Source organism: Globicephala melas, chromosome 12 (assembly GCF_963455315.2).
Source record: "Globicephala melas chromosome 12, mGloMel1.2, whole genome shotgun sequence".
Classification (NCBI taxonomy): Eukaryota; Metazoa; Chordata; class Mammalia; order Artiodactyla; family Delphinidae; genus Globicephala; species Globicephala melas.
In genome coordinates, this window is record NC_083325.1 from 15,078,947 (window position 1) to 15,303,685 (window position 224,739).

The 224,739-nt window shown below is 46.6% G+C and overlaps 1 protein-coding gene across 1 annotated transcript; it reads right to left on the reverse strand.

Moving 5' to 3' along the window:
• Positions 1-7,470: 7,470 nt before the first annotated feature.
• TCF7L1 (transcription factor 7 like 1) lies at positions 7,471-166,973 on the reverse strand. The gene is made up of 12 exons (XM_060309576.2): positions 166,722-166,973; positions 166,576-166,639; positions 166,204-166,331; positions 32,300-32,383; positions 14,495-14,627; positions 13,455-13,557; positions 13,066-13,149; positions 12,183-12,326; positions 11,285-11,444; positions 11,091-11,198; positions 10,139-10,214; positions 7,471-8,863 (listed from the first exon to the last, which is right to left on the reverse strand). Exons 1-12 carry the CDS (start codon positions 166,971-166,973, stop codon positions 8,430-8,432), a joined length of 1,770 nt encoding a protein of 589 aa, XP_060165559.1. The 3' UTR covers positions 7,471-8,429.
• Between the last annotated feature and the right edge of the window lie 57,766 nt (positions 166,974-224,739).

A 224,739-nucleotide genomic window follows, 5' to 3' on the forward strand; every position in this document is an offset into this window, starting at 1 on the left:
CCCCATCACCTTTGTAGCGGGAGCCTTTGCAACCCTGCTCCCCTCTGTCCTGACCCCACGGAAACTGCCCTCCGAGGTAGACAAAGATCTTTTCTAAAAAGTCCATTCTTTATACGTATTTGTATGGCAGATTCACTTTGCTGTACACCTGAAACTGGCACAATATTGTAAATCAATTTCAATTACACCCAATAAAAATTTAAAGAAATGAATCTTCCTTGGTGGTACAGTGGTTAAGAATCCACCTGCCAATGCAGGGGACGCGGGTTCGGGCCCTGGGCAAGGATGATCTCACATGCCGCGGAGCAACTAAGCCCGTGCGCCACAACTACTGAGTCTGCGCTCTAGAGCCCGTGAGCCACAACTACTGAGCCCACGTTCCGCAACTACTAAAGCCTGCTCACCTAGAGGCCATGCTCCACAATAAGAGAAGCCACCGCAGTGAGAAGCCAGTGCCCCGCAACGAAGAGTAGCCCCCACCCGCCGCAACTCGAGAAAGACCGTGCGCAGCAACGAAGACCCAACACAGCCAAAAATAAATAAATAGTAAATTAATTTATAAAAAGTAAAAAGAAAATGGTGGGGGATGAGACTGGAGCAGAGCCTCCAGCCAGATTAAGTATTAAATGATCTAGGTTGCCATTAACACAGGTTGAAATGTAATCCTGCCAAAAAGGATTACAGCTGCCAGGAGATATAACACTCTTCTGCAGTCTGAGTACAATATTTGGGTTATGTGGCATGCAGTTCTAGTCAGGTGAATTTCTGAAGAATTTTAAGGACTAGTATATGATGTAAATATAGTTTTCAGGAAAAAGTACTTTGTTTTGCTATTTTAAAACCTTTTAGTCCAGTGGTTAGGACTCTGTGCTTTCACTACCGTGGCTGGGGTTCGATCCCTGGTTGGGGAACTAAGATTCCACAAGCCAAGGGGCGCGGCCAAAACTAAAACTAATAAAATTAAAATAAATAAAAATAATCTTTAAAAAACCCTTTAATATGCTTCTCAATGTTTCTCTGTTGTAAGAAAATCTCTCACACACACCCTCATTACTAAGGAGAGAATAAGAATCAGAGAGAAGTGAGAAATCTTTTACAAATTAGTTCAGAACTGTGACTCTGGCTTAAGGAAGTGAACTGGTAAATGAATGTTTCTAAAATTCTCTCCACCTCCCCTAAATAAATACTTGACTAGCATTAAAGGATTTGGCTTAGGACAAATGGTTACTAGACTTATTGTGATGTATTTTGTAATGTATGCAAATGTCAAATCACTATGTAGTATACCTGAAACTAACAATATTGTCCATGAACCATATTTCAATTTTAAAAAAAGGATATTGGCTTGGTGCACTCGTGTGCGTGTTTGTGTGCGCTTGTGTCTGTGCATGTAGGTAGGGGAATGGCAAATTATTAAGCCTGATCTTGTGTCCATATTATTAGCCAGGAGAGAAAATAAGGGTCCAAATCATGCAGAGTTTGTGGGCTATGTCCAGGGTTTTATATTTTATCTTAACATGAACGAGAATCCATTACAGCTGTTTAAGTAGGGAAAAGATAGAGTAGGGAATTATTTATTTATTTATTTTGGCTGCGTTGGGTCTTTGTTGCTGTGGGCTTTCTCTAGTTGTAGCGAGCAGGGGCTACTCTTCGTCGCGGTGTGCGGGCTTCTCATTGCAGTGGCTTCTCTTGTTGTGGAGCATGGGCTCTTGGCGCGCGGGCTTCAGTAGCTGTGGCATGCGGGCTCAGTAGTTGTGGCAGGTGGGCCCTAGAGCACGTGGGTTTCAGTAGCTGTGGCTCGTGGGCTCTAGAGCACAGGCTCAGTAGTTGTGGCGCAGGGGCTTAGTTGCTTTGCGGCATGTGGGATACTCCCAGACCAGGGCTCAAACCCATGTCCCCTGCATTGGCAGGCGGATTCTTAACCACTGTGCCACCAGGGAAGTCCCCAGAGTTGGGAATTTTTGAAGATTAGTCTGGTCTTAGGGTGAAGAATCTACTCTTGGGGTGGTGGGGAGAGAAGAGTGGATTTAGAAGTTAATCAGGTAGGAGGCTGTTGCAATAGTCCTAGTAGGACTAGCATAGGGACAGTGAGAATGGAGGGAAGTGGTTGGACTCAAGATAAATTTGGGAGGTAATACCAACAGACTGGATATAGGCTATAGGCCTGGCTTATGTGAGGCACAAATCTACTGTGGCACCTATTTCAGGTGTGTGGTTTTTCTCCAGGAAGTGCTTCTACCTAGAATAGGAGTAGAGAAGGCAGATTTTAGCGCTAACTCCTAACTCACACCAATTTTGGTTTAAGGGAATGGTAGGGTGCAACTTGAATAAATCTTAAATTTCCTTGTACTTCTTCGTGATAAAAATACTCAACAAATTTGGAAAAGAAGGGAACTTCCTCAACCTGAAGGGGGCATGTACAGAAACCTCACAACTAACATTATAGTTAATGGTAAAAGACTAGATGCTTTCCTCCTGAGATAAGGAACTATGTCTGCTCCCACCACTTCTACTCAACTTCTTACTGTAAGTAGCCAAGACAATTCAGCAAGAAAACAAAATAAGAAGCATCCAGATTGAAAAGGAAGAAGTAAAACTATCTCTGTTTTCAGATAACATGATCTTGTATAAAGATAATCCTGAGGATTTTCTAAAAATTTATTAGGACGAGTTCAGCAAGGATGTAAGATGTGAGATCAATATATAAAAATCAATTATATTTCTATACACTTGCAACAGACAATCTAAAAATGAAATTAAGAAAAATTCCGTTTACAGTAGTATCAAAAATAATAAAATAAAATTTAAGAATAAATTTAACAAAAGAAATGCAAAACGTACACTCTGAAACAATAAAGTATTATTTAAAAAAAACTAAAGAAGCCCTAAATAAATGGAAATACATCCCATATTCATGGATTGGAAGACATAATTGTTAGAATGTCTATGCTCCTCAAATTGATCTACCAACACAATCCCTATAAAAATCCCAGGTGGTATCTTTGCAGAAATTGACAAGCTGATACTAAAATTTATACGAAAATGAAAGAGACCCAGAATAGCCAATACAGGTTTGAAAAAGTCGAACAAAATCAGACGACTCTCATTTCCCAATTTTAAAACTTATTACAAAATTACAGTAATTAGGACAGTGTGGTACAGGCATAAAGATATATGGATGAATGGAATAGAATTGAGGGTCAGGAAATAAACCTATATATTTATGGTCAGTTGATTTTTGACAAGGGTGCTGACTGTTCAACGGGGGAAAGATTAGTCTTTTCAACAAATGGTGCTGGGATAACTGGCTAATAAACATATGAATGGTTGTTCAACATCATTAGTATTAGTTGGGTAAATGCAAATCAAAATCACAGTGAGACACACTCCACACCTACTAGGATGGCTATGATAAAAAAACAGAAAATAGGAAAATGCATCAGGGAAGTGCAAATCAAAACCACAATGAGATATGACCTCACACCTGCCATAATGGCTATCATCAAAAAACACACGAATAACAAATGTTGGTGAGGCTGTGGAGGAAAGGGAACCCTTGTACACTGTTGGTAGGAACGTAAATCTGTGCAGCCACTGTGGAAAACAGTATGGAGGCTTCTCAAAAAACTAAAAATAGGGCTTCCCTGGTGGCGCAGTGGTTGAGAGTCCGCCTGCCGATGCAAGGGACACAGGTTCGTGCCCCGGTCCGGGAAGATCCCACATGCTGCAGAGCGGCTGGGCCCGTGAGCCATGGCCGTTGAGCCTGCACGTCCGGAGCCTGTGCTCCGCAACGGGAGAGGCCACAACAGTGAGAGGCCCACATACCGCAAAAAAAAACCCAAAAAACTAAAAATAGAACTACCATATTGACCCAGCAATTCCATTCCCGGCTATATATCTGAAAAAAACCATAAATGCTAATTCAAAAAGACACATGCACCCCAATGTTCATAGCAGCATTATTTACAATCGCCAAGATATGAAAGCAACCTGAATGCCCATCAACAGATGAGTGGGTAAAGAAGATGTGGTGTATATATACGGTGGGAAACTACTCAGACATAAAAAAACCCACAAAATTTTGTCTTTTGCAGCAACGTGGATGGACTTGGAGGGCATTATGCTAAGTGAAATAAGTCAGACAGATAAAGACAAATACTGAATGACATCACTTATATGTGGAATCTAAAAAATACAACAAACTAGTGAATATAACAAAAAAAGCAGACTCACAGATATAGAGAACAAACTAGTGGTTACCAGTGGGAGAGTGGGTGGTACAAACTACTGGGTGTAAGATAGGCTAAAAGATATAATGTACAACATGGGGAATATAGCCAGTATTTTGTAATAACTGTAAATAGAGTGTAACCTTTAAAAACTGTATTAAAAAAAAGAAAATAATATGTTGGTGAGGATGTGGAGAAATTGGAGCCCTCAAACATTGCTGATTGGAATGTAAAATGTTGCAGCTGCTATGAAAAAGAGTTTGGCAAATTCCTCAAAATGTTAAACATAGAATTACCAATATGACTCAGCAATCCCACTTCTACATATAAATCCCGAAGAATTGAAAACAGGGACTCAAACGTTTTATATATATATATATATATATATATATTTTTTTTTTTTTTCTGTACGCGGGCCTCTCACTGTTGTGGCCTCTCCCGTTGCAGAGCACAGGCTCCGGACGCGCAGGCTCAGCGGCCATGGCTCACAGGCCCAGCCGCTCCGCGGCATGTGGGATCTTCCCGGACCGGGACACGAACCCGCGTCCCCTGCATCGGCAGGCGGACTCTCAACCACTGCGCCACCAGGGAAGCCCCAAACGTTATATTTGTATGTGAAAGTTCACAGCAACATTATTCACAATAGCCAAAGTGTGGAAACAACCCATGTGTTCATCAATAGATGAATAAACAAAATGTAGTTTATACATACAATGGACTATTATTGAGCCATAAAAAGGAATGAAGTTCTGATATCAACACAAGCTACAATATGGATGAACCTTGAAAACATTATGCTAAGTGAAATAAGCCAGACATGAAGGGACAAGTACTGTATTCTACTTATATGAGGTACCTAAAATAGGCACACTTATAAAGCTATAAAGTAGATTGCAGGTTCTTAAAGTCTGGGGGGAGGGAGGAATGGGGAGTTAATATTTAATAGGTTTGGAGTTTCTGTTTGGGATGATGAAATGGTTCTGGAAGTTGTTAGTGGTTACGGTTGCACAACATTGTGAATGTACTTAATGCCACTAGATTGTCCACTTATATATATATTATATTATATATATAATATATATATTTTATATTTTTTATATTTACCACAATTTAAAAAGCTGTATGTCTGAGTAGGGTAAAAAAATCTGGCAAGTACTCAAAAAAAGGTAAAGGAAGACAAGGCTTAAAGAAAATGAAATCCTAGGGACTTCCCTGGTGGCGCAGTGGTTGAGAGTCCGCCTGCCGATGCATGGGACACGGGTTCGTGCCCCGGTCCGGGAAGATACCACATGCCGCGGAGCGGCTGGGCCCGTGAGCCATGGCCGCTGAACCTGCGCGTCCGGGGCAAAAAATGAAATTCTGATACAACATGAATGCACCTTGAAAACATGCTAAGTTAAATAAGCCAGGCACAAAAGGACAAATGTCTTATGATTCCATTTATATGGAATATTTAGAATAGGCAAATTCATTGAAAGAGAAAGTAGATTAGAGGTTACTAGGAGCTGAAGGGAGGGGAATGAGGGAGTTATTGCTTAATGGTTATAGAGACTCTGGGGTGATGAAACGTTTTGGAAACAGTGGTGATGGTTGCACAACACTGTGAAGGTAATTAAAGCCACTGAATTGTACACCTAAAAATGGTTAAAGTGGTGAATTTTGTTATTTATCTATTTTACCATCATAAAAAATTAAAAAAAGGGAATGATGTGTCGATACAGGTTACAACATGGATGAATCTTGAGAATACTCTGTTGAAAGAAGTCAGTGAGAAAGGACCACATAGTGTATGATTCCATTTAAACGAAATGTCCAGAACAGACAAAGCCAGAGATAAAAAGTAGATTCATGGACGTAGAAAATGGACTTGAGGACACGGGGAGGGGGAAGGGTAAGCTGGGACGAAGTGAGAGAGTAGCACTGACATATATACACTACCAAAATAGATAGCTAGTGGGAAGCAGCTGCATAGCACAGGGAGATCAGCTGGGTGCTTTGTGACCACCTAGAGGGGTGGGATAGGGAGGGTGGGAGGGTGGAGACGCCAGAGGGAAGAGATATGGGGATATATGTATATGTATAGCTGATTCACTTTGTTTTACAGCAGAAACTAACACAACATTGTAAAGCAATTACACTCCAATAAAGATGTTTAAAAAAAAAAGCTTCATGGTTGTTTAGCGCTGGAGGTGGGGATGGGGGTGTGAGAAGGAGGAAGTGGAGGGTAAGTTCTAAAGGGTACGGGGATTCTTTTTTTTTTTTTTGCGGTACGCGGGCCTCTCACTGCAGTGGCTCTCCCGCCGCAGAGCATAGGCTTCGGACGCGCAGGCTCAGCGGGCCATGGGCCACGGGCGCAGCCGCTCCGCGGCATGTGGGATCTTCCTGGACCGGGGCACAAACCCGCGTCCCCTGCATCGGCAGGCGGACTCTCAACCACTGCGCCACCAGGGAAGCCCCGGGATTCTTTTTGAAGTAATGAAAATGTTCTGAAGTCCAGTGTGATGATGGGTACACAACTTTGAACACAGTCAAAACCATTGTACACTTCATGTGTTGTGCTTTTTTTTTTTTGTCTGCACTGGGTCTTCGTTGCTGCACGCAGGCTTTCTCTAGCTGCGGTGAGCCGGGGGCTGCTCTTTGTTGTGGTGCGCACGCTTCTCACTGCAGTGGCTTCTCTTGTTGTGGAGCACGGTCTCTAGCAGCGCGGGCTTCAGTAGTTGTGGCACGCGCGCTCAGTAGTTGTGGCGCATGGGCTTAGTTGCTCCGCAACATATGGGATCTTCCTGGACCAGGGACTGAACCCGCGTCCCCTGCCTTAGCAGGCGGATTCTTAACCACTGCACCACCAGGGGAGTCCCAAATTGTACACTTTAAATGGGTGAATTGTATGTTATGTGAATTATACCTCAATAACACCATAACAACAAAAAAAATTTATTGCAGTGCTAGATACATGCAAAGCAATCCAAGGATACCTCTCCTATCTTGGCAATTACAAGAAGACAAACGAAAATAAAAAGATTCATCCCTTTGTATCTCAGTTATCTATACTGAGCGGTCTGTGTACATTCGAGGCTGGAAACTGGGTTGAATTTTTCTAGTCGTGTCAGGCATGATTTATATCCTCTTCCAATAAGCAGCATTCCTCCTTTGCATGTCTGCAAAAATCTCACACAGGGCTTGGTGTGAAGAAGGGGGCTTGATTCAAGAAAAGGACTAAAATACTCAGAAAAGGTCTTGCAACTGCAATTTTATTTTCTTTTGTGAAAATAAACAACTGGGAGTTTAAATTGCTCCAAAAAACCCCATAAAAATGAAAAGAAATACACACAGAAGAAGCATGTGAGGTGATGGGGGAGGGAGGAGGGTCTTCAGAGCTTTGGCAGATTGCGCTAGCACGGACCTGGGTGACGGGAGCCAGACCTCGGAGCCAGGTCCTGTCTGCCACTCTGGGGCTGTGAGGGGACATCTCGACTGGTAAGGGGGTGGTACACAGGCTTCTTCACTGAGGAAGTGGCAGGCACCTTGAATCCCTTTAAATGCGGGGAAGAACCACTGCAGAAGACCTCTTCCCCCACCAAAAGCTGGAGACTGGGGCATTAGGGCCACTGAGGGAAAAGGGATGCTGGTGGAGACAAACGAGGCCGAGGTGTCTTCTCACATGGTGACAGCCTTACACTGGGCAGAGGACGAAGGTGAAGGCAAGAACCCACGGAGCTGAGCAAAGGAGAAAAATGTGGGCCAGGTAAAAGGGAATGTCCAGGAATGGGATGTAGATGAAGAGGCTGCGGGCTAGAAATGGCAGCAATGGCCAACATGCAGGCTGGGTGGGGGAAGCTGGGATGCTGGGGGGTGATGGGAAGAGGCAGGAGGGCAGAGAGTCCAGGAGGTAGAGACAGAGGTGCCTTCTGCCCAGGTCCATCCACCGCTGCACATACAGGAAGAATAACACACTACTTTTCAGTTCTTGTTTTTTTAAAGATTTTTGTTTTGTTTTGTTTTGTTTTTTAAAAAAGCCTTAAGATCAGCTACTGGTTACATCTACAAAATGTAAAGTGCTGCTGTTACCAGTCACTTTACAGAACAGTCCAGAGTGGTCAAATATTGACCAATAAAGTTTCCTTTTTTTTTTCTTCTTCTTCTTCTGCATCATTACTACTCGATGAGTCACGTGACAGCCTGCATAGGTCAGTGGGCAGCTTAGTGGGCAGACTTGGTGACCAAGGAAAGAGGCTGGGCCTGGAGCACGGGGAGGGCCTGGTGGGCATGGAGAGTGGCTGGGAAGGAAGGGGGGGACGTCAGCAGAGCTGTGGGCACGGACCCCAGGGGGAGGGGCCGGGACAGGACGGGGGGCTGGCTGCCCATCTGGCCAGAGGAGGTGGCGGCAGCCTTCGCTGACAGGAAGGTAGCCGAGTGGAGAGCCAGCTGGGCCCGGGTCTCTGGCTTGGTGGTGAGGGAGAGGGGCTGGGCTTGCTCTGAGTGGGTGGCGGCCGGGGCAGCTGGGGAGGCCAAGGCCGTGGAGGGTGTGGCCGGCGAGTCCAGCATGCTGCCGTGGGAGGAGGCAGGACTGTCACAGGGCTTCTCAGGGGGCAGGTACTGGACACATGGCTTCTTGCTTTTGGAGGCCAGAGCACCTAGGGGAAATAAAAAAACCACACGGAAGAGTTAGCAGCTAGGAGCGCGGTGGGAGGCGGAGGTTGCCGAGGAAGCCCAGCTGCACACATCAACTCCGGAAACAAGAATGCGTACAGGGAGGGAAGTGAGAACCTGAAGTGATGGCTGTGGCTTTCAAGACACCTAGAGCACAGACAAGGGGCAATGCCCAAACGCCAATGACTCATTCAGAACCTGCCTGGAAGGAAAGTAGCTCAGCCTATCACATCTTCATCTTCCTGCTGAAATCTCATCATTCTGGGGATGGATCTCCACTCAATTTGCTTTAAGATCTTTGGTTTATGGTGCTGTCAGAGATAGTACAGCACCTGCTAAGCAACGTGGTATACAGTGGATTTTGCATCATATACATAGTTAACTTACATGGACTCCTATGGAGATGAATATGCAAATTATACAGATATTAGAAAGGTAGGAAAGGAGATGAAAAGAAAAGCAAGGTGATAAAGAGCACTTTAGGGGACTTCCCTGGCAGTCCAGGGGTCAGGACTTGGCGCTTTCACTGCTGTGGCCCTGGGTTTGATCCCTGGTCAGGGAACTAAGATCCCACAAGCTGGGTGGTGCAGCTCCCCCCCCCCCCCCCGCCTAAAAAAAGCACTACAGATGGAACTAAACAAGTTCTGCACTTGTCCTGGAGTGAGCATGAGATGGGAGGCTTGACTGAAATACTGGTCACCGTGTGAGCATCTCTCTGCTGGGTGTGATTCTGCTGTAAAAAGATACAGTACATATTTGTGGCACAAAGGGGGCACCCCCAATCCAAGTGAACAATTATTTCTGTTATTCGACCAAACAAACATTGGAAGAAAACCTGATTCTATTGGATTCACGGATAGGTGATATGTCCATCCCTAATGGGCTGCCTTCCTAAGGGAATTTCAAGGATCATTTCAGGGACATTCAGTTTTTACCTTATGCATTGATTTTAGAACCTAACCCTCAAATAAGACACAACTCAACTGAATTGGAAAGAGCCTTCCAAGTGACAAAGTGCCGGACCATTTAACAAGCAGAGTGACTGGAAAAATCCCTTCACTTCTTCGAGCCTCTTAACAGATCATCTCCAAAAAGGGGATAATAATAACAGCCCCCTGAGTGTACATAAGGCCTTGAACATAGCAGCTATCATACGGCATTGTCACCGTGTCCGTCAGAGTCCCGGGTACAAAGTACCGGCGGGTGTAGCTGGGACAGGGAAAAGGAAGTAAAGATGCAGGGCCCTCCTGTCCACTCACCGTCTGCCTCCTGGACTTGCTGCTGGGACTGGGTCTGGGACAGCTGCTTTTCTCGCTTCCTCTTCTTTTTCTTACCCTGAAAGATACAGTCAAAGGAAGAGGTAACCAGGCACAGAATAACCGGCTTTTCTGGGGGACTCCCAGCTATGAAGCGGGGAGACAGGATACTTCCTGCACTGGGCACCCAGATCACACTCCCCGCAGCAGCCTCACCAGGTGGCACAGTGAGCCTTCCTGGAACACTGCTTCCCTCCCCCACTGGATCCCTTCCCTCCAGCTCCGGTGGCCTGGCTTTCTCGGAAGGCCTCATTCTTTTCCTGCCCTTCAGGCTGATTTTTCCATTTCTCTTCCTAGAACCGTGTAAGGTTCCTGATCTTTTCTGAGGGGTCCCAGGTCTCACTGAAAATCTAATGCAGCTGGGAATTCCCCAGCTGTCCAGTGGTTAGGACTCTGTGCTTTCACTGCCGAGGGCGTGGGTTCAATTGGGGAAAAAAACCCAAATAAACCCCAAAAAACTTTTTTTGTGCCTTTTGGCACCAAAAAAGCAAGCAACAACATACATACAAAAACCTTCCCAGTTTCAGGGAGTCATCAGAAACGCAGGCAGCGGCTTACGCATTGGTCTCTGAGCCCCAGGCTGGCGACCCTTGGCTAGAGACACTGACCACAGAGCTAGCACACAGCTCACACTGCACCCTGAATTCTGGAATTAAAGGCTGAGTCCATTTCCAATGGACAGGCACAAATTTGATTCTGTCTCCAGGATACCAAACCATGGCCTTGTTGCCCTCCTGAGAACTAAAACGTCTTCCTTATTTCTAGAGAAATACAGACTTCTCCCTGGCCTCCCTGGAAGCTGACTCCGTTGACAGGGTCCTCTATCAATGGAGTCAGCTTCCTTTGCCCCTCTTCCTCTCGCAGAGGCTGCTCCTGGTGTCTGATGGGCACGTACGTAGTTGTCTCGGGCTGACCAGGTTGGGTAGAGCTGAGAGTGAAGCTGCCGCTCCTTCCGGGCCAGTTCATAGTACTTGGCCTGTTCTTCTCGGGACAGGTTGTGCCACTGCGGGAGAGAGGACCAGCGACGACAGAGCGGTGAGCGCGGGGGACGCTGAGCCGCACAGCCTAGAGCCCAAGGGCAGGCCTTACCTTTCTCCCCAGGATCTGGTTAATGGCTGCACTTTCCTTCAGGGTGCACTCGGCCACCACCTTGGCCCTCATCTCCTTCATATATAACATGAAGGCATTAAGAGGCTTCTTCACGTGGGGTTTCTTTTCTTCCTCTTTTTTCACTGTGACGGGTGATTTCCTGGGAAGTCATAAGGCTGTAGGTTAGCTGGTATCAGCTGTCATCTCTCTAGGAGGCTAAGGGCTGTCTGCCTCTGGGGAGGGGAGATGCTGTTGCTTGGACGATAATGTAAGTTGCCCGGGGTTGCTTTCAGAGCCTGAGCACCTAGCTCCTAGCCTCTGACAGACCTCCGGCCATATTCCAGGAAAGGACAACTTCCTGACAATGGAACAGAGGGTGGTGGTGAGAGCTGGGACGCACTGGCCGCAGGTGAGAAAGAGGAGGGGGCAGGGCACTTTAGGCAGAAACGGAGAGAGGAGGTCTCCTCGGCTATGAGGCACCGACCGACTTTGGCTTTCCTGCTGTCTTTATGGCACAGTGGACAAAGCACAGGCCTTGGTGCTGGGTGCAGCTCTGCCACCGGTCAGCCATGTGACCTTGAGAATATTCTCCTTTCTGGGGCCTTACAATTTTCGAGTGTATGGGGGGCGGGGTGGAAGGGGGAGAAGGAAGCTAAAAGCTCTCTCAGGTTCTCTTTCAGCCTCAAAGTCCTGGTTGTAAAACCTTCCTTAATGGGAGAAGAGATGCACGGTGTCTCTGAGAGGATGGGAACTCCAGGGGTCAAAGGGAACAGTTCCCAAGGGAGAGGGTGTAGTTGAGGAAGCTGCCGGGCTGCCAGCTGTATGTCCCCAAGAAAGCAACCAATGGTACTCGCTGCTCAGAGACTGGCCACCCCCCCTCAGGCTGCCTGTTACTCACGCGATCACGGCCGGGCTCAGGCTGGGGGGCGTTGGTTCCTGCTTGACGATGGGGGAGACGATAGCGGGGTGGGGGATCCCTGAGGTGGGCAGACCAGGATGGGCCGGAGCCACCATGTGAGGGGAGAACCGACTGGAAACCAGGCTATGTACCAGATGGAAACAAAGACAACAGAGGGATTCAGGCAGAACGCTTGTCACCCACAGAGGATGTGGCGGGCCCCCAGTCTTGATGGCGGAGGTGTGTAAACACCTCTGCTGGGGCAGTGTTGGAGCAACGGAAGGCCATGAACTGACCTCGACAGAACCGGTTTGGGAAACACCCAACAAACCTCCCTTCCCCCACAATCATGCAGGTTTCCTATATCTGGTGCTGAAAGCAGGTAGGATGAAAAACACAAAAGAAGATGCAGCGGGTCTGAGGCCAGAGTACACAGGGGGGAAAGAAGGGCTCAGGCTGTGGGTTGCACTTCTTTTGTCATTGGCGGTACCACTGTCAGGTAGATCGGCTACTGAGACAGAAATCCCCTTTCGCTGTTCCCCTCTCCTGACATCATTGCAGGAACAATTAATCTCCCAGCTTCAGAGTGATGTACTCAAAATGCTTCAGTGCCACAAAGCCCAGCCCAGCCCGTGAGGGGACATGCAGGAGGGTTGAGTGTGAGGGCTTTGAAATGCTTCTCTTAGAGAGATGGGGCAAGAGTGGGCTGAGCCTATGGTCTCCATCCCCACCTTATCAGAGAGGCGGGAGGAAAGGTGAGCACCTGCCTCCTCGCTTACTGCCAAGAGAAAGCTGTGTAACGGTCAGAAATGGCAGGGATGCTGGTAGACAACCATTCCCTGCACTGCCACTTCCTGCTCACAGCTCCAGTCCCAGGACTCACCTGGACATTGAGGCATTCATGGCGAGCGCAGGGTAGGGGTGCCGGAAGCCGCCGGGAGGAAGGGAGTACATGGGCTGTCCTTGCCTATAAGGGCCAGGAGCAAGGAAATCTGGTTAGCAATTTGGCTAAAATGGGAATGTTCGGGACAGGGAAGGAGAGGTGGTTGGGAAGAAAGGATGACAAGTAAAGGCAGGAAGTAGGAAGGAAGAGTTGGGGGGACACTGCGCGGGGGAGAGCAGGGAGGTCTGAGTCCTGGGCTTTGGTGAGAGGGCTCTACGTGGGGGAAGGGGGGCGTCTGTATACAGACCACCAGGACCGGCTGGAGGTACAGAAGTTAGAACTCAGCAGAAGGAAGGAGGGAGGGTAAGAAAGGCTGTAAGTTTCCTTACTGTGGGACGAGCCAGCCGAGGGGATGGGGGATTTGCCCCACAGCTCCGGGAGACAGTGGGTAATACGGAGACAGCTCAGATGGGTGAGGGGGCCGGGGGATTCCTGCTTCCAAAGAGAGATGTGTCAGACAATTCCTTGGCCCTACATTAACACCTTAAAATAATATCAAACAGGAGGTTCCTTGCCCTATATTCCCAGGTGCCCTGGAGCTTGGAAGGCCCTTTCTTTTATTATCTCTGCCCTCTGTCACCAGTAACTTCCAGCTGCTCATACAGGAGTCGTCCAAGACACAGGCAGGAAATTTTGGACTGAGAGACCCAAGATATCGCCAGAGTCATCAGCTAGAAAAGCTGCCTCATTCATGGAAAGATAAGCTTTGGATCTCTGTTCCACATTTGTCCTCCTTATTATCTGTAACTCGTAGTAGCTGTGATGTCTCAAGAGAAGCTCCAAAAATGCTCTGACCCATGGAAACGCTATGGGAATTCTATGAAGACTCTGGCTCCCTCTGGGATGGCGTTTGGTGAGCAAGTTAAAAACAAGAAGCCAACTCAGTCTACTGCTTTATAGCTATACTTATGTCTGGCTAGACTGTTTACTTCCATATGTTCAGTCTGGGGCCTAGGTTTTGGTTTAAGGAGGCGCAGCCTGCAGCCGGCTAGACTTCAAAGTCAATGAGAAAGGAGATTTTTTTTTCCCCCTTCCAGGTCACTCCAATCTTAAAGTTTTAAGACATTCTAACGTAGAAGCAGCAGTGGCAGAGCAACGCCAAATGCCGTGGAGCCAGGCCCTGTGCATCATCTCATTTAATCTCCTTTCATCCTCACAATGACCCAGCGATGCAGAAGGGACACGTAAGGCACTGATGAGCGAACTGAAAAGGCTAAACTTAGTGGGCAGGGTTAGAGACAACTGAGAGCTGGAGACATGGTTTGAACCCAGGTCTGTCCGACTCCAGGGCTGAAATACTCCCCGAGAAGAAAAGCCCACCCCCACTGGAGCTGTGGAGCTGGGCCAGCCTGAGCAGGCCCCGACTCACCTGTCTTTGGATCGATCTCTGGGGAGAGGTGTGTGGGAGGGGAGCCAGGGGAGAAGTGGTCGTTGCTGTAGGTGATGAGGGGCGTCAACGGATGCATGTGGTGCGGGTGCTGAACAACAGGAACTTTATTAGACTGAAAGACAGAGAGAAAAAGACTAGGGACAGTTGCCAAGGAGGTGGAGAGTACGGGCAGACCTCAGCGCTACTGCAGGTTCCGTTTACTGCTTTATTTGCAGTAAAGCAAATCACACACACTTTTTTGGTTTCCCGGTGCATACATCTGTTTTTTTTTTTTAAAAGAAATTTTTTCTTTTTTTGGCTGTGCTGCACGGCATGTGGGATCTTAGTTCCCTGACCAGGGATGGAATCTGCACCCCCTACAGTGGAAGAGCAGAGTCTTAACCACTGGACCGGCAGGGAAGTCCCTCCCAGTGCGTATAAAAGTTATGTTTACACTGTACTGTAGTCTGTTAAGTGTGCAATGGCATTATGTCCAAAAAAATATGCACATACCCTAATTAAAAATACTCTGTCAAAAGGTGCTATCATCTGAGCCTTCAGTGAGTTGTAATCTTTTTGCAATAGTGACATCAAAGATCAGTGATCACAGGTCAGCGTAACAATTACAATAATAATGAATAAATTTGAAATATTGCGAGAATTACTGAAATGTGACCCAGAGACACAAAGTGAGTAAAGGCTGTTGGAAAAATGATGCCGACAGACTTGCTGGATGCAAGATTGCTATAAACCTTCAATTCATAAAAAATGTAATATCTGCGAAGCACGGTAAAGTACAATACAACAAGATATTCCTGTAAAACCTATTGTTATGTACTTGGTTGAATAGATACCAGGTATTTTCCATGCAACAACCCATTCAGCCCTCGAAGAGTACTCCTAGAAAGGGTAGCTCATAGGTTCACATCTGAGACTGGTAACAGAGCAGTGAGGGAGCTGTCACCATCAGACCTCATATAACCAGTTGTCATGTTCAGGGTTTACAGATACCACCAAGAGCACTTAAAACAGTTCTCCCTGGAGAGTCTCAAACACTCTGCTGACTTAATTATCACATTTCATTTACAATACCAGAGAGTGTAAGGAGTACATTTTACATAACTGTTAAGAAAGCAAAAACACTGGCATGTCACCAACACATCCTGCTTCAGAAACGTTAAAAAACGGAAAAACCTGTGTGTCCTGGAATTACTAAACGGAATTAATTTTTAATTGCCTTGACATAACCTGACTTAGCAATAAAGATTTTTATTATAAAAATGGCTATCGTCCTTATTATAACCTAGCAAAAAAGCTATGATTATCTTCATTTGAGGAATGAGGAAACTGAGTGGGGAAAGATTAAGTGACTTAGCCTGAGCCACGGGGCCAGTAAGTGGTAGAACTGGATTCCTATCAGCCCTTTACGGCTCTAACAAACCAGGGTGTCTTCTCTTGCACTTCCTGGCACCTCAACAGCCTAATCAAAACATCTGTCAGAGAAAGGACTGACACACATTTTTTTGGATAATAAGGTAAATGAGTTACAAGTGGAGAAGAGAGTTATTAAAAAAGAGATTCGTAAACAGGATGATGATTTGGTGGCATCTCACGGGCCAGATTTCCAAACTTCTGTCTTCCCAGTTGAATGTTTCGTTTCATAGATTCCTGAGCCCTTCAGCCTTTTACTCAGTGCCCCTTGGGTACTCATCATGCAAGCAACTATATGTACATCTCCTAGGCGCTCGTGTGCTGACAGTAATCTTGCTCCACTTTCAGCAGGCTAAGCAGAGATGAGAGGCAGAGTCCTGGAGCAAGGCCTAGAACCCAGGGGCCCAGCTCTCAACCTCACAGAAGTGAGACCAAGAATGCAGATGGTTCATAACCAAAACCACTAGGTGGCGCTGGCACACGGCTGGACCTTGCTGGTACCTCACCTTGAACAACTTCCTATCACCACCCTTAGTGGGCTCATTTGACGTTGCACAATAAATTCTAAAATTCTTTTCTTCTTACTGTTTTCACCTGTTCCCTCACTGGCTTTTGAAGAGGTCTCCACGTACATGAACATATCACACAAATAAGAGTACAAAAAAATTATTTTAAGGTCAGATTTCTAGGATCCTGATGCAACTCAATGATGCACTGAGGTTTCCCGGAAACAGCTTTGTCTAAAGGGTGATTTTTAGTATCATAAAAGGAATAGAATTATTACTAAAGTGACAGTAAATGATAAAAAGAATTACACAAAATGATCACAATTTTAAAAAAACACATAAATTCTATGATTTAAAAAAAAGACTAGAGGCAGTTCCCTGGTGGTCCAGTGGTTAGGACTCAGTGCTTCACTACCATGGGCTGGGGTTCAACCCCTGGTTGGGGAACTAAGATCTCATCCCACCAGCAGTGCAGCGCAGTGGAGGAAAAAACAAACAAACAAACAAAAAGACTAGAAGCACACCAAGTAAACAGTAAGTATATTTGAGTGGTGGGACTACAGGTGGTTTTGTTCTTCTTATTTCCCTTTCTGTATTTCCCAATTTAATTATTACCTACTTAAAACTATACTTACGAAGAACACAAATTTCCTAAGAAAGAAATACACACTATATTATAAAACATTTAGAAAACACAATCACACACACACACACAAAAGCCAAAAAAACTCCAGAATCACACTAGCCTAACCCAGTCACTATTATCATTTTGGCATATCTCCATTTATTTAGACTTCTTGTACATCTGTTTTTCATTTATATCATTTATAGCTATCTTTTTTTTAATTTAAAATTTCAGCTTTATTGAGGTATAACTGACAAATAAGATTGTTATATATTTAATGTGTACTATGTGATGATTGGATATATGTACACAGAGCCATCTTAAAATATTTAATAGTATTATGAATCCTGACTGGCCATGTGCTCTTGAGTTTGGCTTCATCAGAAACTGACAAACAGGACTAAAGGTCTGGAAGGCTCGGGTTCAGGATGGTGGAGTAGAAGGACATGTGCTCACTCCCTCTTGCGAGAGCACAGGAATCACAACTAACTGATGAACAATCATCGACAGGAAGACACTAGAACTCACCAAAAAAGATACCCCACATCCAAAGACAAAGTAGAAGCCACAATGAGACGGTAGGAGGGGCGCAATCACAGTAAAATCAAATCCCATAAGTGCTGGGTGGGTGACTCACAAACTAGAGAACATTTATACCACAGAAGTCCACCCACTGGAGTGAAGGTTCTGAGCCCCACGTCAGGCTTCCCAACCTGGGGGTCCGGCAACGGGAGGAGGAATTCCTAGAGAATCAGACTTTGAAGGCTATCGGGATTTGATTGCAGGACTTGGACAGGACTGGGGGAAACAGAGACTCCACTCTTGGAGGGGACACACAAAGTAGTGTGTGCATCGGGACCCGGGGAAGGAGCAGTGACCCCACAGGAGACTGAACCAGACCTACCTGCTAGTGTAGGAGGGTCTCCTGCAGAGGCGGGGGGTGGCTGTGGCTCACCGTGGGAACAAGGACACTGGCAGCAGAAGTTCTGGGAAGTACTCCTTCACATAAGCCCTCCTGGAGGCTGCCATTAGCCTCACCAAAGAGCCTGTAGGCTCCAGTGCTGGGTCGCCTCCGGTCAAACAACCAACAGGGAGGAAACTCAGCTCCACCCATCAGCAGACAAGCAGATTAAAGTTTCACTGAGCTCTGCCCACCAGAGCAACACCCAGTTCTACCCACCACCAGTCCCTCCCATCAGGAAACATGTACAGCCCTCTTCGATAGCCTCATCCACCAGAGGGCAGACAGCAGAAGCAAGAAGAACTACAATCCTGCAGCCTGTGGAAGAAAAACCACATTCACACAAAGATAGACAAGATGAAAAGGCAGAGAGAGGGCTATGTACCAGATGAAGGAACAAGATAAAACCCCAGAAAAACAACTAAATGAAGTGGAGATAGGCAACCTTCCAGAAAAAGAATTCAGAATAATGATAGTGAAGATGATCCAGGACCTTGGAAAAAGAATGGAGGCAAAGATAGAGAAGATGCAAGAAATGCTTAACAAAGACCTAGAAGAATTAAAGAACAAAGAAACAGAGATGAACAATATAATAAATGAAGTGAAAAATACACTAGAAGGAATCAATAGCAGAAAACCGAGGCTGAAGGACGGATAAGTGACCCGGAAGACAGAATGGTGGAATTCACTGCTGTGGAACAGAATAAAGGAAAAAGAATGAAAAGAAATGAAGACAGCCTAAGAGACCTCTGGGACAACATTAAACGCAACAACATTTGCATTATAGGGGTCCCAGAAGGAGAAGAGAGAAAGGACCTGAGAAAATATTTGAAGAGATTATAGTTGAAAACTTCCCTAACGTGGGAAAGGAAACAGCCACCCAAGTCCAGGAAGTGCAGAGAATCTCATACAGGATAAACCCAAGGAGAAACACGCTGAGACACATAGTAATCAAATTGGCAAAAATTAAGGACAAAGAAAAATTATTGAAAGCAGCAAGGGAAAAATGACAAATAACATACAAGGGAACTCCCATACGGTTAACAGCTGATTTCTCAGCAGAAACTCTACAAGCCAGAAGGGAGTGGCATGATATACTTAAAGTGATGAAAGGGAAGAATCTACAACCAACATTACTCTACCCGGCAAGGATCTCATTCAGATTTGATGGAGAAATCAAAAGCTTTACAGACAAGCAAAAGCTAAGAGAATTCAGCACCACCAAACTAGCTCTACAACAAATGCTAAAGGAACTTCTCTAAGTGGGAAACACAAGAGAAGAAAAGGACCTACGAAAACAAACCCCAAACAATTAAGAAAATGGTAACAGGAACATACATATGGATAATTACCTTAAACGTGAATGGATTAAATGCTCCAACCAAAAGACACAGACTGGCTGAATGGATACTAAAACAAGACCCATATATAAGCTGTCTACAAGAAACCCACTTCAGACCTAGGGACACATACAGACTGAAAGTGAGGGGATGGAAAAAGATATCCCAAGCTAATGGAAATCAAAAGAAAGCTGGAGTAGCAATACTCATAGCAGATAAAATAGACTTTAAAATAATGTTACAAGAGACAAGGAAGGACACTACATAATGATCAAGGGATCAATCCAAGAAGAAGATATAACAATTATAAATATATATGCACCCAACATAGGAGCACCTCAATACATAAGGCAACAGCTAACAGCTCTAAAAGAGGAAATCGACAGAAACACAGTAACAGTGGGGCACTTTAATACCTCACTTACACCAATGGACAGATCATCCAAAATGAAAATTAATAAGGAAACAGAAGCTTTAAATGACACAATAGACCAGACAGATTTAATTGATATTTATAGGACATTCCATCCCCAAACAGCAGATTACACTTTCTTCTCAAGTGCGCACAGAACATTCTCCAGGATAGATCACATCTTGGGTCACAAAACAAGCCTCAGTAAATTTAAGAAAACTGAAATCATATCAAGCATCTTTTATGACCACAATGCTATGAGATCAGAAATCAATTATAGGGAAAAAAATGTAAAAAACACCAACACATGGAGGCTAAACATATGTTACTAAATAACCAAGAGATCACTGAAGAAATCAAAGAGGAACTCAAAAAATACCTAGAGACAAATGACAATGAAAACACAATGATCCAAAACCTATGGGATGCAGCAAAAGCAGGTCTAAGAGGGAAGTTTATAGCAATACAAGCCTACCTCAAGAAACAAGAAAAAAAAAAAAAAAAAAAAAGAAACAAGAAAAACCTCAAATAAACAATCTAACCTTACACCTAAAGGAACTAGAGAAAGAAGAACAGACAAAACCCAAAGTTAGCAGAAGGAAAGAAATCATAAAGATCAGAGGAGAAATAAATGAAATAGAAACAAAGAAAACAACAGCAAAGATCAATAAAACTAAAAGCTGGTTCTTCAGGAAGATAAACAAGACTGATAAACCATTAGCCAGACTCATCAAGAAAAAGAGGGAGAGGACTCAAATCAATAAAATTAGAAACGAAAAAAGAGAAGTTACAGACACCACAGAAATACAAAGCATCATAAGACACTATTACAAGCAACTCTATGCCAATAAAATGGATAACCTGGAAGAAATGGACCAATTCTTAGAAAGGTATAACCTTCCAAGACTGAACCAGGAAGAAATAGAAAATATGAACAGACCAATCACAAGTAATGAAATTGAAACTGTGATTAAAAATCTTCCAACAAACAAAAGTCCAGGACCAGATGGCTTCACAGGTGAATTCTATCAAACATTTAGAGAAGAGCTAATACCCCTCTTTCTCAAACTCTTCTAAAAAATGCAGAGGAAGGAACACTCCCAAACTCACTCTATGAGGCCACCATCACCCTGATACCAAAACCAGACAAAGATACCATAAAAAAAGAAAATTACAGACCAATATCACTGTTGAATATAGATGCAAAAATCCTCAACAAAATACTAGCAAACAGAATCCAACAACACATTAAAAGGTTTCATACACCATGATCAAGTGGGATTTATCCCAGGGATGCAAGGATTCTTCAATATACGCAAATCAATCATGTGATACACCATATTAACAAATTGAAGAAAAACCATATGATCATCTCAATAGACGCAGAAAAAGCTTTGGACAAAATTCAACACCCATTTATGATAAAAAAAACTCTCCAGAAAGTGGGCACAGAGGGAACCTACCTCACCATAATAAAGGCCATATATGACAAACCTACAGCAAACATCATTCTTACTGGTGAAAAACTGAAAGCATTTCCTCTAAGATCACGAACAAGAAAAGGATGTCCAGTCTCACCACTATTATTCAACATAGTTTTGGAAGTCCTAGCCATGGCAATCAGAGAAGAAAAAGAAAGGAAAGGAATACAAATTGGAAAAGAAGGAGTAAAACTGTCACTGTTTGCAGATGACATGATACTACACGTACAGAATCCTGAAGATACCACCACAAAACTACTAGAGCTAATCAATGACTTTGGTAAAGTTGCAGGATACAAAATGAATGCACAGAAATCTCTTGCATTCCTGTACACTAATGATGAAAAATCTGAAAGAGAAATTAAAGAAACACTCCCATTCACAACTGCAACAAAAAGAATAAAATACCTAGGAATAAACCTACCTAGGGAGACAAAAGACCTGTATGCAGAAAACCATGAGACACTGATGAAAAAAATTAAAGATGCTACAAACAGATGGAGAGATGTACCATGTTCTTGGATTGGAAGAATCAATATTGTGAAAATGACTATACTACCCAAAGCGATCTACAGATTCAATGCAATCCCTATGAGATTACCAATGGCATTTTTTACAGAACTAGAACCAAAAAATCTTAAAATTTGTATGGTGGCACAAAAGACCCTGAATAGCCAAAGCAGTCTTGAGGGAAAAAAATGGAGCTGGAGGAATCGGACTCCCTGACTTCAGACTACACTACAAAGCTATAGTAATCAAGACAATATGGTACTGGCACAAGAACAGAAATATAGATCAATGGAACAGGATAGAAAGCCCAGAGGTAAACCCACGCACCTATGGTCAACCAATGTATGACAAAGGAGGCAAGGATACACAATGGAGAAAAGACAGTCTCTTCAATAAGTGGTGCTGGGAAAACTGGACAGCTACATGTAAAAGAATGAAATTAGAACACTCTCTAACACCATACACAAAAAGAAACTCAAAATGGATTAGAGACCTAAATGTAAGACCTGACACTATAAAACTCTTAGAGGAAAACATAGGAAGAACACTCTATGACATATATCACAGCAAGATCTTTTTTGATCCACCTCCTAGAGTAATGGAAATAAAAACAAAGACAAACAAATGGGACCTAATGAAACTTAAAAGCTTTTGCAAAGCAAACTACAAACAAGACGAAAAGACAACCTTCAGAATGGGAGAAAATATTTGCAAACGCATCAATGGACAAAGGATTAATCTCCAAAATATATAAACAGCTCACACAGCTCGATATTAAAAAAACAAACAACCCAATCCAAAAATGGGCAAAAGACCCCAATAGATATTTCTGCAAAGAAGACATACAGATGGCTAAGAAGCACATGAAAAGCTGCTCAAGATCACTAATTATTAGAGAAATGCAAATCAAAACTACAGTGAGGTATCACCTCACACCAGTTAGAATGGGCATCATCAGAAAATCTACACACAACAAATGCTGGACAGGGTGTGGAGAAAAGGGAACCCTCTTTCACTGTTGGTGGGAATGTAAATTGATACAGCCAGTATGGAGAACAGTATGGAGGTTCCTTAAAAAACTAAAAATAGAATTACCATATGACCCAGCAATCCCACTACTGGGCATATACCCAGAGAAAACCATAATTCAAAAAGACACATGCACCCCAATGTTCATTACAGCACTATTTACAAGAGCCAGGTCATGGAAGCAAGCTCTATGCCCATTGACAGACGAATGGATAAAGAAGATGTGGTACATATATAAAATGGAATATTATTCAGCCATAAAAAGAAATGAAATTGGGTCATTTGTAGAGACGTGGATGGACCTAGTGACTGTCATACAGAGTGATGTAAGTCAGAAATAGAAAAACAAATATCGTATATTAATGCATATATGTGGAACCTAGACATATGGTACAGATGAACTGGTTTGCGGGGCAGAAATTGAGACACAGATGTAGAGAACAAATGTATGGACACCAACGGGGGAAAGTGGCAGGGGGTGGGGTGGTGGTGTGATGAATTGGGAGATTGGGATTGACATGTATACACTGATGTGTATAAAATGGATAACTAATAAGAACCTGCTGTATATAAAAATAAAATTCAAAAATTCAAAAAAAATAAAAAAAAACAAGGGAAGGGGTGTTGGGAAGATAGAGGAAATAAACACAGCAAAATACTGACGGTTGTTAAGGCTAGGAGATGGGTACATGGGATTTCTTTGTACTGTCTGGTTTTGTATATGGTCGGAGAATTTTGCAATAAAATTTTTAAAAAGAAAAAAACAAAGAAACTGGCAAACAGCACCGAATGGGTGGACAGTCAAGTACAAAGCAGAAATGTGTGAGTTATATTTAAAATGCAGGTCTCCTCACTTTAACACTCCATGAGTTATTAGTATTGGTTCCCATTAGGTGGCGTCATTTTCCAGAAAATGGACTGGAAGGTGGTGGGTTCTCAGAAAGAAAAAGGAAGGTAGACTTTTCCTTGGTCAGCCTGGGAAGATGAGGCCTCTGGGACTGATTAGCAAAAATCACTCCCTTTAGGGCTGACTCAGGCAAAGCTCTCCTAGGAGGCTACCCTCCCAAGAAAAGTTCGCGCTCTTTTTGCTCCTTCGCTGTCCCCAGGGGCAGGATGTCCACAGCATAAACCCAGGCCAAGGGCAGGAATGTTGAGAACCAACACACACCTCTCAGTGGACAGCTTGCTCTGCAGTGCAAAGAGCACGCCCAACCCAGAGTACAGGTGTTCCCTGGGCAAGGTAGCCGAGTCCAGTTTTATCCAAAGAAGAGCATCTCAGAGCCACCTTGGACCTGAATCCTTCCAGCCCATCAGGCAGACCCACCCCTTTCCCAGCTCAAGTGTTTCTTGTCTGTTTTGGTCTGTTTCTAGGGTTGGTCCAAGCCAAAGTTCTCCCTGAAACTCCTGGTCCTGAGGAAGCAATTCATCCTCTCTTCTACTGTTCATGACTTTCTTCCAAGTTCTAAGTAAAGCCCACGCACCACCACAGATGGACCAGCCACCTTTCCACAAACCGTCCTTCCATGAGGCCCTGCCACTCTCCACCACCTGCTTCTCTCAGTAACTGGCTTGAGGTCTTCACAAAGCCTCTTGCCCCAAGTGTTAATTCACTACCTCCTTTTCTTCCTGATCTGAATTTCAGCGATAAGAAGGATAACGTTTTTTAGATCAGGCAAAGAGGAGCCTTAATTCTGTGGGATCACCTACAAAGCAGACACAGACCACCCAACAGGCTGCCCAGAAAAGATCCTCAGAGGTGCACCGGGTTGCTAACTGTACCTGACTTTATATGTTTAAGAAATATGCTCGGGGCTTCCCTGGTGGCACAGTGGTTGAGAATCCGCCTGCCAATGCAAGGGACACGGGTTCGAGCCCTGGTCTAGGAAGATCCCACATGCCGCGAAGCAACTGGGCCCGTGAGCCACAACTACTGAGCCTGCGCATCTGGAGCCTGTGCTCCGCAGCAAGAGAGGCCGCGATGGTGAGAGGCCCCGACGGTGAGAGGCCCGCGCACCGCGATGAAGAGTGGCCCCCGCTTGCCACAACTAGAGAAAGCCCTCGCACAGAAACGAAGACCCAACACAGCCAAAAATAAAAAATAAATTAATTTAAAAAAATGCTCTATCCACAATCAATCGTTTGTTTAGTGATTGAGAAAACCTTCTCTTTTAGTGGGCCAGAACTGTTTTTTCAAGAGATTAGGTGCTCAAATGCAGGACTTGGGGGAAAAAGGAAACTGGTTTGTTCCTAAAATACCAGTCCAATCATAGCGGTGGATTTATAATATAAGCAGGGGCAAACAGGAACTTAATTAAAGTTGAGGGAAAAAACTCCCAATTCTCTCTGTGTGCACACACACACCACTCTCTAACAAATACTACTTTAAAGGCGAAATGTAAGCTCTTTGCCAATTCTGTCATCGTATCCTATTAAAGAAAGGAAATTTGAACATACGTCTCCTACACAGAATTTTCGAGAGAAATGGAAATTCACATTTTTATTTATTGGGCAGATGTTTGTGGAGACTGTCTACACAGCAGGGACCGAGTTGGGCAGTCAAAGGGCTGGAGGCCAACAAGCAGAGGTGGAAAGAACCTGGGTCTCTGACGACATGGCTGATTGCTGATCTAATTGGCCCTGCAGAAAATACGGATCACAGGTATTTATGCTGCATCAACTATGTGCCAGGCACAGTCTCGTGAACGCACTAGAGAATCTTGTCTTTTCAGACAAAAATACCTATCCTTGCGTTAGGTACATTCTAATTGGACAGACAGACAGACAATAAGCCAAATAAATAAATAAATAACATATTAGATAGTGATAAATGTTAAGGAGAAAAATCAAGTCAGGGACAGCAGATAAGAAGCGAGGCAGGCGTGGCTTGTAAGTTACACACGCTGACCAGGGAAGGCCTCAATGAGAAAATGACTTTTGAATGAATACACGAAGGCAGTGGAGTGAGATGTGTGGGCATGAGAGGGAAGGGTGTTTTGGCAGAAGGCACCCAGCGCACTGGCTCCGAGGTGGGCAGGATGCTCCGCGTGTTTGAGGAACCCCCAGGAAGCCAGTGGACTGGAGCGCAGAGAAGAAAATGACAGGATGAGAGTCTATATTAACGTACTAACAAATATTCTCTGAGCTCCTCACAGGCAGCAAGCAGTAAGCTGAAGGCTCTGAAAGATGTGAAGATAAACCAGGGTCTCTGTAGGGCAGCAGCAGAGAGAAAACGCTGCAAGGAATTAGAAGGTGCTTTAGGTCCTTCTTGGAAGCAGTGGGACATTTCTGAGGTCTTTGCAAATTGGACTGGGCACAAAATTCTTGGTATAAATCTTTCCTTATCAAGACTCTCCCTTTTCTACTGTTTGCTGGCATTAAAGGCAGCCAAAGAGAATCCTGAGTTTACCTTTATTTTTGTTCCTTTGACACTGGCCTTTTCCTTCCTGCATAGATGCTTGTAGGAAAAAAAAAAAAATTAAACCCTTACAGTTCAGACTGTCGCAAGGACGTGTCTAGGTAAATGTCAACTTTCATTTACTTTGTAGAATTCAGGTGAGTGCTTTCAAGCTATACGCTTGAGGGTTTTTATTTATTTACTTGTTTTTTATTTTTTGGACATGCCGTGCAGCATGTGGGACCTTAGTTCCCCGACCAGGGATGGAACCCATGCCCCCTGAAGTGGAAGTGTGGAGTCTTAACCACTGGACTGCCAGGGAAGTCCCTAGTTGTTTTTTTTTTTTTTTTTATGGTACGCGGGCCTCTCACTGCTGTGGCCTCTCCCGTTGCGGAGCACAGGCTCGGGACGCGCAGGCTCAGCGGCCATGGCTCACGGGCCCAGCCGCTCTGCGGCATGTGGGATCTTCCCGGACCGGGGCAGGAACCCGTGTCCCCTGCATCGGCAGGCGGACTCTCGACCACTGTGCCACCAGGGAAGCCCCCTAGTTTTTGTTTTTAAAGTCCAGTTTCACTTTCTTATTGCCCATTGCCGTTTTTATTGGTTGTGTGGTCTCTTCTTCAGGAACACTATTTGTAGACTGGTTTTTAGCTTCTGTTCTCTATCATCATCTTTTTCATCTGTGTCATCAGTGCACAGACTTGACTTGCCACGATGTCCATTCTGCTCTTCACTAAGAGTAATGAGCTGGGAGACACAAGTAAGGTTTCCCAAAAGCTAAATCTCAGTAGCAGAAACTAATAAAGGAATGATGGAGGTCGATAATCTTCAATGCCTGCCATGAATCATGGGTGCAAGTTTGATGAGAAACAGGGCATTTATGTAACTTCAAAGCCTCTCCCTACAGAGCACTTATTAATTACAAAGGAAAAGAATAACCTCACAGAGGAAACACATGTCAGACACCACCTTAATCAAACGATCAAAGCCAGCATCACCAACTTTGGGACAAATGGACAATAAATAAATAAGAACAAATGCACATCGGACTCCCGACGTGATGCACGGAGAGGCGCACATCAGTGCGGTGGTGTTCTTGCCAAAAAAGCACAACCTGAATCTAACCGTGAGGAAATCTCAAAGAAACCCAAATGGAGGGACATTCTACAAAATAGCTGGTCTGTACTTCTCCAAAGATGTCAAGGTCAGGAGAGAGAAAGGCTAAGGAACTCTGCGAGATTAAGGGAGACTAGAGGACTGGCAACGAAATGTATCCTGTGATCCTGGGTTGAACTGTGGACCAAGAAACACATACAGCTTAACAGACACTACTGGGACATTTACTGAAATTTGAATATATGTTGTGGGTTAGGTAATATGAAATGTTAATTTCTTGATTTTGATAACTGTGCTGTGGTCATTGTAAGATACTCTCTTTCTTCTTAAGAAATACATCTGAAGTATTTAGGGGTAAAGGGACACAATGTTTCCAACTTACTGGCAAATTGTTAAGAAAAACTCATATATACTGCATGTGTCTGTGTGTGAGAGAGAGAGAGAGAGAGAGAGGGAGAGGGAGGAAGTGGAGGGTGGGCAAGGGATGGGACAAAATCTCTGGATCTAGATAAAAAGTATATGGGAGTTCCTTGTATTATTCTTGCAATTTTTCTGAAAGTTTAAACTTATATCCAAATAAAAAGTGAATACTGTGTAGTAGGAATCGAAATCAGCACTGGAGGCAGAGTGGAGCAGCAACGGGCTATGTGATGAGTTTTGGGGTCTTCACAGGTATATTTATAAGATGGAGAAACTATACAATTTAAAAAGGGAAACTTCGATGAATGTTTTTAATTGAGAACTGGCATGCGGAGCAAAGTCAGGCTTCTCAGCTCTCAGCTCAGCTACTTCTTCGGAGCAGTGAGACAGTCACCCTTTAGGAGGGCTTCCAGGCCCTGCCTTCCATTAGCCATTGGATGCAAAGCTCTGCGCCTTGCTTCTGAGTGTGGCCCAAAGCTTAGTGCTAAAACAGGGTGTTCACTATGGTTAAAAGAAGTATTCAGTCATCATCTAGAAAGCAAGTTACAGGTGTGCACACACACAGACAAGAGACTGAAATAAAATGCTTGTGGGTTGTGGGATTACAGGTCTTTTTCTGCGTACTTTTGCATTTTCCCAAGTGTTCTACACACACATGCATTACTTTTCTGGTTTCAAAAACGATTTAATTAGGGACTTCCCTGATGGTTCAGTAGTTAAGACTCCATGCTTCCAACACAGGGGGTGCAGGTTCGATCCTTGATCGGGGAACTAAGATCCCACATGCCATACGGTGTGGTCAAAAAATTAAAAAAAAAAAAAGATTTTATTAAAAATCCTGAACGAGAAGAGGAATTGGACTCAGAGGCAGAGAGGGGTTCAAAAGTGGGCATCTACCTTTCCCCAGATCACTGATTTTCCATCCATTCACAAATGCTTCCTGAGTACCTATGCTGTGCCAGGCATGACAGGTGCTAGGTAAACAAACGTGAACACGAGTTGAGAGTCCTATCTTTGGGTTCGTTATACGCTGGAAGCGCGTGTATTTGTTTTGTGTGGTTGGGCACAGCGTTCCGGGGAGAGGGTGGAGGGAATGACACGGAGCAGGCACGTGGGCCACGGTGAGGGATCAGGGTAACAGTCTACACTCAGGGATACTTAGTTTTTAGAGCTTGTTTCAAAGGCATAAAAATCCAAGTGGTAATAACACGCAATTCCATCCCCACCCTGGCCCAGTTACGGCTTATTTATACACACATCCCTGACAGGCAGCTTCGACATGACTCACTGCATCTCTCACGTATGCAGGCTGTTTCCTCCATTTGCCCTTCTCCCAGGGCCAAACTCATCTCAAAATATTTTGCTCATGATTCCAAAAGGAATTCCATAATCCAGTGTTTTCATTTTTCTAATAAAAAAAGCCAGCTGGGCTTCCCTGGTGGTGCAGTGGTTGAGTCCGCCTGCCGATGCAGAGGACACGGGTTCGTGCCCCGGTCCGGGAAGATCCCACATGCCGCGGAGAGGCTGGGCCCGTGAGCCATGGCCGCTGAGCCTGCACGTTCGGAGCCTGTGCTCCGCAACGGGAGAGGCCACAACAGCGAGAGGCCCGCGTACCGCCAAAAAAAAAAAAAAAAAAAAAAAAAAGCCAGCATCCAAACCTCCGACTACTTCCGGTAACCTGCTTCTCTGCTTACGCCTGCAGCCTACAGAACCCAGCATCTAATAAACAGGGATGGTCTCTGGCCCCTCCTTCCCTTTTGCCTCTGATATGCGCTGAGGGCATATCAGATTCTCAATTCTGGCTGCCCCTTAGAATCTTCCAGGGAGCTTAGAAAACTAAGATACCAGCCCCACCCCAGAACAGTTAAAATCATATCCTTGAGAGAGCAGATGCTAAATTCTCCAGGCTTATTACCTCCGTTACCTTTGCAATGTGTCTGTTTGATCTGGCACCTAATAATTCGAGCCTTCATCACCTCTTAGTCTGCTAAATGAACAGTATTTTAATTGTTCTTTTCCTCTCTTCATCAAAGCAGTGCTAGTGGTGGTGGTGGTGATAGTAGCAAGCTAGCCACCACTGAGTCTTATTCTGTGCTAGTTACAATTCTAAACTCATTACAATGTGCGGCCTCATTTTCACACAACTCTGAGGTCAAGTCCTCTTCTAATTCCTGTTTTATAGATGAGGAAACCAAGGCAAAGAGAAATGAGGTAATTTCCTGCAGCTGCACAAGTAGGAAGAGGTGGAGGTGGGATTCAAGCCCACTTTATTAAACAACCTCCAACACACAGGCATCTCAGGTCTGGCTCCTACATACACTTACACACGTGTCTCTCAGAAGTTAGAATGAGAAGCCCTGACTTGAAAATGGAGAACGGCGGTCTTCTCCCAGTCTACAGAATTTCAAGTTAATGTTAAGGTTTTCTCCCATGAATGTTCTTTAAGTTTTTGAGGTCTGTTTATCTATATTAGAGTGCAGAGTGTAATAATATACAACTTACTAGAAAAGTATCCATTTTGCTGTCTACCATGTAATGTATCCACTGTTCCCGGTTTTCCACTCTCAGACAAAACATGAGCCCCTGCTCCACCGCAGTCCTGAGATCATATCCGTATAACACACATCTGCAGTGGCTGTAGGTTTGCCTGGCAGTGGGAACTATGGGTAGAGAACCTTGTTAAGAGCTTAGGGATTTCATATATTTTCATGCCACTTACAATGAGACAATAAGTGAGGATGAGTAGCTGATTTATTTAAGAAAAAGAATCCAGAAAGAAAATGGAAGCTTAGAGAGGGCAAAAAAACCCTTGATAATGTCTATTAATACAGTCTCCCGGAGCCAATGAAAGAATTACAGGAAGCAGAGGGTTGAGAAAAAGTTGGGCAAATGACTAGACTAGGTATCAGATGGCAAATGGATCGGGGATGGAGGTGGAAGGTCTAGCTCTTGCGTGAAGTTGGGCGGTGAACATTAGAAGGGAAATAAGATGATGCATCACAGGAGGTGGAGGGCCATACACAGGCTTTTTATTTCATTTTTCAGAGCTGGATTGCTCTGCAACAGGGAGGATGGGAAACTCAAAGAGTCCGTGTGTTAATTTTAAAGAGAATTCCCTTCCTCTAAATGTAAATGAAGATTTTAGAAGATACGAAGACAGTATGTGAAGGATACTGGCTGGGGGATGCCACAGGATGGGTGGGGTGCAAGCAAAGATTTGAAACAGAGACAGCTGTGCTGGGAGGGGACAAGCCAACTTTGTTGGGAGGTGGGGGTGGGGGTTGGGATGCCATGTCCTCCACAATGACTGACCACTAGAGGGCGCCTGTACCTCGCGCTCGGCCATCCCAAGCTGTCCTGGAATCTGGAGGGCCACAGGCCCTACAGGCTACTCAGGACTTGCTGACTGGCCACAGACCTCTCAGGGGAGCCTGCACAGGACGGCTGGCCCTGTTGCTCGCTGGTTTCTCCTAGAGATTGTGAAACAGCAATCCCCACGTGTCTCCCCAGTGGGTGGCTGTGACGGTCACCTCAGAACTACACATGACATTGCTTTGTGAACTACCAAGGGCTCTGCCACTGTAAGCTGGTCTCACGATTCCTGGAAATCATACGGGCTCACTGTGCCATTATGTATCTCTCTATGTATACCTTCCTTCTCCTCAACTAGGCTCTAAGCTTTTAACGAAAAAGGGCTATGAGGATATCTTAAAACGTCCTGAAGGAGATGAAATACTATGTCTGGATTTGCTTGAAAACAACCCAGTGTGGCTGAAGGGAACCACTGAAATTTGCCCTAATAAAGTTTTAGAAGCATCATGTATTCCCAGGTCTCCCTGTCTGTAAAATGGATGAGTCACACCAGCTGGGGTTCCTTCTAACTGGACCCTCTGTGTTTCTGAGATCCACTGCACAGGGGACAACATCAGTTAGCTTATGGGGCACGTGGGTTGCCCCAAGCTCTTAAGAAAGTCCAGGAAAAGGGGGTGCAGGGTCCCGGCTGGGAACATCTCCTGTCCTAACGATTTCAGTCTGTTGCAAGCCCAGGTGACGAGACCTGTCAGATCCCATTTCTCTTCCTCCCGGGACACTCCAGACCTTCCTTTGTGGCTGTGTTGCCTCGGACCTTGGCAGGAAGGCCTCAGTTGCCCCTCGGGATTTTTGTTTGCCTATGTTTTAATTTAATTCTTTTCTCTAACATCCTTTATAGAAGAGCCTCTTCAAGTGTCGCCATGCAGCTCTGCAGGAGAATCGGGGGCTGCTGACCGAGCTCCAGCGGGAGAGAAAGGAGAGAATAGAGAACGCCGCTGCTCAGGTGGAGGGGCGGCAGGGGAGCACGGGGGTCACCAGCCAGGGGCAGCGCTGGCGTTTCCGATCGCACAACATCCCGGGTGGTATGAGCGCGTGCCGAGGTGGCAGTGATGGGGGCGTGCACGGGCAACACCCTAACTGCTGTGCCCCTGACTCGTTCGGCTCACACACTTGGGGCAATACTTGCTAGAACTGCGGGAAGGTGGAGGCAGGGACATGGGACAAGACAGCGAGTGTCCCTTCCATGCTTTAAGGAGAAACGGACTTACCAAGTGTGCTGGGGACGGTGACCTGGTATCCTTGACCGTGGCGCTGGCGGGGACATCGAGGAGGGGCCATTTCATCTGCAGGTACTGCACAGGGGACAGAAAAGAATGCAGCTGGTGAGCGGGGGCCTCTCATGCACCCCAAGTGAGCAGGGAGGCGCTCTGTGGTGTGGGGGTACGACCGTGGCTTATTTTACCTGCACGCTCCTTACTGTGTCAATGGCCAGAGATCAGAAGAGTGTAGAGCATACATTTGACAACCACTACTGCCACCAGCCCCTCCGTCATTCTGGGGTAAAAACATGACAGCACAACTGACCGAAGTATTCAAAGACCCTATTGGTGAGGGTCTTTAGCGGTGGGACAAGCAAGGCGCATCGAGGGACCCAGGGCTCCCAGACGGTGATCCTGCCTGTTCATTTCCATCTCTTACAGCAGCACACACAACACTGCCCAGGAAATAAACAGCCTCTCCAGAACTATCTGGTGAATGAATGAATGAAAACCATCTGCCTGACACTTCCAGGGTCACGACTAATATCTGTGCATATTCAAGATGTGGACCTTTACTTCGTTGTAGTGTTTCTCGATCTTGAAAAGATTTTCCAGTACCCTACCCTCTCCCATGTATTACTGCAAAAAACCCAAACCAAACAATAAATCCCCGACACACACACACACTGTCTTTAAACGAAAAGCCTCTCCTCAACCCCAGCACGGCAGAGTGTTGGGCAAGAGTCTGGGAGAGAATGGGTGGAGAGGCAGTGACGGGCTCTGGAGTTGAGAGTTCACAGGTTCAGGTTCTCACTCTGCCGATTATGCTGCGTGACCCTGGATAAGTGTCTTAACAACTCTGAGCCTCAGTTACTTCATCCATAAAGCAAGGCGATTATCACTAACTTTACACGTTGTTAGAAGGATTAGGGACAATGTCTAGTATTGAACACAGTGCTGTGCACGTGGAAGACATTTGATAAATGGAAGCTATTATTTTCATAAGCAAACCATTAGTCTTTGCCAGGAGCAAAATACACATGTTGTCCGAGTGTCAACACTGATATGGTGCTTCTGGGCAGCAGACCAGCCATGCAGCCTCTTTGCAGAATTCTTGAGGCCACTTTGAAAATTCGAGCTCTAATAGAACGTGGTGACTCCAGGAAGAGTTTCCCAAGGAGACAGAAAGAAGCCTTTGAATCATTCCTTGCTCTGGTCATTCAATTTCAGGGGAGGGGGAGAAAATCATGATTTGGCCTTGAGCTCTGAGCACAGGTCAGGAAAGGAGGATGGGCAGTGCCCCTTTACTCTCCATCAACCACAAAAATTGACTGAGAGGGCAGGGGCTGGGCTTTCCAAAAGGTATCCACAGGCAGGAATAATAACCCAAGGACACGTCTGCCAAGGGCCAGCGAGTGGCAGAAACAGCAGCTGGGATGGGCCAGGGACGCCTGGCCATGGGAGGTGGGAATGAATAAGGACTGCTCCACTCGGGACCCTCTGGTGCCCTGCCCCTCCCCCCAACTGAATGTCATCTCTATCCCTGTGCTTTGCTGATCCTATCTGCTTCCTTCCTTCACACCCTCACTCACCTATTTCCCTTCCCAGGAGCCTACACTTCCTAGATGAACTAACCGTGATTTAAAAGCCTTTGGCAAGTTAATAGCACTGGACAAACATCGGTCTAGTGAGTTAAACTCATTTCCTCAGTGAACAACAACACTTGTGCTACGGTGGCAGTTTTCAAAGCAAACTTACACACGTAAACCAGTTTAACCTCCACAGCATCCCTGCTACGACAAGTCACGGTGACTGTCCTATTTTCCGACGAGCTAATGGAGTTTGTAAATTCAGGGTGAATGACTTGCCCACGTTATGAGGAGTTGGAGCTGAGGTCTCTTGACTTCCAATCCCACACTCTTCACCACAACACGAGTCATAAGGCTTTTCATAACACTGTCCTCTTGAACATTCCACTGCCCCCCACAGCCTTTGCTCTGATGGCCTTTTCTCTCTCCTTTTCTGCCTCGCACAGGGTTGGCCACCCAGAAGCTGGATGTTCTCCTGCAGGGACACTTGAGGTGGCTGGAGCTTACTCACCCTCGAGTGCTAACCATCACACTCATTTCTCTACAAGCAATATCAGGTGCTAAAGAGAAGCGTTCCAAATTTACCCCTCGCCACGTGAAACACAAAAGAAGTGTTCCTAAAATCCATCAACTCTACCAGCATCTGATTCCCTATTTAGAGTCACAAAGGTCCACACTGAACACTTCTTCACTCTTGGTGCTTACCGGGAAGGTTTCTTCGACCACGTCAGGGTGGCCCAGAGAAATCGATCTGAATCCTGGTTTGGGCCAGTGCTGCAGTTTTGGGTCTTTAAGAATACTACCCGCTGACCTTATGGGCTGTTAGACATAGCAGGCTTGTAGGGTGCCTGCACAGAGTTTCTCAACCGTGGCGCTATTGACATTTTGGGCTAGAGAATTCTTTGTCGTGGGGCTGTCCTGTGCATCTTAGGATGTTTGCCAGCATCCCTGGCTTTACCTCCTAGAATCCCTGCCAGTAGCTCCCACTCTCCGGCCCAGTTGTGATTAGCAAAGATGTCTCCAGACTTTGCTAAATATCTCCTGGAGGGGCAAAACTGCCCCCCTAGTGAGAACCACTGCTCTAGTGGTTGAGGAGCTGGTACCCACTATACTCTAAGATGCATGAGGGTCCACATGCCTTGGTACTGGGGCGATCAATGTACAAACATACATATAAACACATACACACACGCATAATAAGGGGTTTTAGTAGTAGCTACTATTTATGATTGTCTATCATGTGCTTGGTGGTTATGTACCCCCCCCCAAGACGTCTGGGCTTCTGATGGGAGGAAACCACAGTAGCCTCTTCTCCCCTTGAGGTCCACTCTTTTTTTAAAAATTGAAGTATAGTTGACTTACAATGTCAGTTTCTGGTGCACAGCAAAGTGATTTAGTTATACATGTATATGTATATTCTTTTTCTTTATAGGTTATTACAAGATATTGAATATAGTTCCCTGTGCTATACAGTAAGACCTTGTTTATCTATTTTATATACAGTAGTTTGTATCTGCTAATCCCAAACTCTTAAGTTAGCCCTCTCCCTCTCCCACCCCATTTCCCCTTTGGTAACCATAAATTTGTTTCCTATGTCTGTGAGTCTGTTTCTGTTTTGTAAATAAGTTCATTTGTATCATATTTTAGATTCCACATGTAAGTGATGTCATATATTTGTCTTTCTCTGTCTGACTCACTTCACTTAGTATGATAATCTCCAGGTCCATCCATGTTGCTGCAAATGGCATTACTTCATTCTTTTCTTTTTATGGCTGAGTAATATTCCATTGTATATATGTACCACATCCTCTTTATCCATTCATCTGTCAATGTACCTTTAGGTTGCTTCCATGTCTTGGCTATTGTAAATAGTACTGCTAGGAACATAGGGGTGCATGTATCTTTTCAAATTACAGTTTTCTCCAGATACATGCCCAGGACTGGGATTGCTAGATCATATGGTACCTCTAATTTTAGTTTTTTTTTTTTTTTTAAGGAACCTCCATACTGTTTCCCATAGTGGCTGTACCAATTTATATTTCTACCAACAGCCTAGGAGGGTTCCCTTTTCTCTACATAGGGGCCACTCTCACTCATTAATTTTAATGAAACCTGGAGGCTTGGAGGGTGGGTGAAAATTTTTAGCCCCGTCCACTGCTGCAGTCTGGCTCCTTACAGACAAGACAGGCGTGGAGAGGTGGTCCTGGGAATAGTGTGCGTCTTCCCAGGATCCTTCCTGCTCCGGTCGATGACGGGGGCTGGGGGTGTGTGTCTGTGTGCAGACAGGGCTTCATTCCGAGTCGTAGGGAAGTGGAGGGCTGTCCCTTCCCCCTTTCCACTTTTCTGCTTTTTTTAAGATTTTGAAACCAGTGTTGGGAGTAGGGGATGGGAGAAGATCTGTAAGACTTGGAGTCCCTGCAGCTTAGTCATGGAAGGCCTCTGGATTGTAATTCTGAGGAAAGGAACATTCTAAAGGGGCAGCTGAGCTTCTCAGAACCATGAGTTGGGGCAGAAAGAGGTAGCAACACCGCTTATAACCCTTCCCAACCTCCTTCCCAGAAATCTGGAGGTGGCTGTGCAGTTCTGAATTCCTAGGTCAGGCTCAGCCCAACAATCAGCTGAAATAAATCTCTCTTGGCTGTAATGCTCATGTGCGGCCAGCCCCACAGGGCTAATCACTCATTGGTGGGGAGCATGTTCCTGTGGATTAAGAGATGTGTGGCTAAGCCTAGATTCCCTGCACAGTAATGGCATGTGGGCAAATTAAAACTGCTGGCTTCTCCAAGCCCAGGCTAGGCTCCATCCAACTGGCCACAACTGGCTCCTGACCAGTCTATCATGGCCAGACTTCAGCGCCTCCCTCCTGGGGGATGCGCACCATGATGGAACGCATGGGACCCGTGTGGCATCAATGCACTGACGGCCAAGCAACAGCAGGAGCCACCACTTATGGGATAAGCGCTCTCTTCTGATTCTCAAAAAACAGAAAGAAAAAACCAAACCCAAATGGTGAGGACTGTTAACCCTCAATTTACAAATGCTACTGAACATGCTGTTGTGTGCGGTGACTCTCTGAGACAGGCCAGACAGGCAGTTTACCAATCTTACTGAATCTGGGAAACTCTTTTTGTGGGACCGGAGTTCCGTGGAATGCACTTGGGGAAGTGCTTTTTTTTGGCGACGCCGCGTGGCACGTGGGATCTTATTTCCCCAACCAGGGATCAAACCCATGTCCCCTGCAATGGAAGCTCGGAGTCTTAACCACTGGACCACTGGGGAAGTCCCTTCCACTTTTTTTTATAGATCATTTACAATGTCATGTTAGTTTCAAGTGTAGAGCACAGTGATTCAGTCATACATATATATGGGAAGTTCTGCTATTGTGGTTCACAGTTAAGTATAGTGAGGCTGTGGTTTAGAACCTGTGTTTACCTTGTTAAGGAAGGATGATTCTGTTCCTTATTTTTTTTTTATTTTTATTTTTTTTTGCGGTACGCGGGCCTCTCACTGTTGTGGCCTATCCCGTTGCAGAGCACAGGCTCCGCACGCGCAGGCTCAGCGGCCATGGCTTACGGGCCCAGCCGCTCCGTGGCACGCGGGATCCTCCCGGACCGGGGCACAAACCCACGCCCCCTGCATCGGCAGGCGGACTCTCAACCACTGCACCACCAGGGAAGCCCCTGTTCCTATTTTTAAATCGCTTTCCCTGGGACAGTTGCTGAATTCTCTCAGAATCCACCAAAATGGTGGTTTCTCTAATTTGCCTCAGACATGGGATGGATACATAAGTAATAGATTTTCTTACACTGAAGCACCCTTGTATTCCCCAGGTAAACCCTATTCAGTCACGATGGCTTGTTCGTTCTTGTATATACTGTGGAATGCTAAACATGAGTGTCTTAAGATTCATACTTCTACATTCCGAAGAGTGAACAAGTTTTCTTTTTTTGGTGCTGTCTGTATCAAGTGTTGCTATCAGTGTTATTTGGGCTTTATCATGTATACGGGTGCCACTTGCTCTCTCTCTCTCTCTTTTTTTTTTTTTTTTTTTTGCGGTACGCGGGCCTCTCACTGCCGTGGCCCCTCCCGCTGCAGAGCACAGGCTCCGGACGCGCAGGCTCAGCCGCTCCGCGGCATGTGGGATCCTCCCGGACCGGGGCACGAACCTGCGCCCCCTGCATCGGCAGGCGGACTCCCAACCACTGCGCCACCAGGGAAGCCCGCTGCTCTTTCTCTTAATGTTCTGGGTCCCTTTTGGCCTCTTGGGCTCCTCTCCAGTACCCTCCTTGGGGATATCCCTTGGTCAGGTGGGCTGTTGCCGCTCAACTTGGGCCTAGGGAAGGGTCCCTCTGCAGCGTCTCTCACTGGAGAGCCAGAGCCCTCTTCTTGCAGGGAGGTGGGGCACTGGGCCCACAGAATCCCGCTTAGCTTGGAGACTGTGTAGCAGATTAATTGCAGCTGTGCCCTGGAATTTCCCCAACATACAAATCTTCATGATGTAAAACAGCTGGGAGGAAATCCCAGCATGCCCTGTCCAGAGGCAGAACTGCCAATGAGCTCTGGAGATTAACCCTCCGCCTCCCAGAAGGTAGGAACGGCCCCTCCCCCAGCCAGGCCCCCCAGTTCCAAGCTTGCTTTGGTGGAGACGGGAGTCTCCAGGACCCTTGGGAACGCCCACGTTCTCACAGAAAACCCTTTAAGCAGGGCCCGGGCAAGAGAGGAAGCAAAGCCTCATGTCACAGACTCAATCGCAGTGTTCCCGGGGGGGGGGGGGGTGCCCTGCAGCCAGAAGTCAGGAAGCAAGTCAGCTCCAAAAGATGCCCAGGTGAGAAGACCCCACTCCACAGAATCCCTTCTGCTTCTCCTTGGCGGGAGGGACAGGCCTGGTGCACACAGAAAGGGCCCCTTTCTCTACCTTTCCCGTCTTGTGGTTTTTGTGCTTCAGAGCAGAAGCTTACCCACTTTAGGTGACCAGCCTTTCCTGCCTCTCTGGCCCCCAGTGGTGAATGGAGATTTCTGGGACCCCATGAATAGAGAAAAGGCCTTCCCAGGATTCCCTCCCAGGAGATGATATGGTGCGGCAGCCACCCAGGAGCACAGGCTAGAAACCCAACCCCACAGGCAGATGGCCGTCCACCCCACAGTGACGAGGACGTCGTGCAAAATGCTCTCGCTTCCTTTTAAAGATGATCTTTAACATCAAGAACCGTATTATAAATGAAAAATGTGAACAGTCTACCAGTTTTTCCTTACTTTCCATTCTGCCACAATCGGGGATGAAATTGTTCTTTGGGACAATTGCAGTGGTTTCCCAGACCCTACAAGAGTTCAGACTTCTAAAAACCAACCTACCAGATCTCTTCCCTACTGAAAATCCTTTCCTGGTTGGTTGCTGGGTCAGGGGATACTCACCAGCAGTCTAGGGCCAACTTATCCTTCTGGCTCCAACCCTCACCATCCCCACACCCCCTCACACCAGCTGCACTAAAGTTCTTTTCTTTTTTTTTAAATTAATTAATTTTTGGCTGCGTTGGGTCTTCGTCGCGGTGCACGGGCTTCTCATTGCGGTGGCTTCTCTCGTTGCAGAGCACAGGCTCTAGGCGCACGGGCTCCAGCAGTTGTGGCTCGTGGGCTCTAGAGCGCAGGCTCAGTAGTTGTGGCGCACGGGCTTTAGTTGCTCCGTGGCATGTGGGTTCTTCCCGACCAGGGCTCGAACCCGTGTCCCCTGCACTGGCAGGCGGACTCTTAACCACTGTGCCACCAGGGAGGTCCCTGCACTAAAGTTCTTAATGCACTCTGTGCCATATTGCTCGACTGGTTCTTGGCCTGGTGTATCCTCTACTCGTGGGAAACTCTATCCCCTCCTTGCACCAAGGTCACCTTCCCTGACAAGGCTTCTCCAGCTGCACACAACGGCCAGCCACACTCACCTCTGGGCCCCAGCTGCGCTTGGTGTTCCCATGGCACTCACTATGCTGCTGTTGTTATCCGTTTGCAAATTCTGCCTGTCTTTTGAACCGTCAGTTCCTCAATGGTCACGTCCGCATCCTCAATTCCTTGCCCAGAAGCCAACATTCATGATGCCTCCAGACCCTGTCCCACCTTGAGCTTAAGCATGTTATCAGTCTCATAAGCCCCAGCTTCCACATCTGTAACATGGGTCATCCAGCCTCTTCCTGAATCCTTTAGAGACAATGAGACACACATAATGGAGCCCCTTTCACTCTTAAGCGATTGGTTCTCACTTCGGTTGGCTTAGTATTGCCGAGAATTTGTAAATGCAGCCTGGAGCCTATGATACCCAACCCTGCCTGTTCCTGGAGGCTTCTTAAAGTCCTCTATCTTCTATCAAAATGGACAATAAGTTGATCTAACTTTGAAAACGTACCAACATTGAGTAATGAACTCATCAGTGAGGAGACAGAACAGCTTTCCCAAGTGGGAACAACGTTTAGTTTTCAGAAGTCACTGAGGAAGATAAAATGAAAGTATTAGAAGAAATGGTTCCTGAACGATGAATTAGACACAATTCCAGGAGCAAAAGCATAAAAAATAAGGTTTACACCCTTATCCCTTATTTCCTTTTTCTAAAGATGAGTAGTTTCTGCCTTTGCTTAGTTTTATGAATGGCACTAACCCCCAAGTATAATCACCTTCTTTGTTTTGCTCAAGTGTAGAAGGCCGGGTCCCTTTTTCTTTTTCTTTTTAAGAATATTTTTTTATTTATTTATTGGCTGTGCTGGGTCTTAGTTGCGGCATGTGGAATCTAGTTCCCTGACCAGGGATTGAAGCCGGGCCCCCTGCATTGGGAGCACGGAGTCTTAACCACTGGACCATCACGGAAGTTGCCTGGGTTCCTTCTTGAGGCTTTGTTGATAGGTGAGTTGTTGCAAATAAATCCAATTAATAAATCCACAAAGCACTATAATAAGTGACTATGCAATTTAATACAACAGACACAATTTTCCTTGGAAAAGTTATTTAGAACCACAGTTCGGTAGTGTTTTAAACCAATGAAGTGACTTTTGTTTGTCTAGCACCTGTCGCAGCAACTTAGTCAACAAATATTTTTGGAGCCCCTCTGTGCACTGGCAGCAGAGGGGCTCCAAGATTATTCCATGACTGAAGAGTAAACTCAAAAATAAGACTGGGCTGGGGACTTCCCTGGTGGTCCAGTGGTTAAGACTCCGTGCTTCCACTGCTGGGGGCGCGGGTTCCATCCCTGGTCCGGGAACCAAGATCCCACATGCTGCATGATACAGCCCAAAAAACAAAAAAGAAAGAAAGAAAAAGAAAGAAGAAAACAAGAGTGGGATGGCTGGGTTTCAGTTTCTCCATAAACACCCATCTCCTCCACTTCCTCCCCAATAATTCCCCTTCTTTCCTGGATGGCCTCAAACTACTCTCTTCCCCTCCCAATTCAGAGAATCTTGCCATTTTGCCTACCAGATTTGATGAAAGGGTTGTTTTTAAAATTGGCTCCCCCGCAGAGGCCAATTTCTAAGTAGTGGAAGACACAGCACAGAGGTGACACAGCAGGGTTCCAGGCTCTTCCGAACTTCTCTGGACTAGATCATCTCACCTTTAAAATGGGGCTATTTTACTTAATCAGCCTGAAGGCCAGGACCTGGACCAGCCAGCCTCCTATGGAAGAAAAATCAAATGCAGCTGTTTGTCTAAAGCACAGTGGACGCCTGGGAGTGGCACCTGGGTTGAGGTGCTCAACGGATACAGAACCAGGAGTCCTAGCTGATCCCCACTTCCGACCTGTGTACCTGAGGACGTTACCTGACCTTTCAGAGCCTCTGCATTCTCACCTGTAACATGAACATAAAGGGTTTTTTTTTTTTTTTTTTTGCGGTACGCGGGCCTCTCACTGTTGTGGCCTCTCCCGCTGCGGAGCACAGGCTCCGGACACGCAGGCTCAGCGGCCATGGCTCACGGGTCCAGCCGCTCCGCGGCATGTGGGATCCTCCTGGACCGGGGCACGAACCCGCGTCCCCCGCATCGGCAGGCGGACTCTCAACCACTGTGCCACCAGGGAAGCCCTGAATCACGGGTTTTTTATTTAGAGGGGTGATCACTCGGAGAGGACCGAGAGCTGGGTGCGCGGCAAGCTCTCGGCAAATGCGTGTTTAGTCACTAAGACTTAGTTATTCTCGCTCAGTGAGCATGACCTGCACTTTTCCCAGGGATAGCTATTAACAGGGTTTGGCTCTTCACTCATCTGGGTGCTTCGTGGGGAGAGGCCCTGTGTGGGTAAACGTTTAACAGCTGGCTCCCTAAACAAAAACAAAACGATAGGCCCTGCTTTGCAGCATGTGCTGGGATTCATGGTGTAAGTATTCCCACCGTGGCTGACTGCAAGCTCCCGCAGTGAGCCGCCGATGGCAGTGTTGGGAAGAGATGCTTATAACTGGCTGGGGCAACACCAATGACTGTAGGCGGGAGCTGAGGGGATCTCAGATCTGCCCCGACTTGCTGGGACTGCTGGCTGTGTTCACAGATGGCTGGAGGCTGACATGTGTGGTCTTGAGGGAGAGCTGGACACTTGGCCTAGCATGTCTTCCTGGCCGCTGTGTGCTCCTTTCAGAAGGAGCAGGGGACCTCTGCCCCCAGAGCTCTGGGTACAGCTGCTCTGTGGTAAAGGGACTTCTGGGGCAGAGACTTGGGCTTTCCAGCAAAGTCAAAGTTAAACAAACTGCTTTTGGATCCTTCATTTTCCAAGCCTAGAGCTACAGGCCTCCTGAGTCCTATGTAGCCTCTTGCAGTGGCTTTGAACTTGGGTCTGCTGGGCCCAGGTAGTTTCTGTGCTCACTGCCCGACAATGGACACACCAGAGAGAAGCTTCTTCACGGGAACTGGCCTTGGATGCCGGGCCCTCCTTCCCTGGGTGGACCCCTGCCTGACCAGTCCTCCTCTGTCCTCTGGCTCCAGCCTTGTCGTGGCCACGTCTGGCGTATACGGACGGTACACCCCTGCTATCATGTACGATCACCTGTCCTGGCCGCGCTGTGGCCTCTGCCCTTGCACCACATGTGCACCTAGAGCTGACCCCACACCAGTACATAGGGGGCTGCCTCATTCTGCTAACGGCCTCACAGTAACTGCAGCATGGAAGTACCATAATCTACTAACGAGTCCCATAACTGTAGACGTACAGGTGCTTCCCAGACTTTTGCCACCATGAATATCCTCACACTTTGCTCATGTCTGAGTATAATTGTAGGACCCATCTCCAGTTGTGAGGGGACGGCTAGGTCAAAGGTATGTACATTTAGCTTTTTGAGAAGGATTACCGAAGACCTCCCAGTCTAAACTGTTCGCTACCAGCAACACACGAGAGAGCTCATCTCCCCGAGCCCTTGCCCACACCGTGTTATTCAACTTAACGATCTTTACCAGATGGGCAGGTGAAAAACCATAGCTCACTGTAGTTTCAATTCACATCTCTCTTGTTGTAAGTGAGGCTGGGAATTGTCACAAGTATAGGTACTGGGTTGAAGAACAGAAAAAAGATGTGTAGCCAAAAGGGCTTACAGTCTATGGGGGCGGCAGGGAAAGGGTGAGAGTGAGTGAGAGGGGTCGCTGGGGTTCCTCATAATTACGGAGGACTGTGCAGCCTCTACTGCATTGGACCTTCACTCGGGCAGGAAAAGGGCAGATGTGATAGGAGCCGAGGGCACGGTCTCTGGGGCATGCTAGCGAGCGGAGGGAGAGGTAAGCCCAGGAAATCACTGCTGCTTCCACTTCCCACCACCGTCCCGTCCGTCTCTGTGACTGCAAGGCCCTTGATGACTCGAGAAAGAAAATAAAGGCAACTGGCCTTTTACCTGCCAAATCCTATAGGCATCTCTGGGGAAACACATTTCCTGCCCGGAAGCCCTCTCCCGCCTTGGCTCCTGTGGTTCCAGGTTCTGTGTGGCCTCCGGTTGGTCTCCATTTATTGACCTGCATAAATGTCTCGGACCAACTCTTCAGTGAGAAAAGCCAGTTACGGCGGAACCCGGGAGGACAGCCGCCAAGATGTTCTCGCTGGGTTTTAGCATTTGGGGCAATTCTCTTACTTTCTTCTTTGCCCTTTTCTTATTCATTTGAAATTTTTACAATAACTGTATAGCATACTACCGCAACGGTAAGCAAAGCTATTAAAATAACAGCAACCCTAGGTTAATTGTTTTCATCCCCCCAACCTGTGCCTTCAGTTTTCCCAAGAAGAAACCTCAAAATCTACCACCTTAATGTCTTCAGCTGCCTCCCCTACCTCCTGTTGGCCACCAACTTCCACGGACCCTGGGCATCTTTCTCGATTCTAGGGATTCAGGTCCTCCCTCTTCACAGCTGGGCCGCTGCAGCACCTGCAGCTGGTCTCCTGGCTCCTGTTCAGTGTCTGCTCCACGATATCCCGGAGGCACTTGCGGGGAGCAACCCAGTTCGAAGGGGGCGCGGGTGGGCTGCAGGTCATCAGGCCTCAGATTGACGAAATGTCTGTTGTCCATATCAAAGAACGGCGTGGTGAATGGAGAGGAAGGGTCCCAGTCTTCTTCCACAGTGTCACCACTGCTTCTGTCTCTCTCCCCATCTCTTCCCGTCCGCCCTTTACTGGCTCCCAGAAACATCTTTCTAAAACACAAGACTACCCTATTTAAAGCTATCAGGTGGCTTCCCATTCTTACAGAACTGCCTACTTAGACTTATAAAACTGACCAAGAGGCAGGGAAAGCTCCGTACAGAACACTCCATAAATGTTTAATGGGTACCTCTTCTATCGGGTGGTGATTTATATGCACGATATGCCACAGGGGAGGTTTTTTAAAAGCCATATAAACAACTGGAATGTAAGTCAGCAGATGACAGGTTCAGAGAAGAGAGGGATTGAAATGGGCGGGATTCTCGTGGAAAGACCGGAAGACTTCACAGAGGAGGTGGCATCTGAGCTGGGTGGGTCACACAGGGAGAATACATTTCTGTAGTCATTTAGTTTCTTTAAAAAAAAATTAATTAATTATGGCTACGCTGGGTCTTAGTTACAGCATGCAAACTTCTTAGTTGCGGCATGCGGACTCTTAGTTGTGGCACGTGGGATCTAGTTTCCCGACCAGGGATCGAACCCGGGCCCCCTGCATTGGGAATGCAGAGTCTTACCCACTGGACCACCAGGGAAGTCCCTGTAGTCATTGACTTTTGAAAGCACTTTAATTACCTCATTTGATCTTACTGACCCCTAAATATGGATAAAGCAGGTATTATCATCCTCATTTTAAAGATGGGGAAACTGAGCCTGCTGGAAGCTCTTGGATTTACACAAGATCATGAACTAGTTGATGGTCCAGCTGGCACGGGAATATGGGGCATTGGACTTTTATGGTATGACTGAGAGGGTACGAGGGCATGCTCTCTGTCTTCTAGAAGCTTCAATTTCATCCTGGAATCTTGGGATCGCAAATACCGGGCATGGGTGCTGCCACACTCCCCTGGTGGACCCATGGCAGACACTGCTAATAGGTCAGACGCTTCTCCCAATTAATGTTGGGTTAAGACCTCAGAATTCTCAACCCAGTACACCAGGCAGCCACTAATCGTTGGCTAAAATTGATCTGTGAGGTGTAGGCTGTTCATTCTGATTTAAGCCTGAAGTAGATACAGATACTCCGGCTGGCGAAAAGGAGGTGAGACCAGGCCTCAGGAACATTTCCCTCCCGGCTGGCACATGAGGAGCTACGTTCCTAGACAGAGGGGAAGGAGCCATAGAGAATGTGACTGGATAGCAAAACCTGTAATGACTGCAAAGCCCATTGACCAAAAGCAGGCCTGGGAATTCTGAAGTTTATGGATTTCCCCTGTGGGAGGAGAAGCTGGAAGGCATCCCAGGTATTGAGGAGAAAGGAAGCAGGATCTGTGGATAATCAATGGGCAACAGGAAGCACTTATCTGGGGCCAGTAAAGTACACAACACAAAAGAACAGCCGGGCGGCCTGGAGCTGCCTCCCAGTGCATGGAGCTCCGAGGGCCTCACTCCAGAAGCCCTCTCCGTGGCTCCCACAGGCCCAGCAGTGGCCAAAGTCAACAACTCCTGGGCACCAGGAAATGGGAAATGTCTGAGGAGGTCCCTCAATAGGTGGGCAGCTCTGGGAGAGATCTGGGACCCCACCGGCGAGACAGCATGCTGAGAATAAGGCCACACTAGCCATCTCTACACAGGGCTGTCACTCCTGATAACGGAGCCCAAAGTCCAGGTTCCTGCATCCGATGCTGCTGTGTAGGCAGATCTGTGTGCACGAGTGGGTTAGTCACGCAGAGGGACCAAAAAAGATTCTACATTCATATGGAAGTGAGGCTGCAGGAAATTAGGATAGGATGGTGGAAGGGCTAAGAAAGTAATGTTTATGGTGGGTATATTGTATGTTGACACTTTACATGCGTTATCACACCAAGCTCATGCCTCCTCCTCACTTCATTTAAAAAATTTATTTATTTAATGTTTAAATTTCTTTTTTCTGTTTTTCTTTTTGGCCACTCCATGTGGCATGCAGGATCTTACTTCCCTGACCAGGGATCGAACCTGTGCCCCCAGCAGTGGAAGCATGGAGTTTTAACCACTGGACCGCCAGAGAAGTCCCCTCCTCACTTCATGAAAGGGTATTGCACCTCATTCCCAATTCCCATCTCAATTCTATTAAATAACACCTCCTATTTTTAGTATTAAAATGAATACTTTAGTAGGCATTAGCCTATATATATGTGTGTGTGTGTGTGTACATATATACATGGAAAACTGCTTTCTTGGACACTATTACTTTCAATAAAGTTCCATTTTAAAAAGTAGAAATAAAGTGAGTCAATTCAAAGAAAACTGTTAAGTAGATGCCATAGGTGCTATGTGGCAAAGATTATGTACATAAGGGACATCTGAGGAACACTGCTGTGGAAGCACGTGTTTACTACGGTCAACCAGAGGCTACAGCAAATCACGGGCGGCATCCCTAGGAACTGGGAGAGGTCTGCAGACATAACCCCAAAGTCAGCATGTCCCAAGACACACCACTATTCCCAAATGCTTCTCACCCAGACCCACCATCCTCTTGTGCACTCCCAGGTCAAAACCTCAGAAATCTTTCCCTCCACCCTCTCCCTCACTGCTGGCTACGTCCTGTCCATGGGCTGCCCCAGTGTTTTTTTCATCTCTACCACCTCTGACCTTGCAATGGCTTCCTAGTTCCTCCTGCAAGTCATGCACACATCCTGCTGCCCCACTGACTTCCCTGCTCATAGCCAGGCTCGCGGATCCCCCCTCATCTCCCCTGGAGCTTCTTGGGCTCAGGAACCACTTACTCGTGCCTCGGGTTGCCACAGCCCTTGGCACAGCACATCATCTGAGAGCTGCTTGATGACTATGGCAGGGTGTTTCAGAGTCAACAGAATCAGAGACACAAGTGCTTCTACCCTCTAGGTGTTGCTTCCCAGCCAGTTCTAGGTGGAAATGCATCTAAAGGTCAAAGGCAATCAGTGGCTATGCTCCTGCGGTTTGTTACCAGAGACCCTACCCTTGCTGGCCTAGGGCAAGAGCAGTGATAACCACAGCCTTCTGGGCAGGCAGTGGATAGAGCCAGTGGGACCATCTACTGGTAGTGGGTGGTCTACCAGGCGATAAAGACTCCATTTACTTAATACAATAAGACTGATCAATTAAAAAAAATTCACTGATATCATATCTGCTTCCAACTATTTTAACATTTCACCATATAGTTTATGTTTATATATATATATATTTTTTTTTTTTTTGCGGTACGCGGGCCTCTCACTGCTGTGGCCCCTCCCGCTGCAGAGCACAGGCTCCAAACGCGCAGGCTCAGCGGCCATGGCTCACGGGCCCAGCCGCTCCGCGGCATGTGGGATCTTCCCGGACGGGGGTGCGAACCCGCGTCCTCCGCATTGGCAGGCGGACCCCCAACCACTGCGCCACCAGGGAAGCCCTATAGTTTATATATTGATCACAAAAAATAACCTGGTATCTCTTCTGTAGGGCTGATGGGGGGGGATGATGACACCAGGCTTGTGACGCTCAGCACTACCGTGGAACACAGCATTTCTGGAATTCATATTCTGTCTGGTATTACCATTTAGGTAAGCAGGTAAAAAAAGGCGCAGGCGCAGAAGCCAAGGATAGCAAACCGTCTGCATAGAAGAGTAAACAGACGTCTTTAAAGATAACATTTACTGGGACTTCCCTGGTGGCACAGTGGTTAAAAATCCGCCTGCCGATGCAGGGGACAGGGGTTCGAGCCCTGGCCCGGGAAGATCCCACATGCCGCGGAGCAGCTAAGCCCGTGCACCACAACTACTGAGCCTGCACTCTAGAGCCCACGAGCCACAACTACTGAGCCCACGTGCCTAGAGCCCATGCTCTGCAACAAGAGAAGCCACTGCAATAAGCCCGCGCACTGCAATGAAGAGTAGCTCATGCTCGCCGCAACAAGAGAAAGCCCGCTCGCAGCAACGAAGACCCAAGGCAGCCAAAAATAAACAAATTTAATAATAAAAAAATAACATTTACTGATCAGTTACCTTGTACCAAGCACTGTACCAAACTATTGTATTTCCATGCGTTATTTCATTTAATCCTCATAGCCTTATAAATTTTTTTTTTTTTTTGGCTGCGCCATGTGGCATGCGGGATCTTAGTTCCCTGACCAGGGATCGAACCCATGCCCCATGCAATGGAAGCACGGAGTCTTAACTGCTAGACTGCCAGGGAAGTCCCGTAGCCTTATAAATTGATGCTATTATTGTCCCCATTTAACAGAGGAATAGAACAGAGAGGTTAAGTAACTTGCCCAAGCCCTGTTCATCCCAGAGGCCACACTCTTAACCCTTTCATTATACTAGTGTTGGAAGAGAAATAAACCACACCACTCCTCCAGTCCATCCTGGCATTTCTCAGATAAGGGCACTCAGGCCACTGGCAGAGCTGGGATTAGAACAACCTAGGCATCCTGGCCCCCAGTTGCAGAAGAGCTAGTATGATCGGGTTATTTTTTTCAACCAACATATAACTTACAGGGGAAAATATAAAAATAATTGGAAGGGGATGAAATATTACTCTAAGCAAAGCAATATTATGAATGCCAATCAGCAGAAGTCATATAACACACAACAAAGGAATGATTGTATTATTCAAGATTTTGTTTTGGAGAATCCAGAAGACTTTTTGAATGTGGCCATAGCTCCACACTGCCCCCTGGTGGTTCCCATGCACACATTGGGAGCAGGCCAGGCCAAGGACTGGCCTGAACAAAGACTTTGGATCAGGATAGATGCCATGTGTACTGAAAACCACATCAGGGAAAGGCCTCAAAATCCCAGAGGCAGTCAAGATCCTTTGGTCTAGGTACTTACCCAAACAGTTAAGGGAAATCTCTGGGCTCCACTTCCATTTGTATGCAGAATTTGAGGTAAAGAAGTTATGAACTCAGTAATGAGTTAAATACTTTCAGTCTGTCATATTGGCTAAGGCTTTCCCCCTCTTTAGTTACCGTGGGCACTTTTTCATACCCTGTTGGTGGGAAAGTAAATTAGTAAAGCTTTCTTGTGCAATTTGCAGGTATGTATCAAGTCTTCCAAAGGCTTACCACCCCTAGGAATATATCCTAAGGAAATAATTAAGGATGTGAGCAAAATATAGCTCAACAATGCTCACTGAAGAGCTGTTTATATAATAGCTGAAAGATATTCAGTAACTTATGCTACAAATATGATATCCTAACTTATGAAGTAGGTGAATATTTACAGACGTGGAAAAGTGTGTATACTGTTAAAATGAAAAAGCAGGATACCAAACATGTATAGCATCCCACTTTTGAAAAAAAGTCTTCATATATGTTTTGAAGAGAGGTCTGGAAGGGTACACATCAGGAGGTGAGCTGAACTCATCTCTGGATGACAAGATTATGGGTGTTTTAATTTTCTTCTTTTGGCTACACATATATTGCTTTTAAAGTATAAAAACAAATATAGGCACTGGGAATCGCTTTTTTTTTTTTTTTTGCGGTACGCGGGCCTCTCACTGTCGTGGCCTCTCCCGTTGCGGAGCACAGGCTCCGGACGCGCAGGCTCAGCGGCCATGGCTCACGGGCCCAGCCGCTCCGCGGCATGTGGGATCTTCCCGGACCGGGGCACGAACCCGTGTCCCCTGCATCGGCAGGTGGACTCTCAGCCACTGCGCCACCAGGGAAGCCCAGGAATTGCTTTTTAATTAGAAGTTTTAAAGACAGATAAAACTGATCGGGGGGGGGGGGAATCAGTAAAGTCTATATTCAAATCTCTAGTCTCTCATTTCTGAATTTCTAAGGGCTATTTTTCCTCAAGTGGTGTCCTGCCCCTGACAACTCCCCCCCACCGTCACCACTAGGGCCTGAAAAGGGGTGATATCAGCCCCTCGAGAATCTCTACTTGTCTCTGGGCAAGACGCGCTGGGCCAGCAGTGACCACCAGCTGCACTCAGCCCCACTCCACAGGCAGTGCCCTTTGACACGCTTCCTCCAGCTGTCTTCCTTTCCCAACTGAACACTGATGGGTGCCCCAAAGGGGGCAAGTTTGGGTACCATTTCGACCAGAGGGGAAGGGCTGTGGAGATAACCCAGCCTACAGGAGCTCAGACCTCCCTGGGACCTGCCTGGAGGAGCTTGAAAACACTGATTCCTGTCTCCCCTCCCTATCATGTTCTAGGGTAGGACTAGAGTATCCTTATTTCTTTTTTAAAGCTCCCCGGGTGATGCTAACGTACACTCAAGAGCTTTCTTCAGCTGCTAAGAACCCCTTCCCCCTAAGAACTTTCCGCAGTTTCTACCCACTGGGCTTCTCGTTCAAAGATGACCTCCGTGGATCTGATCCTGTCCCTTTGACACTCTCCTTATCCCCCAGAGCAAGCATTCACCCACTTACCCTTTAAACATTTTTAAGTGTTTCTTATTGTATGCCAGGTCCCATGTCCCGCCCCTGCCTAAATGCTTACTCAAACACTACCTTTATTACAGAGAAACCATTATATGGATAAAGTTCAAAGTGGAAGCGTCTGGGAAATATGGAGAATCCACAACCTGAAAGCATCCTTTGCAGAGTCTCACAAATTAACCATCAGGAGGTGAGACAGGAAATGCCTGCACCGTGATTCCTGCTGACGTCACTCGGCAAATTCACCATCACAACCAGTATCCCTTTAACATTCCTACTGGCGTCAGCACAAGACAGGTCTTATTTCTGGGTTGGGAGAGGGGCCGCAGCGCATTCCCCGACCTCTCCAACCAAATCCAGGGCTTGGTCTTTATGGAATTTCAAGCATCTGGGCTAGGCTAGTTAGGTTGGGGAAGGGGGATACATTTCAGAGCACGGAAGTCCTAAAAATATTTCTTGAATCTCATGTCATTTCCCAAGTGACCCAGGAGCACACCTACTCTAGGCATAGCCTGGGCATGAGGCTGCTTACGGAACTGAACTTTCACAGGCAGCTGTTTGGGGAGTGGGGCTGGGAGGTGATCAGTCCTTGTTCAGGGCCCGCATCCGATGACCCCAAGATTCCACATTTCTGCCACTTCCTTCCTGAGGCCCTGGTTCCCATCCACTGACTCTGAAAGGCGATCCTTGAAATGAGTGACGATTCCATCTCCATGTCCCGGGATCCGTGATGCACACAGAGCCAGACTGGCTAAGTGTGGCTCATCTGAACGCTTTTGGTAAGTCGCTGGCCAAATTCTCTATTTGATCCACCTTTATTTTCTATGTTACGTTCGTAGATGTCCACACTACTTATTAATTCCTTGAGGCCAGGGATACTCAAATACATGCTGCATTAAACTCAAAGTCATGGTTTGAATGGGTCATTAATTTCTTCCTTCTCAATTTCCATTTTTCTCCCCAAAGAAGGAAAATCAGAGCAGTTGGCCAGCGTCCCACGACTGGGTGGGCCCCTGTGCTGCTGCCATCTCTCCCTTATTTTATAGTCTTTGGGGGAATTCCCTGGCGGTCCAGTGGTTAGGACTCGGTGCTTTCACTGCCATGGGCCCAGGTTCAATCCCTGGTTGGGGAACTAAGATCCCACAGGCCGTGGGACATGGCCAAAAACGAAAAAATTGTATATATATAACAGTCTTTTCATAAAACCCCCAAAACACTCAACGTTGTCCCTTCCACTCCCAGTGCCTCATCCCACTGCCATCTGGCTTCCATGTCACTGACACTGTTCCTGGAAGGTTACTGCTGACCCTCTAACTACAAATTCAATGTCACCTTCCAGCTCTCCTCCCCAAGAAGGCCCTCAGCTTCTGGGACCCCCCTTTCGGCTGGTTCTCCACTTGCCCTTAGTGTCGGGTCTACCCCTCGAAGGCTGTGTTCTCAATCCTCCTCCCTGCGTAAGCCCGTCCACCTGCAGGCTGGTCAGGACCCAGTAGTGGGCACGACCTGTGGCTGCCCCAACCTCACTTCTCATTCCCAGCAGCCTCCTCTGCATCTTGACACAGGCAGCTCGATCCCACACAGACTCAGCGAAACTCAGCCCTGATGCAGTTTCCTAACGTCCTGCACACCAGAGCTCTTTTTAAAGCAAAGGGGAACATTTTAACAATTACACCAGGTGTGATGGTTAGTTTAGAGGTCAACTTGACCGGACCACGGAGTGCCCAGATGTTCGGTCAGCATTATTCTGTGCGTTTCTGTGAGGGTGTTTTGGGGATGAGATGATTACATTTGAATCGGTAGATTGAGTGAAGCAGATCACCCTCTGTAAGGTTGGTAGGCCCCCGTCCAACCAGTTAAAGGCTTGAGTAGCACAAACAGGCTGACCTTCTCCTGAACTAGAGAATGTTTCCTGCCTGATGACCTTTGAACTGCGACATCAGCTTTTTTTCTGCCTTTGGACTCAGATAGAAACATCAGCTCTTCCTGGGCCTTGAGCCTGTCAGCCTTCAGATGGAAACTACATCATTGGTACTCATGGTTCTCAGGTCTTTGGTCTCAGACTGAAATTAAACCATCGACTCTCCTGGGTCTCCAGTCTGTTGATTCACCCTGCAGTTCTTGGGACTTGCCAGCCTCTATGCTTGTGTAGACACACACACACACACACACACACACACACACACACACTCACACTCTCTTGGTTCTGTTTCTCTGGAGAACCCTAACACATCAGACAACAGGTATGAACCAGGACGCAAGGTCACTCTGACTACTTCACAAACCTGGGGACAGTCTTTGCTCCTTCCCTCAGGCTTACATCTGACGGAGGACCACGTCCTGTCCTTCTAACTCTGGACGGTCTCTCAAATCATTCCCTTTGCTCTGTTCTCCTCCTCACTGCCCTGGACCTCTGCAAAGACTGCCAACTGACCTCCTGCCTGTGGCCCGTCCTCGGGCCAGCCCATCCGTCATGCTACTGATTGCCTCACCGCCTTGCCGAGAGCTCTGGTGGCTCTGTGTTGCTTGCAGAATAAAACCTGCCTGCTCCATGGGCATCAAGACCCTAGCCCACCCTTCCCACTGCCAGACACCTGCCCCCAACCTCCAGCAACAACGTCCACCCATGCTCTAGCCACCCCGCCTTACTCTGTTCTCCGAGTGCTTCACTGTCATGCCCCGTGCTTTGGGCAAAAACCTGCCATGCTTTGCCAGGGGCTGGACCAAGGCGCTCCTGAGGGACCTCAGCCCCCCCCCCCAGTTGCATCCAGAGGATGTGTAGCCATCACAAGGTACACGAGACAGAGCAACTGAGACCCTTGTTCCAGGGCAGACAGGCTTGCTAGTGACCTCCTGTTATTTCTGGAATTCCAAGTTTGGGGTGAGGACAGGGTATATTTGAAGCCACAGCAGTAACGAATACCCAGCATTATTCTCCAGTTCCCCACCCTCAGGAGTAATACTCCCTCGGTCCCTGAGTCATAATCCCAAGGGAACCTGCTAGAAGGCAGTATGAGGCATCAGCTCCAGGGACCACAACCCTTACCCTTGCTCTCGAATTGCTTCTGGGGTTCCCAAGAGACCCTAAGGTTGCCGGGTACCCCCATGTGTATAATGGCTCGTTCTTCTGCAGTTTATTCTCATTCTCTTTGGGCAGTACTCTCTCCGGGAGTCTTCAAACCTGAATCTCTAACAAGTCCTTGATGAGACTGCCTGAACGGCCCACACCTGTACTGCGCACACCTGTACCGCGCACACCTGTACCGCGCACACCTGTACCGCGCACTTGAGGCACAGTTTCTTCCGAGTCACATCCCTGAGGCCTGCAGACCACTTTCTCCCTTCCTTCACTTGGATTGTCAGAGGCTCCAGGGCACCCACAGATTTCCTCCCGAGAGGAGGCCCCGGGCTCACAGCATATTCTTTGTAGCTATGACAACACCTACTTGTACTTGCCCTGATCGCTTAGGTTGGCTTTTGGTCATAGCTAATGCATACCTTCCTGTCCTTACAAACTCTGTCAAGACACGTGGGTGCTGGTGGAATCAGAGACGGCGCCCACTTCACAACGTCCTCTCCACGCGGTCAGGGAGGTGTCCGTGGGCCCGAGCTCACGTGCTTCATAATCCCAAACCCACTGAAAATGTCCTTCCCTTTAATGCTGCATAGACAGTGGCCACGGGAGTGGGAATCCAGAGGTGTGGCCTGCATCTCAGTAGAAAGCAAACGCCTTCACGTACAGGCTTGTGGGCCTTCGGGTATTCTAGTTAACTTTTATGGTGGGCTTGAGGGGATTAAATAATTCTCCTAATATTATTAAAAGTAAATGTTACAGCTTTGGAATACACCCACACACACAAATACACACACACCAGCAATAATCCCTTAAGTAGTCAAGAACTATAACAATGCTATTGAGTACACAGTCCACTACACAGTACTATAAACCACGAAGATACTAATTAGAAATGGCAGAAAGGTTATGGGCAAGAAGGAACTCAGAAGACGTATATAGGGCTTGTCACAAGAAGCTACGATGATCGAGGGTGAGCAAATGCTTAGTAATTGTAATGAAAGCCCCAAATCCCAACAGAACTACTTCTACATCCTACAGTTGAGGACGGCTACTTTGGGGTTTCACCACTTAGACGTACCTCTAACTATGGTACAGGTCACAGCGTGATATTCAACACATCTTTGTCAAGTGACCACTGAAACATCTTTCAACAGGTGTTGACAAATGGCCAGGCCCGTCACATATGACGTTTCTTTAAATGATGAATCAGAAACATGGATTATCTCTTCTTCAGTTTAAATTCTGGCCTCCCTACCTGTAACACAAGGGTGGTAACACTGCCTACTGCACACGGCTGTACCGAGGATTAAATGAGGGAATGCACGTCAAGTGCTAGTGCCTTGTAAGCACTCAGTAGCCATTAGCCACCAGCATCGTTTCTTCTTGTTGATGTCACTGTAACACTGTGGACAGAGCAGTGTTTGCCTTAGTAAATAAGGGTGAGTTTGCAAGGCTTGTCCCCAGGGACGTCTTTTTTTTTCTGTGGCTGCACGGCGTGTGGGATCTGAGTTCCCCGACCTGGGGTCGAATCCAGGTCCTCGGCGGTGAGAGAGCGGAGTCCTAACCACCGGACCGCCAGGGGATTCCTGGGGATGTCTTAGTTTCAGGTGCTTCAGTCCAGGAAATGGAGAAGCCAGCTAAGCCTGTAGTTTGGGGCAGGCCCCGGGAGGTCTGCTGGGGGTGCCCCATCCCTCTCTGAAGCCCCTCCCTCACACGTGCACAATGTCTGGTGACCTGGCCTATGCCCAGGAACCCAGCCAACCTGCCCTCCCTTCTTTTCCCGGCATTTCACAGCTCTCCACCAGCATTTATTGTCCATTGTTCAGGAAAAAAATGAATCAAGCCATGACTTGAGGCTTGAATTCAACTTAAAAAATTGTGTGGTTCTAAAGGTCTCCATCCAAGTTTTTCCCAAAAGACTATTCTCCGAGGGAAGAAAGACAACGAAATGGCTATATCTCAAAAATGTTCAGGCTCCATTATCCCACGGCTCTCCTTACCCCTTGAGACACGATTTTCAATAGTAAACTGGGCTGAAGTTTGAGGGCAAGGCCTGGAGAAGCTGTTTAATTCCTACCACCAAAGACAAACTCGGATTCTTTCACAATTCTCCCTCAGGCGGGCCCTCTGCTTTATAGAGCCAAACCACTGACAGAATAAATGAATGCAAAAAATTTGCCTTACAGCAGCGAACGCTAAGATTTTCTACAGATACAAATTCCCAAGCAAACCCACCCCAAAGATAATAAAAACGAGGGTTGGGTTGACTGGGCTTCTTAAAGGTTGGTTGCCTGATTTTCTTTAGGGTCTGAATATGTTTACATGGGGTGGGAGGACCTGACTGACACAGCAGTTTGAGAAAATCAACACAGGTCCACGGAACACTAATTAGTCTGCAGCGAGCTCACCTCTCATTCCACAAATACTTGTTGCGCACCTACCGGGCTCAAGCGCTCTGTGCGGTGATGTGGGGACAGAGAGACTGGGGCTTGGGATGGCCTCGGCCCAATAGGGAAGACAGGCCTCGTGCCCTGAGTGATAGATGTGAGGGGGTGGTGCAGGCAAAGAGGTGGGATTTGACCTAGACTTTGAAGAATGGAGGGTCTGGGTTGCCACTTGGACAATCTACGCGGGGGGGGGGCCTCTATTCCAGAACTAGTGTATTAATAGATATGCAAAGGTTCTGAATGGAAGGATCTGGGACAACATTTTCTTAAAGACAACTACGGAGGGGGCCTCAGAGGTCAGTGGCTGTGACTAGGGAAAAGGGGGCACCCAGGCAGACCCACCCCTAAGACCTGCAGGGCCCGTGACAAGAGGGTAGAGGAAAGCCCACGTGCTGACGTATGTAAAACTTAAAACTCAAGCTAACAAACTGTTAAATATATCCTATCCTCCTGCCTTGACAAATATGCCTTCCTAACTGTGACGAAAAGGCTATAGGTTCAAATTTAGAATTCCTAGACTTCTGAGTCCCGGACCAGAATGTGGTGGTGGAAGAGCCTGACCCAGGGCCCCTCCTTTCTATTCTACCCCCAGTTCCATCCTGTACCATAAGGTTTCAGGACCACACAGGGGAACACCCAGACACCTCAGCCCCAGGCAAGCAAGCAGTCCCCTGGCCCCCCCAATGTAGGGGTGTGCACACCATACTCAGGGCACACCCAGGAGGAGGGACCTAAGGAAGAGACTGGAGCAGGCCCTGGACTCAGAACACCCCCTAGCTCCTGGGCCCACGGGTGCTCTACACTGTGGGGAAGACAAGGGACGCTCGCGGCAGAGCGGGCCCCCTAAAGTGGGGGGCCCAAGGCAGGGGCCCCTCCTGCTCAGCCTAAGGGGGACACTGAACATAGGGAAGAATTCGATTTGCGAGACGCGGAGGCACAGTGTCCTGTGGTTTTGGTTACGATGATGTTAGAGGCTAACCTTTATCCCAGATAATGAATACAACAGCATTGGTTTTCACCTAATCCTCTCACAAGCCTACGGGTTCAGTATTGTTTTTATTCCCTTTCACATATGAGGAGGCCGAGATTAGAGAGACTGTAATTTCACCAAGGCCACACAGCTAGGGGTGGAGGAGCCAAGATTCGAATGTGAGACTGAGTCTCGTGGCCTAAAAATACAGAGGAAAACCGTTTCCCGATCCTGAATCATGGAATCAGAGACAGAAGGAACCATGAAATTCATTACGGGGGAATCCTCCCAGTGTGGATCTGCTGGTGGGCAGCGCAGAAGAAGAATCTAGGGTTCTGCCTGGTGGACCATCATCCCCTCTGTGCACTGGGCACAGGCTCCCCAGGGGTGGGGGAAGCCACCTGGGGCCAGCAGGTGGCCAGGGCTGCCCGGTACGCATGTCCTGTCCAGAGCCATCTCCGTGGCCCTCTGTGAGCTGGGAAGGTGACTTAGTCCAAGGAGGCCCCTGGGAGTTCTTCCTAAAATTGCTGCTTTGATGTGTTCTCCAAATCCTGAGAGCAAAGTGGCGGGCTGCGGTGGGGAAGCCCCAGAATCTGGCTGCTCTGCAAACTTCATTCTGTCTGCAAATGTCGGTGTGGGAGCTCAGACATCCACAGTACTCCGGGCGCTTGGATGCCCACGTGCTGGGCCCAGAACCCTTGTCCCCCGCTTCCCTGCAGCTGTGCCAGCCAGGCAAAGCCTTGCAGGTTGGGAAGGAGGATTTCTTTCTTTCTTTCTTTTTTCAAAAATAAAAGCTTTTTAAACGGAGGTATACATTTTATATAGGGAAGTGCCTGAAACCTGTGTAGCTCGATGTATTTTTAATATGTACAATATTATGTAAGCATCACCCAGACCAAGATAGAGAATGTTTTAAAAGTTGATTGTAGGGACTTCCCTGGTGGTCCAGTGGTTAAGACTTTGCCGTCCAATGCAGGGGGTGCGGGTTTGATCCCTGGTTGGGGAGCTAAGATCCCACATGCCTCGCGGCCAAAAAACCAAAACATAAAAAACAGAAGCAAGGGCTTCCCTGGTGGCGCAGTGGTTAAGAATCCGCCTGCCAATGCAGGGGACACGGGTTCAAGCCCTGGTCTGGGAAGATCCCACATACCGCGGAGCAACTAAGCCCGTGCGCCACGACTACTGAGTCTGCGCTCTAGAACCCACAAGCCACAGCCACTGAGCCCACGTGCCACAACTACTGAAGCCCACGCGCCTAGAGCCCATGCTCCGCAACAAGAGAAGCCACTGCAATGAGCAGCCCACCACTGCAACGAGGAGTAGCCCCCCCTCACCGCAACTAGAGAAAGCCCGCATGCAGCAACGAAGACCCAACGCAGCCATAAATAAATAAATGTTTAAAAAAAACAAACAAACCGGAAGCAATATTGTAACAAACTCAAGAAAGACTTTAAAAATGGTCCACATCAAAAAAGAGAAAAAAATCTGGAAAATAAATAAATAAATAAAGATGAGGAAATTGGGGGTGGGGGAGGTTAGGTGATTTGCCCAAGTCCACAATTAAAAAAAAAAATTGATTGTAAATTGCAGAAGTGAGCACACGAACACATTCTCCTTGTAAGCTGACCCCCCTCTGGCCACCGCCTCACAGCATTCCCCTCCACACACAAGGCCCCACTGTTATAATTCAGTGTGTCCGGAAGCAGGGGCTTCCCTCTCAGCATTCCCAGGCCTTCAGGCAGCAAAGCAGCCTGGCCAAACAGGTTTGGGGTCTTTCTCCTACAACATTCTCTTCTGCCCACCCCACCCCCCATGCAATTCCTGCAACAGAGAGCCTGTGATTCCCCCACTGAGGAGAGCACAGCTGCCTCCCCGAGCTCCTTCCTGCGGTGTCGGGGGGCGGCGAGGGCTGCAGGGACCTCTCCCCATCCTCCTGTCTTAAAGCAGTCTAACCAGGACCCCTCTGAAGCTTGGCTGCTGCAAACAAAGAGCGGCCCCCGGGGGCCTGGCCTGCTGGGCCTACACAAGGTAGAGGGGACTGGGGGGGACGCCAGCCCCTGAGAGGTGGAGGCACGTCTAAGCCAGAAACTGCCCGAACTGGTTACATTCCAGCCAGATTAGCACAAGGCCCAGGCCTGCTCCCGAGGCTACCCCTCCCTCCTCTCTGGGACCGTGAATAGGAGGTTTAACTATTTCCCTTCCACTTGGTGTCCAGCTTCACACACACTGACAACGCTCCCTGCTGTTTGCACATTAACCTTCCATTTGCCAGGCAGCTTCTCAGGGGCTGTGGATTAACACCCTCCAACCCAGACAATGGCCTCCGGGGAGGGATGCAAGGGGCTCAGACAAGGGCTCAGACAAAGGCTCCGGGGGCCCCAGGCCCAGTCAATCACTGCACAGTAACCACTGCCCACATGGGGTGGGGCTCCTGAGGGCTGGCTGTGCTCCCATAACAAGGTCCTAACGGGGAGCTACCCCCACTCAGTCCGATCTGAATGTGCTGGCCTTGTGATGACTGAGTTCAGGCCTGTAAGGAACCCCCAGCAGGGACCAGGGACCAGGGACCAAAGCGCTGGGATGGGGAGCCCTCGGGCAGGCCTGGTTACCCAGCCCACCAAGTTTAGCTTTTCTCCTCTCTCCTGGCAAAATTGGATTCTCAGGGGATACAGCAGCAGGAAGCTGGAGACTCTGACCCCTGACCCAAGGCTCTCAGGGAAGGTTGCCTGTTCTCTCACTAAGCCCCAACAGAGGCAACCAGCAGACACTACGCCACGTCGATGCCATCTTCTTACTCTCGTGTGCAGGTACGCACACCTGCGTGAACTTGGAAAAGAGGCAGGAGGGGAGGGGAGGGAGAGGGAAGAGAAGCAGAGTATTAGGTGTAGAAATGGTTCTTAAATGTTCCAGGCTAGTGGCTTCTCAGCTCCGGCTGCAAGATAAAGGCCTGTCCTTAGTATTCAAAAATTCTACTCCAGGCGATTCTAATGCAACCCTGCCCTGAAGCAGTGCCTCTGTTCACAGGAATTAGCCTGGGATCTCATTAAATGCAGATTCTGGGGCAACAGGTCTGGGGTGGGGCCTGAGATGCTCCATTTCTAACGAGTTCCTGAGGGATGCTTGTCTGAGGACCACGCTTTGTGTCCGAGGCACTAAGACTGCCACCACACCCAGAGCAGTTGTCCCAGCTGTGCACAGCGCTGCTGGAGTCCTTCCCTACATGGAGATGACCCCACGACAATCTAAAGTCTCTCTTCTCTTGACCTGGAAGTTCCTGGCCCTCTTGAGAAAAAACATTGGGTTTCCGCTCCTGTTTTCCTCACATGCCCGTGGCTCCTGGTCTAGGCCAACGAGACCATTTTTCTGACCTTCATCCCGTTCATAGTACTAATACCAGACAGGGGGTGGGTGAGGGCGGCGTGCAGATTGGTGAGACTTTTGGGGGTTGGGGTGCGAATACAGCCCCAACAGAAACAGAAACCCTGGGGCAGTGCACGTACGAGAAATTTAAGGACAGTTAAAAAGCAACTGCCACGGGCTTCCCTGGTGGCGCAGTGGTTGAGAGTCCGCCTGCCGATGCAGGGGACACGGGTTCGTGCCCCGGTCCGGGAGGATCCCACATGCCGCGGAGCGGCTGGACCCGTGAGCCATGGCCGCTGAGCCTGCGCGTCCGGAGCCTGTGCTCCGCAACGGGAGAGGCCACAACAGTGAGAAGCCCGCGTACCGCAAAAAAAAAAAAAGCAACAGCCACAATTAATAGGGTTTACACAGGCAAAACTCATTAGGGTGGGTCAGGGTGCCAGAGTTACCATTACTGGGCAAACCCTTTCTTTACAGATAGTGCAAATTAATTGCAAACAAGACTGCAACGGGGGATATTTAAAAGGCTGTGAAACAACTTTCGAGCTCCCCAGATGCAGGCGGGGGCTCCACTGACTTGCAACAGACGCATGCAGACCCTCGCTCCATGAGCCCTTTGCCAGCCTGGCCCAAGTTCCCGGCGAAGTTCACATGCAATAAACCTGTGCTCCGTTAGAAAGGTTTTTTAATTCAGAAGCCTGCCTAATCCACACCGACATCCACCCTGAGACCGAATCAACCATGTTTCCAGGCAGTGCTGCCCGGGCCCCTGGGTACTGCTAGGGGAATCACTTCATGGTCATTGCTGCTTACGGTTTGCAGTGGTAACAAGTCTACAAATGATTATCACAAACGAGATGATGTAAGAGCAGCCTCAAATAAAGCGCTCACCTGGCCGCCCGGTGCTCCGCAGGGCTTTCTGCCCTTCCACCTGGCTCCAGGAGATGAGCCCTCTGGCGGGCTCTGAACAGCAAGAGGCTGTTCTAAAGACCCCAGGGATCCTGCTGCCATTCCCTGCCCCCCTGCAAGGTCACAGACCATCGCAGGGTCTGGCTGCGCTAGGATTACATCCTGACTGCACCCCTTATGAATTGTATTACCTTGGTCTAAAGTTACCCTTTCTGAGCCTCAGTTCCCACTTGTTAAAAAGGTATTAGTATAATTCAGTTCATCAGGTTGTGTTGAGGTGTAACGGAGTTAAAGTTTAGCAAGCATAGGGTCTGGCTCCTATAATGATAATAAGAAATGGGATTTTTTTTTAAGGTGGGCAGGTTAGTCTTGCACCTCTCCTTCTCTGAGGCTCCAAAGCATATCATTCTCTTGAGACACTGACCTTTCTCTGCCTTGAGGTCAGTTCAGCTACTAGTCTTGTTGTCCTGATAGATGGGCAGATAGGAAGTCCAAGGTCACCGTCTTACTCATCTTTAAACCTCCCGCGATGCTCAACCCAATGCTGCAGTCAGTAGGAGGCTGGTGGTTATTTGTTGCACTGATTTTCCAGCATGAACCAGCCAACACAGGACAAAGCACGGACCCCATGACCAGGTGGGTCCAGTGGCAGCACAAACCAGACCTCCCTCCCACCGTAAGCAGGTGCTGTTTCTGTCCTTAGGAACAACGGTGAAACAGGAATTGCACTTCTGCCCTGGTGCCAAATTCTTCATGAAAATGACCAACACTGTTTTTAAAAAATCAGATAGTAAACATGTCAGCCACACAATGAGTAGGATCCTAAACCTCTGTAGTTTCAGAGGCCCCTGATTCTTTTTCAGAAGCATGAATCCCTAGGGACTTCCCTGGCAGTCCAGTGGTTAAGACTCCCCACTTCCACTGCAGGGGGCACGGGTTCAATCCCTGGTCGGGGAACTAAGATCCCACATGCCGCATGGCGGGGCCAAAAAAAAAAAAAAAAAAGGTACGGATCCCTAAAGTTTATATTCAACGTAACAAAGGCTCAGAATGCATCGTTCAACAGTCTCATTGCTCTCCCTATATTACACCTTGTTTTGTCATAAGGTCAGGGGCCACCTTCTCCCAGGTTGTGACACACTTTGGTTGGACAGGACCATCTCTTTTGGGGTGGTGTTGGTCTAATTTTAGGCTTTCTGAGCAACTGCTGTGCTGTTTTCCCCAGGCTTAATTTCCTGCAGTAGGCAACAAAGATGCAGTTTTTCGGTTTTCTGAGGTTTTTAAAATCAGTAAGTACTTTCGTTTGTTTGAGCTGTCATCTATTGAGCTCGAGAAGTTTCAGCTTGCCCTTTTGGGCCCCAAGAGGGACAGGACTAGCTCCGAGGAAAGCCCACCCGTGGAGCTGGATACTAGCGGCAGAGTAGGGATGGGGTAGGGCTCCCCAGGCAGGGCTGGGGAGGCAGAGGCCCAGGGTCCTGGGGGAGCTTGCGGTGCAGGCTGCTTCAGAACCACGGCTTATTCAGATGACACTGTTTGTGTGCAGACACTTCTGGAGCTCTTCCTCAGAAACGGGCTGGAGCAGACAGTTGCTTCATTACACACATACGCTCATGGTTTGCTCGGCCATTCCCTCCCTGGAGCCAGGTACTCCCCAGACCCACAGGGAAGAGCAGTGCTGGGCAGGGACCTCTTTTAGAGGACGCATGCCAAGCGGTCCCACTGAGGCTTGGAGCAGGTATAAGAGCAAGAAGACAGAGTGCACACCCATTTTGTGCAGCCTGCCTGGAGAGCTGTCTGCATGTTATGACAAGGATGTAACTGCCTGTAACCAGGTCTGTGAATTCTCTAGAAGTCCTGCAACTGTGCAGGGGGCAGTCCCTATGGCGGCCAATTCAGGCCCATGGCTATGGCTTCAAGAGAAGAGAGCAAGTGTTTCTCAGCTTAGAACCACTGGAAACCAGAGGTGCAGGTGAAACCTGTTGGGGGCAGGGCTGGAGGGGAGACCAACCCAGGGCTCCCCGTTTCCTTGGGTGATCAGTCACTCTTTTAGTCCTTTCTGTCACACTACCTCCTTCCCACCCTCTTGTCACTCCCGTCTCCCCACCACACACACACACACCCACCCCAGAGACACAGCATGTCCAGCAGGGAAGCATCTAGAATGTCTTTTTTTTTTTTCCTTTGCAGTACGCGGGCCTCTCACTGTTGTGGCCTCTCCCGTTGTGGAGCACAGGTTCCGGACGCGCAGGTTCAGCGGCCGTGGCTCACGGGCCCAGCCGCTCGGTGGCATGTGGGATCTTCCCGGACCGGGGCACGAACCCACGTCCCCTGCATCGGCAGGCAGACTCTCAACCACTGCACCACCAGGGAAGCCCCTAGAATGTCTCTTAACTGCAATCTGAACTAGAATGGGAAACTGTCCGCGAGTTTCAGGGGCAAGCAGACATAGATGTCAGTCACAGGGAACAATCAAGAAGCAGAGACTTGCCAGAGTGATGCTAGAGAAGAAGAGGGGGCATCTAACATGAAGCTGTTGTCCAGTCCTCTCCCCCAGTGCCTCTTATGTCCAGCGGGTCCCTTACCAGGTGCTGAGAGAAGTAAAGGGCATCAGGCGGAGGCCAGAGACTTGGGTTTGGTCAACGCTGCCCCATTAGCAGTGTGACCTCAGGCAGGTCCCACCCCTCGCTGGGCACAGCTTCTAGAAAAAGCCTTTACTGAAACAAACAAGTATTAAGCACACACTGTTTACACTATATGCTGTGCACAATAAAAGGCCGGGGCTTTTTATTTCTTCCCCCTAAGCCTTCTCTTTGTGTGTGATGAGAATGAAAGCTGGTCATCACTCTAGACAATAATCCTATCCAGATATGGGTCATTAAGCGGGGCCATGACCTACCCACTTGTGACACTAACCTCTTCTTGGTTATTCCAACACATTATTCAGACAGCATGAGAAATTGCTTAATTTTTCTTTCTACTCCTAAATTGTTCAATTAGACCCAAGCCCCAAAACAAACAAACCATACAAACCTCCTAAATACAAAGTAGGACCTTGGTACTAACATCTGTTTCACTCCCGACACAGGGGCTGGTGGAGCTCTCTCCCGCTATGGTGGCCTCAGGCTATGCTCTCCACATTTGGCCCCTCACTCTTAGCTGCTATTTAGAAACCTGCTAATTACTCCTTTACCACCTTTTTTGCTGCGCAGACTGAACATTAAGTGTCCTCCAGGGTCTCTATTTTCTGCTTTCCCTTTTCTAAGTGGCTCTGAAAGGTCTGTCAAAGGTTATTTATCTGTCCCCCAGATGTGCTGAATTCCCTGCAAGCAGGGCTTCCTTCAGAGAGGACAGCACAACCTGAGGGCTTTGAACATACACAATACACAAAGTAGTGTAATATGAAGTTTGCACACGCTTATTAAAAATCTCACCTTTTTTTTTTTTTTTTTTTTGGCCGAGCCACGCAGCATGCGAGATCTTAGTTCCCCGATCATGGATTGAACCCGTGCCCCCTGCAGTGGAAGCGCAGAGTCTTAACCACTGGACTGCCAGGGAAGTCCCCCTAAAAAATCCCACTTTTGAACTAGTCTATGTTTAAGATCTTCTCATTGAGTGTTTTTTAAAAAGGCCAAATTGGGACTTCCCTGGTGGTCCACTGGGTAAGACGCCGCGCTCCCGATGCAGGGGGCCCGGGTTCGATCCCTGGTCGGGGAGCTGGATCCCGCATGAATGCCGCAACTAAGAGTCTGCATGCCACAACTAAAGATCCCGCGTGCTGCACTAAGACCCAGCGCAGACAAAAATAAAAACAAACAAATAAATAAAAAGGCCAAATTACCAATTCCTATGTGTGGTAGGGGGAGAGGCCAGGGATGGCCGCAGCCTTATGGTTTCTGTCTATCACAGACGCCTCCCAGCGGTGCAGGAGAGCCAGCTGGCCCTGGACTATCAGCATCTCTTCCAAACCCAGTGTTCACTGTCGCCACATTGGTAGCTTGAAATTGGTCATGGTGGGAGTTTTTACACCATGGAAAATGACAAACACTACAAATCAGGGCACCCTCCACCCCCAGAGCCAGTTGTTAAACATCTACCAGGATATCACGCTTGTAACTCATCCCTCCCATCATTCATTTAAAAGAAACATTTATTGAGCATACAATCTACTCCATTAGACACTGGAACCCAAAGATGAGTTGAATAAGCTCGTACTATAGAAAAAAAGCAATGCAAACGCCACACAAAAACCACAATAATAACAGTTAAGTTACTGTGTCCAGCACTGCCCTAAGTCTCTGCATATGCAAACTCACTTAATCCTTAAGACAACAGTGTGGATCCAGAACCATTATCTTATCTTTTCCTTCTCACAGATTTGGAAACTGAGCCTCTTCCTCACCCCTGGAGCCCAGGGGTTTTCTACTGTCCCGTGAAAAGGCCTGAGTGTCACCCAGGTGCAAAAAACTCAGAAAAAGGCTCCACCAGAGCTCAGACTCAAAAGCGAATGATTTTATGGAGGCCTTGTGCCAGGAAGGGTTCTTGGAAGTGACAAAGATTATGTAAGTTCTGAGGAAGGTTCCAGAGACCCCAGGAAAGGCACTGGAGTGACAGTTCAGGCCAGCCTGAGAAGACGGGGTGTTTGCAATACAACAGGCCCCTTGTCACAAAGCCCCCTTCTCCTGGCTCACTTTGTCAAGCCAGGGAAACCCCTTCCAATTCTGGAGGAGAGAAAAGGAAGAGGCACAGTATGCAATTAGGAGAGAACAAACACGTCCTTGGATTCTCACAGCTGAACAACCGGGGGGAAAACCCAAGCCTTAAAGCATGCAGAACCTGGGGGTCGCCAGAGCAAACACCCCGAAGGTCTCTGCTCACCCCTGTAAGGGTAACTGCAAGAAACAGGGCCCGTATCAGCACCGGACAGCAAGGGGCCATATTTCCCAAGCAGTCATGGTGGTGGCGGCAGCTGGTTTTCCTGCTGGGTTCCCGGTAGGAAATTCTGGAGGGAAATGCTTTCTGCCTTTAAAGCATCCAAAGAAAGAAACTGCAATTAGCGAACAACAAAAATCACATTTCTTAATGCTACTTCGTAAGAGAGCTATAAGAAAATAGCTATATCCTGCAAACAATCAGACAGTAGGCTGGGCCTTTCCTTAGGATACTAAGGAGAGACAGAAAACCAAATCCACTCCCGCCTTTCCCTCCTTCCTCCTGCCTTGCGGTTTTTTTTTTTTTTTTTTTTTTTTTGCCTAGGGAATGAGTCAAGTCAGTCAACAACTATTTATGGAGCAGCCGCAGGATTGCAGAGTTTGGGAGGAGATGTGGGCTGCTGGAAGAAGCCCAGGAGAGCTCTCGCTTGAGACAGTAAAAGGAAATGTCAATCCTCAGGCCAGGTCTAAACAGAGCAGTAAAGAACGGACTGCCACCCTGGGTGGGTTGATTCTGGACCAATCGTTCCCTTCTGGCTGAGCGGCCTCTGGGATTGTAAAGCCAAATGGGTGGATCCGCCATGATCATGCACATTTTTGGAAAAATACAAGCACGATGCTCACCATCTCGATGGTTCTGGGGTGGGGACGGGCGGCTGGCTGAGATGCTCTTCTTTCTCCCAACTCCCAAAGGGCCCCACAGCAATCAACATTAAACAAATGTTGTCAGATGTTCCTGATTTTCTCCTCTGCAAATGTAAATGTGTATGCGCTAGAGGGGAGAGGCTAGGAAAATCTAGGGCCGATAGAAACGGCCTTCTGGGGGCCTGGCCCCCTCGAGTTTGGAAACTGGGTCGCGTGTACTTGGCTCTAGAGCCTCGCTACTCCAAGTGTGCTCCTCAGACCAGCATCATCACCACCACCTGCATTATGTTGGAAATGCAGAGTCTCAGGCACCACCTCAGACCTGTGGGAGCAGAAGCTGCATGAAATCAACAAGCTCCTCAGGTGATTCCCACGCATGGGCGAGGCTGAAAAGGCAACCACCAGATAACCATGCAGCTGTTATTAAACGCCGCAGATCCCCCAAAGTCACATTTGGGGAACACCTGTCCTCCATACTGCAGGGGGCCAGTCAGCAGGCTCCCTAGATGTTCTGTTCACAAAAAGCAAATATCGGGAAAGCCTGAAGATCCGTAACGATATTATGACTACTGATTTAAAAATAGGTCACCTGGAAGGTTCCAGGTCAATTACACATTTGTTTAATCAAGATTGGAAGATACCTTCTTGGAGCCGAACAGAACCGAACGCAGCCCACAAGGCACCCTCACACTTCTGCATTACACTCGACTAACAGTGCATGCTGGCCTAGAGTCTCTTCTTTTTTGAAATATCCAAGTATGTTGGAATAACCTGTATGGTTACAATTAGGGTCAGTGCATCTGGGGAAGTCACCGCAAACACCCGCACATAAATATGGTGATTTTAATAACAAATAACACATTTGGAGACTGGAATATAAGTATGCAGGCAGAGGGAGCCACTGAAGATTGTTAATTTGCATGTTCACAAAGGAATAGAATCCAGCTGCAACATTAACACTTCATTCTACAGAGCCATAGGATTCACGAACAGCCTCACCATCTGAAGCCCATTTCCAGCCCCTCACGATTTTGCCTAAAACTCAACTTTAGCTGCCTGAGAAGGAGACTGGATGTTATTTGATTTTATGCGAATCCTGAAACAGTGCCCCCCAAAATCCATTTGTTTAAGTTTTGTAAGTTAAGTCCAAAAATCTGAATAGATTTGATCAGATTTCTCAAAATATCCGCCTTGGCACAGAAAGAAAAATGGTCTAATTGGAAGAGATTTCTTCTAATAAGGCACCGGAATTTTAGGACTAGGTTCTAGCTTAGCTGTTGCTTTCTGGCCTCCTAGACTTGTCTTCAGTGTAAAACAAGCCTTTAAGAAGATAAATCTTCTGAAATAGGATGTGTAAGAATGAATGTGGGTGTGTAGGAGGGAGAGGCTACTAATACTAGTGGTCATACTGCTATACTACAGTCATATACGACTTATACTATGATATATGTAATACATAACATACTATAATAACAACAGGTAGGGTCCGAAGTTGGCCATCTTTGGGGAAACAAGGTCCTGGGAGGCTCTGTTTACTGTATCAGTCTATCAAGTTCAATATGGAGTCTACTGAACCACTCACAGCATGTGTACTTGCTCAAATGTCAAATCTCAGAAAGACAGTAGGGGCCTCCTGGGACTTCCCTGGTGGTCCACTGGTTAAGACTCCATGCTCCCAATGTAGGGGGCCCAGGTTCCATCCCTGGTCAGGGAACTAGATCCCGCATGCTGCAAGTCAGATCCCACATGCCACAACTAAAATACTGTGTGCTACAACTAAGACCCGGTGCACCCAAATAAATAAATATTTTAAAAGAAAAAAAAACAGACAGAAGGGGCCTCCTGTCTGGACGTAAACCCAGTGGGGCAATTAAACAGAACTTGGTAAGAGCATAGCCAGTTAATTGTCTCAGTTATGAAGGAAATAACTACAAAACCCTCCCACTCAAATGGCATATATCTCATTGAAAGCTGTTTACAGAGAATGGTGGATAGCCAAGGCCTATGGTGACAACAGCCATAGGCCAACGCTCTGGTCCTACAAATCCTACAGTCTGGAAGAAGGAAGGTTGTTTTTCATCCCCATACACCAAGCAGATGTGGGTCAAACCCTCCTTGGGGTGCATGTATCAGATCATGACTAGACGGCATGATTTCATGAGATAAGGAAAAAAAAAAATGTCTTGAGAGTTAAATGCTGAGGAGTCCTTAGGATTGCAACTCTGCTGAAGCTTTGGCCCATCTGTTCTTAATAAATGCCAGTGGCAATATCCGTGAATACACTTGTCGGAGGGGCTACTTCCTTTCCTCTTCCCTCTGCCCTGTCAGGCGATGGCCAGATGTGGAAATCAGGAGAAACGGGTGGAAAGTGTGGCCCTGCCAGGGGCAAGTCCATTACCTCGATAAGCCTCAGCTCATCGCCTATGAAATAGGAATGATTACAGCAGCTGCACTTAATTCTTAGAACTATTCTGAGGAGCAAATGAGACAATGGATGTGAGTCCTTAGGTGTGTCAATCAGCCAGGAACCCGAGCACCTATGACATAATCTGGAACATCCGTGGGCGAGGCTGGGAGTGTTGGGGGTGAGCTCCGTTCTTCAATGTCAGAAAAGGCATGTGACACTCCTCATAGTACCTCACCCTCCCAGGCCCCCAGACAAGCTTGCCTTTAAATTTCAGCACATTTAGAATTCATTAAGCAATTAAATCCAGTTTTGATCTAATTGAGTTTCCTCTGAGGGCAGCTTAAGGTTCCTCTAAGCCTGAGAAGCTTATGAGTAATTGGAAGCTGGAACTCCACCCCACTCACGTGTGTTGAGAAGCCCATCACCCATTTTCTTCTACCGCGAGACTTAAGCTCTCTGGAGGCCAGAGCCAGGCCAGCCTCCCCGACTAGTGGCAGCACAAAAAACACGACTGCATCAAGTCAGCAGCGGGGATGGTCCTGCCCTGAGCCACTGGTCAGAAGGAATGCCCGGCTGCCTCTCAGATGGAGACCTTCCTGGGGAAGCAAGGCTGGCTGGTCACTCGAGAACCAGGGCCAGCGCCGCTCTGCCCCCGAGGGGCATGGCTGCCGTCTATCAGAGTCCCTCTGACAAACCCCTTTGTATGACAGTCGCTGGTTCACTTTAAAGAGGCCCTCCGGACCTGATCCTGGAGCTCCATGATTTCCCACTGTGGTTTCTGGCCGCCCATCCGGGGCTTCTTGTTTGCGCTGTGTCCAGCCGGGAGCCTCTTCAGCGACTCACTCTATCTACGACGGCAGAGGGAGTGGTGACCGAGGCCCTCGATTCCCAGGAGTCCCCTAGATCCCATGCTCCTGAGCCAGTCCTGGGACACAGGCAGCTTCGGTCCTTTGCATTGTGGGAACCCAACACTGACCCACCGATGACGCCAGTCTTCCCAGATCAGGGAGTTCAGCGCAGATTCCAGGGACTCTCCCTCCCGAGGCTCCACGGTGGCCAGGCACGCCTGGCATTTTGGAGAGGAGCCTCCTTTGCCCCAGCATCTGCCTTGATGCCCCATCCTGGAGTCTGTCCCGCTCTCCAGCAGAGTGCCATGTCCACCTTGGGAACTCCATGGCAACCACGTTTTTGAGGACAGTGGTGACCTCCATTAGCTCACCCTTTACCTTTATCTGGCCCTTGAGCAGCATCTGACTCGTGATCCCTCCCTCTTCCTTCACATACTCCCTTCCTTGGCTCAGGGACCCCGGACCCTCCAGGCTCTCCTAGCTCTTCGGCTGCTCTCCTCAGTTTCCCTTGTCAATTCTTGCTGTGAAAGTTGCAGTGCCAGGGATCAGCCCTTCACCTTCCTCTCAGCCCTCATCCCCCAGGGATCTCCTGTCTGGGTACCAGCAGTGTGCCAATGATTCTAAGGTCTCTCTCTCTCTCTAACCCAGACCTTTTCCCTGAAATCAATTACCCTACTGCCCATCAGTAATTCTCACTGGATGTCCCAACAGCAGCTCATAGGCAACACGTCCTAAACGGAGCTCCGGGCGATTTCCTCCCCATATCTGCTCGTCCCACAGTCTTTCCCATTTCAGTTAATGGCCCTTCCACCCTTCCTGTCATTTAGGAGATACCCCTGACTCTTTTCTTCTTCTTATACCCTTATCAGCAAATTCTGCCGTTTCCCCTTTATTTATTTATTTATTTTAAAAAATTTATTTATTTGGCTGTGTTGGGTCTTAGTTGCGGCATGCGGGATCTTTCATTGCAGCGTGCAGGTGTCTCTCTACTTGTGGCACACAGGCTCTAGAGCACACGGACTCAGTAACTGTGGCGCACGGGTTTAGTTGCCCCATGGCATGTGGGATCTTAGTTCCCCGACCAGAAATCGAACCCATGTCCCCTGCATTGGAAGGCAGACTCTTAACCACTGGACCACCAGCGAAGTCCCCCACCTTCAGTCTTTACTGAAAAGTCACCCCCCAGTGAGGTCTTCAATAAATAGTTGTTAAGCGAGTGAATGAACAAATGAACTGGCGGTTTTGCCCTGAACCCTCCCTGAGGGGCTGGGACGCCACAAGTTTGCCTTGTCCCCGTTAGTTCTTTCCCTGGGGCTGGATGCAGAACCCTCTGCCCATGGCATCTCGCACCTCTAGGGGTGCTGTTCCCACTGTGGTCCATGACTGGCAGGGGATGGGGTCTGTCTCTGAAGGCCAACTCCGCTGGCCTGTCCCTCCCTGAGAACGGGGACTGTGCACCCTGTGCGTCCTCACATGTATATTCGGCTCACCTGGCGCAGGGCACGTAGAGTAGGTGGCTCAACGTGTATCTCCGGAATGAGTGGGTGAACCAAACTGCCTCATGTTTCATGGAACAAGAATCCCGCCTCTTTGGCCAGGGAGCTCTCCTTTCCCCACCCCACACCCCTGCCAGCTCCCCTTGGTCTGGCTCCCTCCCTTTCCTTGCTACGCTTCCCACACCTCTTCCGTTTAGACACAGACAACGGTTTCACAGGAGAAATGGGTTATATCTCTCTACTCAGACAACTGAGTCCCTGTGAATAACGCGTAAGCACAGCGTCCCCGAGTACAGTGCCCACGCTTGCCCCCTTCATCCCTTTCTACTCAAATCTGGTGCAGAGGTGGACCCTGTGTCCCAAACGCCTCATCGCAGGATACAAAATGGCCCTTGAGGAACTCCAAACGAAGCGTGGAAGCCCCATGTGAGCTACTGAAAAGCCTCCATTCAGCTTCACCATTCCTGGCAATGAGCTACAAACGCTCAGTCTTCTGTACCCACCTCTGGGTGATAGCTGGCCTCAATGTCCCCTCCATCAAAACACGAAGAGAGAGCAAGGGGATCTCAAGCGCTTCCTGATCCCAAGGAGTAGCCATCCTGATTTTGCCAATTTTACTGGAGCTGAATGCGTACCATTTTGCCCACGTTGACCAAGGTACATGAGGTTCAACTAGAAGCCAACTCAAGGTACTTAGTTTCGAATAACTACTGTGTGCTGATACTCGGCCGCACCGAGGTCTGGAAGAACTGTAGGAGGCTTTACCTTGAAAGGTCTGTCATCTAAGTGGAGAAAGAAAAACATGCCCTTTCATTCAAGAGCTTTAAAAAAAAAAAAGTGCAGCAGCATACCAGGGAAGTCCGAGACAAAATAGCTGCTTCTAAGAATAGGGAGGCTGAGAAAGAGGGAGATAGAGGTGTCGGGGGAGAGTTCTTGCAGGAGACAGAAAACGAGAGATTTTCCAAGAGGAGAAATGGCAGGAAGCAAACAGCCCGGGGACGAGGCTTCACGCTTGCTATCCACAAACTGTGACATGGAGCCCATTCAAGAAGGAGGACACAGAGCTGAGTGCAGCCTCTGAGGTCCAGAGACACGGGGTTGGGGTTTGTATTGTTATAATAGTGTGGTCAGGCTTGGAGGAGAAAGTTAAGCTGACAAAACCTCAAGGACCAAGTGTAGGACCATTCTTTCAGGCATCCTGCAGGAACAGAAGGGAACGAAATTCTTATGTGTTCACAAACAGACAAGTGTGGATCTGGCCGGCTGTTGGCATTTTACTGGACTTGCGCTTTATGTGACATGGGTTCTATGTTGGCAGCTGGCAGCTGGCAGCTGGCAGTATGGGGGTAGCAGGAATGCCCCAGGGAAGCCAGCAGCCATGAGGTTTCCAAACCTCAAGGTGCCTACGGAAGAACTATGGGATCATAAGTGTCAGAGATGGAAAAGAGCTGTTGGGGGGACTTCCCTATGGTCCAGTGGGTAAGACTCCACGCTTCCACTGCAGGGGACACAGGTTCGATCCCTGGTTGGGGAACAAAGACTCCACACGCCTTGCGGCGCGGCCACAAAAAAATAAAATAAAATAAAAAAATAAATATTTTAAAAAGGAAAAGACCTGCTGGAGGACATCTAAGTCTCCCTCCCTCTGGGGTCCTGCAGGTAAATGTTTGGTTTGGTTTGAAGTGATCCAGATGGTGGAAGATGTTCTCATCAGTTTCTTCAAGCTACATGTTTTTAGAATCTGGGTAATTAAAAAACTTCCCTGGCCATAAAAAAGAAAGAAAGCGAAAAGAAACCTGAAAGGAGTATTTATGGGGAAATAGAAACAAACTATTCCTAGACCTATGTAGCTGTCCAGCTTCTAAATCTTAGGAGAGTTTAGTTAAAATACTAAAAATAAACAGTGGCTGTATTTAACTTCTTTTTTTTAATGTTTCTAAGGGAGCCAATAAAATAAAAATATACTTGGGGCCTGAATTATCTCACACAAACAAGGACTGTTTAAAAACACATGCAGTCCCCCAGGCCAAAGAATGGGAAGAACACCTTCCCTACTGCTTCCCCATCCTTAAGGCACGATCTATGCGTCAGTCAACAAACTTCCACTGAGTGCTATCATGCAGGAAGCACTGAGGACAGGGCACTCGCAGAGTCAAGTGAGAAAACCCTAGTGTTCGAACTCTGTTCCCACACTGAAAAAGAAAAACCAAAAAAATGCTGAGCTCCAAAAGACATTCTGTGAAAAATGTTGAAAAGGAAGACAAACCCTTTAAATGGGTGACCTTGGGTGTGCCCTTCCCAACAAGTTAAATGTCACTGCTCTGAGAACTTGTACTTTCTGATTTCCTGATTCTGCAGAATCCAAAGCTAGCATAACGAATTTAAACCCTCCAGCTTCCTTCCTTTCTCTATTTCCTTAAAAACAAAAACAAAAGCCACAGATTTAATATTTCCATTAAAATACAAGTTAACAAAAAGCATCACACATGTTTACCGATACCATGGTTTAGGGAAAAGAAATACATTTTTCTCTCTCTTTTTTCCTTTTGCTGAAAGATTACCTTTTCATTCAGTCAGACACTAAATTCTGCCCCCACGTAATTTAGTCCATAAGTATATGCACTATTTTAGGCAATTTATCGTTTTAATTGTCTGTGCGCGTTTCTGCTATCTCTTGCTTATAAAATGGTGACTGTTAGAATCAGGAGGGAAATTCCCACATCAACCCTCTTAGTCGCACTCCGGTTTTCCCATCCACACCTTCTGGGATGATAGCTTAGTTTATTAAGATCCTAAACCTCCACTGCAGTCCTCAGGCTTCCTCTCCTTTGTATTCACCGCAGCCTCGTGAGGGAGGGACTCATCTCCATTGTGCAGAAGAGGAAAGGGAGGCTACCAGAGCCACCCATGCAGTGCGGTGGCCACTGGCCACAAGTGGCTTCAGCGCACATGGAATGATGGTGCAGCACGTGTAAAACACATGCCAAAAACTCAATATGGAAGAACATAAAGCACCTTGGGAATAACTTTTTATGTTGAAATGATAATATTGTTGATAAATTGGGTTAAATAAAATACATCATTAAAATTAATTGACTTGTTTCCTTTTAATTCTTTTTTTTTTTTTTTGGCCGCATCACACAGCATGCCGAACCTCCCCAACCAGGGATCGAACCCGTGTCCCCTGCAGTGGAAACACGGAGTCTTAACCACTGGACCACCAGGGAAGTCTCTTTTTAACTTTTTCTTAAATGTGGTTACTAGAAATTTTAAAATTACCCCTAGGGCTCACATTACATTTTGACTGAGCAGTGTTGCCCTAGAGGGCTTGGTGCAAAGTCATCCACCGGACCAGGGGCAAACCTGGGCTAGATCTATTGTTCCTACTGCGTTTGGGAGGCATAGAGTTTCCCAGGGCTTGAGGAATTGGGGAGGGCCTCGCACACAGATAGGAAATGGTCTGCACTGTGCCCAGGAAGGAGGGGAAGGATGCCGCCTGTCTACGTCCAAGGCAGGGCAGCGCTCCAACCCTCACAGCAGCAGTGGGAAGAGGGTACGAGGAACCCGGAGAGGGCGGGCCCTGACCATCTGCCTGGGGAGGGGCCTGCACAGGGGTGGCAGGGGGACCTCAGCCTGGTGGCTGGATCCAGCAAAGGAGGTGAGGTGCACGCACCTCCAAACTAGGCACCCGCTATGGACCCAACTCCTGTCCCTTCCTTCCATCCCTTTTTGACACAGTAGCTGGAGAATTATTTTGAAATTTATATTGATGATGAAGTCACACCCCCCTACTTAAAATCCTCCAATCAATTCCTCTGCACACGGAGTAAAATCCAATCGCTACACTTTGGTCTGGCCTCTGCCCTCCTCTCTGATTCCGTCTCCCACTTCCCACCCCGTGGCCTTTTCAACAGTACACCCTCACCTGGATCTCCCTGTCACCCTCATCACCTCAACTTCGATATCTCAACAGTCCTCCTGTCCACCAATCTGAAGGAGCTCCTCCAACCCTACATGCCGCCTTGTTTTAGTTCTCTGCCCAGCACATCATTACTGGTGGTGTTTTATCTGTCTACCCCAGTAGAATGTGATGCCCCTGAGGGCAGAAAGCCAGCCTCTCTCAGATCCTAGAACAGGGACTGGCCCTAGAAGGCAACCCATAAATTAGCGCTGAATGAAGTAGGAGTGAGTAGTAGCCCGTGGCAGTGCATGATGGCCGAGTTCCTACTATGTATACGTTCAACACACTTGGTAAAATACTGCGTTTAATCCCCCACCCTGGGAGCTGCCATCATCTGCATGTCAGAGGCCATGGAAGAGTCCAGATCAGACAGTGCCTAGTGAGGGCTGAGGTTCAGACCCAGACTTGGCTCCAAAGCCCTGCTCCTCCCTGTTTCTAGCCTTTCTGCTCCAGCCCTTCCCCCAGTACCTGGCCCCAGCCAAGGCGCTAACCCTCCGACCACCGTCCGTGCTCCCGCTGCCTCCGCCCCTTCTCCTCCGACACCCCCTTGCAGGACACAAAGGGCCAGGAGGGGGGTCATTTGTGTGCTGGCCTTTCTTCCCCACAGGCTTATGGACTCTCTGTGAATAGGGCCAATGTCCTACAAAGGAATCTCCACCCCCTGCCCGCTGCCACTGCGCAGAACTGTTCTCGGTATACGGCAGGAACCCAATAATCATTGGCTGCTGGAACAAGCGACTGAGTCGAGAAGGAGAGCCCTTCCAGACGTTGACCCCGAAGGCAAAGAGCCTGTCATCTGCCACGCCCCCTCCATCTGGCCTTCCCCCATCACCTTCTTCCCCAATCACTTTCCTCTCGCTCCTTCTCTTTCGGTCAAGTAGGCCCAGACCACTTAGGCTTTTCATCACTTCGCATCACCCCTACTTGTGTCCTCTGTATGCGAAAAGCCCAGAGTCTCCGTAACTCCCCCTCCTTATGCCTCACATTCTTATCCGCCCCTCCCCCACCTGGCTCAGAGTCCTCCCAGGGCCCCCAGGGAGGCCCCTCGATCGGGCACCCTCCCTCCTCCCCCATTATCCGCAGCTCGCCCCTCTCCCCCTGGACTGTTTACACAGCTGCAGAATGAAGGGGACGCTCATTTCTCCCCTCCCCAAACCCAGGGTTAATATATGTATATTTCCGGCTCCCCACAACCTGGGGCAATGGAACTGCTACTCCAGCCCAGTCTCCCGTAAATAGTCCGTCCGCTGATAATGGCTCTTTCTGGGGATTGGAAAAGCGTGCTGAACCGCTTACAGTAAATGATCTCGTGGACGCCCACGCAGGCTGCCTTTCCGCGGCCCAAGACCCGAGCAGCTGTTCTGCACCATCTGAGTCCCATAAAATAAGCGACGGAAAGGTAGGCACACCGTAGACCTCCAGGTGACCAGGGGTCCGGCCAGGGACAATCGCAGTGGGCATCGTTGCTTGAGTATCATAGAATCCAAGCCTCGACCAAGTTGCAGGAAAACAGAAAAAGTCCCCACTAGACGAGCTGTCCAAATATCTTAGAAGTAAACTAACTAACTAAAGGCCTGGAAAGTATTTTGGACCGCTCCAATCCTAAGAGGTGCCCCAGATGATTACCTCCTTGACCATACTCCAGGCCAGGCGGGAAACTCAAACGAGACACATCTCGAAAGCAACCCCCATTAACCTCTGTAGTAATGGAGGTCTCCCACACTAATGTGGATTACATGAGATCAAAGTACAAATTAAAAAAAACTCAAGATAGTGACTTGAGGTCTGAAGAATACAATTCCTGTAATTCCTGGAAAGCCATGGAACTTTTGAGACTTCTGTCTCTGAAGAAGGATCCTTACTTTGCATTCTGACTAACTTTCTCCAAGGAACTAGTCTGGGGCTCTTGTTACTACCTCCTGTGTTCCCACTTCCCCCGGCCTGACACATTCTCGGAGGAATAAATACATACAACCTCCCCTACCCCATCCCAGGTCTTAGTACTGCAGGAACCAAAGGTCAGTTTCCTCCTCCACTCATGGAATAAAAAGATTCCTTTTCAAGAGATGACCTAACTTGTCTGATGGGATGGCCCCAGCCAGAAACCTGACAAATCAGCTTTTTCTTGAAATATTCACTTTTACACTCTGGGCTTCAGGGACAAAGCAGCACGTTTACACTATCCCATCCAGAAGCCTCCGCTACACACCTAGCAGAGGAGCCCCGGGAGTCTGACCCCAGCCAGGGGCCCCTCTGCAGGGAAACCTGAGGATGACAGGCCTGATTCTGTCTGTGATGTCTTCATGGGGTCCAGGACAACCATGACAACCCAAGTCAGCTCAGAGCAGAGGATGGAGCCTGAAAAAAAAAAAATCTACTTGTACTCAGAGTGCCACGGGGACCAAAATACTTGCTGATACAGACAGGGCACAAGCTGTGGAATCACTATAGGGTTGCTCAAGCCATCTTGGCCGATCTGCAAGGTGGTCCTGTGGCCAAGTTTTTTTATCATCGCCAAAACGGTGATGATTTACCCCTGCACTTGAGATCCTAATGTCTAGGCTAGTGGAGAGCCTCACAGGTACACGTCTTCTCACTGACCTTCACAAGGTTCTGGGTTACAGGGAGTGCATCAGTTCTGTGTACAGATGAGGGAATGGGCCCATGGTCACACCACAGCGACTCCAGGGACATGGGTCTGCCCCTGAGGAACTACACTCCCGGGCAACTCCATAGCGGGAATGACAAACCAATCCTGTCACCAGGGCTGAGTTTTGCTTTGTAGGATAAGGAAAATGCCTGGGGGAGAACAAGGGAAGACAGACAGAATCTGTAATTAAATTAAACTCATAATATCTAAGTGCTTTGGATTAATATTGGTGTGTTATTTCAACTTAGTGTGGACCCAGGCCTAAGCTAAGGGAAAATGAAAACAACTTTGACAGCCATTTCCTTGCTTTCTTTCTCCACCCAAGAGGCACCAGTGGTTAACAGTATGGTGGCAACAAGTGGGTCAAAGGTCAGCCCCTCAGCCAGAGCTGGTTTCCATGGAGATGGGGCCTATTCATCCAGCACACAGAGCCTCTTCACAGCCACTTACACACAATTGAGCTATTACTGAGAGCCCAGGAGAGCTGTCTGGAGCACAGTGCACTAGACAGGGCAGGGTTTAATGGAGCTGATTAAATGGTAGTTGGGGAATTATCCCAGAGCAGGATTTGGGAATGTCCTTCAGAAGCAAGTTAAATCTCCAAGCCTGATCCCATTCCCAACACCCGTCCCTTGTACTGGGATAATGCCAGTGTTCATGCACTACTGCTCACCTCACTTTTCTTCCCACGTGTCCAAAGTTGAGGATAAACCCTCGTTCTGAGATTCCCAGACCTTTAGCATCTTCTTCATTTGCTCAGCATCGCTGTATTTTTGTGATTTAGAAAGATATCAACCCAAAGGCAAAGAAGGAAAATTTAAGTAGGGGATCCACTTCGCGCATAAAATAAATTCCAGTGGATAGATGTGGTTCAAATCCAGTACCTCTTAGAGGTGAGAAATCCTTGGCATTTGTTTGGGAATTCTTGAAATCCTGGGGGTTTTTTTTCTGAAAGAATGGGGGCAGCATTCCTTCACAAAATGCACAGCCATCTGTAATTTATCAGACGTAGATTCCACCAAAACTCCCACAGCCTTTCAATAAGAGTGGAACAATAGAGGTGAAAAGTAAAATGACTAAATAAAAAGCCCTATGAAAAAAATTATTCTCTCACACAAAAACTTTAGATGAATGCTTTATATATAACCATCCAAATGTGGAAACAATCCAAATGTCTTTTGACAGATGAATGGATCAGCAAGTTCCGGCTTACCCATATAATGGAATACTACTTAGTAATGAAAAGGAAACACCGACGCAGGCAGTGACAAGAATAAATCTCAGATGCATTCTACTAAGCGAATGAAGCCAGACTCAGAAGGCTACACGCTATACGAATCCACTCATATGTCATTCTGGAAAAGGCAAAACCATAGGGATGGAGACCAGATCAGCGGTTCCCAGGATCTGGGAGTGATTACAGGGCAGGGGTCGACTACAAGGGGATGCCCAGGGGAATCTGGTGGTGTTCTTGTTCTATACTGTGACTTTGGGGGTACAGTTTGTCAAAATCCATAGAACTCCACGGAGAGTGAATTTTATACTATGTTAAAAAAAAAAATCTCTGAATTAAGTCTTTTAGAGAACAAGTGAGGAAACAGTATACTGACTCTCCAGGCCAGGATAAAACAATAAAGAATCTGCTCTGTTCTCCTAAATTAGACCCGCCAAGATCTAAGTACAGCATACTCTTTATAATTCCGGTTGCTGTTATCTCCAACAAGGTGAAGGTAAAGAGGAATATATTCAAGAACTGAAGCATATCTGTTTCTGTTTTTTGAGGTCTTGCTCTTCCTGAGTATGATTTGGGAAGAAAACAATAATAGTGGAGGAGACATTCCTTAATAAGTAGGAGAGAAAATAATGGAAAGAGGATGAAGAGAAAATAATGGGAAGAGGATGAAAAGAAAATAGTTATGGTCTCAAGTGGGTTAGTGCCCGTATGCTGAACTGGGGTGAACAAATTCAAGGTCTTCGTGCAGAGGGTCACTGTGACCTCACAGAGGTCGGCCAGCCTTAGAAGATGAGACATACACATGTCTACCCAGATCCCAGGAATGGCATCTTCACCAGGACACTCATATCACGGCGGTGGCCCCAGTGGCCAGGACAACATGGCACCCACATGCGTACAACAATATGTATAGTCAGTATTTGTTGAGTAATGAGTAAATCTGAGGTAGGAGCTCGGAGAAGAAAATCTGATTAGAGAGAAAAGGAGAAGAAATACATGGAAAAGAACCTGCTGTATAGCACAGGGAACTCTCCTCGATTCTCTGTAATGGCCCATATGGGAAAAGAATGTTAAAAAAAAATAGAGTGGACTATACACTCAGTGCTATACACCTGAAACTAACACAACACTGTAAACCAACTATACGCCAGTAAAAATTTAAAAAATAAGAAAAAGAAGTACATGGAAGATTTACACAGATCATTTAGTCAAGCTGAGTATTAGGAAGTGTGCTGAGAGAGATTTAAAGTAACAATCACAGGGCTTCCCTGGTGGCGCAGTGGTTAAGAATCTGCCTGCCAATGCAGGGTACATGGGTTCGAGCCCTGGTCCGGGAAGATCCCACATGCCGTGGAGCAACTAAGCCTGTGTGCCACAACTACTGAGCCTGCGCTCTACAGCCCATGAGCCACAGCTACTGAGCCCGTGCGCCTAGAGCCCGTGCTCCACAACAAGAGAAGCCAGTGCAATGAGAAGCCCGTGCACCGCAGTGAAGAGTAGCCCCTGCTCGCTGCAACTAGAGAAAGCCCATGCACAGCAATGAAGACCCAACGCAGCCAAAAATAAATAAATAAAAAGGTAATAAAATAAAATAACAATTACAAAACCAAACACGCATAAAGCAAAAAACAAAAAACACCACATAAAATAACCCCCCAAAAGAGAAGACAGAGGCATACAGAGGCCAGAATGAATGATATGGGAGCCTTAACTCTCTAGCCCGGAGCTACTCAGCCCAGAGCTGTGTGCCATGCAGGCTGCTGATCCGGGAGGTTCCCTGGGCAGACCTGGAGGGAACACAGTGAAGATGCTAAAGCATCTCAACAGGGCGAACATTTCCATTGCCTTAAACAACATCCAGGTGCTGTTTACTAACATTAAAACTCACTTCATCTTCACAACAATCATCTGAGGTGGGAGCTGTTTGTCCCATTTTACAGGTGGGAAGACTGAGGCACAAGGAAGCTATCAGACTAGCCCAGGGTGGGATCTGAATCTACCCTGACCCGAGGGTCTGCGCGTATAACCCCTACCCTATTGGAAAAATGGGATAAACCCATGAAGACAGAGGTTCACAGAGATAAAGCCCTACACTCACAGATATTCCACTGCTAAGGGTAGGAAGGGCATGGAAGGGCAATTATGGCTGAACTGACAGCTACACATATGACAATAACTTTGGCGGAGTCAATCCTGCCCTGTGGTGCCCCAGAAAGGAGGCTGCTTCACTGTCTGATGCTCCTCCCCAGTGCCCAGGGAATGGTGTTCTGGTCCAGAGCAGAGCGGCTGCCCAGGGACATTCAAAACTATGTTGTCTGGAGAGAGTCAGTGAAGAGAAGACAACAGACGTCTGTCTTCTGAATGTGAAAGGCTGTCACGTGGACAAGGAGGAATTCCGCTGGCTCGGCTCCGCCCCTATCACTGCAGGTGTCCAGGCAGAGACCAGACAACAAATTGTTGCACCAGATAGCCCTCTGATCTCAGCACATGATGAATTATTCTCAGATGCAAAGCGATCCTCAGGTCTCCGAGAGCAAGTGAGGAATGGAAAAGCCCCGTTCCAACTCGAAGAAATGCAAACCAGGCTGCTGGGAGGAAGCAGCAGACAGCGGAGGAGAGGTGTCACGTGTGGCTGGGTCGGGGAGGCAACCTTGCAGTCCAGGGCATCTAGACACCCCATTTCCCAAGGGCGGGCAACCGGCAGAGCTCACGGCAGGGGCGTTCCTCCTGACGGCTTATCCACCTCGTCCATCAGCAAGTGTCCTTCCTGCATTGTATCGACAGTCACTGCTGACAAGCTGTCCAGCTTCCTAGCAAAGGTGCACGAAGCTTATTACCAGAGAAGCAATCGAAGCTTAGCGCCTGAGAAGCGGCGTTTGTTTGCTACCAAACCTGGAGGTGAAGCTTTGGTTTTCCTTGAGGCCTAAACACTGTAAAAATCTCCAAGAAACTATTTAGAGCATTTAGGAACTGGCGGGACTTCTTATGCCTCAGCAGATTAATCCTCTTTCTGTTTTGTATTATGATGAACAGTTGCTGTTATCAAGATGTATTTCCAAAGAAATGGTTGAGAGCTCTCTATGCTTCATAATGATTATTTTTTCCATCTTAAAATATGTTTTCTACCAATAAGAGCCAAAATTATGCTTGGACACATCTCTTAAGATGATTTACTGGATTCAACTTGTGTGTTTCAAAGGATTTTCAATACACCCTATAATGTGTTGGGGAACATTTATATGCTCTTCCCCCCAAAATAGAGCATTAATCCTGAGAGAACCAAGATTTCAAAAGGCAAGGGATCTATCCAAGCTTAGACTAAGTTTTGGAAAGTTTGGAAAGTTTCAGACATTTGCTCCTAACAGCGAATTAAAAGGTGATATCCACCCGCCCCCTCAGGCTTTTTTTCTGGCGACACAATCAAGTCGACTGTATAGGATGTACGGCCTGGGAAAACCAGTAAAAACAGCAACAACTTGAAGCTATTACATTTTGTTTGTTTTACAAAGGACTTGTAATACGACTGATTCTGTCCCACAGAATAGGAGTACCACGGAGGGGTGTAGGAGAAATGGGTACTTTACAGTAGCCCCAGGTATAAACTGGTTGAGTCCACTGTAAGGAAATCTGGCAACACGATGAAGAGCTTCAAAACGCTTCTAAGCTTTCACTCCATGAGCCCAGTCTGGGAATCAACACTAGGGTCATAATCCTAAATTTATAAAAATCTTTACACACAAAAGACATGCACTGGACGCTTGTTTATAAGAGTAAAATACCAGAAAAATCTGAGTTTCTAAAAATAAGGGGAATGGTTAAGTGTGTCAATTGGAGACAAAGCTCGTGATAAAATATGACGTGAAAAAAGCAAGCCACCAAATTCTACCTCAGTACGAAGACACTGGTGTTTGAAAACAGAAGCAAGTGCACAATTTACACACCAGAAGAAAGGTCTGGCAGAAACTGGACCAACATATTTAAATGGTTATATTTGGATGACAGGACTCAGGGACATTAAAACAAAATCTTCCCCCAATCTCCAAATTTTCTTTCATAAGCATGCTTCTCTCTCTCTTCGAGTAGCTCAGTTAACACAAGGAAATATTCCCCCTGTATGTGCTCGCCCACCGTCTGGGGTGAATCTTCCCCATCTCCTTTCGAGAACGTACAGCCATATATAAACAAACACGCACATGTTCATACCTTTCTAATCCTTCCTTCCATCCTCTTCCTTACCCTCTCCCCCTTCTTCCCCCTTCTTCTTATTCTTTCTTTTCTTAAAATTTAAACAGACTTGGCATTATATCACACTTTTTCCAATAGCTCCTCAGTTTCCTTTAAAATAAGGTCCTAATTTCTAAGATTTCTGTGGCCTTGGCAGCCCACGTCAGCCTCTCCTTCATGGCTCACTCTCACTAAATTCAAACCATTCTGCACTCCTCAGGGACCTCAAGTCAAGATGTGTATCCTGAAGGGGACCCCAACCCACTGCTCCCCAACCTTCCTTCAAGGCCCCCTAGGAGGCAGGCTGGACTGCACACTGGCTCTGGCTGCCCTTCCCCAGCATAAGGTCCCTACATGTAAATGGACACTGATTTGTCCCCCCATCCCGCCACTTGAAATGCAGTCCCTCCAAGTACGACCCTAACTTTTTAAATAAATCAATAAATCTAAATCATTTACCTACTTCTCTGTAGTTAAAAAAAATGTTACTTCCCTGGTGGCGCAGTGGTTGAGAATCTGCCTGCCAATGCAGGGGACACGGGTTTGAGCCCTGGTCTGGGAGGATCCCACATGCCGCGGAGCAACTAGGCCCGTGAGCCACAACTACTGAGCCTGCGCGTCTGGAGCCTGTGCTCCACAACAAGAGAGGCCGCGATAGTGAGAGGCCCGCGCATCGTGATGAAGAGTGGCCCCCGCTTGCCGCAACTAGAGAAAGCCCTCGCACAGAAACAAAGACGCAACACAGCAAAAATAAATAATAAATAAAATTTTAAAAAAATGTTACTTTTAGTTATAGAACCAACTACCTATAAATAATAATATTATCCATATTTTTAAAAGTAGAGAAAATAATTGGAAGTACTAATGGACCCATTACCCATACTGAATAATTTAACATTTTCCCATAGTGATCTCAGAGCTCTCCCGACTTAAAAAAAAAAAAAAAGAAACAAAGTGTTATTGATGCACAGCTAGAGTACCCAATCTCAGCCATCCATTTTCCCCACCCTCCCCAGAAGTAACTATTGTCCAAACGTGCTGTTTATCATGCCTCTGCATATTTCTACACGCATTACATATATATTTTCACAATTTACAGACTCAATTTGGGTGTTTTACCCAACTTTTTATTTAGAAAAACTCCAAATTTACAGGAAAACTGTAGGAGAAGAACAATGAAAACCCATTTGCCCTTCAACCAGGTTAATCATCATTAACACGTTCCCAAACTTGCTTTATGTTTACCTCCCTCCCTATACATGTGTGCGTGCGTGTGCACGTGCGCACGCGCACACACACGCGCACACACACACACACACATTCATTTTGCTGAGCCTTTTGAAAGTAATATGTAGACATCGTGACACCTTACCCTAAAGCACCAGGACACTCTCCTATGTAATCACACTCTCTTGAGAGTTTTAAACCTTCATATAAATGGCACTACATCTTAGGTATCCTTTAGCAGCTTGTTTTTCCCCATCAACATTAGACTTCTGGAATCTATTCATGTTAACATTCATATATCTGGTTAACTCACTGTATTCTACCATATGACTGCATTTAATATATCGATGGCTACCATACACTGTTCCAGTTTGTACTACCGCATACAGTGCAGCAATGATTATTCTTGGTCATGTCCCTTGTGCCATGTGTAGGAGATCTGCTGGGTCATAAGATATGGGCATCTTTAATTTTACTAGATAGTGCCAAATCACTCCTCAAAGTATTATACTAATTTAAGAATCATTTACTAACCAATATCCTTGCCAACACCTGTACTCTCAGACTTTAATTTCTGCCATCTCTTTATTTTAATTAGCATTTCCCTGACCCTGCTTCTTCTTTTAAACGCAAAGTAGAACACATTTAACCTCTTCTGAACATTCTATGTCACCATCATGACCCTCCGTTACAAGCACCTTCCTACAGTATTACTTCATGTCTTTCCCCTTACCTATATGGTCAGCTGCCACTTTTTTTTTTTTAAAAAGATGCTGGGGGTAGGAGTTATTAATTAATTAATTTATTTTTGCTGTGTTGGGTCTTCGTTTCTGTGTGAGGGCTTTCTCTAATTGCGGCGAGAGGGGGCCACTCTTCATCGCGGTGCGCGGGCCTCTCACTATCGCGACCTCTCTTGTTGCGGAGCACAGGCTCCAGACGCGCAGGCTCAGTAGTTGTGGCTCACGGGCCTAGTTGCTCCGCGGCATGTGGGATCCTCCCAGACCAGGGCTCGAACCCGTGTCCCCTGCATTAGCAGGCAGATTCTCAACCACCGCGCCACCAGGGAAGCCCCGGTCAGCTGCCACTTTAATCTGCAGGTGATCAGGCCATCCAGCAACTAAGTGGTGTTTCTAAATCAAGTCAGTAAAATCCTGGACAAAGGTCCAGGGACCCCGCCTACAGATTAAAGAGCAAGAACTCTAGTAAAGGACAATATGACGAGTTTTTTCAGTGGAACAAGGGCTTATTTTAATTAAATAGTTCCTAGTTCTTGATTTGAATATAGATGTTTGAAATCAGTAGATGTATAGTATCTATATAAGTAGTATAAACTCTCTACTCTGGGAGCTAGTAAAAAACGGACAAGACAGAGGTCAGAAAGCTTACCATCTCCCTTTAACAGAAAGGTGTGCAGCCCTCCAGCCTGAGTTGCTTAACTGCAGGTGAAAGGAAGCAGCCTCACTTCAGTTACTCAGGAGGGGACAGGGCGGAAGAAGAAGAGATGGGCAGAAGGCGTGGGATGATGGGAAATACACTCAGCTGAGAGTCAGACCCGGCTGGTGGTTCCAGCTCATTTTCCTGGTCTATAAAAGGAGATCAACTAGATGGCTTAAAATTTTTGTTCTTTCAACTCAACCATTTAATGGTTCTACATAAAAGCCTTTGAAAAATTCATTTTACTTTGGTCCTAGCCAAAACTGGAGTTCACAGAGCTGATCCTGGGTCATCAAAAACAAAACAAAAAAAGATTCTACCTTCATTATTTAAGAAGTTAGAAAAGGGTAGGATGCATTTTAGAATATTCCCATCAAAAATGGCTAAAGTTACTTTTAGCGTTTTGAAAAGCAAGCATTTATTGTCTGGAAAACCAAATTTCTTAAGGGATAAAAGACATATATACATGAAATTTTTTACCCCATAAATACACAGTGAACACCTCTCGGGTACTCTTCTAGGCATGGGGAGAGAACACCATATCTGATCCTAGGGAATTCATGATCTAATGGAGAAGACAAACAAGGAAACAACTGTTTGAATATAAACTGATTGGTGCTATTTAATTGTAGTACAGGCTACTGGGGGGAGAGGTGTACAGAAGTCAATTACGATCAAGAATAGGCAGTTCGCTGGCTGATCTGGTCCAGTCATTTACGAACATTTACTGCTGAGTGAAGAGGCCCCTAACGCATCAGCCTGTTCTAAGATGATGTCAGTGTCTGGAAGGAGTCAGGGCAGGAGACGTCTACACCACGAGTCATGCCATTCACCTACTGAATGAAGATGGTTAGCCTCTGAGGACTTCTGGTGAATCCCCAGCATTCTACAGACAACAGGATCAGTAAGAAGAAGGCAACTGTCTCCCCTTCCTGGGAGAGTCACTGGAATGAAAGCAAGCCAGGGGGACCCCGGCTACTACTAGAACGGATGCTTTGTGTTCTCCTGCAGTGCTCTGCTCACACACCTCCTTGCCAGGGCCTCCCCTCACTCCTCCGAGCCTGAGCTGCTCCAGGTGATGTTTTAGTCTACTTTATCAGTTCTGTAAGGACTGGTTTTCCTGTTTGTCTCCCTGCATCACAAGCTCCCACGGGCTGGGACCCTGTCGGATTCTACTTGGCAACCCCAGAAGGTGTTCCGTAACTGTTAAATGCATGGATGGATGCGTGCACACCAGGCATTCTTCTAAGGCAGGCGGGAAGGGAGGGGGTTGATAATATTGGGCTGATTAATTTCACAACATGTGTACATTTGCAAAGCAGTAGAAAGCATGGAAGATGTTTGTGGGCTGGTATGTTTGTTTTGATTTGCTTTATTTTCTGAGGCAAAGTGAAGTGGGTAAAATGCACTAAGTGAACATCACTAACCACTCACTGAAAGTTGTTTGGAATCCATCGTTTCCGAAAACTCCAAGCACAGCAGGACGTGCGGTTCCCAGATGGCAAGTGGGCTGTCAGGTCTTCAGAGGCAACGGAAACGGGCCAATTGCATTTTGCACAGTCACATACCTTCTCAGCAGATCCCAGCTATGATTTCCGCACCAGTCAAGTAATTCAGGGGCGGGGGCGGGCGTAGATTAAAGGTACCTGGAGCCAGGGTGAGGGGAAGGCTGGGCAGAGAGGGCCCAAACTTGCCCATACTTTGTTAGTCTCCTTTCATCCCTTCCGAATAAAGTCTGCATTCCTTTTCTCAGAGAAGGAAGCCCTACTCCCCACCTAACACAGCGCTGGATGTGAGGGACTCGGAGCCCCCCAAGCCAGGCTCCGCAAGGAAGCTGAACCCCGGCCAGTGTTAGCACAGGAGAGAAAGGCAGATTGTCCCCCTGGCCCAGCTCAAATGGTTCATTCTCGTCCTAGGCCTCAAAACCCTAATTTGACCACAAAAACCTGGCCTCTGGTGTTTCTGTTATGAGTATCGGATTCCTTGGGCTGAACTTGGCTGTTCACTGCCTGAACAAATTACATTAACAATACAGAGAAATGTATACAGGGCCTTAAAAACACTGCTGAGCAGGGACCAAAACAAAGACGGTGGTGTCCTAGCAACAAACCTCACCCCCCAGCAGCCTCCGGCCCTGCCAGGGATTGTAAGCCATGGAGCTCCTCTCTTCTCTGCAAACAATTAGGGACAGAGAAGTCACAATTACATATGGGATTTACAGCCAGAGGAGCAATCTATAAATCACGGAGCTCCCACCCCCGGCCATTCCCAGCCACATAATCAGAGCCAGATGTTCACCACAGCTGCTTCAACGTGGGTACACTGCTGTCCAGCTCAACCCCACTCCTCCTCTGAGAACCGGCAGAGGCTCCAGCCAGAGAATCCTGCCAAGCCAGAGGGGGCCTCTGCACCCTGTAGCTGGCCCAACTGTATGAAAAGCTGGGTCGTGTGGGAACTGTTCGTGAGAACCACTGCAGAGGTGCCCGGCGCTCTCACTGGTGAGCACCGTGGCTCCTGGAGCTCCCTGGAACTTTGCACAATTTGCTGAAGCAGCAGCATTAATATTCATTATCACTTGTGAGGTACTGAGCACCCCGTGAGTACTTTTTAGGTCCTCCCGCATCGAAGAACACTCTTAAGAGATCAGCCCATTTACAAACCAAGAAACTGAGCCTCAGAGAGGGGCAAGATGTTTCTAGAAGGCTCCAGCGCTGGTAAGAAGCAGAGTAGCAACTCAAAGCTGGGTCAGCCTGCAGCTGATGCCCCAATACCCTCATTAAATTGTGGACGGGTGGACACCGTGATTCAGGGTGAGGGGCTGGCAGTTCCCAAATGACTCTCTTGACTGTCAAACTTGGAAGAGACTTGTCATTCTTTTATTCCTCCGAAGTGGCCGGCGTTTTAAATTTCTGGACTGAACCAAGTCCAACTATTAGGACCTGGGGCCATGGAACAGCAAACTCCAAGTGTGGTAAAAGCTAGGTTATTCAAATATTGCCAAGGTGTTTCTCTTCCCAGGCCTCCTTTTCATGCGTGTCTTAATTTTTTAACTTATTAAAGAGATACATGCAGTGATATGCACACATCTTAAATGTGCTGCTCAATGAATTTTTACATACGGACAAACCTGTGTCACCACCGCCAGATCAAGATATGGAACATTCTAGAACCCATTCTAGAAGTTTCTCACATGTCCCCTCCCAGCCAATATTCTTCTGCGCCCCCCCCCCCACAAGGCAGCCACTATTCTAACCTTTATCACCATAGATAGCTTTGCTTGTTTTTGAGCACGTGGAATCACACAGTGTGTCTCTGGTGTAAAGACATGTCTTTTTCACAGTTTGGGTTATTCTCAGGGTCAAACCCGGGCTCCCAATTCAAAACTACCAACAACGAAAACCCGACATTACACAACTAGTCCTGTCTGCTATACCAGCTGTGCAAGACAATTCCATGACACTTGGAATTCCTCTTCCCAGGACCCTGTTCGTGGTGTCTAAGACGCCCTGTCCTCAAGGGGTGGACAAGCCCCTGGCCATTTGTCTTCGAGCACTGCTGGTAACTGAATCTGGTAGTAACAAGCTGTGTTTACACCACTTGTCACCTTCATCCTTCACCCGCTGACAACCACCATCTTTCACTCCTCAGGAAGTGCAGGAGGCCAGGGAGGATGTGGCTGGGGGGGCAGGAAGGTCTGGGCTCTGAGTGCCCTCCAGTTCGGGCTGTCCCTCACACCTCTCACCACCCACTGGGGAAAGAGGAGGCCGCCCACTTGCCATCCACGCACATGGGCCCCCTGTAGGGTTGGGACTTTCACTTAGAAACCTGGGCAGGAAAGCTATGCGGGGGGGGGGGGGGGGGGTGGAATTGCAAGAAGTTTCCGTGGAGATGATGCAAAAAGGCCAGCACAACAGGAAGGGATCCTAAGCAAAGAGCTGGGAGGGGCAGGATTTTCTTTTCTTGGCTTTCTCCCCACCGTCTTGACCTCCCCCTGAAGCGCAGAGCTGCTCACCTTAACTCCTTGGCACTGCCCCAATTTCACTTCCCAGGGTGGTTATTTTTAGCTGCTCTGAGCACCTGTTTGTTTCCATGAGCGTTTTAAAATTCTCAATCTGTTGTCATATTACGACACAGGATCCTTCCAAAGGATCTAATGCTACCAGCCGGAAGTGGCAGATCCTTCGGAATTCATGCTCTCATCCTAGCGTTTATGGCTGACACACAAATACAGTGGCCTACCTTCCAAATAAAACTGCGGGGCACGGGATGCCACAAAGGATATTTCTGGGTGTAACTTCTAGATGCAAGAAACAATTGAAGAGATGGAAATATGGAATTATAGTATATTCTTTTTTTTTTTTTTTTTTTTTGGCCACACCGCACGGCTTGCGGGATCTTAGTTCCCTGACCAGGGATGGAACCTGGGCCCCCAGCAGTGAAAGCGCGGAGTTCTAACCGCTGGACCACCAGGGGATTCCCTTATAGCATATGCTTGACTTGTAGGCCATATGTCTGAGTATCTGTGATGAGGACTGCTAGAAAATTTCAGAACTTAAAATTGACGTAGATGCAGGCCACTCCCAAGTTCAGCATTTTGAAGCCCAATGCAGTCTTCCCTCACTGCCACTCGGGTCCAAAAAGGAGCTGGGGCCCATCCCCACACCCCTGGCCCCCCGGCACGCAGGGAATTTCACATTCAAGGGATTTCCTGGGCTCCCCAGTCTCGGCCCATACACCTCTCTTCTGCTTCACCACCTACCTCACCAACTTCCAGGACTCCTCCTGGAATCAAACAGATTCTCTTGTCCTGGGAGATGAGTTTTGTCCTGTTCTAGTCCTGGGGGTTTCTAAATGCCGGTCTATTTTCTAATTCAGTAACTGATACGGGAGAGTCTTCTGACCTTTCCCATGCCTCTCTTGGGACCCCAACAGTGACCCTGAGCACAACAGGCTGAGCAGGGGGGTGTGTGGTCCAGAGGAGGAGTGCCCACGCCCAACCTGTGAGTGAGCACCTCCTTCCCCAGGGGTTGAAGGTACGGAGGTGCACCTAGCTCCAAACCTTGTGCAAGGCACACGGAAGCAGGTGAGAAAACGCTCAGCGGCGATGGCAGGACAGCTGTATGTGTCTGCAGCCACTTAAAGTAGCATGCACGCTCCTCCCTCCAAGCTTTTACTCCTGCTGTTCCCCTGCCCGGCATCCTCTCCTCTCTCTCCCAGTTCAGACTCAGTTCAAAAGGGAACTCCTCGGAAAAAACATCAAGACCCCAGACTGCAATGAGCCTTCCTTCCTCGGAACCACAGGTCAAACACGTGAACGCTTCCCAAAGCCAGGCAGAGAGTAGTCCTGATAATAACAGAAGCCACAGTGACTTCCCTGGTGGTCCAGTGGTTAAGACGCCATGCTTCCAAAGCAGGGGGGCGTGGGTTCAATCCCTGGTCGGGGAGCTAAGATCCCACAAGCCTCGCAGCCTAAAAAAAAAAACCAGAAGCCACAATAATAATGATCTGGTGCTTCCTATGAGGTAGGTACTGCCGCTGCCCAGACCTCGAGAGAGGTCATGCTCACGGTCACGCCATGGGGCCAGGGTGGGGCCCTGGCTAAGTGGTGTGGCCAGGGTTGAATCTAGCCCTGCTCTCAGCCCCGACACAACATGGCTCTGCTGGAGGGGTGGGCATGGCCCATCAGACGGGGGCCACCGACCGTTACCAGGCAGGCCCAGCCTTGCTATGGCGCTGATTTTTCAAGAGAAGTTGGAAGTCTGAATTTTTACATGACATTTTCAAACTTTATAAAATCACTGTTCTAGCCCCAAATCATGTCTGAAACAGAACTGGGCCAGTGGGCAGTTCTGTGCCTGCTGTGAACAACGCATCCTACACCTGAACAGGCACAGCCCTGTGGGATCTCTCCTTCCAGGTCTGGAATCCTGATTTCAGTGTCTGTGGTTTCAGACAGCCCTTCTTCCCTAATTTACAAGCTAAGTGAGGACAGAGGTCTTAGAATTCGTCATGTTTTCCGAAATCCTCCACAGCATCTTGCCCTCCTGGGAAGAAGAGGGGAGAGACTTACCTTTACAGAAACGCTACTACATGCCAAAGCTGTTCTAGACCCTTCCGTGTATCAGCTCACACAATCCTCACCTGCTGGGTCGATAATACTGACCTAGCTTATTCTTTTTAAACAAAGGCAGATCGTGAAGGGTTAAGAGGCACTGAGTCTCTTACCTAAAGGCACGGGCACTGATGGCAGCCCCACGCATGCTCTTTCCAGCTCATGAAAGTTGTAAATAACTGTTGATATGCTCTATCTCTTGTGGTTCCAGGAAGGGAAATCAATTCCTTAATGCACGTTTATGTTTACGTAATGTAATGTCATGTTTACGTTTGAGAGGCTCTCGGTAAATAATAAGCACTTGGACCCCTGGACACCTAAATTCTTAGAGCTCTCAGGGCCATGCCACCTTTGTCACACCCCCATGGAAGGAACAGCCCCTAACAGACAAGGTTAAAGTGCTGGGAACAGCCTGGACGAACCCAGCCCTCTGCGGTCATCTGATGCTCCCTTCGATGGTCTACTGAAAACTCTTCCTCCTCTGGATGAGTCATGGCTGTGTCTCATTATTTATGGTGGGTTTCACTCAGCAAACAGTGATCGTTTTACCTCTTCTTTTCCAATCTTTATTGTCTCGGCTACTGTGTCAGTGCAACCCCTCTCTCCTTCCTAGCTGTTCACATTTGTTGTTTACTCAAACAAGAAAGCCTGTCTATCTCGCCTACTGGCAATGACCGGGAGGCAGCGCTAGAGATGCCTGCCAAGGGGAGAAACCGTAGGGCTCAGGGAGAGTCTGCGGCTGTGCGAGGTCCAAGGCCTCCCCATCAGGGCAGGCAGCTCCTGGGAGAAGCTGGAATGGAGATGGGGACACTCAGTGTGTGTGGAGCAGGGATTAGGCAGGAAGGGGGACCTCTCGGGAGGCAGGAGAGAGGCAGAGCTGAAGTCACTAGAAGGACCCAGCAATGGTCCTATCGCGGGGAGTGTCCCCCACAGAGCCTGACACAGGGCTGGGACCCAAGAAGTACTGCTGTCCTGTCCCCAGGGACACAACCTAGGACAGGTCCTTCTAGATCCTCTCCTTCTCCAGGATTTTAGGTACACGGAGATCGAAATGCCTTTTTTCTTACCAAGAGACACCTATGTCTCAAATGGGAGATCCCTTCAAAGAAGATAAACCGTTTCCTAACTCATTAGCAATCTCACTGGGACCTCCCTGCTGGTCCAGTGGTTAAGCCTCCGTGCTTCCACTGTAGGGGGCACGGGTTCGATCCCTGGTCGGGGAACTAACATCCCGCACACTGCATAGTGCATCCAAAACAAAAACACCAAACTCACTGATTTCCCCGTCTGCAACCACCCCAGGTCTGCTAGACTCCCCAGGACTGGACGTATCGGTCACATTTGGGTGGGGGGAAAATCATCTCATAATTTGGAAATGCAATAGCTGCAGCGGTAGGTTTCCGTGCAAAGGTGTTTCTTCCCATCACCCACTCCCTGTGTCAGCCTTCAGTCTCAATGCTGCACCTTCTGCTCCTTGGGATGACCCAGGAACCTGCATTTCAACAAGCAGCCGGGAAGATTCTGAAGCAGAGGTCCGTGGACCACACTTTGAGAATCACTGTCCTGAGGGTTCTGCGGGTTGAAGCCCCTGAGCATCCTCCCTGTAGTTCTCTACTCCCTCCTCTGACCCAAGAGGCCCACCTGGACATTCAGGGTTCGAGCAGCTCCCTCTGGGAGCACAGGCAATGAGCAGACCACAGGAAAAGAAGCAGGCTGGCCAGCGACTCCTGGCATTGCGGCCCTCACCCCCAACTATGGAGGATGGGTGGGGCTACAGCACATCCAACTGAGCTCTCGTCTCATTCAAGTGCCACTGGCTTCACACGCACCTCTGGTCACAGCCTCAAGCAAAGGAAGGAGAAGATGTTCCATGGGTTTCTGTGCTCTTGTGGGCCCTACACTGGGGTCCTCAGTCACCCTCCTCCTTTGCGCTGCTGCCTGGGGATGTACTTCCTTATTCACGCCCCAGGTCCTTCTCCTGGGTGGCTTGGGAACACACATTCATCTGTCCCACTTGGAGAAAACTCTCCTAACTAAACCACCCTCTTTACCTGTTCACCCTGTGGCGCTTTTAGATTAAGAGAAACACTTGACCCTGTTTTTCAATGACTCCTGTAAAATCTACAAAACATGTGGAGGAAAAAGAAATCAATGACATACACATGGGGCTGAACCTCCCAAGCCCAGAATATTTTGAAAAATAACCCTTAACTTTTTCGTATTAATTTCATATTGACTCCCATGGGGAAGAAGAAAAAAATTCCGTTTTTTATAATCCATCACTTCCTCAAGATAATAAAAAATGAACTGAAGACAGCAAAAATGCGGCCTATAAACATCTTTTTCTTTTTTTTTCTTCCTGGAATTGTCCCTTCCACAGAAAAAGGGAGTTCCTAGCATTCCAGAGGCTCTCCCTCCACCGGACTTGGTGTTCAGTCCTCCCTCGGTATGCACAGGGGATTGGTTCCAGGACCCAAATCCATGGATACTCAATCCCCCCTATATGAAACGGTGTCATATTTGCATATAACCTAGGCACATCCTCCCGTACACTTTAAATCATCTCTAGATTAACTGTAACACCTAATACAACGTAAATGCTATGTAAACAGTTGTCACTGTGTGGCAAATTCAAGTTTTGCTTTTTGGAGCTTTTTAGAATTTCTTCCCCCTGGATATTTTCAACCTGCAGTTGGTCAAACCTGTGATTCGAAACCCACGGATATAGAAGGCCAGCTATATTTGGCTCCAGATGTGTGGAAAAACTAAAACTGCGTGTGTGTCAAGATAAACACACATCTAGAAATCACTCGTAAAATATGTAATGGTAAGAATTGAGCTTTCCTACCATGAATTAGATATGGCTCTCGCCCCCTCACTTCCTTCAGGTCTCTGCTCAAACGTCACATCTGTGAGGCCTTTCCTGACACCATCATACAACAGCATCCCGATCTTTACTCTCTCCGTTTCTTTCTCTGCTTTATTTTCCTCATCAATACCTGACACTGTATATTTGTTCACTGTCTCTTTCCCCAACCAGAAGGTGAGCAACTTGAAAGCTGCCATTTTCTTCCCTGCTATATGACCAGTACCTTGAAAGCGCCTGCCAGGTCAGTGTACCCAGTGAAGGACCTCATCCGTCTGCCCATCAGTTCATCCACCCACCCAAATATCTCCCCATCATTTAGTAAATGCCAACCACAATCCAGACGCCATGATGGGTGTTGTGTAATGGGGGAGAGACAGACGTGAGACAGATGTGGTTTTTGCTCTTGGAGAGAAAGATACTAGGCAGAGGTGTGTATACAAAATACAAAGCTATGTTTGAGATAAGTGCCTGAAAAGGATGGGCAAGGTGCTAGGAGAACAAAAAGCGCAGGACCTATTTACGTTTAGGGGATCAGGGAAGTTCTCCAAAGAAAGGGACATTGAAGCTGAGCCCTGGAGGCTGAGGGGGTTACCCAGATGAAGAGTGGGGTGAATGGGAAGCACTCAGGAAGATCCAGGGTGGGAAGAGCTTGGTGGATGTGAATGAGCGAGAAAGTGGCATAAAGAACAAGAAAAAGACCACATCCGGCAGACAGACAGGCGGTCACCTGGAACTGAATCCGTGACAATCAAGCAACGACTTTGTCTTTTTTAAACAACTATTTTTTTCTTTTTCTTTTTTAAAATATTTATTTATTTATTTGGTTCCTCAGGGTCTTAGTTGCGACATGCAGGATATAGTTCCCCGACCAGTGATCGAACCGGGGCCCCCTGCACTGGGAGCGCAGAGTCCTAACCACTGGACCACCAGGGAAGTCCCAAACGTCGACTTTGTTTACAAGATTTATAAAAGCAGGGAACAGACGGCTTGAAACGTCTGTCACACCGATTATAAAAGAGTACTAATATTAATTATTAAACTATGGGCTGAAATCCTCATTTGTTTCTGCATCAATGAAGGTGCTTCTTAAATGTTTGAGAAAACCTTGGAATGAGGAATAAATGTAGCTAAACATTTTCTGGTGACAGAATACCACCCCTGCACACTGTCGTGCAGAATGATGTTTCTGGCTGGAGAGCGGAGTCCACATTCAGGTTCAGGGGACTGGATTTAAGGTGCACAGTCTTAAAGGCAAATCCTTAGAGGACTGGATTTTCCTTTTTACTAGAGTAAAATATCTTATAATTTTTTTTGTTTCCTGGGGTTTCTTTTCTCCTCTTAAAATAACAATACATGCAATAATTTTATGTTGCACAAAATGAAAGAGGATCTCTTCATCACTGAACTATGAGCTCCTTGAAGGGAGGCATTAACTCTGGATTCCCAGCACCAACATTAGTGCCTGGCCCAGAAAAGAGCCTTCAAACAAGCTTAAAGAGATGAAAGAGCCTCAGTTTAAAGACTCTGCCTGGTCTGGTTTAGCACAAATCCTGTTCTCAGTTCGGTGTCTGCCTCATGCTAGCTGTAGGACTTCAGGCTCTGGAACTGATTTTCCAGAAAATTAAATGAAATGATGACTTATGAAGAGCACCCATTTGAAGCCTGGAACTTGGCAGTCAATCAGTAAGTGGCAGGGATTACTGTTTTGTCCCTAAAATGCAAACAGGACCATGACTGTTCATGTAGCTTTTGCACTGTCATCTTCAGTGTCTATCTGAATCTTAACTTGGCACAAAACCACTAACCCATTGACACATTCTGTGGCCATATAGCCCCATAGGGGCAGGGAGGAATGCAACCTGTCTGGTCAAAAACTAATATCAATACAAAAGGTCTCAGTGATAAAAGGGCCGCCAACAAGGCAAGTCAGGGTGGCATGGGTGGGAGAAAGGCCACCAACTTTCCCACAAGCTGGATGCAATCCCAACAAAGAAGTCACCCTTGGGCCACATGCCCTCATTTTCCACCACGGCCTCTGCCCCAAGACCCTCTGGCCAGGGTCCAAGAGCCAAACAGGAGGGAGTTAATGCTCCCCAGGCGGCTGTACATTCACTTGGAACTGTCTTTCTTTGTCAGTAGTAAGAGGTCGACTGTGGACATCACACCAAGAAAAGAAAACATCCAAGTAGGTGAGCCCTTGATGATTTATCAATCCCAGGATCCAACTAAAGTGGTAACATTTAACTTTTACATAATGTCCACTGTTTTTAAAACCCATTGGAGTTGGGAAAACCACTTGGAAATTATTATATGAAAAAAACTGGGATAAAGGGCGTGAGTTGAGGGACTTCTCTGGTGGTCCAGTGGTAAAGAATCCGCCTTCCAATGCAGGGGACGTGGGTTCAACCTGGTCAGGGAACAAAGATCCCATGTGCCGTGGGGCAACTAAGCCCGTGCGCCACAACTACTGAGCTGGCGCATCTCGACGAGAGAGTCAGCGTGCTGCAAACTACAGAGCCCATGTGCTCTGAAGCCCTCGCGCCACAACGAAGAGCCCGCGCCGTAATGAAAGATCCTGCACACCTCAACAAAGACCCAACACAGCCAAAAAAAAGGACGTGAGTTGACACACTCCTGTCTGCTGCCCCCAAACTCTTCTATGAATATATCCATCGCCCCAGGGTGCAGAGGCTCACAACAATCTATCTGGACAGGAATCCATCATTTCAAAGACTCGAAATACTCAACCTTTGGTTGCCAATTGGTCCTACAGATGTGTGGTATCTTTGTTGCACGAAAACAAAGGGCTTTTAATACACAACTTTCCTGCTGCCCTCAGCTCTAAGGCCAGCTCTATACTGAGACGGAAATGGGGACAGTAAACTACCTTATTTAAGGGGGGGGGGGTTGTTTGATATTGTTTAAAAAAATATCTTTATCGTTTTTCAATTTACAAAAGCAATATATACACATATATATATTTTTTAAATTTTTATTATTTTAAAACATGAAACATGACTCAAATTTAGAAAATGAAAAGTTCTCCCAATCCCATTCATTCCCAGGTATTTTTCTATGCAAAAGTTGAAGATTTTTTTTCTTTGTTATAAAGAAAACCAAAAAAATGAGGCACAAATTCTGCCCATTGAATTAGTTTAAATTTAAACAGTTGTTGAGAATATGGAAAGTCATTACCATACTGTTAATGGAAGTGTAATTTCTATTCGCATGTCCATTTACAGAAAGCCTTTTTCTAACAGATGGCATTTTGGCCTAATTTATTAAAATTTAAAATGCACACATACCATTAGACCCGTAAATCTGCTATTAGTAATCTATTCTAGAGAAAGACTAACTTGTGGGCACACAGAGACATGTATAAGGGTTTTTTTGAATGTTCATCAACATGGGAATGGTTTCAAGGTCATCTTTACTGTGGAATGCAACAAAGCAGCTAAGAAGAATGAGGTTGACCCCTATGTACTGATCTGGAAAGGTCTCTGAGACACAGTAAGTGGAAACACACACACACACACACATGACTGAGTATGAATAATATGATCCTCTTTGTGTTAAAAATATACAAAATAATACATAGTAGTATTACAAAATACTAATACATAGTACAAAATAATAATACAAATAATACATGTACAGTTGGCCTTCCATATCCTTGAGTTCCACATCTATGGATTCAACCAACTGTGAATCAAAACTATTCTGGGGAAAAAAGTAATTCCAGAAAGTCCCAAAAAAGCAAAACTTGAATTTGCCACAAACTGGCAAATGCTATTTACATAGCGTTTACACTGTAGTAGGTATTACAAGTAATCTAGAAATGATTTGAAGTCTAGGGGAGGATGCACATAGGTTACGTGCAAATACTACAGGCATGCCTTGGTGCTATTGTGGTTCGGTTCCAGACCCTTTCAATAAATAAAGGAAATAACAATAAAGCAAGTCACGTGAATGTTTTGGTTTCCCGATGCATATAAAAGCCATGTTTACACTATATTGTTGTCTAGTAAGTGTGAAATAGCATTATGTCTAAAAAACAATGTATATACCTTAATTTAAAAATACTTTATTGCTAAAATTGCTAACCGTCATCAGAGTCTTCAGTGGGTTGTAATCTTGTTGCAACAGCAACATCAGAGATCACTGATCACAGACCACCATGACAAATATAATAATGAGAAAGTTTGCAAGCTTGCTAGAATTACCAAAATGTGACACTGAAACACATCTGTTCACAAAGTGAACAAATGCTGTTGGAAAAATGGCGCCAAAAGACTTGCTCAATGCAGGGTTGCCACAAACCTTCCATTTGTAAAAAAAAAAACGCAATTTGTAAAAAATCTGCAAAGTGCAATACAGCAAATGCACAATAAAATGAGGTATGCCTGTATGCCATTTTATATAAGGGACTTGAGTATCCTTGGACTTTGGTATCCATGACGGGGTATCCTGGAACTAACCTCCTGCAGATACAGAGGGACGACAGTATGTACATGTTCAAACCAGTCCGGGAGGACACACCAAACAGCTAAGAGTGTGGCGTGTAAGTGAGGCAGGGTGAGAGAAAGGAGAGGTCAAGATATAACTTCATTTCACTTGCATTGTTTGAATGTTCTACTACCATTAGCATACATTCTTTTCTTACATTTAGAAAGAATGATGAAACAAAATCTTTAATCCAGTTGATATATTTGAATTCAGCATGAGGTTAGGGACCTGACTCCCCCTTCCAAGTCACCCCTTCCTCTATATGTGCTGGAGCCTGTTTGAGTTCTTTCTTCTGCTCTTTCGGTCTATCAGCACATCGTTATCACTTGCTGCGGTTTTACAGGATGCTTTAACATCTTTCGCAAAACTTTTTAAAGTGCCTTTTAATTTTTTCGCCTCCTAACATTTTAATCCACTTGGAATTACTTTTCTTTCATGATATACTTTCCCATTTAGTTTGCGTCTGATGTATCCATAATCCGAACTTGCATTTCAGTTACTCTTGACTGTCTAACTACTCAAGAATTAGTATCTTTAAACACATGATACTGAGTTGGCATCTCATCTGTGGTAGGGATGATGCAGTGTTGCAGTCATTTTAGTTAATCTGGTGTCAAGGTGCACACGGTACCTCAGAACGAAGTGCTAGCTTTCAAATGTTAGAAATGCTATTAAAATTCACGGAACATGGAGAATAGACTCTAACCTTTCACAAGTCAGGAAGGATTTTAGATTTCTATTGGATCCTAGGGTTACTATTTGCCCCTCCACTGATATAACTCAGTACCTCAAGTTCCTCACCGTTACAGTAAGGAGGCTGGAGCCCCCAAATCCCATGGCCTGCTCTATCATACTAAGATTATCAAACTACCTTGCACAGAAGGAAGCTGTACCCCTAACTTTTGGGGGTGATAAAACCTACCCCCTACAATATAGAAAAATTAACTCAAAATTGACTGAAGACCTCAAATGTAAGAGCTAAAACTACAAAACTCTTAGAAGAGAGCACAGGCATAAATTTTCATGACCTAGGATTAGGCAATGGTTGTTTTTTTGTTTCATTTTTTAAAAATAAATTTATTTATTTATTTTTGGCTGTGTTGGGTCTTTGTTGCTGCACGTGGGCTTTCTCTAGTTGCAGCGAGCGGGGGCTACTCTTCGTTGTGCGGGCTTCTCATTGCGGTGGCTTCTCTTGTTGTGGAGCACAGGCTCTAGGCACGCGGGCTCAGTAGTTGCGGTTGCACGGGCTTAGTTGCTCCGTGGCATGTGGGATCTACCTGGACCAGGGATTGAACCCATGTCCCCCATGTTGGCAGGTGGATTCTTAACCACTGAGCCACAAGGAAAGCCCCTAGGCAATGGTTTTTTAAATAGATATTCCATACAAAGCACAAATGACAAAAGAAAAACTAAATCATCAACGTTCAAAACTTCTGTGCCTCAAAGGATACTATCAAGAAAATGAAATGACGACCCAGAGAATGGGAGAAAATATTTGCAGATCATATGCCTAATAAGGATGTAGTATCCAGCATACATAAGAACTCTTATAACTCAACAATAAAAAGACAAACAACCCAATTTTTAAAGATCAAAGATTTGAACAGACATGTCTCTAAAGACATGCCAATGGCCAATAAAAAGATGCTGAACAGCATTAGCCATGAGGAAAATGCAAATCAAAACCATAATGAGATACCATCTCACACCCACTAAGATGGCTACAATCAAAAGGACAGGCAATAACAAGTGTTGGCCAGGATGTAGAGAAATTAGAATCCTCATACACTGCTGGTGGCAATGTAAAATGGTGGACCCACAATGGAAGACAGATGGGCAGTTTCTCAAATGTTTAAACAGAGAGTTATCATGTGACCCAGCAATTCCACTCCTAGGTATACACCCAAGATAATTAAAAACATACACACAAAAAATTATGCACAAATATAAGTATTCATAATACTGTTTGTTAGTAGCCAAAAAGTGGAAACAATCCAAATGCCCATCAACTGATGAATGGATAAACAAAATGTATATTCCTCCAGTGGAATATTATTCGGCCATAAAAAAGGAACGTATACCGATTCACACTGCAATACTGAATAAACCTTGAAAACATTATGCTAAGTGAAAGAAGCCAATTACATAAGGCCACATGGTATATGATTCCATTTATACAGAATGTCTGGAATAGGCTGCTCCAGGGAGACAGAAAGTAGGCGAGTGGTTGCCAGAGGTTAGAGGGAGGAGATAAGAGAATGTGACTACTAACGGCTTAGGGTTTCTTTCTGGAGTGATGAAAATGGCCTGGAATTAGATAGTGGTAATGGTTGCACAATTCTGTGAACACACTAAAACCATGGAATTGTTTGCTCTAATAAAAGGGTGAATGTTATGGTATGTAAATTATAGCTCAATAAAATAAACAGGATTTATTTTCAAGCCATTAAAGGAATGAAAGAAAAAAATTATCTGTACAATATTTCTGGAAATAAGCCTGAATCTTTACATCCAACTGGCATACCCCAAACAATGGTCCCCAATCCCCGCCGCCCATTAGTCTCACCCAGGGAACTTTTAAAAACACAGATGCTTGGACCTCCTTCCCAGAGGCTGTGCTTTAATTGATCTGGGGTGGAACCTGGGGACTAGTGTTTTTCAAAAGCTCCCCAGTTAATTCTAATGTGCAGACAGAACTGAGAACTGGCTGCCCTAGAATCTGAGCTTTCAAAAGAGTCCCTGGTGTTGGTTTAGATATCTGTTATTTTATCCTTTCTCATAAACAAGAGACAAACAAAAATTTAAATGGCTCGAAGTTTCTGGTTGTTAGAACTGGGATTTTGTTTTATTGTCTCTTCCACATTAAAAAAAAAAAGATCAGTAGGTTGCCATTTTACAGACAGAGAATCTGAAGTACAAAATGGCTAAGACACACACTGAGGTCACCATAGTGAGCTGGGGTGGGGATCAAATTACAGTTGAGTCCTTGGGAACATAACTTACTTCTAGCTACTGCCATTGAACTGTTCAGGAACATCCACTCGGCACAGGTGTTGCTGGCACAGGAAACAGAAAGACTGGAAGGAGCCTCCGTCTGGGAACACTGCAAAGGCTCAAGTCCACCAACTTCACCTTCGGATTTGGTAAGATGGAGCTACCCCTCTCCCTCCCCCGACAACAAGCAGTTTTTCTTACAAGGCTGGGAAGAGATGAGGCTATTTCACCTCCTCACCCTCAGGTAAGCCACCCCCAAGTGCTCCTCTACCTAGAACACTGCTTGTCTGATTTTCATTATTTTCCCATAAGCTGGTGAAACCCACGTCAGGTCTGCATTAGTCTCCACGTTCGTTTTGGAGCCCCAAAGCTGTTTCCAATTGGCAACATCACAGCCAGTGCGTGTTGTCCATTAGCCTATCTGTGGGAGGCGCTCCGGGCACCCATGCAGCCCCCCCCGTGGGAAATTCTTCCCCAATCCGAGGACTCAGCAGGCCCCTGAGAGCAGGAACAAGGGGGCCGCCTCCACCTCTCCTACACTTGAAAGGAACACGCACACACACAGGGGCTGTCTGGGTTCTGATTTTGTTGAGGAACCTCTCGATGATTTTCTATGCAGTTCCCTGGCCCTTCCACCCTGCTTCCTCTCTCACTCAGCTGTTTTGTAAGTTGAATTCTAATCTGGGTTTCTTCACAATGTCACCTTTGACTGAAAGCTAATAAAACCCCAAACGGGAAATTCAGGAGTCAGGGAGATGCCACATGACTGTAACCTAAGGTTGTTGGTCAACCTGATTGGGTTTTCAGGCTTGTACACCATCTGGGGGCTTCAGTCCCGCCACCCGCCTTTGTTCCTATAAAGAAGGTCTTTGTCTTTCCTCGCACTGAACGTGGAGTCCTGCAGACAGCCTTGCAAAGACCCAGGACTACTGCGTGCCCCTCTCTACACCTGTGACTCCGCCAGTGCTCTGGGCAGAGGTCCCCAGCTCTGCTTGCCCAAGCAGCCACCTCCACAAGAGCCAGCGGGAGGGACCCCCTGCCCCGTTGCGGGCTCCGCTTGCTACCTGTCACCCACCCAGGCGGCACAACTGGGAGGCTGCTCAAACCCGCAGGGGAGGAAACGTTTGGGTTAAGGAGCACGCAAATCCCTGACGTGAAAACCAGATAACTCAGTGGGAAGGACAAAGGTGCTCTGCTGTGTCCTGACATCCACGGTTATATGGTTGAGAGCTGTCTTCTATCCGCCACATCACCTAGTAATTTATTTCTGATTCTTGTTTTTAACTGCAAAGCGTTGAGAAAAATCTTGATTTCCACAGATAAGTGGTAGCAAATGCTAACAGGCTTTTAGGAGACTGGCTTTGGATCTTAAAATAGTCTTTAGGTAACAGAGTGTTTCTCGGCCTTTCTTTCTTTCTTACCTGCCCCCACCATCCCCGCGCCTTGGAAGGCATTTTTGCCTCACTGTGCCCTCCCCTCTTCCATGAATCACTGGGCATCTGTTTATGTACAGTGACCCTTTGGAGGGTCATGTACCATCACCACAGCTAGATTTTCTTCACCTCCTTGGGGACAATACCTTTCTGGTTGAGAATGCATGAGGTTCAATGAATCCAAATCTTGAAACAGTGGTAGAAAATTTTTGTTTCCAAGAGTCGTTAAAATAATAATATTAGAGGGCTTCCCTGGTGGCGCAGCGGTTGAGAGTCCGCCTGCCGATGCAGGGGACACGAGTTCATGCCCCGGTCTGGGAAGATCCCACATGCCGTGGAGCGGCTGGGCCCGTGAGCCATGGCCGCTGAGCCTGCGCGTCCGGAGCCTGTGCTCCGCAACGGGAGAGGCCGCAACAGTGAGAGGCCTGCGTACCGGAAAAAAAAAAAAATAATAATAATAATATTAGAAACAACAATAGAAAATTCTTATGTGATAGTTATTATTTGTCAGACACTGTACTTATTTTATTTATTTATTGGCTGCAATGGATCTTCGTTGCTGAGCTCAGGCTTTCTCTAGTTGCAGCGAGCGGGGGCTACTCTGTTGCGGTGCGCGAGCTTCTCCTTGTGGTGGCTTCTCTTGTTGCGGAGCACAGGCTCTAGGTGCGAGGGCTTCAGAAGTTGCGGCACGTGGGCTTCAGTAGTTGCGGCACGCGGGCTCAGTAGTTGTGGCTCGTGGGCTCTAGAGCGCAGGCTCAGTAGTTGTGGCACACGGGCTTAGTTGCTCCACGGCATGTGGGATCTTCCCAGACCAGGGCTCGAACCCGTGTCCCCTGCATTGGCGGGCAGATTCTGAACCACCACGCCACCAGGGAAGCCCTGCCAGACACTGTTCTAAGCACTTACTTTTTTACTCATTTAAGCCTTGTAATACCATTACTATTATCCTCATTTGAGGGGGTGGGGTGCGCTGAGCAGCTTGTGGGATCTTAGTTCCCTGACCAGGGGCCCTGGTAGTGAGAGTACTGAGTCCTAACCAGTAGACTGCCAGGGAATTCCCTCCTCATTTTAAAAACGAAGAAAATGAGGCACAGAGAGATTAGGTGACTTGCCCAAGACCACACAGGCGGCACATGGCAGAGCTGAGACTCACGCCCCGGCTCCACACCCTGGACCACCAGGGAATGCTGGCTTCCCGCACTACTGAGCAACTCCTCGTGTCCTTATCACACACATAAAAATCAAGCAAGATGCACCCCAAACGTGCAATAAGCCTGAAACCATCCATCAGGAGACAGTTCCTCAAGGCGACACATCACACATTAGTGAACTGGCCACTGAGCCGCGAAGACACACAAGCCAACCTCACCGACGGCATGTGTGAGTGTCTGGATAACGGCCAGAGAGCAGACTGTGTGTGCCTGAACACTGAACAACTCCGGTGATGGACTACAAGCTTCCTAACCAATACCCCATTTACAAGAAATTCCAATACAGACAGAAAGTAGCAGGGGTCTCACCCGTCCCAACATGAGCCTGAGCCCCCACCCCCGCCCCGGAACCGCCATCAGTGCACCCGTGGTCTCCAGTACGTTGAAATGTGGGATATTCCATCAGGCATGTTTTATTTTGGTTACTTGTAAAAAGAGAATGGAAAAAAAAAAAATCAAGTCCAACGTCTGAGCAGCTCTCAAAGCACCAGACCCATAGCGAAGAATTTGAACCAACCGATGACCCTGCAGGGCTCTTGGTCTGACCGACGTTACTGCTTGTGCAAGCCGGGATGGTCTCAATCCAGCCTCCTGTGAGGTCCCAGCACCAGCTCCTGCTGTGGCATCTCACCCCTGGCCCCTCTGACCTTCCAATCCCTGTCCCTCAGCCTCACTTCCCACCAAAGACCTGATTCAATCTGAGTCTGGGGGCGGGGACCGGCCAGTGCTGGCTCCTAAGCTCCCCAGGTGATTTCGAAGGTGGGCTTGAGAGCTACAGTTCTAGTCCTGCTTGTCTCCATTTTCGGAAGTTAACCCCACTCTGAGCAGGATCGCATCTAGCTGGTCCAAGCCCCTACCGCGCACCTGAAATATTCACCACTGGTATGTGTGTTCTTACTCTTCACCGCCGTCAAGAGAGGGGAACTAGTTCTCGACTTTCCACCTGTGCACGTGCTCCTGTTCATTGCTGCTTTATTCCCATTCGTTCATCTCTTATTTAGCAAATGCCTACTGAGTGCCAGCAGCTGGGAAATCAAAACAGATACGTACATAATCACACGCTGCTTCAAACCCCAAGCGTGACTCCCCGGGACAGCTGGGTTCGGACAATCTGAAGGCAGGCCGGTGAGGCCGGGGAACACGAGGGGCTGAGGAAGAGGCGGCGGCCTCCTCCATGGAGGGGGGCTTGTTTCTCCCCACCACCCTGTCATCCGGGAAGGCAGCAGTGAGATCACTGCAGTTAGGGGTGTGTGCTGGGTGGTGAGAATGCCTCACTCACTGTGACTTGGTTTCCTATCTGTCGATTAGGAATAATCATAATGCCTATTCCAGGCGGGGTGGTGATGAAATGCAGCTGTCCTCTAGAAGCAGTGGTTCTTGACCTTGCCTACACATTGGAATCACCTGGAGCCTTGTAACGTCCTGATGCCTGAGTCTCACCACCTGGCCTGGCCTGGGCGTCCTAACGTCACAGTTCCCAGGTGATTTTAACTTACAGCTGGGGTGACAACCACTGCCCGCAGAGCGCTGGCAGAATGCCAGGCCCAAGGGATGTGCTAGAAAAATATGAGATGTTACCATTGGTGGTGTCTTCAGTCCTCCCTCCCACCGTCTTTAAAAACGCTCAAGGTCCCCATCAGAAATATCTCTGAGCCCTTCAACCATCATTCCTGTGCAGATGACTTCTGTGAAAAAACTATAAAAATGTTTAGCAGCCAGATTCATAGAGACACAAGGTAGGAAAGCAGGTGCCTTGGGGAAGGGGGCTGGGGAGTTACTGTATAATGGGTGTGGAATTTCAGTGTGGGAAGATGAAGTCCTGGAGGTGGATGGTGGTGATGGTCGAGTAACAATATGAATACACTTAACTGAACTGTGCGCTTAAGAATGGTTAAGATGAAAAAAAAAAAAAAGAATGGTTAAGATGGTAATTTTTATGTGATGGGTATGTTACCACAATTTTATTTATTTATTTATTTTTAATTTATTTTTTTTGCGGTACGCGGGCCCCTCACTGTGTGGCCTCTCCCACAGCGGAGCACAGGCTCCGGACGCGCAGGTCAGTGGCCATGGCTCACAGGCCCAGCTGCTCCGCGGCATGTGGGATCTTCCCGGACCGGGGCACGAACCCGTGTTCCCTGCATCGGCAGGCGGACTCTCAACCACCGCGCCACCAGGGAAGCCCTTACCACAATTTTAAAAACCTGCTTAAAATACTGTTTATTTATATTCACAATGTCTTTCAATGTCCACAGAATATAAGAAATGTTAACTTGAAAAATAATGAATACATTTATACTTTTCCATTTCAAAGCATCTACCTGACAGAAATGGCACATATGTACAAGGATGTTCAGCGGGGCATGTTGCAATAGGGGCAAAAGGCATAAACAACTTAGAAGTTTGTCACCAGGAGAGTGAGTGGTCCAGTGAGCCAAGGGTCATCTTGGGAATACTACACAACCACGAAAAAGAACAAGAAGATCTGTCTCTGTGGATGCTGACGTGAATGAATGAATAATATACTATCCAGGGAGACATTTGGCCCCCTGGCATCTAAACTCCCTTCCCCCATTTAGCAATCTCTGCCACCCTTATGAGTCCTGGTAGGAGGCAGGATCCACCTCTCACTCTGAAGGCTGCCAATCAACTGTGGCAGTGTCCTCGCCATTCCGGTTTTGTGGCAATAACTGTGGCCATGGGGTCGGCTGCTACCTAGTTTCCACAGTTTCAGTCCACAGCCTTCCCAGCAAGTCTGGGAAGCACCCTGATGTCCCTTAAAGAAATTCCTTTTCTGCTGATATCAGGCAGTTGACACCTATTGCTTGTAACTACGAACCCTACTGATAAAAATATTCAGAGTAGGACTCTGGTTTTTAACTCAAAGACATAGGTCCTTGTATGTCAATAGATAACAATAGCTAATATTTCCTGGGCACCAAACTATGTGCCAGGCACTGTTTCAAGCTCTTCTCATGTACCAACTCATTTCGTCTTTACAACAACCCTGTCTGTTATTCAGATTTTTAAAATAGGGAAATGGAGGCACAGAAAAGGGGGTAAGTAACTTGCCCAGAGTTACAAAGCTTGGAGGTAGGGGAGGGGGTTTGTGAACACAGGAGGTCTGCCGCCAGAGCCCACAATCCCACGGCCATGCAAACAGGATACTGCAAGTATTTTGAAAAAGGAGCTGTAGGGAGACAAGCTGTCCACACCCCTTACCTCTGGGATCGGACTGGGGAGGTGGGTGCCGCTGAAGGAGGCCTGTGACGCATTGCCTCTGTTTGGTTTGAATCTTTCGCAACAAGAGCCATCCATGTGCTACTTTCAGATAAAGCAGCATTTGGAGGGATTAAACTTGAACCAGGGTGTGTGCACTGCTGCTGTGGCGGCTTCCTGCTGCCACTAGCCAAGGACTTGAGGATTCAGCCCCAAGTCTCGTGCCAGTGTTTTTCCGCTGGTTCTCCTGTGATAACCCCCTCCTGGGGTATCTACGATGATGGGGCACACACCACTAGTTGTGTGACTCACACAAGCTGTTTACCCTGGGCTCCAGGGCACCTGGGGAGCCCGTGTTCTGCACACACTCCTGAAGCTTGACGGTCTTCGAGCAGCATGTGGTCCCAGCCATCCTCACAGGACCTTCTGACTTATCCAGCCCACAGCCCCATCCACCCACCCTGCCTTGTTCTCTCATGATTTTCACTCTCCAGGGCCCAAATCAGAGCTATTTCTCCTGGCAGCCTTGTTGTCTCCTAGTCTCTGCCCGCATCATTTCTGAGGGTAGTCCCTCCTTTTTTTTGGTGGAAAGATCCCACGTTCAGAGACCGTTTCTCTCCTTCTCAGTTTATTCACCCTCTTCTCTCGCCCCTCAGATGGTCTTCATCCCCCAGCTCCCGAGGGCCACGGTCCTGGGTGCCCCACCCGCATCCTTTCCCACAAACACCCCCACCAGGGCGACTGTTTCTAGAAACAATGCCTTGATCACGAGTCTATTCTGCAGTTAACTCTGACACCCAAGCGCTATTACTTTACATGAGCCCTGACCACAAGAGGGTTATTTTTAACTTTTTTATTTTGAAATAATTTCAGACCTACAGAAAAGTTGCAAGAATGGTAAAACAAAAACAAAAACAACTCCCTCCACCTAAATACCCTAAATGTTAACATTCCATTTATCCTTTTCTCTGTCTTTATGCGGCGTTTTTGTCTGAGCCACTTGAGACTAAGTTGCACACAAGATACCCCTTTACCTCTAAATACTTCAGTGTACATTTCCTCAAAAAGTCATTTTCTTACATTACCACGTTAATTATTTAATCATGAAATTAACATTGATACAATACTATCGTCCAATCTACAGACTTTATTCAAATGTTGCCAATTGTCCCAATAATGTCCTTTAGAGCAAGAAAATAAAAAAGGAAGAGAGAACAAACCCATGGTCCAGGATCCAGTCCAACCTGAACAATGCTCAGACTGGACTGGCCAGCTTGGACATGTCACTTTCCTCTCTGGGCTCCACCCTCCCTCACCCATGACAGGATAAAAGGACACAGAAGCCTTTAGTGACTGCTCTGTATATCAAAGGCGATCAGCCAGGGCTTCCCCAGGCAAGGAGATATTCATTCAACTGAAAAGAGAAAAGCTCATTTTATTGAGCTACTACTAGGTGTCAGCGCTGTACCTGTTTTACGTGCTTGATCTCACCTAAGCCCCACCGTTTCCACTGTTATCCCCATTTTGCAGATGAAGAAACTGAGTTTCTAGGGGTTAAGGGCAAGGTCTTTTGCTCAAGGTCTTTCAATGCTTAAACTCAGAAATGAGGAGGGAAGAAAACACACCTTGCCATTCGCAATCTGACCAATCTTCTCTAGCCTGAAATAAGTCCCCTAGATTAGAGGGAAGCAGAATCTCTGAAAAGAGACCACCAAGGCTGCAGAGGCCACCAGGCCATGGCGCTGGAACACTCTGGTCAGATGCAGCACAGGAAGAGAGGAAACGAATTCTGGGACCACAGTGGAAACAAAACTACACCAAGTTCTATGCTGCAAGGCGATTTCTCTTGGTGGCCTGAAGTTGAATTTTGTCCCCTTCCTATGAAGAGCTTTTTCCCTATGGAGCTGAATATGAAGCCTCGTCCTTTCATGGGAAGTTGGCCACATCCAATGAAGAAAGCACCTTCTAATGCACTAAGTATTAGAGCAATGAGCACACACTAGGCCTCCAATGCTGACAAACTTGTAGGAGGGATCCCTTTTCACAGCCAGGTTCCGTGACCCGCCCCAGGCTGAGCTGGCCCTCGACCCAGGTCTCTGAGAACTCATGGAGTGCCTGCGCCTTTCAGGACAAGCTGTCGGGGCCAGATGTTTTAAAGCTGGCATCATGGTAAGCGAATCCACATCCTTCCATTAGCCACGGAGCTAATCTACTCCTTCCTCAGGAAAAAAGCCCATGCATTTGCGCCAGTGGGTCCGTGACCACCTCCCCAGGTTACGTGACACATGGGAAAGCTCTTCGCTTCCCGTCCTCAGCACAGATGCATCCACCACTCTGGCTGCTGGCAGTTTGGAAAGTGTTTCTATGTTTATGTGCTGCGTTTCCCCAACTAAATTGTGAGGCTCTTAATTCTTCTTAAGATGTCTACTTTTTGAATGTCGTGGTCCCAATAAAAGTGTGTGTTTCCTTTTCTTCCTTTTTGATTAGCACTTAAAATGGAGGTAAAAATTATGACAATAACTTGGTTCACTGCACCCGAGTAATGTTTGCAGCAGCCAACACCTTCACCGCTAAGAGCCTGAGCTCTTGTTTCCACTGAAGCTCTGACTCTCACCTTGGGAAGCCACTTACTATTTCTGAGCCTCAGTTATTCCTTCTGTAAATGGGAATAATAATCTTGAAATACTTAAAGCACTTATAACGCATACATGTATGTATTTTACAAACGTGTGGGTGCGTACACAACGGCGTAACAGCTTAAATCAAATGAAGTATTATATACAAAGCACTTAGCCCAGTAAATTCCCAGTAAATAGAAGATGCTACTGTTTCTTTGCCTACTACTGCGACTCTTTGCAGTTTTCACCAAACAGTTTTGTAAAGCTGGGGAACGCTAAGGCTCCTTGGCATTTTGGCCGGTCCTTTTCATTCCCCCCATGTTCTCAGCCTGGTCCTAGGGTGCCTGAGCCTCGGGGAGAGCACGAGCTGGAGCTGACGGCCAGAGGTTTTGACAGTGTCGGCTGCCAAACGGCACAAGCCACAGGGAGTCAATGAAGTCCAAGCTCCCAAATCCACGTTTACCCCTAACCTCTTCCAAGTCAGCCCAGGGAACTGCCCCTTCCTACAAAGGGCCTGAGGCTGACCTCTGCAGAGGCCTCGGGCCACTCCCTGCACAGCCTTTCAAATTCCAGATGCAGGTCCCTAGCAGCCAAAGGGCCCTTCTCCACGGCCACGTCCCACCTTGAAAATGTCCTTTGTCCCTTCAGGGTCTCAAAGCTACTGTCCTTCCAAACATGAGGTGAGCCCAGTTCTTCCAGTAGGCTGCCCGCACCCCAAGGGCAGAGCGCCCTGAAGCCTCGTCCGGGAACAGCAGTGCACATCTCCAGCATCAGTGTGCCCTGGGCCTCAACGGAAGGAGCACAGCCTCAGTTCACTCTTCAAGCATTTATTGAGGGCCTCCGGTATGTAGGGCTGTGACGATAAAAAATGGCAAGGTCTCCATTCTTAAGCAGGGGATCAGACGGGTGGTACACAAAGATAAAGGCTGAAGGTCAGAGCCAGAGATAAGCTCAAGCAGGCCCGAGCTTGCACATTCCTCCTTTGTGGCAAGGTATTCCTCCCCCTCGCTACCACAGCTCCCAAGCGCACAGAATGAATGAGCCCCAAATGGCTGTCCAGCATCACCCCTCTGGGCTCAGTCCTGGGCCCCGGGCTCCGCTGAACAATCGGGGGCTCCCGGTGGCAGGCTGAGCCGGTGCGTTCTCATGTGCGGGGCCCACGGCGCCCTTCTCAGCTGATTGTGTCCAGGCGGCCGGGGTCTCTGAGGCGCATGAATGCCCTTGAATGGGCCCATTCAGGCTGATGGACAGGAGCTGAAAGCTGCACACACACAAAAGCCACTGGGCAGCCGGGAGGGCTCCCCAGTGGTTTGCCCACGGGAAGGGAAGCCGTCACACCACAAAGAGCAGTGTGAAGACGTCTCTGCGTTTTCAATGGCATCCTCTGGGCGCCAACTGCATACCACCACCACCCCACCTCGACGGCAGCAGAGGACGGCACTACGCAGAGAAGGCAGCGATCGCTGAAGGCAGAAATGAAAATCCAACAAACAACAAATAAACACAGGAGGCTTTTCTTTCCTAGTGAGATGGGGCTCTGGGCCAGGGGGGCTGTAGGGTGCCTCCTCGCGCCTGCCGTGTACCTTGGTTAAGGCTGCATTCCTGACACCCACGGTGACCCTCGAGGACTCTGGCTGACCTGAGATTGTTGAACATGTCCCCAAGAAAAATGATCTCGAAAGGACACGGCCAATATTTAAATGAGGACTGGAGAGACATGGTCCCATTCTTGTGTCACTCGGTGTTTTCCAGGGGGGAAAAAAAAAAAATCTCGGAAATGACACTTGTATTTTTAAATAGGACCAGGCAGGGGAGAACCACCCACCTGGAATTCTTTTAATTGCTTCAAGGGGAGGGCAGGCTCTGCCAGTTAGAGGGGCAGAGAAGTCTATTTACACGGTTGTACACAAATATTTTAAGCTCATTGTCAGGTGGCTACTTGGGAAAGGATGATTCTCAGCTCCCCAGATCACATTACTTCAGAAACAACCCCCCCAAAAGATAATTAAAGATAGTTCCTCCTCATAATGCAATTCTATAATGAGCAATTAAAATTAAATTAGCTTGTCATAATAACAAAGATGGATTGCGTTCCTAGGCTTCCTGACCCAGAGTTAGTAATTCACAGGAAGGAGGGAGAAGTCTGGGACTAAGTAGTTTTAGTAAGGAAACATTAAATGTTCAGACCAATTCAGTGAACAGATCAAGATAACATGGAGACAGACATGCACCCTGGCATAATTATTAGTTTTGTTTACATTTACTTTATTTTTTAAATAATGGAATAATTCAGACATATTTTTTTAAAAAAGGACAGAGAAAACATGACAACACTAACAAACCCATCATCCCAAATTCACAAATATTAACATTTTGTCATATCTGCTTCAGGTACTGTTTTGTTTTTGTTTTTGTTTTTTTAAATACATGTGAACAGGGGCTTCCCTGGTGGCACAGTGGTTAAGAATCCGCCTGCCAATGCAGGGGACACGGGTTCGAGCCCTGGTCCGGGAAGATCCCACATGCCGCGGAGCAACTAAGCCCGTGCGCCACAACTACTGAGCCTGCGCTCAAGAGCTCGCGAGCCACAACTACTGAAGCCCGCGCGCCTAGAGCCAATGCTCTGCAGCAAGAGAAGCCACTGCAATGAGAAGCCTGCGCACCACAATGAAGAGTAGCCCCCGCTCGCCGCAACTAGAGAAAGCCCGCGCACAGCAATGAAGACCCAACGCAGCCATAAATAAATAAATGAAATAAATTTATTTTAAAAAAATACATGTGAACATATTTTTTTATATTTTTATATATGTTCTTTAATTTTTATTTTTGGCCACACCACGCAGCATGTGGGATCTTAGTTTCCTGACCAGGGATCAAACCTGTGCCCCCTGCAGTGGACGTGCAGAGTCTTAACCACTGGACTGCCAGGGAAGTCCCCTGGGTGTTTTTGTTTTTTGGGTTTTTAAAATAAATAAATTTATTCATTTTTGGCTGTGTTGGGTCTTTGGTGCTGTGCGCAGGCTTTCCCTGGTTGCGGCGAGCAGGGGCTACTCTTCGTTGTGGTGTGCGGGCTTCTCATTGTCATGGCTTCTCTTGTTGTGGAGCACGGGCTCTAGGCGCGCAGGCTTCAGTAGTTGTGGCTCGTGCGCTCAGTAGTTGTGGCTTGTGGGCTCTAGAGCTCAGGCTCAGTAGTTGTGGCACACGGGCTTAGCCGCTCTGCAGCATGTGAGATCTTCCCGGGCCAGGGCTCGAAGCCATGTCCCTTGCATTGGCAGGCAGATTCTTAACCACTGTGCCACCAGGGAAGACCCCCCTGGGTTTTTTTTTTTAACGAAATAAAATGTTACGGGACCAGAAGAAGCCCTTTTGCCCTCCTTTTGCAGAGGCAACCACACATCCATATTTTTATTGGTGTGCCATTATTGATGCGACATGAACAGATTTTAGTACTGTTGTGTGTTTTTTTAACTTTTTATTTTGAAATAATTACAGATTCACAGGAAATTGAAATGAAATGAATAGGGAGGTTCCATGCCCTCTTCTCCCAGCCTCCCACGATGTGAACGTCTGGCATAAATAACTGTAGTACACTATGAGAACCAGGATACTGACATTCGCACAATCCAGAGAGCTTATTCAGATTTTACCAGTTTTACAAGCACTCGTGTGTGTGTGTGTGTGTGTGTGTGTGTGTGTCCATGCAACTTTGTGTAACCAAGCAAGATACTAAACTGTACCATCCCACAAGACTCCCTCATGCTACCCCTTAATACGGACACCAATCACCTACCCCAACCCTAACCCCTGACAACCACTAAGCTGCTCCCCATGTCTGTAATTTTGTTATTTCAAGAATGTTACATAGGGCTTCCCTGGTGGCGCAGTGGTTGAGAGTCCGCCTGCCAATGCAGGGGGCGCGGGTTCGTGCCCCGGTCCGGGAAGATCCCACATGCCGCGGAGCGGCTGGGCCCGTGAGCCATGGCCGCTGAGCCTGCGCTCCGCAACGGGAGAGGCCACAACAGTGAGAGGCCCACGTACCGCCAAAAAAAAAAAAAAAAAAAGAATGTTATATAAACAGAATAGTACAGTATGTAGTTTTTGGAGATTGGCTTTTTCACACAGTGTAATTTCCTTGAAGTTCATCCACCTTGTTGCACGTATTGATCATTTGTTCCTTTTATTGCTGAGTAGTGTTCCATGTATGTGTAGATGTACCACGGTTTGTTCCAACATTCACCACTGAAGAACATCTGGGTAGCTTCCAGTTTGTGCTTATTTCGAACAATGGTGCTGTAACTATTCATGTATAAGTTTTTTTGTAAACCTAAGTGAAAGGCCCTAAAAGAGCCCAAATAATCTTGAAAAAGAATAAAGTTATTCCTCTTCTCAATGTTAAGGATTACTATATAACTCCAGTAACTGTGACAGCGTGGTACGGGTTGAAGTCTAGACACATAGATCAATGGAACAGAACAGAGAACTCACAGTTAGTGCCACACAAATATGCCCAGGTGATTTTTTTATGCTGTGCAATGAATTCAATAGTGAAGGTGTAGCCTTTTCAACAAACGATGCTAGAGCAACTGGACATCCACATGAAAAAAAATATCAACTTCAATTCCACACCTATAAAAAAGTAACTCAAAATGGATCAGCCTTAAATGTAAAACATAAACTATTAAACTTTTAGCAAAAAGCAGGAAATATGGAGATATCTGAGCTCAGTTATTCACAGAACACCAGGAAGTGCCTCTCACTACATCTTCTCCTCTGGTTTGTTCCAAATGACTGAAATTCCACTATTAGACAGTCATACCTTTGGCTTAGAGGCTCATCCACAAAATTCCTTTGGGAGATAAGATATGAGCTTTGAATCTTGGGGTGAATCAGATATCAAGAACTCTCCAGCTGACAGCTGAGAGGAGCCTCTAAAAGGAATGGAAATGAAAAAGGCACTAGGTGCTTGGAGAATAGAGCAGCATGAAAAGGAGTCAGAGGAAAATAATAACATTCTTACAAGTTCCACCTGCTTGACAACACCAAGGTCAGTTCCTCCAAAATCTCTATCTGGTTTGGCATCATTGGCGGCGATGGTGGTGATGATGGGTTTTCACCAAACTATACCCACCCAACAAGAGCAGATATCCATATGAGCTAACCACCAATGTATATGCAAAGAAAAGGATAGTGTGTATATATAGGTATAAGAGGATGAGGGCTTGTTGATGTTCCCTCATTAGTATAGCATGACTCTGACACAAAACAAAGAATTTATATTCCAAGCAAGATAATGGTATGGAAGATGCATTTATTACCCATCTAGTATTTTCCTTCCCGACTTTATTATTTCTTTATATAGATATTTAATGGAACTACTTAGGCAAATGCCTCTTGAGGAACTCGTTCTTGAAGAATTCTAGTCACAGATCCAGTGAGCATATCACCAACTTCCATTAATTAAATGCTTTTAACTCTAAAACTCTGTTGAAACAAAATTTTCACCTATGCTAATTCAGGAGGCACCATAAAAGCCATAGGGTCATGAAATCATATTTACCAAACGATAAATTTATGTCATATAATCTGGGGAATACGCATATAAAAACAACAGTTAGGGCTCCCCTGGTGGCGCAGTGGTTGAGGGTCCGCCTGCCGATGCAGGGGACACGGGTTCGTGCCCCGGTCCGGGAAGATCCCACATGCCTCGGAGCGGCTGGGCCCGTGGGCCATGGCCGCTGAGCCTGCGCGTCCGGAGCCTGTGCTCTGCAACGGGAGAGGCCCCAACAGTGAGAGGCTCGCGTACCGCAAAACAAACAAACAAACAAAAAAAAACAAAACAGGAAGTGTGGTCCACGAGATCTATAAGGGGCCATCGCTTGCTTATCCCATCCATGTGGGAAGAACGTTCAGAGAGGAGGCATCAGGTCTCAATGGCGCCCCCTGAGGGCAAGGAGGAGCCACAGTCGCTTGCAGCAAGCCCTGAGCTTTAACCTGCCACTCTGGGCCCTGAAACCATTTCCCCTGTATTCTCTCCTGACTGGCAGGTAAACGCTCATCTCCTGGCCAGGCTGCTCAGAGGATATGACCCTCAAGTTAAAATGAGGCAGCAGAACACGAAAACAGACCAGGAAGCAGGGCCTCAACAAACGATGTGCAACGAGGGCCTCCAGTTCCGCTGCTCTTCCTTTCCACCAGCTGGTCACAAAAGCCCACCATAGGCCATGAGCCGCCACAACCTTAGTGCAGGTGGCACCTCAGGCTGAGACACAGTCATGCTCTCCCTCAAGGCAGCCTCCGGAGAAGACGCACAAGCACAGACAGGACAACCCCCTCCAGAGCTGAGGCCACTCTGGGCCAAGCTAGCTTCTGTGAGGGCCCCGGCTGCCCCGAGGTTAAGAGTGAGGGCTCTGGCATCTGGCTTCGGGGCCAGGCAACCTAGTTAGCCCTTCCGTGCCTCGGCCGCCTCGTCTGTAAAACGCCGTGACACAGATTCACGAGTCAACGCGCAGGCCTGGCCCCCACGATTTCACTTACTATCCTAGAGCGCACTTGCCTAAGGCTGATTTCCCAGGCATCTCTTAGTCTCTGCCCAGGCAGGGGCATTCTTAAGGCATGTGAAATTCTTCAGGGCTGTGAAGGATGCTGAAAGCTGGAACAAACTCCAGATGTGAAGTCAGGAAACTGAGACACAGGCAGACCCGTCACTCAACTTGACTGTGACACCTGGGGGCAGGCCCTTGACCTCTCTGAGATGCTGAGAGACTCTGCCTTGCAGAGGTGCTGTGGGGATCAGAAGGGAGGACTCAACGCGAGAGTCCACAGACCTTTTCCCCATAAGCTGGCTCTTAAATTCAACCACTGTCCCTTATATTCTCCACCAAAACCCAATCCGGACATTCGCCACCAAACTTCTAAAACCACCTCCAGGTCACCTTTACCCTGGAAGATCCCACAATCCTCAGCTGGATTCCACTTTCCAGAACACTGGCTCTGCCAGGCCTGGTCCAGCCCCCCTTCCCTGCTGTCAAGGCCTGCTTGGCCCATTCCTCGGGCCCCTCTCCTTTGGGAGGGCATTGGCCCACCCTCAATGCCCACCTGCTGACTGGAAGGCCTTCCCTCCTCATTTTGAGATACATATTGAGATACAACAGACAAACTATGTAAGCTTAAGGTGTACAATGTGACGATTTGATGCATGTATATATTGTGAAACCCTCCCTTTCTTCTATCCACCCAGATTCTGCCTGACCTTCATAGCTTGCCTGAAGACCAGCTCCACAAAAACGGTCTTTCCAGATTTCTAGCCTCCAGACATCTCGCTTTTCTTCTAGTCCAATTTCTCTCCCCAAGACATCGTCTGAATGTGGAATCTGACCCACTCCACGTGAACAGTTCTGGTGCGCAGTAGCACGCTGTGCTTTCGAACTGCCGCAATGGTGTGAAAGTTCTCCTTCCATACCCCGAGTCAAAGATCCCCCTCACTCTGTCTAGCTCCCACGTAGCTCCAGCTCTCCCCACCCCCCAACTGCACCCTTCGTCAGCTTTGCTCCTACAACTACAGCCCAACTTTTCAGAGCTCGTGACGGCCAACCTGCCACATCACCTTCCATCCTCCCCAGGCCAGGGCCTCCCGCAGACCCCTCCCCATCATCTGTTTGCCTAAGGCCTGCTGACACTGCAGCTCCCAGAACTGAGCCAGAAGCTCCAGAAGTGGGTTGAGCAGGACTGAGCTGCTGGGGCCATACTCTGCCTTGAGCTGGACTCTCTGATCTGACCACTGGACACACACAGCCCTCACTGAGCCTTCCCTTGTTTCACCGGCAGACCTCAGAGATCTTCTGGGTTTGGTTCTAGACCACTGCAATAAATCGAATATTGTAATAAAGCGAGTCACACGAATTGTTTGGTTTCCCAGTGCATACAGAAGTCGTTTACACTATACTGTAGTCCATGAAGTGTGCAACAGCATCATGTACCCACCCCCCAATTTAAAAATGCTCTATTTATTGCTAAAAAAGGCTGTCATCTGAGCCTTCATCAGGTCATCATCTTTTTGCTGGTGGAGGCTCTCTGCCTCCATGTTGGGGGCCGCTGACTGATCAGGGTGGTGGTAGCTGAAGGTTGGGATGGCTGTAGCAATTTCTTAAAATAAGACAACAGTGAAGTCGGCCACATTGATTGACACTTCCTTTCACGAATGATTTCTCTGTAGCATGCAATGCTGTTTGATAGCATTCTACCCACAGTAGAACTTCTTTCAAAGTCAGAGTCAATCCTCTCCAACCCTGCCGCTGCTTCATCAACCAAGTTTACGTAATATTCTAAATCCTTTGCTGTCATTTCAACAATCTTCACAGCGTCTTCACCAGGAGTAGATTCCATCTGAAGAAGCCACTTTCTTTGCTCATCCATGAGAAGCAACTCCTCGTCCATTCAAGGTTTTTCATGAGATTGCAACAATTCATTCACGTCTTCAGGCTCCACGTCTAATTTTAGTTCTCTTGCTATTTTCACCACATCTGCAGTTAGCTCCTCCACTGATGTCCTGAATCCCTCAAAATCAAGCATGAGAGTTAGAATCAACTTCTTCTGTTCCTGCTGATATTCTGACCTCTTCCCATGAATCACGAGTGTTCTTTCTGACATTTAGAATGGTGAATCCTTTCCAGAAGGTTTTCAATTTACTTTGCCCAGGTCCATCAGGGGAATCACTATCTATGGCAGCTATAGCCTTACGAAACGTATTTCTTAAAAAAGAAGACTTGAAAGTTGGAATGACTCCTTGATCCATGGGCTGCAGAATGGATGTGTCAGCAGGCATGAAAACAACATTAATCTCCCTGTACATCTCCATCAGAGCTCTTGGGTGACTAGGTGCATTGTCAATGAGCAGTAATATTTTGAAAGGAATCTTTCTTTTCAAAGCACTAGGTTTCAACAGTGGGCTTAAAATATTCAGTAAACCATGTTGCCAACAGATATGCTGTCATCTAGGCTCTGCTGTTCCATTTATAGAGCAGAGGCAGAAGAGATTTAGCATAATTCTTAAGGGCCCAAGGATTTTTGGAATGGTAAATAAGCACTGGCTTCAACTTAAAGTCAGCAGCTGCATTAGCCCCTAACAGGAGAGTAAGAATGTCCTTCGAAGCTCTGAAGCCAGGCATTGACTTCTCCTCTTTAGCTATGAAAGGCCTAGATGGCATCTTCTTCCAATAGAAGGCTGTTTTGTCTGTTGAAAATCTGCTGTTTAGTGTAGCCACTTTCATTAATTATCAGTATCTCAGCTAGATCTACTGGGTAACTTGCTGAAGCTTCTGTATCAGTGCTGCTGCTTCAGCTTGCACTTTTATGTTACAGAGATGGCTTCTTTCCTCAAACCTCATGAACCAACCTCTGCTAGTTTCAAACTTCTCTTCTGCAGCTCCCTCACCTCTCTCCATCTTCACAGCATTGAAGAGAGTTAGGGCCTTGCTCTGGATTAGGAATACTGTGGCTGGTTTGATCTTCTATGCAGACCACTGAAACTTACTTCACATCAGCAATAAGGCTGTTTCACTTTCTTATCCTTCATGTGTTCACTGGAGTAGCAGTTTTAATTTCCTTCAAGAACTTTTCCTTTGCATTCACAACTCGGCTAACTGTTTGGTCCAAGAGGCCTACTTTCCAGCCTACCTCAGCTTTGGACACACCTTCCTCACTAAGCTTCATCATTTCTAGCTTTTGATTTAAAGTGAGAGATGTGCGACTCCTTTTTCCACTTGAACACTTTGAGGCCATTGTAGGGTTATTAACTGGCCTAATTTCAAAACTGTTGTGTCTCGGGGAACAGGAAGGCCCGAGGAGAGGGAGAGAGACGGGGGGAACAACCAGTTGGTGGAGCAGTCAGAACACACACATTTGTTGACTAACTTTGCCATCTCATTATGAGCACGGTTCCTGGTGCCCCAAAATAATTAACAGTAGTAACATCAAAGATCACTGATCACAGATCACCAGAACAGGTATAATAATAATGAAAAAGTCTGAAATACTGTGAGAATTACCAAAATGAACATGATACAAATGAAATTATTTACAAAATAGAAACAGACTCACAGACTTAGAGAACGAACTATCGTTACCGGGGTGGGGAATGGTGGTGGAAAGGGATAGTTAGGGAGTTTGGGATTGACATGTACACACGGCTATATTTAAAGTAGATAACCAACAAGGCCCTACTGTATAGCATAGGGAACTTTACTCAACATTATGTCACAACCTAAATGGGAAAAGAATTTGAAGAAGAATAGATCCATGTATATGTATAACTGGAAAAAAAAATGTATTACAATCCTAGGGGGGAAAAAATCACTGAATTGTATACTTTAAAATGGGGGAATTTTATGATATGTGAATTATGTCCCAATAAAGCTGTTATTTAAAAAAGAAAACAACCCCACAGTACCTGCAAAGTGCAATAAAATGAGGAATGCCTGTATTTGGGTTGCTCTGGCCTCTACAACTAGATAAGGTCATTGAGGATGGCCTGGGGCCGTGTTCTCTTGCATCCTCCGGCACAGACAGGCACGCAACACCTGCTGATTCACTCTTTGATTCTACCCCAAATCAGGCCTGAACTAAATGACATGCCTACTCACCATGGCTAAGATTCTGACTAAAAAACACCTCCTGCCCTATACAAGCAAGCAGCGTTACAGGCTCTGAGAGTCATCGGGCCACAAAAATGAAGACAAATACCGAGAAGGAACTGCGAACGTCCAAAACAAAGCCCACCGTGTACAATTCGGCTACGGTTTGCAGCTTTCTTCCTCAGGCCTGAGCTGTAAAGGATGGACCGGGGATGCCAAGGACCATCCGGCACAGGAACCTGAGTCTCAAATGACTCACATGGTGGGACCAGTTAGACGTTCAATAAGGAGCTCCACGAAGGTCCTTTCCACCTTCTTGAAAGGCCCTGGTGCCGTGGTGAGTAAAGGCAAATCTTGGTCGACTTGCTCCACACATGCATTTTGAAATCTAGCCTTCCAGGCAGACAGCAGTGCGATCAGGATCTGGGCTGCCCTTTCTGATTGTGGCATAGACAATGCTATCTTATCTTCCTCCTAGGCCCACAAGATGACTCTATTTCTCAGGCTCTCTTGGAGTGCAGCCACCGTGACTGACTTCTGCCCCCTCTCATCCCCCGGCTCCTGGCTGGATGCAGAAGCTTCAGTGGGGAATGAAGAAGCCCTGGGATGGTGGTTTGCGAAGTGCGGTCCCTGGACCAGCAGCGGCAGCAGCTGGAACTTGTTCGAAATGCAAATTCTCAGGCCCACCACCGTGGGAGTGGGGCTCAGTACTCTGTGTTTTAATAAGCCCTCGGGTGATTCGATACACACTCCAAGTGGGAAACCACTGCTCCAGAAGATGGCGGAGCTCTTAGATGGAAAGATCTGGGCTTGCGGGAATAGGAATAAACCTGTATTGTGTTAAGCCATTTGGGGAGTTTTCGCGTCCCAATTAAAACAATAACAATCCCGGGCTTCAGGTCCGTCTACTCATTAGGGTCATGTCCCACCTGGGGTTTCCCAATGCCAAAGGCTGGCGGCCAGGAGACTGGGGTTATTTTACCTCGGCTGTGAGAGCCCACACAGGAATCCTTTCTACCCACTCATTCATTCATTCACAGTCTGGTTGGTATGTTAACAATGGGGGAAGCGGAAGTCGCCGCGGGGCCAGGATCAGATAGCAGCCAGCTGCTGGTGTTAACACATTCCTGCCGCCCTGCAGCCCTCCTGCCCGCCACAGGCTGCACGGCACCCTGGGCCGGCACCTGCCTGCTTGTCCGTTAAGGGCGTCCAGAGCCCGCATCTGGGCCCGAATTCACAGAGGATATCAGGGGCCCTGTGCCTGCGGCCCCTGCCAGGCCAGCAGCTGTGGCTGCAGAACAAACCGGGTCCCAGGCTGTCCGGAGAGGCCTGGATGGCCGTCTTTCCATCCGTGACACGCGATTTGAGTTGTGAGGACTGGTCTCTCCTTGCCATCTTTCCCTGTCGGCTCCAGGTGAAATCCCACTTATTCCTCGAGGTCTCCCCCACATCCTGCCTTGTCCGCAGATCTGCTGGCTCCTCCTTCTCCAGTGTCCTTAGAAGCCTCTATGTCTGACACTCTCAGTGTGGCCTCCGACGTCACAGAGCCCACCCACGCTGTTTAACTGCTTTATACAAAGCTCTGTGTCTTCCCGTTAAAACTCAGTTCTTGAGGATGGGGGTTGTGTTTTGCATGCCTCCCACGTACCCCTAGACGTGGCACTGGACCAGAGCACTCATATCACGCTGGCACGCACCAAATGCCTGCTTCATGACTGATGAGTGAGATCTGGGGAGAACGGAAACCCCACGTGAGCACCCTGACCATGTTGTACATATACCCGCCGGACCAATGAACCTAGATGTAAGATACAGAGACATAGGGCTTCCCTGGTGGCGCAGTGGTTAAGAATCCGCCTGCCAATGCAGGGGATGCGGGTTCGAGCCCTGGTCCGGGAAGATCCCACATGCCGCGGAGCAACTGAGCCCGTGCGCCACAACTACTGAGCCTGCGCTCTAGAGCCCGCGAGCCACACTGTTGAGCCCGCACGCCTAAAGCCCGTGCTCCGCAACAAGAGAAGCCACTGCAATGAGAAGACTGCACACCGCAACCAAGAGTAGTCCCCGCTCGCCGCAACTAGAAAAAGCCCACGCACAGCCACGAAGACACGGTGCAGCCCAAAATAAACAAATTAAATAAATTAATTTAAAAAAAAAGATAGAGACACAGACGAGGCTTCTTTGCTGGGTTTCTCCTCCAGCTGGCCTCTTGCTCCCCTATGATTATTCAATCATATAAAAGAACCTCAGCTGCCTGAGGTCGGCCTTGCTATACTGAACTCTCTCCCTGCCATCTATTCTTTTTTTCTATGAGCTATTTATTTCCCAGGCCCAGTACAGAAGCACACATACCTCTGCGAGCCTCCCATCCGTCCTCTACCTTCCAAAGCAGGGACTTTCCCTGGGCCATTTTAAAGGATGTGGCTTACTTACTTACACTTAGGTTTTTGGCCACACACCAAACTGGACAAGGAATGCGTTCCCTCCACCCTCCCCCACCCCAAATGCATGCTGGCCACTCCTGTTAGGCAGGTCTGCTTACTGGGTGATCCAACCCTCTCTCAGGTGCCCTCTGCTCCCTGTACCTCTCTCTTTTGCAAGTCTTGCCCCCGCCCACCCCATGCCCCCGCCAAAAGAAGCCCCCAGCCAGGCAGGACCACAGGGCAGGATGCCTCAGAAATTTATGAAACCTGAAACCACCATCCTCCTCTTCTCTTCTTCCGTCCGGAGAAACAGTTGACTGCCAGAGTTAAGCAGCAGCTACTCCGCATGCCTGCGGAAGGGGAAGGGCTGTGAGAAGCCTTAGCAAGCTGGGGCTGGGGCTGGGGCTGGGGCTGGGGCTGGGATTCGCGTGCTTCAGACCTGCAAGCAAACGGGCAGACTGCTAACTGCTTGTTGTTTGCTGGTTGCACGACGTTGAGCAAATCACGAAGCCTCAAAGCTCCTCAGTTTCCCCACCTGTAACACTAACCTCCTAGGGCTGCTACAGAGATTGCATGAGGGAATAAATACAGACACTTGGACCGGCGCCTGGTGCATAGGAAGTGCTCCTCAGGGACCAGCTCTTACTCTTATTATGGTTATTATTTCCTCAAGCCTCACTTCAGGAGGTCACTAACCTCTGAAGAATATGCAAGGCAAAGAGCAGAGACCACTGTGAGCCAGAAGATAAAGGCCAAGGGGGAGCTCATGACTACAGAAGCCTCTAGAACTTATGACCTCCGTGGAAGAGCATCTGGAAAACTCCACAATTATAATGCTGGGCGGAGCTCAATCCTTTTGATCCCGCACCTAGGCGCTAAGTAGCAACTGACTAAGCTGGCAAGGATGTCCTTACATCTAGAAGTCATTTAATCAAACATTAAATTTAAGTCAACCCAGTTCAATTTTGCAGATGTCGAAAAAAGTATGTACGTATATTCATATAGATTTTTTTTTTTTTTGTGGTACGCGGGCCTCTCACTGTTGTGGCCTCTCCCGTTGCGGAGCGCAGGCTCCGGACGCACAGGCTCAGCGGCCATGGCTCACGGGCCCAGCCTCTCCGCGGCATGTGGGATCTTCCCAGACCGGGGCACGAACCCGTGTCCCCTGCATCGGCAGGCGGACTCTCAACCACTGCGCCACCAGGGAAGCCCCCATATAGATAGTTTTGAGCCTGCAAATATTCTTCACTGAGCAACATCAGGGAGGGCACCTAGATGCTCAAGAATGCTGCAGTCTGAGAGCAGCCCAAAGGACTTCTCTCTTTTAAGTGGACCCAGTGGAGAGGGTTTCAAGGAAGACTCGTTGAAAGGGGAGCGCAGGTGACGGGCTGGCTGGACGGCTTAGTGGCATCTAGCATGGAGCGCGCAACAAAAACGTGGGACTTCTGTAGCAGAATAAGCAGAGCATCTATCCAGGCTGAGGACACAGGGTGAGCAAAGCCTGGGCAGAGTTGATGTATGTGGTGTGTTTGTTCAAAGAGTGGTAAGGAGTCTGGGGCACCCACACTGTAGATGACGTGGTGAAAAGGCCGTAGGAGAGATCAGGGCAATTACATAGACAAATGTCAGCACACAGACTCAGCAAACATTTGTCATGCTCCTGCCGTGTGGCAGGCACCGTGATGAACATGACAGGCAGGGGTCCCTGCTGTGTGTGGTGGACGTTCTCCCAGGGCTGTTGGGCACACTGGTTGCCTTAGCCCAATACAGACTCCTGGTCCCTCCCTGAAAGATGCTGAGCCAGCAGGTCTGAGCAAGCCCCAAGGTACTGAATATTTTTAAAGCATCCCACATAATTCTTTTCCTTTTCCACAGTGAAATGTTTTGAGGCGTAGTTGCTGTATAATATTTTATAAGTTTCAGGTGTACAACAAAGTGATTCACAATTTTTAAAGGTTATACTCCATTTACAGTTATTATAAAATATTGGCTCTATTCCCGGTGCTGTACAATATATCACTGTAGCTTGTTTATTTTATACCTAGTAGTTTGTATCTCAACCCCCAGCCTGATCTTGCCGCCCTCTTTCCCTCTCCCCACGGGTAGCCGCTGGTTTGTTCTCTACGCCTGTCAGCACCCCACATAATTCCCTCTCCCCGCGGGTAGCCGCTGGTTTGTTCTCTACACCTGTCAGCACCCCACATAATTCTAATACACCATTTGGAAAACACCCGTCTGGATCCGTCTAACTCAGAAGGGCCTGAATCTGCTCAACAACGTCCCTTCCTGAACTTGAATCCCTCCAGAGAAGGAGGGCTTACCACCGCTCATGCAAATGCTTTGCAAACTGTAAAACATCCCATAAACATAAGCTGTTATTATTATTGATGCTGGGCCATTAGTCCACCTTTGGACAGTCTGATTTGTGGCTTGGTCTCCCTTACAAAGAGCCAAGTTCGCACACTGTGACACCCTTCAACTCCGAGGCCCAGCCCTTGTCCCCTCCCTCTCTTCCTCCCCTCCGGAGCTCAGCAAAGCATCTTCTCCTCTGATAAAGTTTAGGACCCGTGGCACCCTGACCACCCCTCCACAGGCAACCTCCAGTCGTCTAAGACCCTTTTAAAGTCTGAGTCACAGCCTTGACTCAATATTCCCCCCAGGTGATCTGATGGGGCAAGAGAACGCTCTGGCGGTCCCTTCAACAGTCCTCCCAGACCCAGACCAGACCGCGTTCCCTCTGTGTTAGTGTCCGTTTCCCTCCTTTACAAAGGTGAGATAGATTTGCGGAAGCTCCTGTGTTCTCTGTCAAAATGACATAACGGATGCCAAGCATCAGGAACGCTGAATTTCTACTTAGAACAAAACTAAAAAGCCCATTTATTGTCTTCAGCAAAGTTTTTCAGGCCTCAACTCATTTGGGAACCTCAGCCAGCAGAGGTGGCTATCAGTGGTCTGGGCCTGCCCTGTAAGGGTCAGCATCTCAGAATGCTCTGGGGGGCTCCACGATGAACACCAGCAGAACCCAGGCCTCTCCAGCTGTCTTCCCAACGAGGGTGGTCTGCACGGAAGGGGGCCTTTCTTAGCCAGGCTAGGAGAAACCTGGTCTTTATGACTGGGCCCTTCTCCCCGGCTTTCTCCACTGCTCCATGACATGGGTCTCTCCCTCCCACTTCACCGGCGTTCTCCTTCTCCTTCATACGTGGGTCAGAGCAGCAAATCCTCTTGCTGGAGGCTGTCCTCTGGCAAGCCATCAACTTGTCAGACACACTCCTTTCAACGGCTGAAACAGCCAGAAGCTATCGGGATTGTCAAGACCCTCACCGGCATCCATGCTCTTACTCTGGCCGGGCAGGACGGGCCAGATAGGAAAACTCTGATGCCAAGGAAACGGGATCTTTCTCATGGGCCACGGGAAGCCATCAGGGGTTTTGCACTCCTGGAGGAGTGGGGAGCAGCCTGGACTCAGCAGGTTCTAGGATGGCAGTATGGTAGTGGTGGGAAGGGCAGGGAGGGAGGGGGAGAAAGCAGAGGCTGGCTGCAAACTACTGCAACAGTCTAGGCAAGGTGCGAGAGCAACCTAAGGAGGTGGCAGAGGGCACGGACACAAATAGGGACCCGGGGGGTCGGGGAGTCGTTGTGAGGACCAAGGGGGAAGGCGATGTGGACAACAGAAGACTCGCCGGGATGGGAATTCCAAGTACACTTGAGAGGGGATGGTAACAAGCTGGGTTTGGCCATGAGGCCGAGATGGCTGAGAACCAGGCAAGTGGACACCCTACCGGCAGAGAGGCCCATGGCTTACACGTTGTGGCCCCAAAGTCAACCAAAAAGAGCGCTACTCTGCTGACCGGAAGCCTCGGGGCTCAACACCAGATTCCCAGCCCTCCATCTTCTCTCTTGCCGCCCTCCCCCGACCCAAAGGAGGTCCTCCTGACCCTCTCCCCAGTTGGTGCCCCTGTGCCCCTCCTGGCCCATTTGGAGCCGTTCCGGGGCCTTGCTGAGCTGCGTCCTGACCAGAGACATCCTTCACAGGAGAGTGAGACTCCTGCACACACGCGAAGCCATTAAAAATTAACTCCAGAGATCCTCTGAGAGCAAAAGAAAGTCAGAGAAAATTGTCTAGAAGAACAGAGCATTAACCGTCTTCCCTCATTCAGCATCTAACAACAGTTATGACTCAAGAGAAATGTTGTATTTCTTTCTTTCACGAAAGGATAAATCTTTTTTATGCACTTACCACGGAAAACGCTTCGCTCGTCAAATTTCACGTGCCAAGAGGAGCTAAAGCAACATCGCAGCGAGGCCCTCTCTGCACCAGCTCACTCAGCCCTATTCTAGCCTCTGCACGGGGTGGCATGTACATGGAGGGGCTCAGCCTCAGGGGAGGGACGAAGGGGGCTGGCGGCCGGGCCAGGGGGCAGCTCCGGGACTCAGCCAAACTCTCCTGACTACTCTGTGCTGCAAGAAAATGAATTCTCTTTTAGCCAGTGGCTCTCTACCACACCTACTGTGTTGGGTCTTGGGGGGCGGGGGTGAAGATGGGAGCAGAGGCCCAAATCTGAGATGTGCGCTAGTACAGAGGTTCTTGGAGTTAGGTCCCAGCCGTGGCAGCACGAGCATCTCGGGAGACCTCGTTAGAAATGCCAGTTCTCAGGGCCCCACCCCCGACCTACTGAGTCAGAATCTCTGGGGCGGTGCCCAGCAATGAGCTAACCAGCAGGCAGTGCTGATGCACTGGAGAACCTGTACTCTAGCACTCGGGCTGTGTTTCATTCCAAGGAAAAGCAGAAACTGTTCTGTGCCCAACTGGTAGGAAACAAACTCCAGGCGTTCCCAATTTCATTCGAAAGGTCAACATCATTCTGAGTTCAAGGTGAGTGGTTCTATTGATTTTTTTAACATGGCGGTAAAGGCAACTTACTCTCTTTTTGCTGCTACAGAGCAAAAGAAGACAATGCCTGTAGGACACAGATGGCTTTGGAGGGAAGGCAGCTCAACGGGTGTCTGAGTAACAACAGCTCAGCCTGCCAGGACCCTTTCCTTCCCCTGTGGGTGGCCACTCTCTCTCATCTTGCGTTAACCAGCCCCTATATCTCCTTCTATCCACCCTCTTCTTGTCTGTCTCCTCCACCCAAGCTCCACTCACTCACAACAGACCCCAGCAGGGCTGGTTGAACCTCCACAGTGACCCCTTATTTGAGACACTCAAGACAACGGTGTTTAAAAATGCAGCCCTGACCGCCTTTGTCTGTGGCTCTCAAAGCTCAGACGGGACAGGTGGCAACTGCAGCCGAGCCAGGGCTTCGGTGAGTCCACGCCGACCCGACGTTAGCGACTAACTCAGCTTCGATTTCCCTATCTATAAAATGGACAAATCACTATCTAGGAAGAGCTCATTAAATGTCAGAGTTTTGAGCCTCAAGAGAGCGAGCCCCTGGGAAGGTGGGTGGAAGCATCTGGATGTGGGGATTCCAGCACCTACCACTCTGCTACAAGGCTGCCCCTTCTTCCTCAACACCCACCACGGCCCCTTCTGGAACCCTGAGTGCACAGCAGGGGCTCAATACATGAATTAAGGGGAGAGAGAGATGAAGCAAAGAGACTTGTGAACATATGACTCAGGGAAAGGTAGAATTGATCAGGGATGGTATTTGAGGGGGAAGGAAATTGCTAAACAAAACAGACTGTGTTTACTACCATGAAAGGAAGCCAAAACAGTAACCAGCTACCATGAAACACAGGAAATTCGGAAAAGTATGTAAAAAGGGCACTGTTTTCTTTCCTCTTCTAAAAGGTTAAGACAGTTCCAAAACTTACTCCTTTCCTCTCTAAAGAGCTCACTGTCCTATGTATGGAGATGCTCCTGGGAGCCCAGAACGTGATCCTACCCCACGCCGCATTCCTTCCCCTCCCCTCAAGGTCCCCTGCTTCCTCTCGGGGCAGGGGCCCACAACATCATTGATCTGCTTTTCTAGTCACTGTCACGATGCTGTACCTGTTCCACTGAACGAGGTGCACCCATCCCAATGCTCACGGGAGCCGCAAAATATTTGTGTTCTTTAGTCTTTGTCTTACGATGCCTAGAAGAACTGTGGGGGAAATGATTGCACAGTGAACGAAGAAACCCTCAAAACTTTGTATATTGTACTCTGATTATAACTATATAATTGGATTCATCAGACTAAAGACAAAGGAAATACTCAAATGAAAACAGGTTTGTTAGGTGATGGGATTATCATCCTTTTCCCTTCTTCTATAATGTGGTATATACTGACCACAAACACACACACACACACACACACACACACACACACACACACACACACACACACCCCATACCCCCCCCCCACACACACACCCCATATCAGGCTTCCAGGATCCGCTGATCTTCCTTTGGAACAGATAACTTGCAGAAAACCATATCTGACAGGATGGTGAGGGATGAGAAGGGCACAGCCCACGTGAGGACCAGTTACCCTGAGACACCATGGCCCAATAGCCGGGGATACAGAGGAGGGTGAGACCTACCCTGGGGGACTCTAGAGTGAGGAATGGAGAAGATAATAGCTGAATACAAGGAAGATATTCCCCTGGAAACGGAGCTGTCCAACAGCGGAAGTACCTGCCAAACCCTTGTCTCCTGACCACGCAGATGTGTGGGGAGGAAGGTACTGAATAATCATCTACCTGCAGGAACGGGTGGGCTCAGGGACCTCCACATCTCAGATCTCATCACTGTCTGCTTCAAGGTAAACACACAGTCTAAGGAGGATCAGAGCCCCAAACCCAGATCTCCCAGGGCCTGGACCGATGCACCAGAGCTTCTGATCAGTTGGTGCTTCTTGGCCTCACAGTGGGCTAGGGTATGTCCGAGGCAACTGAGGCAAATTGGTTGGCTCCGGCCTTTTTATCGAACCCAGTACACCCGACAGATACCATTTTACACCGCTGCCATGAGGGGGAAAGGTTCAGTGCCTCTCACCATGGCAAAGAGGAGACGGCTTCCTGCAAAAGCTGGTAAATATTTCATCAGAAGGAAGTCTGTTTTCACTGGAACTGCCCCATCTAGCTGTCCAGTCTCTAACTCTGATTTTAAGAGATCCATCTGATGATCTTTCCTTTTCTCAAGAAACAACAGCTCCCCACCTCCCCGCTCCCAAAAAAGGCTGACCTAAACATGCTTGGTAACAGAGAGACGGGAGATGAGCCAACCAAAATGAAAGCGCACAGGGTCTGCGCCCAGATAGGCAGGAGTACTTGGTCACACTTCCACATGCTGGCTCGTGTTACAGCCAACTTTTGTTTACCGGGCCTGCAGATTCTCTTCCTGCCCTTCCCAGCTTCCTATTTTAACTTTCTCCTTTCTCTGTTCACTATTATCTCAGCAGACAAGGAACGCAGGCAACAGAGAGGTAGTGAAAAAAAACTAAGTTACCTGCTAATGTGGATTACCTGATCCATCTGGAGAACAGAATGGGAGTGGACAAAGAACGGGCGGGCCTCGTTGTTATGGAGGCAGTTATCGCAAGTCACCCCCTGCCCCCCAAGCCTAACTAAATGCCCAAGTCTGTGGCCAGCAGAGAAGGGAACGCGAGTTATCAAAGGTCCTGCCAAACGGTGGCCGGGCAGCAGTTGCTGTCCTGTAGAATTTACACAGATGGGCTTGGTCGCCACGAAAAGCCGTGGTTCAAAGTTTTGACCAAAATTCGGGTTACTTTTCAGCTAGTTCAGCCATGCACCTGCAGGAATCAACAATGGGAGGTTAAAACAGGATTCGCAATGATTTAAACCTGATCCCCCCTCCAAGACCATTGTACAGCTGAGCAGGTGCCTCCACTCACCCTTCCATCCTCTCCAGTTACACGGCAAAGGGCTCGAAACTCCCAGACACCCAACCAGCCAGCATTCAGTGAACTCGCTGTGAGCTGCACCTGGGGGGCCCGGGGACAGGACATTCCGAGACACTGTCTGGCCGTGTTGCAGTTTGGTTTGGTTGAGGCCATGAGGCAAGACAACATCAAAGGAATAAAAACCATACGTAGTAACACGAAAACATACACTTAAACATAGGTAACAGTTTGAGGTAGTAATGTCAAAAAGGCCCGCAGAGCTGGCTTAGTATAATGGTCCTGAGGAGAGGCAGGTTTCACAGGCACCTGCAGGGGCTGTGGAAGATGTCCAGGATGCCCAGCAGGGGAGGGCACATCTAGGTGGGGTACAGCTGGGGAGGGCACAGCTGGGGAGGGCACAGCTGGGGAGGGCTGGCTGCCCTCGGAGCTGACTGTGGAGAAACCAGGTGGGCAGGAGTGGAGATGGGAGGGAGGGGTGGGGGGGATACTGAGTTCAAATCTGACTCACAGGTCCAAGAAGAGGAACACTTTGATCATCTCACACATCATACACCAGCACAGAAAAGCCACAGAAGCGAGAAAGGTCCACTTTCAGGGTGGACAACAAACCAGCTGGATGAGATGTCTACAGCTCTGCAGATCCTCACACCCGCCTGGGAGGTGGGCCACATCACCTCCAATTCAGGGGCAAGGAAACCCCATTAGCATCAAGCCTTTCATGACATTTCAGCATGGTTCAGCGGTAGCCAAAAGGGAGAAAGAGTCCACGTGCTCATCGATGGATAAACCAAACATGACACATCCATACAATGGAATATTATTCAGCCATAAAAAGGAATAAAGTGCGGTTGCGTGCTACAACACAGATGAACCTTAAGGACATTAGGCGAAATTAAAGCAGCAAGATACAAGAGATCGTATGTTGCATGATTCCATTTACATGAAACTTCCAGAACATAGAGGAATACATTTGCCAAGGGTTGGGTGGAAGGGAGAATGGAGAGTGACTGCTTCTGGGGTGATGAAAAAGGTCCCAAATTTAAGTAGTAGTGATGGTTGCACAACTCTGTGAATATACTAAAAACCACGGGACTTCCCTGGTGGCGCAGTGGTTAAGAATCCGCCTGCCAATGCAGGGGACACGGGTTTGGGCCCTGGGTACAGGAAGATCCCACATGCCCGGAGCAACTAAGTCCGCAATCCACAACTACTGAGCCCGCGTGCTGCAACTGCTGAAGCCCGTGCACCTGGAGCTTGTGCTCCGCAACAAGGGAAGCCACTGCAATGAGGAGCCCACGCACCACAGGGAAGAGTAGCCCCCCCTCACCTCAACTAGACAAAGCCCGCGCGCAGCAACGAAGACCCAACGCAGCCAAAAATAAACAAATAAATTTATCCCCGCAGGGTGCTCTTTTTGGGTTTCTGTCTTGGGCCCCCAGTGCTCGCTGTCAGGATGTCTCATCTCCCCGCATCTCAGCATCTCAGCATCTCAGTGCAGGTCCCTGCTTGTGCGGATGCTCAGAGCGAATCGTCTCAGTCAGGCATCTGGATGAGGCCCCTCTGCTGACACTGAGTAGAAAGAGCTGGGGCTATCACCCTGTTGTCTTCGTTTTCCTTTGGAAAGGAAGGCTTATTAGATGAGTTTAATTTTTCTCTGGAAGCAAGGTTTGTGTGGGGAAAGGAGGCAAATTTGGATCTTTTAAAATACTGTGACCACTTATTCATTTATTGAAAACCGTTTATTGGGCACCTACTGTGCACTCAGCACTGCTCTGGTGCCAAGATACAGCAGCAGATGAGCCCCTGTGGGGCTGACATGCTAGTGAGAGGAGAGGGACGGTGACAGATGGTGGTGGCGAGTGTCATGGAGTGAAATAAACCTGCGGAGGGGGAGCAAGAGGGCTGCGGTTTGAAACAGGGCGGCCAGGAAACCAAGGAGGTGACAATTAAACTAAAGAAGGGGGGAGGAGAGTGAGCCATGCAGTTACAGGGAAGAATATTCTAGGTGAAGGGGGCATAGAGCAAGTGGAAAGGGCCTGAGACAAGAGAGAGCCCAGAGGGGAACGAGAAGTATGGATGGAGCAAGGTCTGTGCAGGGGCGGAGCCAAAGGGGTCACGGGAGGTCAGCTCAGGTAGGAAGAATGCCGGCTTCTACCTGGAGTGAGAGAAGGACTGACTATCACCTCACTGTTACCTCAACATCATTTCCTGGTGCGTGTCATACAACGCTGTTGGGTACACCAAGCTGGACAGTCAGCTGAGCATGACTTGGGGTAGAAAGCACCACAGGGGCACTTGTGGTGGAGACGTAACTGGAATCTGCCTTCTGCAGGCGACATCAGGAGACATTTCCGACAGGCCTTGCGGGATGGCGTGACCCACCTCGTTGGACAGTCCAGGAGAACACACGGGAGCAGAGGAGACTAACCAATCGTCTCCCCAGGGTACCACCAGCACCCAAGCAGTAGTAGAGGGTGTGTTTCAGAGCAAGAAGTGGGGAAAGTTATCCCAAGAGGTTAAAAACAGAGCGACTGTGTGCCAGAGACCCTCGGCATGCGTGGTCTCTACCCTTTACAATAACCTGGCAAAGGTGACGTTACAATCCCCATCCTACAGGTGATAAGACAGAGACCCGGAAAGGCCAAATGACTTGGCCAAAGCTTGGAGGCTAGCAGACGGGAGATGCTCGGCTCCAAGCCCAAGTGGGCCTCATTTTGTGGCCTTTCTCTCAGGCCAGTCATAGGGAATTGCTGATCATCGACTATTTCTGAACTGTAAGAAGGGCAGTTTTCATACGGTGAGGCCTGCACTGACGATAGTGACCCACGACAGAAGCAGTGACGGTTCCTAAAGGAGACATAGCTTCTCACTCAAGTCTACCATCAGGCCCTGTGAGTCAGGAGCACACACCACAAGGCTTCCAGGTGTCCCTGTCGTCAAAATCACCCTAGGAGTCCTCCAGATGCCCAGTCCCGGCCTATCTGAATCAGAACATCCAGGGGCAAAGTCCAGGCAGCTGCATTTTAAAACAGAATCCCAGCTCTCCACCCCCTGCCCCACATCACCCTGACACAATCCTTCCCCCCAAAAGTCTGAAAACCCAACTGCCTCACTATTCTTTCAGCAAATGGAAACAAAACTAACTTCAAGGTGTGCATTTTCTGAAATGCTCCTGGACAGGAAAACCCCAGGGAATTCTCTGTCCACAGGTCGCCTGCATGTCCTCCTGTTGAAGGTCCTGTCAGGGAACGAGACGGTCACACCTACTGTGCGCTGGCTTCCTGGGCAGACAGGAAAAACTAATTTTCGAAACTCCGCTCCAGGTGAGTTTCCCAGGCACCATGTTTCTTTCTTGAGATGTGCAGTACTAAGATCTGTCTGCTCCAGTTAGCAGACAGAGAGGTAAGAAGAATCAGAGAGAACTCTCTCCGTTCATGATCAGGGAAGTCTGAACAGCAACAGGAAGGTGGTGGCAAAGTAACCAAGGAGGAGCTGCTGGCTATAATTGGCCATTCTGGCGTGTTTTTAGAACAGAATTTGGTGGTAGCTGGAACGACCAGCACTCCAGACCAGGAGCAGAGTTATTTGCTCCTCAATGTTTTTAGTATCTCAATTCTCTATATGGCTCGATTTCCTTTTTCTTTTCTTTTCTTTCTTTTCTGGCTGCACCGCATGGCTTGCAGGATGTTAGTTCCCTGACTATGGACTGAACCCGGACCCCGGCAGTGAAAGCGCAGAGTCCTAACCACTGGACCATTAGGGAACTCCCCTGTCCTTTGGATAACTATGTATGACTTCCACCGTAACAAACTGACTTATTCTATAGTCAGAGATTGCTTACTTTGTTAAAAATGCTAGACTTGATGCTTCTGAAAATGAAGCCCACGTAGGGAACACATGGCCTCCGCCCCGACCCTAAGACGACGCAGCAGAACGTCAGCTTCTCTCTCCACACCGAAGGGAAGGCGGTGTGGACATCGCCACGCACTGGGCAGAGGGAGCCATTCCAGAGAGTTAGCAAATTGTTGGCCCTTGGGATCTCATCTCCCTCCCTCTGAAATTCTTATCTTTCAAGTCTACCTTGTCATGCTCTAGACTTGAGTTTGCAGAAAGCAGGTTTCAGCTACATCAACTTTTAACTCCAAGAAAATATTGTTCTTTTGTCCAATTCTGATCTTTCACGGTTACCTCAAAAGGAGTTCAGCTGACTATCTCACACTCAAATAAAACCTAAGCACTCCTTAAAGTATCCGGATTGCCAGCCGCTTGCATTCCAGGCTAATAACTACTAAGACAGGGAGCCAGTGGTTATAAATCCCAGTTTGCTTTGTTAAAGGCTGAAGAATAAGGACCCAGACCAGAGCTCTCAGGCACTTCATGATGGGGAACGGCTGTATCCATCGCCCAGCAAACCACTGATGGAGCGGGTACATGGCCACACGGGGTGCCCAAGGTGGACAAAACATATAGCACAGGCTCCCTGCCCTCCCCCTAGTTAGGAGACAAGGTCTACACATGGCAACAATTAGGGAACAACACAGTACGCTCTGTCTTATTCACTAATCACACAGACATAAGTAACATACAGAAGTTGACAATAAAAATACCATTATATCACAAACCAATTGTGTTTGATTGTGAGGTACATAGGAGAAAATATGACAGCGGGCTAACCTGGAGTTCAGCTCATCAAAGCCAGTGTTGTTACAAAAGGGACAGAATGTTACGGGATGGAGTCTAGAAGGGAAGCAGAGACATCCTAAGTGTGGGGAAGGGGCGGGGTTCAGAGACTGTTGAATGACAGGACTGGTTAGAAGTAAGGTTGACCCCATGGGGTGAGGTCAGACGTGGAAGGGAAAAGGAGCAATTGCTGCTTTCCTAGAAATGAAGGTACAAGATGATGGTGTTTTGGAAGATGGAACTGATAATATTGGGCAGGTGAGCTGAATGAAGGCAATGGAGGTGGGACATCATCTCAATCAGATTTCCTTCCTGGGATGGTAGCAACCTTGGTCTCCCGCCCTACGTTTGGTTTTAAAGATTGTATTTCCACATGCATTTGAGGCCTTCCTCTGACGACCTGCATGGGGCTGCAACTCCCGGGTTCCGTCTAAACCCCAGCTTTGCCAGTCAGCAGCTGGTGTTTAGGCTGGCAGCACCGAGGCCCCCCCGCCCAGTTCCCTGGCACTATGCTGGTCCCACCTCCACCTGGGTTCCCGGAGCCCCCTCAGGGCCTGTGTGGGGCCTGCCTGTCTGAACCAGCCTTCCCTCTCCTTCTCGGCATCTTCCGTCTAGCGTCCCAGCACCTGCTCTCAGGAGGTGGTCTAGCACCACGTACTAGCTCTTACCATCAGGCAGCCCCATGATGCTGGAATCATCCAGCGGGGGTTGTGTCTGCAGGGATGGAGCAGGATGCCATCTCTTGACCATAAAGGTTAAGTACTCGGCTGAAAACCTTAACCAAAGAAACTGGAAAAATCAGCAAACAAAACATAAAATAGACACATGTGCGCCAATATCCCCAAATGGCTAGCTGAAACCATACACCCAGACACAGTGAGCACTGTTACGCTGCGTGGTTGGAGAATGGAGTGTTCCACTGAATCAGATGTCCTGTAACTGGGAAGGGCCAAAGATAAAATAAACACATGACTGGCTTGGGGAAAAAGTTACCACCTTTGTTTTGAGTGTGCTCTGGAATTTGTCTCAAGTATCTTCTCTTCTACCATGACCTCCCGACAGCAATGGCAGCAACGCAACTAACATTCCCATCCTCCATCTAGAAGTCATGCCCAGCAGAGGAAGTACTCAGCACAGTCCGTTCAGGGGCTCATGGAAGGATGCCCCCTGGGCACCCCCATGCTCACCAAGCTATGACTTTCCCCTACAACCCACACCGCGTCTGCCCAGGCATCTCTCTAGTCTCTACCTGGCCCCTCATCCCCTGAGGCCCTGAACCCCAGGGAGTTGGCTGCTGCCCTCATTCCCTGCCTCTCTCTTGATTTACTCCCTCTACCCAGCCCAGAGGAACACTCTGATCCCAGGCCCTGGACACGGGTGCTGTGCCTACAGAGTGAGAGCACTTCTGCCAGCCAAGACTCCTGCTGTGGGGCTCCAGGTCCAGAATGGACCTTGTAAATGGCGACCACACCTAGCACTGGAGTCCAAGTGCTATGAGGCCTCTGGACAAGTCAAATCACTACCTCCAGCCCTGAGGCTGATGGACAGTGCTCAGGCTAATGGAACAACTGACAAGTAATTCACTAGGCTATGTGCCTCACAACCAAGTTTCAAAAACGTGTTCTGTATCGTGATTGTTGGGGTAGTTACATAAATCTCTACATGGGATAAAACTTCATAGAAGTGCACAAACGCATGCGTGCGCGCACACACACACACACACAGACACACACAGACACACACACACACACACCCCATGAGGGTATGTTAAAAATGGTGACAAATGAATAAAGTCTGTAATCTAGTTAACAGCAATGTACCAGTGTCAATATCCATTGACATTGACGTTGGACGGGAATGGGGTGGGGAGAGGGATAAATTAGGAGTTTGGAATTAACAGATACACACTACTATATATAAAACAGATGAACAACCAGGACCTACTGCACAGCACAGGAAACTATATTCAATATCTTATAATAACCTATAATGGAAAAGAATTTGAAAAAGAATACATATACACATATATATAACTGAATCACACTGTCAATCAACTATACTTCAATAAAATTTTTTTTAATTAAAAAAATTAAAAATCCAAAAAAGGAACCTCAGGAGCGAGCAGCTGATGTATGACCTGCAAAGCCATGAAACACGCTTCCCGTCTATACCCTCACGACTCCCTCACCACTCACCGATGATAACGTATGTACATTCCAAGGAAGTACCACCAGCAACACAGGCCCTCCATCCAGAGAGTTTTCACGCATCCACTCAGACTGACGTTTTACACCAGCACCTGACTCCAGCCTTTACCTGGGACAAGGAGGCCCACCCCTCGTAGCTCACCTCTCCTTCCAGCCTCTCAGCTGCTCCTGCCGCTATCAAGAAATATGTCCATCTCTGGGGTAGCCTGAATGTAAACCTTTATCCTCCAAGTGTACGCAGAACCAGGGGACCAGATGTCAGTCCCTTGGCAAGTTAGTGCTGAATGTTGAGAAGCAACCAGCCCTAGGCTTTGTGCTCTGAGCAATTTGAGGGTGGGAACAGATGTAAAGAAAAAACTATACTATTGGCTCCACCCATTAAAAGCTGCAGCTAAGGTGGAAAGCTTGGAGTAGTTAAAGGTTGAGTGGGATGTCCCTCCAAAAGATATGTTGAAGTCCTAACTCCCAGAACCTCAGAATATGACTTTATTTAGAGACAGGATATTCCCAGAGGGAATCAATTTAACATGAGGTCACTGGAGCGGGTCCTAATCCAATATGACTGGTATCCTTCTAAAGGAGGGAAATTTAGACACAGACACACACAGAGGGAAGAAGATGTGAAGAGACACAGGGAGAAGACAGCATCTAGAAGCCTAGGAGAGAAGCCTGGGACAGATCCTTCCCTCACAGACTCAGAAGGAACCAACCTTGCTCACACCTTGTTGTCACACTTCTAGTCTCCAGAACTGTGACACAATAAATTTCTGTTGTTTAAGCCAACCAGTTTGTGGCACTCTGTGACAGCAGCCCTAGCAAATTAATATTCAGACTCAAATATATGGCTTGAAAAAAGGAGGCCATAATTCAGAGCCCATCATACCCCGTCTTCTTACGTGCCACTCATCAGTTTGAAATTAGATTCTGTTCCGAGTTGGCTTCTGGTCCCTGGGCAGGAGGAATGATCAAGGCCGAGTCTGTCATCAAGAATGACAGGACTGGATGATGGAGGGGCCTGGGGAATCCAGCGGTCACTGTTGGCGAACTTACCACCAGCCTATGGGCTTTTGGGGAGCCATCAACTCGCTCAGAGACCTTTTTAATCCTTTCATTCAAATGTTCAGTGAGCTTTAAGGAAATTCCACCCAAGCACGGGTCCCACCTCAGACCAGCTGAACCAAAATCTCTAGGGGTGGGTGCTGGGCACGAGCATTTGCTAAAAGCTCCCCAGATGATTCTAATGTGCAGCCCGGGTCGAGAGCCTCTGGACCCTATGACCTTTGAAGGCCTTTCCCTCTCGGAGTTCGGCGAGAGTGCGTTCTGTGTTTATCTTAGTGGTTCTCAGGAGCGTGCTGGGGGCCGCCTGGGGCTGGTTTCTCAGGCTCAGCTACAGCCGCCTTTGCTGGGTGTGAGCGGATGAGTAATGCTGATGAACAGGGGGACGGTGGCAAAGAGGGGAGGGAGTTTAAAATGCCTTTTGCCATTTCGTGAAAACATTAATTCCATAAGCTTTGGTTACGAAGCTCTTAACGTGCCAGGAACTCAAAGATGAACCAGAAACCGAGACTTAGACCTCCAGAAGCCCAGTCTCATACCAGAAACAAGCAGACAGCTGTTAAAGTGAGAAGTACCCCGGCTGAGGTGCATACAGGGAGCAGGGGATCAAGACACCACCCCCAAAGCAACAGAAGGTGACCTCGGAGACGATCTTAAAGGAGAAACAAGAGTGTCTTCCACGAGGACAAAAGAGCACGGGAAGGCTTGATCCGTGCTGGGCTGAAACCATACTGTTCAGCTAGAAACAGAGGAGATGATACATCTGCAGAGACCAAGAAAGCGTGAGGACTGCTGTTCTGTGAATCAGGGATTTAAGAAGGGGTGGCCTGGTTTGGGTAAGGCACTCCCCACTTTGTTGTTATCTCACTGTCCAGCTGGGCCCGGCTTCTGTCTGTACCCACAGAGCAGCCTCCGGACCCCACTGCTGCCCGAGGTAGGGGGTCTCAACGTGAGCTGTGCACCAACATTTAAAAGGAAGCTCTTTTTTTTTGCGGTACGCGGGCCTCTCACTGCTGTGGCCTCTGCGGTTGCTGAGCACAGGCTCCAGACGCGCAGGCACAGCGGCCATGGCTCACGGGCCCAGATGCTCCGCAGCATGTGGGATCTTCCCGGACCGGGGCACGAACCCGCGTCCCCTGCATTGGCAGGCGGACTCTCAACCACTGCTCCACCAGGGAAGCCCCTAAAAGGGAGCTCTTAATAATACATGTTCCAGGACCCCATAATCTAGAGATTCTGGGCACAGGGGTTAAGCACGTGAACATTCAGAAAAACCACAGTTCCCTGGAATTCTGATGGGTCAGTAATTCTCAATCTTATGGGCACTCACGGCTCTGATCTCCAAACCTGTTTCTGAGGGCAGTCCCCCAGGCCTGTGGGTCCACCACTGGCTTGCCTTGCTGAGTCTGCCTAGTTAGACCCTCGGCCTCGGTCTCCCACGTGGGACTGCTCCCCTGGCTCCCACCCGGGAGGCTGACCCAGGAGCCTGAGTTCTCACTGTAAGGACCTGGCCAGGCCCAGTGCCCCTCCAGCTCTGGCTCCTGCTCTCAGGCCAGGGTCCTGGCACCAACCTGGCCAAGGGGCTGACCCGGAGTGCAACCCGCCTCTGCCCAAGTGAATCACCACAAACCCTCAGCCCACAGTGTGGAACATCGTTCTCACCTTTTCACACAGGCTGAATCTGCACAAGGGTACAAATCGGGACCTGCTGTCTGTCCCACGTGCTTCACACGTTAACCTGGCTCCCCACAAAGACCACGACAACAGGGGTGTATTCATTCTCTGCACACGGAAGTCGTCCCCTCTCTGCACAGTCAACCATCCAATCCCTGGAGGCAGGCATCCCAGGAGGTAGGCGGGCAAGGCCTGGGCCAAAGGGAGAGCCTGGAGCTCAGGAAACCAGCCCCCCGCACCTGGGCACATCTCCCCTCGCTCACAGCTCAGAACCCACCTTAAAGAAAACTACAGCCTTCAGACTGTCCTCTGTTCCCCTCTGACAAGGGCCAATCACTTCACGTCCTGGCACCGAAAACCAAGCACCCAAATCACATTTTACAGACTTTATTTACCCTAAAAAATATCTCGAGCTCATTCACGCTTCCAAACCACCGGAGAACCTGAAAACTTACCAGGAAACTGGGCAACTGCAACTTATCCTGGAGACTCTGGAGTCAACACTTAATTAAATGAGAAAAACCTCTCTGTGAGTCAAAGCTGTCACAGTACTCAGAAGGATACGGGCAGGGGAAGTAGAAGTTTTTTCTGAGGGCAAGGTGGTTGGTAAATCCTTAGCTAGAAGGATACTGGCAAGTTCCCCAAAGCCAGCCCAGGAAGGGCATTCATATGTCTGGGAGCTGACAGAACACATCTGTGGCCCTAATTCTTCCACACGGGCTTGGGGAGCCCAGACCGACCTTGACAACCACACCCTGTCTTACTCCAATTAAACAGGAATGATTTGTGGGTTCTTGCTACAAATGACTTACAAATGATGTTCTGGAATAAAATTAATCCTCTTAACTTAAAAAAAAAAAAAAGATGTACCAAGACTTCAAAAATAAAAGATGGGCTCAAATCCAATGTCAAGAGTTTCCTGTGCACTTTTTTCCAACTCTTTCTCCCTTGGCAATCTCCAGCTGAGGGTTATTGTTACAGACAGCATTCTTTTAAACTTAGACTTCGTCTGTTTCTTCCTATTACACATAATTTTGAAGCACTGGGCTAAGGGAGGTGTTTTTACGATGAGCAGGAAAACCGGGATGCAATAGATAAAAAATGCTGACGTGCAGGCACGGCTGAAGGTGGGAAGGAAGAGGGCCGGGTTAATGCTGACTTGTCCGTATTGCAGAAGTGCTCAGGAGGTGTCAGGGCTCAGCACAGTCACGATAAAGTGCAAAAGCAAAGGAAGGTGGAAGGCTTTCCCAAGAGTGGACTTCATTTTCATGCTCTTATCTTACGGCAGTAGGTACCAGTGAAATTTATGGGAAGATACAGTTAACATGGACCACAGATCTTTGGGGAGCACGTCGGAGGACAGAGCAGTGGTGGCCAGGAAAAGAGGTGGGTGGGAGAGCATGACCACAGAGGGGTTGCGGCACAGAGTTTTTAGGGGTTTGGAACTGTAGTGGTGGAATTACACAAGTCTATTTACATGAATCTATATGTGTTAAAACGTGTAGAACTGTTATTATTTTTTAATATGAAAAAGAAAAAAAATCAACAACACAGACTCTAGGTAGGGGAGAAAAGTGTTGGCTAGAGATCGGACATGGCAAGTAACACCTTTCCTCCCTCATGTGGCGGTGTCCCCGGGTCCATCTGGGCACGTGCGAATACTCAGCAAAGCTCTCCTTGGGACGGCAAGCAGGCTCCAAACCCCAGAAACCAAGCGACCATCACTCAGAGCACCTAGGGAGGAGTGAGCCGCGACACCAGGGAAGCACCAGAGACGCTCTGGGAGGAAGCTGGCCCCCATAAGCAGCCGATGGAGAAAGTAAGCAAAGAAGGACTTTGAGGGGCAGAAGCAAACTGGCCGACGTGGCAGGAGGAGGCTGCCAGAGCAGCATGGCCGGCAGGATACCTGGTCCAGGCCCAGGCCTGCTGTGAGGGGCCTTGGAGAGTAGCCAGATGTCCCACTTCTCCCTAAGCATCCCTTTCATCAAGGTTTCCACAGGCCTTGGGCCAAGAAAGCCTGAATAAGATCTTTAATTTCCTCAGGGCTCTCCCTTCTCTAATGGCAAAGGGCCCAGCCCCAAAACTAGTCAGAGGACAGGCCCTGATGTGGAAAGCAGTAGGAACAGCCAAACCTGACTCCCTTCATACCCCACAAGATCTCGGAAGTGCAGGCAGCTACCTGTACCCTTCTTGGCCTCCAGGGCTCTTTGTGCAGAGACCATCACTGCAGAATCTCTGCACACAGACAATGACGGTGACGTAGAGAGTGAGGAAAAGCCAAAGCGGGGCGGGCATCTGCCCACTGCTTCCTGAGAAGCCCCCAGCGGCCGAGCCCCACGAGGGGCAAGGTGTGGCTCTTTGGACCACAAAAGAGGTGCAGACCAGGGTCCGGAGGGTCAGTGGTTGGTGCAGGAGCTCAGGGAATCAGAGCTGCTCCAGGAGAACAGGCTCCAGGGCTGCCTTATAGGCCATTCGAAAGGACCATGAGGCCAGAAGAAGCTGCAGAGGCTGCAGAAACACCAGGAAGAGTTTCTGGTCTCGGGCACCAGCCTCTCTCTCGTTCCAGGAAAATCCCCTTTTCCCGAAGAGACAGCCTGCTGCTACTCACGTATACAAGGCTGAATCCCACCTTCCAGGGCGCTGCAAAGCCCTCCTCCACCACAAAGCCCGACTGTGCTTCCACATCCTCACAGCCGACACGGAGACAGAAACTCGCCCAAGGGAAGACAATTTGTACCAGAGACGGAGATTGAAAGGCGAGGTCCTTCCATAACAGAGATCTTTGTTAGGGTGGAGGGCCACCTTCCAGGGAGAGACAGAAAGGCATGGCGGGGGTTCCGGTGCCAGGAGGCCCTTCGGCAGGTGAGCTGTGGCTATTTGGTTTTGGACCATCTCCAAAGAACCAGGTCTCACGGCAGGCCTGACTGAGAGAGAAATTAGCATGCTGCTCTGCTCACATATCCACTTACAGAGAGGCACCATACCATTCCATTAAAGAAGGACATGCGAATGAAAGAAACATCGAGAGCAGAAAACCCCAGAGTGTTTTTTTTCCCCGCAAGGAGACAGGAAACTTTATCATCTCTCCAAACTACTCCAGCCTGACCTATACAATCCCAATGCAATGATTTTTCCTCAGGACTTGCAATGGGGGCTTTCTCTCTGTCCTCAAACCTCTCTCAGCACAGGGTTAGGGAAGGCATTATTTTTACACAGGTTCTTATCTTCCCACAACAAAACACGTCTAAAAAGTGCTGAGACAGCCCTCGGGAAAGTTCGGACCCTGGAGCGCTGGATGGGTTTCAGCTTCACATGGAGTCTGTAGATGGTCTCTTAGACACCAAACCCAGAAGGACAGAGAGGTCCCAGACAGAGGGCAATGGACTGCCTACGTTCTAGAGCACCCATGCCAGAGGGGACAAGGCAGCAAAGTGCGCACTCACTGGTCAGATCCTGAGGACAGGCTGAGGGAGCTGCTGGGCAGATGTCGTGGCCGCCAGCTCTCTAGCTGCTGCCCACGCAGCCAGAGCTTGAAAGGCAGTGCGGCTGGTGCCTCGTTTATACTTTGGATACTTGAGGATCTGAAGTGACCTCCCTAGGAGGTGACTCTGAACCTTCTTCCTTCCCACAGAACGCCTGCTCTCCTCTCGGTCCTCCACACAACATTCTGACAGAGTCCCCCAGCCTCTCTCTATCCCAGAAGGCACCAAGCCGTGCCCACCGTCTGCACAAACGGTGAGTAATTACCACCAAGTGCCCCTCACCTCCTAGTAACCCCCAGGCCTCCCTTGAGCAGGGAAGGAGGGAGAGAGGAAGGGAAGGCAGGAGACCCATCGGGGCCTCTCCAGTCCTGCCCCACCCAGCTCCCCGGGTCCATGCAGACCGATTTGCCACCATCATTCCTGCTCTCCCCCCAGAGGCCTCCAACCCAGTGCTGTGGACCAGGCAGTGGGCTGTGGGACCTAAACTTCTGTGGGTTCCATAGCTCAGGGCTTCTCAGAGACAGCACTCAGGCATTACGAACCATTTCCAAACTGGAGCCTCAGAATACAACCGCTGGACAGAGCCCCACGGGTCACCCCGCTCAGCATCTCCTCTGTACAGGCCACGTCCCTCAAGCTCACACGAGCCTCCGCGTGGCCCAGTGGGAGGTGGTACCAGGTGGGAAGAGCCGGGCAAATGTGATCTCTATACCAGTCCCTGCCCCTGCATGGCTGAGTGGCCTCAGGCAAGCATCTTGACCTCTCTGAGGCTTGATTTCCTCCAGAGTAAAGCAGGAATAACCACAGTCCCCACCTGCGGGGTCATTCTGAGGGTTAAATGAGTTAATGTATACAATATTCCTCTGGGACACAGAACACTCAAAGAAGGAGACTGTTACCTCTGCAAAAAGTACTGTTCAGAACGAAGAGAAATTCAGGTACCAGTCCTGCTATGTTTCTCTCTCTCTCTCTTTTTTTTTTTTTTGGCCCAGCCTCGTGGCTTGCAGGATCTTAGTTCCTCAACTAGGGATGGAACCTGTGTCCACGGCAGTGAAGTCACGGAGTCCTAACCACTGAACCACCAGGGAATTCCCCTGCTATGTTTCTCACTGGCTCTGTGAGGTGAGTAACTCTTTGCTTCTCCGGGACCCAGTTTCTTCAACTGTAACTAAAATCCAACCAGTATCTCTAATGTCCCTTCTTAAAAAAAAGTATGTGGGGCTTCCCTGGTGGCACAGTAGTTGAGAGTCCGCCTGCCGATGCAGGGGACACGGGTCGTGCCCCGGTCCGGGAAGATCCCACGTGCCGCGGAGTGGCTGGGCCCGTGAGCCATGGCCGCTGAGCCTGTGCTCTGCAATGGGAGAGGCCACAACAGTGAGAGGCCTGCGTACCGCCAAAAAAAAAAAAAAAGGATGTGTGTGTGCATAGACATATATGCACGTGCACATATATGTATGTATACATATAATCACATGTGTGCATATATTCATATGTGCATGTGAACACACACATGTGTGTGGTTTTATTCATGTATGATATGTGTTTGTACACCAGTGTTTTTCAACCTTAGCACTATGAACATTTGGGACAAGAGAATTTTTTGTTGTGAGGGACTACCCTGTGCCTTTTAAAATATTTAGCAGCATCCTTGTCCTCTACCCATGAGATGCTAGTAGTATCCCTCTCCCACCAAATCGTAACAACCAAAAATGTCTCCAGACATTGTCAAATGTCCCCTGGGGGACAAAATTGCCCCCGGTTGAGAACTAGTCATGTGTACACACACACACACACACACACACACACACAAACACACACATTAATATGACACGTGCTTTGACAGAGTGAAGAGGTAAGCAGGGTGAGAACAGAGGAACTAAATTTCCCTGTACAGAGCCGTTGCAATGTGCTCGTGGAAACTTTACAGGGATTGAGGCTACGAACATACACAGTACTTTTGAGCTTCTTTACATCTGTAAAGCAGTCACTGTGCTTGTAAAGGCTGCCCGCAGACTTAATTTGGCTTAGACATACAGAGCCCCATTTAGTGCGTAAACTCGCCGGGCCCCAGGACTTCCCAGCTCCAGTCAAGAATGTGCTTGGGAGCTCAGCCTGGGGGAGAAGATACAGGGGGACCCTGTGTGCTCCCTCCTCGCACGCTGGCCTTGAGCACGCTTGAGGAAAAGGAGCCGCCTGGGGCAGCAGGCTGCTGGGGGTCTTGCCCAAGGAAGGAGGCGTTTTTGCCAAATGTGCAATTCCCTTTTCACTGGATGTGTTAGCGGATTTGACTAAACGTCTGTCTGCCTGGTTCAGAAAAGCGAGGGGCTTGGTGAACCAACTTGAGGACGCTGACGTGAGACCACGTGTACACACCTACCCGCCTTGCTAATTTAAGTGAAAATGAACAGTAATCATAATGATAGGCAGAGAGGTAGAGTGGAAGAGGGGGAGGTGAATGTCTGCTTTAAAGAGGGGTCTCTGCTTACCCCAGTGTTTAAAAACGAGAATCCCGAACTCCGTTTCTACCTCATCACGACTTCTGTAACATTTGTTTTTAATTTATCCGAGATCATAATCTTCACTGAGGACCACATGTGAGCCAAACTTGAACTTGAAAACCAAGCTGGGCCTTTTGTTCTACCTGCATTAATGAGTACACAAAGGGGCATCTGATTTCTCCTTCCCCCACCAGTCTCAACACGGGTTCCCATTTATGTAACTAACAACATGAGAGGGGACTTGCAGGCGGCCTGTGGGTACTGGGCCCAGGGACAGGTATCAGGAAAAGAAGGTTCCAATCCCACCTGATTCACCATGTGCCACTGAGTCAAGTTATTTCAAGCACTGAACCTCATATTTATTTATTTATTTTTATTGGAGTATAGTTGCTTTACAATATTGTGTTAGTTTATACTGTACAGCAAAGTCAATCAGCTACACAAACACATATATCTCCCTCTTTTTTGGATTTCCTTCTCATTTAGGTCACTACAGAGCACTGAGTAGAGTTCCCTGTGCTATACATTAGTTATCTATTTTATACATAGTATCAATAGTGTATATATGTCAATCCCAATCTCCCAATTCATCCCACCACCCTCTCTTCCCCCTTGGTATCCATACGTTTGTTCTCTACGTCTGTGTCTCTATTTCTGCTTTGTAAATAAGATCGTCTATACTAATTTTTTCAGATTCCACATATATGCATTAAGATACGATATTTGTTTTTCTCTTTCTGACTTACTTCCCTCTGTATGACAGTCTCTATGTCCAACCATGTCTCTGCAAATGACCCAATTTTCGTTCCTTTTTATGGCTGAGTAATATTCCATTGTATATACGTACCACATCTTCTTTACCCATTCCTCTGTTGATGGACATTTAGGTTGCTTCCATGAGCTGGCTATTGTAAACAGTGCTGCATGTATATTTTCGAATTACGGTTTTCTCTGGGTATATGCCCGGGAGCAGGACTGCTGGGTCATATGGTAGTTCTGTTTTTAGTTTTTTAAGGAATCTCCATAGTGGCTGTTATCAATTTACATTCCCAACAACAGTGCAAGAGGGTTCCCTTTTCTCCACATCCTCTCCAGCATTTACTGTCTGTAGATTTTTGATGATGGCCATTCTGACTGGTGTGAGGTGATACCTCACTGTAGTTTTGATTTGCATTTCTCTAATAATTAGTGATGTTGAGCATCTTTCCATGTGTTTGTTGGCCACCTGTGAGCCTCATCTTTAAATGTACTGACAGTTCCCTGCTAGTTGGATGCACTGTGTACATTCAGTAGCATTATGAAGGTCTACAGAACTCTAGTTATTCACACTGAAAATGAAGACTGAGCTATGGTTCCCAAAGTGGGTTTGGCAGAGCTCTGGTTCCGCAAGATGCTACTCAGAAATAAAGGGGTCTACATCCCTTCACTCATCCAACAAATACTTATGGAGGGCCATTCTAAATGCCTGATGCTGAGATTCCCATAGAGAACAGAACGGACCCACTCGCCGACTTCTTCAGTGAGGGTAGGCTTCAGAGAAGACAAGTGTGTATCAGGTCATTGTTAAGCCACACATTTACCAGCAAAGAAACATGGTCAAGTACAGGGAGCTGAGCATTTGCAGCAGGGCCACATCTAAGGCTGGGAGCCAGGGAGTATGCAGTGAGACTTATACACGGGGTGGGGGACGCCAGGTGGAGGGTAGTATTCCAAGCACAAGGAAAGCCTTGATCGAATAAGCCCAAGGAATCCTGCGTAATACACTCCTCTCTAAGAGATTCGCAGTGCACACTGGCATGTTAAAGGCCCCAGAAGCCTTGCAGAAATGAAGCAATAGGACTAACTCTTAACATCCCCTGGATGTTACTCTGGGAAATGCTGATAGAGGCACTATTGTTCCCATAGCCTATAAGAAAGTTCAGCAGAAAACAAAAGCTCTAGTTTATGTAATTGGAAAACTATCATGTGTCCATTCAGAACAGCCAAAATACCTTGGAGTTGCTAATGTAATTCTAAAGTATTTTCCTTGGCAAAGGCCTAAAAACATATGGCTTCCACAACTGCTAACATACTCCCAGCATCACAGATGAAGGGCTGACTGTCCACAGATACACATCAGTGGGCACTCTGTCTCCAGCACAGAAATCTGCTTCATTTTTAAAAGAATGTACAGCCTGAATACTGGAAAAAACTGAGAAAATCTTGATAAAAATTAAAATTAAAATGATCAACCCACCAAAGGTCAATGTATCGAAGATTACACCCTGAAAGGTCTCAGAAGTGAAAAATGATTTCCCTTGTTAGTCTAAAAATGTCCAGGAGGAAGACAGGTTTTTGCTGTTTATTTTATTATATACAATATATTAAAAAGAGAGAAATGCAATTAAACCAATATCCACACAGTACAGATTTTGTGTACAAGGCACTGTGCTGGGGCAATGGTAATCGAAAGGGAAATATGACAGCCAGGATTGCTAAGAATACGGATTCTAGAAAACCAGCAATCCAAAACTGAACATAAGCGCTTGCCCAGGGAACGGTACCATATAGAGACTAGAGACTACACTTCCCAGGGGCTAGGGAGGCCTGAAAACCCAGGACCACCAAAGGGGATGATGAGTTTACCTTAACGAAGTCCTTACTATGGACCAGGCGTTGTTCTTTGTGCCCCTGTACAACTTTTATCTTTGCAACCATGAAGTAGGTCCCAGGAATATAAAAAATATGGCCTCGGCCTCAGCATTCAATGTAACTGTGTTGTTCAGCTGTGGCTTCGGTCTTCAGAAGGCCTGAGCTTCTGCATGATGGATGGTCACGTGGTCACAGAGGTGACCCACATATCCATCTAATTAGTGTCACAATGTGAGAAATAAGTAAAGGAAGCATGTTTGGCTTTGCTGTCATTACCTGAACGTGCCCTTTCAAAAACACGGAAGCATTCCACAGGTAATCTGAGTGGAAATCTTATGAGCTTTATCCGTTGAAATGCTAGCAGTTGGCAGAAGCAGATATGTATATATTTTATTGAAAGAATAAAATATAAGCATGAAAGATGTTAATTTCATAGAAAGCAATTCTAATCTACAACTACAATTACTAAATAAATAGGAGGATTAATTAACATTATTAAGACTAAAAGTACATTAAAAATAGAGCACATTACATACTTTTAGAACAAAAATGTGATTGTTTTAAAATTACAACATGCATATTATATTCTACTTTTAAATTCTACTGATTGCCTGGTATGCTCATACATTAAACGGAATAAACCTTTAGGACCTATATATACACGCACCCTTCGCATTCAGACTATGGTCTATAAACAACGTATTACACTGAAAGGAAGCAGAGCTCCTAGAAGTGGCTGGTTCCAGGTCTGCAGCAGGAAATCCACAAGATGAACTTGGAACCACACCAGTCATCAGGGAAGCATCAAAGACCACAAGACCACTAGGACTGCGTACACAGAAAGACTCAGGAGCCATCTTGATGAGGCTCCCACTGGCTAAAGATGGGGCAATCTGAGTTTCAATAAAGATAATAATTGTAAATCGACTGAACTACATACCAAATAGGTTTAAGTCTATGAATTTGTAACGATATTTTAAGAAATAACTTCAGTGGTCACCTTTGCAGGGTAATTGGAAACCAACTGAAAACTGGGGAAAGAATCAAATATTTAAATTGCTTTTTCCACATCATCTAGAGCAGGGGTCAGTAAACTGTTTCTGTCAAGGGCCAGATCTTTTCAGCTCTGTGGGCCAATTATGGCCTCACTGACAACTACTCAATTCAGCCCTTGCAGTGCAAAAGCAGCCACTGACAATATGCAAACGAATGGGCATGGCTGTTTCAATAAAACTTTAATTACAAAAATAAATATTGGGTTGGATTTAGCCTGTGGACCTCAGTTTGCTGACCTCTGATCTAAGGTAACTAATAGTTGATGAGGGGTAGTTTCTTTCTTTTTTTAATATTTATTTATTTATTTGGCTGTGCCAGGTCTTAGTTGTGGCACATAAGATCTTTAGTTGCGGCATTCAAACACTTAGTTGTGACATGTGGAATCTAGTTCCCTGACCAGGGACCAAACCTGGGCCCCCTGCATTGGAAGGGCAGAGTCTTAGCCACTGGACCACCGTGGAAGTCCCGAGGGGTAGTTTCTCTTTTAAAAAATATTACAGGGCTTCCCTGGTGGCGCAGCGGTTGAGAGTCCGCCTGCCGATGCAGGGGACGCGGGTCCGTGCCGCCGTCTGGGAGGATCCCACATGCCGCAGAGCGGCTGGGCCCGTGAGCCATGGCCACTGAGCCTGCGCGTCCGGAGCCTGTGCTCCGCAACGGGAGAGGCCCGCATACCGCAAAAAAAAAAAAAATTACAGCTGATAGATGAAGAAGTAATGATACACATAGACTATCGCCATTTTGAAACTGCTCAGGAAGCAATGGATGTGGGTGATGATCTTCAGTGGCTGTTAATATCACAGAGAGACAACCAGACCTTAAGTGTCTCACAGTGTAAGGACAACATCTATGAATGAGTCTTGCAAAAATAAGTTAAAAAGTAAAATAAAGTCTATAAAAGTCAATTTACAGAACCAAAAAGATAAAAAATAAAATAATAAATTAAAGAAGAGAGAGAGAACCTTGAAGCTTGATCAAGAATCTAAATCCAGCTAATGATTTTCAAGAACTACAGGGGACAGAAAAACATGTTTAAAGAAACCCTGGGATTGCATTTAACCAAATCCAGACAGACAGTGAGAAACTCCAGTCATCAGATAAAAACCTAAAAATCCTAACTAGGAAGTTCTTTACATCCTATGAAGAACACAGAACAGAATGTAAACTCTGCGACCTCAATATTTCACAAGATTTCAAAATCATGTACCGTAATTTCTTGATTAATCATTGATTGATGCTGCCACAAAAACTGTGAAGAACAAACTATTATCTTTTAAAAAGGACCAAAATATCTTGTTCCTTCATCTTATTCAGTATTCACAAATATGCTATAGAGAACAGAAATAATCTAGCAACTCATAGAGCTGAGAAATTGTTCCTGTGTTAAAATGTCAAACTTTAAAAATGTGACCAACACACACACACACACACACACACACACACACAATATTACTCAGCCATAAAGAAAAACAAAATTTTGCCATTTGCAGAAACATGGATGGACTTGAAGGGCATTATTGTTAAGTGAAATAAGTCAGAGAAAGACAAATACTGTATGATATCACTTATATGTGGAATCTAAAACATACAGCAAACTAGTGAATATAACAAAGAAGCAAACTCAGATATAGAGAACAAACTAGTGGTTACCAGCAGGGAAAGGGAAAGGGGGAGGGGCAATATAGGGGTAGGGAATTAAGAGGTACAAAACACTGTGTATAAAATAAACTACAAGGATATATTATACAACACAGGGAGTATAGCCAATATTTTATAATAAGTATAAATGGAGTATAACCTCTAAAAATTGTGAATTGGTATACTGTACACCTGTAGCTTACATAATATTGTACAGCAACTATACTTCAACTAAAAAATGCAAAAATAAATAAATAAAACAAAAATATCTGACCACCAGTCTGGCCACTACCACAGTGATAACTGTTTCTGGCAAAATACATCAGTAGATGCTAAAACCAGCAGGCGAAAGTTTGATGAGAAAGGGGATATCTACATAGTCTCAAAGTATCTCCCCATAAGACACTTATTAATTACAAAAAGGAAAAATAGTAACTCTCTTGGAGAAATCTGATAGACCAACTTTTAACCAAGTGATCAAAATTAACACCACGTATAATGGGGAAAAAACAGACGGCACCGCTTAGGAGAAGCATTGAAAAAGACATCAATGCTGCATCAATTATGCAGTTTTGTAGCTCAAAATAAACAACCTGAATCTACTTGAAGAAACATCATTAAAAAAAAAAAAGTTCAAGGTCCTACAAAATAAATGGCTTGTATTCTTAAAAAGTCAACACAAGAGACAGATCAAAAAACTGTGCTGGGGCTTCCCTGGTGGCGCAGTGGTTGAGAGTCCGCCTGCCGATACAGGGGACACGGGTTCGTGCCCCGGTCCGGGAAGATCCCACAGGCCGCGGAGCTGCTGCGCTCGTGAGCCATGGCCGCTGAGCCTGCGCGTCAGGAGCCTATGCTCCGCAGCGGGAGAGGCCACAACAGTGAGAGGCCCACCTACCGCAAAAAAAAAACGAAACAAAACTGTTCTACGACCTCCCTGGTGGCGCAGTGGTTAAGAATCCGCCTGCCAATGCAGGGGACACGGGTTCAAGCCCTGGTCCGGGAAGATCCCATGTGCCGCGGAGCAACTAAGCCCGTGCGCCACAACTACTGAGCCTGTGCTCTAGAGCCTGCGAGCCACAACTACTGAAGCCCGTGTGCTACAACTACTGAAGCCCGCGTGCCTAGAGCCTGTGCTCTGCAACGAGAAGCCACCACGATGTGAAGCCCACACACTGCAACGAAGAGTAGCCCCCGCTCGCCGCAACTAGAGAAAGCCCGTGTGCAGCAACAAAGACCCAAAGCAGCAATAATAAAATATAAAATGTATAAATAAATCTTAAAAAAAAGAAAACTGTTCTAGACTGAGGGAGACTAAAGATACATGACAACTAAGTATAACACAGGTCTTGGGGCCATTCCAGACACCCCCCAGCCCCAGCAAAATTTTTTAATTTTTTTTTTTTTACTTCAAAAGACATTTGAGGGCTTCCCTGGTGGCACAGTGGTTAAGAAACCACCTGCCAATGCAGGCGACACAGGTTCAAGCCTTTTTCCGGGGAGATCCCACATGCCGTAGAGCAACTAAGCCCGTGCACCCCAACTACTAAGCCTGCGCTCTAGAGCCGATGAACCACAACTACTGAGCCCACATGACACAACTACTGAAGCCCATGCGCCTAGAGCCCGTGCTCCGCAACGAGAAGCCACCACAATGAGAAGCCCGTGCACGGCAGCAAAGAGAGGCCCCCGCTCCCCACAACTAGAGAAAGGCCATGCAGCAACGAAGACCCGATGCAGCCAAAGGTAAATAAATAAATTTATTTTTAAAAATGTGTTTAAAAAATTTTTTTGGTCACTAAACATCTTAATCAAGTTGTAATAATACTGTAAATTATTTTGATGACATTTCTGATTTCTTTCTATATCTCAGAGATTCATCCTATGATATTTAGTTTTAGCCTTGGAAAAATCCTGGTTTTAAAACACAGTCCATTCAGTCAAAATGTAATTTAGTGACCCTCAAACACTACCACTAACCCCATTTTGCCTAAGAGGGCCCTAGGGCACAGGGGTACACAGCCAGACCATGGCTGGGCTAGGGTCCAAGGCCTGACTGTGGCCAAATCCTAGTCCCAGACCCCTTAGCCACAAATATCGCTGGTCAGTGGAGTATGCTTTTCTACCCCTCAAGCCTCGGGCTTCTCTCCACCATTCCTCTCTCCTCTCTTTTGGTGCAAGCTCAAAGGAGCAGCTTACTAAGGTGTTCTCCCCATCTCTGGACTTTCTCACCATCCCCTCCTCTTCCTGCATTAACTTTCCTTAGGAGGCCCGGGAACATGCCCATGAGGATGATCTCTGTCCCACTCCAAAGCTTCAGACCAATGTCTCTCTCCCCGACAATCATTTTATTAACAGAAACGCTTATGTTGTAAAGTAGAAGTACGAAGTGTTTTCATCTCACGAATCTCTAAGACTCCCGCTATACCTCTCCTCTATGTATCCCGTCTGGAAATGTTTAAATAGATGATATGATTAGTAAGCAATGACTGTATCTAATTTACATACAAACTAATATTCACACATGTACAAGCAAGTGGGGCTGGTCAGGAGTGGAAGTAGGCAGTAGACCAAGTCAACAGATGCATATACCAATATTGCATATTGTGGTATCTAAGATCCAAGTTTAGTACCTCAAGATGTCAGAGGAAAACACAAGGGAAACTGAAGAGGAAAAACATAGATTACATGGAGCTGCACAGCACAGAAAAGCAAAGGAAGATTAAGATCGCAACAAATACCATCTCTGAAACTATGAAGACACCAACCATTAAGGCTCTGACTCTACCCCAGGCAGAAGCAGTGACTACAAGTTCCTCCTGTTAAAGGGCTGGGAAGGCCACTGAAAAGAATGAATGCAGAGATGTTACTCATTAGTCACTTTTTGTTCACACACCATTTCTTTGTTATCTTGCTCCAAATGGCATTTTCACATTAATTTGGCCGTCCACTTTCAGTAGAGGGGAAATTGCAGCATTGTGATTGGAACGATGGCTTTACGACCTTCTGGAGAGGTGTCTCTGGAACCCTCGCTTACTCTCTCAGGCTCAGCTTCCTCGTGGATAAAACAGAGGTGGTACTATCAGATGTGGTAACAGTTGTAAATGGTGTGATACAGCACCCTGGACCACTGCAGATGCCTACAAGGCTGTTTTTTTTAAATATTGATGTTTAAATATTCATGCTGTTGACATTCAACAAATGTCTATGAATCATTTATCATGGGTCAGGTGTTCTAGTTTAATAAAGAAATACTTTGAGATACATTTGCTCCATAGCATGGCTTTCTGCCAGGGTTGCTGTCGATCTCCCTGAGTAGTGGAGAGGGTAAAGCTCCAGGGGGTGCAGCTGAGCTCTAGTCCTGTTTCCATCACTCATAATTGATCTTGGGCAAGCCTACGATCTCCCTGAGCTTGTGTTTCTCACCACTGGGGTGAGCTGGATGGTCCCTTCCAGCTCAGAGGGCTGCAGGGTACCCATGTGGAGTCCCCTGCACAAGAAACTCAGGGAGGAACCCCCAATGCACTCCTAGAAGGTATGTCTTATAAATCCAGCTGACTCTAGTGACTCTGGTATATAATCTTTGGAATTTACGGAAACAGTATAGTCCTAAAAATATCAGAAATCACTACTGCCAACAAATCTGGACTTGTAAATTGATCAGCTTTTCTTTCCTTTTTTTTTTTCTTGTTGGTTATTTATTTTAAATATAGTAGTGTGTACATGTCAATCACAAACTCAACTTTTCATACTGCTCATTCCTACTTCTTTTGCTTTTCTTCCTTATCATCAAATCCATCTATTTCTTAATCACAGTTACTATCTCATATTTACATCTTTGTTTTTCCACACAACACACTTTCTATAGATATTCCTACAAATAACGGCCCCATCCACGTTATGAAGTATATAAGACATTTATCTCGCCAAGATTAATGCCTTGTAATACACAGATCTCCAAGAGGGCTTAGAAAGGACCCCCGGCGCCTCCCCAACTTCTATTAACCAGACTTGGAAGCTCCTTATTACTCTTTCCACCATGCTACTGTTTTCAGAAAGAGACCACCTGGAAGATAAATTTGGTAAGTGAATAAAAAGATATCAAATTACCTGATTCCTAATTTCAAACCATCTTACACACACACACACACACACACACACAGAAAAGGGGTGGTGGTGGGGACTAACACATTCTCTGCAATTCTCTGTAAAAATCTAGTATTTATTTCTTTAACAGTCAATTTACTCAGAGTTACAGGTGATTGGGACTTATTTTTAACTTGTAAAGAACTTTAACAAAATCAACCAATTTATAAAATATTTTATAAAACGCACAATAAGGAAATAATATTTGCATACTTGGTTCACCAGAGCTTGGTTTGTCAACCAAACTACGTTGTAATCCAAATTGCAGGGGTAGCGAGCAAGCCTGCCCCTCCCACCTCCTTCCACCCCAAAGACACACTTGTGTATTCTTCCAACCTCACTGATCTCAACAGGAAAAAACAGTCCCCCAGTTCAGAAAAGTTCATGTCTCTGTTAACAGACAACCACTTTTTCTCTGAAGGAAGGTAACGTGGCGGTAAAATTCCTGGGGCCGCCACCTAAAGGTTATTTGATGCCTGTAGAGCACAGATAGCACTGGACGAAGAACTTCAACCAAAGCCGCTCACTCACTTACACAACTGTTTATTTGGGAAGGTACCTTCCCAGGTCCGATTTGTAAAGTTGGAACAAATCTACCTGCCCTCCACCCTGACTGGTAACTCACGTCAGGATTTCTGAACTGGGAGACAAAGGTCAGCTGCCCTTCTCCCAAGAGGGGGAGGAGCTAGTGACATCAGGCATGCGTGGAAAGTCACAAGGGTGAAATGGGAAGACCCAGCCTTGGCACTCACAACCAAGTTAAAATCTTTGTGCTGTCCATGAGTTGCGTGACCCTGAACAAGATATTTGACCTCTACAAGTCGGTCTGCCCAGCAGCAAAATGGGAATAGCAAGTATCTACTTCCTTAGGTCAGAAGCAATCAAATGTTAAGGTTTTAGCAAGCATTGCCAAGTGCTTTCCCAATGCAGTGGGCTGTCAACACCCTTCAGGAACAGCAACTAAGAGCACCCAGTTCACCGTACATTTGCCAGCACTGAACAGTCTCAGTAAGACAAAACCTTTGTTAATTTGGTGGCCAAAAAATAGTGCTTATCTTTATGAACATTTCTGACTACCTGGGAGGCTGAACATAGTTTCACATAATTAGTAGCCGTTCGTAGTTTCTTCTGTGAATTTTTTGCTTACACTTATTTTCCACAATTGGGGTGAACACTTGCAGTCTTGTTCCTCCTCTTGAATGGAACAGATTTCTAAACTGCTATAACAGTTTGAAAGTGTATGTGTGACTTCATTGCCTGTCCTGAGAGCTCCAGGTGACTGGAGTTATCGTCCCTTACTACTTCCACAAAATCTCATGAAAAGGGTCATGTTCAGGAAAACATCTTTATGATTTAATTTTCAAACTTCAAAATGTACTTGTAAACTAAAAGGTCATTTTCCCATGAAAATCTGTAGGCTGTACACATAATGAAAAGGAAAGACTTAGGATTCTGAACCTAAAACCTTTAGAACCTTAAAGCTACCTGGCGATCGAGGGATAACTCAGCATCTCAGAAAGAAGCTGCCCAGTGCCCCAGAGTTGTTCCCTGGGCGGCACACACAGTATAGAGGAAAAGGCAAGCCCCCTTCACTCCCCCCATGTCCCTTCATTCCCAAATGCCAAGGTTTTGGAAACTGCAATTATTTCACTGCTCCCTAAATCTAATCCAGTTTGGGAGAGAACAGTAACACATGGGACTTATAAAAACCTCCTCTAAAAATACATTATTAGATTAGCCAATATGGGGCAATTCTCTACATGCTTTTTTTTCCCAGTCCTTTCCCATCCCCAATAACTTAACACATGCCAACATCTGTCCCTGACTGAAAATGAGCTGTGTTTTGATCCTCACCTCTATCCCCCTTCAAAGTCAGCCAGCTCCAGACAATAAAAAGAGGAAAAATTTCCCAAGTATGTCATATCTTTCAATCAATGCACAAACATCTCATTATTCACATGTAGCTAAAAGGTTCCCAACAAGTTTGGCTTTGTAACTGGGTACAGAGGAAGGGCCTGTGGTCTCCCTACTGCCAACAAAACCCCAGCCAACTTGCTCTTGGTTTTTACTGATAATCCCAGTCATCTAGACAACCAATGCACTCCCCCTCTGCGCTTTTTTTCTACATCCCCTTCTTCAATGCTTGGGCTCACCCGCAGAGTGGAGAGAACAATACCTACTGATGGTGGGTGGAGCCATGGAGCATCTCCATCTATGAGGGAAGAACACTGCCTTTGTCCCGAAGCTCTCAATCTCATCTCTTCCTCCTCTTCCTCCCCATTTACCCTCCACCCTACCCTACCGCTAGTACAAACAAGCTCCCACTCCAGGATCCTACATGGACTCTCTCCGGAGCCTGCAGCCCTTCCCATCCCTCTCTTTGCCACAGCCCATCTTCTTAAATGGGTTGCCCAGAGTCTGGTTTTCCAGCACCTTCCAGGTTACGGGAGATAGAAAGTGAAATGTGTAAGGCAGGAGGCTGCTCGCATGTGTGGGAGTCTGGTGTGGGTTCTGGCTGAGGAGTGAGGGACGGGCCACACGGCAGGACCAGTCCTGGTTACAGCACCTCGACACCCGACGAAGAAGCCTGAGGCTAGCATCTCTGCCTACCTACCGTTCTCATCATCACTTGCCTGGAATACTGCTCTCTGCAGGCACCAATTACTTCCTGATTAGTGAATTCCCAAAGCTCCTTTTGAGTCCTCAGTCCTCTTCTCCCCTCTCTCTGTGGCATCTGACACTAAGGAGCACCCCACCCCCTTCCCTCCCCTCCAGCTTCCGTGCAGTCGCAGTCCCTAAGCTCTCCTCCCACCTCGGCAGAGACCCCTTTCCATCCTCCCTCAGTGACTTCTCTGCTCTGAGCACTCCTTCCTTTCTTCTCCTGCTCCCTTGCATCATCCTGTTGCTGAAGCTTCAACTATTCCCTCAATATCCCCTCAAACCCAGTGCCTCTCCAACGAGACTGAGCAGTGCCTCTAAGTGAGACCCTCTGACAGACCGCGTGGGCTGTTATTGCTACAACAGTTCATAAGCATCTGTCCAGCACTGGGGAGGCAAAGATGGAGGGCCAGGGCCCCACTTGCCAGAAGTCACACCCCGTCTCCCAGGCTCAGACACCAGGAGTTGACTGCGACATCAGCCCCTTTCTCCCTCCCTCCCTCCCTTCCATCCATCCACCACCTCTTCCCACGCAAACTCAAGCAACCCTGCCAGTCTCCCTCATGCTACCCTTCCTTTCCATTCAGATACTCTTAAGCCCCTTTCACCTCGCCCCTGGCCTCCTGCGAGTCTCGCAAGCATTCTAGCTCCTCCCAGGTCCTCTCCCCACAATCATTATTATCCTTTTAAGCACATGTACGAGTCACATTATTTCCCAGCAGAACTTTGGATGGTACTCTGCTACTTCTTGAATAAGGCCAGATTCCTTCACTGGCATTCAAGGTCTGGCCCCTTACCCTTCCAGGCAAATGGAAAAACTTGCATTATCCCAAATGGCCCTGAACTTCTACCCCACTTCATGCCTTTGCTCTCCCTGTGCTGGCTTCTACTTTCAGATGTACGTGCAGGACTTCCGCTTTTCACTCTAAATACCTTTGTACTGTTTAAATTTTTTATAGTTAACAAAAATTACTTTGAATTAAAGAGTGATGAGTTTCAGGGACTAGTCTAAAACAACTTCCTTTACCTGCCCTCCTTGACCATGCCAGCCCAAGACAATTTTTCTATTCTTTTTATTCTGAAAATTCTTCTCTGAATTTTATTGACTCTTAACGTGGACTTCCTGTTATAGTGGTTGGTACTAACATCACTTCTTCCTAACTCGATTTTTAGGTCCTTCAGGGCAAAGCTGGGTCTAATTCAGCCTAACTCCCACAGTCCCTTAGTCAATGACCATGATAGGCCTACAATAAATATCAGAGGAAGTCAAGGCGTTATGACTTTTTTTTTTTTTTTTTTTTTGCGGTACGCGGGCCTCCCACGGCTGTGGCCTCTCCCGTTGCGGAGCACAGGCTCTGGACGCGCAGGCTCAGCGGCCATGGCTCATGGGTCCAGCTGCTCTGGCGGGCCCAGCCACTCCGCGGCATGTGGGATCCTCCCGGACCGGGGCACAAAACCGCGTCCCCTGCATCGGTAGGCGGACTCTCAACCACTGCACCACCAGGGAAGCCCGCGTTATGACTTTTATCTTAGGGATGCCAATCTGAATTTCCCCAGTTTTAGCAAGTAAAAATGGACTCTTAAGTTCGAATATAGGATCTTTACATTATGCATTTTCCAATGAGTTAATCATTTAAATTCCTTTTTATGCCACAATTTTTTGGGGTAAATTTGCACATCACTGTAAAGGCTGGAACACTCTGTATTGAAGGAAGGGTGTGTGTGTGTGTGTGTGTGTGTGTGTGTGTGTGTGTGTGTGTGTGTGTGTGTGTGTGTGTGTGTGTGTGTGTGTGTGTGTGTGTGTGTGTGTGTGTGTGTGTGTGTGTGTGTGTGTGTGTGTGTGTGTGTGTGTGTGTGTGTGCTGGCCTACTTTTCCAAGATTCCCCAGAAGTAAGATCACTAAAGAATCAGACCAACCTAAACCTTTCCAAAATTGTAACAGAGCAAGCAGGTATTCTCTGTCAGATCCACCCACCCAAAGAAAAAGGACTGACAGGGTTTGAGTCCCTCCACAGAGTTTGTCATCAACTGTCACCCCAGAAATCTAAGTGCCAAAACTTCAGCAATGCAGGCAAGGCCCTCGTAAATGCTCATTCCATGTGAAAAGCCCTCATTAAACCCTGAGTTATATTTAGAGAAAAATAGAACAGAAGTTATATTTAGATGAAATGGCTTAAAAGAACTTTCCCAAAAGCAGCATGTTTATACCGATCTTCCAAAAGAAGAGGCTTTATCAATACTTGGCTTTTACATACAACTCCTAAAAACCAGAAAACGTCTCTATACGTACACAAAGATTTCTGCTTGGACTCCTTTGTGTCAGGAAGGAAACAGGAGCACCCAGGATATCAGCAGGACTGCCCATGGGAAGCAGTGGGATGCGAAGGACTTGTTTGGAGGACAGAGTAATTTCCTACAGAAATCTGAGTTGTGATGGTCTGAGAAATCTATGAATAACTTGGTGCCTGAGCTGCACAAAGGCAGCTCTAAAGTGTATACACTGGACCCCAAACTATAGATTTCCTCAGCAACCCTACCTGGAAGTGCTCTTTTCCAAAATGTCATTAGCACTCACACTGTGGTCACGGTCAAACGCCTGTCACTTTGCTGCTCACTCGCTGAACCACAAGCTGCATTTTCTTTGTGGCTCTGATTAGTCCAACTATTTTTGACATCTGCTTTCTTCTGTGCTGACTTACATTTTCCTAACCAAATTCTAGTCAACAGCACCAAGGTGGTTTAGTGAACTGGTGAAGCCTTTTCATGAATGAATGTATAATTTCGTGTGACTACTGGAAGGAGTGAAAAGTGATTTGTGGCCGTTATTCCTCTCTTCACAGGCCACAGGGTCCCCAGAGCTTCAGATGAGAATGAATCACGGCTCGGAGGCTTGGCACACACCCCGGGTTAAGGGGACCTCTTCTCTAAAGAGCCTCAGGAAGAGGCCACTTCCCAGCCTCCCAGCCAAACCAGAGTGGAGGGCAAAGGTAATGAACGGGGAGGAGATGGCCAGACTGGAGGACTGGCCGGCCCCCAGTTGTCCCAGAAGGAATTTTGCCAGTGGGTGAGGGTGCTGCAGCCCTGTTGCTATTCCTAGGGTCAATTAATACTATTCCTAGGGTCAATTAATACCCTGAGAACGCTCCAGCCAAACCTCACGTTTGCCTCTGGCCTGGTATTTCCAGAAAGTGTTAGGGTGTAAGAGAACTAAGGTCACCCAATTTTATACCACTTATAGGCCTTAGAGCAGCAAGGACTAAGGTTGTGAAACTCAGATGCGAAACCAAAAAAGACTTAGGCTGCTAAAAGAGAGACCAGATCATATAATCCACCACCCCCCTCACCCTTCAGCCACCTTCCTCCCCCTTCTCCCCCCCCATATCTCTCTATCAATACATTCCTTTTACCAGGCAGGGACCCCTACAGAGGCCCACTGTCTGCACCTATAGTTTGCCTACAGTATCACATTAATATAATCATTAATCACATTAATATAATCATCCAAAGGAAAAGCATCATCTCAGTCCTACAGTCCAGACAATCAAGTGCTTAAGTGTTTCCTCCCTTGCTTTCCTAACAGTCATTGATGCCCAAGGATAGAGTCAAATTAGCAGGTTCTACTGAGCTGATCTAACGGCAGGAAACTTCAATAAACTTTGTAACCAGGCAGGTCAAAATACAATGACAGACACATAAGGGGCACAGAAACAATGGGGGCATTGAACTTACTTTTCTGCAAGGGCAATTCACCAGGGAGGCAAGATGGAAACAGGAGAGTGAGGCAGGACATACTAGGTCCCGTATGAAGGATCAACAGGGAGAGGGTGAGTGTTCTTGGAGGCTCAAAAAGCAGGACAGTGACATGGGCTCAGGCAGGGAACAACTGCAGGAATGAGCAGGGACAGTCAAAAGGGACAGAGGGGAAAGGCTGGCTTCCTCAAGGAGGGCTCCAAAAATCCCATGCAGGCCTGGATGCAGTAATCAGGAATAGCCAGTACCAAAAAGAAGCAGCCTTTGGAAGCTCTTAGGCAAAAGTTTATGCAAGATGGTAGAAAGAAAGAAGGGTAGTAGAAGATGGTAAAAGAAAGTAGGGGACTGACACAAACAAAATCTGTCCCATTTGGGCTCCTGAGGGGGAGGGGAAGAGCAGCATATGAAGACTGGCAGTCGTCACCATTCAAAGAGGAAGAATCAAAATGCCCTGGTGAGAAAGGGGAAAGGAATAGCTAGCTTGAGTGAAAGAATTAGTCATATTTGGAACACTTCTGGCGACTTTACCTGCACCAGGACATGGATCGGTGCTGACTCACAGAAATGCCAAACTCCTTTTCCCAGACAACTAAAGGTAAAATGGAGAAAAGGGACTCTGATAGTGTAGTGACCTACCTTTTCACACACACACACGTACAGAAACCCTACTAAAACTTTCAGAACTGAGCCACATCTGCGGACACGGAAGAGAATCTGTGAAAACCTGAACGACGTTACTGCAGTTTGTTTTGCTCAACTTTTACTCACACATTTTTCTTTTAACATGAATGAGAAAAAGCAACAGCCAGATGCCCGCATCCAGCTCATATTCAGGACTTACATTCGGGAGTTCCCAGGATGCACCAAGGCAGGGCCAAAGGTGCAGGGTCTTCCCTGCTTGAAAGGAGAGGGCTGTGCGGCTCCACTCTGCTCTCGGTTGGCCAGAGCCCCCAACCTCCACTCCCACACCCCAACCGGCCGGCAGAGCGGCCCCACTGAACCGGCGGCAGATGCCTCCACTCTCCACCGACCACTGTACCATGACGGCAGGGATGGTCCATTCAGCACCAGCGTTTCCCAGGCAGCCCTTTAACTATGATTATTATTTAAGGACAACTTGAGCATAAAGTGAGTTTGTCGGGTCAGCTCTTAAGGCGCCAAACACCTTCCACCCCGAATCAACAACAGCACGAACTGGCGGGCACTGGGAAACCGGGCAGGGAGCAAAGTGAACCACTACGGCGTGCAGGCGCCCAAGCAGCAGCGCGCAAGAGCCTGGCGCATAGTAGGCAGGTGTTCACTCAAGATCTGCCATCGGACCTAGCACCTGGGCAGCGGGCCCTCGGGTGGGGTGGCAACTCAGGGGACAAAAAAGCCTGGCCAGCCCCGGGCTGTGCCCCTCGCGACGCGGGGGGCGGGAGTTAGAGCCAGGGAGGGGGCGAAGGAATCCGCCCTCATTTGCACGTAGTCTGGGGCCCGGTCAATTTGCTTAATCACGGCTCTAAATGCCAGCGCGCAGCACACAATGCGCGCCCATTAACAGGTTTAAAGTGTCGCAGCGCTCGCTTTAAATGAGAAAAGCCGGCAACAAAGGGCGAAAAAGCCAAGTTCCTCAACTTGAAGAATGCCTCGATTCGCCCTCGAAATCATCTCGGCGAGTTTAAAATCCCGAGCTCTACAGAAAAGTTGAGGCCCCCGCGCGAGGGCTGGGGGTGGGGAGGGGTGTGTGTGAATAACCCGCCACGAATACTGGGTTTCTTAGGAACGAACTCACAGCCGCCCAGCGAAACTGGAGTCGTGGGGCAGCGTCGCCAACCCTGCTCCCCCGGCCCCACTGCCCAACTGCCAGGGAAAGCTGACCGATTTCCAGGAAGGAAGCGAGACCCCCCACACACACACACATACACCCCCGCCCAACCGGCACAAATCCAAGTTTCCCTTTAGTGCGGGCAAAGAATTCTGGAGACCAAGGAGGACCCCAGAGGTGGACCCCAAAGCCGCTCCCCAGCAAAAGGGGAGCATGTAAAGGCACTTTCCTTTCATGCAGGCACTGCCTAGAGCAGCCTAACCCTCGACCGCCAGAGTAGTTCAACCCCGTAAGCAAGTTCTGCCCAGGATCCTCACGGGACGGCCCCATCCCCCATCCCCCACCCTGTCGCCGAGCCCGGGGGCGCATCTCGCGGGCCCCGGCCGCCCACCCGTCCCGGCGCAGCGGGACGGGCACTCACCGTGCGCGCTCCTCCCGGAGACAGGGGTCCGTTGGAGAGGTACGGGCTGCTCAGGTCCGGTATCATCAGGAACGGGTACCCAGGGTAGGGGGGACCCTTAAAGAACGCGCCGTCCTGGGGCCTTCTCACTGCGGGCAAGACCAAGGAGGGGGTAAGGTCGGGGTCCCCGGGACAGCGCCGCGGCTAGGGACCCGGAGTGGGGACCGGACACCAGAGCGCCCCCCACGAGCGCCCCAGGACTGCTGAGGCCGACAGGGGCGGAGAGCAGGGGCAGGGGCACGGCCACGGGGGTAAGGGGTACCGAGATCGGCCGGAGGTGAAGCGCCGAGCGCCGCGGGGCCGGGAGTGGGGGCTGCCGGGGCCGGCACTTACCTTCGGCAAAATAGTCCCGCGGCTTCTGGAAAGCGTCCCGGGCGGGCTGCGGACGCCTCTCCGCCTACAGAGGAGACACAAAGGCGAAGGCGGGTGAGCGAGCGCGGGGCTGGGGTCCCCCGGGGCGGCCGCGGAAGCCTCCTCACCTCCGAGTCCGAGCTGCTGCTCTGGTTCTCCGATTCGTTAACCAGGGACGACTTGACTTCGTCCAGGTCCCGCTGCGCCGAGGCGCTGTCGCTGCTCGGCTCCTGCTCCTCGCCCCCCTCGTCCTGGAAGGGGATCAGCTCGTCGTTGGCCCCGAGGTCATCCCCTCCGCCGGCCGCCCCGGCGCCCGAGCCGCCGCCGCCGGCGCCTCCCCCGCCGCCGCCGCCGCCGCCGCCGCCGCCGAGCTGGGGCATGGTGGGGCCGCGGGCCGGGGCCGCCGCTCTCGGAGCCCCTCGCCGCCCGCGCCCGGCCCGGCGCCCGCCCCTCCCTCCCTCCCGCTGGCCGGCCCGCTCCGCTTGCCGCCGCGGCGGCCGCAGCAACAAAGTTTGACAGGGCGTGGCCCGGAGGGAAGCTGGGCCGGCGCGGCCGGGCCGGGGCGGGGGCGGCTCGGCTCGGGCCCCACCGGCAGCGCGGAGCCCGGGGCTCCCCAACTCGCTGCCGCCGCCGCCTGCTCCGCCGGGGTGTCCCAGCGCCTGGCCCGCCGGGGAGGGGCGAGCGGGGAAAGGGAGGAGGGACCGGCGCGCGGGCCAGGGGGGCCGGAGGGAGGAGCCCTGCTGCAAGCTGACACCCGCGCGCCTCGCAGAACCCGGAGAGCTCCGGCGCGCACACACTCGCATTCACACTCGCCTGCCGCTCGCTCACACCTTCCGGGGCTGCGCCTCCCCGCAGCTTGCACCGCCCTCGCGCCCAGACTCGCCCAGACCCCCTCCCCGTGCCCTACCCTGCACCCCCGCGGCCCTGTCCCCACCCTCCGGCCGACCGCTCGGGTCCCGCCCCCACCCCTAGGCATCCCCTAACTTTCTTCCCGAGAGCCCCCAGAACTCCGCACCGGCTCCACACCCCTCCCACCGGATCCGCGCGCCGGCGGGCGGCACTGCCCCCTGCGGGAAAGCTTCGGACCCACAGACCGGCCGGGGACACTCTCGGTGCCTGGAGACCTCGCAGCGCTGGGTCCCTCCCTGCCTGGTCGCCCTCGCCGGCTGCGTAGGGCACAGGATTGGGGAAATATATGGCACCCCGGAATATGCCGGGCGGCCTCCCGCTCCTCTTTCCTGTGGGGTTCCAACGCGCCCCCCGCCCCAGTTCAGGTTTTCGACTTTGTTCAGGTGTCCAGAGTCACCCAAGCTGAAATCCCAAAGATCACCTTCGCCCCATAGCTCCGGACTAGGTCCTTAATCGAATAACTCACGGTCTTGGTTTCAGAAAGAATTCGGATTTGGTTCGTTGAGAAGGAAGATTGTCTGCCCAGTGACCTTTGAAGCGTTCACGAAGCTGCCTCGAGAGCCAATGAACGTATGAAAAATGCCCGACCAGCCTCATGCTTAAAGAAATGCCTCCTGTGATAACGTTAAAATATCATCTCTCCACCCAGTTCAGGAAAGTTTGAAAAAGTGGATCTTGTGTCCTCCATAGTGGGGAACTACTGGTGGGAGCGTCCGTTTTAAAACCAGACTGGAAGGCAGAATGGGAGTACTTAAAACTATTTTAAACGCGACTTGCAGAGGAGTTTTACCAGCGATGTGTATACGTATGGTCAAATTCACAGATACAAGAAAGTTCAAAGCAGCAGGGAGGTTGGTGAAAAAAAGAGTTCTGGGGGGCTTCCCTGCTGGCGCAGTGGTTGCGAGTCCGCCTGCCGATGCAGGGGACATGGGTTCGTGCCCCAAGGCCGGGAAGATCCCACATGCCGCCGAGAGGCTGGGCCCGTGAGCCATGGCCGCTGGTCTGCGCGTCCGGAGCCTGTGCTCTGCAGCGGGGGAGGCCACAGCAGTGAGAGGCCCGCGTACCGCAAAAAAATAAATAAATAAATAAAAGTTTAAAAAAAAAAAAAAAAAGTTCTGGGACTTTCTTACGGTGAGAGTCTGTGCAACAACTAGCCCAGGAGAATGAGGCCCCTGCACGTAAGGATCCTAAAATGATTTTGGAGAAACACCCTTAAGTGAAAATGTATATGGTACTCACTCTTCTTTTTTGTTCTCTAAAAATGACATACCTGTGTTTACTTTTTCATGGAAAGAAAGCCTGAGAAGACGCACGCCAAATTATTATCAAATATTTCTGGGAAGGGGGATAATTGAGAGGAGAGGGACAGTTTTGTTTTCTACTTTCTACATATTTTATTGTTTACAGCAAGCAGATGTGACTTATCTATATTTTCACACAATTAGTACATGAATATAGTTTCATAAAACTTCAAACAACAGAGATGCATCTTGAGAAAAAACTAAAAGTTTCTCTTCCCCCCACCTCCTTCCCACACCTCCCTCCAGTTAATCACTGTTACTAGTTTGATGTACATCTTCCCAGACATCTTAGGCAGTTGTGTACACCTGTAAACACATATACAAATATTCAGGTTTACTTTCACGAAAATAGAATTATACTGTTCATGTTATTGCGTGATATTTCATTTTTACAAGTTTTTGAAAGTCAGAAGGATTTTTTCATGTGGTCCATAAACATGTGAAAAACCTATCGTATTAGCCTCCCATGGTTTTGCTGTAACACATCACTGCAAACTGTGCCTTAAAACACCAGGAATGTATTCTCTCACTGTTCTCGAGGCCGGAAGTCCGAAATGAGTTTCACTAAATCAAAATCAAGGTGTTGGCAGGGCCATGTTCCCTCTGAGGCTCCAGGGAGAATATACTTCTTGCCTCTTCCAGCTTCTGGTAGCTGCCGGCATTCTTGCGATCTCATCACTCGTTTCTGCCTCTGTGGTCACATGGCCTTCTCGTTTGTCTTTGTCAAATCTCTCTGCCTCCTTCTTACAAGGAAGGACGCTGTGATGTCATTTAGGGCCCACCCAGATCATCCTGGATAATCTCCCCATCAAGATCATTAACTTAATCACACCTGCAAAGACCCCATTTCCTTATAATCACACCTGCAAAGACCCCATTTCCTTGTAAGGTAATATTCACAGGTTCCAGTGATTAGTACACTGATCTTTGGGAGTGAGCCATTATCAACCTACCATACCCATCAACCTCGAAGAAATACAAATTGAAACAGCACAGAGATACCATTTTTCATCTATCAGATTGGCAAAGGTAGAAAAGAATAGCAACACCCAGCTTTGGCCCTTGTGCTGAGAAACATACAGCTGCTGGGCATACTCTTGTGTAACATTTCTGAAGGGAAGTTTGGCAATACCTATGAAAATTTTTAAAAAGTGTAAACCCTTTGACTCACCTCTGTGCTTCTAGGATTTTATACTAAGGAAATAACAAGGTACACTAGGAAGCCTGTAGAAGTGTCGTTATCACAGTGAAAAGCTAGAAATAACCTCAAGGTCCCCAAATAGGGAAATGTTAAATAAAATCATTTTATTTGGGACTTCCCTGGTGGCACAGTGGTTAAGAATCCGCCTGCCAATGCAGAGGACACGGGTTTGATCCCTGGTCCGGGAAGATCCCACGTGCTGTGGGGCAACGATGCCCATGTGCCACAACTACTCAGCCTGCGCTCGAGAGCCCGTGAACCACAACTACTGAGCCCGCGTGCCACAACTACTGAAGCCCACGTGCCTAGAGCCTGTGCTCCGCAACAAGAGAAGCCGCTGCAATGGGAAGCCCGCCCACAGCAACAAAGAGCAGCCCCCGCTCACCGCAACTAGAGAAAGGCTGCGTGCAGCAACGAAGACCCAACACAGCCAAAAAAATAATAATTAAAAAAAAATCATTTTATTTAACATGATTTTTATATATTTTATTTAACATGGCGTGAAGGCCAGCAGGTCTCCCTGGGATCTGCAGTTGAACTAGATGGGGCAGAGGAAGATAAGAATGAAGGTCAGTTCACAGAAAACAAACTTATGATTACCAAAGAGGGAAGAGGGGGAGGGATAAATTAGGAGTTTGGGATTAACGTATACACACTACTATATATAAAATAGATAAACAACAAGGGCCTACTGTATAGCACAGGGAACTATATTCAATATCTTATAATAACAATGAAAAAGAATCTGAAAAAGAATATATATATATATATATATATATACACACACACATATGCCCGTATGAATCACTTTGCTCTACACCTGAAACTAACATATTGTAAATCAACTAGAAGTCAATAATTTAAAAAAAAGAATGAGAGTCAGCTGATGCTGTGCCTGGGCACTACCACAGTAGTCACAGCTGTCCTTGTTTTACCTACTTGATAGGTTACAAATTCCCTGGGGCATAAATCATATCCTGTGCGTATGTAGCACTCCATCAATAGACGTTGAATTAATGAGCAAACGTATAAATGAACTCACATCTTAGAGAAAGTCCTGAGGTGTTATAGAATGGTGGAAATAATAGTAATGGCCATTATTCAGTCACTAATTTATACGTTAGTTTGAATGCAACAAATTATTGTTCACCTACTATGTGTCGGGTATTGTGCTAGGAGGCACTGGAAACAGCAATGGACAAAATAAAGCAAAACCAAATACTTGGGAGGAGGGATAAATTAGGAAGTTGGAATTAACATGTACACCCTACTATATATAAAATAGATAACCAACAAGGACCTACTGTATAGCACAAGGAACTATACTCAATATTTTGTAATAACCTATAAGGGAAAAGAATCTGAAAAAGAATCTATATCTATATCTGAATCACTGTGCTGTACACCTGAAATAACACGACATTGTAAATCAACTATACTACAATTAAAAAAACAAACAAGCAAACAAAACCAAACACCGCTGTCCTCATGGAACTTATGTTGTAGTGGGGGAGAATTTATTCAACATCTACTATGGTTTCTCTCAACTCTTGTCCCTTTGTCTGTTATCACTAATTTGGCATTTACTGATATATATTGAACTGTGAATCATATTTTCATGTATGTGTGTGCCGCCTCTAGAGCCAACTCTTATACTGAGTGGACATTGCACAATAGATTGGCCAGGGGTGAGTAGAGGGAGGGGACTAGTTAAGGGGTTAATGTAATTGTTTCGGCTTGATCTGAACTAGGGTGGGCCAGTGAGAATGGATTGAGGGGAGGGATCTGGGGCTCTAAGAAAATTTATAAGGAAAGGTCAAAAGAACTTGCATATTGGGCTTCCCTGGTGGCGCAGTGGTTGAGAGTCCGCCTGCCGATGCAGGGGACACGAGTTCGTGCCCCGGTCCGGGAAGATCCCACACGCCGCGGAGCGGCTGGGCCCGTGAGCCGTGGCCGCTGAGCCTGCGCGTCCGGAGCTTGTGCTCCGCAACGGGAGAGGCCACAACAGCGAGAGGCCCGCGTACCGCAAAAAAAAAGGACTTGCATACTGAGGAAAGGGGGATCTTCTAGGGTGACTCGGGTTCTAAGCCAAGGATGACTGAGAGAACTATACGTCACCGACTTAAAGAAAACCAGGAGGGGCTTTGGGGTTATTGGTAAGGAGGGAAGATTTTTATTAAGTAAATTTTTATTGAAGTTAAACATACATGCACAAAACTGCAAAAAAGTAAGTGCACAGCTGAATGAATTTTCACAAATGGAACACGTCTGTGTAACCCCCACCAAGAAGAAGATTTAGAACGTTAAGAACAATCTTCATGCTCTTCTCAGTCTTTACCTTTCCCTAAAAATAGTCCCGATTCTGATACATATCACCATAGACTAGTTTTGCCTGTTTTTGAACTTCATATAAGAGGAATCATACAGTATTTTTATCTTCTTTTGCATAACCTTATTTCTGTGAGATTCATCCGTGTTATTGCACGTAGCAGTAGTTTTTCTTTTCTTTTTTGAGTTGCTGTATAAATTATGTCATATGAACACACCACAATTTCTGTACCCATTGTTTTGTTGATGGATGTTTGAGTATTTTCACATTTTTTGGCCAAATGATGCTGCTATGAGCATTGTTCTCTACATTGTTGGATACTCACTTCCATTGAGTCCTAGGAGTGTAATTGCTTTATCTTGGGATAGGCATTTGTTCAGCTTTGTTAGATTTTGCCAATGAATTTTCCAAAATGGTCATACACCAATTTACACTTCCACTAATAGTATACAATAGTTCCATTCCTCCACATTCTTGTCCATACCTGGTCTTGTCAGTATATATTTTAATAGCTTTAGCCATTCTGGTTGGTGTATATTAGTAACTCATTATGATTTTAATTTATATTTCCCCAAAGACTAATTTTGTTGACTACCTTTTCATATGCTTCTTGGTTATTTGGATATTTTCTTTTATGAAGTAACTGTTCAAGACTTTTGCCTATCTTTCTCTTGGGTTGCCTGTTTTTTTCTTATGGATTTGTATGAGTTCTTTATATATTCTGGATATGAGGATCTTGTCAGACATGTCTAATACAAATATTTTCTTCTAGCCTGTGGCTTGCCTTTTTACTCTGCTAATGATGTCATGTGAGGAATAGAAATCTTAAGTGTAATATAGTCCGCTTTATCATTCTTTCCCTTTATCTTAGTGCTTTTGGGTCCTGTTTAAGAAATCTTTGCTCACACCGAAGTCATGAATATATTCTCTATTATGTCCTAGAAACTATATTGTTTTACATTAAGTTCAGATCTATAATCAATCTGAAATATATCTTTGTGTATGGCTTGAATTAGAGGTCACGGTCCTCCCCTCCATATGTATGGTTGCCAATGCCATCCTTTCCCCTTTCATTGCAGTGGCACCTTTATCATAAGTGTAAGTGTGGGTCTGTCTCTAGATTTTTCCCTTAGTCTATCTGCCTAAACTGGCACCCATGACACATTATAGATGTGTAACAAGTATTGAAATCTGTTAGTGAAAGTCCTTTGACTGTTCTTCAAGATCATCTATGCTATTTTTGGCCTTTTAAATGCCTTATTGTTTTATAATGTAGGTTTTATTATTATTACTGATGTATAATGAGGCCAACAGATCAGGAGATGGCTTCCTTTGAAAAGATAGTTTGTTACTCACAGTCCCAAGAGGGTGGGACATGCCAGCCTACCCAGGGCCACATGGAGAAACACCAGGGTTCATTAGGAGGCAGAAGGAACAGGGAGAAAGCATGGGCAAGAATCTTTTTTGTGGTTTTCATGGGAAAGAAGAGGAGAGGCAGGGTAAGCAGGCTAAGCAGGTTTGGGACTGGCTTGCTTGAATAATTTCAGCAAGCTTTGGTGTATAGACTCTGTCTTGAGTTACCTGGTACCTGGCTCTGGGATCATTAAGGCAAGGAAGTATTGGCCTAGAGTAGAAGAGCCCGGTGAGAGCCTAGTAAAGATGGTGGCTGTGGGGGTATGGGTGTTGCATTGTTTGATTTGGACACAAAAGGCTCCTTCATAGGAGGGTCATTTGCTATCTCTAGGAATTAGCTTGCCTTGGGAGGGCAGTCTCTCCTGGATTAGCGAGGCCCCCGAGATATGAAAACGGCATGAAATATAGAAAATAAAAAACATGATTAATACACATATAAATTTTAGAATCAGCATGTTAATTTCCACAAAAAAGATCTGCTGGAATTTTTTTATTGGCTTTGTATACTGAATCTATTGATCAATTTGGAAAGAATTAATATCCTATAATATTAAGTCTTCCCATTGATGAAACCAGAAAATTTTTACTTTTTCATATTAATTGAGGTTTTCTTTAATTTCTGTGGGTGATAATTTTTAGTTTTCTATGTAGAAACGTGCATATCTTTTGTTCAACTTATTGCTAGGTATTTTCTATATTTTAATACTATCTAAATTGTATCTTTTATTTCATTTTCTCATTATTTATTGCTGGTATGTAGAAATACAATTGATTTTTGTTATATTGAGCTTGTGTTATATTGAGCTTGTGTTATAAAATGAGTTGGTAATTATTCCTGCTTTCTCTATTCAATGGAATAGTTTATATAAGATTGTATATTAGTATCCTAGGGCTGCCCTAACAAAGTGCCACAAACTGGGTGGATTAAAACAACAGAAATGTATTCTTTCACAGGTCTGGAGGCTGGAAGTCCAAAATTAAGGTGTCAGCAGAGTTAGCTCCTTCTAAGGGCTCTGAGAGAGAGTCTGTTCTCTGGGTCTGATGGTGAATTTTGTGTCAGCGTGACTGGACCACAGGGTGCCCAGATTAAATATTATTTCTGGGTGTGTCCGTGAGGGTACTTCTGGATGAGATTTGCATTTGAATTGGTGGACTTAGTAAAGCAGATTTCCCTTCCTAATGTGGGTGGGCATCATCCAATCCATTGAGGGTCTGAATAGATCAAAAATCAGGGGACAGGAGGATTCGGTCCCATCCAGCCTGCCTGTTCAGCTAGAATATTGGCCTTCTCCGGCCCTTGGACTGGTGTTTATACCATCAGCTCCCCTGGTCCTCAGGCCTTCAGACTTGGATTGGAATTATACCACTAGCTTTCCTGGGTCTTTAGCTTATAGATGGTAGAGGGTGGGTCTTAGCCTCGATAATCACTAGAACCAATTCCTCATAATACATCTCTCTTTTTCTCTCTCTCTGTATCTATTTATCTAGAGATAGATCGATTGATCTAACAATTTATCTATGTCTATATCTATTTGTATTCCTATTGATTCTGTTTCTTTGGAGAACCCTAACTGATATACATTTCTCCCCTAGCTTCTGGTGATGGCCAGCAATCCTTGTTGTTCCTTATCTTGTAGACACACCAATCTAATCTCTGCCCTCATCTTCACATGGCATTCTCTGTGTCTTCACATGGCTGTCTTCTTATAAAGACTCAAGTCATACTGGATTAGGGGCTCATCCTACTCCAATGTGATCTCATCTATAACTAATTACATCTGCAATGACCCTATTTCCAAACGAAGTCACACTTTGAGATACGAGGGGTTAGAACAACAACAGATCTTTTTGGGGGAACACAATCCCCCAAATTGTATTATTTTTTCCTTAAAAGTCTGAAAGAACTGATCAGTGAAGCCACATGGGCTTGGAGTTTGTATTGTGGGAAATTTTGAAATTATGTGTTCTACTCCTTTAATAATAATAGAACTATTCAGGGACTTCCCTGGCAGCCCAGAGGTTAGGACTCGGCGCTTTCACTGCCGTGGGCCTGGGTTTGATCCCTAGTCGGGAAACTAAGATCCCACAAGCCATGCAGTGTGGTCAAAAAATAAATATAAATAAATAAACTATTCAGATTTTTCAGCTCTTATTATGTCAGTTTTCATAGTTTTTCAAGGAATCTGTCCATTCATCTAAATTTTCAAACTTATTGGCAGAGTTCTTCAAAATATCCTCTTACTTTTTAAAGGTCAATATGTTTAATATCTGATGTTCCCCTTTCACTACTATGATATACCTTCTCTCTTGAAAAGTATATCACCTAGGGCAGTGGTCCCCAACCTTTTTGGCACCAGGGACTGGTTTCATGGAAGACAGTTTTTCCACGGGGTGGGGGTGGAGGGTGGGGGGTGCGGAATTGTTCAGGCGATGGGGAGCGGCAGATGAAGCTTCGCTCACTCGCCCACCGCTCACCTCCTGCTGTGCAGACCAGTGCCGCACAGGCTGCGGACCGCTAACAGTCCACAGCGCAGGGGTTGGGGACCCCTATCTAGGGGACTTACCTGGTGGCCCAGTGGGTAAGACTCCGTGATCCCAATGTAGGGGGACCGCGTTTGATCCCCGGTTGAGGAACTAGATGCTGCAACTAAGAGTTCGAATGCTGCAACTGAGAAGTTCGCATGCCCCAACTAAGAAGTCCGCATGCTGCAACTAAAGATCCCGCGTGCAGCAACTAAGACCTGGCACAGCCTAAATAAATAAATATTTTTTAAAAATCACCTAATTTCCAAACATTTGGAGATTTTCAAATTTTCTTTTTCCTTTTTTAAGTTGTTTTTTAACTTATATCTGCTGTGGTCAAAGAACATACTCTGCATGACAGTTCTTTGAAATTTGCATGTGCACTTAAAAGCACAGAGATTCTGCAGTTGTTGGTGCAATATTCTATGTATGTCAAGTTTGTGAATTGCATTGTTCAAGTCTTTTGTATCCTTGTTGATTTTGTGTGCCTTGTTCTATCACTTAGAGGAAGAGATATGTTAAAATTGCCAGCTATGTTTGTAGTTTTTGTCAATTTCTCCTTTTAGTTATGTTTTTTTCCTGCATAGATTCTGACGCTATGTTATTAGGCAAATACAAATTTGAATTATTATATCTTTCTCTTTTTAATTATGAAATGTCTCTCATATTTCTAGTAATATTATTTTTTAAAGTTTCCTTTGTTTAATATTACTATAGATGAAGCAGCTTTCTTTAGGTTAGTGTTTTCACCTTTACCTTCTTTTATCCTTTTACTTTCAACACACTGTATCCTCATGTTACAGGTGTAGCTTTTGTAAGAAGCATAGAGTTACTTTTTTAAAAAAAATATTTAATTTATTTATTTTTGGCTGTTTTAGGTCTCCGTTGCTGCGCTCACGCTTTCTCTAGTTGTGGTGAACAGGGGCTACTCTTCATTTTGGTGTGTGGGCTTCTCATCGCGGTGGCTTCTCTTGTTGTGGAGCATGGGCTCTAGGGCTTGGGCTTCAGTAGTTGTGGTGTGCAGGCTCAGTAGTTGTGGTGCATGGGCTTAGTTGCTCCGTGGCACATGGGATCTGCCCGGACCAGGGCTGGAACCCGTGTCCCCTTCATTGGTAGGTGGATTCCCAACCACTGTGCCACCAGGGAAGTCCCTATAGTTACTTTTTAAAAATACAATCTAAGAATTTTATCTTTAAATTTGTTTTTGGTTTTGGTTTTTTTTGGCCACACCGAGTGGCTTGTGGGATCTTAGTTCCCCAACCAGGGATTGAATCCATACCCTCAGTAGTGAAAGTGCAGAGTCCTAACCACTGGACCACCAGGGAATTCTCTAAATTTGGAGTATTTAGATAATATACATTTGATAAAAGTATGAATACATTTGATTTTGATCTATCAGCTTAAAGCATTTATTTTCTCATTTGTTCTTTAATATTTTTCTCCTTTATGGTTCATTACTTTGTTAGTAATACATGCTTTAATGATTCTGTGAATGTCATCCTAGAGATGACAACACACATCCCTGAATTACTAGAGTATACCTTAAATTAGTACTTTTACCATGTCTCAGCTAACCCTAGTACAGCTTAATTCCATTATCTTCTGTCTGCTTTTTGTGCTATTGCAGTCATGTATTTTAATTCTACATATATTTTATTTTTAATTTTTATTTATTTATTTTTTTTGTGGTACACGGGCCTCTCACCGCTGTGGCCTCTCCCGTTGTGGAGCACAGGCTCCGGACGCGCAGACTCAGCGGCCATGGCTCACGGGCTTAGCCGCTCCGCGGCATGTGGGATCCTCCCGGACCGGGGCACGAACCCGTGTCCCCTGCATCGGCAGGAGGACTCTCAACCACTGCGCCACCAGGGAAGCCCTCTACATATATTTTAAACCACACCAAATATTAGGTTATTGTTTCAAACATCAGTAGTCATTTCTACTTATTTACCCATATACTTACCTATGCTGATGCCTTTCATTACTTCCTATTTTATCGTGCTCTTACTTGGGATCATTCTTCTTCTGCCTGAAGAATCTCCCTTTGGGGAATTCCCTAGTGGTCCAGTGGTTAGTACTCAGTGCTTTCACTCCTGGGGCCAGGTTCAATCCCTGGTCGGGGAACTAAGATCCCACAAGCTGGGCAGTGCGGCCAAAAAAAAGTTCCCACAGAATAAAGTCATGGTAATGATTAAATGACATAAACATTTAATAAAGCTTAGCACCATACCAGTTATACAGTAAGCATTCAATAAATATTAGTTTAAAAAACGAAAAAGAAATTCCGTTTGTTTCTCCCAGAGGAGGTCTGCTGGCAATAAATTCTCAAAGTTTTTGGTTTTCTGTAGTTGCCTTTACTTTGCCTTCAACTTCATTTCAGTTCCAAAGTGAACATGTCTGTCTGTCAAAGCCTGGGTTGTATATCCTGTATCACAACTGCAAGGGAGACTGGGAGAGTGAGAGCAACAAGAGCAGTCTTAGGTTAGGCTCTCAGGAAACGGATTCTGAGAAGATTTATGTGCAGGTGTGTTAGGGAATGATCTTAGGAGCAACGTCGGTACGTTAGGGAGGGAGGCAGGGTTGAATTAGATGGAAAAGTTGAACTGCAAAGTAGTTGCAACAGAGGACTCAGCGGATGCCTAGATCTGGAGCCCTAGAGCTAGAATGTTCCTTTAGACTTGCCCCCAAATGAGGCAAGGGGCAGACTTTGCACTCTTAAACATTGAGTAGTCATTGAATATGGGCTGCCACCAGAGTAGGGCAAGACAGCTCTCTTTAGCCCAGAGCAATTTCTAAGAAAGATTCAGCTGTGAGCCATTGGCAGCCGATACTCCTGGCAGCTGAGGAAATGAGTCTCTCAGTCCTAAAGAGGGAACTTTGTGTGGCACACCACAGCATTCACTACAGTCTATCCCTTGCACCACTTGGATCTGCTATCTTTGTATAGTCAGTTCGCTCTATCTGGGAACAGCTCCAGGGTTCTGAATAATCTTCTTTCCTGGGAAGACTTTTGGGAGAAAGGTTAGTGGGACAATCTATAGCCCTCACTGTTTCAGCTGGTCTCAAGCCACAATCTCTAGTCTAGCCACCTTCTAGTCTCCAATTCAAGATTTCTTTCATCTTCAATCTAGATGGCTTATCTGATGGGTGGCCTAGACCCTCATTACTGGGTAGTTTGAGCCCATTGTCACCATACTTTTCTTGGACTTTGGCTGCTTCCCTGTCCATTTATCATAAATATTGAGCAGGGAATACCAAGAGATTTCTCAGTGAATCAATCACTTGGGTGCAAAATGCATTCCTCCCCACCTCCACTGAGTAACAACAACCCCATCTCCTTCTGATGATCACAAACATTTAATTACTCCTGACAGTATGGTTATTCCTTTCCTTTTTTGCTGATTTCTTGGCACAAGGAGCCCAAGATGATGGGCAGTAGTGTAGGGAACACTTACTATGTCCTCCGGTGGAAGCAATCCCCTCTGGGAACCTGGATCTCTGGAACTTAAAATTGAAGGGATGGGAAGCTCAAATCCCCCAGGTGGGCCAATGAGAGTGATAGTAGGTAAGGCCACTCCCACTTACATTTCTTGGTTTCCAAACTCATGTAGTCTGTCTATTGTGGATACAAGACTATATAATGAACACTGATTTAGGGTATATACTACATCCTGGAAGATGATGTCCCATTATTGTTGAGTATCATCTCTAAGCTAGTACCTCAGCTATTCCTTCAAAAAGCTAGTCCATCATTTTAGTAGTCCAGAAACTTCTGAGTGCTGTGGTATGTGTGGCATGAGATCAGTGGATCCCATTGTCATATGGTGATTGCCACACCTCCCTTGCTGTAAGTTAGGTTTCTTGATCAGAGGTGATGTTATGCAGAATTCCTTACTGGTAGATCACTCTTAAGTCATCAGATAGGGTGCTTCCGAAGCCACTGCAGGCAGAAAAGCAAGACTATATCTAGAACATATGTTAATTCCAGTCAAGACGAAGCAATGCTCCTCCCAGAGGGGTGCAATAGTCAGCTTGGCTCCAAGTGGCTGGTTGGTCTCCTTGAAGAACGGCACTATATTGGGGACCCAGTATTGGCCTCTGCTGGCAGATTGGGTATTGCATAGCAGTAATGCTATGGTGGGTGGGAGCTCATGCTTTTGGGCTAATTAATAGCCACCAATCCTTCCACAATGCCTATTCCATTCCTGAGATGATTGTGCCAGCACTTGGATGGGTGAAAACAGAGGCTGGCTGACATCACCTGACTGAGTTGTTCTGTCTGATGGCTCTTCTGTGCATAGATGTTCTCATGTGGTCATTGAAATGTAGTACAAAGACATTCACACTTTTGCCTACTTCCTTAGGTCCATCAGTACCAGGAGTTGGCAAACTAAATCCACCCACTGCCAGTTTTATAAATAAAGGTTTAAAGATGTGGCACATATATACAATGGAATATTACTCAGCCATAAAAAGAAACGAAATTGAGTTATTTGTAGTGAGGTGGATGGACCTAGAGTCTGTCATACAGAGTGAAGTAAGTCAGAAAGAGAAAAACAAATACCATATGCTAACACATATATATGGAATCTAAAAAAAAAAAAAAAGGTTGTGAAGAACCTAGGGGCAGGACAGGAATAAAGACGCAGATGTAGAGAATGGACTTGAGGACGTGGGGAGGGGGAAGGGTAAGCTGAGACGAAGTGAGAGAGTGGCATGGACCTATATACACTACCAAATGTAAAATAGATAGCTAGTGGGAAGCAGCCGCATAGCACAGGAAGATCAGCTCGGTGCTTTGTGTCCACCTAGAGGGGTGGGATAGGGAGGATGGGAGGGAGACGCAAGAGGGAGGAGATACGGGGACATATGTATATTTATAGCTGATTCGCTTTGTTATAAAGCAGAAACTAAGACAACAATGTAAAGCAATTATACTCCAATAAAGATGTTAAAAAAAATTAAAAATAAATAAATAAGTAAAGGTTTATGGGAACAAAACCATGCTCATTTATTTCCATGTCATCTATGGCTGTTTTTGCACAACAGCAGAGTGGAAGAGTGGCATTGGTAACCATACGGTCAGTAAGTTTAAGATACTTGTTCTGACCCTTTACAGAAAATGTTTGCAGACTCTTCATCTACCTACCTCCAGTACCTCCTGTCTACAATCTTCCAGTCTTTTTCCTTTCAGGTCCTTGATCTATTTGCCATTGCTGTTAAGTCTGTATGTATTTTTACCCTGGGCCACTTCTCTTTCTACACAAAGTAGATGACCGGATGTGCCACCCAAAACTCTGACCATTGGGAGGATGTCCCCTCAGCACTCTTCCTGGGTCACTGCTGAGTGAGACTGTTCCGTATCAGCGGCCCACTTTTGGCTTTTACACCAGATATCAAGGCAGTTCACCCAGGAATCAACCTTGGAATTTTGCCTCTTCCATGAGCGAGTAGTTCTAGGAAGACGCACCAGTACGACAGTGGAGGATGACCTAGTGGTCTAGGCCACTTGCTTGTGTAGCTTGCTTTGGCCTCTGGCCCTACTTGCTATGTAATACTGCAATTTATAACGGATTGTTGCTGGGCTCACTCAGTCTTGTAACTTGGTAGGTCTCACAGAAACCAGCTCATGATAGGCAGTTCCGGCTCTGTGGTCACCTGATGTCCCATAGCCGCATGTTCCATCTCTATCGTGGCCCAGGAGCACACCAGGAGCTGTTTATCCGGTGGCATATAGTTGTCTTGGGTTTGCCATATACTCCTTACGTGTCTTTTTTTTCACTATAGAAACCCCTACTGTCACAATCTCCTCTATCGCATGGCCCACGTGGCAGGGTTGCTTGTAATGTTACGTGAACCAGTTGCAGAGGTTTTTCTTGCTCTGGGCCCCACTCAAAGTTGTCAGCCCTCCCTGTGATCCAATAAATAGGTCAGAGCAGGTTTCCCCAGCATGAAACATACTATCTCCAGAACCCAAAGAAGCTACCAAGTATTGTGCTTCTTTCTCGACAGATCCTTAAACACTTAATTGACGTGGTGGCCCCCAAATCTTCCTAGGATTTATCTCCCGTTCTCTGGAGAGCACGTATTTTACCAAGGCACCAACATACTTCCCACTTCTTGCTAATGTGCTCCAATAAACATGATGTTATTGACATAATGGACCAATGTGACATTCTTCAGGATGTTCAGATAGTCCTGATCTATTTGGACTATATTATGATGGTGTGCTGACTTTAAAATATGTCTAGAGGGACTTCCCTGGTGGTCCAGTGTTTAAGACTTTGTGTTCCCAATGCAGGGGTTTGATCCCTGGTTGGGGAACCAAGATCCCACATGCCGTGCGGTGCAGCCAAATAAATAAGTAAGTAAATAAATAAAAATATGTCCACAAATTCTTTCATATTTTTTACTTCAAGAGGTGGAGCTTAGTTTCTCTTTCCTTGTGGATCACTTGTTCTCAGGGAAGTTAGTGGTCATGTTGTGAGCAGACATGCAAGCAACTAACGGAAAGGCACATGTGATAAGGAACTGAGGCTTCCTGCCAACAGCCATGAATGAGTCATCTTGAAAGTGAATCTTCCAACCCTAATTAAGACTTCATATGATTGCAGGATCTGTGGATATCCTGACTGCAACCATGTGAGAGATCCTGAGTCAGAACCACCCAGCTAAGTTACTCCTGCATCCCTGACCCATAGAAACTGTGAGATAAATATTATTGTCTGCTCCAGGGCTTTTGTGACATGGTACCATGGGATGCCTGCAGAAACCTCAGCATTCATGCATGTGCAACCCTGAAGTGTGAGGTATCTTGGTCAATGGGGGATAAAAGCCAATGGATAAAAGCTTCTCTCTTTCATGACCCGGTAAACGCTTCAGAATATATCATATGGCTTCTCAGATGGTCCCACAGAATCAAGCACTAGTTACCTATAATGGTGGCCAATTTGTTAATGCATCCGTGTACTGGCTTTCCCTGTTTCTCTGTTTCACTCCCTCTTATTCCCTGGGATTGTCTTTCCCCAAAACTATTTGTACAAAATCTTTTGTTTGTTTTCAGGGGAACCCACAAGATAATGTAAAAAGGCACCTGACACAATTCAAACCTGATTTTATATACTACCCAATAGTTAGCATTGTATCTTACTTAATGTAGAAATATTGAAGTTAGGAATAGTGTTACTATCTCCATTATGGTTTAACATCATTTTGGCAGTATTAGCCAACACATATTTTACAAGGGAAAGCATATTAGATAAGAAATATAATTGAAAAGGAAGAGATAAAAATGACCTCTGTTTAGCAGCATGCCCAGTGGACCTGTGGATCTGTCCCTTGTTTCAAGTGTTTGGAGGGAAGAGACCTAGGACTCCAACCTCTGACCACCCTCCAACCTCCTCTCCAGTCACAACCTCCAGGACCATCTTCTTGGCCATCCCCTGACTCTGGGACCAGCCAGTGCAGAGGTTAGCTCCTTATTGCCCACCAACAAGGAGCTCCAAGATTCATCAGGATTATTGCACTTAGACGGAGGCCATTGTCAACTGCCTGGTCAACCTGCATCTGCTGGCCTCCTACACCCACTTCTTTCTGGGCTTCTATTCTGACCATGAGGATGTGGCTCTGAGGGAAGGAGACCCAGGAGAAGTGCCAGCATTCCTCATGTCTCTTGAAGATGGAAAACCAGCACAGTGGCCGCACCTTCTCCCAGGACCTGCAGAAGCTGTCTCAGGATGAGCGGTGTAAAACCCTGGACACCATGGAAGCCTCTGTGGCCCTGGAGGCTTTTTGGGATCTGCATGCCCTGAGCTCTGCCTGTACAATCCCCACCCCCATCTCTGTGACCTCCTGGAGAGCCACTTCCTAGATAAACAAGTGAAACTCATCAAGAAGTTGGACCACCACCTGACTAAGTTCTGCAGGCTGTCCAGCCCCTAGTCTGAGCTGGGAGAGTATCTCTTGGAAAGGCTCACCCTGAAGCAGGACCAGGAGCCACCAGAGCCCAGCAGCCTCTGAGGGATCCCTCTGCTCCCCACCTGATGTCAGAGCTTCAGCCTGAGCCTGTCTCTGTAGCCACTAGGCAGCTTTTTAACCACCCTGGAACATTCTCTCAAGCCTTAGACCAAATGGAAACAATAATGTTTTGCAGCAACAAGCAAACAAACAACAACCCTATCTCTCTTTGCAGATAATTGTTTAGTTGGAACACCCAAAAGGGTTGAAGGAAAAACTATCACAAATGGTAAAAAAAATTTAGTAAAGTATCATGATATAAAATTAACATGTAGAAATCAATAGCCTTCATATATACAGACACTAAGCAACTAGAAGATATAATGAGAATATACATTTAAAATAGCAAAAATAGGGACTTCCCTGGTGGTCCAGTGGTTAAGACTCTGTGGTCCCAATGCAGGGGGCACGGGTTCCATTCCTGGTCGGGGAACTAAGTTTCCGCATGCTGCCTGGTGCAGACAAAAAACAAACAAAACAATAAAATAGCAAAAATAGAATAAAATATCTGTTGTAGATCTAAAAGAAATGTGCAAAACCTCTGTGAGTAAAAACTATGAAACATGCATGAAAGACACAAAAATGAACTGGAACAAATAGAGAGATGTATCATGTTCTTGGATTGGAAGACTCACTGCTGTAAAGACGTCAATTCTCCCTAAGTTTAGTGATATATTAGTCATGCTGTCAATGGAAATTATCATCAGATTTTGATTTTTTGTTTTGTAGGGTTGAACAAAATTTTTATAAAAAGTCTATTCTTCCAAAAAGGAAGAATAAACAAGCAAGATTTGCTAGTAAAATTCCTTAAGAGAAAAGTGGAGAGTCTAGCCCTCAAAGACATTAAAACGTTATGGAGCTTTTATAACTAAAACAGCATAGAAGTGACACATGAACAGACAGACCAATGGAATTGAATAGAAATCCAGAAATGGACCTAGGTGCAAAAGGAAATTTGACATACAAGAAAAGGTTGTGTCTCAAATCAGTGGGGAGAAGACAAACTTTTAACAAATGATGTTGAGACCATATAGAAAAAGGTAACATGAGATTCATGCTTTTAATATACCAAAATAAATGATGAATGAGTAAAAGATCTAAATGTGAAAAATGAAAATACATAAATACTAGAAGAAAACCTGAGTGCATTTCTTTATAGCCTGGGAATGGGGAAAACATTAATAATTTCACAAATCAGAAGAAATAGAAGAAAAGATTGATAACTTTAACCATAAAGATATAAATATGCTTTGTGGAAGATAAATTAAGAGACAGAGAGAAAGAGGATACCATAAATTTTCAAAAGACAAATTGACAAATGGAGAAAAGGTATTACAGCTTGTATCACAAAAGGCTAATACTCCTAATGTATGAAGTGCTCCTGATTTTTTATTTAATTTTTTTTTTTTTTTTTTTTTTTTTTGCGGTATGCAGGCCTCCCACTGTTGTGGCTTCTCCCGTTGCGGAGCACAGGCTCCGGATGCGCAGGCTCAGCGGCCATGGCTCCCGGGCCCAGTCGCTCTGCGGCATGTGGGATCTTCCCGGACCGGGGCACGAACCCGTGTCCCCTGCATCGGCAGGCGGACTCTCAACAACTGCGCCACCAGGGAAGCCCTTTTTTATTTAATTTTTAAAAAATTAATTTCTTTTTGGCTGTGTTGGGTCTTTGTTTTTGTGCAGGGGCTTTTCTCTAGTTGCTCTAGGCAGGGGGCTACTTTTCGTTGTGGTGCGCAGGCTTCTCATTGTGGTGGCTTCTTTTGTTGCAGAGCACGGGCTCTAGAGTGCAGGCTCAGTAGTTGTGGCGCATGGGCTTAGTTGCTCTGTGGCACGTGAGATCTTCCTAGACCAGGGCTGGAACCCATCCCCTGCATTGGCAGGTGGATTCTTAACCACTGCACCAGCAGGGAAGTCCTCCTGTTTTTTTTGTTTTTTTTTTTTGCGGTACGCGGGCCTCTCACTGTTGTGGCCTCTCCCGTTGCGGAGCACAGGCTCCGGACGCGCAGGCTCAGCGGCCACGGCTCGCGGGACCAGCCGCTGCGCGGCATGTGGGATCTTCCCGGACTGGGGCACGAACCCGTGTCCCCTGCCACAGCAGGCGGACTCTCAACCACTATGCCACCAGGGAAGCCCACCCCCCGATTTTTAAAATGAGAAAAATATACAAAAAAAGTAGACAAAGAAATGCAAATGGCAAAGATGTACAATCTTTTTCATAATAAGGGAAGTGTTTATTAAAATTACCCTGAGATAATATTTCCCCCTTTTCCTGAGATAATATTTCTCCCCTAAGATTGGCAAAATCCAAAAGTTGACAGCATACTGTGATGGTGAGATGTAGGGAGTTAGGCTCTCTCATACATTACTCACGGAATGCAAAGTGATACAATCTTTATGGAAGGCAACCTGGCAATATCTAGCAAAATTAAATATGCATTTACCCTTTGATTTAGCAATCCTACTTCTAGGAATTTATCACAAAGAGTCACAGGTAAAACTATGAATGACATACAAACAAGGAGTTCATTGCAGCACTATTTGTGATAAAAAGGAGTGTATCTGGGGCTTCCCTGGTGGCGCAGTGGTTGAGAATCTGCCTGCTAATGCAGGGGACATGGGTTCGAGCCCTGGTCTGGGAAAATTCCACATGCCGCAGAGCAACTAGGCCCATGAGCCACAACTACTGAACCTGCACGTCTGGAGCCTGTGCTCCGCAACAAGAGAGGCTGTGATAGTGAGAGGCCCACGCACCGCGATGAAGAGTGGCCCCCGCTTGCCACAACTAGAGAAAGCCCTCGCACAGAAATGAATACCCAACACAGCAAAAATAAATAAATAAATAAATAAACTCCTACCCCCAACATCTAAAAAAAAAAAGATCCTTTAAAAAAAAAAAAAGAGTGTATCTTAAGGACTATCAATAAGAACTGGTTGAATATTATATCTGTGCAATGGAATACTATACAGGTGTAAAAAGCAATGATAAGAATCCCCGTTGCTATAGTCTGAATTGTGTTCCCTCAACCTTCTTATGTTGAAGCCATAACCCACAACATGATGATATTAGGAGATGGAGCCTTTTGTTAATTAGGTTTACAAGAGGTCATGAGGGTGTGGCCCTCTTGATGGGATTAGTGCCCTTCTAAGAAGAGATACAGAAGGGCTTACTCTCCCTGCCTTGTGAGGAGACAGTGATCAGGCAGCCATCTACAAGCCAGGAAGTGAACTCTCACCAGAAACTCACCATGCTGGCATCTTGATCTTAAACTCCCAGCCTCCAGAACTGTGAGAAAATTAATTTCTGTTGTATAAGCCACCCAGTCTATAGTATTTTGTTATGGCAGCCCAAGCTGCTTAAGATACTACTTACCTCTATGCAGTGATTCCAGGATATATTGCTAAATGAGAAAAAACAAGGTACATAATAGTGCACAGTATGCTGTCCTTTGGGTAAGAAAGCTGTGGAAATATGAATATATAAATGTATCTGCTGATATTTTCATAAAGAAAAAAATGAAAGCATAAATGGTTACCTATAGAGCAGTCTCTCCCAATCTTTTTACTCCAAAGGAACTCTTGAAATTATTTTTGGGTTCCAGGGAACCTTACATAAAAATTGTACCTACAGCTCATGATACATTAGCATGATTTGTAAAATGTAGATATAATCATCCAATAATAATTGACAGTGCCCTTTCGAGTAGAGAATTTTTTCCCCCTGTGGAGTGTGCATTTTGCTTAACTTATTAGCACACTCTTTTTTTGTGGTTTCTCCAGTCACAAAGGATATCAACTCCAATGCAAGTCACTAGTGTAGGTAAAGGAAATTTCAGCCTTCATTTCCTGGTGGTCCAGTGGTTAGGACACCTCGCTTTCACTGCTGAAGGCCTCGGTTCAATCCCTGGCTGGGGAACTAAGATCCCGTGAGCTGCACAGCACAGCCAAAAAATCATTAAATTAAAAAGTCCAACATGACTATTTTACATTATTCAAAAAGATCTAAAGTCTTACTTCAAATTTCAACTACACAAGATGATAATGAGGTATGGTATGTGTTATGTGTGTGTTTTTTCCCCACTAAAATAAAAAAATGACTTTGTAGCCAAACTCTCTTGAAAAAAAAAATAAGTAAGCTAAGCTTAACTTTTTGGAAATTAATTGATTTCTTTCCTTTTCACAAAATTGTAAACAGTTTTATTGAGATGTGATTCACATACCATGCAATTCACCCATTGCAAGTGTACAATTCAGTGGTCTTTAGTATAGCCACAGATATGAGTAACTATCACCACAGTCAGTTTTAGAATATTTTCATCAACTCAGAAAGAAATCCCATACCCTTTAGCTGTGACCCTCAGTCTCCCATCCACTCCAGCCCAATGCAACCACTAACCTCTTAAATGGAGTTATTTACTGTGTGGCCTTTTGTGACTGGCTTCTTTCACTTAGTTCATTCACATTGTAGTGTATGTCAGTACTTCATTCCATCTGATGGCTTAATAATATTGCATAATATAGATATACCACATTTTGTTTATAGATTTGTGAGTTGATAGACATTTGGATTTTTCTACTTTTTCCTATTATGAGTAATGATGCTATAAACATTCATGTACAAGTTTTTTTGTTGTTGTCATTATTGTTTTGTTTTGTTTTTTGGCCACGTGGCTTGCAGGATCTTAGTTCCCTGACCAGGGATTGAACAGGGCCCTCGACAGTGAAATCGCGGAGTACTAACCACTGGACCGCCAGGGAATTACCATGTACAAGTTTTTATGTGGACATATGATTTTAATTCTCTTCCACCTAGGAGTGGAATTAACTTTTGTTAAGTTTACATACGTTTCCACTTTAAGTTTACATACGTTAACTTTATGTTTAGTCATTTGAGGGAGTGCCAGTCTGTTTTCCATAGTGGCTGTACCATTTTATATCACCCCCAGAAGTATATGAGGGTTACAATTTCTCCACATCCTCACCAACACTTATTATCTGTCTTCTTGATTACAGCCATATTAGTGGGTGTGAAAGGGTATCTCACTGTAGTTTTTTGTTTTGTTTTTTTTTTTGCGGTACGCGGGCCTCTCACTGTTGTGGCCTCTCCCGTTGCGGAGCACAGGCTCCGGATGCGCAGGCTCAGCGGCCATGGCTCACAGGCCCAGCCGCTCCGCGCCATGTGGGATCTTCCCGGACCGGGGCATGAACCTGTGTCGCCTGCATCGGCAGGCGGACTCCCAACCACTGTGCCACCAGGGAAGCCCTCACTGTAGTTTTTATTTGCATTTCCCTGATGACTAATGATGTGTAGCATCTTTTCATGTGCTTATTGGCCATTTCTATATCTTCCTTGGAGAAATATCTATTCAGAAACTTTGCCTATTTAAAATGTTTTTTAATTGTTGTATAATACACGTAAAACTTAACATTGTAACAGTTTTAAGTGTACAGTTCAGTAGTGTTAAATACTTTCACATTGTTGTTCTTTGCCCATTTTTAAATTGGATTATTTGTATTTTATTATTGAGTTGAGTTGTAAGAATTCTTTATTTGTTCTAGATAAAAATCCCTTATTTTATATATATATATATATATATATTTTTTTATGGCCATGCTGTGTGGCATGTGGGATCTTAGTTCCCCGACCACGGATCGAACCCACACCCCGTGCATTGGGAACGCAGAGTCTTAACCATTGGACCACCAGGGAAGTCCCCCAAATCCCTTATTAGATATATGATTTGCAGATATTTTCTCCATTCTGTGGGTTGTCTTTTCATTCTCTGGATAGTGTTTTTTTTTTTTTTTTTTTTGCGGTACGCGGGCCTCTCCCTGCTGTGGCCTCTCCCATTGCGGAGCACAGGCTCTGGACGCGCAGGCTCAGCGGCCATGGCTCACGGGCCCAGCCGCTCCGCGGCATGTGGGATCTTCCCGGAACGGGGCACGAACCCGTGTCCCCTGCATCGGCAGGCAGACTCTCAACCACTGTGCCACCAGGGAAGCCCTGGGTAGTGTTTTTTGAAGAACACAAATTTTAAATTTGGATGGAGATTAATCTATTTTTTCTTTTGTTGCTTGTGCTTTTAGTACCATATCTAAGAACACATTGCCAAACCCAAGGTAATAAATATCTACCCCTATGTTTCCTTCTAAGACTTTAATAGTTTTAGCTCTCATATTAGGTCTTTGATCCTTTTGAGTTAATTTTTGTATATGGTGTGAGGTAAGATATCAACTTCATTTTTCTTTTCGTGTAGTTATCCAGTTGTTCCAGCATCATTTGTTGACAAAACAATTCTTTCTCCATTGAATGATCTTGGTGCCTTTGTCAAAAATCAGTTGACTATAGACAAATGGTTTTATTTCTGAACTCTCAATTCTATTCCATTGATCAATATGTCTATCCTTATGCCAGTACTACTCTGTCTTGATGACTTTTGCTTTGTAGTAAATTTTGAAATCAGGAAGTATAGGTCTTCCAACTTTGTTCTCCTTTTTCAAGATTGTTGTTACTATTTTGGGTCTCTGTCAATTCCAAATGAACTTTAGAATCAGCTTGTCAGTTTCTACAAAGAAGTCAGCTGGGATTTTGATAGGGATTGCATTTCATCTGTAGATCAATTGGGGGAATATTGTCATCTTAATAATATTAAGTCTTCTGATCCATGATCACGGAGATGTCTTTCCCTTTATTTAGCTCTCTTTAGTTTCTTTCAACAATGTTTTGTAGTTTTCAGAGTATGAACTCTATGCTTTTGTTAACTGTATTCCCAGGACTTCATTCTTTTTGATGCTATTGAAAATGGAATGGTTTCTTAATTTTATTTTCAGATTGTTCATCACAAATATATAGAAATGCATTGATTTTTACATGTCAATCTTGTATCCTGCAACCTTGCTAAACTTTTTATTAGTTTTCATAGTTTTTAAAGTGAATTCCTTAGGATTTTTTATATGCAAGATCTTCTAATCAAGAAAGTTTATATCTTTCTTTTCATCTGGTTGCCTTTTATTGCATTTTCTTGCCTAACTGCCCTGGTTAGAGCCTCGAGTACAATGTTGAATACAGTTGTTGAGAGTGAACATTCTTGTGTTGTTCCTGATTTTAGGGGGAAAGCATCTAGTTTTTCACCATTAAGTGTGATATTAACTGTGGGGTTTTTATAGATGGCCTTTATCAGGTTGAGAAGATTCCTGTCTATTCTCAGTTTTTAAAGTGTTTTCATCATGAAAGTGTGTTGGGTTTTGTCAGATGCTTTTCCTGAATCTATTCAGATGATCATATGGCCTTTGTCCTTTATTTTATTGATATGGTGTATTATATTAGCTGATTTTCATTTGTTGAACCAACCTTGCACTCCTGGGATAAATCCCACTTGGTCGATGTGTATAAACCTTTTTATATGTTGCTGTATTTGGTTTGCTAGTGTTTTATTATGGATCCTTGTGTCTATATTCATAGGGGGATATTGGTCTGAAGTTTTATTTTCATGTGATGCCTTTGTCTAGCTTTGGTATCAGGGTAATTTTGGCCTTGTAGAATGAGTTAGGAAGTATTCCTTCTCTTCTATTTTTTGGGATGAGTTTGAGAAAGGTCAGTGTTAATTCTTCAAACACTTGGTAGAATTCATTAGTGAAACCATTTGATTCTGGGCGTTTCTGTGTTGGAAATTTTTAAGTTACTGATTCAACCTCTTCACTTGTTATATGTTTATTCAGATTTTCTATTTCTTTTGAGTTCATTTTGGCAGTTTGTGTCTATCCAGGAATTTGTTCATTTCATCCTGGTTTACAGTTTGTTGGAATATAATTACCTGTACTTTTCTAATTCTTTTTATTTCTGTAAGATTGTTAGTAATGTCCCCTCTTTCATTCCTGATCTTGGTAATTTGAGTCTTCTCTTTTTTTTTCTTGGTCGTCTAGCTAAATGTTTGTCAATTTTGTTGATCTTTTCAAAAAAATAACTTTGTGTTGATTTTCTTTATTTTTTTAATTCTGTATTTCATTTATCTCCATTCTTATATTTGCTAATTTCTTCCTTCATTTGCTTTGGATTTAGTATGCACTTCTCTTACTAGTGTGTAAGGTGGAAGATTAAGTTATTCATTTGAGATCTTTCTACTTTTTAATATAGGCATTTATAGCTATAAATTTCTCTCTATGCACAGCTTTCACTGTATCTCACAAGTCTTAGTTTGCTGTGGCTTTGTTTTAATTCATTTAAAAATATTTTCTGATTTTCCTCTTCATTTTATCCTTGACCCAATTGTTATTTAGGACTGTGTTGTTCAATTTTCACATATTTGTGAGGGTCCCAAATTTCTTTCTGTTTTTGATTTCTAATTTCATTGTGGTTGAAGAACAGACTTTATATTTCCACACTTTTATATTTATTGAGGTTTGTTTTATGGGCTAGCATATAGTCTATCTTGAGAATGTTCCATGTGCATTGGAGAAGTTCTATTCATTTGTTATTGGGTGGAGTGTTCTGTAGATGTCTGCTAAGTCCAACTGGTTTATAGTGCTATTCAAATCCTCTATTTCTTTGTTGATCTTCTGTCTACTTGTTCTAACCATTATTGAAAATTGAGTACTGAAATATCCAACTATTACTTTAGAATCATCTATATCTCTTTTCAGTTCTGTCATTTTTTGCTTCACATATTTTGGAGCTCTTTGTTAGCCATATATGTGTTTATAATTGTTATATCCTGTTAACGAATTACGTAGCAGCTCTTTGCAGCAGAAAAAGTTGTCTTGAATTCCACCATTATTTACAAATATCACAAATATTAAGGGGTGATATTTACTGGTGAAGTCTGTTGACTCACCAGCCTGGATAGAGATGTCGTTGATTTTAGTGTGTTACATAAAACGTCTTTGGCATCATGTGACTGTCATCAGCACACTGCGTTATTGTATTTTGGGGGAACAGAATTTTTCCATTTTCTCACACTGTACCTTGCTTTAGAGCTCAGTCAACTCCCATCTTACATCTGGTATTATTAGATTCTCACCAACAGTATGACCTTTTTATTCCTGGGCAACAAGCTCCTGCTTTTGGAGCTTTTTCACTTGTTTATAATTTTTTTTAATGAAAACTTGACTCTGTTTAGAGATTCCAGTAGCCATTTACAATAACTAGCCCCTTTACTTGTCAAATAGCTGTTATTTGTAAAGTGCCTTTCAATTTTGGAACCTGCTATAGACTAATATTTTGTGTCCCCTCACAATTCGTATGTTAAATCCTAACATAACACCCAATGTGATGGTATTTGGATGTGGGGCCTTTGGGAGGTGATTAGATCATGAAGGTAGGGCCCTCATGCATGAGATTAGTGCTCTTATAAAAGAAACCCTTCCCTTGCCCCTTCACTTCCACACAGTGAAAAGACAGCTCTACGAACCAGGAAATGGGTCTCACTGAATCTGCTAGTGCCTTGATCTTGAACTTGCCAGCCTCCAGAATGGTAAGAAATAAATTTCTGCTGTTTATAAGCCACCTGGTTTATGACAGTCTGTTACAGCAGCCCAGATGGACTAAGAGAGAGCCTTTGCTGAATGTGAAAGTTGTTCACTGCGGACAGTGCACAAAGGAACAGAACACCTCAAATTACTGACCCATGTAAAACCCATTCATAAATATATTTCATTATAAAGATGAACTTTTTATATCTATTGTCCTTTAGTACATTGAAATGACTTGGAAGATTGAAAACCTTCACCATTAACTTAATCAAAACTGTTTATAAACCTAGGCCAGAATCCTCCTTTTCTTTTTCACACTGCATCTTCAAAAATTACCGTTTAGAGACTGTCAAACATGTTTGTAAACCACAAATGCTAGTGCTAACACAATATGTAATATAACCGGAGGGACATATTAAATACCTACACAAAAAAACTGAAAAAATACTGAGTGCATCACAACACACATCACTTTTAACACACACAATACACATTTTGCAATATTTACAACAACTGCAAAATGACAGGGGTGGACAGCTAAGTTGCAGCACTAACAATTCCTTTTTCAGAATGAAATCTTCCCTTTTATATTCTGTTAAACTGGTAAGGCTTATTTGCCCTATGAGTAAGAGAGCAGTATGTAAGGAGTAGTTGGGGAAGGAAATTTGAGTGGGAGAATATTGTGTCTTATAAGACATCCACACATTTTTTGATACTTTTCCCTTCAAAAGGTGAAGCCTCCTTGCCTTCTCCTTAAGTATGAGTTATTTTTAGTGATTCACTTAATGAATATCATGTAGCAGAAGTGACAGTGTGTGACGTTCAAGATTTGGACACACAAGGCATTGTGGCTTCCTCCTCGCTCTCTCCTTTGGATCATACACTCTGGGAGAAGCTAGCAGCCGTGTTGTTAGGACACTCAAGCAGCCCTGTGAAGAGTCCCACATGATGAAGAATCAAGGTCTTCTGGCAATAGTCACGCGAGGGAACCATCGTGGAGGTGGATCTTCCAGCCCCTGTCAAGCCTTTAGATGACTGAAACCCCAGCTGACATCTTGAATGCAACCTCATGGGAGATCCTGAGCCAGAACCACTTACCTAAGCTTGTCCCAAATTCTTGACCCACAGAACTGTGACATGATAAATGTCGGCTGTAAATTCTGGAGCAATTTGTATGCAGCAATAGATAACAAATACAGATTGGGGCTGACACGTTAGCTTACCATCCTCCACGCCATATAATACAGAGTTCATGCTTTATTAGGCGTCTCCCTTATTTTCTGTCAAAACTGAGGGTGGACTCAGTCAAATGAACTCGGTACACTGTGCACTGCCAATAATGTCCCAGTGACAAAGCAAGTCAGATGCAAGCCCATCTCCAAAGGGAGGAGAATGGATTCCACCTCTTGATGGGAGAAGCTGCAAAGTCGTATACAAAAGGGCATGCATACAGGGATGGGAGGAACTTATGACCATCTTTAAAAGTCTGTCATAAGCAGGGACATCTTATTGTGTCAGAAAGCACAGAAACTGTCAAAGACTAATGGAGCCATTTCAAAAGGGCACAGGAGACAACCAGAAGGGGCTTCCACTGGCCTGAGATAGAACGATGGAATTTGCTGTAAAATACTCCAGAAAGGGAATTCCATGACAGTCCAGTGGTTAAGACTCGGTGCTTTCACTACTGTGGCCCGGGTTCAACTGGGGATCTAAGATCCCACAAGCCACGAGGCGTGGCCAAAAAATGAAATAAAATAAAACAAAGTACTCCAGAAAAAACAAAGTTGGGGTATGCGTAGATGAAATAAGATTGGCAGAATATTGAGAATAGTTGAAGCTGAGCGATGGACACATGAAGATTCATTTTAGTCGTCTCTTTACTTTTGGTATATTTGAAATTTTTCTTAAGCAGAATTTTATAAGACTAATATGTGTTCAATATTAAAAAAATGTAGAAAATACAGAGATATCAAAAATATAAAATTATTGGTCAATCCCCCCACTCGGAAATACAATTGGTAACATTGATCCATTCTTCTTGGCTGTTCCGAGAACATATTTGCAAACCCTGGCCTGTCCAGCATTGCTCAGGGTGTCATTAACCATAACTGCACAAATACAGCCTTTTGCCAGTCACCAGGGAGCCGCACCTCACGGTTACCCGTGGGAGGAGCAACTTGTTTGCAAAGTGGCACTTGCAACCCCGAGGCTCTGTCCTTGGCACTGTGGCTTTAGGGCACATGTCTGAAACCAGGGGGGTTTTTTGCCCTGACTCAGGATTTTACTTGGGCAGGTTCCTTCTGGCCCTCACACAGGTCTCTCCTTGAACTTGTCTAGCTGCCTATCACTGCACTGTCTGTCAGACCCTCACACCCACAAAGGGAATTTTGAGTATGCCATAAACCGGTACCTGAATTCAGCCCACCCTAAACATACCCTGCACGTCTGGAGAGGCTCTGTGGCCCCCTTTTAATTTTAGGGGGAACTGGACTTTTGTTTAATTCACATGGATTCATTTTTGCAAACTTAACAAATTGGGATCATACTTTTTTTGCTTTACATATGCTGGAAATATTTTCACGTGCCAGTAAATACACTTTCTAATGTGATTTTTAGTGCTGGCATAATTTTCTGAAGTAATAGCCTGCATGGTATACATTTAAGTGATTTTCCACAGCATTTTTTACAGCTCTAGATAATGTTGCAATGAATGCTTTCGTAACAAAACCTTCCACTGTCTCTCTATTTCCCTAAGAGAGGTTCCTAGAAATGGGATTACTGAATCAAGGTATTTGAACATACGCATGTGTGTAGTATGTTAAAGTGTTGTCAATGCGCTATGTGAAAAATGGTATTTACCTTTGATTTGCTTTTCTCTGATTACCCGTAAACTAAAGAAGCATTTCAATGATTTGGGGTAAAATGTCAGGAGATATTAAGGGAAAAGAGGACACAGAACTTTCTCTTTTGAAAGATACCTTTAATGTGCCCTGCGTCTGCTTTATCGGTGGTCGGGAGTGAGTAGTAGGGTGTTGGAGCCAGACCGATTGGGGCACCCTGGGTAGGTGTCTTGCTCGTTTCGTTACCTGTAAGAACGGGAGTCACAGGAGTACTTACCTGCCGAGTCCTGCGACGATCTCACGAGCTAATCCCTGCGAGGCTCAGCTTTTGACTGCTGTGGAATAAACACATCTCTGTCAGGGTCATGACATGAACGTGACCCTGGAAATATTCCAAAATGTTAACAGATTATTGCTGGATCGTAGTATTATGTGTGACTTTTATCTGTGATTTTTGGTTTTCCTTTTTCTCTTACCTTGTTATGCATTTTTGACGTTTTTGAAATAATGATCATGTGTCACGTTAATGAAGTGAAAAGACTTTCTAAAACCTTTTGTAAAAATGCAGCACCCCCCAGCTGTAACCCCTCACTCCCCAAGGTCTGCAAACACTTCAGCACCAAGCTGGCCCCCCAGACAGCTGACACCCCCATCCCGTGACCCCACAGCTGCCTGCCTCTCAGCTCAAAAGCTGCGTGGAACTGTGTCTCAGGGCCGCCTGCCAGGTGCACAGCTGTGACCCCTTACAGCTTGAGCTGCTCTCGCCAGGGCAAATTGAGGGCCTGGCTGGTAGGGGAGAGGGTCCTGCTGGAGTTGAGCAGAGATGGGAGAGCCAAGAACTGCTGTGGTAGCCCCAGCCCATCCGGTACCACCATCTGCATCTCTGGCCCGGCAAGCCCCAGCAGGCCCTGGATTATTTTTAGAATTGACAGAGGCCTTCCAGATCACCTAGCCTGTGGTTCAGCCTAGGCTGCACATAGGAATCAGGAAGGAAGCGTCTTAAAACACACGGATGCTCGGGCCCCACTCCAGGCCTATTAGATCAGAATCTCCGGAGGTGGCCCCTGTCATCAGCAGGTGAGTCTGATGGTCAGACGAGGTTGAGAACCGCTGAGTCCAAACTCTACATCTTATCATCTGAGATGCTGGGCCTCGTGATATCACATGGCCCGTGGTGAGACTTGAACACACTCCGCAGCTGGTCATGCAGCACGAATCGTCACAGCCCTCCCTTACATCTTGAGAGGGCCAGGTGGTTTACAACGATTTTCTGAGACATCATCTCTATTGGTCCACATAACACAGGATGAGGAAGGCAGGCAGACGTTATCTGTGCTTTGAGGACCAGGACACTGAGGCCCACAAAGGTGAAGTGAATTGCAGGTCTGAGATGGAGCCAGAACTATAATTTGACTTCATTCCCATGACACCTGGAGGCAGGACCCCTTCCAAGGGGAGTCTCTCAGATGCAAACGCCTTGAGGGCCTGCATTCCTGAGCCCTGCCCCAGACCCACTGTATCAGCACATCTGGGTGTGGGAGGGAGTGACTGCAGTTTTAAGAAACTCCTCAGGGGATTGTGATGGACACGAAAGTTTGAGGATCATTTCAAGCGCCTCCACGGTGGTGACCTGAGGCTGAATAACAACATATACACCTATTTACAATTTAATTTTAATTGTGGGACAGGAGACTTCTGAGTTCAGATGGCAGAGCAGAAGAACATCTCAAAGAAATTGTAATTAATAGCCTCAGAAAGATAAGATATTACATTCATTAAGTTAGAATACGACAGTCTTTCATTTTATCAAGGAGTGACAACACTGAAAGATGGACTCCAAGTGCAACTCCAAGGCGATGGAGTTACACTTATAAAATTCTGAGCGGCAAAGTTTTTAACCCAAGAACTCATCCCATGCCTAGCCCAACTATCGATGAAGTGTCCATGAAACAAAGACATTTTTCAGATGTTCACAGTAAAAAATGGACCAGCCAGCAAATAATCACACAAAAGAACGTGTCCCTTCTCAGAAAGCTACTGTGCATCACACCTAGAAACCAGCCAGTTCAGACTGGAGGACAGAGAACAGAGATCTCTGGGATAGAGGTCTCTGTGAAAACAATGGACGGGATACATTCGACCCTGTGGAAAATTGTGCTAAGAGGCATTGTATAGAGCTGTAGGAATGCAGGGGAAGACGTGGCCAGAGATTCGGAGAAGGCAGACACAAACTGTTATGTTAGAAAGGAAATGTAATCTTAATACTCTACCTGGCTTAGCTGTGAACAGTATTTCAGAGGCATAATAATGGAAAACCTGATTATCGATTTCACCAAAAAATGGTGATATATTAAAAGGGTAGAGGGATTCAGGGGAGGGTGGGTTTGAGAGAGCTAAAGTCCCTTTCTGTCACAATGGGATGTCAGTGAATAGTGAATGAGTAATGAATAAGACTGATTATTAAGAGATGACAGAGCATGCATGTTATTTAAAAATATAGAGGTACATGCTAACAAAAAATGAAAACAATTGAAAGTGATTGCTTCTAGGGAGTTGGAGAGGGGACAAAAGGGAGAGAAGGGGGGAACCAGCAGGCTAGTGATTTTAGTATAGACTTTTAGCCATTGTTTGACTTTTAAAACTATGTATGTATATTACTTTGATTTTTAAAAAAAAACTCCCATAACCTCCAAAGGTAATTCCAAAAATGTCTGACCCAATAGCATTATTGCTTGCTTGAATTTCAGAAGGGAAGAAGATATTCACAGCACATATACGCATGAAAAGATTTGTAGGGTAACTATATAAAGAACTCCTACAGATACATAAGATGGCGGGGGGGAACTTGAATCCAAAAGAATAATGGGCAAGAAGATAGAAGCAGGAATCTGTGAATGGCTCACAAATATATGAAACATTTCTCATTAAAATTCAGGGAGATCGAAATTAAAAGCACAATAAGATACTGTTTCATTTTTTCCCCTTTTTTGTCTCTTTAAAACAATGATTTTTAAATTTTTTTGTTTTCTTATTCTATTTTTTCCTTCTGCTAGTAGAGAAGTTATATACACTAAAAATTCTTTTAGTAGCTACACTTGAAAGTTTAACAGGCACACTTAAAGCCTAAAGGAGCACAGGGAGCTATATTCAATATCTTATAGTAACATATAATGGAAAAGAATCTGAAAAAGAATCTATATCTACCTATATGTATATCTGAATCACTTTGTTGTACACCTGAAACTAACATAACATTGTAAATCAACTATACTTCAATAAAAAAAAGTTACAAAAGAAAGCCTAAAGTTACTATCTTAACATTCCTTCTGAAATCATCTAAGGATCTTGTTTATTTGTCCAGTATTGTAGTTTTGTGGTTTTTAACCCTAGAAATTAGGCATGATGATGATGATGATTAATTGTAATAGAGAGTACTTGTTCAGATTTCCTATATATTTATAAGTTTCTTTGCTCTCCAGTTCTTTTTGCATCTCAGGTCATTTTCCTTCTTCATGAAGTATAGCCGTAAACACTGTCAGCGCCCCACTCAGATCTCCCTGGGTTGGTGCACACTCCCCTGGCTGCTGTGAGTGTTGGCTGCCAAAAGCCCACAGCTGCGTCTTGCCCTGGAGAATTACCTTTAGCCAAGAGGAGCAACCTTACCTGTAGGGGCCTGGAGAATTATTCCCCCCTGAGGAGGAACAGTCAATGACGAACTGCCGATTTCTGGGGGTTGGGGGACATCAACCAAATATCAAAGTGGGAGAACTCTGAAGGACTATCTGTACTCCAGAGCTCCCCGTGGGATTAGTCGAATGCTAGATTCAGCTGAAACTCTCTCTGCCTCTCCTGCCCTAACTTGCTCTCTCACTTCCTTATAGACTTCTCCTGAGAGTGCTACCTCAATGAATCATTTGTACAAGGACCCCATCACAGGCTCTGTTCTAAGGGTTTCTGACCTAAGACAGCATCTTACAGAAGTTCCTTTTGTATAGGTCCATGATATACAACTCTCCCCTTTTTTGTTTTCCTGAAACTGTCCATTTCTTCCTTAGTCGTGAGAGGTAGCTTTGCAAGGTACACAGTTTCAGATTGACATCTATTTTCCTCTTAGCACTTCAAAGAGATCATTTCAAATAAGCACATGAAATGATGTTCAGCATCATTAATCATGAGGGAAATGAAAATTAAAACCACAATGACAGGGCTTCCCTGGTGGCACAGTGGTTGAGAGTCCGCCTGCCGATGCAGGGGACACAGGTTCGTGCCCGGGTCTGGGAAGATCCCACATTCCACCGAGCGGCTGCGCCCGTGAGCCATGGCCGCTGGGCCTGCGCGTCCGGAGCCTGTGCTCCACAACGGGAGAGGCCACAACAGTGAGAGGACTGCGTACCGCAAAAAAACAAACAAAAACAAACAAAAAACCCACAATGACAGACCACTTCACATCCACTAGGATGGCAATAATCAAATAGATGGACAAGAACAAGTGTCAGCAAGGATGTGGAGTAACCGAAACCCTTACATATTGTTGGTGGGATGTAAAATAATGTAGTTATTTTGGAAAGCAGTCTGGCTGTTCACCAAAAATTTCAACATAGAATAAGAAACAAGGATATATTGTACAGCACAGGGAATTATAGCTATTATCTCGTAATAACTTTTAATGGAGTATAATCTGTAAAAATACTGAATCACTATGCTGTACACCTGAAACTAATATAATATTGTAATTATATTTCAATAAAAAATTCAACATAGAGTTTCATACCCAGCAATTCTACTCGCATTAAAATTTCAGGCCCAGCTCCCCACACACCTCTTTTGCTGCTGGTCCAAGGCTCAATCTCCTGTCTGCAGGGCTTCTGTCAGCATTTACTGTCCAGGCAACTCTGCCTTTCAGGAATTTTCCCCTTTGAAGGTTTCTCTCTATTTCTTGCAAACCCAGGAAAACAGTACAAACAATGGTTTTTGTTTTTTGGGGGAGGTCATCTAAGAATTTCTAGCCTACCACAGTGCTGGCAGCAGAATTAGATTCCATTTCACATCTATCAGAATGGCAAACACTTTAATACCTGACACTTCAAGTGTTGAGGACTTGGGCAAATTAAACCCTTATGCATTAGTGGTTGAAGCATAAATTGGGACAACCATTTTGGAGAGCTAGTTGTTATTATCTAGAAAAACATAAGTTGCACATTTCCTACATTCTACTCCTGGTATATACTCTAGAGAAACTCTTCCACACATGTCCTAATATACAAGTATAACAACATCTATCATGCACTGTTTATAAGAGAACTCATTGGAAACAATGTTCATTTAAGAGCATACATTATGGTCTATTTATGCACTGGAATACTATGAAGCAATGAAAAGGAACAAACCAGAGCTACATGTATTAATATGAATAAATCTTCCAAACATAATATGAGCAAAAAAGCAAGTTGCAGAAAAATATACATAATATGATTATGTTTGCATAAAGGCTAAAACATGCAAAACAACAGTAAACATGACTTATGTAATGCATACGTACATAGCAAGAATATGAAGAAATACAGAATAGCATCAACACCAAACTCAGAACAGCAGTCGCTTCTAAAAAGAAGGGTAGGGCCATAAATGGGGAGGGGAACCAAGAGCTCCAACTGAACTAGTATTGTTTTATTTCTTAAACTGCGTGATGAATACATGTCTATTCACCCTATTATTCTTTGTATCTTTTTATCAGTCTTGCCTTGTCATCGAGCCATATTGGTACCTCTGAGTCCTTCTAAATGGAGCGAACCCCAGAGTCACCAGTAGTAATGCGATTGAGTTCAGTGAGGGAGAAGGTGTGGTGTGAGAAAAGCAGACAGCTGAGGTCCACCAACATCTCTGAAGGCTGCAGAGTGAGGGAGAAGGTGTGGTGTGAGAAAAGCAGACAGCTGAGGTCCACCAACATCTCTGAAGGCTGCAGAGGGGAGTTTACAAATCCATGGAAGAAGAGAATTTTAAGAATGCTTATTTAGTAGGCAGCTTCTGAAATAGCCCCCGGTGATACTCACCCCCTGGTATTTATATCTTTGTATAATAACCTCCCATTGAACGTAGATGAGACACAGTCACCTGATTCTGACAAATGTGATGGAAGGTCTCTTCCCAGCTTAGGCTATAAAAGAATGTGGCTTCCGTCTTGCTTGAATTGTCCTGTGGAGAGGCCCACTTGACATGGACCTGAGGCTGACTGTCAGTCAACAGCCAGAGATGAACTGATGTTCTGAGGAACTGAATCCTATCAACAGCTATGTGGGTAAGATTGGAACGGGATCTTCCTTTAGTCAAGCCTTCAGATGAGACCATAACCCTACTAACATTTTGATTGGACCCTGCGATGGACCCTGATCCAGGGAACTCAGCTAAGCAATGCTTAGGTTCCTGACCCACCAAAACTATGCAGTAATAAATGTTTGTTTTAAGCCACCAACCTTTGGGGTGATTTGTTATGTAGCAACAGATAACTAATGCAGATTTTGGTATCTGGAAAGGGGGGGCTGCCATAACAAATACCTAAAGGTATGAGGGTGGCTTTGGAAACTAGTGGTGAGCAAAGGCTGGAAAGATTTTGCGGAGTGTGTCAGAAAAAGCCTAAATTGCCTTGAACAGACTGTGAATAGAAATCTGGAGTTCGAGGAGGCTGCCAGTGAAGGTTCAAAAGGAAATGAGGAAAGTATTATTAGAAACTAGAGAAAAAGAGAGGCCAGGAGTTGTTACATAATGGCAGAAAGCTTTGTGATACTGTCATCTGCAGTTATGTGGAAGGTGGAACGTGTGTCTAATGAGCTTGGTGATCTGGCTGAGGAGATGTCCAAGCAAGATGCAGAAGGCGCCTCCCGGTTTCTTCTTGCTGCTCTAGTAGAACACAAGAGAAGAAGGATAAATCAAACGAAGGGCTTTAAACAAAAAGGAGCCAGATACACGCTACTATATGTAAAATAGATAAACAACAAGGACCTACTGTATAGCACAGGGAACTACAGTCAATATCCTGTAATAACCTATAATGGAAAAGAATCTGAAAAAAATATATACATATATGTAAAACTGAATCACTTCGCTTTATACCTGAAACTAACAAAATATTGTAAATCAGCTATACTTCAATTTAAAAAAAATGAAGGGACTTCCCTGGTGGTCCAGTGGTTAAGATTCCACGCTTCCACTGCACGGGTTTGATCCCTGATCCCTGATTCCTGGTCAGGGAACTAAGATCCCGCATGCCTCATGGCGTAGCCAAAAAAAAAGAAAAGCAAAAAAAAAAAAAAAAAAAAAAGAGCCAGGACTTGATGGTTTTGAAAGTTCTCAGTCCCTCTAATGGCAAACTACGCTAAAGTTGAGAAATGACTTCTGAGCACTCCCAGAAACACATGGTCTGGCAATAAAGGCAAGGGTATGACTATGCAACCTGTTGTGCAGACCTCAGAAAGATTTAAAGAATCAGAGTATTATTCAGTCACATACAAAGCCTTTTCAAGGGCTTCCCTGGTGGCGCAGTGGTTGGGAGTCCGCCTGCCGATGCAGGGGACGCGGGTACGTGCCCCGGTCCGGGAAGATCCCACATGCCATGGAGCGGCTGGGCCCGTGAGCCATGGCCGCTGGGCCTGCATGTCCGGAGCCTGTGCTCTGCAATGGGAGAGGCCACAACAGTGAGAGTCCCGCATACTGCAAAAAAAAAAAAAAAAAAAAAAAAAAAAAAAGCCTTTTCAAGAGGTTAAGTGTGTCCCTCTCAGATACTCTCTAATCAAACAGTAGAATCTCTAGGACATTTAAGAGCACTGTCCCCCAGCAGGAGCCCAAGGTAGAGAAGGACTAATCTTAAACAGACCTCTGGGAATAATTTTTATTGAATGGAATGAACCCCAGTGAGATGCAAAGAAGACCCTCAAAGTTTTTAAGAAAACTATGTAAGCAGAAAGACTACTGACTTGGGGCTGAAAGAGACAGGGATGCACAAAATGATAAAAGGCTGCAGGACCTCCAAAGTTTTTGCTAAAAGGAAGCAGACTCAGTAAACTATTCAGGTGCAAACATGCACTACCCATCACAATAGAGGAAGGGTGGGCTCAGAGGCAGAAACAGGAGCCTACAGAGAACAGCCAAAAGTCATAGAGAATTATTCCCAGGCCTTGAAAACTAATCAACAAACTTGCAAGCTCTAGCTAGTTGGATTTCAGAATTTTTGTGGACCAACAATTTCCTTTTCTCATTTTTGAACAGGAATGTCTACAGCAGTTATCCCGTGTCTGTCCCACCACTGCGTGGCGGGGCAGCGGCGGAGGGTTTCAAAGAACTCACCTCTTCAGTTTCAGAAATCCACAGAGAGGAACCATATTCAAGAGACTGAACCGCACCTGAGCCGCTTCATCCACAGCTGGACCTGATTTAGATGATGAAATTCTGGACTTTGAGCTGATGCTGTGATGGGAGGAGACTTTGGGGGACCTTGGGAATGAGAGAAGGTATTTTGCATGTGATAGGGACCTGAATCCTTGAGGGCCAGAAGGTGGGCTGTGGTTGGCCGCTTCTAAGAGGGACCTCAATATTCCCTGCCTCTGAGTATTCATGTCTCATATAATCCTCTCTCCTTGAATGTGGGCTGCTGGACCCCTTAACTCTTCTTGAAACCAACAGCGCTGAAGCCAGCCACTATGGACCAGGATGTCGTGGTTCAACGCACGGCCCCACAGCAGCAGGCTGCCCGAGAAGGGCAAAGACCGAGCAGACCATGCATCTCTCCAGGCGGCTCTGGAGACCCTGCTCGGCTCTGCTTCTCTCCTCCAGCCACTCAGCTGACGGCTTCATGCCTCTTCCCAGGTTCTCTTTGCTCATTTCGTGAGAGCACCACCTGATCTGTCCTAGGCCCGCAAGCTTTACCTTCAGCAGGAATCCTGAAGAGGAAAGAAGTCTAGGCCTTCTTGGAAATCTCACGAAAAGAAAACGATCTGATTGTTCAGGGGCCCTCACTGTCCTTGGAGGCCAGGATCCTCATCCCCTGGACTGGGGGGAGTCATTGGCCCTTCTGCAACGTTGCCAATCTTCAGTCACCACCCTCCTGGTCAGACCTGCTGCTGCTATGCCTGGCATCTCTGCTCGTCAGCCTCTTCCCTAAGATGAAGGTTGGGCTGGGGGCTGGGGGCTGGGGGCTGGGGTGATTGACAGCTGGAGCTCCTATGGGGCTTGTTAAGGGAAGCTGGATGGGGGATCCAGGAGACCTTGCTCTCCCCTGCCAACCCCAGACCCATCAATGGACTCGGAGCATGGAGAGAGGGGTCAGTCCTCCTGGGCTGGATGTCTTCTGCATCCTGCCAGCTCAAGACCCACCTATGTCCACTGCCAAGGGTGGCTGTGCTCCTGAAGGTCCAGCAGCTGGCCTGGAATATTCATAAGTGCCAAAGCTTCCCATCCCAGGGCCTGTGGGTCTCCTCAGACCCCCTGGCACATGCCCTTCACTGCCTTCCATCCTAGAGACCCCACAAGCTACTCTGTACCACTCCCAACTCTTCTTCCTCCCCATCCAAATCCTCTCCTTCCCCAATTTCTCAGTCTTGCGCCATCCTGAGCCTGGCTGTCATCGTTTTCATTTGCTAATTTCATCTCCAAAGATCTGATACATAGTGTTAAAAACTAGCTGTAGACATGACTATGTCCAAACATGGGCTAATTTTCCTTTTCTGTTTATACCCTTTACATTGTTCAAATTTTTTTTTTGCGGTACGCAGGCCTCTCACTGCTGTGGCCTTTCCCATTGCAGAGCACAGGCTCCGGACGCGCAGGCTCAGCGGCCATGGCTCACGGGCCCAGCCGCTCCGTGGCATGTGGGATCCTCCCGGACCGCGGCACGAACCCGTGTCCCCTGCATCGGCAGGCGGACTCTCAACCACTGCGCCACCAGGGAAGCCCCGTTCAAATATTTTTATGTCTCTTCTCTTTTGTTACTTTCAAACTCAGGAAGAACGACAGACACCTCCAATTAGGAAGATCATTATTTTCTCTCCTGGTGATCAAGAGCAAGGACTCTGGAGGCTGACTGACAGTATTTGAATCCTTTTCCTGGGTGAATTTGGGCAAAATACTTTATCTCTTTGTGCTTCAGAATTCTCATGTATGAAGTGGAAATTAATAACCATTCATTCCTCAGAGGGTTGTGGTGAAGATTAAATGAGTTAATGTGTATAAAATCCTGGGAACTCCCTGGCAGTTCAGTGGTTAGGACTCCACACGTTCACTGCTGAGGACCTGGGTTCGATCCTTGGTCAGGGAACTAAGATCCCACAAGCTGCGCAGCGCAGCAAAAACAAACAAACAAACAAAAACACTTAAAAGTTCTTACTGGTGCACAGTATGTCTTAAATAAATATTTGTTAAATAAAAATTTAAAATTCAGCTCAGCTGCCAGTGAAAGGCAGGCGAGTCATAGGGTCCAGTGACTCCCATCTCAGTCCCTGCTCCTGTCTCTCCCGACCCACTTGGGGCCCCGTCTCCCCAGGGTCCAGGGGTCCGAATTGGTGCTAGTTCCGGTTACTACTCCAAGCTATTGGCTCAGGCCACAGCCCAACCCTTGGGCCCCACAGGTCCTGTGTGCCTTTGGCCACCTCTATCCTTTGCCTGTGAGCACCACCCCGCAGACCATCAGGGTCTGTGGACAGGCCATCCTCCCCTAGCTGCCCTCCCATCTGACTTCCCAGGGTCACCGAATCCCCTCCCTGTCCCTCGGGGGCCACCTTGGGACTGTCATCCCGAACCTTGACTGCCACTGCTTGGTCCTCCAACAGCACCACGCCAGATCTTTAGCCCACCCAGGGGGCATGGTCTAGGACAAAGTCCCAGCCTCCCCCAGCCTCCCTACCTTGCTGGGTGTGAAGACCACCCCTCCCTGCCAGTGAAGCCTGTGGTTCCCTCCTGAGGGCTAAGCTCTGTCATCATCCTCTCTCAGCCCCACCCTGCTGCTATGGAGACGGAGATGAACTTGAACTTGAGGATTCCATCAATATTTGGCTCTGCCTGAACGATCTGCTTCCAAACTCTCTCAAATAGCTGTTTCCAGGCTATTGTCCTGAAGGTCTCAGGTTTCCACTGGCTGTTGGCTAGAGCCCTACCGTAGTTCTTTGCCGCAGGGACCTCTCCACAGTGCAGCTCACAATACGGCAGCTGCCTTTCCCTGTAAGTCAGAGAGCCAGAGGGCGTCCGCAAGGTGGAAGTCAGGTTACAAAGGTTACAGTGAGAAATCTGTATTTGGTCTTTGTCCCTGGTTCCTGACACAGAGTTCCCAGATTCCAGGGAATTTCCTGGTAGGAGAGACAGCAACATCTTTTGTTCTATGAGGCAACTCTCAACAGCCCCTAGATGGCTTTGGGGTCAGGGGATGGGCAGGCGCTGGTCACAGAAAGACAAAGGCATGATTGGGGGTTGGAACTTTCAGCTCTATCTCCCCAGTGTATCTGGGGAAGAAAAAGGGGCTGGAGATTGAGTTAATCACCACAGCCAATGTTTCAATCAATCGTGCCTACATCACAAAATCGCCATAAAACCCCAAAATGAAGGCGTTCAGAGAGCTTCCAGTTTGATGAGAACATCGAGGTGCTAGGAAGGTGGTATACCCGGAGAAGGCAGGCGAGCTCTAACACCCTTCCACCATTCCTTGCCCTATGCAGCTCTTCCATTTGGCTGTTCCTGAGTTGTATCCTTTATAATAAATTGATAATAATAAGTGAAGTGTCTTCCTGAGTCCTGTGAGCCATTCTAGCAAAATCTGAACCTCATAAGGTGGTCATGGAAACCCCCGATTGATAGCTGGTTTGTCAGAAGTACAGGTGGCACGCTGGGACTTGTGACTGTCATCTGTGGCTGGGATGGAGGAGGAGGACAATCTTGTGGGACTGAGCCCTTAACCTGTGGAGTCTGTGCTAACTTCGGGTAGTTAGTGTCAGAATTGACTTGAATTGTAGGACACCCAGTTGGTGTCAGAGCTGATTGTTGATGTGGGAAAAACTCACGCATTTGGTGTCAGAAGTTTTATGAGTAAAAACAGCTTTAAAAAGAAAAGACATAGAGATTGAAAAAAGGAGAAATAAAACTGTTTCTATTGTCAGATGACATGATTGTCTATATAGAAAATCCCAAGGTGTCCAGAAAAGAAAATCCTTGAACTGGGACTTCCCTGGTGGCACAGTGGTTAAGAATCCGCCTGCCAAAACAGGGGACATGGGTTCGAGCCCTGGTCCGGGAAGATCCCACATGCTGCGGAGTAACTAAGCCAGTGCGCCACAACTACTGAGCCTGTGCTCTAGAGCCCGCGAGCCACAACTACTGAGCCCACGTGCCACAACTACTGAAGTTCACGTGCCTAGAGCCTGTGCTCTGAAACAAGAGAAGCCACTGCAATGAGAAGCCCATGCACCGCAACGAAGAGTAGCCCCCGCTAGACACAACTAGAGAAAGCCTGCGCGCAGCAACGAAGACCCAACACAGCCAAAAATAAATAAATAAAAATTTTAAAAAAGAAAATCCTTGAGCTAATAAGTGAATTTAGCAAGGTCACAGGATACAAGGCCAACACACAAAAAGAAACCATATTTCTATATGCTAGCAAATGTACAAGTGGAAACCCAAGTTAAAAAAACAGTCATTTATAATACTAAATACTAGTATTATAAATTAATACATTTATAGTACTAAACACATAAAATAGGTATAACCTAATATACGTACAGGATTTGTATGCTGAAAACTACAACACTCTAATGAAAGTCATCAAAGACCTAAATAAACAGAGAGGCATATCATGTTCATGAATTGGCAGACTTAACATAATAAAGATAATAATTCTCCCTAAATTCATTAAACTCAATCCAACAAAAAAATCCCAGCAGAATTTTTTTATAGACCTAGACAAGATATTCTAAAGTTAATAAATAAAGGCAAAAAATAGCTAGCACAATCTTGAAAAAGAGGAATGAAAGGGAAGGAATTATAGTACCCATTTTAAAGTTAAAGTAACCCAGACAATGTGCTATTGCTGAGCATTTAGATACACAGATCAGTGAAATAGGATAGAGAATCCAGATATTGGTCCACAGAAAAATGGAGATTTGATTTTTGACATTTGTTCAATGGAGGAAGTATAATATTTCCAACAGATGATATTGAAATAATTCTACATCCATATGTAAAAACAATGAACTTCATTTAACTTCATGCCTTATTTTTTTAAATCAGGTCAAACGGATTATAAAGACAACATTAAAAACTTTTGTGTCTCAAAGGACACTATCAAGACAACCCACAGAATGAGGGAAAATATTTGTAAATCATACACTTGATAGGGGATTAATATCCAAAAGATGTAAAAAACTCCTACAACTCAACAATAAAAAAATCAACCCAGTTTAAAAGTGGGCAAAGGGCTTAACCAGACATCTCTCCAAAAAGATATACAGCTGGCCAGTAAGCACATGAAAAGATACTCAATATTACTAGTCATTAGGGAAATGTAAACCAAACCCACAACGAGATACCACTTCACATTAATTAGGATGGCTATTTTTTTAATGGGAAATAACAAGTGTTGGTGAGAATGTGGAGAAATTAGAACCCTGTGCATTGTTGCTGCAAATGTAAAATGGTGCAGCTGCTGTGGAAAACAATGGAAATGTGGAAAACAATTAAAATGGTTAATTTTAATGTTATGTGAATTTAAAAATCAATAAAAATGATACGTCATCAAAATAAAAACCTTCACTCTGTGAAAGACACTATTAAGAAAATGAAAAGATAAACCACAGACTTGGAGAAATTATTTACACAGCATATATGTGGTAAGGACTTGTTTCCAGAATATCTAAGGAACTGAACTCAGTAAGAAGAAAAACAAGCCAAATGGGCAAAACAGACATTTCACCCAAGAAGATATACGAATGTCTAATATGCAAATGAAAGATGCTGAATATCATTAGTCAACTTAGAAAAGTAAATTAAAACCACATTGAGGGGTTTCCCTGGTGGCGCAGTGGTTGAGAGTCCACCTGCCGATGCGGGGGACACGGGTTCGTGCCCCGGTCCGGGAAGATCCCACATGCCGTGGAGCGGCTGGGCCCGTGAGCCATGGCCGCTGAGCCTGCGCGTCCGGAGCCTGTGCTACGCAACGGGAGAGGCCACAGCGGTGAGAGGCCCACGTACCGCAAAAAAAAAACCAAAAAACAAACAAAAAAACACATTGAGGGACTTCCCTGGTGGTCCAGTGGTAAAGAATCCGCCTTGCAATGCAGGGGACACGGGTTTGATCCCTGGTTGGGGAACTAAGATCCCACATGCCTCAGGGCAACTAACCCCGTGCGCCACAACTACTGAGCTTGTGTGCCTCAACTAGAGAGAAGCCTGCGTGCCGCAACGAAGAGCCCCGTGCACCACAACGAAGGTTCCGCGTGCTGCAAATAAGACCTGATGCAGCCAAAAAACCCCCAAAAAACAAAACAAAAAAACCCAACAAAAAAACCCCTCCAAAACAAAAAAGAAAACCACATTGAGATACCATTATATGCCTTCAAATCACTATAATTAAAAGAACTCTAGGGCTTCCCTGGTGGCGCGGTGGTTGGGGGTCCGCCTGCCGATTCAGGGGACACGGGTTCGTGCCCCGGTCTGGGAGGATCCCACATGCCGCGGGGCGGCTGGGCCCGTGATCTATGGCCGCTGAGCCTGCGCGTCGGGAGCCTGTGCTCCACAACAAGAGAGGCCACAGCAGTGAGAGGCCCGCGTACCGCAAAAAAAAAAAAAAAGAACTCTAGAGATTAAGCCAAGTATCAAGTATGTCTATTTCTAACACACACTGGGGACAAGGGAAATGACCACGGGGTAGTACAAACCTCAGTGGACCTACTGCAAACTGAACATTGGGTAGAACTCTATTTAATGCCATTTACTCCCTTGCCCTACATGCTCCTGTCCTAACAAGGGGCCATGATTACTCCTTGGGTCTCAGGTTATCAAAGTCAGCTGGGAGTCTGTGGGCAAATATCCTCCAAATGTTTACATATTTCCTGAGGCTCAATTACCCAAGTTATTAGCCATAGGTCCCATTTGGGAGAAGGCCAGAAGGAATCATTACCATGTTCAATTGCCATGTGTCACCGGGTCCTTCCTCCTGGAGTTCCAGCCTCTTATTTATTTATTTTTTTTTTCCTTTTATCTTTTGGCCATGCTGAGCGGCTTTCAGGATCTTAGTTCCCCCACCAGGGATTGAACCCGGGCCACAGCAGTGAAAGCGCCGAGTCCTAACCACTGGACCACCAGGGAATTCCTGCCAGCCTCTTCCCTAGTCAATGGATTCTGGGCTGGAAAACTGGCTCAGTGTAGAAATAGGCAAGGGGGTGTGGCTTCATCATCATCATCATCATCATCATCCTTGATTTCTTTTTTTTTTCACTTTTTGGCCACACCACAGCGCATGCGAGATCTCTGTTCCCTGACTAGGGATCGAAGCAGTGGAAGTGCGGATCCTCAACCACAGGACCGCCAGAGAAGTCCCATCATTGATTTCTTTTGATGGTTCAATTTGAGTAGCTCTCTTGCTGGCTAAGCAACTGTTTTGCCTGTGGTTATGCCAAGATGTTTCTATCACCATCTCCATAACTCCCTTCTGCTCTGACCCGTCGTCGGCTGCCACTTCAACCTTGCTGCTTGCTGTGATAATTGCAAGCCCCTGGCTTCAGGTAGGTAAGTGCTGCCACCTGTTCTCTATTGCTTTGTAGTCTTGCCTGGCCCATTGTTGAGTGAGCCCTTGCAGAGGAGGAAACACTACACTTTTACCCAATTCCCACTACTGCTCTGGAAACCTATAAGTGTTAAAAGGGACCCCTTGGAGGCCTCCAAGAGGGTTGGGCAGGGGGGGTTGCCTTTCCATTTGGTGTTGATGCACTGCCCCCAGGTGGCCACATCCTGAACTTCATCCTTGTTTGTTCTTGAACGCTGGCAGGCTTTCCAGATTCTGTCCCTGCCATGGAGACCCTCCAACCTCACCCTGCTGGGAGGCACACCCCCGCCCGCCAGCGTGACCCCGAGCAGGTTACTTAACACTTCTGGGTCTCGGTTAGGTCCTTTCTAAAATGGGGTAATGATAGTGAATTAAATGAAAGGGTGAAATACTACAACTAAATTCCTGGATCAAACTAAGGGTCCAATAAACATTAGCTACGGTACCAGCAAGCTTAGTTCCTTTCTCCCTAAATAGGGAGGCATCTTTGCTGCAACGTGTGAGGTCCAAGTCACCTGCAAATGTTCAGAATCCGTAGTCAATACAAGGCCACCCCCCTTTCAAGGCTCTTTGAAAAACGCTCAGCTTGGTTCTTGCTGGCTTGACTCCGACCACAGTTGAATAAAAGGTTAAAAGTTGCTGAGATGATGGGCAGCTTGGCCCAGATCCCTGATACTGAGACAGTCTGTTCAGAGGTCTCTCACCAGGCAATGCCCTCCTGCTCTTAAAGCTGGAAGGACAGGCTTCTCCATGGCTGGGGTCATGGAAATATGGATTGGTCCCCAGCCTCTCCTCCCTGGACCCGTGGTTGGAGTCTTCTCGGTGTAAGACTGCCAGGTGATTTCACAGACATGACACCTGCTCATTGACACAGCTGGTCTGGGAGGAAGCTATTAGTGTCCGGGTCTCAGAGCAGGAGAGTCAGGCTCGGAGGGAAGGGACTGTGAAATCCCAGCCTCACCCAACGCTGGGCTTCATTCCCGATCTGGCACTTCCCGGGCCTCCCTGCCTCCTTGTCAACATGGAGCCCGTTCGTGATGGCTGATCGCCAGCCTCGAAGATCAAGAATGGGTACCCTGCCACCACCTCCATCCCTTCCGTCACTGCTGAAGTGATCCCTTCGACCACAAACAAGCAGAAACTTCTCAGCATCTGCTGCCTCTACTTCACAAGAATTAGCCAAGCTTGTCCATCTCGAGGACAGAAGAGGCAGCTGGAAGGTCAGGGTGGCAATTGAAGGCCTAGGTGACATGCCATGACCTCAATGTTCCTAATGGGTGATGACCTCCAGCCTTTGGAAACTGCAGGGGCAATGTTGGAGGCAATATTCAAATATAGCATGAAAGCTACCAGTTTAATTTCTAATTTGGAGAAAGATATGTATGTGTATTCCTAGGCCAGTGCTTCTAAGTTATTAAGTGGCTTTAAGTGTCCTACCGCAAATTTTCCTAAGGATGACTGTCTAACTGTCTCAGAGAGACTTTTCTGAGTTGACTCTTAATTTGTTGTGATAAAGATTAAGGAAGAAATTTCGAGGAGGTCAGAGAAGAATGAATCACACCCCCACCTCCTCTCTTGTCTTTAGCAGAAGATGGTATTCAAGGCGGGGGGTTTGGGGCCATTTTGGCGAGTTACTCAGTTTTCCTGGGCCCCTTCCATGTATACATATTATTAAACTTGTGTTTGATTTTCCTTCTGTTAAAAAATTTTTTAAAATTAATTAATTAATTTTTATTATTGTCTGTGTTGGGTCTTTGTTGATGTGCATGGGCTTCTCCTTACAGTGGCTTCTCTTGTTGTGGAGCATGGTCTCTAGGAGCGTGGGCTTCAGTAGTTGTGGCACGCGGGCTCAGTAGTTGTGGCTCGCGGGCTCTGGAGCGCAGGCTCAGTAGTTGTGGCGCATGGGCTTCATTGCTCTGTGGCATGTGGGACCTTCCCAGACCAGGGCTCAAACCCATGTCCCCCGCCTTGGCAGGCGGATTCTTAACCACTGCACCACCAGGGAAGCCCTAAAAAAATATTTTAAATACAAAATAAAAATCTACACTATTTAAAAACAAAAGAACAAATCACTTTATATTTTCCAGAAATGTCCTTATTTAGATGTACTGTCACATCAGATATCATGCCAGATGAAGTTTGCTTTGTCTGATTCAAGTCAGACCACCTGGCCAGGATCTTGGCTCCAGCAGCGGTAGGACTTGGGGAAATTTATTTCATCCCTGCCTCTTAGTGTTAAGCATTCCCAAAGCAGCAGTGTGGTGGCCGACAGGGCAGTGAGGATCACCGCTTCAGCTGCCAGGCCGGCCGGCCACTCGTCCACAGGTTGGGCTGCAAGGAGATATTGAGCCCACGTGGATTCAGACCAGGTGTTACACACACAGGCAGCAAAAGCAAAATCAGCGTGGTGTCAGCAACTTGCATCCTTATAGGATGACCCTGAGCCAGAAGTCTGGGGGACAGATGGCAGGGGCAGTGGGGTGCTCTAGCCAAGCAGTTGTATGGACAGACACAGGGGTATCCTTGTGGAAGATAGGGAGACAGGTGGAAACTAGGGCATGGAGCAGAAGTGGCCTCGCAGCAGGCTTCTGAATGGCAGAGAGACAGGTAAGAAAGGGCCTCAGGGCAGCAGCTCCCTAGGCTGCTCACCAGCTGTTGCCCCGAGTTACTGCAGGGCGGTCCAGCAAGACCCAGGTCGGACTGCGGCTGCCGGCACCAGGGCAGAGCCGCTGCCCTGAACTTAGTTTCATCACCTGAAAGATGGTGAATTAGATATTAAGAATATCTAACACAGGTATATATTTTTTAGGTAAAGTTCACATAAAATGTACCATCTTCAAGTATACAGTTCAGTGTTTTAGTATATTCACAGAATTGTGCGACCATCACCACTATCTAATTTTGAACACTTTCTTCAAAAAGAAACCCTGTACCCACTCGCTGTCACTCTCCCGTCCCCCCAGCCCCTGGTGACCACTAAGCCGCTTTCTGTCTCCATGGATTTGCCTATTCCGGTCATTTCATTTAAATGGAATCATACAGTATGTGGCCTTTTGTGTCTGGCTTCTTTCATTTACCTTAATGTTTTCAAGGCCCATCCAAGTTGTAGTGTGTGTCAGAACTTCATTCCTCTTTATGGCCAAATGATATTACACTGCATGGATATATTATATTTCGTTTACCCATTCATCACTTGAAGGACATTTGGGTTGTTTTCCCTTTTTTGCTATTATGAGTAATGCTGCTATGAACACTCATGTATGAATTTTTGTGTGAACAAAATTTTTTTTTAATACACAGATATGTAGTTTATTTTTTCCCTTACTCATAATTAGTTCTTAAAAATGTTAAGAGTTCAGAAGCCCGGATTTAGCTATGGTTCTATAGGATGTACTGGGAGCCAGAGAACAGATACTGGTTGAAGAGATACATCAGGATACAATCTGGATAAGAATAGATGAATATTTTTTTCTGATAGTAGAAAATTAGTTCCTCTGATATCTGCCATATTAATTGACCTCAAGCCCAACTCTGCTGAAACAGTATAAGACCACAGAACAGCAGATTAAATTCTGTTTTCTTAAAGATTCTGCTTGGAACTACCAAAACCCAGAGGGAAAATATATTTCATTGGGATTAATGGATAATGTCTATTGAATGCAAAAAGTTAAAACTATATTATGTCTACAGTTGTGAACACTTTAGCCAAGAGAGGATGTAATTTTATTTATAGATTCTTGCTTTGAACTGCATTTAACTTTCTCAAAAGTATCTTTGGGCAATAAAACTTTCTGTGATTTTCTAAAAATAATTTTATTTTTGGTTCTGGCTTTAAGTAAGAAAGGTTATAACATTTAAATTTTTTTATAGAACTAAGAACTGATGTGATAATATAATAAGGCTTAGAGAAGTAAAGTTATAGTATATTAGAAAATGGCAAATATGCTTTAAGAGAACATTTTAACATTTACAATTTTACACTCAAGATCAGATTTTTTATTGAAATAATTATAATGCCAACTCATTTTAAAAATTGATTTTTAAACTTGAAATTTATTGGCACAATTTTTTTATTGTCTACATGTTACTGCTTTATTTTTTTCAGGTTTTAAAAAAAATTTTATTGGAGCATAGTTGATTTAAAATGTGTGCAAATAACTCAATTTCATTTCTTTTTATGGCTGAGTAATATTTCATTGTATATATGTGACATCTTTTTTAAAAAATTATGTTAATTAGAGCTGTATTTATTTATTTATTTTTGAGTCTTACTTTTATTTTTATTTTTTAACATCTTTATTGGAGTATAATTGCTTTACAGTGGTGTGCTAGTCTCTGCTCTAAAACAAAGTGAATCAGCTATACACACACATACACCCCCATATCGCCTCCCTCCTGCATCTCCCGCCCACCCTCCCCATCCCACCCCTCTAGGTGGTCACAAAGCACCGAGTTGATCTCCCTGTGCTATGCGGCTGCTTCCCACTAGCTATCTATTTTACATTTGGTAGTGTATATGTGAACAAATGTTTTTAATTCTCTTGGGTATATACCTAGGAGTGGCATTGTTGGGTCATATGGTAACTCTATGCTTAATTCTTTTGGGAACTGCCAAGCTCTTTTCCACAGCAGCTGAGTATTTTATATTGGTGTGTACTTTTAAAATCATAAAAACCACTCTTTTTTTTTTTTTTTTTTTTTTTTTTGGTACGCGGGCCTCTCACTGTTGTGGCCTCTCCCGTTGCGGAGCACAGGCTCCAGACGCGCAGGCCCAGCGGCCATGGCTCACGGGCCCAGCCGCTCCGCGGCATGTGGGATCTTCCTGGACCGGGGCACGAACCCGTGTCCCCTGCATCGGCAGGCGGACTCTCAACCACTGCGCCACCAGGGAAGCCCCAAAACCACTCTTAACAGAACCTGGCCCACAATAGTCATCCTTTCATCCATAAATATTTATGGAGCACCTACTATTGCCAAAAACATTGTTGTAGACATAGGAAAATAGTGGTGAATAATAGAAAGTTGGGATTCATGTGTGTGTGTGTTTATGTATGTGCATATGTGTATGTGTGTATGCATGTGTATGTATGTATGTGTTTATATATGTGTATGTACGTGTGTATGAATGTGTGTTTATGTATATGTATGTTTATATGAATATGTCTGTGTGTATGAATGTGTGTGTGTTTGCATGTGTATGTGTTTATGTATGTGTTTATATGAATATGTGTGTGTGTACGTGTGTGTATGTATGTGTGTGTGAGGGGGAGTCAGATGATGATAGGAGTGTTGGGGAAACACTGAAACAGGGAAAGGGACTGGGGAAGTCTGGGTGGGTGGGATCGCTGTTTTTTTTTTTTTTTAACATCTTTATTGGAGTATAATTGCTTTACAATGGTGTGTTAGTTTCTGCTTTATAACAAAGTGAATCAGTTATACATATACATATGTTCTCATATCTCTTCCCTCTTGCGTCTCCCTCCCTCCCTCCCTCCCTCCCTATCCCACCCCTCTAGGTGGTCACAGAGCACCGAGCTGATCTCCCTGTGCTATGCGGCTGCTTCTCTCTAGCTATCTGCTTTACGTCTGGTAGTGTATATGTGGATTGCTGTTTTTAACTGAAAGGTCAGGGAAGGCCTCACTAACAAGGAGGAGGAGGTGAGGGAATGTGGACCTTCCAAGAAAAGGGAACTGTGAAGGCAACAGTCCCGAAGCTGTGCTGAGCCCGAGGACAGTGAGGTGGCCAGCGGGGCTGGGGTGGGGGAATAAAGAGAGTAGCAGGGGATGAGCACAGAAAAGTCACAAGAATTGCATCCTGCAGGGCCCCGGGGCCAAGATGAGAAGTCTGGCCTTCACCCTGAGAGAGAAGAGAGTCACCGGAAGGATTTGAGGCATGTGGTGACCGCATCTTCCTTGGGTTCTAACAAGATGGCCCAGCTGCTGCGTTGAGCACAGACCCCGAGGAGACAGGGATGCTGGTCAGGAGACCACGGCGATGGTCCTGGCGGGAGATGGCGGTGATCTGGGCCCGGGCAGCCGTGGAGATGGTGAGGAAGCGTCCGTTCCTGGACAAGTTGTGGAATTAAAGCCAACGGAGTTTGCTGATTAAATGGATGTGAAGTGAAAGGAAAAGAGTAGAAATGACCCCAACAGATTTTGCCCTAAGCAACTGAAAAGAAAGCAGACTGTTATCCACTGTGCTGGGGACAGCTCTGCTTTGCTCCCTGTAGAACCCGAGTGCCTGAACAGTGCCTGGCACGTAGGAGGGCTCAACAAATTGAGTGAATGGAAAGGTGGCAGGGTCCTCAGTAGGGCCTCGGTCCATCTCTATTCTTTAGACCTGCGGTCACCTGACCTGGGGTGATACGTCCCTCCCCCTGATCTTTCCAGATAAAGAATCTTGAGTTTTCGTGGTTGTTTACTAGGTCACTGAGCCTCATGGAGATGGTTGCCAGAATCTCTTAGAAGTGTTGGAAGGAGGGCAGGCTAACTGAATCAATGCACTGCCTTCGTAGAAGCCTGCGCCGTCTGGAGTTTGCTCCCAGGCGAATCTCGTGCTGTTCTCTGCCATCTGATCTACCACCTACCATTTATTGAAATGGTTACTTTGTACCAGGCACTGATTGAGCACTTTATTTAATACTATTATTAGTTTCACTTAATAGTGAGGAAATATGCAAACTGTTTAATTAAGGTTAATTATCTCAACCAAGATCACACATCTAGTAAGTGGTAGATCCGGGACTGAAACCCACGTCTGTGCTTGTACCCACTGCACTTTATCTTCTTCCTGTTCTGGGTGGATGTTCACCTGTCAGGAGTGTTTCCGGGGAACCCCTGCATTCAGACGGCGATCGAACCTTTCCAACCCTGAACTTTAATCCCGGAGATCCATTCTCCAGGTTTTCCCAGAATTTCACCTTTAACTCAACTGGATTTCAAACCCCATCCACCGCTCTTGATTCGAAAGCACGCATCTTTTAATCTGTGCTGTGAATTTCAAATTCTAACCTTTGATCAAGGAACACCATCATCTTCCCTCCCCCTCCCTGGGGGTGAGCGAATCAGTAATCCAGGGAATTCTGCAAGTTTCAGACTCTTGGCCAGTTATTGTCTGGGACGTGAGGACTTGTCTACTAGTCCAGGCATATTTGGGTACTTTTAAGGTGGGAGAGGGAACCTTCAGGTGATAAGCTGAACCCTAATTTCTAATGCTCAACATTCATATCCATTCTTACCATTCATTGTAGTCTTTCCAACACTTCTCCTCACCAATCTTATTCCATTCTTTCTCCTGACTACCATCTGTTATGGCAGTTACAGAATTCATAAACATGGAAAAGCTGAGCATTTTCCAAATTCTTCATCAAATACTGCCCTAAATTCTAGGTGAAATGCCCTGTAACCATATCTAACTTATAACAGCATAATAAATTGTGAAAAGCAACCTTTGTTGCCTTCTTTAAGAAATCTTAGCCAATCCTTGGCTGCCTGGAAGGCAATTTGAAATAGGTCAGTGTGATAAAAATGTCTGGCACCAGGGCCACTGGACAAGCACCTGAAAGTCTACATGGTGGGTTTTGGTTTAATCAGATGGACCTGTTTGGTGCTCTGTAACCAAAGAATGGTGAGAACCTGGGGAAAAAAACACTACAAAGAATTGAAAGCCTTGTTGAAATATACTAAAATTACTTTTAAAAGATACGCTCCGGGGCTTCCCTGGTGGTGCAGTGGTTGGGAATCTGCCTGCCGATGCAGGGCACACAGGTTCGTGCCCCGGTCTGGGAAGATCCCATATGGAGTGGCTAGGCCCGTGAGCCGCGGCCGCTGAGACTGAGCGTCCGGAGCCTGTGCTCCGCAACGGGAGACGCCACACAGTGAGAGGACCGCGTACCGCAAAAAAAAAAAAAAAAAAAAAGATACACTCCATCTTCCCTCCCAGAGACCACTCCAGGCTCATTCATCTCAACCCTTAGAGCCCTGGGCTAAAGTGAAAGGCTCTTGTTCAGGGAGATGCCAAACATTTTATGATTTTCACCAATCACTTTTAAACCCACTTTTGTTCATTGGAGGCATTTGGCTGTTCCAAAAGGGAAAAACCAGCAACAAGCAAAAAGTTAACAGGGACTCTGAAGATGGAAAAAAAAAATTGATGAGGATTAAGCTTTGTCCCCTCTCAGGTCCTGGGGCGGGGGGGGGGGGTAGGACTCATGTTGTGCTGACGAAGTTCCGGGGGCTCCTTCCCAATTCCCTCTCTGTAGTCTTGCTTGTCCTGTGAGGCTGTGAGTAGGGTTAAGTATTCCGAAGTCCTTGTCTGGACTGAGCAGAGGCCACACCTTCACCTCTCCGGCTCAGCAGTCTTCGTGTTCATCCCAAGTGCCGTCAGCAATGGGTCTCAGGGTAACCTGGGTGGGTCCTGAAAATTCTGTAGGCAAACGGAGCTAAAACTTCTACATGTCACCTGAAGCACTAACGAAGCACACACACAGATGGAAGACAGAGGAAATAGAGGAAGCAGAGAGGGACAAGAGGAAGAAGCTATTCATGGGGCATTTAAAACTGTAGAAAATTCCCTGTAGAACAGCTAAGACACTGGTACCACAGCGTCTGTTGAGCATTACTTAAAGAGGTAATCAACAGAGCCACTGACGCTCCACATGAATGAAATGGAAAGTGACTTGTATAACACAAAGTTTGTTTATATATGTACCCCAAAATATATTCAAATCAGACCACACAGATAAACTGGGTGGCTAAGTGATGATGTTATAAAAGATAATCCATGTAAGGATTCAGTGTCAATTAGTCTGGGGGCCTGTTACGATGTAATTCACTTAAAAATACTGCTGTATTGTCGGTGGGATATTTTTCAAGGTAAGCTTTAAATCAGACTGGTCAGTGAACAAGGTGGCTGCCATCCAATCTGCTTGCACTCCAGTGACAAGCTCTTTTGCAAGGCAGCAGATTTTGATTAGCACGCTGCATATGCAAAGATGGTTTTTTTTAATTGGTGAAACTAGTGTCTTGTCATGAGAGGCTCTCACAGACAGAATTAAAGGCATTCCAGACTAGGCAGAGCACCTTATGCAGGATGTAAGAATCCATGAAATCTTCAGCTGGTAGAGACCGTGGCTGAGGCCTGCTTCCTAGTTGGTCCGGCGCACTTGCTGATTTAGGAGTATTACAAAATCTTACCTTAAGAATATTGTTGCTTCTACCTCAAGTGTTTAAACCTTTTATACAGGGTGTGGTCAGAAGATCTAAAAGGAGAGAACTGGGACCTCATGCAGCTTACAGAATAGGATGTCCCAACTGTTTTTGTGCCGGCTTTGCTAAAACATCAAATTCGGATTGATGTTTTATGTGTAAGGCGGGATGCTAAACATGGGCACTCCAGTCTGACAGCAAGATTTAAAGAAGTAGCTCTCTCAACCAGATCAGACCGGTCACCCTATCTACCAAAGGCAACAGGCTTGGTGACCTTTGAAAACACTCCCAATTGGGTGAGGGTGAAAGGCTCTTCTAGGAGTCATTTCTGATGAATTCTCTTATGGGGGGAACGTCTGTGAAAACCACAAGCTGTAAGCAATGCTTAGGCTTGGACTAAAGCTCTGTACCTACTGAGAGCTCAAAAAGTACACATGAATGAGAGATCAGGGGTGATGGTGGTTTATGGAGACAGTGGGGCCACACCCACTGTCTACAAAGGAAACAAGGTACAGACTAGGTTCTTGGTGGTTCCTAAAGTATCAGTGAAGACCTCAGACTCTAAAACTCATCGGTCTAGGTCCGAGGAGAGCAGCCTCAGGAGAGTGTGCGCACGTGTGGCCCGCAGGGTTTCAGGTCACATGCACACATCCATCCGTGCACAGTCTGCACACCAAGGACAGCTATCAGGGACACAGAGTCATGCTGAAGGGTTTCTTTTTGATTGAACCATCTCTTTTACTAGCTGCTGTAAAGTTCAACTGACTTTGTAAAACCTGAGAACTTGAGGGGAGCATCACGCTTTGTAATTTGAGGAGGCCAGTCAAGGCACTACCCACCTGATAGCAACTGACTAAAATGTCATGTGGATTTGAGGTTCTGGACCAGCCTCTCTGAGAGATGAATAATCTTTCATACTTGAACCTGCTAACCACGTTAGCAAGGCTTGCTGCAGGGTTCCTTAAATCAGGAACTTCCCAAGCTCATGTATTTATTTACAGAACAATTATTTGACAGAGATGGGTTGAAAACTAGAAGAACCAAGAGTACTAGTCAGAAACAAAGACAAAGCATTTCTTGAGCATGGTTGAAGCTGATGGCATAGGAATTACATTTCTACACTATTCTGAAAAACAAAGTAACCTAAATTTGGCTTTGTAATACTGTGATGAACTTATTCAGATTAAGGCCATGTTTAAAGCCACAGAATTTCACAACATTGTCACAAATGACCAGAAAAGTCTGCAAATTCCCTGGCGGTCCAGTGGTTAGGACTTGGCACTTTCACTGCCAGGGCTCAGGTTCAGTCCCTATTTGGGGAACTAAGATCCCATGAGCTGTGCAGCATGCCCCCCCCCCCGCCCCCACCAAATAGATAAAATAAGCATGGAAAAGCAAGACCTTTGTGCCAGACATCACAACTTCAGCATATAATTCTGGGAAATTTTCATCCATAGCATTTTACTTATTCCTGCACATGAAATCAATTTTGCATGTGCCTCCCCTGCAAATAAGGGAGAAACGGCAGACCTCGCATATATGAACACTGACGTGGGGCTCTTTGCTACAAAACTGATACATGTGTTAAAGAGCTTTTAGCACCCACTTGGATAGTTTGTTACACACTGCTGTTTCACAGGGCTGTACTGATCATCAGACTCCAGTTACAGCAGACTTTCCTATTTTTTACCAGACACCTTCAGTGGCAGGGACCTCATTCAGAAGAGCCCTCTTCACCGAGCACCTCCTTCCACTATCTTTCCTCTTGACCACCTTTCCTCCCAAGAGCCATGGAGTAAAATACACAAGGGAAATGGAATACTTGCTGTGAGGGGCCGTCAAGAGAACTCTTTAAACTCCTTACCTGTTTTTTGTTTCTAACTGTGGCCCACAGACCAGAAAAAATACAACAGGCTTAGTATTATAAAATCTCTTTGTACGTTATCGAAATTCAAATTGAATGGGATGGATGGATTTTTGTGTTGCTTCTGTTATTCTAATGACGTAATCCGCTATCCTAAACTACATTTCTTTGTGGGTCACAGGGAGAGGGACCTTCTCTTCTATTGCCTGAGTCTAATTATAAACGAAATAATCTACTGCGTAACAAACCTAGGCTCCAACTCTGTGGGTTAAAAAAGAAAACAAACAAAAGACCAATACAATCTAAATACAAATCCAAATATTTCACTGTAGCCAATCACAGAAATTGTATCTTATGACAATGGCCATAAAAGCACAGGCATTTGTATTTGTTCAAAAGAGCGGAAGTATTTTAGAAAACTAAAGGAACGAAAAACAATCTGAGAAAGTCATGCGGTAGGTTCTACTACTTGAAATTCCAAAATTCCATTGTTCTCCATGATTAACTATCCAGGAGTGGGAAGCCCACAAACCCCTACACAGTTACAGTTTAGCAGGAATTACTGATACTTTGGGATTCTTAAGACACAGCATATTCTAGTCCATAAATTATACAGAAATAGAAACAAATACAGTTTCAAACATTCCCTGTAGGTCTTCCCCTTCACTAGCTTTTTTTTTTTTTTTGGGTGGGGTGGGGGGTGGTTTCTCTGTGAGTCATGACATTAAACTTCTTCCAGAACACCTTGAGCAGATTTAAATTATTTCCACGCAGTAAGTGAAGAGAAGCACTGCAGAACACTTACAAACGTACAGCCTAGACACTCAAAACTCAACAAAACAAAAACCTCTCAAAACTCAGGGTCTGGTCCTTAGAAAGGTGAAGCTGTAGCCAAAATAAACAATGGTATAGTGATTCTCTCTCCTCTACATCACCGTCTTTGCAATTATTTTTATTCAATAATCCCAGTAATATGATGTTAATTCAGAAACTAAAGAAAAAGGACACAAGAATTTGAAGGGCTTAAATATATTTTTTATATTGATAATCTGTGTCTTTCTACCCTAATACATTATTATTGATTACATACAGGATGAGGTGAGGTATTTGTAAAATATCTGGTAAAAAATGATTAATATACAGTATTCTGAGATGGAATCTTATAAACCTTTAGGTCTTCTGAAGTGTCAAATTGATCATCTCAATTAAACTGCCCTGACTGGACTTACAGCTGTTCCCTCAAACCACGTTAAAAAAGGAAGGATCTTACATTTTCCCAGAGCGTGTGCAG

Excerpts from the sequence above, each read along its gene's own strand:
- TCF7L1 (XM_060309576.2), bottom strand. The coding sequence starts at position 166,973 with ATGCCCCAGCTCGGCGGCGGCGGCGGCGGCGGCGGCGGCGGGGGAGGC. Across the intron at positions 32,384-166,203 it reads CTCCGGGAGGAGCGCGCACG|TACCTGCAGATGAAATGGCC; the intron begins GTGAGTGCCCGT and ends TCCCCTGTGCAG. Across the intron at positions 14,628-32,299 it reads CACCGTCCCCAGCACACTTG|TCTAATAAAGTTCCTGTTGT; the intron begins GTAAGTCCGTTT and ends TCTGTCTTTCAG.